We start from the raw sequence: 288,358 nt of genomic DNA, 5'->3' as shown, positions 1-288,358 counted from the left end.
GAGACGAAGTCTGACTCGTTGCTGATCTATCTTTGATATGTAGCTATAACCTGACTGACTAATGAATGCTTCTCTTTCTAGGTACCAACTGTGCTGTTTAAAACGTTTTCTCTTTTAGATAGATTATTTCCAAATTAATGATTTTTTACTAAATTGTTTTAGCATGAAGACCCGCATGCTGATGCTAACTCTGAGATAGGTAGGCTGACAAGGGTGACTTAGGGTGACTTAGACTGACTTATATTGCTGAATCATTCGATATATTATGAATTGCTATTTGCTTGCTTAACGTTGATTGTATATTAACAAGTGATGAGAATTTATGGCATATGTTGGTAATAAAGTAAATTGGTAATCATGATATTGTTGAGTAAAAGTATTATGAATAGAGTTGTAACTAATAGGGAATAAACAGAACTAACTTTTATATAAGTCATGGTGGTTTTTCTGACTAGATTAGTTCATGGATATTTGAGTTGATCACTTATTGAATTGTTGAAGTTTTCTTTTATTCGCTATAATTGACTCGGATACCCTATGCGATCCAAAAGATTCATCGACCTATACGCGTCCCCTTGTAAGCTTACTTACTAAGGACAAGGCGCGTCTTCATAGACGTGGGGATTCCTAAATAAATTGTCATAAATATGAGGGTGAGTACAGAAAGGCGCCTTCTAGAGGAGCAAAACTTACTCCAGGCAAGCGCCCATGTGAATGCAGCAGCGTGGATCAACTGAGCCCATGGGCATCGATATAAACCAAACTTAGCACGGCAATTCGTCTGGAAAAAAAACTAGATTCCAACCTGCTAGGAGCGTCTATGGAGCTGAGAAGTTTCCCGGGGGTACTCGTGATAAAAAACAAGTCGCAGTCAGTTGAGAGCATCTATGGGGCTGAGAAGTACCCCATGGGTACTCGTAAGTAACAGAAATGAGGCACGGATTAATGGGGTGTGCGAAAGGGCCAACGGTGTTAGAAAAAGGAAAACAAGGGAAGGCCAATGAATAACTGCCCCTGTGAGGAGGGCATACAATCTCCTGGCATATATTTAAAGCCTCAGAATGCAGTAGTAACAATTAAAACATTATGGTGGTCATTACAACCCTGGCGGTCGGTGTTAAAGCGGCAGTAAAACCGCCAACAGGCCGGCGGTAAATAAAATTGGAATCACGACCGTGGCGGAAAACGCAAACGTAGACAGCCACTTTAACACTCCGACCGCCACAACGGTACAAACAAACACCGCAGCGGTAACCGCCAACAGACAGGCGGAGGACAATGTACCACCCACACTATTACAACCCACCAATCCGTCACCTTTTCCGGGGCGGATTCACCGCGAACAAAAACACGGCGGAAACAGGACTTCGAAGGGAAAACGCTCACCTCTACACACCCCATGAGGAATGAGGACGCCATGGAACCTGAGCTCCAGATTCTGCCAGCCTTTATCTTCCTGCTCCTCTACCAGGAGCACGAACGTCGGCGGCAGGGACAACAGTGAATACTGCACCTACGACACAGGGGAGGGGGAGGGAAAAAACAGTGACACACACACGCAACACGCAACACCCCCACCCAAACCCTCACCCACTACAACACACACGCTAATACATATTGATACATAACAGTTACACCCCCAACCCCCCCTTGAAGAATGCAAGGACAAAAAGAAATGAGTCAAATAATTGTGATATATTCAATTACATACATCAGAAATATTTACAAATAAATACATTAATACTATATACAATTATATAGACCAAGAACACAAGTCCAAGGGATTCCACCATCATAGTCCGTGGATCAATGGGCCCAAAAGGCATGGGCGAGGCCCACACTCAATACCCGAACAAGACGGAGAGAACACTGCAGGGGCATCAGTTAGAAATAAAACAGGCACCTCAGGGGGAAGGGAAGGGGAGGGCACCTCAGCCGGTTGAGTGCACGACGCCAGATCCACGAGGGGGCTCCATGCCCACAGTTCAATCCTGGGGAGTGCAAAGCCACAGTCTCACCAGTCTCTACAGTGGGTGGTTTGCCCACTGTTCAATCCTGGGGAGTGCAAAGCCAGTCTCACAAGTCTCTACAGTGGGTGGTTTGCCCACTGCTTGGTCCTGGAGAATGCAAATCCACAGTCTCACAAGTCTCTACTGTGGGTGGTTTGCCCACTGTTCAATCCTGGGGAGTGCAAAGCCACAGTCTCACAAGTCTCTACAGTGGGTGGTTTGTCCACTGCTTGGTCCCGGGGAGTGCAAAGCCACAGTCTCACTAGTCTCTACAGTGGGTGGTTTGCCCACTTTTCAATCCTGGGGAGTGCAAAGCCACAGTCTCTCAAGTGGATAACATTCTCAATTGGTTTCTGGAGGGGGCCTTGTGCCCAGAGTGCTTCATCCTGCCAAGGACTGAGGTAGTGGATGTATTTCTCCACTGGTTCTGGAGGGGTCCTTGTGCCCAGAGTGCTTCATCCTGCCAAGGACTGAGGTAGTGGATGCTTTTCTCCACTGGTTCTGGAGGGGGCCTTGTGCCCAGAGTGCTTCATCCTGCCTGTGGCGGACTCAGTAGCGTCAGAATCATTGGCGGTCACTGGCCTGCGGGGCTGCTGGCAGCGGTTCAGCTGCTGGCAGTCTTGTCCTGGCCTGCGGGGCTGCTGGCGGCGGTGTCCTGGGCAGCGGTTCAGCTGCTGGCAGTCTTGTTCAGGCCTGCGGGGCTGCTGGCGGCGGTGTCCTGGGCAGCGGTTCAGCTGGTGGCGGTCCTGTCTGTGGCAGCAGGGCTGCTGGCGGTTGCCTCCTGGGCAGCGGGGCTGCTGCTGGCGGTCCTGTCTGTGGCAGCAGGGCTGCTGGCGGTCGCCTCCTGGGCAGCGGGGCTGCTGCTGGCGGTCTTCTCCTGGGCAGTGTGGCTGCTGGCGGTCGCCTCCTGGGCAGCGGGGCTGCTGCTGGCGGTCTTCTCCTGGGCAGTGTGGATACTGCCGGTCGCCTCCTGGGCGGCGGGGCTGCTGCTGGCGGTCTTCTCCTAGGAAGTGTGGCTGCTGGCGGTCTTGTCCGCCATGCTGATATTCCCAGACTTGCCGGTTTTACTGTGCCCCTTCCCCACCTTGGATGGTGTTGCAGCTGTCTCCACACTCCCAACTGTACCCCTGGGAGTGGCTTTGGTGGCTGGTTTCTTTCCCTTCTCCCGCCGGGCACTGGCCAACATTTTATGCTTGACAGGTGGGGGACTGTCCGTGCTGTGGCTCCTTGCCACACTGCCTGCCCTGCTGCCTGGTGCACTCCATAATCCAGTGATTACTGGCACCACTAGTCCCGCCGATGTTTTGGCTGAGGTGCTAGGTTGGGACCTGGCGAGTCGGGCCCTAGGAGACTGAAGAGGTGGGGGAGGTGAGGGAAAGAGGTCAAGGCAGGCCAGGAAACGTTTCTTAGGAACTCTGGGACAGGTAGCTGGAGGGGGTTTGGCAGTGGAGGAAGAGGTTGTGGTTGTAGGAGGTGTACCTTTGGTCACTTTGGGTGAAGGTGCATGGGCTAGAGGCTGTTGTGAGGTGGATGGCTGTTGGGTGGGTATGTGGCTGCGTTTGTGTACCTTGGGAGGCAGCCTCACAGACACACTGGGAGAGGACACAGGGGATGTGTGAATGGTAGTGGGGGTGGTGACTGCACGTGAGCGGGGTGTGGTGGTGTGTGTGGCTGAGGATGTAGTGCATGCAGGTGTGAGTGGAGACAAGACAGGGAGGGAGGAGGGAGATGAGGAGGAGGGGGCCATAGTGGAGGCAGTGGATGTTGGTGTGTCTGAATGTGTGTGATGCTTGCGTGAGTGCCTGTGGGATGTGTGGTGCTTATGTTTGCCAGAGCTTCCCTTGTGTGTTGAGGTGTGTGCATGCTGGTCTGATGGTGTGCTTGGGAGAGGCAGACCCTGTAGGGGTGTGGGTCTGGGTGGAGGAAGTTGGAGGGGGAGGCTAGAGACAGGGACAATGGCTGCCATCAGTGCTGAGGCCAGAGTCTGAAAAGCTCGCTGAAGGGCTGCCTGATCAGAGTGAATGCCCTCCAGGTATGCAATGGTTTGTTGTAACTGCCTCTCTACACCCTGGATGGCATTCAAAATGGTAGACTGCCCAACAGTGGGGGACCTGAGGAGGTCAATGGCCTCCTCACTGAGGGCAGCAGGGGGGACAGGGGCAAGGGCTGAGGTGCCTGGGGCGCAGGTGATGCCCACCCTCCTGGGTGAGCGAGCACAGGGCAAAGGCTGAGGGGCTGCTGGGAGGGCGGTGCTGGTAGGGTGGTTGGCGACTGTACCTGTAGATGCGGGGGCACAGATGGGGCTTCCACCACAAGGGAGCTCCCATCAGAGGAGGAGTCCGTCTCGCTGGTGTCAGCTCCTGTCCCCGCCGTGGAGCTCCCCTCGCCCTCCGTCCCACTAGTGAATTCGGAGTCCGTAGTGTCGCCCTCCAGGGCCATGTGGGATGCAGCTCCCTCCTGCTCCGGTGCCACTGCTCCTCCGCCTGATTATGCTAATGCACACTAGTACAGGGAGACCTCAAAAAGGGGGGGGAGACAGAAGAAAGACATGTTGAGTGCATGCAATACTGCTACCGTTGGCGGACACGACAGACACAGAAGCCCCCTGCACTACGCCGCGCACTTGGGGTCCACTATTCAATCCCTGGGACATGGCTTACAAGGCTATGGCCCATTTCTTCACACATGGATGTCACAGGAGCCTGACTAGGTGTAGTTGGCACCGTACACAGGTGGGGTGGGGTGCCACAGGGCCTGCCTGAAGAAGGGAACTTAACTAGCAAACTTGCCCTGGCCTAGGGGAACCCACAGCCCACCTAGCCCACCCAGACACCTACAATGCGCGCTGAATCAGCAGAATGAGAGTGTACTCACCCCCTTGTTGGTGCTGTGATGCGCTAAAGCGCCCATCCAACTCCGAGTATGCCGCCGCCAGGATCCTGAACATCAGGGGGGTCATGGTGCGACGGGCACCCCTCCCACGTTGGGAGGCCATCCCCAGCTGGGCCTCCGCCGTCTTCTTGCTCCAGCGGCGAATGTCTGGTGGGCACTAACCTACAGGAATTGTACAGGGCAAAAAGGAGAAGTAATTACCAACTGCACCGTCACAGTCATATGCCTGCATCCCTACCCTTGCCATGACGCACATGCACTCACCGTTGTTTCATGCACGCCTCATTCTCACCCCCCCATCTTTCATCCACCCCACTCCACACAGGCATTGCCCATACAGCATGCTCACAGTGTACTTACCTGTTTGTCTGGAGGACCGTAGAGTAGCGTGTACTAGGGGAGGACCCCTTCCACGAGTTTCTCCAACTCCTCCGTGCTGAAGGCAGGGGCCCTTTCCCCAGACACACGAGCCATTGTCTCTTCCAGACTGAGGTCACAGCAGCACTTGCAATGTAGGTCCTCTCCTGTCGAAGATCAGGTATTGAGTGATTGAACAGAGAAAAATTGGCTCCTGGGACCCATAGGGTCCAATGTTAACCAATGCAGAATTGCGCCGCGGTCTTCGACCGCCTACCGCGACGGTGTACATCACCAGCGCAGTTACCTCATATCCCCTTGTCCCACCTTACAGGTCAGGCAGACGCCATTTCACGGGCCCACATGGCTTTATTTTTGACTGCGTCACACATACCTAGGCCTTGCCTAAACACTCATATAGGCAAATTTCGATTTATGAATATTTTCAGAGTAAGCTGTGTTTACGTACACCAGAGTTGGTTGACTCTGTGCTCGCTGTTCTCCTCCAAAGGCACCGTCCGCTGGGGCATGTGAGGAGATGGCGGCATCCTCCGGTGTACAGACCGCTGGTGGACCTATCGACAATGGAGGAAAGACATGTGATCATCACCTACAGGCTTGATCGTGCCACAATCCAGGAGCTGTGTGCCCAGTTGGAGCCAGACCTGATGTCAGCTCTCCGCCATCCCACAGGAATCCCCCCTCAAGTGCAGGTGCTGTCAGTACTCCATTTCCTAGCAAGTGGGTCTTTTCAAACTACAGTGGCCATAGCATCAGGGATCAGGGATGTCCCAGCCTATGTTTTCCAGCGTGTTGTTCAGAGTGTTGTCTGCCCTGCTGAAACACATGCAGAGCTACATCGTTTCCCCTCAGGTGGAGGATTTGCCTACAGTGAAAGGTGATTTCTATGCCCTAGGACATATCCCCAACATCATAGGTGCCATTGATGGGACACATGTGGCCTTGGTCCCCCCGCAGGAGTGAACAGGTGTACAGAAACCGGAAGAGTTACCATTCCATGAATGTGCAGATGGTGTGTTTGGCAGACCAGTACATCTCCCATGTTAATGCAAAATTCCCTGTCTCAGTGCATGACGCTTACATCCTGCGGAATAGCAGCATCCCTTATGTGATGGGGCAACTACAGAGGCACCGTGTGTGTCTATTAGGTGAGCACCTGGACCCAAATCAGTGGGAATAGTTGTCTGGGTCTGTGGATGTCCCTATGAGTCAGTGTGTGTCTAACAGTTGTCCCTCGACATTTGCTGGTGACTCTGGTTACCCCAACCTGTCATGGCTACTGACCCCAGTGAGGAATCCCAGGACAAGGGCAGAGGAACGCTACAATGAGGCCCATGGGCGAACTAGGAGGATTATAGAGCGGACCTTTGGCCTACTGAAGGCCAGGTTCTGGTGCCTCCATATGACAGGTGGTTCCCTATTCTACTCACCAAAGAAGGTGTGCCAGATCATCGTGGCCTGCTGTATGCTTCACAACTTGGCTTTGCAACGACAGGTGCCTTTTCTGCAGGAGGATGGTCCAGATGGAGGTGTTGTCGCAGCTGTGGAGCCTGTGGACAGTGAAGACGAGGAAGCAGAAGAAGAGGACATTGACAACAGGAACACTGTGATCCTGCAATACTTCCAGTGAGACACAGGTAAGAAGACAAACCTGCCTACTACATGTACTTAAACACTACTACCTCTCTACTGTCTGTCATTTTCACCCAGTGTATGGTCACTGAGTTGTCACTTTCCCTTACTATTTCACAGATGTGGGTCCCACTGTGTGACATCTGCTTTGTTTCCTCATGGACTAGAGCTGTGTGACATAGGTATGTTGACATTACATTTGAAAGAGCTTTTTGGCACTGTAATTGCTAATACACTATTTCGAAATCACAGACAGACTCCAGATTGTTCTGTGCTTTAAGGGAGTTTATTTAAGTGCTCAGTATTGGAGGGGGTTGTAAAATGGTGAGGGGTGATGGTGGAGGAATGTCCATGGCAGAGTCCAGTCTATTGGTCTCACTGGTGCATTGTCCAAAGGGGCATAGGATGTGGAGCTGGGGCAGTTTAAGGATGGACAGGGTGACAAGGTGGGACAAATGGATGAAAATCAGGGTGGTCTCATTTCTTGGCGGGGGTCTTGGCATCGTTCTCTGTCTTTGTCCTGGATCTCAGGGACTGTTTGCGGGGTGGTTCTCCCTCTGCAGAGGGTGGGGTGCTGGCGTTGTGCTCCTATGGCGGTGCCTCCTGTCCACTAGCGCCGGCGGAGGTGGTGGGCAGTTCATCGTCCAGGCTAGTGTCAGGGGCCCATTGTTGTGCCACAGTGTCCCTCCTGGTGTTGACGAGTTCCTTCAGCACCCCTACAATGGTGCCCAGGGTGGAATGGATGGATTTGAGTTCCTCCCCGAAGCCCAAATACTGTTCCTCCTGCAGCCGCTGGGTCTCCTGAAACTTGCCCAGTACCGTTGCCATCATCTCCTGGGAATGGTGGTAGGCTCCCATGCTGTTGGAGAGGGCCTTGTGGAGAGTGGGTTCCCTGGGCCTGTCCTCTCTCTGTCGAACAGCAGCCCTCAGAGTTCCCGTGTGTTCCTGGGCCTCTGTCCCCTGAACTGTGTGCCCACTGCCACTGCCCCCAGGTCCCTGTTGTTGTTGGGGTGGTGGGTTAGCCTGGCATCCCTGTAGTGGTGGACACACTGCTGATTGACGTTTCCTGGGGACAGAGGTATGGGCCCTCTGGGTGGGTGCTGTGCTGGTGTTTCCAGAGGGGGGAAGCTCTGTAGTGGCCTGTGCCAGTGTGAGGGGAACCGACTGTCCCGAGGTCCCAGATGGGCCGGGCTGGTCGTCTAGATCCAGTTGGACAGAGCTGCTGTCAACACTGTGGGCCTCTTCTGTGGGTGGAGTGGACATGTCTGGACCCTCCTGTCCGGTGACGTTGGGTAGGGATCCTGCAGGGGGTAAAAGCATGATTATTGCTTCTGTGTGTGCCATGGTGTACAATGGGTGGGTGACCGTGTACCCAGTGCTTGCATTCCTATGTAGGACCTTGTGTGATGATGGGTTAGGGGGGTGTATGGGTATGTGCAGTGGCCATGCTTTGGTGATGGGTGTCCATGCGTTGGTGTTGCATGCAGGGCTTGGTGTTGGGATGGGTGGTTTGTGATATTGGGACATGTGTGAGGAGTAGGAGTCATGGGGGTGAGGGCGAGGGTGGGGGTATGTGATGGCATGCCAGTAGGGTGGGGGATATAGTAGTAAAGATTTGACTTACCAGAGTCCATTCCTCCAGCTACTCCTGCGAGGCCCTCAGGATGCAGAATAGCCAAGACCTGCTCCTCCCATGTTGTTAGTTGTGGGGGAGGAGGTGGGGGTCCGCTACCAGTCCTCTGTACCGCGATGTGATGTCTTGAGACCACGGAACGCACCTTCCCCCATAGGTCGTTCCACCTCTTCCTGATGTCATCCCTATTTCTTGGGTGCTGTCCCACTGCGTTGACCCTGTCCACTATTCTTCGCCATAGCTCCATCTTCCTAGCTATGGAGGTGTGCTGCACCTGTGATCCGAATAGCTGTGGCTCTACCCGGATGATTTCCTCCACCATGACCCTGAGCTCCTCCTCAGAGAACCTGGGGTGTCTTTGCCGTGCCATGGGGTGGTGTGGGTGATGTGTGGGGCGGTGTGTGTTGTGATGTGTGGGGTGATATTTAGTGGTGTTTTTTGTGAGGTGCGTGGATGTTATGTGGGTCATGGCGTTGAGTGCCTGTGGATGCTCGTTTGTAGATGGTGGTGTCTCTCTGTGGCCTTCAGTCGCAATTGTTGTCGTAGGGGTTTGTGGGTGATGTGGGTGTGTGTTTTATATTGTATTGGGTGTGTGGGAGTGGTATGTGTATGTGTATCAGGTGTGTGTATTTCGAATTGTCCAATGTGGATGTGTTTTGTAAAAGTGTGTGTATTTTGAGTACGGCGGTGTGTACCGCCAATGGAATACCGCGGTTGAAAGACCGCCACGTGGATTCGTGGGTCGTGATAGTGTGGGCATATTCTTGTTGGCGTGAATGTGGAGGATTTCTTATCGCCAGTTTATCACTGACCTTTGGTGTGGTGGACTTGTGTGGGTGTCTGGATTTTGGTGGATTCCGGGCTTTGGATCATAATGACCGTGGCGGAATTCCGCGGCCGCAACGGTGTGTTGGCGGTCTTCTGCACGGCGGTAAGCGTCTTTTACCACCAATGTTGTAATGACCCCCTATGTATTTCACAGCAAAATTATTGAAGTAACTGTACTGTGGCATTCATAAGCAAGAATAAGTGTGACAACATGTACCACAACAACAGATTATGGCATTGACAATCAATAAATGATACAAGCCAGTTGTATGTAGAGAATTCTGTCAGTAGAAATGGTTAGTGATGTCAAAAATGGAAGAATAAAGAAATGACCATATTATTACATTCCTTGAGGGTGTTTAACCCATTGTTGACAGAATCACAGTGTGTGATCCAACAACATTTGCAATGCTGTAATAGCTGCGAGAGGTCCCTGTCTCGTAGTGGGAGAGGTTGGTTAATCACCTGTCAAATAAAGTCATTTGCTGTGTGGTTCAAGAAAAGTGAGAGACCAATGGGGCATGTTCAACTTTACACCTTATCCAGCTCCTGTGTGGCATAATCAGTGTTTTAATCATTTGTGTCATTTGCCCGATATAGATTAGGTCACATGGGCAACGAACTGCAAAGTTAACATTGAAGGTACAGTAGTTGCTGAGTTGTTTCAATGGATAGACTTGAGTACCTACTCAAAAGTCTTTTGTGGTAAACATTAAGTGGCATACAGTACAGTTCTGACACCTAAAATATCCTATAACCAGTGGTAGATCCAATGGTGTGGTAATAGATTGGTTGGTATTGGTCTTTGGTGTCAATGTTATGTCATGTACCAAATGATCCCCTGTATTGTTGCCTTTTTTAAAGAAAACAAAGGGGTCCCTTGAAGAGAGCCTGGGTGCGGATAATTTCCCAGTTCTTCTCTATCACTTTGCTTACTTTGTTGCTTGAGAGAGAGAAATTGAACACAAATGGTATGCGTTCATTCTGTGTTCTGGTTTTAGGAGTAAGTAGGGTCTCCCAAGGGAAATAACTGGTGAGTTTTAGTGCGCATGGGAAAAATCAACATTAATAACCACTGATAACCAGTCTGTTAGAATGGCTGCCTTCTGGAAAGAATCTTTCTTCCACTTGCAATTTTCTGGCAAACCACCTTGTAAGCCTCTTGGGTGATTGCTCGCATAAAGCAAAAGTGTATTCCTCCCAGTGGGCTTTCTATACAGAGTTGTCCCTATTTTGTCATCATATACTTGAAAAGTGAGGTATAGGAAAGGTATATTACTTTTGGCATTAAAGGTAAATTTGAGGTATCCTGTGTCGTATTGAGCCAATCAACAAAGAGGTGTAAAGAGTCAGTTTTACAATGCCAAATAAGGAGAATGGGTTATCCTGTGTGAGGATCTTGGTTTTCTCTAGGATGTGAACACAGAGGATAGCAAAATTAGGGGCAAAGCAAGCTCCCATTGAGACTCCTTTCTTTTGTAGCTAGACGGTGTGTTTGTACAAGAAGTTGTTCATAAGTGTAATTTGTAAACGTTCACTTGCAAAATTAGTAGGGATCCTAGTGGGATTGGGTTGTGATTTCAACACATCTCTAAATATTTCAATACTCTCTAATTGGGGATGTTGGTATATAATGATTCTATATCCAACCCCACAATCATGTCAGTCTCAGGGTTAAAAACTTTGGGGGTCATTTTGACCTCGGCGGTCTTTTGCCAAGACCGCCGAGGGACCGCAGTGCTGAGGACCGCCAGTGGTGGCGGTTTTCCGCTTGGCGTATTATGACTGTTGGCAGCTCTCCGTCCTTTTTCGGACGGAGAGGCGCCAACAGCCATACTGGCGGGTGGCAGGGAAGTGGAGGTTGCTCCACCGCCACGCCATCAGAACACCGCCCGACCGAATCACGGCCTGTGATTCGGCGTGGCGATGTTCTGTTGATGATGTGGTGTCGGCGGAGCTGCCCCCATGGCTCCGGTCCCCTCCCGGAGGATCGACGGAACAGGTAAGGTGATCGTCCGTTAGGGGAGGAGGGTGGGGGTGTTGTGTGCGTGCATGGGGGTGTGCGTGTGTGTATGTAGAGGGGGTGTGTAAGTGCGTGTATGCTTGCGGGGATGTTGCGTGTTTGGGAATGAGTGCGTGTATGTTTGTGGGTATGTCTGTATGGATGTGTGCATGTATGTTAGAATGTGGGTGTGCGTGTCTGACTGTGTGTGTGAATGTTGGCATGTATGTTGGTGTGTGTGCGTGTATGTATTTTGGTGGTACCTGCGTGCGTGTCAGGTGTGAGTGTGCTATGTGATGTTGGGGGTCGGGGTGGGGAGGGGGCCCTGCCACCTTTGGGGGGTGGCAGGGATGGTGGAGTGTGTAGGGGAGGGAGTCGGTGGGGGTGGGCAGTGGGGGAGACCCCTACCAGTGCCAGGGAAGGCGTTCCCTGGTACTGATAGTGCTTACCGCCATGGATTTCATGGCGGTTTCAAACCGCATGAAATCCATGGCGGTTGGCCGGGTCCAAATACCGCCGGCGGTATAGTGACGGCCGCCGGGCTGGAGACCCAGGTCTCCAGCCCGGCAGAACGGAGAAGCGGCAGATGGCCATGGCGGTAACCGCCATGGTCATAATTAAAAAAAAAAAGACCGCCAGCCTGTTGGCGGTCTTACCGCCGCTTCTCCGCCTTCCGCCAGGGTCATAATGACCCCCTTTGTCTTCAATATGACAGATTAAATCCAGGCTGTCTTTAATGAATGTATAAGTAAGGGAAGAAATCCCTTTATTATTGCATCAATGTATTTTCCCAAAGGCTCAAGGACTGAGCCGCAACCGGAAACAATTGTGCATCCCAGGGGGTTGTTTATGTCTTTGTGTATGTTGGATAGCACATATAAAACTGGAGTTGAGTAAGTGATTTTTCTTGTCTGTAATGATGCCTTGTTATAAGGCTTGATCAGTTGCCTCTTGATGCGTAACTGAATCTCAGATAAGGGGTCACAGGGTAATGGGCAGTAATGATCAGTGTTGGAAAGTTGTCTAATTATTTCAGTGCTGTACTTTTCAGAGTCCATAATGACAACGTCACCCCCATGTCTGCAGGTTTAACGACCAAATCACGGTTGGTCTTCCAGGATTCTCAAACATGTCTCTTTATAATTGGTAAGTTGTACGGAACATACTTAATCGTCTGTTTGATTTCCATAACCTCTTGATGTTCCAATTTTTCATATGCCAAGCTCTCTGGTGGCATGGGCAAGAAAGGTGGAAGAAACATGGGGGAGAGTGGTGGAAGGTTGAATATTTAGTATTTTGGTCTAAGAGTCTGTTTCAATCAGTCAATCAGTCAAGGAATTATAAAGCAAGGCAAATCACCTGTAAGGGTCTCAAGGTGCTGGAGTTGCTAACTTAACTGCTTCATAGTGATCCGTTGATTCGAACAGCCAGGTACTGAGTCCTTTCCTGAATTGCTGGAGCAATGAGGCGGTCCTGAGGTGCAGGAGAAGGCCGTTCCAAGCTTTTGCTGCCGGGTGTGAGAAGGAGCATCTTCCGCTCTTGCCTCAGTAGATCCGGGGATGTCTGCCTGGAAGAGGGAGGCGGATCGTAGGTGCCTGGTTTTTGGTTGGTGGAAGGTGTCTGGTTGTCGGTTGGTGGAAGGTCATGTGTTTGGTGATGTATGCTGGTCCTTCTTTGTGCAGGGATTTGTATGCCTGGGTCAACATCTTGAAGTGGCATTTCTTCTGGATCGGGAGCTAATTTAGCTCCTTGTGGTGGGGTGTTATGTGGGTCCGTCTGGGGAGGTTGAGGATGAATATTGCAGCTGAGTTTTGAATTGTCTGCAGTCTCTTCAGGAAGCTGCAGGGATTCCTAGGTAAAGTGTGTTCCAGTAATCCAGCCTCCTGGTGACCTCGCCTGTGTGACGGTTCGTCTGGTGTTCTGAAGATCTTGCGGAGCATGCGTAGGGTATGGGGGCAGGAGGGAGAGACTATGTTTACCTGTTTCTTCATAGATAGATTTTCTGTCCAAGATGATGCTAAGCTGGTGGGTGTAGCCTGTCGGGGAGGCAAATGAGCCGAGTTCAGAAGTCCACCATGAGTCGTTCCATGGCAGTGTTGTTCCAAAGATGAGGTTTTCTGTCTTGTCTGTGTTGAGTTTAAGACAGTGTTAGACCTGACATCCTTAGGGTGATCTTTCCACAGACTGTTTGCCTTTACCTCCTGTTTTGTTGCTGTATCTTTTTGTTGGCCTTAGGACTCTGAGCAATTTACCACTGCTAATAAGTGCTGAAGGGCATCTGCTTCTCCCCTAAAACATGGTAACATTAATGCATCAACAATTGGCATGTTTAATTTACCTGTAAGTCCCATGTAGGGTGGTATACCACATACCCAGGGACTGTAAATTAAATGCTTCTAGTGGGCCTGCAGCAATGATTGTGCCACCCACGTAAGTAGCCCTGCAAACATGTCTCAGGCCTGCCAGTGCAGAGCCTGCATGTACAGTCTCACTGCCATCCCGACTTGGCATCTAAAAGCTCTTGCCAAGCCCAGAACTCAGCTTTTTCTTACATATAAAAGTCACCCCTAAGTTAGGCCCTAGGTAGCCCATAACACAGGCTGCCATGTTAGCAAAAGGTAGGGCATGTCTAAGTTTTCCATGCCCTAGTAATGAAAAACTCCTAAAGTCATTTGCCATTAATGTGAGGCCTGCCCCTCTCACAGACCAGTATTGGGAATTCCTTATAAAATCTTTAGGCTGTAATTCCTGATCTAAAAGGGATAGCCGGATCATGTTTAGTACCATTGGACTGGTACTAAACTACTACTGGTAAAGTCGGATTTATTAGTACTATTTTAGAAGGTGGACATATCTCTTCACTCTCTGCCTTGTATGCCTACACCCTATCTCCAACACACGTCTGGCTTTGGCTAGGTGACAGCTACACTTGTGCATTCCCTTCAGTCACCCACAACCCAGGATACTCAGCCACACCTGCATCCGTCTGCATACTGATGGGTCTTCCTGGGAAGGGCTCACTTACACCTCAAACGATAAGGACTAGAGTTCACATAAAGGGGATGATTACCTCCACTGGCTGTCTGGAGCTGAGACTGACCTGAAAGGGGGACCTGTGCGCTTAACAAGAACTATTTTTTTAGTCATCACCCACATCAAAGGCACTTTTCTCTATAAGTACTGAGTGTCTTGACCCACTCATCAGTACACTACTGGATCAACAAGAAACTCTGCAGGAGTAAAGGCTGCTAAGCCAGGAGGATTGCCATTCTGCTGTGAATGACTGTTCCCACTGCTGCACTGCTGTGCTACCCTGCTGCCTCCTAACCTTTGCCCTGCAACCAGAAACCTAAAGTCCCCTCCTGCGACTCCAAGGACTTGCTTGTTTGCCCTGTGCAGTAGCTACCGCCCACCCGCCCCAATCCCCCCACCCCTGTGGCATCATCAGTGGCTGGGTGGTTTATTGGACAGCATTTTAACCTTCTCAAGACACCTAACTTTGCTATTACAACGTTCTTGCCCTAGAGAAATTACCACAAAGGCTCTAGATGAGAGACAGGTGATCTAAAGCACTGATTAGGCAATTATCTATATAAAACGTACCTCTCTTGATTTACTGATTGAATTTCTGTCATTTTCGTCTTATGTAATACAGATAAATATTCCCTATTTTTTATAAAAATTGGAGTGGTGTCTTTTTCTTGTAGTGTCATCATTGGGTTCCTTTTCTGGAAGTGTTGCACAAGTACTTTATACATTGCCTCTTAAGTTAAGCCTGACTGCTCTGTGTCAAGCTACCAGAAGACGAGCACAGGTTAATTTAGGTTGTGTATCTGACTTACCCTGACTAGAGCGGTGGATTCTGCCTGGCTGAAATACATAACCTAGCCAACCAGAAACCCCATTTCTAACAGGCATTTACCCTTCACCCAGTCGGCAACATTCATCATACATTTATGGAAGTTAGCTCTGGTGGTGGAGAGGTCTTCTGTCAACTAGAAGATGAGCTGGGTGTCGTCAGTGTAGGAGATTATGTAGAGTTACCGCGATCTGATGGTGTTGGCCAGGGGGTCATGAATATGTTGAAAAGGGGAGGTCTGAGAAAAAATGCCTCAATCTAATGCGTCAAAAAAATGTCTTAATATGATGCATCTAAAGAATTTCAGTAGGTCTTCATGTAGGTTATAGAACTTACTGTGTTCTGTGGGGACAAAAGACAGACCCTTACTCAAAAGGTTGATTTCGTAAGAAGAACGTGTATGGCTAGATGCATTGAAAATCAGGATAGTTTGAGTGTGGGAGTTCAAATCCACATTATAAACGTTCATTACTGGAGTCCCCATTGGTAAAACTTCCAGCAGGGTTGCAGTGTTGGAATTCAAATCTACGTTAGAAAAATTAATTGCGGGCTCCCGACTGGTAGATGTGCACACATGGGCACAGGGTTTTTGTTGTGTGCTAAACGCAGTACTTAATATTGGTTACATTCCCAAATGTTCAAGATAAGCAATAATTATTCCCTTATGCAAAAAAGAAATTGTTTAGATCCTCCTTACTACTGTTTGATCTCTTTGTTGGACTAGGAAGGGAACATCTACAGCAAAGTTTCATTAATAATGAGGCATTAAGAGGTATTCAAGCTAGATTCGGGAAGAGACTTGGCACCATCCAACAGGTCATGAGACAGAACCTCATCTGTGTAAAATATGTCAAGATGAAGAGGCTATCATTATTGATGACCTTCAGTGACAAGGAAACAGCCTTTGCTTGTGTAAATCAAAATCTTCCAAGGCCTGCACTGCAGACACAGGGGATAGGTTGAGCGTGGCCCTCTACCGATTAACTGCATGTCCATACATCAGAGGGGTGTTCAGGTACGGAAGATCTGCAAGTGCACAAGTTAGTTTCTAATAAATAGCAGTCAGAACCTGCTGACTAGCGTTTTCATAAAGTTGCTGCCTACCTTGCAGACATTAATCGGGGCACACCTACACTGGGATGGGATAAAATTGCAATACTTCATCAGCGGAGGAGGCAGTGTTGTTATCTCTAAGCGAAATATCATTGCTTTGTTTAAATAAGGGTTTTTAGCAATATGGCCACAGTACAAAATTGCCTACTAATGTCACTAAAACAAATTTCTTGGTTATGAATCCTAGAAACCAGCTGAAATACACCTTTTCTATTAATGTTATCACACTAGAAATAGTGTTTTTGTTTGATTTAGTTAGGTTGGCAGTAGGATAGATTTCTGGCTTACATGGTCTCACCAAAGGGAGAAAGCAGTCTGCAGTTTATTCCAGAATCTGGGTGCTAACATATGTCAGAAGAACAAATTTGTCTGCAATACAAAAGCAATTACAATTCTTTATTTGCTTAAAATATAAGATGTTGCTGCGACCACTAATGGTGCAATCATCCAGAGCTTCTTGAATACGGCAGAAATACAATTAGTTGAGGACGGGAACTTTTCTTCAGAGTCCTCCTACGTATAGGCCTGAGCTCCGCACATGGGACCGTGCATGACAATGGCCACCTCTGAACTGGAACCTTGATGAATGCGGGGAGTATTGTGAGGAGGATTAATCAGAATTATATTTAGAGGAGGGGCTGGTGGAGGCTATAGACAGTTCAGTTGAGCAACCAATTATTTGGACACTGGCTGTCGCTATCAAGTCACCTACATGGCACCTCCTCCTCCTCACTATCTCAAGTCTCTTCAGAAGGTACAGCTATAAATAAGACAAGTAAGGGGCCTCCCTCATTCCATGGCAGTAAACAAACTGTCAATAATGTATTTAGTTGACCACAGATAACGTGATGCTGCAACTCCGTTATGTCACCTGTTTCAGAGTCACCTGTGAGGGTATATGATTCCAATGCCCATTCAGATCAGTCTGATTAATGGGATTCCTTACAGAATCGTCTTATGTGGGAGGAAACACAAAATCAAGGTACACATGGATCGTTCTACTTTCATCCCTAAACAACATGCAGCAATACTTTCTTTCAAACCTGTTAATTCATCGAGAGATTCGGGTTACGTTCTTGCACAAGCCATGGTGGACTACGTACAAACCTGACTCAGAAAAGGTTTTGAGAAACAGGTTTATAGGTGGTCATTACAACCCTGGCGGACGGTGTTAAAGGTGCGGCAATACCGCAAACAGGCCGGCGGACAAAAAACGGGAATTATGACCGTGGCGGAAACCGCCAACAAAGACACCAAGGCGGTACAGACAAGCAGCGCGGCGGTCACCGCCAACAGACAGGCGGAAGACAATGAACCGCCCACAGTATTACAACAGGCCAATCAGCCACCTTTTCCGGGGCGGATTCACCGTGGATAAAAACATGGCGGAAACAGTTACTGCAATGGGAAAACGCTCACCTGAACACATCCCTCGAGGAACGAGGACTCCATGGAGCCCGAATTACACATTCTACCGTCCCTTGTAGTCCTACTCATCTACGAAGACCAACAGCGGCGCGGCCGAAGACAACGGTGAGTACTGCACCTACGACATGGGGGAGGCAAAAGTTAGGGGGACACCTACGAAACACGCCCACCCCCACCCTCGCATATTACAACATACACACCAATGCATCCACAAAAATCACAGTAACAACCCACAATCCCCCCGGAAGAATGCAAAGACAAAGCGAAATCAGTTCAAACATTGTAATGTATCAATAGACATGTCTGTCAAAAATATACAGATATATAAGAAAATCAGCCAGAAATATATACATTACGAGAAGTAGTGCAGATATGCACATAGCAATGTCCGTGCACCACTAGTCCAAAAATGCATGGGCGAGGCCCACAAAAGATACCTGTCCACAATCGGAGAGAACACTGCCGGGGCATCAGATAGAAATACTACAGGCACCTCAGGGGGAAGGGAAGGGGGGGCACCTCAGCCGGATGACTGCAAAGCCAGATCCACGACGGGGCTCTATGCCCATTGATGTATCCTGGGGAGTGCAAAGCCACAGTATCTCAAGTCTCTACAGTGGGTGGCTTGCCCACTGTGCCATCCTGGGGAGTGCTAAGCCACAGTCTCTCAAGCCCACTGTGCCATCCTGGGGAGTGCAAAGCCACAATTTTGCAAGTAGATAACATCCACCAGTGGCTCTGGAGGGGGACTGGTGGCCAGACTGGATTAGTCTCCCCGTGAAAGTTCCTGTCCCGTCACTGTCCCAGCTGCACATGGGATAAGGATGCTTGATGTGGCGGTCTTTTCATTCTTACCCGGTGCATGCCCTGTTCAGCGGTGCTTTGCCATGGCGGTCTCTGGACTGATCAGCGGTGCTTTGCCATGGCGGTCTCTGGACTGTTCAGCGGTGGTTTGCCATGGCGATCTCTGGACTGTTCAGCGGTGCATGCCCTGTTCAGCGGTGCTTTGTCATGGCGGTCTCTGGACTGTTCAGCAGTGCTTTGCCATGGCGGTCTCTGGACTGTTCAGAGGTGCTTTGCCATGGCGGTCTCTGGACTGTTCAGCGGTGCATGCCCTGTTCAGCGGTGCTTTGCCATGGCGGTCTCTGGACTGTTCAGCAGTGCTTTGCCATGGCGGTCTCTGGACTGTTCAGCGGTGCATGCCCTGTTCAGCAGTGCTTTGCCATGGCGGTCTCTGGACTGTTCAGCGGTGCTTTGCCATGGCGGTTCTGGAATGGGCATTGGTGTGTGGCATGACGTTCCCTGGACTGGGCATTGGTGTGTGGCATGACGTTCTCTGGACTGGGCATTGGTGTGTGGCATGACGCTCCCTCATAGCGCACCGGGGCTGTGGCAGCCGGGGCCCTCCTGGGCACTGACTCCGGCGGTGGTCTCCTGACCAGTGACGATACTTGGGCCCTCCTGGGCACTAACTCTGGCGGTGGTCTCCTGACCAGTGACGATACTTGGGCCCTCCTGGGCACTGACTCCGGCGATGGCGGTGGTCTCCTGACCAGTGATGATACTTGGGCCCTCCTGGGCACTGACTCCGGCGGTCGCGGTGGTCTCCTGACCAGTGACGATAGTTGGGCCCTCCTGGGCACTGACTCCGGCGGTGGTCTCCTGACCAGTGACGATACTTGGGCCCTCCTGGGCTATGACTCTGGCGGTTGCGGTGGTCTCCTGACCAGTGACGATACTTGGGCCCTCCTGGGCACTGACTCCGGCAGTGGCGTTGGTCTCCTGAGAGTGACGATACTTGGGCCCTCATGGGCAATGACTCCGGCGGTGGTGGTGGTCTCCTGACCAGTGACGATACTTGGGCCCTCCTGGGCAATGACTCCGGCGGTGGTGGTGGTCTCCTGACCAGTGACAATACTTGGGCCCTCCTGGGCACTGACTCCGGTGGTGGCGGTGGTCTCCTGACCAATGACGATAGTTGGGCCCTCCTGGGCACTGACTCCGGCGGTGGTCTCCTGACCAGTGACGATACTTGGGCCCTCCTGGGCTATGACTCTGGCGGTGGTCTCCGGACCAGTGAAGACGGTGCTGGCGGTGGCGTCTCGACCGCCGGGAATGATGCCGCCCTTCTCCGCCGTGATACTCACAACAGGCTGGGCAGACTTCCTCTGGCCCTTCCCCACCTTTGGTGGAGTCACAGCTGACTCTCCAATCCCCTTGGGACCCCTGTGAGTTGTTTTCCCACCAGGAGTCTTCACCCGGTCCCGTCGCCCACTTTCCAATTTCAGAGCCTTTACAGGGGGTGGGCTGCCAGTGCCTTGGCTCCGGGTCATACTGCCTGCCCTGGTGGCCGGTGCACTCCACATACCTTGAACAGGCACCACTGGTATTGGAGGCTTTTTGGCTGAGGCGCAACGACGGGACTGATGAATTGGAGGGGGGGTGGGGGCAAAAAGGTCAACTTTACAGAGGGACAGTTTCTGACGAATACTGGGATGGGTAGTTGGAGGGGGTCTGGGAGTGGAGGAAGAGGAGGTGGTTGTAGGAGGTGTCACTTTAGGTGTTTTGGGTGCAGGTGCAGGTACTGGAGGCTGTCGTGAGGTGGATGGATGTTGGGTGTGTGGTTGCCGGCGTTTGTGTACTTTGGGAGGGGGCATCACAGACACACTGGGAGAGGACACAGGGGACGTGTAAATGGGAGTGGAGGTGGTGAGTGCAGGTGAGCAGCTTGTGGTGCTGGGTGTCCTGGTGCGATTCCTGGTGCCTGTAGATGTGGTGCATGCAGGTGTGTGTGTAGACGAGACTGGGAGGGAGGAGGGAGAAGAGGAGGAGGGGGACACAGTGGAGGCAGTGGATGTTGCTGTGTCTGTATGTGGGTGAGGCTTGCATGAGTGCCTGTGGGTTGTGTGGTGCCTATGTTTGCTTGAGCTACTTGTGTGTGTTGACTTGTGTGCATGCTGGTCTGTAGGTGTGCTTGGGATGGGCTGGGGTACAGGGGATTGGGTCTGGGTGGAGGAGGTTGGAGGGGGGAGGCTAGACACAGGGACAATGGCTGCCATCAGTGCTGAGGCCAGAGATTGCAGGGTTCGCTGAAGGACAGCCTGACCAGAATGAATGCCCTCCAGGAATGCATTACTGTGTTGCAACTCTCATTCTACACCCTGGATGGCATTCACAATGGTAGACTGCCCAACAGTGAGTGACCTGAGGAGGTCAATGGCCTCCTCACTGAGGGCAGCAAGGGTGACTGGGGCAGGGCCTGAGGTGCCTGGGGCGAAGGTGATGCCCACCCTCCTGGGTGAGCGGGCACGGGGCGAACGCTGAGGGGCTGCTGGGAGGGCGGTGCTGGTAGGGGAGGTGGTGGCTGTACCTGTAGAATTGGGGCGCACAGGTGGTGCCGCCACCACATGGGAGCCGCCATCGGCGGACGAGTCCGTGTCGCTGCTTGGTGATCCGGTGCCCGACGTGACTCTCCCCTCGCCCTCTGTCCCACTGGTGCATTCTGAGTCCGTGGTGTGGCCCTCCATGGCCATGTGGGATGCAGCTCCCTTGTGCTCCGGTGCCACTGTACCTCCGCCTGATGATGCTGATGCACAAAAGAACAGGGAGAGCACAAAAAGGGGGGGGAGACAGAAGAAGAACAGGTTGAGTGCATGGCATACCGCTACCGTTGGCTGACAAGACAGACACAGCAGCCCCCTGCATTACGCCCTGCTCCTGGCCTCTGCATATGCAATTCCTGGGATATGGTCTACATGGCTATGGTGGACATCTGCACACATGGATGCCACAGGGGCAACTATACCTGTACTTGGCACTCTACTGAGGTGGGGTAGAGTGCCACATAGCCTGCATTACAGAGGGGCCTAGTCTACTTCTAGTCTGGGGTACACCCACAGGCCTCCTCCCACACCAAGACCCCTCTACTGCGCGCAAAGTCCGCAGAATGAGGTTGTACTCACCCCCTTGTGTCTGCTGTGATGCCCTCAAGCGCCCATCCAACTCCGGGTAGGCCACCGGCAGGATCCGGAACATCAGGGGGGTCATGGTGCAATGGGCACCCCTCCCACGTTGGGAGGCCATCCCCAGCTGAGCCTCCGCCGTCTTCTTGCTGCAGCGGCGAATGTCCTCCCATCTTTTCCGGCAGTGGGTGCCCCGTCTCTGGTGGGCCCCCAGAGTCCGGACCTCCTTGGCGATGGCACGCCAAATGTCCCTCTTCTGGTGGGCGCTGACCTACATGACATGCACAAGGGAAGACGAAAAGTAATTACCAACTGCACCGTCGATGTGAGTGGCCCCCTCCCTACTCAAGCCATGTGGCCCATTCATTCACATGCATTAATGTTCCCCGAACTCTGCACCCTTCCCTCTTCCAACCAGCCCTCTCCACCCAGGCCTAGCCCATACAACGTGCTCCCTGTGTACTAACCTGTTGGTCTGGAGGACCGTAGAGTAGCGTGTACTGGGGGAGGACCCCGTCTACCAGTTTCTCCAACTCCTGAGCAGTGAAGGCAGGGGCCCTTTCCCCAGACGCAGCAGCCATCGTCACTTCCAGACCGAGGTCACAGCATCACTTGCAGTGTAGGTCCTCTCCTGTCGAAGGTCAGGTATTTAGTGATTGAACAGATAGAAAAGGGCGGTGACGTCCGCGGGGGTGACGTCCGCGGCGGTGCGCATCATCACCACCGGCGCACCTGTTCATTGGCTCCTGGGACCCATAGGGTCCTATGTTAACCAATGCAGCATAGCGCCGCGGTCTATGACCGCCTACCGCAACGGTGTGCAACGCCAGCGCAGTTACCCCACAATCCCATTGTCCCAGTTTAGAGGTCAGGCAGCCGCCATTTCAGGGGACCACATGGCTTCATTTACTTCTGAGTCACACATAGCTAGACCTACACTCAACACACATACAGGAAGGGTTTTGTGTTTGGTGTAGTCTTCTGTGTAACTGTGGGTACATACCTGGAGGAAAATTGACTTTATCGTCACTGTTGTCCTTCGTAGGCGCCGTCAGCTGGGACATGTGAGAAGATGGCGGAATCCTCCGGTGTACCGACCGCTGGTGGACCTGTTGACAATGGAAGAGCGACATGTAATCGTCACCTACAGGTTTGACCGTGCCACAATCCAGGAACTATGTACCCAGTTGGAGCCAGACCTGATGTCACCAATCCGCCATCCCACTGGAATCCCCCCTGATGTGCAGGTGCTGTCAGTGCTCCATTTTCTTGCAAGTGGGTCTTTTCAGACAACAGTGGCGATGGCATCAGGGATGTCCCAGCCCATGTTTTCCAACGTCTTGGCCAGAGTGTTGTCTGCCCTGCTGAAACACGTAAGGAGATACATCATTTTCCCTGAGGTGGAAGATTTGCCTACAGTGAAAGGTGACTTCTATGCCCTTGGACATATCCCCAACGTCATAGGTGCCATTGATGGGACCCATGTAGCTCTGGTCCCCCCCCACAGGAGTGAACAGGTGTACAGAAACAGGAAGAGTTATCATTCCATGAATGTACAGATGGTCTCTTTGGCAGACCAGTACATCTCCCAGGTTAATGCTATGTTCCCTGGCTCAGTGCATGACGCCTACATCCTGCGGAATAGCAGCATCCCTGATATGATGGGTCAACTTCAGAGGCACCGTGTATGGCTATTAGGGTACTCTGGTTACCCCAACCTTTCCTGGCTATTGACCCCAGTGAGGAATCCCAGGACCAGGGCAGAGGAATGCTACAATGAGGCCCATGGGCGGACTAGGAGGATGATCGAACGCACCTTCGACCTCCTTAAGGCCAGGTTCAGGTGCCTCCATATGACAGGTGGTTCCCTATTCTACTCACCGAAGAAGGTGTGCCAGATCATCATCGCCTGCTCAATGCTTCATAATTTGGCTTTGCGACGCCAGGTGCCTTTTCTGCAGGAGGATGATCCAGATTACGGTGTTGTGGCAGCTGTGGAGCCTGTGGACAGTGATGAGGAGGAAGCTGAGGAAGAAGACAACGACAACAGGGAGTCAGTCATACAGCAATATTTCCAGTGACACACAGGTGAGAACATTTTCAGTTTTAACATTTCATTCACTGTCACACGTCTTCCTCTATCCTGTGTGTAATTAATTGGGATTATTTGGTAATTGAGTTGTTTCTTTCCATTACGGTTTCACAGGTGTGGTTACCAACGTGTGTCATCTACTTGCATCCTTCAAGGACTTTTGATGTGTGACATTGGTATGTTGCCTTTACATCTCACAACGCATTTTGACACTGTCATTGATATTACATTTTAACAAATCATAGACTGACTCCAGATTGTTTTGTGTTTCAAGGGTGTTTATTGAAGTGCTCAGAAATGGGAGGGGGTTGTAAAATGAGGATGGGTGATGGCGGAGGGATGTACATGGCAGAGTCCAGTCTATTAGTCTCACAGGTGCACTGCCCATATGGGCATAGGAAGTGGAGCTGGGGCAGTTCAAGTATGGACAGGGTAACAAAGTGGGACAGTGGGGGGACAATCAGGGTGGTCTCATTTCCTGGCGGGGGTCTTGCCATCTTGCTCTGTCCTGTTCCTGGCTCTCAGGGACCGCTTGCGTGGTGGTTGTCCGTCTGCAGGGGGTGGGGTGCTGGTGTGGTGGTCCTGTGGCGGGGCGTCCTGTCCACTAGCCCCGGCGGAGGTGGTGGGCAGTTCATCGTCCTGGCTAGTGTTAGGGGCCCCTTGGAGTGCCACGGTGTCCCTCAGAGTCTGCTGTATGTCCTTCAGCACCCCTACGATGGTGCCCAGGGTGGAGCTGATGGTCCTAGGCTCCTCCCTAAACCCCAAATACTGGTCCTCCTGCAGGCGCTGGGTCTCCTGAAACTTTACCAGGACCGTTGCCATCGTCTCCTGGGAGTGGTGGTATGCTCCCATGATGGAGGTGAGGGCCTCGTGGAGAGTGGGTTCCCTTGGCCTGTCCGCCCCCTGTCACACAGCAGCCCTCCAAGTTCCCCTGTGTTCCTGTGCCTCCGTCCCCTGGACCGTGCCCACTACCACTGCCCCCAGGTCCCTGTTGTTGTTGGGGTGGTGGGTTACCCTGGGTTCCCTGTAGTGGTGGACACACCGCTGATTGACCTGTCCTGGGTACGGAGGTTTGGGCCCGCAGGGTGGGTGCTGTGCTGGTGTTACCAGAGGGTGGAAGGTCAGTGTTGGGCTGTGCCTGTGCAAGGGGAACCGACTGTCCTGAGGCCCACGATGGTCCGGGCTGGTCATCAGGCTCCAGTAGGGCAGAGCTGCTATCGTCACTGTGGGCCTCTTCTGGGGGTGGAGTGGTGTTGTCTGGACCCTCTGGTGTGGTGACGGTCCTTCGTGTTCCTGCAGGGGCATAAGAGCATGATTATTGCATGTGTGTGTGTGTCATGGTGTGCAATGGGTGGGTGAGCGTGTACCCCAGTGCAAGCATTCCTGTGTGGGGGCTTGTGTGATGATGGTTAGGGGGTTGTTCTGGGTATGTGCAGTGGGCATGCTTAGGTGATAGGTGTCCATGCTTAGTTGTGTCATGCAGGGCTTGGTGTTGGGATGTGTAGTTTGTGTTATGAATACATTAGTGAGGATTTGGGGTGATAGGGGAGGGTGTTAGGGTAGGGGTGTGTGATAGCATGCAGGTAGGGTGGGGGATATGTTAGTTAAGATTTGACTTACCAGTGTCCCATCCTCCACCGACTCCTCCGAGGCCCTCAGGATGCATGATGGTCAAGACTTGCTCCTCCCATGTTGTTAGTTGTGGGGGAGGAGGTGGGGGCCGCCGCCAGTCCGCTGAACCGCGATGTTGTGCCTGGAGACCGTTGAACGCACCTTCCCCCATAGGTCGTTCCACCTCTTCCTGATGTCCTCCCTATTTTTTGGGTGCTGTCCCACACCGTTGACCCTGTCCACTATTCTTCGCCATAGCTCCATCTTCCTGACTATGGATGTGTGCTGTACCTGTGAGCCAAATAGCTGTGGCTCTCCCCGGACAATTTCCTCCACTATGACCCGGAGCTCCTCCTCGGAAAAGTGGGGGTGTCTTTGGCGTGCCATGGGGTGGTGTGTGTGATGTGTGGGGCGGTGTGAGGGTTGATGTGTGTGGTGATGTGTAGTGGTGTGTGGAGTTTTGTGCGTGGATGTTGTGCTGGTGATGGTGTTGTGTGCCTCTGTGTTGTGGGATTGTCTGATCTGTGCTGTGTCTCTGGCCTTTGTGATTAATTTTTGGTCGTAGGGGTTTGTGGGTGATGTGGGTGTGTGTTTTATATAGTGTTGGGTGTGTGGGAGTGGTGTTTGTATGTGTATCAGGTGTGTGTATTTTGAATTGTCCAATGTGGCGGTGTTTTGGAGATGTGTGTGTATTTTGAGCGCGGCGGTGTGTACCGCCAATGGAATACCGCGGTTGAATGACCGCCGCGTGGATTCGTGGGTCGTAATAGCATGGGCGTGTTTCTGTTGGCGTGGAGGTGGAGGTTTTGTTATCGCCAGTTTATCACTGACCTTTGGTGTGGCGGAGTTGTGTGGGTGTCTGAATTTCGGCGGTTTCCGAGATGTGTGTCATAATAGCTGTGGCGGAATTCCGCCGCCGCGGCGGTGTATTGGCAGTCTTCTGCACGGCGGTAAGCGCCTTTTACCGCCAATGTTGTAATGACCCCCATAATCTACTTAGAGTAGAATGTTCTAGACCAGCTGTTGTATCTAGGTAACAGGAGAATGTGTTTATGGAATGTGGGGTGAAGTTGGAATGTGGGAGGCATGCTAGGATTCGGGACTCGGCTGTTGGAGACCGAAGCAAGCGGATGTTGCTGTTGTTGATCAAAATAAACTCGAGGATTTATATATAACTTTCCACTGTCATGCTTGGTATTTAACAGTGGCGACGAGGATCTGGAGACAATTTTGTTAGATACAGTGTATTTTTTAGCGGACCTATATGCGTATGGGAAGTTTTTCGATTATTTTTCTTTGGTGTTCTGGAAAGATCGCATTTTAAGAACATACAGCTGAGGAGAAATTCTACGGACTGAATTGGTAACTTTAATGTTAGTTACTGTGTGATTTATGGCATTGAACTTAGCCGTTAACAAGACTAAGTTCAAAACAAGCGGCGCACGCAATATGTTTACCGCGCGCCAGCATTCTCCTTCAGCGATGGAGTAGAGCGTTCAAATAACACGCGCTGCACTGTTCAGTAAGCGCGATCAGGTAACACGCGCTGCACTGTCTTCTTCGTGCTGCTTGTATTAATTGGGAGCAACTCGTGCTTCAGTGATATATTTTAAAAGAAGGAATTGTATCAGGACAATAAGACTTACCAGGATTGAAGATGCAATTTGAACCACCATCTAAATTTTTGCAAAACAAAGGTGATCCGCCTATGCATTGGTCCAGGTGGAAGGAAGAATTTTTAACCTATTTGAGTGCGATTGACGTTGAAAATATGTCTCAAGAAAGAAAAAAAAATATTTTGCTGCATTGTTTGGGCTCGGAGGGACAAATGGGGTTCAGAACTTTACCACCTGTGGCTATGTTGGGACAAGGTGAAGGAGATGTAGATGTGTTCAAAGAAGCTTTAAGAAGATTGGAAAACAGATTCAAGCCTACACCAAGCGTTGCGTTGAATAGATTCAAGTTTTACACAAGAATGCAGCATCCTGAAGAAACTTTTGATGACTTTTTAACGGCACTCCGGGGTTTATCGATACATTGTAATTTTGGAGAAATAACTGATGAAATGATTAGGGATCAAATTATTGTGCACGTAAAAAGTAGGAAAATTCAGGAACATTTGTGGGTTATGGGAGATCCTAAACTACAAGATGTTATTGCAACGGCTAAAGCTTTAGAACAGTCAGAAAAATGGATAAAAACGATACAAGAATCTGACAAAGCTAGTAGTATGGAATTGGATGTTGTGGGAGCGGTGAGAGGGAATTCCAATAGTAAAATGGGTGATAGCAACAATGTTGTGGAGAGAAAAGAAAGGGTTGGCAGGGTGGATAAATATGCTTGTTTTCGGTGTGGTAGTTTAAATCACTTAGCGTCATCAGCTCAGTGTCCGGCTATTGGGAAGGATTGTAAGAGATGTGGAAGAATGGGACACTTTGCTAGGGTATGCAGGGATGTTAAGAAAAACAATAACATTTTGAGAGGGAAGATGGCGTGTGTGAGTGTTGGAAAATCTAAGGTGGATGGATGGGGCAGTGATGTGAAAAGTGATGAGTATAGTGGGACGGTGTTATCACTGAAAAGTTGCAATGGCGAAAAAGAGAGTGTATCTAAACGACCTATGTGTGAGGTGATGGTGGCAGGAAGAAAGTTAGTACTCATGGCGGATTCGGGGTCGCCGTGGACAATTGTTGTGCAAGATTACTTCAAACTTATGTTTGAAGGTATTTGGGACATGACTGACTTGAGTGGACCTGACATTGTAGCTGAGAGTTTTGAAGGTACGACAATTGATGTTATGGGATTTGTGGAGACGGAAATTGTGTTCAAAGAAAGAAGAGCAAACATTAAATTGTATGTGGCATCGAAAGGCGTGAATGTCTTGGGTTGGAAGGATCAAGGTAAGTTGAATATAATTTTGAACCCCAGGAGCAGAGAACCAGTGTTGGCAGTAGGATGTGAGAAAAACAGGGAGGACATTATTTCCAAATTTCCACAAGTATTCACCAATAATCTGGGTAAATTGGTGAATTACAGCCATAAGATAAAGGTTAAGAATAATGCTATACCTGTAGTGCAGAAACTTCGAAATGTACCCATTTGTGTTAGAGAAGAACTTAAACATATATTGATGGAGATGATAAAAGACAATGTAATAGAAGAAGTAGAATCTTCTGAATGGGTTTCTCCAATTGTGTTGACCCGGAAACCAGACAAATCTTTGAGATTGTGTGTGGATTTGAGGGCGGTGAATGCAAACATTATTGTAAATTGTCATCCTCTGCCTAAGATCAATGAGGTGATCAGTCTGCTAGAAGGAGCAAACATTTTTACCACCCTGGATTTAAGGTCAGCGTATCATCAAATAGAATTGACGGAGGATTCAAGGCATCTTACGGCGTTTATCACCCCACAGGGTTTGTTCCAGTTCAAAAGGATGCCCTTTGGTTTAGCCTCTGCGGCATCCGTTTTTCAAAGGGCAATGTTTCACTTGTTCAAGGACATGGATAAATATGTAAAGTGTTTTCAAGATGACATTTTAATATTTTCCAGTGATGAAGAAGTCCACAAAGAACATGTAGCAAATGTTTGTAATGTATTAAGGGAAAAAGGATTGACTTTAAAGGAAAACAAATGTAAGTTTTTTGCCGAATCTGTGGAGTATTTGGGGCATAGCATATCTGGCAATGGGGTAGTTCCAAAACAGGCGTTGGTTGATGCTATTGTGAAGGCTCCTGCTCCTGACAATCGGGAGAAACTACTGTCATTTGCTGGATTGTGTGAGTACTATAGTAAATTTATTGACAACTTTGCCACAAAAATGGAACCTTTGAGAGAGCTCACACGGAAAGGGATCCAATATATTTGGACGGAAAGACAAAATGAAGCTTTTGAAGCGATAAAAAGGGAGATAGTGGAGGCTCCAACTTTGAAACCGTTCAGTGTGGGGGCGCAATGTGTGGTGACGGTGGATGCGAGCATGTATGGAATTGGAGGTGTACTATCTCAAAGAAGTGGTAAGGACAGGTGGAATGTTTCGTTTGCCTCACGTACACTCAACGACACAGAAAGAAAATATGCTGTGATTGAAAAGGAGCTGTTAGCATGTACTTGGGCGGTGGAACATTTCAGGGATTATATTTGGGGTACAAAGTTCATTCTTCAAACGGATCATAAACCTTTGGTTGGTATTCTTTCTCCAGGTGGGGGATGGAATGCCACAGCTCGTATTGCAAGGCTGGTGTCAAGATTGCAAGAGTATTGTTTTGATGTTGAATATGTACCGGGGAGGAATAATGCGATGGCAGATTGTCTATCAAGACTTCCACAGAATGAGACTAAGGGGGATGAGGCAGTCCGTGAGATGTTAGAGAATGATGTAATTTCTAATGTGTCAGGATACATGACTGAAGAGTTTGGGAGTATCAAAGAAGAAGATTGGATGGATGGGTTGAAAAATGATAGTGTTTTGCAGGAGGTAATAAAATATGTGAGAAATGGTTGGCCGGGTAAAGGGAGGTTTGCATCAGAACTAGAACCGTTTGCTATGGTTAGGGATGAATTGGAAGTGGTAAATGAGATGTTATTCAAGAAAGGGAAGTGCATTCCTCCCAGTGGATTGATACAGACCATTTTGAGCATAGCCCATGAGGGACATCCGGGTATGTCGTCTATGAAACGTTTGGTACGTACATGTTTCTGGTGGCCAGGATTAGATAAAATGGTAGATAGAGTGGTCAGAGAATGTGATGTTTGTGTAAATGCAGAAAAAATGTTAAGAACTGTGCCTGCCCCTTTGGCACCTGTTTCCTGGCCGACCTCTCCCTGGCAGAAGTTGGGATTTGACATTACTGGTCCATTTTATTCACTTCCAGCTGATGCACGTTATGCTCTGGTTCTTATTGATTATTTTTCCAAATGGCCTGAGGTGAAAATGGTTCCAAGCGTTTCAGCGAGTAGTATAATAGAATTTTTCAAGGAAATTTTTGCAAGAGAGGGCTATCCAGAAGTTGTAGTTACGGACAATGGGGTTCAATTGGTTGCTAGTGAAACACAGAGATTTTTTAGGTACAGCAACGTTAAACATGTTACTACTCCATTGTATGAACCACAAGGCAACGGACAGGTGGAGAGATTTAATCGGGTTCTTAAAGACAGCATAATTTGGGCACGTGGTTTTGGAGGTTTGTGGAAGGAAAAGTTAAGAGAAAGATTATGGCTTTATCGGATTACTCCACAATCCACAACAGAGGTGAGTCCTTTTAGACTGTTAAGGGGAAGACATCCTGTATCAAAATTATGTCCATGGTGGTTCAAGAGGAAGCATGGAAAGGAGGAGTGGGAAAGTGTATCTCTGGAAGAAGTCAGGGAAAGAGTCAAGGGCAAACAGATGAAGATTAAAGAAATTTATGACAGAAAGTGGAATGTGAAAGAACCTAAGTTTGTAGTGGGAGATTGGGTTAAGATACGTAAGCCTGGTTTGGTAAGAAAGACTGAAAGCAGATTTAGCAAGGCTATCAAGGTGGTCAAGGTGTTAAGAAATAGTGTGGTTACGCAGGATGGCAGGGTGTGGAATGTGAGAAGGGTGGCGAAGTGCCGTGGTGACCAAGTTGATGGTAATGAAGGTAATTGTATTGATCAGCTGGTAACAGGGTGAAGTGGTTGTTGTGAAGAAGTTGTACGACCTGTTGAGTGGGCAGGAAGCGAAAGAGAGTACAGACAGTCTGTCTCTGCTGATGCTTCCTCAGATCAAGGGAGTTTTGGGGACAAGATAGGGAATGGAGATTCTGTCGCTTCAAGAGTAAAATTTAATGCGAGGAAACGTTGTCCACCGGGCAAATTTAGAGAGTTTGTGTAATTAGAAATTAAGTGTTAATGTGTATAATAGTTTTGTTGCATTCTCCATCATTATCTATATTTTGTGTTTTTATTTTGTATTTTCTGTGTATTTTGGACTATGCAACACCATTTATTGTGTTTGGTTTCGTTTTATATATTTCTGTTTTAGGAAGGGAAATGTGTTGTATCTAGGTAACAGGAGAATGTGTTTATGGAATGTGGGGTGAAGTTGGAATGTGGGAGGCATGCTAGGATTCGGGACTCGGCTGTTGGAGACCGAAGCAAGCGGATGTTGCTGTTGTTGATCAAAATAAACTCGAGGATTTATATATAACTTTCCACTGTCATGCTTGGTATTTAACACCAGCCTTGCCAGGGAAAGTGGCTGAGACTTCGAATGTAGATCCAAATATGTTTAAGTTTATGAAGAAGTTTTCCTGTGATCTGAAAAAAGATACTGGCCAGCATGTCAAGATAAACTATTAGATTTGTCAGTCCCCTCACAAAAATTATCGAATTAGCTTGTCGAGCTAAAGAATCGTTTTCAATCATTAACATGAATATCCTGGCAAGGTGGGCCCAAAGGACCATATGGGAACTGGGTAATGGGATCTGTGCGAAGTCAGCAGAGGAGCAACAATCCATTTTAATCGGCCTTGATCCTAAACTGAAGTACATAGCCTCGGCTGAGTTGGGTCCTGTGGTAGAGAGTCTGCTTTTTGGTGATCTGTTTATGAAGAATATGGGAAGTTTTTTCACTATATAAGAGCGATAGACAAAGATTAGTTCGTCTTTAAAAAGTTTTTCAGCCTGGCCTTTTTGGCAGTACCAGATGAAGTAGGGGAAATTTGTCAGGCCATTATTTTTTCAGGGTCCCCAGCAGGGTTATCCACCACGCAGATGAGGAAGCTGACATGACAGTGCTAAAAAAAAAACTTCTTCCCTTATAGGGCCAGAGTGGGTTTCAACAGATTTAACTGAAGCGGCTAGCGAGCAGGCTTCTCAAGTAACTTGGGAACTTGATTTACGGGCAAGGATTGTTCCTGTCTCTCAAGTAATTCTGGGGGCAGAGTGAGGTTCTTTCTCTGAAATTGCCAATTGATCACACAGGCAGCTTTGGTTTGAGAGACAATTCAGGGTTTCAAACTAAAATTTGATGGCACCCCCAGACAGTTTCCATGCAAATGAGTTTTTCCCTTCATGAGCAAAGTTTTATTGATTCAGGAATTCAGGAACTTTTGGTCAAAGAGGTAATATGTTTGTATTCATAACAGGGGTAATTACAGCAACACATTCCTGGTAAAGAAGAAAGGCAGCGGTTACAGGTTAGTATTGAATCTTCAAGCATCCAAAGGTTGTTTTTTGTAGAGGCATTCCAATATGGAGGGTATCCATCTGATAGGAGATCTACTCAAGGAACAAGATTTGACGGTCAGGTTAGATTGCAGTCGCAATCACGCTTATTTAACCATTCCAACCTTCTCACCGCACAGAAGATTTCTTCAATTTCAATTGAGGAATCAGTGGTATGAATCCTCATTTCTCTCTGTGGGCCTCTCCTCGGCTCCTTGGAATTTCACCAAGGTGATGAAACCTGTGGTCAAGATGCCAGTGTCCAAACAGCTTTGCCTGATTGTGTACTAGGACAATTTGATTATCATGTCACAGGAGCCATCTCAGGAAATACTTTGCCTGTCTTGGGCAATCCATCTGCTGCAAGAACTTGGGTTTGTAATAAATGTAATAACATCAGTATTGATCCAAACCCAATGTATAGAATTTCTGGGTTCTCAAGTGGATTCAGTAATGACGTATTTTCAGATGCCAAAGCAAAAGATGAAGGACATCAAGAAAGTGTTCAGGTCATCATTAACCACGCAGACTCTGCCACTAAGACTTTTAGCTCAAATTGGAGGTCTTTTGGCATCATCCATGCAGCTGATTTTTCTGGACCCAGTACATCAAATGTCAACATCAGGGCAGTGTGCGCTCTACGGGCGACTAGAATGCAAAAACCTAACAATTTCAAGCTAACATAATTTATGTATTGTGCTGATATGACGTAGTTTAACCTTTTGCATTACAGAGTTCAATCCTGAAGACTTATGTTCAGCATGCATATAAATACTGTTCACATGCAATGTACTGCTGCAGGCTTTCAGACTGTGTCAGGGTGTGGTCCCCTTCCAGGGCCTTCTAATAGCTTTTCCTGCAGCATGCCTGGGTGTGGTTGGTGGGCTGGGCTAAGACTCTATAAAAGGGAGCCAGCCCAGCTCCACTGCTCACTATTCAGAGGCCCAGGTGCAGAGCAGCAGCAACTTCCTGAGCTCCTGTTCCGGAGGCCTACTTTGATCTTCCAGGCCTTTGCCCTTCATTTACATTGGTGATCCTTGATCAGGGCGGTAAGACGGAGATCGGGCTGGGCCCCCGATCCCGTTTTCGAAGGCATTCGAGCTCTTGGGCCTAATTTTCATGGTGAGAGATTTTATCTTGTGCGTGTGAATATGCTCTGGGTTTTTTCTGGCATTTACATGTTAATATTTGAATCGGCAAAGACGCGCGATTCGTTCCTCGTGCTTTAACACTTGATATTCATTGTGCGCTACCATTTCTTGGCAGTTACATGGTGGCATTTGAATCGGCAACACGCGCGATTCGTTCCTCGTGCTTTAACCCTTGATATTCATGGTGCGCTACCATTTCTTAGCAGTTACATGGTGGCATTCGAAACGGCAAGACGCGCGATTCGTTCCTCGTGCTTTAACCCTTGATATTCATTGTGCGCTACCATTTCTTAGCAGTTACATGGTGGCATTCGAATCGGCAAGACGCGCGATTCAATTCTTGTGTGTAATTCATGTTATTCCTTGTACGCTACCATTTCTTGTTATTCATATGGTAGTCTTCGAATCGGCAAGTCGCGCAATTCCTTTTCTTGTGTTTAATTCATGATATTCAATGTGGGCCACCATTCCTTGGCATTCACATGGTGGGCTTCGAATCGGCAAGACGTGCAATTCGTTTCCTGTGTCTAATTCATGATATTCATTGTAGGTTACCATTTCATGACATTTATTGGCTGACATTCGAATCGGCAGAACTCGTGATTCATTTCTTGTGTTGAACTCATGATATTCAGCGAGCGTTACCATTTCATGTCATTTACTTGGGGGTGCTCAAATCGGCAATACGCGCAATTCATTTCTTGTGTTTAAAATCACGGTGTTCATTATGCGCTACCACTTCATGACATTTCCTTGGTGACCTCCGAGTCGGCAAGGCACGCAATTTATTTCTCGAGTCTAACTAATGTTATTCATGGTGCACAATCATTCCATGGTATTTACAACCTTTGTGAAAATCTGCAATGTGCGCAATTCATGTTCCTGCAATTTTGAGAAAACAAAAATGCTAGAGTTCTAGATGTGATGTTGTATGTACAAAATAAATTCCTCAAGCACGATTCATATCATGGATTAGAAATCATTCAGATTATTTCCTGATCCTCACACAAAAGATAATACTTGAATTTGAAAGTTGCATTTAACCTTTCTTGATTCCCTCACAGGTATCTAGTCATCTTGAAGCCTAGTTATTTAAGTCTATGCTTAGGTTGTCCATGTTATCAGAATGACAATGCTTAGAGTCATAGCGTAGTACTAATTAATATGATATAATCTTGATATTGTGTGTTTTAACCTTTTTGCTTCCTACAGGTCTCCTTCCCAGCTGTTCCCTTCCTAAACCCCTTTTCCCCACTCGGACTCTCTTAGACTATGTGACAATTCTAATCAGAGTATTGGAGCTGTCTTGTGGTGGAAGTGTTGGGAACGTGCACAGACCCCGAGGATCTGGTGACTCTGACATCAAAGAGCCTTTCTAATGCTGATGATACAACATTTTTGAACAGGACTTTCGTATGCGGATCAAGCCAAACTATTGATGGAAGCCACAAAAAAACTGTTGAAGTGGCTAGAATGTAGGAAGCCTGGAACGGCAAGGCCATATTTGAATCCCGACCAGAAATCATTATCAAATGCCATACAAGCAAGTGGGAATATGGGGAAAGATGTGGCTCGGACTCCAGAGTTGGACACTGGTCACAGTCAGAGTTGCACTGCCATAGCAATTGCTTGGAGCATTTAGCAGACTTGTTTGCCATTAAGACGTCTTCCCCACAGAAGGCGAATTGTTGCATACTTCTGAGGCTGGAAGGAAAACATGTCTGCAGTTCACTACATCAAAAATTAAGGAGGGTGAGCTCAAAGCTGCTGGTGGACATACCAAGGACTTCTGGTATTTCTGCCTCCAACATCAGATCTTGGTAATTGTCGAGTGTATCCCGGGGCAACAGAATGTAGTAACTGACTGGAACTCTGGACATCTGATGGGTGAGATTCATTCCTTCAAAATTGGAAATGGAGCGTCAATATTCCTTTCCTTCCTTCGTGATCATCCCAAGAGTGATAGAACATGGGAGAAGGCAGAAAATAGATTTTAATTTGGTAACTTTGATTTGGAGAGCACACCCTGGTTCCTGGTTCTTCTCAAAATATCCTTGCACCTCCCAATCAAGCTTCCTGATGCTTCTGTGAGACTAAGTAGGCCAAACACACTGTTTGACACTGAAAGGGCAGCTGAGGGTAATAGCCTGGAAAGTTTTGAGGTCATTGGCAGATGCTTGGAATTTCTAAATAGCTTCATTCTACATTCAACAGGCATGGACCTTGAAAACCCATGAGCGATGTTGTTTTGCCTGGAAGAGATGGGTGTATGGGTGGAACAAGCATACTGTGGATCCCTAGGGAGCATACTTACACATCGTTATGAATGTAATGTCGAGACTGGTGTAAGCAAATTACTTTTTTTTAATATTCACTGCCAAAATTTTGGATTGACCCTGCTGGTTTTTCGACTCTGAAAGTGCCCTGAGGCCTGCTAACCAGAACCTCAGTGCAGGTGCTCTGACCCTTAAAAGTATATGTTTGATTGGCTTATACCATATTGGTTTAATTCGGCTTACTTATAAGTCCCTAGTTTATGTATTAAAAATGGGGTTTCTGGTTGGCAGAGGTATGCACTCTGTCCAAAAATCACAAACCTAGACAGAGTAAGTCAGATACACACCCTATATTAAACTGTGCTCACTCCTGGTAGTTTGGCAAGACAGCAATGTAAAAAGTATTTGTGCAACACTTCAAACAATAAAACAGGGAGAACACCACACAAAAAGATACCACAGCTAGTTAGATAAATAGGTCTTACTTTAATGAATGAAACAAGACCAAAAGGACACAATTCCAATAAGTAGAGGTCTAGATATGTTTTTTTAAAAATAATTAACTTAATTGCAGTGTTTAGAAGCATAAAGCGCCAACCGGTACAATCTGGTTGTGCTAGACCGGGTCAGATCCGAAAACTCAGACCGACCGCAATGGAGTGAGGGTCGGGTAAAGGGACCAGCCTTGGTCTGCTGAAACAGTACCTTGGTTCGGGGTTGGGTCAATGTCAAGAACAAGATGCAAGGAGCAAAGGAGGTGGTGTGTTGACGTCGATCCCGAAAATGGAGGCAAGGCGTGGACAAAGTCGGAGATGCATCAGTGTCGCACAGTCAGTAATACGATGCTCCCAATTTTTGCAGCAGTGGCAATGAGATGTCCTTGATCTCTGCAGCAGTGGTGATGCATGGGCATCGATGAGGATGTGGCAGTTCTGATCGGCGCAAGGGTGTCCATGCACAGGTTCTGGCAGTTTATACCCAATTCCAAGGAGCCAGGGCTGGATTTGGCATCACTTTCAGAGCAAGACTTGCAGCAAGCAAAGTTCAGTGCTATTGCAGGATGAAGAGGAGTCTTTGATATCCTGGAGACTTCAAAAGAACAGGTGGCAAGCCAGCAAGCCCATGGAGTCACTCCGGTTCTAGGTTGGAGAGATTCAAGTCCAGTCCTTCTCACTACCATGCAAGGAGAGCAGCACGCCAGCTCAGCAGAGCAGGTGTCCAGCAGAGTGCAACAGAGTGACATTCCTTTCAGCAGCACAGCAGCCCTTCCTCCTGGCAGGGTATCCAGAAGTCCAAAATTGTTTTGTGTTGGCAGGGTCAGAAGCCTAGTTCTTATACTCAGTGGTGCCTTTGAAGTGGGGTAGACTTTAAAGAGAGGCCTTTGAAGTACACAGAGTCTCTGTACTTCCTGCCCTTGTTTTAGACTAACTACAGGGGGTTATGCAGCTCTTTTTGTGGGATCAGGATATAGCCCATTCAGGTGTAAGTGTCAGCTCCTCCATCTCATCCTGCCTAGGATGGGACATTAGGCTGTGGATGGCCCATCAGTCACACCTAAGCTCCCTTTGTGTTTGGCTGTCTAGTGGGAATGCACAAATGCCCGGCTGTCACCCACCATGATGTGTATTCAGAAACAGCCAGAAGGGACCAGATGGTTAAAGTAAGAAATGGCAACTTTCTAAAAGTGGCATTTTAAGAATTGCAATTGAAAATCCGACTTGACCATAAGATGTGATTTGAAATTGTGATTCAAGAGGGACCAAACCTGGGGGTCCCATCTCTTTGCCAGTTGGAAATTACACTTATAAAATGCAATAAGGCAATCCCAATTTTACCCTATGGGAGATACGTCCTAGTTTTTCACTACTGGGACATGTAAAACTTAAAAGTACATTTCCTACTTTTCAAAAACACTACACCAGGGGTGTGGAATTTATTAAAATATCTACTTGTCTGTGGGACAGGTTGCTTTATAAATCTACTTGTCCTGTAACAAAATCCACTTGTCCCTTTGATGCCATGCAGCACGCAACAAATTATAGAAGCAATCTCTTTATGTAAGGGCTCAGATAATAGCCTCTCTGATTATGCCAGGGCTCATACTATAGCAGGATTTGAATACTAGCAAATCCTTTATTTTGCAACCTTTCCACAGGTGTATATACTGGTGCTGTAGGTAGCAGTATGCAATAGTTTCAGGGGTGGAATGCCATTTTGAGTTAACAATTAATTTTTTTAGAAATTTCCATTTCCTGGCCTACTTCTGTAAATCTGCACTAATGCAAGAATGTATACCACGGTGCAGTTTTGTGACTTCCTTTAAGAATTAGGCCCCTAATTAGGACTGGTATTAACCATTACCTTTTGCTTTTATAAAAATTCTGTCTCTATCGGTCTTTTGGCTGGCTTCACTATGAGTGGCAGCTTTGTGCTGCTCCATAAGGAGCATATTGGCACACAAAATAGTTTTGTTCAATGCCAGGTACTATGGTGGCAATGTGTGCTTTTTGAGACCATAAATCTTTTTGCTTTTTGCTAGTGTTTGTTATAATCGTGAGGGCACAGCATCTCTCACAACAATTTTGTTTTACAAAAACCATGTCAAAATAAAACACGCATTAACAAAACCAAAAGGCTGACTACCAAAGTTGAACCTCTTGGCTTTGCCAATGCTTGTTTATTTTCATGTTTCCCAAAATACTGTTGAAACTGGTTACACTGAGTGTTTCCATTATGGATATATTTTTCAAAACACTAGCATGCATCAACACATTTATTAAATGATACTTCAAAGAAACGGTACCTAAAATTTCGCAGTAGCTTAGCAAAACTTTTCTTTCCTAGTTGCATTTTTTTAATGAACGTTTTGATTTTGAAAGCAAAGACTCCTCAATGTTGCTTTGAAGCTTCTGCAAATGTTTGAATCTAATTAAAGAGCATTCTGTGAGCATTATATGTAGCCGCATATCGTTAAACTTTACAAATGTGTGTACACATTTTTACACTGGAACTACTATCTGTAGTGCAGCATGACCTTACAGCATTTCCTTAGTCCACTAATAACTAAAGGCTTTGCATTAATGAACCACAAATACAAGTTCGAACAGCATTAGCATACAGACACAAATGTCACCTTTACTGTAGAAAATGCCCATCCCTGATCCATAATGTGGTACTCTAAACTAGCAGCCAAAGGGTTTGTGCTTCAGAGGGTTGGGCCTAATTGACCCAAGAACAAAATAAATATGAAAACTTATTGCCCTTGACCCCAAACAATATGTTGTGGGTGTCAGGCTATCGGAATTCCACACCCCTGTGCACCCTGCCCTTGGGCTATATAGGGCCTACCTTAGGGTGAGTTAAATGTATTAAATAGGAAGGTTTGGGTCTGGCAAGAGAGTTAACTTGCCAGGTCGGCATGGCAGTTTAAAAATGAACACACAGGCTTTGCAATGACAGGCCTGATACAGGTTTGAAGGGCTAGTGAAGTGGGTGGCACAATCAGTGCTGCATGCCCACTAGTAGCATTTAATTTACAGGCCCTGGGCACATGTAGTGCACTTTACTAAGGATTGATAAGTACATGAAATATGCCAATTGTGGATAAGCAAATTTTGCTATGTTTCAAGGAGAGAGCGCAAGCACTTTAGCACTGGTTAGCAGTGGTCAAATGTCCAAAGTCCTAAAGCGAGCAAAAATTAGGTCAACAAAACAGGAGGTCAGAAGGCAAAAATGTTAGGGGAACCACCCCAAGGATGCCAGGTCTACCTATATGGAACCAGAAACCTCCAGGGCCTGTGTGTTAAAATGACCAACCAGGGCTTAAGCGCTTACATTGCCACCCTGGATGTGACAATGCGTAAACATGTCTTGCAGCCTGCCATTGCAGGCTGGCAGAGCAATATTAAACTGCTTACTCTACCATGCCATTTTAACTAATGGCAAAGCCCAAACCTAAAAAGTAGAGCATGTATTTTCATATGTCCTAACAGTACAAACCCCAAATGGTCATTCTTACTCTAAAAAGGCTTGTAGCACCATTGGCGGGTACGGGGTTACACACAGACATCTCAGTTGTGCTAACTTCTGAATGTACTAAAGCTGTTGCATCAAGCAATCAAAATTATTGTTCCACTAAACCTGACTTGATGCCCAAGTAGAATTTAATGTAACAAATAAGGTAGAGCAACTTTTAGAAAATTGCCACTCGCGTTTGCCAGTGGCTTTACACAGATGTTAGCCATAAAACAGACTTCTGACCTCCTTGAGAGAAGTGTGAACGATTCTTAGGAGAGGGATTAATAGAGGCCTTGCTGGAAGAGGTGTTACTTCTCCTTGGCAGGAAGCCAAAGAGGATGTGAGCCCAAAAGGTGAGCTTCAAAGGGGAAGCCGTCTGTTAAGGGCAAATGGCGGACACACATAAGAGGGGTTGCTCTTTTGTTCAGGTAGACAAGTTGGCGTTGAGGTCAGGAAGGGGAGACCAGTTGCCAAACCGGTTTTACGTCGATATTCAGCTCTCAGGTAGCCACACCTCTAGTTTGGGCTACCCATCTCCCCACACTGAGAATGGCTCTGCCATCTTGGGAGTGGGAAGAATAGTGCACTACAAGATGGCTAGGTGCCACACATTACAGGAGGTTGTCATCAACGGCACGGTCGTAGTAGCTCATTGGCTAATATCCGCTGCCTCTGCAAGGGCACTTTCTGAGAATAAATATGACACCCCTAGCACTCAGACCTCATATTACATCTGGACTGGAGAGAGGACCTAAGAAGGACTACCCTGCTCTTCCCTGGACCTTGAAAGAAAGGCTGCACCAACAGCTGAATTGCACCTGCTGATTGTTGGGCTAGCGAAGAGAGGACTGTCCATGTGGTGCCTGTCTCCTGGAAAAATCGCTCCTGAGCCCCAGACAGAAGAGGTGCATTCCAAGAGTCGTTTGGCTGACTTTTGGTCACAACACCAGGGCCACTAAAGCTGAAGAAGCCATTCCCAGCTAGTTAGTAGCCACAAACACCTGATCGCCACTGACCACCAACGTGCAGCCAGGGAGACAAGTTCTGATGCTCAAAAGCTGTATCTGAGCTTCCTGGACCTCATCAGAATGCAGTTAGGGTGCCCAAGACATACAATAGCCTTCACCAAAGAGAACCGCTAGGTTCACTGTGACTAGAGACTAGTAGTCCAGTGGCAACTGAACATTTGTCTGATCAAAGAGAATTTCAAAGGAGATTGACCCCTATGGCCTAAATCACCCCACCTGGTCTAGGGACCAAGAAGTAGCCCCAGGAAGCCCACCCACAGACCGCACAGCATCCTCAGCATCTTACAACATTCTGTATCCCTTGCATCAGGACTACTCCGATAAAGTCTTTGCCGGTTCGCCCATAGAGAATGGAACTGGACTGGAGACTGTTTTGGTGACACGGTAACTGCCCTACAAATCCTTATTGGCCCCCTTGACCCTTCCCCTGCAAGAGCCTGTCGCCAAAAGCTGTCCAGAATAGCCGAACAGAATTTTATAAAAGTTTTTCAAACTTTCCCTATAAAAATGCTTGTTGAAAATTTGCATATATAGCAGTGATTTACGATTTACTTAAAAATCTATGGTGGTCATTCTGACCCTGGCGGTCTTTGACCGCCAGGGCGGAGGACCGCGGGAGCACCGCCGACAGGCCGGCGGTGCTCCAATGGGGATTCCGACCCCCCCTACCGGTCGGACCGCCGGGATCCGGATGGCGGTAGGGGGGGTCGCGGGGCCCCCGTAAGAGGGCCCCTACAAGTATTTCACTGTCTGCTGCGCAGACAGTGAAATACGCGACGGGTGCAACTGCACCCGTCGCACAGCTTCCACTCCGCCGGCTCGATTCCGAGCCGGCTTCATCGTGGAAGCCTCTTTCCCGCTGGGCTGGCGGGCGGTCTGAAGGCGACCGCCCGCCAGCCCAGCGGGAAAGTCAGAATTACCGTCTTTCGACCGCGGAACGGTAATCTGACGGCGGGACTTTGCCGCCCGCCAAGGTCAGAATGAGGGCCTATATCTGTGGAACCCTCCAGTCGATTTTGTTCATTTTGGTGTCGAAAAATGTATAAAAATAAGAAATATTTGTATAAATTGGTGTTGAATTTCTTTCATGTTGTATTGCTTTATTTCGTTGTTTTGGTGCTTCTAAATGTGTTACACTGGTTCCTTTGTTTAAGTGTGAGTACTTGAAGCCACAGCTACCCAGCGTTAACCTAAGGTTTATCAAACAAGCCTGACTGGCCTCATGTTGGTAGCATGAGTGTGTTACACCGTGAGGTCACACAAACACACCAAATAACACACCACTTTCCTCACAATTGGGATCTTACGGTCTGGCTTACAGGTCTGAAAATAATTTCAAATCAGCTATTTCAGCAGGTCTCCTTCCTGTGGAAGGTAAGACAAAGATAAACATCTTTTGGTATGCCATTTTTTTTGTTAAACTTTCTTGATTAGGTTTTTGTTAGTAAACAAAGAGAAACATTGCTGGTTCAAATTCAGAAAGTGTGAAAATTGTTTACATGTAATCATCAAGTTGCCGTGAGCAAAAATCATTCCGATGCAGTACACTATCAGTTTTGATTTGGGTGTTGCATTTAGGTATGGTATATAGTATACAAATTCAGTAGAACAACTACGAAACATGTAAACCTGAGAATAACTATTTGTGTAAACATGTGAGAATGTTCCCAGTGTCATCTGTGTGGCTGTCCAGAGGCTAGAGAGATAGGCTCTCTGGAGCATGGGTCCAGGAGTGTGTTCTAGCTAATAAACTGCATCGGGGGGGGAAAGTTTGTCCCAAGACCAGGGGTCTATGTCAGAGAATGGAGAAGGACAGTCCATAGCATAGGGTATGTGGGCTGTCATGCTGAGCTAATGCTCCTTCAAGTCTGTAAAACTAGCTACCACCTCTATCCACTGCTCTGATAGGGAGCTACGTATGGAGGCCTCTATATTCTCCCAAGCACAGTTCTGTTGCTTCTGCCAGCGCCAAGCTCTCCACCTCTGCATTTCACCAACTATGTGGTAGGCCTTCCATGAATTTCCAGTGTAGTACAATGTCTATGCGGGCCACTACCAGGGCTAGGACTGAGAACTGAAGACAGACACCCTGTAGGAAGTTGGCTCTGTATACACTATTTCAAAGTAAGAAATAGCATGCACAGAGTCCAAGGGTTCCCCTTAGAGGTAAGATAGTGGCAAAAATAGATAATTCTAATGCTCTATTTTGTGGTAGTGTGGTCGAGCAGTAGGCTTATCAGAGGGTAGTGTTAAGCATTTGTTGTACACACACAGGCAATAAATGAGGAACACACACTCAAAGACAATTCCAGGCCAATAGGTTTTTATATAGAAAAATATCTTTTCTTAGTTTATTTTAAGAACCACAGGTTCAAGATTTACAAACAATACTTTAAATGAAAGGTATTTCACTCAGGTATCTTAGAAACTTTGAATCATACCAATAGCATGTACAGTTTTGGCAAAAATGGCAATAAGCTTGTAAATGGGTTCGTTATCTGACGTATGTAAGATATTGGAAGAATGCGACAGGCACTGCTATTTGAGGGAATAGTAACTGTTTTATTTATATTTTGGCCAGTCCTCTCTTGTTCCTCTTCACAAGATCAGCCCTAATTTCTATTTCCTCAAAGCCCCTTTTCTTTTCCCTTTCCAGGCTCTGGTGGTGTCTTGGCTCCGTCTTGAGGCGGTCTGGTTTCCCGTCCTCCGGTCGCCCGTATTCCCCAAAAGAAAATAAAAATAAAAATAAATCAGGTAAGTGGAAATGAAGTAGGGGTAAGGTAAGGAATCAGATAGGGGTTAGTAGGGTTTGTGAAATAGATAGTGGCGGCGGTGCTGGTTGTGGTGGGTTTCTCTATTTTGTTATTGTGCCTTCTCTCCCCCTTTTGTCCCAGACAACCCCTTTTTTCCTTTCTAGGGTTTCTCGGGAGGTGTCTCAGTCCGTGGGTTAAGTATACAGGTTTCCCCTCCCTTGGCAGGGTTATGCCCTTCTTTTTAAAAAGTCCTCCCCGTCCTCCCCTTTCTCCCCCCACCTCCCTCTTTTCCCTGTGAGCCAACCTGACAGAGTCTGCCAGGCAGGGTATAGTCGTACCTGGGAGGGCCACGTCCCTCCAGGGGCGCGGCCGGCACGTAGGTGGTCCCCCGATTTCTCTTCGGTCGGGTTGGGGGTCGCCCACTGGTTCTCCTTTTCCTCGAGGCGTCCAGACTTCCGGGTCTCTCCCTCCGTCTCGATTACTTTGCTGACGGTGTCTTCCTCTCCCTCCAGCTCCTGGTTGATGACGGGTTCTCCTTTCGTACTCTGCTCTCCTGCCACAGTGTTTTCTCGCTCTTCCTCCGGCTCCTGGGTGATGGTGGTTTCCTCTCCTCGGCTTCTCCGCGTTCTCGGCTCCTCCTTTTCCTCCGACCTCTCCCTCCGTCCGTCTTCTCTTTTCCTCTTTATGACGCCCTCAGCGTCATACGTCATTATAGGGGAATCCTCTTCCGTGCCCCGGGGGTATCGGTTTTCTTCCCCGACGGGAGCTTCGGACCCGGGATCGGCACCTCGCCCGTCACACATCCCCTCCCTTGGATGGGGCTGTTCGAGCCCCCCAGGTCCCGGAAATCGAGATAGATAGTCCGCTTGCCCCATAAGGTCCCCAGGGAGATGACAAACCTGGAAGGAGAAAGGTTGAAGCTCCATAAACCATCTTAAAATGCGAACGTTGGTATCTTTATACCTCGAGAGCCAGGTAAGAGGTGCGTGGTCGGTGTATAAAAGGAAGGACCTCCCTAGGAGGTAATATTGAAGACTTTCCACAGCCCATTTAATGGCCCGGCACTCACGCTCTATTATGGGATAGTTCTGTTCCCGTGGAAATAGCTTACGACTAATGAAGACCACTGGATGGCTTATCTCATTTTCATCTTTTTGGAAAAGTACTGCACCCAGGCCTACGTCCGATGCATCTGTTTGGAGGTGGAAGGGACGGCTGAATTCAGGACATTTTAATACCGGTTGCGTGGTTAGACATCTTTGTAAGGTACGATAGCTATGGGACTGTAGAGCAGTTAAACTTGTGATGATCTTAGGTTGACCTTTCCTCAAAAGGTCAGTGAGAGGGGCGGCCACTGTAGAGTAGTGGGGTATGAATCTACGATAATATCCCACTAGTCCGAGGAAGGAACGGATCTCTTTTTTTGTACTGGGTGCGCTTATGCGTAAAATGGCTTCAATTTTACTCATTTGTGGCCTAATATTCCCGTTTCCAATATGATACCCCAGGTAGGGAATCTCATTGAAGGCCAGCCGGCTCTTGGAAGGATTGGCGGTCAATCCGGCCGCCGCCAGTGCTTTAATGATCAGTTCTAAATGGGATAAATGGTCTTCCCAGGTTTCGCTATGAATAACGATGTCATCCAGATAGGCGGCTGCGTATCTGGTATGTGGTCGCAATATAGTATCGATGAGTCTCTGAAAAGTGGCGGGGGCCCCATGTAGTCCAAAGGGAAGTACCTTAAAGTGATATAGACCGGAAGAGGTGGAGAACGCCGTTTTTTCTTTATCTGCTTTAGCTAAAGGAATCTGCCAGTACCCCTTGGTTAGGTCCAGGGTAGACATGTATTTAGCTTTACCCAGCCGTTCTAGAAGTTCGTCTACCCTGGGAAGAGGATACGTATCAAATTGGGACACGGCATTGACTTGTCTAAAGTCGATACAGAACCGTATAGATCCGTCTGGTTTTGGCACTAATACCACCGGGGAGCACCAGGGGCTTTGGGACGGCTCTACAATACCCATGTCTAACATCTTTTTTACCTCCTCTTCAACTATGACCTTCCTTGCTTCGGGAATGCGATAGGGACGTAACCGGATTATTTTCCCCGGTTGGGTTATAATCTGGTGGCGGATTAGACCTGTTTTACCTGGAATCGGGGAAAATATGTGGGGCTGCTTATTAAGGAGTTGGTTTAGTTGTTGGTTCTGTTGCACTGTTAACTCCGTATTTCGGAGGGGTACCTCGCCCCTTGAGGGGGGGTCCGTGGGGCACCATCCTATTTCTAGCTCTTTTACTGTATTAATTAAACAGTTTATATTTTGGTCCACCTGTGATTCCTCCCATCTTTTTAGTAAATTAACATGAAAGATCTGAAATCGGTTGGGATTAGTTGCTAGTTGTAGCTTATAGGTAACTGGAGTTACTGCTGCTATTACTTTATATGGTCCTTGCCATTTTGCCAAGAGTTTATTGTCTGAACTGGGTAAAAGCACTAATACTCGGTCTCCCTCTACAAAAGATCGCACTTGAGTGTTCCTATCATAGTATTGCTTCTGTTTCTCCTGGGCTTTTTCCATATGCCCTCTCACATCTTCCCATATTGTTTGTAGTCGAGACTTTAACTCGCTAGTGTACTCTAGGAGAGGCTTTTCCCCGTTTTCGTCTTCCTCCCATAGTTCAGCGGCCATGTCCAATAGGGTTCTAGGCTGTCGCCCAAACAGCAGTTCGAATGGACTATGTCCTGTAGAGGCTTGTTCATGGGTTCTGACCGCATATAACACTAGGGGAAGTTTCTTGTCCCAATCTTTACCTGACTCGGAAATCGTCTTTCTCAGGAGGGTCTTCAGGGTGCGATTATACCTCTCTACTAATCCGTCTGTCTGGGGATGATAAACCGCTGTCCTTAGCTGTCGTATCCCTAATAATTGACAGATCTGAGCCATTAGGTTGGACATAAACTGGGTCCCTTGGTCCGTCAATATTTCTCGGGGAAACCCTATTCGTGAGAAGAAACTTATCATGGCGTTGGCGACACTTTTGGTGCTAATACTGTTTAGGGGGATAGCTTCCGGATATCTAGAGGCGTAGTCGACCAATACTAGGATATATCGGTATCCCTTGGAAGACGGTAGAAGTGGCCCGACTAGATCCATTCCTATTCTAGAGAAAGGTACGTCAATAATGGGAAGAGGATGTAGGGGGGCTTTTTTCTTGGGTCCGGGATCGATCAACTGACATCTAGGGCATTGTTGACAGAACTTTCTGATATGAGAAAAAAACCCAGGCCAGTAGAACTTCCTTAATAGGTACTCCTCGGTTTTCTCTCTCCCATAATGACCACCCCCCGGCTGATTATGGGCTAGATGCAACACCTGCTGCCTATAGGGTTCGGGAACCAATAACTGTTTCTTTTCCCCTCTCTCGTTACTGGTGATCCGATATAGCAGATTTCTATCTATTATAAAGGAGGGACCCTTATCATCTATGGTTCGAGGTTTGGTGCTTTTCCAGGCATGGATCAGACTGGGATCGTCTCTTTGACTACATCGGAAGGGCGGAAGACCAATGAGGGCGAGTACCTGTTCATTAAGACTATCGTGGTTCATATCTCCTCTTCCATAGGACTTCCTGGCTTCTCGTTTCTCTCTTTTAGTGGGTTTATAGCGGATCACCGGGGTGGGTAAGGTTAATTCAGAAAAAGGGGCACTTCCAAACCAGGCATCCAGGTCATTCTTACTCTGTGTGCTGTCTAAGAGGATCGGAAAGTCTTTAAAGTCTGTTCCTATGATGGCTTCTTCCACCAAACCTTCAACGACCCCCAGTCTCCTTCCCAAAAAAGGGTAGTCCATATTAGGGGATATTCCCTGGTTTCCCCATGAATGCAGCATATGGATACCGTGAAATCCGGGTCAAGGTTATGCTCAGTAATTAGGTCCGCTCGAATTACGGACTGGCTACATCCGGAGTCGATGAGCGTTAACGTATCCCTTCCATTAATGGACACTATCTTTTTGTATTGGGTTTCTTTTCCCCCGGTGTAGAATACCCGGCCTCTCGTACCCCCTATTTCCATGGGTTCGGGTTTTCCGGCCTTCAACGGACAGAAGCGGGCAATGTGTCCCCATTCCCCACAACTAAAACATTGGGGCTGCTGCCCATATGGCTTTTCCATCCCTCGTATTCTTCCCGGTTCCTCTATTGACCTTTTTCCCGTGGCTGCGGGTTGTCCCGGGTTTTGCCTAACGGTTTGAGGTAACAACCGCAGGAGTGGTGTTTTGAATTCGAGGGAGTGGTGGAAAGCGCAGGCCAGCTCAATAGTAGTATTCGTGTCGGGGTTTGGGTGTTGCTTGATCCAATGGCGAGTATTGGTGGGTAGGGCATCTAAATATTGTTCTAGGAGGACGGCCTCGATAACGTCTTCCCTATTCGTCCCTATGGGTCCAAGCCATTTGAGACCTAGGTCTTTGACCCGAAAATATAAGGCTCGAGGGTTCTCAGCGGGGCCCCACTTGGCCTTCCTGAAGCGAACCCGATAATGTTCTGTATCAAAGCCGACCCTTTCTAGGATACTCTTCTTGATGTCTGGATAGGGCGTTGTTCCTCCCGGGTTAACCGCTTGATATGCTGCTTGTAGTGTCCCGGTTAACAAGGGAGCGATATATTGACCCCATCTGTCCTGCGGCCAGGTGGCTGAAAGGGCAACGCGTTCAAAGTTAGTAAAGAAGGCGTCGGGGTCTTCGCCTTCCTGATATCTCTGCAAAACGGAACTCGGTACATTTGGATGTACCCTAGTTGCGGCAATGGTATCAGTCAAAGTTTTTATTGCGTTGTCATGTACCAACTGATTGTTGGCCATGATAGTGGCCTGACTTTTAAGTGCATTTTGCAGAGCCTCCCTTTCCACCTTGGCTGCCTTCTGTTGTTCCTCCCATACAATTTGCAGATGGCGTTGGCCCTCAGCCAGTTGCTGCATCATATCAGCCATTGTGGGTGCACCCTCCATTTTCTAGAATTCTCCTGTCACTTGTTCCAATATCCCACTTCTGACACCACTGTAAATGGGTTCGTTATCTGACGTATGTAAGATATTGGAAGAATGCGACAGGCACTGCTATTTGAGGGAATAGTAACTGTTTTATTTATATTTTGGCCAGTCCTCTCTTGTTCCTCTTCACAAGATCAGCCCTAATTTCTATTTCCTCAAAGCCCCTTTTCTTTTCCCTTTCCAGGCTCTGGTGGTGTCTTGGCTCCGTCTTGAGGCGGTCTGGTTTCCCGTCCTCCGGTCGCCCGTATTCCCCAAAAGAAAAGAAAAATAAAAATAATCAGGTAAGTGGAAATGAAGTAGGGGTAAGGTAAGGAATCAGTTCGGGGTTAGTAGGGTTTGTGAAATAGATAGTGGCGGCGGTGCTGGTTGTGGTGGGTTTCTCTATTTAGTTATTGTGCCTTCTCTCCCCCTTTTGTCCCAGACAACCCCTTTTTTCCTTTCTAGGGTTTCTCGGGAGGTGTCTCAGTCCGTGGGTTAAGTATACGGGTTTCCCCTCCCTTGGCAGGGTTATGCCCTTCTTTTTAAAAAGTCCTCCCCGTCCTCCCCTTTCTCCCCCCACCTCCCTCTTTTCCCTGTGAGCCAACCTGACAGTGTCTGCCAGGCAGGGTATAGTCGTACCTGGGAGGGCCACGTCCCTCCAGGGGCGCGGCCGGCACGTAGGTGGTCCCCCGATTTCTCTTCGGTCGGGTTGGGGGTCGCCCACTGGTTCTCCTTTTCCTCGAGGCGTCCAGACTTCCGGGTCTCTCCCTCCGTCTCGATTACTTTGCTGACGGTGTCTTCCTCTCCCTCCAGCTCCTGGTTGATGACGGGTTCTCCTTTCGTACTCTGCTCTCCTGCCACGGTGTTTTCTCGCTCTTCCTCCGGCTCCTGGGTGATGGTGGTTTCCTCTCCTCGGCTTCTCCGCGTTCTCGGCTCCTCCTTTTCCTCCGACCTCTCCCTCCGTCCGTCTTCTCTTTTCCTCTTTATGACGCCCTCAGCGTCATACGTCATTATAGGGGAATCCTCTTCCGTGCCCCGGGGGTATCGGTTTTCTTCCCCGACGGGAGCTTCGGACCCGGGATCGGCACCTCGCCCGTCACAAAGCTATTTTAAAATTGGACACTGCAAAATTCACCAGTTCCTGGGGGAGGTAAGTATTTGTTAGTTTTTCAGGTAAGTAAAGCACTTACAGGGTTCAAAGTTGGGTCCAAGGTAGCCCACCGTTTGGGGTTCAGGGCAACCCCAAAGTTACCACACCAGTAGCTCAGGGCCGGTCAGGTGCAGAGGTCAAAGTGGTGCGCAAAACAGATATGCTTCAATGGAGAAGGGGGTGCCCCTGTTCTAGTCTGCCAGCAGGTAAGTACCCGCGACTTCGGAGGGCAGACCAGGGGGGTTTTGTAGGGCACTGAGGGGGACACAAGTCAGCACAAAAAGTACACCCTCAGCGGCACAGGGGCGGCCGGGTGCAGAGTGCAAACAGGCGTCGGGTTTGCAATAGGTTTCAATGGGAGACCCGGGGGTCTCTTCAGCGATGCAGGCAGGCAAGGGGGGGCTCCTCTGGGTAGCCACCACCTGGGCTAGGGAGAGAGTCCACCCGGGGGTCGCTCCTGCACTGGAGGTCGGATCCTTCAGGTCCTAGGGGCTGCGGGTGCAGTGTGTTTCCCAGGTGTCGGGTTCTTTGAAGCAGGCAGTCGCGGTCAGGGGGCCCTCTGGATTCCCTCTGCAGGCGTCGCTGTGGGGGCTCAGGGGGGTCAACTCTGGCTACTCACGGGTTAGCAGTCGCCGGGGAGTCCTCCATGTAGGGTTAGTTTTCCGCAGGTCGAGCCGGGGGCGTCGGGTGCAGAGTGGAAAGTCTCACACTTCCGGCGGGAAACGTGTGGTGTTTAAAAGTTGCTTCTTTGTTGCAAAGTTGCAGTTTCTTTGGAACAGGGCCGCTGTCCTCTTGAGTTCTTGGTCCTTTTAGATGCAGGGTAGTCCTCTGAGGCTTCAGAGGTCGCTGGACCCTGGGGGACGCGTCGCTGTTGCAGTTTTTCTTGAAGTGGGGAGACAGGCCGGTAGGGCTGGGGCCAAAGCAGTTGGTGTCTCCGTCTTCTCTGCAGGGCTTCAGGTCAGCAGTCCTTCTCCGTCTTCAGGTTGCAGGAATCTATCTTCCTAGGTTCTGGGGGCCCCTAAATACTCAATTTAGGTGGGTGTTTAGGTCTGGGGGGTTAGTAGCCAATGGCTACTAGCCCTGAGGGTGGCTACACCCTCTTTGTGCCTCCTCCCTGAGGGGAGGGGGTCACATCCCTAATCCTATTAGGGGAATCCTCAATCTGCAAGATGGAGGATTTCTAAAAGTCAGAGTCACCTCAGCTCAGGACACCTTAGGGGTTGTCCTGACTGGCCAGTGACTCCTCCTTGTTTTTCTCATTATCTCCTCCGGCCTTGCCGCCAAAAGTGGGGCCGTGGCCGGAGCGGGCGGGCATCTCCACTAGCTGGGATGCCCTGTGGCGCTGTAACAAAGGGGGTGAGCCTTTGAGGCTCACCGCCAGGTGTTACAGTTCCTGCAGGGGGAGGTGAGAAGCAACTCCACCCAGTACAGGCTCTGTCACTAGCCACAGAGTGACAAAGGCACTCTCCCCATGTGGCCAGCAACATGTCTGGTGTGTGGCAGGCTGGCAAAACTAGTCAGTCCAAACTGGAAGTCGGGTATGTTTGCAGGGGGCATCTCTAAGGTGCCCTCTGGGTGTATTTCACAATAAAATGTACACTGGCATCAGTGTGCATTTATTGTGCTGAGACGTTTGATACCAAACTTCCCAGTTTTCAGTGTAGCCATTATGGTGCTGTGGAGTTCGTATATGACAGACTCCCAGACAATATACTCTTATGGCTACCCTGCACTTACAATGTCTAAGGGTTTGCTTAGACACTGTAGGGGCATAGTGCTCATGCACCTATGCCCTCACCTGTGGTATAGTGCACCCTGCCTTAGGGCTGTAAGGCCTGCTAGAGGGGTGACTTACCTATGCCATAATAAGTGTGAGGTTGGCATGGCACTCTACTCTCTATGTCTACTTAGTCATGTTCTTCCTACCAGCACACACAAGCTGGCAAGCAGTGTGCTTGTGCTGAGTGAGGGGTCCCCAGGGTGGCATAAGACATGCTGCAGCCCTTAGAGACCTACCCTGGCATCAGGGCCCTTGGTACCAGGGGTACCAGTTACAAGGGACTTACCTGGATGCCAGGGTGTGCCAATTGTGGAGACAAAGGTACAGTTTTAGGGAAAGAACACTGGTGCTGGGGCCTGGTTAGCAGGCCTCAGCACACTTTCAAATCATATTCTAAATATAATGGGGTGGAATAACAGGGGATTAATGGCGCTCCAGGATACCAATTGGCCAAGTAATTGCTTATGGGGTGCCTACACAAGGGAAAACACCCATCCCTCGAAGGTTTAAAGTAAACCCAATAATACTTCACACAATGTGAGGCCCCCTGTTGCACAAATCCAGTAAGTCAAAGCTTAGGTGAATAATGTTCACAAAAACACATTTTATAGATTGTACGCCAATTGTTATACTGTCCAGTCCAATCCAGAAATGTATTAAATCACGTCTTCAAACTTTACAGCATCGTCCATGGAAATATACTCCGAGCCTTACAGCATCGTCCATGGAAATATACTCCGAGCCAACACGTGTTTCGTCCTGGGAAAGTCCTCTATTCCCCAATGACTTCTTCAGGGCTCTTATATGCTCCAGATTCCAAATACTTATGAGTCCTCTTTGTTAGTAGACACTTTTCCTAATATATCTGTGTAGTATACATAAATCGCACATCAAGTTCCTTGTTTACTGCATGCTCGGTATTTGCAAGCCGGTTCCCATTCAAAGCAAGCAAAATATCATCCGATCTAGATACGGCGTTCAGCTAGTCAGGAACGCCATGTTGCGAGTACGCTTTCAAATCATAACTTGGCATCAGCAAAGGCAAAAAGTCAGGGGGTAACCATGCCAAGGAGGCATTTCCTTACACACCCTCTCTGTGCTCCTACTGTAGAGGCCCAACAGGCAGATCTCCCTTTATGTAGTGAATGTCTATTCAAAGTTCTCTCCAGCTCCAATGACACCTGGAGCCAAAATCAGGCAATCCTTGGGCAGCTCCACACATTATGGACAAAATCTGCATTGTCCAGAGCTCATCTGGTGCACTCAGGTTAGCCATGTTTACCATGGTGTTCAGTCTGTGGGGCATGAGGATGGTGTTGGGTAAGTAGTTAAACTGTGTGAATTTGAATCTTGTGTTTGAGAAATAGTTTACCTGTCTTCTAGGGTTTGCTCCCACTCTCTTCCATGGAATTGCCTACCTATAATAGTCTCCCATCTGGTTCATAAAGACAACAAGTCATTGTAGGTCATGGCAATCATAGCCTTGTAAAACCAAGAGATCAGATGTACACCACGTCCAAACACCAGTAGTGTCTGCAACAACTCGTTTGCGGGAGGCCCCAGTTCCAACGCCCTCATGAGTTGGCACTCCCCCTGCCCCAGTGCCATGTAGACCAGGAATTCTGTGCATGGGGAGGGAGTTGCACTATGTAATCAGGGTAGTCAGGCTCTGAAAGGCATCCTCCGAATAGCAGTTCCCTGATGCCAATATTTATGCATCTGTCCATTCCCTCAGCTGACAAGCCATGAACCCCCCCCCCCCCCCACCCTTTGGAGTTGGCAGGCCCACTATTGGTACTGCAGGGACATATACAATTGCATGCCTCATTCTCCTGACCATCTCCTCCAGCATCCTTTGGTGTGTAAGGAGATGAGAGGAATTAGATTTTCTAATCCTCCGAAACCTAGATATTCTACATTATGGGATGTTAATGTGGTTGTAGCGGTGGGCCAAGTGATAATAAGGACTCTGAGGCTCGAGTGGGGTGATATCGTGAATGTATTTATATTTCGTTATAGTCTTTTACTTTATCAATAGTGTAGGGGTGATGTCCTTCTTCCCATAAAGTGTCCTTCCTGTCTTTTCCTCCTAGGTTCCCTCTTGACCGGCGAAGATGTTCTGCCATTCTCGCCGTCGCACCGGAAAAGGAACGAAATTGAAGGTAAGTCAGGGTCATATATGTTACCAGATCCTAGCAGGGTAGATAGGAGGGAGAGAGAGAGAGAGAGAGAGAGAGAAAAAATAGCTCCCGGGTGCGTAGGTGGTATGATAAGAGCGAGAGTGTGTAAAGTCACCTCTGGGTGTTTCACCGTGACTATGAACTTGATTTAGGTGCGCTTTTTGGGTACTTTTTCTATAAATGAAGTTGTATGTTTTATAGCTCCTGTCTTTATTCCTCCTCGCCACCTCCCTGTTCCCTCCAAGCTGCTCTCCTCCCTCCTCCTGCACTGTCCCTCCCCACTCCCCTCCTGCCGTTACTCTCCCGGTTTATATTAAGGCTGTCCTTTAAAAAGGACCGTACCTTCGTCAGCCACGTCCCTCCTGGGGCGTGGCGGGCTGTAAGTGCGTCTCCGTTCTTCTCCTTTCTCCCTTGCTCGGCTGATTCTCTGGGAACCACGCTGTTCCCGTGTCTCCCGTCGTCGTCTGCTTTCTCTTCCTGGTCTTCGGTGCTTTCGGCATTCTCTGGTTCTTCCGCGTCCTCCTCCACCACCCCTCCTTGCAGTCCGTCCTCTCTTTTTGTTCCCGCGGTAACCCGGATGTCCGGGTTCTCGAGGGTGGTTCCAGCATCGTCGTCCAGGAAACGGGGCAAGCTGTCGTCCTCTCTGTGGATGCCGCGTGGGCAGCGCCAATCGGAGGCGTCCTGAGCCGGGTTTATCGACAACCGGCTACAGTGGTCTTAAAGCTCTTAAAGAAATGTCCAGACAATTTTGATATGTCTAGAAAGCAAGAATCCACTCAACTGCCATGGTTATTGTGCCTGATTGAATGCAGACGGGTGACTGAAGTGCACATTTTAGATCTAGCCGGCAGAGTATTCTCTCCAGATGGAGAGTTTTTTCAGATTTACAAACACACAAATACACATTCTAAGGGTATTTCATACTCTAATATTCCATACAATCCTAGGTTGTGTGTGGTTCAATGTTTAAAAGCGTAAAAGATTGTGCCAGGAAATTTAGGCCAGAGACTAGTGTGATAGGTCGGATTAAAGGACAACACGAGGTCTGGGAGTATAGTTCGAATGTGATTTATTGAAGAAAATCGTGAAGTAATGACTATGCTTTTGTCTGGGTTTCTTGTAGTGTTTTCCTTGGGCGACTTCAGTCTCTTTTCCCTGGATCCTTACTTCTTTGTTGTTTTTCTTCTCTTTCAGGGCTCCCAGGAAGCACATGCGGGGAGAAGAACAAGAACATTATCGGTAAGTGGTTCTATTCTTTACCTGTCTCTTATCCTTTTCTACCTCTTCTTTTCCTTACTCCTCTGTCTCACGCACGTCTTGCTCTCTTTCTTCTTCCTTTTCTCTGTATTGGGTATTACTGGCTCCTTTTCTTTCGCTCTCTCTTTTGTCTCTGTCCTATCTAGGACTCTTTGCCTCTGTTCTTCCATTCCTGTCTCTTATTTGTGTTTTTCCCTTTCTGCATGTAGCTTTTCTTCTTGTTTTCCTGCCCTTTCTGTGAGTTCCTTCTTCTTTTGCGCCTTCCCCTTCTATTACAGTGCCTTCAATGATTTCCTGGCAGACACCCTTTCTGCCAGTGATGTCACTACGTTAGCTTCTTAAGGCTTTGGTGGGTTTCATACCGCTGTGCATACATTTAGTGCAGAAGTGCTCTTGAGGTGCCCGGTTTCCCTCCCCTTTGTTTTCGTTTTCCCTCCACCCACTCCCCCTTGTTTAGTGTTCCCATTCCTCCCGTCCTCCCGTCCTCCTGTACCCCTGGTTATTCTTAGTGGGGCGGGGACACACACCTGATAGTGCCACGCTTCTCCAGAAGTGTGGCGGGATTCTTCGCTCGGCCTCCCGGAGCCGCTGCGGTGTTCAGTTCTCCAGCTGCTACCTCCTTGTCTTCTTCTTTTTTCCGGGGCAGACACGGCTCTTCGACGTCTCCGTCTTCCTCCTCCTCCTCACCGCCTCTCTCGTCTTCCTCAGACATCAGCATTTTCACCTCTCCCAATGTTCTTTTTCCGCCTCGGCCCCTCCACGTCACCGCCGGTGACGATTCCTGATTGGTTGCTGGGTCAGCACCAGTTACGATTGTGCACAGGCTGTCTCTGACCGGCCCGTCACATACACTCCCCCTAGCGAGCGGCCGATAGGGACGCTCCGACAAAGGATAGCGTGATAAAAAGTCTGCATTTGCCATGTGTGAACCCGGGGCATGTCGTATCTGAAAGGAGAAAGGTTGCAGTGAGAGGAACCATCGTAGAACGCAGGCGTTGGTATCTTTGTTGTGGGCAAGCCAGGTAAGGGGAGCATGATCAGTCACTAAGGTAAAAGCCCTGCCTGCTAAATAGTATCGTAGGGACTCCACTGCCCATTTAATAGTTAAGCATTCCTTCTCTAATGTGGGATAGTGTTGTTCCATGGGGAGGAGTTTCCGACTAATGTATACAACGGGGTGAAGGGTCCCATCATCCTGTTCTTGTGAGAAGACGGCCCCAAGGCCCACATCTGAGGCGTCGGTTTGTACGATAAAGGGTTTCTGGAAATCCGGACAACACAAAACCGGTCCGGACGTCAACGCTGTTTTGAGTGTTTCAAAGCTCTGTTGTTCTCTATTAGAAAGAGGGGGTAGGGTATTTGGACATGACTTTCGTAGAAGGTCGGTCAGTGGTCCTGCTAAGGTGGAGAATTGGGATATGAATCGCCTATAATAGCCAACGAGACCCAAGAAAACCCCTATGTCTTTCTTTGTACGGGGAGGGTGATTTTAGTGATGGCTTGTATTTTCTCAAACGGTGGTCTAACCTGTCCTTCTCCCAGAACATAGCCCAAATATTTGATCCTTGTGTGTCCCAACCTGCATTTCTCAGGGTTGGCAATCAAACTGGCCTTTCTCAAGGCCTGTAAGATGTTGTCTAAATGTTTCAGATGATCTTCCCAGGTCATGCTGTATATGACAACATCATCGAGATATGCTGCTGCATAATGCTGGCAAGGGCACAGTATCCGGTCTATAAGTCTTTGAAAGGTGGCTGGCGCCCCATGAAGACCAAATGGAAGGACCGTGAAGTGATAAAGTCCGGCAGAGATCACGAATGCTGTCTTTTCCTTGTCTTCTGGCCGCAAGGGTATCTGCCAGGAACCTTTCGTCAGATCTAATGTGGACATATCCTGAGCCTGTCCCAATCTATCGAGCAGCTCATCGATGCGTGGCATGATGTATGCGTCAAAGTGGGACAAATCATTGACACGTCTGAAATCAACACAGAAGAGAGTGCTTCCATCAGGCTTTGGCACTAGTACCGCAGGTGAACACCATGGGCTAGTAGATGGTTCAATAATGCCAGCTTCTAGCATGGTTTGCACTTCTTGTTCTATGATTTTCTGTTTTGCTTCCGGGATCCGATAGGGTCGCTGGCGGGCTATACTGTCTGATTTACTGCGAATCGCATGTTGTACTAATGACGTTCGACCAGGGGTTTTAGAGAATACATCTCGATTGTTATCTATCAGATGGTTGAGTTGCCTAAGATAGGGTTCTGTAAGTGCAGGATTTAATTGAGCGGACGGATCCTTGTAGGGGCCCTCAATGGAAAAGGAAGGGTAGGGGATCTCATCATTACTTTCCTGTGTGACATACATGACGGACTGATCGCATGAGGGTTCCTGATTTTTTTTTAGCAGATTGATATGATATATTTGCTCCCTTCCAGAGCCTTGAGGTATGGCCAGCCTATACGTGGTGGGATTGATCTGTTCTATGACCTCATAAGGCCCCTGCCACCGAGCTAATAGCTTATTTTCACAGCTGGTTAAGAGGACTAACTCCCTGTCTCCAACCTTCAGACTTCGCTATACGCTTTTTACATCATATAGTCGTTTTTGCTTATTTTGGGGCTCTCTTAAGGTGGTATGGGCCTCTTCCCATACCGTGTGAAGATTTTCCCATAGTTCTCGCGTATAGGGAAAGAGGTCTTTTACCTCTTCCTCAGTGTCCTCCCATTGCTCAGCTAACATTTCTAGAAGCGTATGGGGTTCTCTCCCGAACAACAGCTCAAAAGGACTGTATCCTGTGGAAGCCTGCACATGGGTGCGTATGGCATAAAGCATGAGAGGTAGTTTTTTCTCCCAGTCTCTTCCTACTTCGGAAATGCTTTTTCGAAGTAGGGATTTAATTCTCTTATTATATGTCTCTACTAATCCATCTGTTTGGGGGTGGTAAACAGATGTTCTGATTTGTTTAACCCCATGGGCTAATTGCAGGACCTGCTGTCTATGACTCTGGGGTACCACTAGCTGTAGTTCTCTCCCCCCGCACCAGTGGAGCTTCTATACAGTAAGTTGTTCTTGATCAAGAATTTGGGACCTACCACATGGTCATCCGGGTTCAAAGCTTGTTGCCACGCATGTTTCAGCGTGAGATCGTCGTATTGGCTTTGACGGAAGTCTCCTGTGATAGTGCAGATGATGGCGGAGGGGTTTTCGGAGTCTGTAGTACGGGATTCCCGAGTCAGCGGATATTGTAGTCGTTGCTCTCTCTTTTGTTTCCTACTCAGTTTAATCTGCGGTCTTCTATTCTCTTCCCCACCTGCCCCTATTGGTATCTCTTCCCACCAGGTCTTACAGATATGTTCATGGCCTGCTTTATTTAAGAGGGAAGAAAAATCCACATAGTCAGTCCCGAGGATTAGATCCTCTCCCAATTGTGGAATGACATCCACTTTTATTGACTCATCCTCTCCTTTCCAATTCAGCTGTACTGTAGCCACTGGATAGGATCGCTGATCTCCATGTACGCAGGATATTAATACACAGCTCTGCGGATTCAATTGTTCGGGCCGTACTAAATTTTGTCTGATCACGCTTTGACTGCATCCTGAATCTACTAGGCCGGTTCTTTCAATATCATTGAGAAAGACAGTTAGAGTATATGATGGTCTTTTCCCTCCTGACCATAACACTCGCCCTCTCATCATTCCCATTTCCATCGGTTCTTCCGGATCCTTTTTTAACGGACAGTTTCTAGCAATATGGCCCCATTCTGAACAATGGTAACATTGTGGCTGTGTCGTTGGGTAACTTGGGGTTGTCGAAGTCATGGGAAGAGAACGCTCAGGGCCATGCACGGCCATAGGTCGCCGGGTGGTACTTTTGGCTATGGCCGGGCGGACGGAAGGGGAAAGGGGATGTCTACTGGTTGTAGCACGGAAATCTGGGGCCCGGTGGTAAGCACACGCTATGTCAACTGCAGTTTGGTTCGTTAAACCCCGGATGTTGTCTAACCCAGTTCCGTGTGCTAGGTGGTAGGGCATCCAAAAATTGTTCAAGGACAATGGTCTCGAACATCTCCCTGGTAACTTCTGTAGGATGTAACCATTTTCCTGTGGTATGATACACCCTATAATATAAGGTACGTGGGTTTTCTTGTTGTTGCCATTTTGTCTGATGAAACTTGGTTCGATAGCTTTCGCTATCCAGTCCAATTCGTTCCAGGATGGTTTTCTTTATCTCCTTATACAGAAGAGTACCGTCTGGGTTAATGGCTTGGTAGACGGCTTGTAACTGTCCCGTAAGGAGCGGGGCTATACACTGACCCCACTTGTCTTCAGGCCAGTTTGCCGTACTGGCTACCCTTTCTAAATTCGTAAAGAATGAATCTGGATCCTCCTGCTCTTGGTATCTTTGCAGCACGCTACTTGGCACATTCGGATGGACCTTTGTGTGGGCAATAGTGTCCGTTAGTTTTTCCAGGGCTGTTTCGTGAACCAACTGGTTATTTGCTATTATTGTTGCCTGACTTTTTAGAGCAGTTTGCAAAGCCTCTTGTTCTTCCTTAGCCTCTTTCAGCTGTTGTTCCCAAACGATTTGCAGATGTCGTTGCCCTTCGGCCAACTGGGCAATCATGTCTGCCATGGTTGGTTTCTCTTCCATGTTGGCGATGGTCCTTTCACCTCCCACTTCTGACACCACTTGTGATAGGTCGGATTAAAGGACAACACGAGGTCTGGGAGTATAGTTCGAATGGGATTTATTGAACAAAATAGTGAAGTAACGACTATGCTTTTCTCTGGGTTTCTTGTAGTGTTTTCCTTGGGCGACTTCGGTCTCTTTTCCCTGGATCCTTACTTCTTTGTTGTTTTTCTTCTCTTTCAGGGCTCCCAGGAAGCACATGCGGGGAGAAGAACAAGAGCAGTATCGGTAAGTGATTCTATTCTTTACCTGTCTCTTATCCTTTTCTAACTCTTCTTTTCCTTACTCCTCTGTCTCATGCACGTCTTGCTCTCTTTCTTCTTCCTTTTCTCTGTATTGGGTATTACTGGCTCCTCTTCTTTCTCTCTCTCTTTTGTCTCTGTCCTATCTAGGACTCTGTGCCTCTGTTCTTCCATTCCTGTCTCTTATTTGTGGTTTTCCCTTTCTGCATGTAGCTTTTCTGCTTGTGTTCCTGCCCTTTCTGTGAGTTCCTTCTTCTTTTGCGCCTTCCCCTTCTATTACAGTGCCTTCAGTGATTTCCTGGCAAACACCCTTTCTGCCAGTGATGTGCCTACGTTAGCTTCTTAAGACTTTGGTGGGTTTCATACCGCTGTGCATTCATTTAGTGCAGAAGTGTTCTTGAGGTGCCCGGTTTCCCTCCCCTTTGTTTTCGTTTTCCCTCCACCCACTCCCCCTTGTTTAGTGTTCCCATTCCTCCCGTCATCCCGTACCCCTGGTTATTCTTAGTGGGGCCTTAGTGATAGTGCCACGCTTCTCCAGAAGCGTGACGGGATTCTTCGCTCTGCCTCCCGGAGCCGCCGTGGTTCTTCTGGGGCAGACAGGGCTCTTCGACGTTTCCGTCTTCCTCCTCCACGCCGCCTCTCTCGTCCTCCTCGGACATCAGCGTTTTCACCTCTCCCGATGTTCTGTTATCGCCTCGGCCCCTCCACGTCACCGCCGCTTACGATTCCTGATTGGTTCCTGCCCGAGGTCGTTCCGGAGTACCTGGGGCAGGGTCAGCACCAGTTACGATTGTGCACGGGCTGTCTCTGACCGGCCCGTCACAGGGTGATACCCAGAAACCAGTCCCACAATGCTTGTTTCCAGTACAGGGAGGACCTGACAGCAGTTCGGGCTAGACTTTTTCCATTGGAAGTAGGGTCAAGACTGATTTACATATGGCTAGGTGCTAACTGCGGGGTGGTGAACAAAATAATGATGGACTCAACACTCCGTCCATCATTTTAATTTGGATGTGTACATTACATATATTTGCATTTTTCAATGGAATTTCCCTGTTGCCCGACCTTATCGGATGTGGTGAAATAGATAGGGACAGAAGTCACTTTTAATGCTTCTACTTCAGGGAACAAACAGAAGCAAAACTTAATATTGAAAGGAGCTGTTCAAAAACCAGATGTTCCCAAAAGCTCAGAGGATTGAACACTGAGCCTGAAGCTGAATTTGAAGTTGTTTATCGATGAAAAGAAGGTTAATGAGGTAGAAAGCAAGAAGAGCAGGATTGACATCTGAATTAAGATATTTGCCTGGACATGGTTGATGTTTGTTTCAAGTTTACTAATGGAACACAGATTTTCACAGGTAGAGGCAGCAAAATGGTATCTGAATTGTGGTGGATTAGGTCTATGGTGATGGGTGAAATGGACTCCGACATGTTGGGGATTTTATTGTGGGAGATGTAGCTTTTATTTTAAACTGTTGTAGCTGCTGTGGGTTGCAGTAAAAGAGAGGCATAATCTTCACCTCTTAGTCCTTAACAGAAGTGAAAAATCGTGATGCAATATCTGAATAACATTTCATTCTAATACAGCTGTTCATATCTCTATTGTTTGTAGAACAGCTTCTAAGCATTGCAGAGGCTCAGGGAAGTGATTTTGCCTTTGGGATGCTCTTCCAGAGATCCCTTTATTTAATGGAAAAAGTTTGTTTGTGAACACATCAGACACTCATTGGTACTCTAATTTCACTGTCGATTATTGTGTTATGTAAAACGTAGCATGACCACATCCTGTTATGTCATATGCAAATTAGTTCTCACTACCAATTTTCAAAAATTGAGCACTCTTGGATTAAGACCACTCTCTGAGAATTGTTGGAGAAATGGCAAAGCCTCTTTTGCCAGATGGAAAATCATATTGTACATACAGTACAGAACTACTGCTTCATTATTTCCAGCAAGCACTGGCATTTAAACTGGTGTGAATTACAGACCATTACAGATATAGTTCCCTCAATGCCATCTCAAGCCAGGAAGGATACCATATCCCATAAGCATCGGGTGACCAGATGTCCCAATTTTTCCCAGGCAGCCCCGAGTTTCAGAAGATTGCCCCAGCATACCGACACTTTTCTATATTTTAAATATATGTCTCGGTTTTTGGGACAAGGTTTAAGTCCTTAATTAATGTATTGTTTTCTTTCAGGGGGCAAAGGAGGGAGGAGGTCAGCTACCTTCTCACTGTTGTGTCGGGAATTGCAAGGGGTGCTTCCACGCGTGACAGGACTTGCAGATGATGCAGGCAGTGCAGGAAAGAAAGTACTCAGCACAGTTAATGGTGTCCAACTAACTTCCTGGTAGAAAGCTTGACTTTTCTTTTATTACATAGGTCCTGATGTCACTGGTCCAGACGAACAGGTTAATATAGAATAGGGGCTTAGACTTGAAGATCCCTAGGTCACACTTATGGAATGGGACACGGCGAATGTTACGACATATCGTCCCTCCTTAACCAAAATAACAAAAGTGCTAATAAGACATACATAAAACGGGCTCCTAGTTAGTAATGAAAAACAAAACAAAACTCACAAACATACGCTGGTGTTGTAAGTGTCCTTTTAATGCTCATTCTCAAACAAAGTCTTTTAAACTTGATGCAACAGCTGGGTTGGGATGTAGGCCGTATCTCACGTCCCTGGACCATAAATTCCCTCGGTTGGCCCCTGGACTCGACTCCACGTTCAAGCGATTGGCTTCTGGGTTGTTTAGGGGTGCAAGATCTGTACTTGGGCTTCTGGGCCCCAGACAAACCTCCTTCTGGACCTGGAGAATTTTGTGTTATCAGTCCAAGGGGATCTGAATCAGCGTCCACATTGCCTGTCACATCGGGCAACTGTACACTCTTGTCCATGAGGTCACTTGAGGACTTGTAGTCCTTGAAGAAAACTACATTTTGTGTGACTGTTTCACTACCTATTTCAGCCGTGACCATCGTGCCTCTCACTTGGATCACTCTCTACAGAGAAAATTTGAAAGGGAGATGGCATTTGCTTCCAGGGTGTCTGTCTCTGATGAGGACCAGATCCCCCACTTGCAGGTGCCTTTGTGGGGCCTTCCTCTTAGAGGACATCCTGTCATTTTGTAATTTTTGCTGCTGTAGAGCACTTGACGCTTTGTTTTGGGGGAGGAGGAGGGTTCTACATGAGGAATCGTGTCATTCACTGCTTGGTTAAGGCATAGGTTGTGTGGGCTGACCCCCGTTGTGGAGTGTGGAGTATGTTGGTACTCTCCGAGGATTGCATAGAGCGCAGTCAAGATTTCGCCCTTCTGACAAAGCTATACGAAATGTTTTGTTGCGGGTTCTCATTAGACGCTCTCCTTCCCCATTTGCTTGAGGCCACCTGGATGTAATCGTTTAGTGGCGTATGTCTCTGGACCTTATGTACTCAGAAAAGTCCTGGCTGGAAAAAGGAGATTAACTGTCCGTGTGCAGCTCTCGAAAAAGCCCATGTGTGGCCATGATTTTTTCAAACCGAGGAATGGTCTGGTTCCCCATCGTCGTCTCAACAATTTCTACCTCCGGGTACGTGGAGAGCTCATCAACTACTGCCAACATGTGGCAGCCATTGGGGAGACTGCCAAAGTCTGCACTGGCCTGGTGCTAGGGAACTGATGGAATGGGTGTTGCGAGTATGGGTGCAGGTGGTTCAGCCGAGCTGGCTGATAGGCACATCAAGCATTGGCTGACTATCTGTTCCACAAGACCATCCAGCACTGGAAACCATACTTTGCTTCGCAGTCTGGATTTCGTCTTTACAACGCCTTGATATGCTGAATGAGCCAGGTCTACCACTTTTGGTTGTAAGGCTCTCGGGAACACTTTGCGGGGCCTGCGCAGTAGGCACCCTTCCGGAGATATTACCAGTTCATCAGGGACATGCCGTAGAGATGTAAGGGTCTGTTCTGCTTCACTCGTCAGGTAAGGCAAGTTGCGAGTAACCTTGTCCCAGTTGTCGGAGGACATGGCGGCCATTGCTAGCTGGAGGCAATTAATATTCTGGGTTTCTCTTACGATGTCCAGTAACGAGATCAGAAAGAGCCTGGATCTTTCTACCACCTGCCTTACATATTCTTCAACCTCTTCTGCCTCAGATTCTTCTCCAGCAGTGGCAGGTTGGGCATGTCTGGAAAGACAGTCGGCTGGATTTTGAGTTCTGAGCCAGTGAACCACCGAGAAACAGTATTCTTGGAGCTGGAGTATCCACTTCTTAGTCCTTGGTGGTGGCTTGGATGATGAGCCAGTGAATAGTGGAATTAGAGGTTTATGGTCAGTGTTAATTGTAAAAGGGTGTCCATAGCGGTATAGGTGGAAATACTGACACTCCCAGTGGATTGCAATAGCCTCCTTCTCAATGTGGGAGTACTACTGTTCGGTGTCTGTTAGTGCTCTGCTGTCATATGCTACTGAGGTCCACTCTCCATTGGTTTGCTTTTGAGACAGCATGGCTCCCAGTCCCGTAGGGCTAGTATCTACAGTACTGATAGTTCAGACTCCAATCGAGGGTCCAAGTAAACTACTGTTGTGTTTTCAGACAGAGCATCCTTCATTGCTCAGAATGCCTTTTTTTGCACTGGGCCCCATTCCCAGCTGGTGTTGGACTTTGCAGGTTCCCAGAGAGGGGCTGTAAGAGACATGAGAAAGGAGATGAAACGTCCACAGTAGGCCCCCATCCCTAGAAAACGTTGCACTCCGGTGACACTGGTGGGTGCAGGTGCAGAGCAGATGTCTTGGACCTTGGTAGGATCAGGCATGACTCCATGTTCTGGGAATTTGTAGCCAAAAAAACTGACTTCCCTTCTGAGGAATGCACATTTTTCTCAGTGTAGGGTGAGGCTGCTGTCTAGGTGTCGTTGAAAAGTGTCTCTGAGTCTCTAAGGGTGGTCCTCTGAGGTTGGAGCGTGTATCAGAATGTCATTGCAGATACTGAGAACTTAAGGGAGTCCTGCCAGATCCCCTTGGATGGTGTCCTGAAACATCTTTACAGCACTCGATACTCTGAAACTAAGACACTTGACCTTCTGAGGCCTACATGAGTGGAGAAGGTAGTGATTGTCCTCGACTCGGGGGCCAGCACCAATTGGCAGTAGCCTGCTCATCGGTCTACCTTCGAAAACCATCTAGCGCCACTTACTTCTGCCATTATGTCATCCACAGTAGGCATTAGGTGCCTCTTTGGGTGAATTGCCACGTTGGGAATCCGCATGTCCACGCACATTCTGACTTCACCCGGTTGTTTGGGCTTGCAAGCTTTGACAAATGGGGACACCCACGAAGTGGGGCTCTTTACTTTTTCGATGATGTCGGCCTCTTCTACTTTTTTTAGTTCAGCCTGTACTTTCGGGAGAAGATGAAAGGCCACCACATGGTGGGGGAGGGTGTATAGATTCGTCGACTTGGAGTAGTACCAGGTGATCCTTCAGACACCCGATCCATTCAAAAAGTTGGGACTATTCTTCCACAATTTCTGACTGATGTACAGTGAAGGCAAACGTGACCAGCTGGAGGCGCTCTGCCATTTTGCAGCTCAGGAGCATTCCTGACCCCTTTTTTGTGATGTAGATTCTGGCCTTGTAGAGCACAAAAAGAGGGTGTCAGGAGTGGTCCAACCCCACACTTGCTCCCGATTAGGCTTACAGAATCATCAATACACTGGCCTTGGTCATCATGGCTGATGGTAGTTGTGAAAATGCCCGCCAGGGGTAACGGCGTGGAGGAGCCAAAGGCATATACTTAAGAGGCAGTAGGTCATAGTGTGGGGTGGCATGTGCGGGTCCTCATGATTACTTGAGCCATTATGATGATGGAGCACTGGTATCAATTAGCGCCAAGATTGGGTGCCCTTCTATTATGTCTGTGCACTTGGGGAAGTGACGTCACCATCGATCCTCAGGTTGCATGGTGCCAATAACGTGTACTGCACCTTCAAAGTCATCATCATCCATGTCGTCCTCAGTGTCTTGCTTGTCTGGTGTGTCCATAGCATGCACGACTTTGGGTTTCAGAGTGAGTTGGCTGTTGACTTGCAAACTTTGACAGTTTATTACACACCTTGTGATGGGGAAACCCCTTGGTGTGGATAGGAGCCACCAAACCAGTGGCAGTGTTTTTGGGTGGTGGACGACTTGAGGCGAGGTTTCCGTTTCTCTGGTTGGCTGCTGGTGATTGCATTGATAGGTTCTGTTTTGATGGGTCGTTGAAGGGCTGTTTCCATGTGTGCTACTCGGGCTTTGGACAATTCCTTGGAGCAGCCTAATGTTAATATGTTGGCCAGCGACAATCCAGGTAACTGAAGAATGTTCTTGCACAGTTTGGTGAAGGAACATCCTTGTATGAATTGCGCCCTGATTTCGTCTTCCACGTCTGGCAGAATGCAGGTGCTAGCCAGTTCCTTTAGGCGAGCGTTAAACAAGTTAACTGACTCCTCAGGTTGTTATCTAGCTTGGCGCAATAGGAATTGCTCCTAGTCGGGGTTGGCAAGTGGCTCAAAATGGGTCATGAGCGCTTGCATGAGTGTGGCGTAGGCGTGTGGTGGTCCTGTCTCCACAAGAGACTTTGCAATCTTGTGTACGCAGCGCCACCTATGTGTGGGTGCATGGGGCGCGTCCTATCATTTTCAATGGCGGCAAAATATGTTTCTAGATGGTCTAACCAGTCCTTCCATTTTGCTGCGAGGGAAGACAGAGGTCCGTCGCATATGAAGGGCTGAAGGGTGGGAATTAACGCTATATTCATGTGTCGTTAGTGGTAGGTAAGTTGCGTGGTTACTGATGTCAGAGTTGCGCAGTTCCTGCTTTTGATGGCTGATGTGTGTCTGATTGCCCGAGAGAAACAACCCACCATGACCAGGGTGTATGTTTTAATTAGTCCTTTGGAGTATACTGACTGTGATTCAAGTGCCCCCACCCTCCAGTGCAGGTGCTTAGTCAGTGCAGATGATCTGAGGCAGTACTTACTGGCTGTCCCCAGTGTCCAGGACCATGTGGTGACAGGCGGATGGGGCTCTGTAAGTCTGAGGCTGCCACACTTTGTCTGTTGAATGGTCACTTGCTGTTCTGTGGAGTACAGAGGCTGGGTGAGGTGCGGGGCCAACTCGTCGATGTTCTACGCGGCTTTGGAGCGTGCTTCAGAGGTGTCCAGGAAGCTGGAGTCTCATTTATGCCTGCAGCAAGGAGGCTTGAATGGGCGGCGGATGTGTCGAGGCGGTGTCGGGGACAAAACAGTCACACACCTGGAGGCCAGAGTATGGCGGTGAGCGTGCCAATGAAAACTGCTTATCGGCATGTCAGCTGAACACACGCTCTGTTTGTAGGAGTGAGGGGCAGCTGGCAGAAGTTGCCTGGAGCGCAATTGGTGCAGGTGTATGAGTGGGTGATCGCAGGCCCTCCTCGTCACCAGTTGTTGTGTCGGGAATTGCCCAGGGTGCTTCTGCAAGTGACAGGGCGTGCAGATGATGCGAGCAGCGCAGGAAAGAAAGTACTCAACACAGGTAATGGTGTTCAACTTACTTTCTGGTGGGAACTTCACTTTTTTCAATTACATCAGTCCTGCCGTCACTGTTCCGGTCCAATAGGTTAACATAGAGTAGGGACTTAGGGGGTCATTATGACCCTGGCGGAAGGCGGAGAAGCGGAGGTAAGACCCAACAGGCTGGCGGTCTTTTTTTTGGTATTATGACCATGGCGGTTACCGCCATGGTCATCCGCCGGTTCTCAGTTCCACCCGCCAGGGCGTAGACGACCGCCGGGCTGGAGACCTGGATCTCCAGTCCAGCGGCCGTCACTATACAGCTGGCAGTATTTTGACCCGGCTGACCGCCATGGATTTCATGCGGTTTGAAACCGCCATGAAATCCATGGCGTTAAGCACTATCAGTGCCAGGGAATTCCTTCCCTGGCACTGATAGGGTTACTCCCCCACCCCCCACCACCCCGACTCCCTCACCTACCCCTCCCACCACCCCTGCCACCCCCCAAAGGTGGCAGGGCCCCCCTCCCCACCCCGACCCCCAACATCACATAACTCACACACGCACGCAGGCACCACCAACACACACACGCACACACACCGACATACATGCCAACATCCACACACACAGTCAGACACGCACACCCACATTCAAACATACACGCACACATCCATACAGACATACCCACAGACATACACGCACTCATTCCCAAACATGCAACACCCCCGCAAGCATACACGCACTCACACACCCCCTCTACATACACAGACGCACACCCCCATGCACGCACAAAACCCCCTCCCCTAACGGACGATTGACTTACCTGGTCCGTCGATCCTCCGGGAGGGGGCGGGAGCCATGGGGGCTGCTCCTCCGACACCACACCACCAACAGAACACTGCCGCGCCGAATCACAGGACGTGATTCGGTGAGTGGTGTTCTGTTGGCGTGGCGGTGGAGCAACCTCCACTTCCCCGCCGCTCGCCAGTATGGGTGTTGGCGGCTCTCTGTCTGAAAAAGGACGGAGAGCAGCCAACAGTCATAATACGCCGAGCGGCAAACCGCCACCACTGGCGGTCTTCCGCACGGCGGTCCCTCGGCGGTCTTGTAAAAAGACCGCCGAGGTTGTAATGACCACCTTAGACTTGAAGACCCCTAGGCCACACTTATGGAATGGGCAATGCCGGATGTTATGACATAACACTTCTCGCAGATCGGAACAGAGTGGAATGGTGGTGGAGGGCAAAGGGGCATCTGGTGTTAGTCCTGATGTAGCTAATGGTACATAAATGTAGCCTTGTAAATGAATAGTTTGAAGTACAAGAGTTTTAGAAAGCTACGCATCATAGTTGCCAGGTTTCCCAGATCCATGCGTGATGTGTTGTTTTAGCCCAGGTTTCTTCTTTTGAGTTTTGGACTTACAGTCCTGTTATGTATGGAATAAACAAGACTACAAGTGTCCGAAATTAAGGGGGAAAAACCTGGCTTGGAGCAGATTATCACTGCAATGGCCTGATAAACTACGCAGGGCTGACGTATTTTGTGCCTGCCCCTCTATGTATATATACTTTAAAGATTGTCAATCTTTAGTCCTACTTCTGTGTCTGGTCTGGCCAGGTTTTGCTTCTCAAAATGTGGTAATCTCACGTATGCATTAACCCCTACGGTGCCTTGGACGAGGTGGTCTCGTCCGGACAAGACCACCTCGTCCTGCACCGGTCCCACGGGGGAAGCGCTAGCACTTCCCCCATGGGCCCCCCACCCACACCCCCACATCGAGGATGCCCGATCCCCCCTCGGCAATCTGATGACGTCAGCACGCTTACAGCGCGCCGATGTCATCAGAAGCTGCTGAGGACGCGCTGGAAGCCATTTGCTTCCAGCGCGAGGGGAGAGAAGACTTAAAAAGGTAAGTCTCTCTCTTTTGGGGGTTTTGGAGGGGGGGAACAGACACGGGGGAAAGGAAAGAGTTTTTCCTTTCCCCCTGTGCCTGTTTACAGTGGATTCCTGGTCCACGATCGCGGGCGGAGCCCACTATTGTAGGGATTTATTTTCATGTTTATTTTTGGGAGCGACCCCTTGAGCAAGGGTCGCTCCCATGGGGGGCTATTGTTTATCCTATTTCGGCTCCCCCTGGGGACAGATTGGCTGTTTTTTTGGCTGATCTGCCCCCGGGGGATGTCGAAAACCACTAGACACCAGGGATTTTATTTTCCTTATGATTTTTGGGGAGCGACCCCCTTGGGCAAGGGTCGCTCCCCTTGGGGGCCATAAATAATCCTATTTCGCCCCCCCCACCCCCCCTGGGGGCAGATCGGCCGTTTTTTTGGCCTATCGGCCCCCGGGGGTGGGGCGAAAACCACTAGACCACCAATGATTATGTTTACCTTATGTATTTGGGCAGCGACCCCTTAGGCAAGGGTCGCTGCCCTGGGTGCAATAATTTTGGATATGTTTCGGCCCCCCTGGGGCTAGATAGGTCATGTTTTTGGCTGATCTCGCCCCGGGGGGCTCGAAACCCACTAGGCGCCAGGGATTGTGTGGTGTGTGTGTGTGTATGTGTTTTGTGTGTTTGGGGGCACCCCTTGGGCAAGGGTCGCCACCCCCAATGGGGGGGGAATTAGTATTGGCCATTTCTGCCCCCCTTGGGGGCAGATGGGCCTATTTTTTTAGGCCCATCTGCCCCCAAGGAGGGCAGAAACCACCAATACGCCAGGGATATATTTTTTTTGTTCCCTTTTTTTTGTTTTGTGCTGGGGGTGCCCCATTTGGCAAGGGTCGCCCCCTAAAGGGGGCACAGAGCTGTTGGCCATTTCTGCCCCCTTTGGGGGCAGATCGGACAATTTTGTTTATGCCCATCTGCCCCCAAGGGGGGCAGAATCCACTTAGGCACCAGGGATCCTGTGTGTGTGTGTGTTTTGTGTGTGGGGGGGGTGGCACCTTTGGCAAGGGTCGCCCCCCAAAGGGGACACGTTACTGATGGCCATTTCTGCCCACCTTGGAGGCAGATCGGCCTATTTGTTTTAGCCCCATAGGGCAGAAGGCACCAAGATGTCAGAGATTTTTTTGTTTTTTCGTTCCCTTTGTTTTTTTGTGTGCTGGGGGTGCCCCCTTTGACAAGCGTCACTCCCCAAAGCGGGGCACATTACTGATGACCATTTCTGCTCCCCTTGGGGGCATATCAGGCTATTTTTTTAGGCCTATCTGCCCCCAAGGGGGCAGAAGCCACCAAGACATGAGGGGATTTTTTTTTTTTTTTGTTCCCCTTATTTTCTTTTGTGCTGGGGGCACCCCCATTCGCCCCCTTTGGCAAGGGTCGCCCCCCAAACAGGGTACAGAGCTGTTGGCCATTTCTGCCCCCTTGGGGGCACATCGGCCTATTTTTCTTAGGCCTATGTGCCCCCAAGGGGGGCAGAAGCCACTTAGTCACCAGGGACAAATTCTAAGTTCTTGGTGGCGAGGTGTTTGTCAACTGGCGAAGTATTTGTATTTATGATTATAACAGTTTATTTCTTCTTTTTGTTCTAGTTCATAGCTTTTGCTTCCTTTGCTGTGGATCCTTGCGGTTTTGGCAGTAGTTGTCCTGGGGTTTGCATAGTTGCATGTTTTAGGTAAGTGAAAGCAATTTACTCCAAAGGAGTATTGTTGACATGCATGAATGACATGTTTGTAGGTGGTGTACTAAATGCAGTACTGTGTGTGAAATTGTCCTTAGATTTGAGCACAATGATATTTGTCTTGTCATATGTCTAATTTTCTTTTTTCTTTTTTCTTTTTAGTGGGATATCATTGGTGATTGCTGTGTATGTGCAGAGTAGTTACTGGTGAGTAGCTTTTTCAGGCAAGTGAGTGGTATAGTTTTTTAGTACATAACTCTTTGTGATAAAGCTACGCTTTGTTTATTACTTATTTTAGTGCTAGTTGTTGTTGGCAATCCATTTGTTGTTAGTGAGGATCATGGCTAGCTGCAGAGTGACCGCTCAGCAGTTTGTTGGCATGCTCTTTGAGTCGTCTTCAGACCATGATTACGAGACAGACTCTGCATCTGAGGCAGAGGAGGGAGTGAGAGATTCTGGCAGTGAGTTTTCTGTCCGAGAGGATTCTTCTGATGAGGAAGCCACTCTCAGTGCAGATGAAGGGCCTGTTTTAGAGGAGGACATTGATGTGCCAAGACTGCAGCAGCCTGGGGCTGAAGGGTTTCCCATTAGAAGACCTGACACCTGGATTGCCCCAAACATGGAGCAGCCACTGGTCTCCCAGTGTGTAGAGTCAATACGGAAAACTTTTTGCCTGTCAATTTCTTTCACTTGTTTATGGACGATGTATTTTTAGAAGAGATTGTGGAGCAGACTAATTTGTATGCGGAGCAATATTTGGGGGACAACGCTGCCAGACTTAGGCCTCAGTCTAGAGCTACTCAGTGGGTTCTCACCTATCTGGAAGAGATTAAAAAGTGTTTAGGTTTGACTTTTTTGATGGGGTTGATAAGTAAGCCGTCACTGGCTTATTATTGGTCTCCTAGTCCCTTGATGGCAATGGCTATATTTCCTGCAACTATGACATGTAATTGCTATTGGCTTCTTCTTCGTATGCTGCATTTTGTAGACAATGCTTTAGCCTTGCCACAAGATCACCCTGATTGTGACCGTCTTTTTAGGATTAGGCCTGTCCTTGATCATTTTGTAGATCAGTTTTCAGAGGTCTATGTTCCAGGCAAAGAGATAAGTGTGGACGAGTCTTTGGTCCTTTACAAGGGGCGTTTAGTTTTTAAGCAGTACATTCCTAGTAAGAGGGCACGGTATGGGATTAAATTGTATATGCTGTCAGAAAGCAGTACAGGATATGTGTATAATTTCCGGTTCCACACTGGTAGAGATTCCAGTATTGACCCTCCTGGTTGTCCGGCCACTTTTGGAGTTAGCGAAAAAAAATTGTGGGAACTTGGTAGACGACTGTTTAACAAAGGTCACCATTTGTATGTAGATAATTTCTACACTGGAGTGCAGTTGTTCAAGGAGTTGTTTAGAGTGGACACTGTTGCTTGTGGCACAATCTGTTCTAACCAGAAAGGCTATCCAAGGGAGCTTGTCTGTAAAAAACTTGAGAGGGGACAGTGCAGTGCCTTGTGGAATAATGAGCTGCTAGCTCTGAAATTTTCAGACAGGAGGGATGTGTACATGGTATCTACCATCCATGATGAGAGTACTTCCCCTGTGACTGTTTGGGGTCAGGTTGCTGAAGTGCGCAAGCCTGCGTGCATTTTGGACTACAATAGGCACATGGGTGGTGTTGACAGAGTAGATCAGAGGTTGGAACCTTACACTGCTCTTCATAAGTCTTACGTGTGGTATAAAAAGTTGGCCCTACATTTATTTCATTTGGCAACTTTTAATGCTTTTTTGTGTTCAAGGATTGTTCACCTGAGTCAAGGATGAAATTTGTTAAATTTCAGGAGTCGGTGATAGAGAGCCTTATTGTGGTGGAACAGGCAAGAGTTCCTAGAGTGGCAGTGGTGGAGGATGTGGCTAGACTGAAAGATCGCCACTTTCCAGATCACATTCCTCCCACTCCTAAAAAAGACTTGCCCACTAAGAAATGTAGAGTATGTGCCCGAAGAGGTATCCGGAGGAAGAGCCGGATGTACTGTCCCGATTGCCCTACAAAGCCTGGGCTGTGTGTGGCTGGCTCTTTTAGAAGTTACCACCCAAAAGTATTTTTTGGGGAAATACCGTGAGCGTAAACTGCTTATTTTATATTTTCATATGTTCAGTTTCACGGTTGGCATTACTGTCATGTATTTAGTTAGAGCTTTTGTGTTTGTAGTTTTGTACTTATTTTATAATTAGGTAGTGGTTTCTTTGTTGCTTATAAACAAAACAAAAGTGATGGCGGTGTACGTGGGGTGGCGCTTGGCTGGCGGTGTGGTTGGGGTGGCACTTGGCTGGCGGTGTGGGTGGGGTGGCACTTGACTGGCGGTGTGCTTGGGGTGGCGCTTGGCTGGCGGTGTGCTTGGTGTGCCGCTTGGCTGGTGGTGTGTAGGAAAGTACCATCTTGCCTGGCATGTTACCCCCATTTTTCACTGTATGTATGTTGTTTTAGCCCCTGTGTCACTGGGATCCTGCCAGGCAGGACCTCAGTGCTCATAGTATGTGCCCTGTATGTGTTCCCTGTGTGATGCCTAACTGTCTCAGAGGCTCTGCTAACCAGAACCTCATGGTTATGCTCTCTCTGCTTTCCAAATTTGTCACTGCAGGCTAGTGACTAAATTTACCAATTCTCATTAGCACACTGGTACACCCATATAATTCCCTTGTATATGGTACTGAGGTACCCAGGGTATTGGGGTTCCAGGAGATCCCTATGGGCTGCAGCATTTCTTTTGCCACCCATAGGGAGCTCAGACAATTCTTACACAGGCCTGCCACTGCAGCCTGAGTGAAATAACGTCCACGTTATTTCACAGCCATTTTTCACTGCACATAAGTAACTTATAAGTCACCTATATGTCTAACCTTCACTTAGTGAAGGTTGGGTGCCAAGTTACTTGGTGTGTGGGCATCCTGGCACTAGCCAAGGTGCCCCCACATCGTTCAGGGCAAATTCCCCGAACTTTGTGAGTGCGGGGACACCATTACACGTGTGCACTGTACTTAGGACACTACCTATGTACTGCGTCACAATGGTAACTCCGAACATGGCCATGTAACATGTCTAAGATCATGGAATTGTCACCCCACTGCCATTCTGGCATTGGGGGGACAATTCCATGATCCCCCGGGTCTCTAGCACAGAACCCGGTTACTGCCAAACTGCCTTTCCGGGGTCTCCACTGCAGCTGCTGCCAACCCCTCAGACAGGTTTCTGCCCTCCTGGGGTCCAGGCAGCCCTGGCCCAGGAAGGCAGAACAAAGGACTTCCTCTGAGAGAGGGTGTAACACCCTCTCCCTTTGGAAATAGGTGTGAAGGCTGGGGAGGAGTAGCCTCCCCCAGCCTCTAGAAATGCTTTGATGGGCACAGATGGTGCCCATCTCTGCATAAGCCAGTCTACACCGGTTCAGGGATCCCCCAGCCCTGCTCTGGCGCGAAACTGGACAAAGGAAAGGGGAGTGACCACTCCCCTGACCTGCACCTCCCAGGGGAGCTGCCCAGAGCACCTCCAGTGTGTCCCAGACCTCTGCCATCTTGGAAACAGAGGTGTTTGTGGCACACTGGACTGCTCTGAGTGGCCAGTGCCAGCAGGTGATGCCAGAGGCTCCTTCTGATAGGCTCTTACCTCTCTTGGTAGCCAATCCTCCTTCCTTGGTAGCCAAACCTCCTTTTCTGGCTATTTAGGGTCTCTGCTTTGGGGAATTCTTCAGATAACAAATGCAAGAGCTCATCAGAGGTCCTCTGCACTTCCCTCTTCGACTTCTGCCAAGGATCCACCGCTGACTGCTCCAGGACGCCTGCAAAACCACAACAAAGTAGCAAGACGACTACCAGCAACATTGTAGCGCCTCATCCTGCCGGCTTTCTCGACTGTTTCCTGATGGTGCATGCTCTGGGGGTCATCTGCCTTCACCCTGCACTGGAAGCCAAGAAGAAGTCTCCCGTGGGTCGACGGAATCTTCCCCCTGCTAACACAGGCACCAAAAGACTGCATCATCGGTCCTTTGGGTCCCCTCTCATCCTGACGAGCGTGGTCCCTGGAACACAGGAACTCTATCCAAGTGACTCCCACAGTCCAGTGATCCTTCAGTCCAAGTTTGGTGGAGGTAAGTCCTTGCCTCCCCACGCTAGACTGCAAACCTGTGTACTGCGTGATTTGCAGCTGCTCCGGTCCTGTGCACTCTTACAGGATTTCCTTTGTGCACAGCCTAGCCTGGGTCCCCAGCACTCCGTCCTGCAGTGCTCAACCCTCTGAGCTGGCCTCCGACATTGTGGGACCCTCCTTTGTGACTCTGAGCCAGCTCCGGTTCACAAATCTTCTAAGTGCCTGCTCCGGTACTTCTGCGGGTGCTGCCTGCTTCTGTGGGGGCTCTCTGAGCGCCCCCTCTGTCTCCTCCTCCAAGGAGCGACATCCTGGTCCTTCCTGGTCCCCAGCAGCACCCAAAAACCTCTACCGCGACCCTTGCAACTAGCAAGGCTTGTTTGCTGTATTTCTGCGTGGGAACACCTCTGCGACCTTCAGCACGACGTGAAACATCTTCCATCCAAAGGAGAAGTTCCTAGTCCTCTTCGTTGTTGCAGAATCCTAAGCTTCTTCCATCCAGAGGCAGCTTCCTTGCACCTTCATCTGGGGTTTCCTGGGCTCCTGCCCCCCCCCCGGACACTATCGAGATTCTTGGACTTGGTCCCTTTGCCTTGCAGGTCCTCAGGTCCAGTAATCCGTCTTCAGTGCTTTGCTGGTGTTTGTTGTTTTTGCAGAATCCCCCTATCACGACTATTGTGTCCTTTTGTGTTAGTAGGGGTACTTTACTCCTACTTTTCAGGGTCTTGGGGTGGGGTATCTTGGACAACCTGGCTGTTTTCTTACAGTCCCAGTGACCCTCTACAAGATCCCACAGGTCTGGGGTCCATTCGTGATTTGCATTCCACTTTTGGAGTATATGGTTTGTGTTGCCCCTAGACCTATGTTCACCTATTGCATCATATTGTAATTCTACACTGTTTGCATTACTTTTCTTACTATTACTTACCTGTTTTGGGTTTGTGTACATATAACTTGTGTATATTACTTACCTTCTAACTGAGGGTACTCACTGAGATACTTTTGGCATATTGTCATAAAACTAAAGTACCTTTATTTTTAGTAACTCTGAGTATTGTGTTTTCCTATGATATTGTGCTATATGATATAAGTGGTACAGTATGAGCTTTGCATGTCTCCTAGTTCAGCCTAAGCTGCTTTGCCATAGCTACCTTCTATCAGCCTAAGCTGCTAGAAACACCTCTATTCTACTAATAAGGGATAACTGGACCTGGCACAGGGTGTAAGTACCACAAGGTACCCACTATAAGCCAGGCCAGCCTCCTACACGGTCTGCGTGGGGTGGTGCTTGGCTGGCGGTGTGCGTGGGGTGGCGATTGGTTGGCGGTGTGCGTGGGGTGGCGCTTGGCTGGTGGTGTGGCGCTTGGCTGGCGGTGTGCTTGGGGTGGCGCTTGGCTGGCGGTGCCAGCCAAACCTCAGTCCACACACTCCCATCAGCTAGTGTGACTGCTGTATCAGGCATGTGGGCGTATGTAAGTGATGGGCCCTTGAGTGGCGCTGTCTGTCGATGTGAGTGTTGTAATGTTCTGGGCCCGTGGCTGGCTGCGTGAATGGTCTTGTGCATGTCATGTATGAAAGGTGTGTGAATGGACTGTAAAACGGTTGGTGCCTTGACGCGGCTTTACCGCTCACGAGCTGTGAGTCATTGGTTCAGTTTTTTGGCCTTTCAGTTATTAACAGTGCATTTCACTTTTGTGAAATCTCTTGTTAATAAAATTTGATCTACTGAACCATCACTCACCCTCGTGCCAAATCCAACCAGAATGTGTGGTACAAATGACAAAACCTGCTCTGCAGTAATCAGTCGTCGCAACACACTTGTGACACGCTAGGTGTCTCAGGTGGGACCCCGATGATGAAGCATGCCACCAACTTGGTTGGTGGGTGAGGGGTCTTTTTTACATAACCTGAGTGCGTTTCTTTTCACAATTTTAGTGTTTGGCACATCACTGACGTACGTGGAAACATCAAAATGATATATTGCAAAACTACCTGTGTTTGGGGGGGAGGGGGCACCTATGTTTTTGGTCCTGGGTGCAGCCTTCATCTAGGGAAACCTACCAAACCCAGACATTTTTTAAAACTAGACCCCCAAAGGAGTCCAGGGAGGTGTGGCTTGCGTAGATCCCCCAACATTTTCTAACCCAGACTCCTCTGCAAACCTCAAAATTTGCTTAAAAAAGCATATTTTCCTGACTTTTCTTAGTAGGATCACCGCTCCAGCACAAAATTCCTACTCCCCCGCATTCCCTTTCAGTCTCCCAAGTAAAATGACACCTCACTTGTGTGGGTCCCCAAAGCAGAGTCAGCTTAAAGATTTATAAAAGAAGAATGTGTGCTTATCAACTCGCTGTGCTATCCCCTCAATCTCTACAAGTTTTTGGCCTTTTCCTGTTGCGGGCACTAGACCTACCCACATAAGTGAGGTATCATTTTTATCGGGAGACTTGGGGGAACGCTGGGTGGAAGGAAATTTGTGGCTCCTCTCAGATTCCAGAACTTTCTGTCACCGAAATGTGAGGAAAAAGTGTTTTTTTTTTTAGCCAAATTCTGAGGTAACAGAACCTGTTGAGAGCCCCACAGGTCACCCCATCTCTAGTTTTCAAAAATGCACAGGTTTGGTAGGTTTCCCTAGGTGCCGGCTAAGCTAGAGGCCAAAATCCACAGGTAGGCACTTTGCAAAAAACACCTCTGTTTTCTGTGGAAAAATGTGAGGTGTCCACTTTGTGTTTTGGGGCATTTCCTGACGCGGGCACTAGGCCTACCCACACAAGTGAGGTATCATTTTTATCGGGAGACTTGGGGGAACGCTGAGTGGACGGAACTTTGTGGCTCCTCTCGGATTCCAGAACTTTCTGTCACCGAAATATGAGGAGAAAGTGTTTTATTTAGCCAAATGTTGAGGTTTGCAAAGGATTCTGGGTAACAGAACCTGGTGACAGCCCCACAAGTCACCCCATCTTGGATTCCCCTAGGTCTCTAGTTTTCAGAAATGCACAGGTTTGGTAGGTTTCCCTAGGTGCCGGCTGAGCTAGAGGCCAAAATCCACAGGTAGGCACTTTGCAAAAAACACCTCTGTTTTCTGTGGAAAAATGTGATGTGTCCACTTTGTGTGTTTGGGGCATTTCCTGTCGCGGGCACTAGGCCTACCCACACAAGTGAGGTATCATTTTTATTGGGAGACTTGGGGGAACGCTGGGTGGAAGGAAATTTGTGGCTCCTCTCAGATTCTAGAACTTTCTGTCACCGAAATTTGAGGAAAAGTGTTTTTTTTTGCCAAATTCTGAGGTTTGCAAAGGATTCTTGGTAACAGAACCTGGTGAGAGCCCCACAAGTCACCCCATCTTGGATTCCCCTAGGTCTTTATTTTTCAGAAATGCACAGGTTTGGTAGGTTTCCCTAGGTGCCGGCTGAGCTAGAGGCCAAAATCCACAGGTAGGCACTTTGCAAAAAACACCTCTGTTTTCTGTGGAAAAATGTGATGTGTCCACGTTGTGTTTTGGGGCACTTCCTGTTGCGGGCACTAGGCCTACCCACACAAGTGAGGTATACTTTTTATCGGGAGACTTGGGGGAACACTGGGTGGAAGGAAATTTGTGGCTCCTCTCAGATTCCAGAACTTTCTGTCACTGAAATGTGAGGAAAAAGTGTTTTTTTAGCCAAATTCTGAGGTTTGCAAAGGATTCTGGGTAACAGAACCTGGTGAGAGCCCCACAAGTCACCCCATCTTGGATTCCCCTAGGTCTCTAGTTTTCAAAAATGCACAGGTTTGGTAGGATTCCCTAGGTGCCAGCTGAGCTAGAGGCCAAAATCCACAGGTAGGCACTTTGGAAAAAACACCTCTGTTTTCTGTGGAAAAATGTGATGTGTACACGTTGTGTTTTGGGGCATTTACTGTCGCAGGCACTAGGCCTACCCACACAAACGAGGTATCATTTTTATCGGGAGACTTGGGGGAACGCTGGGTGAAAGGAAATTTGTGGCTCCTCTCAGTTCCAGAACTTTCTGTCACCGAAATGTGAGGAAAAGGTGTTTTTTTAGCCAAATTTTGAGGTTTGCAAAGGATTCTGGGTAACAGAACCTGGTGAGAGCCCCACAAGTCACCCCATCTTGGATTCCCCTAGGTCTCTAGTTTTCATAAATGCACAGTTTTGGTAGGTTTCCCTAGGTGCCGGCTGAGCTAGAGGCCAATATCTACAGGTAGGCACTTTGCAAAAAACACCTCTGTTTTCTGTAGAAAAATGTGATGTGTCCACATTGTGTTTTGGGGCATTTCCTGTCGCGGGCACTAGGCCTACCCACACAAATGAGGTATCGTTTTTATTGGGAGACTTGAGGGAACATAGAATAGCAAAACAAGTGTTATTGCCCCTTGTCTTTTTCTACATTTTTTCCTTCCAAATATAAGAAAGTGTGTAAAAAAGACATCTATTTGAGAAATGCCCTGTAATTCACGTTAGTATGGGCACCCCGGAATTCAGAGATGTGCAAATAACCACTGCTCCTCAACACCTTATCTTGTGCTCATTTTGGAAATAAAAAGGTTTTCTTGATACCTATTTTTCACTCTGAATATTTCAGCAAATGAATTGCTGTATACCCGGTATAGAATTAAATCCCACTGCAGGGTGCAGCTCATTTATTGGCTCTGGTTTCCTAGGGTTCTTGATGAACCTACAAGCCTTATATATCCCCGCAACCAGAAGAGTCCAGCAGACGTAACAGTATATTGCTTTCAAAAATCTGATATCGCAGGAAAAAGTTACAGAGTAAAACGTAGAGTAAAATTGCTGTTTTTTTCACCTCAATTTCAATATTTTTTTTATTTCAGTTTTATTTTCTGTAGGAAACCCTTGTAGGATCTACACAAATTACCCATTGCTGAATTCAGAATTTTGTCTACTTTTCAGAAATGTTTAGGTTTCTGGGATTGTGAGAAAGTAGCCTCTTTCTAGCCTTGTTACCCCCACTTTTGGCCTGTTTGTGAGTGTATTTCAGGGTGTTTTCACTGTCTCACTGGGATCCTGCTAGCCAGGGCCCAGTGCTCATAGTGAAAACCCTATGTTTTCAGTATGTTTGTTATATGTCACTGGGACCCTGCTAGCTAGGACCCCAGTGCTCATAAGTTTGTGACCTATAGGTATGTTTTCCCTGTGTGATGCCTAACTGTCTCACTGAGGCTCTGCTAACCAGAACCTCAGTGGTTATGCTCTCTAATTTCTTTCAAATTGTCACTAACAGGCTAGTGACCAATTTTACCAATTTATATTGGCTTACTGGAACACCCTTATAATTCCCTAGTATATGGTACTGAGGTACCCAGGGTATTGGGGTTCCAGGAGATCCCTATGGGCTGCAGCATTTCTTTTGCCACCCATAGGGAGCTCTGACAATTCTTACACAGGCCTGCCACTGCAGCCTGAGTGAAATAACGTCCACGTTATTTCACAGCCATTTTACACTGCACTTAAGTAACTTATAAGTCACCTATATGTCTAACCTTTACCTGGTAAAGGTTAGGTGAAAAGTTACTTAGTGTGAGAGCACCCTGGCACTAGCCAAGGTGCCCCCACATTGTTCAGGGCCAATTCCCCGGACTTTGTGAGTGCGGGGACACCATCACACGCGTATACTACATATAGGTCACTACCTATATGTATCTTCACAATGGTAACTCCGAATATGGCCATGTAACATGTCTATGATCATGGAATTGCCCCCTCTATGCCATCCTGGCATAGTTGGCACAATCCCATGATCCCAGTGGTCTGTAGCACAGACCCTGGTACTGCCAAACTGCCTTTCTCGGGGTTTCACTGCAGCTGCTGCTGCTGCCAACCCCTCAGACAGGCTTCTGCCCTCCTGGGGTCCAGCCAGGCCTGGCCCAGGATGGCAGAACAAAGGACTTCCTCTGAGAGAGGGTGTTACACTCTCTCCCTTTGGAAAATGGTGTGAAGGCAGAGGAGTAGCCTCCCCCAGCCTCTGAAAATGTTTTCATGGGCACACATGGTGCCCATTTCTGCATAAGCCAGTCTACACCGGTTCAGGGACCCCTTAGCCCTGCTCTGGCGCGAAACTGGACAAAGGAAAGGGGAGTGACCACTCCCCTGACCTGTACCTCCCCTGGGAGGTGCCCAGAGCCCCTCCAGTGTGCTCCAGACCTCTGCCATCTTGGAAACAGAGGTGCTGCTGGCACACTGGACTGCTCTGAGTGGCCAGTGCCAGCAGGTGACGTCAGAGACTCCTTCTTATAGGCTCCTTCAGGTCTTGCTAGCTTATCTTCTCTCCTAGGTAGCCAAACCCTCTTTTCTGGCTATTTAGGTTCTCTGCTTTGGGGATTCCCTTAGATAACGAATGCAAGAGCTCATCCGAGTTCCTCTGCATCTCTCTCTTCACCTTCTGCCAAGGAATCGACTGCTGACCGCGCTGGAAGCCTGCAAAACTGCAACAAAGTAGCGAAGACGACTACTGCAACTCTGTAACGCTGATCCTGCCGCCTTCTCGACTGTTTTCCTGGTGGTGCATGCTGTGGGGGTAGTCTGCCTCCTCTCTGCACTAGAAGCTCCGAAGAAATCTCCCGTGGGTCGACGGAATCGTCCCCCTGCAACCGCAGGCACCAAAGAACTGCATCACCGGTACCTTGGGTCTCCTCTCAGCACGACGAGCGAGGTCCCTTGAATCCAGTAACTCTGTCCAAGTGACTCCCACAGTCCAGTGACTCTTCAGTCCAAGTTTGGTGGAGGTAAGTCCTTGCCTCCCCACGCCAGACTGCATTGCTGTGAACCGCGACTTTTGTAGCTACTCCGGCCTCCGTGCACTTCCGGCGGAAATCCTTTGTGCACAGTCCAGCCTGGGTCCACGGCACTCTAACCTGCATTGCACGACCTCCTAAGTTGTCCTCCGGCGACGTGGGACTCCTTTGTGCGACTTCGGGTGAGCACTGTTTCACGCATCCTCGTAGTGCCTGTTTCTGGCACTTCTGCGGGTGCTGCCTGCTGCTGAGAGGGCTCCTTGTCTTGCTCGACGCCCCCTCTGTCCCCAGACGCAATTGGCGACATCCTGGTCCCTCCTGGGCCACAGCAGCACCCAAAAACCCTAACCGCACGATTTGCAGCTAGCAAGGCTTGTTGGCGGTCTTTCTTCAGGAAAACACTTCTGCACGACTCTCCACGGCGTGGGGGATCCGTCCTCCAAAGGGGAAGTTCCTAGCCCTTGTCGTTCCTGCAGAATCTCCAGCTTCCACTGTCCAGTAGCAGCTTCTTTGCATCCACAGCTGGCATTTCCTGGGCATCTGCCCATCTACGACTTGCTTGTGACTTTTGGACTTGGTCCCCTTGTTCCACAGGTACCCTCGACTGGAAATCCATTGTTGTTGCATTGCTGATTTGTGTCTTTCCTGCAGAATTCCCCTATCACGACTTCTATGTCCTTTGGGGAACTTTAGTGCACTTTGCACTCACTTTTCAGGGTCTTGGGGTGGGCTATTTTTCTAACCCTTACTATTTTCTAATAGTCCCAGCGACCCTCTACAAGGTCACATAGGTTTGGGGTCCATTCGTGATTCGCATTCCACTTTTGGAGTATATGGTTTGTGTTGCCCCTATCCCTATGTGTCTCCATTGCATCCTATTCTAACTATACATTGTTTGCACTGTTTTCTAATACTATTACTGCATATTTTGGTATTGTGTACATATATCTTGTGTATATTTCCTATCCTCATACTGAGGGTACTCACTGAGATACTTTTGGCATATTGTCATAAAAATAAAGTACCTTTATTTTTAGTATATCTGTGTATTGTGTTTTCCTATGATATTGTGCATATGACACTAGTGGTACTGTAGGAGCTTCACTCGTCTCCTAGTTCAGCCTAAGCTGCTCTGCTAAGCTACCATTATCTATCAGCCTATGCTGCTAGACACCCTATACACTAATAAGGGATAACTGGGCCTGGTGCAAGGTGTAAGTACCCCTAGGTACTCACTACAAGCCAGTCCAGCCTCCTACAGGGATACAGCATTGGTTATACGCCCATTTTTGTCACTGATTGGAAGGAGGCTGAAAGCACAAAAAATCGTAAAAATGGGGTATGTCCCAGTAAAATGCAAATATTGTGTTGAAAAATTGGGTTTTCTGATTCACGTCTGCCTGTTCCTGAAAGTTGGGAACCTGGTGATTTTAGCACCGCAAACTCTTTGTTGATGCCATTTTCAGCAAAAAACACACAAGCCTTCTTCTGCAGCCCTTTTTTCCCATTTTCTTGAAAAAAACGAATTTTTCACTGTATTTTGGCTAATTTCTTGTCCTCCTTCAGAGGAACCTGGGTACCTCTAGAATCCCTAGGATGTTGGAAAAAAAGGGCGCAAATTTGGCGTGGGTAGCTTATGTGGACAAAAAGTTATAAAGGCCTATGCGCGCCCTGCCCCAAATAGCCAACAAAAAGGCCAGGCACCTGAGGGGGAACAGGCCTGGCAGCGAAGGGGTTAAAATAAATGCACATTGGACCCACAGTAACTTTACTATTTTCTTCTTCCTTCGTCAAACTCTTATTTTACGGTACCCACCACAACAAAACAACTTAATAATCCACTGCAATCTTCTCTTTCTGTTCTCTCTTTCTGCTAGGGACAGAGCATAAATCGTTAAGGATATAATATATACTAGCTATATACACGCGTGCAAACGTGCGCATGCGCAGAGGAGGCGGAAGTACTATCACTGCACACCGGAATGTCAAAGTACGGTGTCCCAGCTGGTACAAACCGACCATTGTCTTTAACTTGTATTTATTTCTCTGCCGTTCTAATCTTCAAGTGCGCCAAGCAACGGCTTCAGATATAGGTGAGTGTACAGAAGGCGCAGTTAGGTAGAATGGGGGTGGCGTACGGCCGCGAAGTTCCGGCTGGGACCGGCTTGTTGCTCAAAAGCATTAACTGACCGCTATTTTACCATGACACGGGACAGATCCTTCCGCATTGCCGATAAATGCTTAAGGGAGAAGAGACCGCCTAGATCACTCTCCTTAAAAAGCAAAACTCTTTTAGCCCCCAAACAGCTAACCACACAGTGAAAAGAACTCAATTTAATCTCTAGATAGAGAGACTTCCTGGGGAGAAAATAGCCCTTTCAGTCATCACAGAGAGGCCAGCTTCCGGGTCAAGGAGAGTGAGGAGGCGCAAGAGATGGGCTGTCGGGGTCCAGAAACCTGCAAAACGGAGGCCCACCCCTTTAAACGTAGGCGACCCACTTCCCAGGGCACTCCGAGAATGTTTTAGATGATGCTTTTTATGACCTTTTCCGTTTCTAAGTGTTGTAAAATAATCGCTTTCCTGGTTGCACAGTGTAATGGCACTCAAGATTGAGGACCGCGGAAAGCCACTATAAACCAAGGGGTCTGACTTTGGGTCCCTCTGTAGCTCACGGTGGGATCCACGTCATCAGTGGTCGAAATTGAATTGTTTATTTCCGGCTTACATACATTAAAGGTTGAGATGTGGCAGCAGAAATCTAATATAGTCATGCAGAGAGCGATCTGACAGTTAACAAATACATTTATTTATTTAAAAAATCAGCCCCAAAGCATTGTCCACATTGAAAATTGTGACAATATATCTATTGTGGAATATCTAATTGGTCACCAACTGGCTTTTTTCTTTTTTAATATCTTGGTAGGATAAGGCACCTGCCGCAGAGATCTTTGTGTACCCAGCAATTTCCAGAGTATAATAATGGCAAGAATACTCTGATGATCAAGTCACTTGCTTGAAAGATTTTTGTACGATCTAGTCAAAGGTTTAACAAACCATAAAATAGTATAAGTAATTATCAAGTCTGCTTTGAAACACAATGTGTAATATGCGGACAACTAATATGTAGATAGCTCAAGCGAGTTTCTGATTTTGTTGCAGCGATCCTTGTATTATCTGTAGGCTATCATTTAAACTTGTGATATAGCACAGTGATTTGTAAAACTGTATATCAAGGAGCTTCATGCAACCAGCAAAAAATTTTTTCTCAGCCGTATGTTTAATTGTTTCTTTGGGTAGAAATTAAAGATGTATTTGTACAGACGATCTCAACCACCGCGTCCCAAACCCATACATGTTTTTAACACTGACTTTGTGTTTCTCCAGACCAAGCACTCTTGACACCTATGGTGTAAAAGTATCAATTGTTACCTCTACACCCTTTGCCCGTTACTGTCTAAAGTCACATTTCCTATGTATTGAATTACACGCTTATGAGTCGTTCCCTTTAGTTTAATACCCGCGCGATGTAACACACACTGACACCCTACATTCGATGAATAGTGCTATAAAATAATTTAAATAAAGACAAATAAATTACCAAGTACTATATAAACGGTTATTAATTTAATTGCACTGACAGTAAGACACATCTGACATTCTTACTGTGAATGCATATCTCGAACATACAGTGATTGGAGAAGTAAAAAACCTGCTTCCAAATCATTGCTTGTCTCTTAAGCACTTGTGAACAAGCTGAGTGTCTTAGTTTCTTTCCATGCTGTTGTCATCAGATTGTTTTGATGAATTTGTATGGCAGTGACACCGGGACAAAGTCAGCATAATTTACTTGGACTGGCCTGGATCCTGGACCCAAGTCAGGTAATAGCTGATCGATGCATAATCTGGCTGACCGCTGTTACAACTTTATAAACGCCCACCAGAATTAAGGAAAAAACACTTTCTTGTAACTAGTATTTCCCCCGTTGTTGGAGAGAAGCTTACTCTGGTAAGTAAAACTGGGCAACTCTCCCAATACCCATATCCCACAACAACCTGCAGCCCCTGCATATGTTTGCTTTACGAGGAAGGGGGACCTTGAGTAATTTTACCCTTTAAGAATTGGTGGTTGATCCATCGTAGTAATGAGCCATGGAAACAGGTTTTATGTTTGCAGTGGGCTTGGTCAGTACAGCAAACGTACTCCAACAGCAGAGAGGATAACTTTTGTTGGTTTTGGGAAAGTGCTTACTTTCTGCCTTACTCCTGGGAAGAGTAAGAGGTCTGTGTGGATTCAGACTTCAGAGTTAAATGAATTTGATTATAAACATGTTTATAGAGTCCACTAGCATGAATAACTCCCTCATTTTTATTTTTATTAACAGTACTAGAGCCTACCTGTTGTTGTTATTGTAGTCTCTGAATATGGTGCTCTTCCCCTCCATACTCCGCAGAAAGCAGCTGCATGAAGTAAAACCCCGTAAAGAGCTAAAAGTATAATTTCATGTTACCATAATAGCATGTATTCGTGCCAGAAATCCTCAGTCGATATTCCTGAGGTTACTGCATTAGTACTCTGATAAACATTTATTATTTACAGAGTATCATTTGCTGGGTGCTGTTTTAAAATTGTTTATCAAAAGTGATGAGTCATAATTTGAGAATAAAATGAACTGTTTAACGTGTTCCGTTATTCAGAGACGTAGAGAGCAGTGATCCTGACCCACGACAACATTCACAGTACCCCGAAACAGTGATTATTTTAGAATTGGGTTGCAGTGTTCTGGGTGTAGTAATGCATGGGCGTCCCCACATATTTTCCGGAATGTGTTGTTAGTACACTCCAGTTGTTTGTGCAGATCTGGCAGCGTGTTGAGATAGTATGAATTAATTATAAAAATAATAAAATATGTTACAAAAAACAATATATTCAATGTAAAGGAATGAACTAAAAACGTTCTTAGGATCAGTTACTTCTTTTCCTGATGTGCTGTTCTTAAGCCCATCATGTATCATATCATTCCATACAAAAATTGTTAGTGCTGCCACTTTCGTTCTACCATGAGCGGACTGTTAGGCAGACTGTAACAGGCGATATTGTATCAGTCGTTAGGCCTTCTAAAGTCAATGAGGTGGGAAGAACTGAACTTCGTTCTACTACACTTTACTGTTCGTGTGGTGGATTGCCATGCATTTACTTCAGTTTGGAATTATTCAGAGCTTTAAATCTAATCAAGGCTATTTTCATTAATTTTTAAAATTGGGCCATCTCAGATTTGTTGCCGGAGTTGAAGCAACCTGATAGTGCATCCTTACAGTTGTAAATTCTTTTGTTTAGAAACATTGGATTCAACATATTGAAATGTAGTGGCCTAAATTTTGGACAGCAGCAGAGCAGATAAGTGATGGATTCGTTTTTTTTTTTTTTAAGAACACATGTTGTTGTTTTTTTTTTCTTCTAAAAAGGTTTCATCACAGGATATGAAACAAGATAGCAGCAATATAACATTGGCGCTTCTTCCCTGTTGTCTTCCCTGGTGCAGGGCTTCCCTGATTCATGGGAACTTCTCGGTCCATCCGAGTCCAACCAGGTGCAGTCATCCTGTATGGCTACGGAATTCCATGTCTAGAGTCTTGGCTTGTGACGCCTATTATATAATAGTGATTCCCCGGTAGTCAGTTAATCTCTTTTAAATACTTTTGCGGGTAGCCCCTTCCTCCTTTACTGGTTTCTCTGTGCTCATGCACCAGTCGAGACCCCTGTGCCATTCGTCAACGGAGGGAGGTTCATTGTCTCTCCATCTGCAAGCTATGTCTCGTAGTCACTGTTAAGCCTAGCCTCAGTAATATCATCATGCACTGGTTTCCCTCGATGACTGTAGTGATATGCAGCAAAACAAGCTTTATGCCCTTAGGGACTTTACACCCTAGAACTGCCCCCGGGCACAAAGGCACCCATCTCCAGTATGGCTCTATCTAAACGCATCCTCATACAGCGTGCATTAATCCTTCCTCCTGTGTTGTACACAGAGGCAGGTGAGGGAAGCACTCACCCAATTTTTCCAAAATTTGTCTTGTGAGGTATATTCTATGAATGTATTTCAGCTGAGAAATGCAGAACTGCGTTGTGACTGCCAAGTGTCGTGGTGAGGCTCTGCCTCCGCCGACTCTTTGTCCATGAGGGATACTAGGTCCCCTTCCCAAGCAGAACAGAGCATAGCAATCATGTTGGGCATGTGGCATATGACGGAGCAGTAAACATGCGCTACCTTGTGTTTCATACAGTTCCTCCATAAGTAACTGTGCTTCCAAGGGTTTATTCTCCTGTAGCTCTTCAAGACATAATATATATGGCATTAATGCATGCAGTAATGGTAATTAACGGTAGAGATGGATTTGATTTTCTAATTGCAGAACCTGCATTTCGTAGGAGCGGTTGTGCTATTCCTCCCGTTGACTCTGTAGGCATTGATAGGCAAAGTCATAAATCTTGTGTGCAAAATGTAGCTTCCCCACACCCTTCTCAATGATTCTTTTAGGTAATATTGCAACAGTGATGTTTGACGTTTTGTAAGAGGTAAGAGGAAAGAATTGGTTTGAACAGATAATATGACTCTAAATTGTCTAGGTCCTATGTGCTTGTCAGCACCTCAACGTCTCTTTTAAAGATGGTCTTTAATACCGAATAGGATAGGTGATTGCTTAAGAGGGTGTCCAGATTCGGATCTGAATCTCAATGGCTGTGCTTAAGTAATTAGCCCCATTTTCATCCGGTGCCTTAAGGAGCTCTTGTAGCACCACCTTTAGTGGCCCATCTTTTGCATGCATCACCTGATAGTGTTTAATGATGGAGGATTCACATTCTGTCTGTCCTGTTTAGAAGACCGAATTCCAATCGTATCGGGGAGCGGCGAGTTTACTGAGGTAGCTGGAAGATGTTCCTATATGTGATGTCTTACAGCTTGTTTAGTGCGTGCCGATTTTAGCTTGAAAAGATTAATGACTGTATGAGATTGAGGGGGACTAGCTTTGCTTTTATGACCTCTATGATAACATCTGCAGAGGGGCTGTTTAGGTTTTTATTTAAGCAGCAGAGGGCGAAGGATAGGTTGCTAGCTTTTTTCTTGATAGCTGTTAAGTGAATAACCGTTTTACTCGTATCCACAACCCAGACCCCAGTGTAATTATATAATATTGTATAAGCAAATGAGCTGTGCCAACAACACCGAAGGGACTTTCCAGCATTGTTAAGGAGATTCTCCACCACTTCTTCCATGACAAGGTTGCAACCATATACTGAAACTATAAACCCCAGGCCACACTTTTTTTTTAAATATCTTTTTTTTTTTTTTTTTTTTTTAAACATGTCAATAATATGCACACAATAGATTTTCCTGAAATCACTCTAAGGATCCCACCCTCCCCCCAATCGTGCACTTAGGTCATCATATTATGTGCCTAAGCTGATAATTCTCTGAGATAACAGTTCATCACTAGCACGCATAGTTCTATGTTGGCGTAGGGGCTAACTCAGATTCGGATTCCGAGACAGTTGAAGCTTCTTCTGGTACAGGAGCATTGAGGGTCCTCAGGCTCTCCAGTATTGAGTCCCATTGTGTGGCACTATCCCTAGGTCTCCGCCCCTGTAATGCTTCTTTTAGTAGTACAGTTCCCTTAATTTCCACCCATCTTTCTAAAGCGTCTTGCCATCTATTTACTTGCAGGCTCACTGAGTCTTTCCAATGTGATATGATTTCTCTTTTGGCGAGGACAAGAACCAGGTAGATAAATTTGTTAGATGTTTTATAAGCTGAGGGGTGTGGGAAGTCCCTTAGTAGAGCCACCAGAGGAGACAGGGTCAGTGCCCTTTCGGTGCTAGTGGAGATTTTCCTAAATATTTCTAACCAGTATGGACTAATTCGTGGGCAACTCCATAGCATGTGTACAAGTCCTGCGGTTGATTCGGCGCATCGGGGACAGCCTGTATCGTTTGTACTGTATATTTTAGTTATCATTTGCAGGGTTAAATAGGCCCTATGGTAAATATATAAATGTATTAGTTTCAATCTGGCGTTTCTAGACACTGAGTAAATATGAGAGGTGATCCTTGCCCACTGTGATTAGTCAATGGTGGTTTCTAACTCTGTCTGCCACTTAGTTTTAAGTTTGTTTAGAGGAGTGCATGTGCTGTTTTGTAAGGATTTATATATTTCTGATATCACTCCTTTCTGCTCCCCTACTGAGCAGAGAAAGCTACAACCCCCGTGGGTTGGAGGCTCCAGTGTTCCCGCTCTCCATGTCTTTTGTGTGATTCTGGTGACTGCGCCTTGGGTAATGAATAATCCAGATGGGAGATCGAACTGATCTTGTAGTTCTGTGTATGTGCGCAGTTTCCCGTTGCAGTACAGATCTCCCAACTTTGTGATGTTATGTGCCACTAGTTTGTTAATACCTGTTAGCGTTTGGTCCCCTATAATGTGTTTCAAGCAGGCCAGGGGTGACTCCGGGGCGTATGGAGTCTTTGTGTGGGTGCGCTTTGGGTATTGTTCCCAGCAATATCTTGTTGATTCCCACTCCAATGGTAATTGTCGTTTTGGTTTCCTGGGGTTCAATAGTATACCCAGTATCTTTTCAGGGGGGCAATTTAAGGGGATCTGTAGTTCTTTTGCAACTGTGGGTTCGCTAATTAGTTTTGCTAGCCATTGTAGTTGCCCTGCCCAGTAATATATCTCTAGGTCTGAGGCAGCCAAACCTCCCTCTGCTGTGGGTCTTTGAAGGGAGTGTAATGCGATTCTGTGCCTACCCGTTCCCCAGATAAAGCTCGCGGTCATGGATTTTATGTCTCTGAACACTGCTTTCGGGATTATGAGTGGGATGGTGGAGAAGTAATATAGCATTCTGGGCAATACTATCATTTTAAGCAAGGCAGTTCTTCCTGATACCGCCAGGGGCAGTGTTTCCCAGAAGCGCATGCCAGCTCTAATCCCTCTGAGTGCACATGTATGTTTCCTTCCAGCAAGTCTTCAATTTTGTGGTATATATTCACTCCTAAATATTTAAACGTGTTAGGGGACCAGGGCAGACCTCTTGTGTCATTGGGCTTAGTGGTGCCCTCGATCATAGGAAAGATAGAAGATTTCCTCCAATTGATTCGGAGCCCGGGGGCTACTCCGTAGTTCTCCAACATAGCCATTGCTCCTGGCAGATCGGCCTCCAGGCTCTGAAGGAAGAGCAGCATGTCATCTGCATAGAGGGCGATATGATGAGTCCAATTGCTGATTGAGATGCCCCTGAAATGCTGCCCTGTTCTGGCCATTTGAGCTAGTGGTTCCACTGCCACCGCAAAGAGGAGGGGGGATAATGGGCAACCCTGTCTAGTGCCCCTACAGACCTGGAAAGGGCCAGATATAGTACTGCCTGTTCGCACCCTAGCGGTAGGATTAGTGTACAGCAGTTTTGTCCACCGTGCAAATCCCTCTCCCAGCCCCAACTTTAGCATGACCTGTTCCAAATAGTCCCATCTCAGGCTGTCAAAGGCCTTCTCGATATCTACTGATATTATCACCGCTTGTGTCATTGTCGGGGGTATGGCTTGGAGTGCTGAAACCATGCGCCTAATATTTTGAGCTGTACTGCGTTGCGGGATAAAGCCCGATAGGTCTTGATGGATCAATGAGGGCATATGAGGTAGGAGTCTATTAGCTAGTATCCGGTTTAAGATTTTATAATCCATGTTAAGCATGGATAATGGATGATAGAAGCGGACATCAATAGGTGGTCTATCTGGTTTCAGTAAGGGTATCATAATAGCTTTGTTAGTGGAATGAGGCAGGCTGTTGTTGTTCCATGCTTCTGCGTATACTGTGCAAAGATGTGGGGCTAGTAGATCCTGGTATAGGTCATAGAACTCCAATGGGAGTCCATCAGCTCCCGGGGCCTTGCCCTTTGCCATACTTTGGATCGCGGTTTTGATTTCTGCGATCGATATTGGTGCTGCTGGGGTCAAATTCTCCTCAAGGCCCAGTTTAGGGAGGGCAAGTTCCTCTAACTCCTGTATCTGGGAATTATTTAGTGTTTCGGAGGGAGGGGCATATAATGTTGAATAGTATTTAGCAAAGCTAGCGTTTATCTCTTTCTGGCTATATACGCCATTGCCTGGGCTTTCTTCAATTTCGACTTTGACTGTTTGTTGTTTCGGTGGATTAGCGAGCCAAGCCAGCAAGGCGCTTGCCTTATCACCCTCTGAGTGTTGTTTGATTGAGTACTGCTTGTAATCAAAGCGTATTAATCTTGTGTTTGTTTCAGTTATTTTGGCTTTGGTTTCATTCATCGGGGGGCCACGTCTGGTTGTTCAGGGCGTCTACGCTCGATATCCCTAAGGAAGTCTTCCAGTCTCCGGAGCTCCGTTTCCAGTGACTTCCGAACTCCTATATTCTCGTTAATGCACGTGCCTCTGATTACTATTTTCACTCAGTGGATCTGGAGGACGCCGTCCCTGTATTTAAAAAAAAAAAAAAAAAAAAAAAAAAAAAAATCGACAATGGTTGTAAGTAGAAGGTGTTTAAATGCTTCATCTTCAAGCATTTCTGCCCTGAGGTGCCACGTTGGAATCGTTGATCTCTCTCGAACCCAAGTCAGCGAGATCACCAGAGGTTTGTGGTCTGAGATTCTGCGGCTAAGGTATTCGGCCGCTATCACATCGCTTTGAATTACAGGGGATGCCAAAACAGTGTCAAGCCTAACGTGTAAATCGTGTACCGGTGAGTAATATGAGTAATCCCGAGTATGCGGGCTGAGTTGCCTCCAGCTGTCTCCCAGTTGCCAGTGTTGCTGCCAGTCTGTAAACGATTTGGTGGTTTTTAGGGTCTGGGATTGTGTTAAAGGAGGATGAAATCTATCCAGATTGATGTTTGCTATACAATTGAAGTCACCCCCAATTAATTTTGGACCTGCTAGAAGTGAACCTATTTCCAGCTTTTTCCGCGGTCACAGGGAAGAAAAACTAATTTCTCCCCAGCCGCTGGTCAATTCTCATTGGCATCGTCCCCACAGCGGGCAGGTGGCTTCCTGGTACCGGGACGGTGTTGTGCAGTCCGTTCAGGGCTCTTTTGTGCTATTAATTCAGCTGGGCCCGTTCTCGGCCCCGGAGCGTCGCGCCAGGCGTGCAGCTTCATCGGCTGCAGGCCACGCCCCCCCTCCCCCCAGCCCACACATACGGACTTCTTTGACAGATAAGCCCCCACCGTAATCAACACAAACCACACACTGACCACCTGGAACATCCTCTCCACCCATGACATCACCACATCTCCAACCTTGGGAACCAAAGGTTTGGCCAGGAACTCACCACCCTGCTCAACACCTCTATCGCACCCGCAACATTTCCTGATGCCTGGAAATGCACCAAAGTCAGACCACTACTCCAAAAACCGTCCGCCGATCCCAGTGAACCCAAAAACTATTGGCCAATTTCCCTGCAGAGGTACTGGACAAGATCATCAACAAGCAACTTGTGACATACCTGGAGCAGAAGCAGTTACTCAATGCGTCCCAATCTGGCTTCTGCAGCAGTCACAGCACCAAATCTGCTATGATCGCAGCCACCAACATCCAAACCCTCCTTGACCAAAGAGAAGCAGCAGCTTCAATTGTCCTCTACCTCTTTGTAGCCTTCGATACCATATTCCACCACATGCTGATCGAAAGACTCCACCACGTTGGCATCCAAGGCAATGTGCTCAGATGGATAACCGCCTTCCTCACCGAAGAACCCAGCAGATCCTCCTCCCACCTTTCACCTCTGAACCCAAGGAGATCACCTGTGGTGTCTCCCATGGCTTATCCCTCAGTCCCACGCTCTTCAACTTATATATGACTCTGCTGGCCAACATCGTCAGACCCCACAATCTCAACATAATTTACTATGCAGACGACATCCTGCTCATACTCTCACTCACCGACGACCCCTCCACCACCAGAACCAACTTCTACAGATGCATGACAAGCGTCACAGCCTGGATGAAGAACAACTGCCTGCAGCTGAACACAGACAAGGCAGTAGTACTGATCTTTGGCAATAGAAGCAACACATGGAATGACTGGTGGCCATCAGACCTAGGACTCGCAGCCATTCCCTCCGACCATGCCAGAAACCTCCGCATCATCTTTGACAACAAGCTCACCATGAAGTCACAGATCAACGCCGTCTCCTCCGCCTGTTTCCTCACTTTGTACATGCTGCATAAGATCTTCAGGTGAGTACCCCTACACATGAGATGCTTTGTAACACAGGCCGTCATCACCAGCCGACTGGACTGAGGCAAAGCCCTCTACACAGGAATCGCCACACACCTCCCACAAAGACTTTAGACCTTACAGAACGCAGCAACCAGACTCATCCTCACCCTTCCCAGATGAACCCACATCACACCCTACCTCAGGGAACTTCACTGGCACTCTGTACAGAAGAGATGCCAGTTCAGTCTGCTGAAGCACACATGCAAGGCTCTACACAACAAAGGACCAGCGTACATTAGCCACCGCTTGAACTTCCACCAACCATTGAGAAGACTACGCTCTGCCTCCCTTTCACTTACCCATACTCTGCATCTACAGAAGCAGACGTGGAGGATGCTCTTTCTCTCACATCACAGCAAAAACCTGGAACAGTCTCCTCACGCAACTCCGGACCATCACCTTATTCCAGAATTCCAAATGCCCCTCGAGACCTGGCTGTTTGAGTAAGCACCTTGGACCTGCCAGCTCTTGGATACCCTATTGGGTGATTAGCTGTGATGTGCTTTATAAATCCTGATTGATTGACTGAAACTGGACCCAATTTCCAAGGTAGCTTTGATTTATTCTTGTGTTTACCTAAGCCCATCACTTTAGTTTTGTTCCTATTTATCACCATCTTAAAGCTTACATTGTATTTCTGAAGCTCTTTCAGTGATCAGGCAGACCTATTTTTTTTTGGTTGATCTAAAATAACGAAATTGTCTCCATGTTGTTGAATTGGAATCTTTTGAGGACTTTTTCATGGTGGGAATGCCTTCATCTTTTTTTAATGCACATCCAAAGTCAGCAGTATACAGGTTGAACAGGGACAACAATCAGCCTTGTTTGATGCCTCTGTTTGTGCAAGTCTTGTCTGAAACTTTGTCCTCATGACCCAATTTGATACTCACCCATGTGGCAAAATAAAATGCTACTACCTTTTTGAGTACAGCTTGAAGAATACCCCTATGGGATAATTTTCACCATAATATTTGTAGGTCTACACCATCACAGTCTGCCAAGCAATTCACAAAACATGCAAACTGGGGCGGTTGTAGGGGCCAGGACATTTAAAAATAGAGCTATTAGCCGATAATTTGCTGTGTCCCTAGTATTCCCCTTTTTGTGGATTGGGTGTAGGATGGATCCTCACCATGATTATGGACCTTTTCATGCATGACAAAAGTTTGGTACAGCGGTGTTAAGTGTGTAGCCAAGAAGTGTGTATCTGCTTTAAAAAGTGACCCAAGCTGTCCATTTGGACCTGCAGCCCTATCTACTGTTATCAACTGTAGCACCTTTATGACAACAGTTCCATTGATCCTGTCCTCCATCTCGTTTGATGTCCTGGTGTTATTCTCTAATAAGTATATACCTTCTTGCGCTGTTTCTGCAGTTGTACATTAACCTTTTATGTATGCCATCCATTTTTAGGTTTCGCCTGCACAGCGCTTGTGCTGTGCTCAAAGTCTTATGTTACTTAAAAAAATTCTTTAAAGAGACTTAGAATCCACCCCTACTTTACCCGTTACTTATCTGAACTTCCAGTTTGTTCATTCAAGCGTCGCTCCAACTTCACTTGAATTACTTGCTTTTTATTGGCTAGAAGATACTTTCTTCCCTGCTTTTTGTTCTGCATTTGCCTTCGTGTGTAGCATGGCTGAAGTACACCTTTCAGTTTTTGGTGTTTGATTACTTGTTGGTGTGTGTACGCGAAAAGATTAACCAACTGCAAGTCAGTTCATTTTGAAATGTGTGTAAACATGTCGGCCATCTCGCAATGGAGTATTAAGTGCAGTTGTAAAGCCGACTGCGAGTTAGCTCATTATGTTGTTTTTCATTACCTAATAATGACTTTTCTGATGAGTAACAGTTGTAAATATTAAAATTATTTGTTTCTTAAATTACTACACAATCATTTATTAAAAAAAAAAAAAATCTATATTTGGGTGACTTTTTTAAAATTGTTATTCTCTCAGTGACTTACTACCAGCCAGTCACAAGTGCAGTTATCTTGCAGGCACTAGATATGATTTGAATGGTGCAGCAGGTGCAGTGGCACTAGTGCCACAAGGTGTCATAACCCCTCTAAACACAGATTATTGTAAAATTCTACTTCTATAGTGGCAGTCACAGGTGCAGTTACCTTGCAGGCATTAGGGTCGTAATTTGAATGGTGCAGCAGGTGCAGTGGCACCATTCCCAAACACCCTAGGAACCCGACTAAACACAACTTATTACTAAATTTTACTTCTAAACTGGCCGTCACAAGTGAAGTTATCTTGCAGGCATCAAAGTCATGATTGAAATGGTGCAGCAGGTGGAGTGGCATGGGGCCAAATGTTGTCATAGCTTCTCTAAGCATCAAATATTGCTATATTTTAATACTAAACAGGCAGTCACAATTGCAGTTACCTTGCAGTTAAAAGGGGAATGATTTGAATGGTACAGCAGGTGTAGTGGCACTTTACTAACTACACGTTACTATACTCTAGTACAGTGCCATATTAATTAAGATAACAATTTTGAATTTGGAACCCTGGGATATTAATTCAACATACATCACAACATAGACATCTATTAACGGTTTATCAAATTTAAAACAAACATTATATCCTTATTATAATTCAGTTAGTAGGATAAAATGCATAAGAAAAAACTAAGGCGAAAGTTATTGGCTTTTCCACTGCTTGTTCTTGTAGAATTCAATTTGTTGATATAGGAGGCTTCATTCAGATGGCTTATACAATACCAGAGTTGGGCTTGATTGTTGTGCCCCGACAGCGTATGTACTCTGAGAAACTGCTCTTCATAATTTTCAGTTTTAGCTTTCCAAAGACAGCCATTATGCTTTTCTTGATTTCTTTAAACAACAGAGATGTCTTTCTTGACCGTTTTTGTTGTATTTCTAAGGGCTATCTGAAATTTCTTAACTGGGCAATCGTACCAGGAGTTGGATCTAGGGCGTGCGGCATTCCTTGATTTCACCAGTCGTTCTCCTGTTTCCCTTTAAACAATTGTATAGAGAAGCAGTTGTGACAGGCCTACTCAGTTTTAGGTCTTTAGATTTAGTAAGATTGTCAACTAACTATGTTCAGTTAACAAAGTTTGCCAATGTTTAAACCGATCAAGGGCAGTCTTGCTCCATTTTAACCTCATGATGAGTCTGTGCACTTCAGAGCTTTCTAAGGAGTCTACTGCCGTGAACTTAAGTCCTGATGAAAATTTGATGTGGAAACCAGCGATCAAAGGTAAATGGTTACTTTCCCAACATATTGAGATCAACAGATGTTTACAGGACATGCTAAGACACATGGAGATAAAATATAGCCTTTCGATCCACCTCTGTGAGTACTATATTAGGTTACCCGTGGATTGTTGTAAGTTTGAGTGGCTTGCAGAGAGAACAGGTTGTAGGCCTGAAGAATGTCATTAAATTTTTTAACAAGCAGGTCATATCCTCTTTTAAATGGATGATCAATGTTCCCCCAGTTTTTTTCAAATTAAATTCTGTTGCCGCTACTACCTCATGGCTTATATGTCTGCAAAGTAAGTCCGCCAAGGATTCACAGAAGTTTTCTACTGTATCTTAAGAGCCATTTTGTTCAGGTTCAAATAGAACAAATAAACATTAATAACTAGTATTGATTTGCTATGATGACCTAAGTTATGTCTTTTGAGGATTATTACTTAACATGTCGATTTTTCTTTCTCAGTTGTGATCTTCATTTTCATAGAGGTGGAGACATAAATTGATAGCCCACCTTATGGCCAAAGTGGGTGTTTTTGGAGGCCGTGTGTTGAATTTTCATAATGATCTTCTATTAACAAATTCATGGTCCAGGTTTCCTGTAAACAGTTGATATTACCAGCCTCAGTTTGGTTGGTAGTCTGTTTAAGCTTGGACATATTCCAGGTTTTAAGTCTAAGCTGTCTACTGTATGTTCGTGAATGCGTCTTGCTGTGTTGATTCAAGTTAGGTGTGTGCTAGTTGTTTAGGGTTAGTGTAGAGGCCACCCATCTCCTATCTGCCTCTTCCCCTGCTTTCAGTGAGGCAACCATTACGCAGTTTCTTTCATTGTTTGCCTTGATGTGGATTCATATTTGGGTCTTCCTATTTTGTCCAACATCCACAGCACAGTTTGTCCCTTTAAGGATGATTTTCCCTGTTTGTTTTGCATTACCTATCATCATAGGTATAAGTCATACACATGGATATCTCTCCTGGTCTATCCTCTTAATGTCATTGCCTCATTGAGCAAATGCCTGTTTTTCTTGTAGTACCTGATCAACCTTATTTTTTTTATAATTTCAAGTTATAATTGTAGACTTTGTCACCGGAGCACGTTTGAGGGTGGCAAAACGTATATTGACAATGCGTGATGTCCAAGCTGAAGTAAGTGTAGTAGGTTAGACCTGATGAAGTAAGCGTAATATGTTACACCTGATTAGCATATCTTTTCTGCCTCCTGAGGTACATTTTAGAATGAAAATTAATTTGTTCGGATGACTGTGTACATCCTTGTTTATATGACAAGCACCCGGTGATGTACTCTGTTTTTATGCAAGCTTGTGATCTGTGCCTTTAATAGCCAGGTACCTGAGTTTATGGTATTGCTGCATTTATCTAAACTGTTTGCTGCACTGTTTTCTATTATGATTCAAATCACCTGTATGGGGGAAGAGTCCTGCTTCTCAGCCCGTGATCTGGCACTATAATTTACCAGAGTTTTCTGTGTTATTTTCTCCTCGCCAACTTAATTCGAGTAAGCATTGATTTTTGGTGGTTTTACTCTACCTGTAGACAGGGCTGGTTATCGATCTTGTGGTATTCTCCCACTGGCCACTTTTCTGTGTCTATTACTGTGTTGATGGTTGGCACCAAATTATCTGCAGCGTCTTGTGCTATTGTACATTTTGATATGTTGTAATTTGTTGTCTGCGTTTTTCTTTACGGTAAATGGTGCTTTATTACTTATGTTGTCATCTGGTAATTTTTAAAAATGTTTCCTGTTTTCTCCCCTCCTTAAATATTAGAAAGCAGAAATTCCTTGCAGTGTTTCCATTGCTTGCTAAATTTCCATCTTTGCATATGTTTTGAGTTCTATTAGGCCTGTTCTTATTTTTCTTTAAAACTTTTCCAGTTTTTAGGTAGGGTTTTGGAGGCTTGTATTAAGTCATCTAGTGTTGATGTTTTGCTTTGCAGAAAAGTGATTCCTTTTGTCATGGGTATGTTGACAGAGATATAGTTTGTTCTTGTGAATTGTTAGAATTTGAGGCAATATTAATTACAGAGTTATTCCTATCTGCATATTATATCAACTGGTAATAAGCTCCCCCAGTTAGTTGGATTTTTTTTCTTTACAGGTCGGTATATCTATGTTAAAATGTGGAGTTACTTAACGGGGAGGTGCGGGGGGGAAGGATGGGAGTTTGACAGTTGCATGTAGTGACCGATTTTTGTGTTTTTGTTCTGTTTTTAGTGTTGTAGTGAGATGTCGAAGGTCCAGGTGGAAGAGGGATTTGTTCTTGTAGATAAATGTAATATAAGTTGGAAACTGTAGCGTGTGTGGTATCTGCATTGGGCTGAGTTTCTCTGGAAGAATGATTGACCTTGTCGTTGAACTTTAATTGTGCAGTCAGGAAAAAGCATGACAGGAGTTGAAGCACAGTGGAGCTTTTCCCACTTTTCAGGCTTTGTATAGGATGAAATCCCTGTCCACAAAGTTCAAGAGTCTTTAGATCTTTGGCTGTGGGGACCTCCTGTGGGTGATTGCGCCACCAGGAACATATGCCCTCTCTCCACCACAAAGCAGGATGACCGCTCCACAGCAGAGAGCCATAATTGAAGCCCCCACTCCCCATCTGAGATACACACAATGCAGTTATTTTTCCTTTGAGTTCTGTCTTCTGCTTCTTCGTTCCTTGCCTTCAGCAAGTAGACCTTGCACGGGAGGATAGTCCGCGTGGATTACTTGGGGTGAGCTGAGTGTCTAACCTCTGAGAATTGAGAGGTGGTCTTCCGCCCTAGCAACTCTGTTGATTATGTTTATAGGTGCTGCCTTAGTAATGACAGGTCAAGGCTCAGTTCACCTTTCTTGCCCTCCAAAGAGTTCCTCAAGTCTTAGATGGCTTGAAGTGCAGAGGCTGTGAAGTCTGGCAGGGCGGCAAACACCAGATCCAGATGCTTCGGTTTGTTGACGCAGAAGGTGATCCTGGCAAATTTGTCGATTTTGTCCTGAACTGGGTAGGTGGTTGACTTGTCTTTGATCATGATGGATGACCCTTGTTGTGCCGGGTAACTTCTGTAGTTACTCCTCCATGGCTCTTTGGACACCACGCCAAATTGAAAGGATGAGTTGGGGCTCAGGGGGTGGCCTCCGTGTGAGCAGGTTGTAGTTTACTCTGACTGTAGCCTTTGGTAAGGTGGATGTAGTTGCAGTAGGGGAGCCCAAGGTTTCATCAAGAGGACTCTGTGATCTTTAAGCTGGCCTCCCCAAAGGCCGCCTCCTAAGGGCTGTGAGGCACTCATCGGTGTATCCACCCCAGAGATGTTGTGATGTGGCAAGGCTGTGGTGTCTGAGATGGGAGCCAATCGCCCGTGGGCCACGAGCCAGTTCTTTCCAGGGTCGGGGATGCGCTCTAGTCGATGGGGATTATGTCACCTTCACCTGTCAGCCTGGTACACCTCCCTCGTGGTACTAGTTTCTCAGAGCTGCCCCAGGGCTGAGTGAACTTGCTGTAGGCAGGTGGACCAGCCACTCACTTCAATGTTTCGGATTAGCTTAGCCGTGCAGGGCAGCAGTCCAAAGTGTGGCTCACAAATCAAGCCCCTTCCCTCCAGCACGCTTGTCAGCCTCTCTGTAATCTATTGACTGCCCTATTGACCTTGTGTATACATCAGAAGATGTACATAAAGTTAGTACACTCCAAGCAGAAATGTCAAGGGCAGTGCCCTTCCCCAGAGCAGGAGAATTTGTGGGAGATTTTGACTTTGCCTGGCCTAGGGTGATTACGAATCCTAATCTACATTACAGCAGGAGCCGCCACGCCTGCAATACCAGCGCAACTCTCAGCGTATAAATTGCTCCGGCTTCCCCTGCAGCGCAGGAGACTTTGTGGGAGATTTTTAGGTGAGTCAATATCCTCGAAGCCCATTCTCGTATTCTTCTGAACGAGTGGGACCCTGTACTTCCAAGAGAGACTTTTTGCTTGAACTTTGCGTGCTTAAGCCCACTTGATGATTGGTGCCTATATCGTAATAGGGAAAAGGTTGCTTTCTTGTTCTTTACTTGTTTATGTAGTCAAAAGAAGGATACCAGGGGAAACTCCTGTTATGAGTTCCCCTGGTAAACACACCATGATTGACCGCATGCTATAAAGAGCAATAGGGAGGGTTAATGCTGAAATTGAGCTTTCAGAGAGAAGTTTCTCTTTGGGCCTTGTTACGCCCCAGTTGTTCCCATACTAGGAGAGGGGAATTCTCAACTTAACAGCCCTTCCCCTGCAAGAGTTTTAATCAGCATGCCTGAAACGCCAGAAGACATGGGAAACCAAGTTCTAGACTCAAGCCCACCAAAGTGTTAAAAAATGTCAAAGGTACAAGGAGACCCAAAGGTTAAGATAGAGTCCTAAATCCCATAAAGTCACACAGAAGCAGCATGCTGTGGTAGACACCCAGGGGCAGGCAAGAGGGATTTTTACTGCATACCAATCCACAAGTGAATCTACATGTGAAGACATGACTTCTGTTCTTTCTAGTCAAGACCTTTTGGATCTGTTCTCAGAAAAAAAAGTAAAGAGTCCTTTAGAGATGTTATAAAGCAGGGACTTGCCCCTTTATTGTTACATCTAGATGATATGGTGTTCCAAATAACAGCCCTCAAAATAAGTTAAAGAGAGACAGGTAACAGGAAATGCGAACACCATCCATCCAATGTGATCTTTGGGGCACATGCCTAAAAGCTTGAAGGCCAGGATAAAATGAGGAACCCGAGTAGGGAGATGAAATTAGCACATACTCCCCTAGCCTCACAGACACTTTAGCAACCATTAGGCATATCAAACAAAAATACAAATAATAAACCAGGATCACAAGGAAAAGTAGATGGGAAGGACCAACGCCTGTGGGTTATCCCTAACTTCCTCTGGAGTGTACCCCTTATACTGTTATTTTAAAGGATGTGCCAGTGCTCACAAATGAAAATAATGAGGACTACACAACTCTGCTAAATTAGACTGTGCACTAGGTTAAAATAAATTCCGGATGGGTGGGGGCCTGACTCGGGAGGTGGCGCTCTCAAACGAAAATAGTGAGGACTACACAACTGTGCAAAATAAGACTGTGCACTGAATGAAAATACATTTTGGATGAGTGGGGGACCTGATTCGGGACGTGGTGGACGTAAAGACGACTCCATGGTTTGGAGTCTATCCAAATGAAACTGCAGGGGATTGTATATGAAATGGGTTGGTATAAACTAACCTTAAGTGCTTGAAACCTTTATTACGGAGCAATGAGAGCCCTGTATTACTTGCACAGAATGGGGGGTGGGGTTGTTAAATTGGTGGAGACCTTTCATAAAATAATCTCAGCAATTGCAAAATATCTATGTATCCCGGCTAAAGATATAGGAAGGATGGGACTAGACATAGGGTGGTTCAACTCCCATTGCACCAGAGCAAATCAGGTCCTAAGGAAAGGTCTGCAAGAAATCCAGAGAAAGAGGGAAAGATTCTGGGAATTAAGAATAAATTATAAAACAGTGCTAGCTAGAAAAACAAGCATTTGCAATGCAATGGGTCTTGCGTTTGCTCGAGTTAGAGCTTTTAGCGTTGTGAATTCCTAACTGGACTTTTCTTGCCACATAAATTGAAAATGAAAAGTAAAACATTTGACAGAAGCAAGCTGATTCAAAGTGCCACCGCTGCCATGAGAGTGTGTGTGTGTGTGAGAGCTATTGGGTCTTTGTGTGAGTGTCTAGAAAGGATTGCGTCTGGAATGAAAGGAAAACCGGGGGAGGGGTCATCACACGCTGTAACAGGAGGAAGCGTGACGTAGCGTGATGGTCAACAAAAATGTTCACTTAGTTAAATCGCTTGGGGAGGGCACTCGGCACACAAAGGAGGGACATTTCAAAATATGCACCAATAAAAATGAAGCAATTAAGACAAGCACAACAAAGAATGAATAACGAGTGGGCCTGGTTAAAAGCCCACAGAGAGGTTATAACAGGCTAGAGCGCTCAAACCTAAAAAAGAAACTTCAGGAGCAGGCATGGATAGACCTAGAGAACTCTTTGCCAAACATGGAGGTTTCAGTTCCATCATTTGCCTGGATTACCGACTTCGAAGGTATTTTTAACCCAAACAAGGTTGCTTTTGATGTGTCCCTGGGTCCCCTAAGTACCATCAATTTTTAGCCCTTGAAGTCAATTACCATGGAGGAAGTTAGTGTAGCCTTAAAGAGTAGTGCTGTTGGAAAAGCCCACGGCCTGATAGACTCCAATTGGATGCCTTTAAACCATATGCATCCCTATTGGTCCCGATTCCAACACACATTTTTAATGCAGCGGACAATGACTACACCCCGAAATCCTGGAGTGATATTGTGATTGTTCCTATTCTTAAAAAAGGGATAGAGGCAATGCTAGATGCTATAGCCTATATCGCTTTAGGACTCCTCTGTGAAAATCTTGGCTAGCGTGATTTTAGCTAAGTTGGGCACATGGGCCCAGGAAAAATTTATATTGACAGAGTAACAATATGGGTTCAGGAAAGAAATGGGTACCATGAAGCAGGGAATACACTTGCACCTCTTCATCAACAAATACACATTTGCATGGGAGGGACACATTCACCTGTGTTTTGCAGATTTGTGGTGCCTTAGGATTTTGTGAATCATTCAAAACGTTGACAGGTGTTAACTGAAATGGGCGCCCCAAAAGACATAATTTGACACCTTTCCCAGGTACACGCAATCTTAACATCTTGCTTATGCCATGGAAAGAACAGGGAATGTGTTGAAAAGTTCCTGGTGACTCTGGATATCAGGCACGGATGCATGTTTGAAACTCTTATTCTTACCATATATAAATGGGGTGGACAGCCTCCTGCAGAGTATAAAAGCCGAAACCCCCAGGGTGTGTACCCATGTCACCCTGCTTTTACTTTATGTAGGTGATGTAGGGCTTCTAGCCAGGACAGAAAATGGTCTCCAGAAATCGCTAAATTATTTTGTTCCTTTTATGAAGAGTAGAGACCTGAAACTTAATCTAGCTAAGACTTCTACAATATGATATTGTATGGGCATATTCTAACAGGAGATTCAAGTTTATCTGGTAAATGTGAAAAATACTTCTGACAGATTCCTGTTGAGTAGATTACGTCTAGAGCTGCTCCAGCCTTCCTTAAAATGATTCAAAACATAAGAATGAGTGTGACTGTCGGGTGTAGTTTAAGAAAGTGGAGATATTCCTAAAGGCCAAAAATGTAAACTCCCAATTAAATTAATTCTGTTTGCACCTCCTTAAAGGTATTCCTCCCTCAAATTAAATAATTTCACTTATAGGATGATACATCTAACTTACAAACCTTAACTCCCAGAATGACTAAAAGCAAAGGAAACACTCCCAAACTCTAACGTCATCAACTGCCCCACTAGCATTTACTGACTTATTGTGATATAATAGCAGTGACGATCGACAGCATTGAATTCCCTTAAACCGTACCACTGTTATTACTTACAAATGCGGTATATCTACTGTCTAATATGTAGTCCCATCTATTTTGGAAAATTACTGTTTTCAAAGTATTCGCTTTACAGTTCTATGCAGCCTGTGTACTTGATAGGCTGAATGCAGTATGTCAGCAGTGTTTTAGGTCACAGTAAGAGCTAATATGGGCAGCAGATATGAAAGTGTGGTGTGGCAAAATAATTGGAATTCTGAGGAGAGTTTCTCTTAAAAATTGAATTTGCAAATACAATGTTGCATGAGCAGTGATCTGATGCCCCTTCGGTAGTAGGAAACAAGACTATACTTACTTCTTCTCTTGTTATGAGGAAAACATGTGTTGCCCTGTTGTAGAAAACTGGACTTCTCTTTGCAGATGCCCCCCCCCCCATTTCCTGCCTCCATTTGAACCAGAGGATGCTGGTTTTCGACTCTGACAGTGCACTGAAGCCTGCTAACCAGGCTCCAATGCAAGTGTTCTTTCTCCTAAAAATGAAATATTTAATTGTTTACAGTTGGCACACACTTTACCACCCCTGTAAGTCCCCAGTAAATAGTACCCCTGATACCTAGGGAATGGGTCCTAAAGAGCGTCCCTAGGGGCTGGAGCATGTATTATGTTACCCTAAGGAACCCCCATACAAAGTAAATGCAGTCTGCCACTTCAGAATGCGTGAAATGGTGCAGACCATTGTGAAAACATGACCTTGTGTGTGCAGTGCCCAATATGCAAGTCACCCCTACAGTAGGCCTTAAGAGCTCTAAGGCAGGGTGTATTAAAATACATGTAAAGTAATGTCTGCATGAGCAAATATGCCCCTGTGATGTCTAGATCTATTGTAAGATATTGCAAGGGAAGAGGAAAGCCATCTTAAGGTTTGTCCTGTCACTGGTCATCCCAAGCTACCCAGCTACATAATGGCTTCACTGAAACCTGTGGCGTTGAGTATCAAACACCTCATCTTATTAAATCCACACTGATGCCAGTATTAGATTTATTATTACATGCACCCTGAGGGCACATTAGAGGTGCCCACTGAAACCTACTAGTCCTCTAGAGTGCTGGCTAACTGGTATCGACCAGACTGCCACCACGGACAGGTTTCTGACCCCCTGGAGGTGAGAGGCTCCAATCTCCAAGGCCAGAAACAATGCCTACTCTGGAGGAAGGTGTTGTCACCTCCTACAAGCAGGATGGATAGTAAATCAGCATACCACGGCCAGAGGCTTCAAAGCCTCTGCCATTTTTGATGTGCGACCCTGGCTTCCCCGGACCTGGGGAATGTCACCCTCTGACCTGCGGCCCATTTGGCACCATGACAGGTGGAAAATTAGCTAAGCAAGGAGGCGTGCAGCACTACCAGGCTAGTCACACCACTAAGGTGGGCAGACTGATGTGCTCCACAAAGGAAGGGTTCCACCATCTTGTTTTTGGTTGAATTAGGAATTCAAGGACCGGGTTATGCCCACTCCCCACAGGAAGTGGCCATATAGGTGGCGTAGTCTCTCCAAGGGTAAGTAGCCCATTGTCTACTACCCTACACTCCCCTATATTGAGTATTTAGGCTGCCCCCTGACACCTGGAACTTAGATTGCATGACTACAAAGAGAAGAAGGACAAAGAAGAGCCGAAGACGCTAGAACTGTGGACCAGCTGAGGAACTGACGCAAAACCCCGCTTGCCTGCTTCTGTCCCGACAATTGCAAAGAATCGACTGGTCCCCCAGCTGTGCATCCACCCAAAGCCTTGGAGGACTCCCAACATTTCACCCCCAGGCAGCATCTCCCTTGGAGTGGAGGAGCCACTTCCCTGCACCAGCAGGACCCAACCACGACTGTCCAGTTCTCCATTTTGCTGACCATCGGGTCCACTAAGGAAGCAGCTTGCCAGGAAGAGGATCCTGAGTGTCCAGGAGTGCAGTCCAGTCTACCTTATCTGTCTTTGAGACATGAACCTGCCTGGGGCCTCCCTGCACCAATACCTGGAGTACCCAAACCAGTTGGGAGCACTAAGACTTGTTTAACACCCATTCCAGCCACCACGCTGCCAAATCCGACCTACCGACAAGGGACGTCAGCATCACCAAGGCCAGAACTGAGTGGCCCTGTGGTCTTGTCCCCTCTCTCCACCCCCCCATCACCAGGTCGACCCCAAGAAGTGAGAGCCTCTAACGCCAGTGACCTGCTGGGCAAAACACCTATGCACCTGAGCCTCCACATCCTGGGGTCACTGAAACCGGTGGCGTCTCTCTGTGGAACTGAGACCCTCTAGAACCGAGCCCCCTCCTTGGGTTCAGTCTGACTGGTCCCCACTTACAGCCCTTTTTTTCTAGGTACAGCTCGCATTGCCTTCAACGCACTGCGTCCAAGGCATCCACCGCCAGGAGCACCTCTACACCTGGACACACCAGGGCAGGTAAGTCCTGTAGGTCGATTACAAGTGACCCTGTGCAGTGTATGTTTTCCCCGTAGGATAACATTACTGCATTTGAGGCTCATGCCTCAAATCTGACAGCTGTTTTTTCTGTGTTTCTGAAAATCACTAACTCTAAAAGTACTTACCTGATCATGAAGATCTTGGTGTCTAAATTAATATAAAGATTTGTTATTTTTCTAAATTGATCTTGAGTTTCTTCTTGAGTGTGTGTTCAACAAATGCTTAGCACTACCCTCTGATAAGCCTAAAGTGCTCTCCCATACTACCACAAAACAGAGCATTTACGATTATTACCTTAACCACTTGGCTGGCAGGCTTTTTCACCCCTCAGGTGCCAGGCCTTTCTTTGGCTATTTGGGGCAGTTCGCGCTTAGGCCCTCATTACTTTTTACCCACATAAGCTACCCACGCCAAATTTGCGTCCTTTTTTACCAACATCCTAGGGATTCTAGAGGTTACCAGACTCTTTGGGTTCCCCTGAAGGAGACCAAGAAATTAGCCAAAATACAGCAAACTTTTTGTTTTGAAAAAAACAAAAAAAGGTCTGCTTGTGGTTTTTTTTTCCCTGAAAATTACATCAACAAAGGGTTTGCGATGCTAAAATCACCAGCTTTCAGGAACAGCCAGACTTGAATCAGAAAACCCAATTTTTCAGCACAATTTTGGCATTTTACTGGTACATACCCCATTTTTACTATTTTTTTGCTGCTTTCAGTCTCCTTCCAGTTAGTGACAGAAAGCTAAACATTTGTGAAAAGTAGACAAAATTCTGAATTCGGCAAGGGATAATTTGTGTAGATCCTACAAGGGTTTATTACAGAAAATAACAGCTGAATAAAAAATATTGAAATTGAGGTTAAAAAAACAAACAATTTTTCTCCACGTTTTACTTTGTAACTTTTTCCTGTGATGTCAGATTTTTTAAAGCAATATACCGTTACGTCTGCTGGACTCTTCTGATTGAGGGGATATATAGGGCTTTTAGATTCATCAAGAACCCTAGGTACCCAGAGACAATAAATGAGCTGCACCTTGCAGTGGGTTTTCATTCGGTACTGGGTATACAACCATTCATTTGGTGAAATATAAAGAGTGAAAAATAGGTATCAAGAAAACCGTTGTATTTCGAAAATGTGCACAAGATAAGGTGTTGAGAAGCAGTGGTTATTTGCACATCTACGAATTCTGGGGTGCCCATGCTAGCATGTGAATTACAGGCCATTTCTCAAATAGAGGTCTTTTTTACACATTGTCTTACATTTGGAAGGAAAAAATGTAGAGAAAGATATGGGACATTATTCCCCTGCCTTTACTCCTCTTGTTTCCCTTTTTAATCTTGGCCTGATCCTTTTTTTTTTCCTGAGTTATTAAATTATGATGCCTAAGGCTCAGAGCCAATTTTAATCTATCCGTCTCTCCTTTTTTGTCTTATCGTCAGTATTTTCTGCAGACCTTATTACATCTGCTATATTACCTTCAGTTGAGTACCACCACCTTATGTGGGGTGATCTGCCAGACATTGCAGTGCCGGTCTGACGAGGAGACTGCCCAATGATGACGCTTGGCATCCTAGTGGATGCTGGAGGGCTCTCCTGAAAATACTGATTCTTCTTCTCCCTGCATGCATATGTATTGGAGCAGTGTACTAATTTTGTTTACAGATTTAGGTTTGAGAGACTGTACACTGGACCATAATTCTCCCAGTCCCTCTCGCTTTTTTTGATTTGTTATTTTTACCACACATACTAGTTGGATTTGGCACAAGGGTGAGTGATGGTTCAGTAGATCAAATTTTATTAACAAGAGATTTCACAAAAGTAAAATGCACTGTTAATAACTGACAGGCCAAAAAGCGGAACCAGTGACTCGCAGCTCGTGAGCTGTAAAGCCGCAACAAGGCACCAACAGCTTTACAGTCCATTCACACACCTTTCATACATGACATGCACAAGACCATTCATGCTGCCAGCCGCAGGCCAAGCACATTACAACACTCGCATCAACAGGTAGCGCCATTCAAGGGCCCATCGCTTTTATATGCCCACATGCCTGATACAGCAATCACACCAGCTGATTGGGAGTGTGTGGACTGGCGTTTGGCTGGCACCGCCAGCCAAGTGCCACTCCACACACACTGCCAGCCAGGCGCCACCCCACACACACTGCCACCCCACACACACTGCCAGCCAGGCACCACCCCACACACACTGCCAGCCAGGCGCCACCCCACACACACCGCCAGCCAAGCGCCAGTCCATGCACCACCGCCATCACTTTTTGTTTTTGTTTTTAAACAACAAAGAAACCACTAATTATAAATAAGTACAAAACTACAAACACAAAAGCTGTAACTGAATACATGACAGTAATGTCAACCGTGAAACTGAAAATATGAAAATATCCGTCAGCAGTTTACGCTCACGGATTTCCTAATATATATTTCTGTGTGTGGTAGCTCCTGAAACAGCCACCCACACACAGCCCAGGCTTTGAAGGACAATTAGGACAGTACATCCCGTCTCCTTCCTGATAGCTGTGCAATTTGCGACCCCCCTTGCGAGTGGCGGCATTCACAGGGATGGTGGCCTGCTGTGGACAGCAGACCACCATGTCTGTGACTGCTTTTTAATAAAGCAGGTATTTTTTTTTTTTTTTTGTATTGCAGCCCGTTTTCCTTAAAAGAAAACGAGATGCATTACAAAAACAAAAAATGAAACGTTTTCGTTTAATTTTTTCAGAGCAGGCGCAGCCACTGCCTGCTCTGAAAAAATGTTTGCAGTTTCATTACAAATGGGAAAGGGTTCCATGGGGACCCCTTCCCTTTTGCGAATGTGTTACCACCCATTTCAAGTGGGTGCAAACTGCAATTGGTTTACAACCGCATTCGCGGTCACAAAGCAGTCTGGCATTGCACTGCGACTCGTAATTAGGAAGGGGACTCCCCTTCCTAATTGCGACTTGCAAACCTGTTTTGCGAATCGGTAACCAGGTTACAGAATCGCAAAACAGGTTTTGTGCATTGCAAAGTGCAGTTTGCACGTCGCAAAGAGCAAAATTCGCTGTTTGCAACGTGCAAACTGTTTCCTTCATCTGGCCCCAAATGTCATAGTTGCCTTGGGTCAACCCTTACCATTATTAGATTTAGTACCTTTTGAAGATGGCGAGATAAATGATTTATTTTAAATTGGTTTGGACAAAGGAGTTAAAATACCAGATACATCAGTCACATGTTTTAGACCGGGACTACACAAAAAACATTATGTTTAAACTATAACATCCTGAAGTTTAATATTTCATGGACATCAATATTTCTTTCTTTTTATAATTAGTTTTTCTGTTTGTCTTTTCAGAAAGAGAAGAAAGTCTGGGACTTTACTGATTTCAATGCAGCGTTCTCTATTTTTTATTTCCAACAGTAAGTACAAGTGTGTTTCAAAGTGGAAAAATGAGAAAACTAATCTCCGTATATAATCTTTTGTATGTCTACCCTCATACTCTAGGACAATGAGTCTACTGTACCTCATTGTGTCAAGGGACTAAAAACGATAAATTCGTTTGAATTGGAGAATCAACCAAGAGATACAAGTATTACCTCAAGTGATTCACTCCCAAGCATTTCTTTGTGGTTTAATTACATTGAAATGATGTACTGAATATTTTAAGATTTAAAGCATCATCATCTTATCACTTACCCAATTGTTTTGGAGTGCTAGATTCCTCTTTAAACAAGAGACTTTAACTGTGGCATGTTTTAAATATTTGTGTTTCAGCATTATGGATCCTGTGACTAAAATCAACTTGATGTTGTAATAAATGCATGTTTTAACCTAGAGATTGTTCCTTTCATTATTCTGTGCATGGTATACTGAAACAGAAACACAGCAAACTGCAGTTGTCTCATCCAGCCCTCCGTTTCCCGTCCTCCACACCGTGCTGCAGTGTGACTGCCTCTTTAAGCCTGTCTGTCTCAGTCCATCACAGAGAAGGAGCTTACTCACATGGACTTCTGCCTTTGGAGAAGTCCCAAGCCTGGCAACCAAAGCAAAATATTTTGGAATGATATCTAATGACCTTTGTTCCCAGATAATGGCAGGAGTGAAAACACAGAAATCCAAGCATACTTGTGGAGAAAATGCTGCCTTTTTCTGTAATCTGTCTCTCATTGAATGGCAAGTGCCTTAGTTCTTTCAAGGTTGGAATACTGCAGTATCATTAGTGCTGGACTCCTGGAATCACACATCCAGGAATTACAGAGAATTCAAAATCAGGAAGCCAGAATGTGCTGATCCTCCATGAGTGCAATCCCATCTTTCCGAACTGGAGTGTCGTAAATTATATATACCACAGCAAACTATCGCGCTTTAGGTATTGTTTGTCATGCACAAGGCACTTCAAACTGGCCCACTTTGTGTAATCTGGTCACATGTTATTGCGCCAGGAGTAACTAGAGGCCCTTACATGCTTCACACCTCTACCTAGGAAAGACCAGATGTTTAAAACATAGAGTAAGATCAAGTAAAAGCCTCAGAATTTGCATTAAATGAATGAATGAAATAATTCTTGTTTGTACAAACTATACCCAGGTGGAGTATCTTGGCTTTACATGGAGTTGACATCAGACCAAGAAGAGAGAAACATTAAGTTGGAAAAAACAAATATTTGTATAGGTAAAAACTCTCAAAAGTTTGTGCTAATGAAAATGTTTTAAGGCCCTTTCTAACAGAGAGATAGTTATCTTGCATGAGGTGTGATAAAGGAAGAACATTCCACACCTTTGCTTCCAAAAACGAGAATGATCAGGAGCCAAATCTAGATTTCTTGAAAGGTAGAATTTTAAGAAATTGTATTTTCTGTGGAAAACGTTGTCATGACCTGCAAGCGCCTGGATACCTTATCTGGTGATTAGCAGCGCTTTAGAAATCCTTATTGATATATAACCAATGATGCAACAAGTGTTTTTTGGTGGTGTATTGGAATGAAAGGTAAAATCTTTTTAATGGTCCTCAGAGGGAAGAAGGCCCAGGAGGTCACTGCATTGGCATGGTCTGTATAGGTAAGTTTGTCATCCATCAATATTCCAAGGTTTCGAGTCTTCCTCGCGCAGGAGTAGGTAGGGAGCCTATTTCCCACGGCCAGCAGGTCGGGGTCCAAAAGGAGGTTTGAGCTCCAAACAGTAAGACATCAGTATTTCCTGAGTTGAGCTTTAGGCAGTTCTTGTCCATCAAGGAGTTAACAGCCTGCATGCAGTCACAGAAACTGGACCCAGTACGCTTGAACTCATAAGCTAGGTAGACCACGATCTGGTTATTGGCTGCGTACGAAGTCAGCGAAAAAAACAAAGGTTTTTATCAGGTCAGTCAGATGCGTGACATAGGGACCCTGTGGGACCCCAAATGGAAGAGAGAAGCGATGTGCGGTAAAACCGCCCAGGAGGACCGACTGCTGGTGGCTCAAGAGGAAGGATTCAGTAGCTGCTGAGAGATTGAGTAGGTTAAGGACTGCCCCTTTCCTCTGGTCGACTGCCAACCTAATCTCTTCGGTAGCCTTGATAAATACTGCCTCCTTCTTGTGCCCTCTACGGAGACAAAACTGAGTGGCGTCTAGAAGGTTGTTACAGTGAATGTACTCGACAAGCTGAGAGTTCATAATTGTTTTGCTACTTTAGCTGGCAGAGGTAGGCAAAAGATGGGGCTATAGTTGTTTGGATCTTTGGGGTCTAGAGTATCTTACTTTAGGACTGGGAATACTGAGGATTTCTTCTATAGGGATGGAAAAGTGCCATACTTGAACATAAGATGGCCGTGAGCATTAAGGCAGTGGTCTCTGCTGCTAATTTAGCTACTCTTTGAAAGGCACGGATCCTGTAGGGAACCTGAGGTGGTGGAACTGAGTATTGTGATGACATCCTCCAAAGGGGAGGGGCAAACTCGCTGTTCTTGAGGGAATGGCAAGGAGGATGAGGCAGAGAGAGAGAGAGAGGGGCTGCAGAGGAGAACCTGATATACACTGCTTCCACTTTTAGTAGAAAAAAGTTGCCCAGTGTGTTGCAGAAGGATTGACTGGTGTTGATATTTGTTTTGGTATTCATAGTCAGCTTAGCGACTGTGTTAATTCATATATTTTTTTTTTTAAAGAAAACATAATTTAATTAATTTTTGAATTAAACAATGAAACAAGTAGCATTGCATTACGTTTTGTAAATATACATTACATTTCACCAGAAGTACAACATCCTGGGGACTGAGCCCCATGCATTCCAACATAATAACACAGTGGAGTGCGAGATGTATAACACACACAAAGAATTCAATAGGAGGCATACCCCAGATGCACCTTCAGAGGAACATTCCAGAGTAGGAGTACCCAGAGGCCCCTCCAATATCCCCTAATCGATTTCATAGAAGACTTCCATTGATGACATCTATGGGTTACTCCTGCAAGTCAGTATCTGATCCCTCAGAGGTACTATCATTGTCATCAGCCATAAAGTTATTGGGAATCAAGCTCCAGGTCATGACATCATGACAAATGGTATCCCTGTTAGGGTCCATCCTTTTCAGGTGTCTAGGGGTTACATAGGTTCAGTGTAAGAAGTTAAAATGTTATAATTTAAATCTGTGGTTACAGGATACTCTCCTCACCAGATCACAGGCCCTGGCCCAGTCCGCGCCCACTAAAGATTCCCCCAAATCTCTGTCCCAGGCCCAAAAAGCTATATATGGGTGATTTTCTGTGTCATCTCGGAGTGCCTTATAGAACAGAGTAATCAGGTGTCACCCCTTGGCCCCATTGAAGCAACCCACCCAGTATTCTTGAAGGCTAAGGGCGCACTTGGAACCCAGCCCAGATCTCCTTGGCAGTATTTTCCAGCTTGCTTTATAGGAGGAAGTGCCCCACCCCCACCCCAAACATGTCCAGTGCTTCTTGAAATGTGAGGAAACCCTCTCCTGGGAATAAGTCCTCAGCTAAATTACATTTTCCATTGTTCCATGGACATTTCGCTCTATTTTGCGTGAAAGGGCACCAGATCCCAAAGTTTGAGTTCCCTGTCAAAGGGAGCTCTACGTAATACTTTTGTCATCACCATCTCCCACATTACCACTGTATATTTTACCAGGAACTGGACTGGGTGTTCAGAGCGCCCCCACTTCATCAGTAGTCAAGGGAGGGTATCTCCCTGTATCACACCATCATATAACTTCTTCTCCCAATTATTAGAGGTAGTCGGTCATTTTACCGCATGCTGTAATGTGGCTGCATAATAATTATAGCGAATGTCTGGGAGGGCAAGGCCCCCGTCCTGTAGGTCATGCTTTTGCGCCAGGAGCGCCACCCTGCTTCCCCCCTAAAACACACACCAATGACGGGAGTAAAATATCCAGTTTATGAAAAAACTTCGGTCGGAGTGGGAACAATGCGTTCTGCACACTGTAAAGGCACTGTGACAGGAAAACCATTTTCGCCATCGCCGTCTGACCCATTAACGCCAATGGGAGTTGGGACTAGAAGGCAACTGATATCTCCAATTTTGTCAGGGGTGTGTTGACATTCAGGCTCCTGATGTCATTCTCTGGGGGTTTTACTTGTATCCCTAGGTACTGGAATCTTTATGTCTCCCACCAGAGTCCCAAGGCAGGCATTTGGGCCGAGGTCCTTCCGACCAAGTTCCCAGGTGGGTAAAGGATTGATTTGCCTGCATTCACTCGCAAACCCGACATCCTTCCGAGGGTTGTTAGTAATCCCATCAGCACCGGTACCGAGCGTGTCAGTGACCTAAGGTGTATTAGAGCATCACCCACATATAATGAGACCCCACATCCACATATAATTGTCGTATGTTCACTTGTATGCCGTACTGTGCAAGATCCCTGCGCAGCCATATTGCCAGTGGCTCAATGGCAATAGCGAAAAGCAAGGGCGACTGTCAAGACCCTTCAGACCTGTCATGCCATGACTACGAAAGGTGCCAGAAAAGTAATCAGAATGCCGATGAAGGAGTCCTCAGTGGAGGCAGCGTCGTCCAGGCTGGAGTAAGATCTGCCAAGTCGTGTTGCACCTTTTACAGAAAGGAGGTTGAGAACAGGAATCCAAGATGTCCACCATTTGGCAGACAGTGAAGTTGCTGCTCTATTGTTGCATTAGTCCAGTTGCTAGGATACGCACACAAAGCCTGAGAGCTTTGCCCTTCAACTGCGCTTTGACAGAAGTCAGGTGTTTGGAGAGTGACGAAAATTTGTCATTGCAATTATCTTGATAAAGAAAGAAAACACAAGCGTCGCAGCGAACGAAAACCCAGGAAGCAGAAAGCTAATTCTGAAAACTAACTTTATTGAAGGTTTATGAAAATTCTGTGGTAAGAACATATATGACAATTTAAAGAGCATTTAGAGAATATAAATTTGTTAACAACTCAAATAATATGGCATGCTTGACATAACCAACTAAACACAAGAAAAGCTGTACAGACAATGTGTACGATTATTTACCTTACGAGGAAGCTAATAAGAGATAGTTAACTAAAAAGTAATTCCTCTTCGCCTGAATTCAAAATAATAAATAAGTGCAAATATATAGCAACATTCTTGAGCAAAGGAAAAGAAAAGTACACAGAGGCAAAAGGACTCAAACATTTCTCAGTTAAGAAGCGGACAATTCTTCTATTGAACTGAGAGAGTTTATCTTCTAAAACTTATTTCCATTTCAATAACAACAGTAAGATAACGGAGAGAGAGGCAAAATTCCCAGAGAGCTCAGGGTGAGTGATTATAGTATTGCTGGGTTGAAACGATTAGTTGTTAAGTTAATTAGTATATATTAGTGTATCCTCATTAATTGTGACAATAATCTTTCACATGCCGTTCAACAGCTAAACCAACATTGTGTTCGCAGTCCGCGCCTTGATGAAGCATCATCTCTGAGGCAGTTTCTCTAAATCACATTCCCTTTCCCCTTCCAGGGTGCTCCATACGGAGATTAGTTTCATTGCGAGTAGTCTAGGTTGGGATAGAGGACCAATCTTCCTCTCCTGAGGAAATCAACTCCAGGTATCTGACAGCGACAGAGGACACCCATGTCTAGTCCCCCTCCCCACCTCAGATAGAATACCACCGACCCGAACCATGGGCTCAGTGTAGAGCAACCTCACCCAGCTACAAAACAGAGAACCCCATGCAAGAATCCCATGCAGTGCAGCACCACCAAGTATGGCCATTCAACTGTATCGAAGGCTTTCTCTATATCTAATGACATCTGTGCTAGATCTTGAGCACTATCCCTAGTCTCATGTATTGTGTGTGTTATTCTGTATACATTAAAGGCAGTGCTGCGTGTGGGCATAGAACTGCAAACACAACCTATGACAGAACACTGATACTGGGCAGGCAGATACAAAAATAACACATTGACACAGAAAGGATATTTGCAAAGGCCCCTCAGAATCATTTACAATTTTGCCCCCAGATCTTAACGTATTCACGAGGGCACCCCCTTGCTTCATAGACCGGCTTTTCTTGTCTAGCACACCAGTCCACTCCTCTCCTCCAACTCGATAGAGTCGGTGGAACAGCAGCCTTTCAACCCACCGCAGTGTCCGTTGTGGCTACCATGAGGGCAGTGCTCAGAACAGCCAATTCACTCTGGTACCTTCCATGGCCCCCAGTATCACAGGCAACTTTCAACTATTCAGCAGCTTAGTTCAATAACGCCTAATAGGAGGACACAACCATATCATATGATAAAAGTCTGCCGGTGTTGTAGGGGTTTGCCAGAAGTCCTGCTCGATGTAGTCTTGTGGGGAGAGATAAACACCATAGAGGTAATATGTTTGTATGAGTCACAGGCGGAAGGATATGGAGATAAGACGTGGTACCATTAGTGCGTCTTGCCATTCTTCCTCCTCCAGCTGCCCCAGCCATCCTTCCCCTCTCACTCTACATGAGTTAGGCCCTTTGGGGCATTGTTGATCAGCATTATATATATCTCGGACACCCCCCTCTTCCCGTCGCTCTCATGAGTGATTTGGCCTCCAGCGGGCTATCTACTGGTAGGGGGTAGCATCTGTGAGTTGTGCCTGGAGCGTGTGGCAAAGTTGCAAGTATCTGTAGAATTGTTAATGTGCGAGCTGGTAGGCCATCTATAGCCCTCGTAAGGAGCATAGATGCTTGCCCTGCTATACATCTCCCAGGTGTGAAATTCACAGTTGATCCCATTTATTAAAACCTTGCAGCGCTGCTTTATTTCTCAGCCAGGTGCCTCTCCAGAGAGGGGTTCGCTGCGTCAGAGTGGTCACCCACCTGATGTGCCTTAGAGCTGCCCTCCGTGCAAGAAACACCATCCTGGTCCCTGGCGCTAACTCCTTGGGAATCGGTGACCCATAATGTCCAGTACCTTGGAGAAGTCCAGAGTATTAACCTCTAGTTTATATGCTAGGTCTGACCACCCCTCCCTCATGAACCAATCATGTATGACCAAGAGTTGAGTCGCCAAATAGTACAGATGGAGGTTGGTCATGCCCAACCCTCTGTCATATGGGCCTCGTTGGCAGTGTTGTAAAGCTATGCGATGTCTAGTTCCCTTCCAGAGAAAGGATGTTATAGTTGTATCAAAGGTGTTGAACCAGGAGCGCGGCAGTGGAAACTATAGATTTTGCAAGATATATAAGAATTGCAGAAGGATCATCATCTTGAAGAGTGCTATACGATTTAAAACATTTAAAGGGAGAGAGCACCATCTCATCAGGTCTGCAGTTGTACATTGCGTTATTGGCCTCAGATTTAGGGCCCAAGCTAAATCAGGGAGTTGAGCCACCAAAATACCCTGAAATTTTAACCTTAGTCGCCTGTTGGGCACTGTGTCCTGCCAGGCAAAGCAGTCTCGGGACGGCAACAGGGGCACTATTATGGATTTCAAAGAGTTCACACGGAGTCCTGAAGCTTCCTCGAAGCATTTCAAGAGATGCTGGCTGCGTGGGCCGCCGTTAACCAGGTCTGCCAGATATACAAGAACGTCATCTGCGTACAGTGCTATGCGGTCATTGTGGTCACTGCTCCACCTCCATCCGCGGAATAGGGGTTCTGTCCTAACTAAGTGTTCCAGTGACTCAGTTGCCTGGGCGAATAGGAGGGGGGAGAGCAGGCAACTCTGTCCCTTGCCGTGGCATATGGGGAAGATCTGGGACATGGCCCCATTATTCAGCACCCGGGCTTCAGGATTGATGTATAGTGCCTGTACCAGCCTGCAGAAACGCGGACCTAGCCCAACTCGCTTCAACGCCAGATGCAGGTAGCCTCAATTCACTTGAGTCAAATGCCTTCTCGAAGTCCACAAAAAAACAAGGCAAGGTCCCAAGGCAGTTGATGGCGGTGTGCCAAGGCCACCTGGAGTCGGCAGATACAATGGCGCTTGCTGCGGTTTTCTATAAATCCACACTGGTCGGGATGTACCAGCAGAAATAAAACTCTCCTGAGACAGGCAGCCAAGACGGTGTCAAAGATTCTAACATTACTATTTATAAGTGAAATGGGGCTATAATCTGCACACATACAGGATAGGGACCGGGTCCTAAGGATCACCACTGTAGTGGCCTGGGCTTCCACCTGTGGAATGTGTGACACATGTGATCTCTCCTGTAAGCGTACAGGCCCATTAGCAAAACCTCTGATCACTGCCTTGCTGGCTGACCAGCGAGTTCCGGCTGACGAGACAAAGTGATTGTTAAATTTCACAGTACACCTGCAATTCAGGTTGTAGATAGCAGATACGGGCTTTGTTTTGCAGGTGCCAGGTGTTAAGTCTCCACAGGGGACGGAACCCTGTACCCGCAGACCCTATGTGCACCAAGAGGGGGTCATGATCGGCAATGCCTCTTGGAAGAATTTGAATGTCGTCAATACCACTACATTCTCCAGTTGGAGCAAGGATAAGATCTATTGTAGACTGTATGTGATGGACCGATGAGGTGTGAGTGAATTGTTAAGTCCGTGGGTGCCACTTTCTCCATACATCACTCAGTCCCAGGGATATGGGCCAGTCTGCTAGATCAGGGCTCAAAAAAGCTACTCAACCACTCCCTATGGCGAGTTTTATTTTATGAGGTTGAGCTATTTTTAGATAACACTCGACCCTTCTGAGGACAAAGAACAGGTGTTCGGTTCAGTCAGAAACTGAATTAGCAAATAAGATGCCTTTAAATCTTATTCTTGTCACATTTGCTTGGTGTTCAGAGACAAAGATCAAAAGGCAGTTTGTCTTCTTTCAGTGCAAATACTTTTCCTTCTGACTGAAGAGTTCCAGGATTTTGTAAGGTGAACTGTCTGACCCATGTGAAATGAAAGGCTTTTGGTATCCGGTTTTTACCTAAAACACAACATTTATATAACTAAGACAACTTTACAAGCATTTCAAAATATATTTCAGTAGCTGTGAAAGACCAATTTGTGTCCTTCTGTGTGATGAAAAAATCATTTTAATAGGATGAAAAAAAAGTCAGAGCACTTTACCTGGTGATGTGCAAATGATAAATGTTTTCTGAAACCCAATTTTCATAGATTATTGTTAATACTCTATATAGTTTTATCAATAAAGCTGCAAGTTAGTGGGAAGGATTTTGGACATTTCTTGGAAATTTACTGTCTGTAAATGACAGTGCGCTACCACATCATGCTTTAGTGATATAGGGGGTTATTCTAACTTTGGAGGAGTGTTAATCCGTCCCAAAAGTGACGGTAAAGTGACGGATATACCACCAGCCGTATTACGAGTTCCATAGGATATAATGGACTCGTAATACGGCTGGTGGTAAATCCGTCACTTTTCCGTCACCTTTGGGACGGATTAACACCTCCTCCAAAGTTAGAATAACCCCCATATTTATTAAAAATGATTGTTTAAACATAAACTGAGAAACGCTCTTGCTCTTAGTAAAGCTATTAGTAAACTAAGAGGCAAGCCATGCATGGGTCATGTGTACCCTATATGTGGTCCAAAATTATTATCATTGAGCAAACGTTTAGTGTATTTAATCGAACAGAGGATTTTTTTACAGCAGAAATGCTGAACTCACATATTTGAAGGTGCACTCATATGTGCGAATGAAGAAAAAGGCATCTGTAAAATACAGTATTTGCCTAGGATAACACAATTTGAGACCCGTTTCTGAGGGCAAGTACATTACAGTTAGGTTAGGTAGATTATTCAAGCTACTCGACCTGCAGGTCTAGTAACATTTTTATGATGTATCGAGGCCTGTAGATGCTTCGCTGCAGTACGCCGGGAGGCAGATGGTGGACCCGATGTATCTTTCTCAGGATCAAGGACTGCATTGAAGTCGTCCCCTATCAGTGTCTTCCCATAAGGAAGTTCTAATAATATCTTTTCTAAATCCCTTAAACAGCTTTGCACCGTCCCTGGAGGGGCATATGCACTCACAAAATTTATTGAGAGGCCCTCTGTCGTGTACCATGCTTGGTTGTCTTAATTAGTCACTTGGATATTATAAAGCACATTTATGTCCAAGTTGAGCTTAGCCTGGGATCTGTATGATGAGGCATCAGCTGGATCCCTTCATGATTTCGGCATAAGGCACACTATGCCTTCCCTCATGGTGGGCGATAACACTCCTTTTTCCCTAGCCTTGTGGTAGGCATCCAGCAATTTCATTCTTACAGTGGCAGAATAGGTTTGATAGAATTCTATAGGGAATCCATCCCCTGTGGAGCTTTGGATCTATTGAGTGCTTTAATTGCCTCCCCCAGCTTCTCCAGTGTGATTTCCCAGTCCAATTCCTGGGCAATATCTGAATCAAGGATGGGAACTCCCATGTCCTTCATGTACGTTTCAATCTCCTCAGCAGGTCCAACGTCCCCTGCTAGATATACCATCTTTAAGTGTTGCACAAAGGCAGCCAGTGTGGCTGCCCGGGTGGTTACCAGTGCGCCCTCAGAGTTGTGAAGGTGCAGAATAGGTGTGACCTTCTGTTCTCAGTGTAATAACCAGGCCAGCAACTCAGCTGACGTATCACCTTCTCTATGTAGACATTGCAGATAAGTCTGCAGTGTGCATTTATCTAAAGTCCTAATATCTCTCTTCTGAGCTGGAGGCCTGCCACTCTAATTTCCACTCTGTAGCTCCATTAGTCGATTCTCCCGATCCCTCAGATCCTTCTCTAGCTTCTTCGCAACCCCACATACCATACCCAGGCAAACTCCACCTGTCACTGCCTTTAGTGTCTCCCAGGCCACCATTTTTGTGGTGGGATATCCCAGTTAATTTTCAAGTAGTCTGCCAGAGTGGCTGCCTGTTCTTCCCTGCACACCATATCTGTCAGGAGATCTGGGGGCATATGCCTTTGGCGCTCTCAATGTGGTTTATCTACCCATCGTATGCGCATTATCACCAGCGCATGATCTCATAAATACCTCCTGAGGTGTGTCACTGTCTTCAGTTTCCCAGGGTCTAACCCGGCAACCAAGATCCTATCCAGTCTCCTATAGTTATCATGTGGAAGCAAATGGCTTGTGTATTGCCTACCCTCTGGATGCAGGGCTCACCAACCATCAAAGATCTCCAGATTGTGCATAACTATAGCTAGTGATTTTGTCATATGAGGTTAAGTCCCGTGTTAGGTAGGGTAGTGATCCCCATCCTAGTCCAAGATACACTTTATAATCCCCTGCCAATAGTATTGGGTGTCCCACATTTTCCTCCAAAAATTTCTTCATCCGATCAAAAAATCATCTGTCATCTGTGTTGGGGCATATCTATCGTATGTATTAAGGACAGTAAGTTCCCTACCATCCAGTGTACTGTGAAGTAGAGTGTAACGACCCTCCACATCTGTGTGTGTGTGTATGTATATATATATATATATAAAAAATGTGTAGGAAAATGCCACTGTTGGCATGGTTACCCCCTACCATTTTGCCTTTTGTTGATGCCAGCTTTGATTGAAAGTGTGCTGGGACCTTGCTAACCAGGCCCCAGCACCAGTGTTCTTTGCCTAAAATTGAACCTTTGTCTCCACAATTCGCACAGCCCTGGCACACAGATAAGCCCCTTGTAAATGGTACCCCTGGTACCAAGGGCCCTGTGGCCAGGGAAGGTCTCCAAGGCAGCATGTATTATGCCACCCTGGGGACCCCTCACTCAGCACATGCACACTGCCTCACAGCTTGTGTGTGTTGGTGGGGAGAAAAAAAACTAAATCGACATGGCACTCCCCTCAGAGTGCCATGCCCACAACCCACTGCCTGTGGCTTAGGTAAGTCACCCCTCTAGCAGGCCTTATAGCCCTAAGGCAGGGTGCACTATACCACAGGTGAGGGCATAGCTGCATGAGCATTGTGCCCCTACAGTGTCTAAGCAAATTCTTAGACATTGTAAGTGCAGGATAGCCATAAAGAGCATATGGTCTGGGAGTTTTTCAAACACAAACTCCACAGTTCCATAATGGCTAAACTGAATACTGGGAAGTTTGGTATCAAACTTTTCAGCACAATAAATCCACACTGATGCCAGTGTGAGATTCATTGAGAAATGCACTCAGAGGGCATCTTAGAGATGCCCCCTGCATGCCAGCCCAACTGCTAGAGCTAGGCTGACCGGTCTCTGCCAGCCTGCCACTCCCAGACTAGTTTCTGGCCACATGGGGTGAGTGCCTTTGTGCACTCTGTGACCAGGAACAAAGCCTGACCTGGGTGGAGGTGCCTCCCACTTCCCCCTGCAGGAACTGTAACACTTGGCGGTAAGCCTCAAAGGCTCTAGCATGGTGTTAATACGCCCCAAGGCACTCCAACTATTGGAGCTGCCCGCCTCTCCGGACACAGCCCCCACTTTTGGAGGCAAGTCCGGAGGAGATAATGAGAAATACAAGGAGGAGTCACACTTCAGTCAGGACACCCCTAAGGTGTCCAGAGCTGAGGTGAACCCTTCCGTAGAAAATCCTCCATCTTGGTTTAGAGAATTTAGCCCAGTAGGATTAGGGATGTGCCCCCCTCCCCAAAGGGAGGAGGCACAAGGAGGGTGTAGCCACCCTCCGGGACAGTCGCCATTGGCTACTGCCCTCCAGCCCTAAACACCCCCCTAAACTTAGTATTTAGGGGTGACCCTGAACACAGGAAATTAGATTCCTGACGACCTAACAAGAAGAAGGACTGCTGACCTGAAAACCCCGCAGAGAAGAAGGAGACAACAACTGCTTTGCCCCAGCCATACCGGCCTGTCTCCAGAATCAAAGAACCTGCATCAGCGACACATCCAGCGGGCCCAACGACCTCTTCCGACTCGGAGGACTGCCCTGCAAACCAAAGAACCAAGAAACTCCAGTGGACAGCGGCTGTGTCCAAAACAACAAAGAAGAAAACATCTTTAAAGGGACTCCCACCTCACTCCTGAAGCATGAGTCCCCAACAGTCTGACCCGCTGCCACCAGCCCGTATCCAGAGAAACCAACACTGCAGCAAGGACCCCCAGGCGACTCTTACGGCGTGTCCACCCAGAGACGACCTCCCTGCACCCCCACGGAGACTCCTGCAGAGAGAATCCAGAGGATGCTCCTGACCGCGACTGCCTGGTAACGAAGAACCCGTGGCCTGGAAAAAGCACTGCACCCGTAGCCCTCAGAACTGAGAGGATCCAACTACTGGTGCAGGAGTGACCAGCAGGTGACCCTCCTTCTTGCCCAGTTGGTGGCTGGCCCGAGAAGCCCCCTCTGAGCCCTGCCTGCATGGCCAGAGTGACCCCTGGGGCTCTCCATTGATTTCAACACAAAACCGGACGCCTTGTTTGCACACTGCACCTGGCCACCCCTGTGCCGCTGAGGGTGTATTGTGTATGCCTGTGTGGGACCTCACCCCCCAATGCTCTACAAAAAAACCCTGGTCTGCTCCCCGAGGACGCAGGTACCTTCCTGCTAACAGACTGGAACCAGAGCACCCCTAGTCTCCATAGACGCCTATGCTATTTGGGCCCCTCTTTAACCTCTGCACCTGACCGGCCCTGTGTTGCAGGTGCTGGGTGTTTGGGGTTGACTTGAACCCCCAAAGGTGGGATGCCTATTCCCCAGAGACTGAACTTGTAAGTGCTTTACTTACCTGACAAACTAACCTTTACTTACCTCCCCCAGGAACTGTTGCATTTTGCAGTGACCACTTTTAAAATAGCTTATTGCCATTTTATGCTAAACTGTGTACATTACTGTTTTCATTCAAAGTTCTATATTTACCTATGCCAAGTACCTTACACATTATGTACTTAGTTGATATCTGAATCTTGTGGTTCTAAAACAAATTAAGAAAGGAATATTTTTCAATATTAAAATTCTATTGGCCTGGAGTTTAGTCTTTGAGTGTGTGTTCCCATTTATTGCCTGTGTGTGTACTACAAATGCTTAACAGTACCCTCTGATTAGCCTACTGCTCGACCACACTACCACAAATAGAGCATTAGTATTATCTATTATTGCCGGTATCGACCGCTAAGGGGAACTTTGAGATAGTGTATATACAGAGCCAGCTTCCTATATATGTACTTTAAACAAGTCTGTTTTAGCTTCTTTTAACTTTTTAGCACAATAGGAGGCATCTTTTTCATCAATAAGAGTTTTGTATTTAGATAAACAAAGAATGTATTTAGCTTTTCCTGCAACATTATAAACAGTTGTCCATTTCCTTGCCTGTCTCCTGCAGCTTTGTTTAAGGGCTCTCAGCTCAGCAGTGAACCATGGGGCTAAAATGTTGGAACGTTTCACTTTAATTTTCTGGTGCCTCTGCATTAGCAGCAGTGTCTAGCCACTGCGTGTATTGGAAGGCATCTGTGTCTACATTGTCTGAGAGTGCAGTTAGTGATTTGGGTAAAAATCTGGCGAGGGAATCTTGTTGAATGTAGTGCCAGACCTGAGATGAGAAACTGATTGCACGGGTTTGGGTGAGTTGGGTGGGCTGATTTATTCACATGTCAAAAAGGACGGCACTGTGGCCTGACCAGACTAAAGGGAGAGTTCCGACATAACCAAATGCGTAGTTGTTGGAGAAGATTCCTTCAAGTGTGTGTCCTGCCTGGCGTATGCTGAAAGAAACCGCTTCACAGTGGGGAGAGGGGACAGGGTTGCAACATACTACGAGGTCTGCTTTATGAACTAGAGCTATACTCCCCCCCCCCCCCCCCCCCCTCCCGCCCCCCCCCCCCCCACACACACACACACACTTTCACGGGCCTATCAGACCTGTAGATGGCAAAACCCTCAGGTAAGGAGGCCAGAATATCGGGATTGCTGGCAGTTTCAGTCCAGGTTTCTGTTTTGATAACCAGGGAAGGTTTGTGGGTTTCCATAAATAGCAGGAATTCGGCACTGTGTTTTACCAGTGATCTAGCATTGATTAGAACACAGAGCATTCTTTCTCTGGGGATTTTACCTTCGATTAGGAAACTGCCGGATTTTAGAAACAAGACAGAATCTACGCCGGACATGGAAGGATGGTGGGACACAGACTGCGATACGTAAGCTCCGCATGTCTTGCAGATGTGGGTAAAGTCAGCAGAGATAGAATAGCAGTTAATATTGTGGGCAGTCAGTACCCTTACCTGTCTAGTTGTTTTTCTGTAATCCTGTATAGATTAACAGCAAAGTTGGAGAAGCTTGATTTCAAGACGTGTTTGCGTCCAAGAAGTAAAACAGGACTGCTTTCATTCTCACTAGTTTGAGTGAAAACTGTGTTGATTTTCAAATTCACCAGTTTGGTTTTCTAGCTTCCCCCTGTGTTCATTTTCTCTGTACCACACTCTTCTTGATCGCCTCCCTTTCTTCCCATACAGAAGGACCTTAAGTATCAGAGTAGAGGTCTTTAATTCACGTTTACCATATCCGAGATGTGTACCTTATGGTAGTTGAAAGCGCAGGAGGCTATGTAGCTGATGCCATGGACTGTGGTAAAAACAATCCTGTGTTATTCATGTATTATAAGAACATATTTTGATTAAAGTGTGACCTTGATAAAGTTCTGAATGCTTGATTACCAGGGACCCTTGTGTTTCTTAGTTGTAATCATATTTGGTTTGTTCTTTTCAGAAAGAGAAGACGCTTCAATGTAGCTTTCTCATTCTTTGATTGCTGACGGTAAGCATGGTTGTGTTGCAAAGAGAAAAAATAATAATCCCAATTCTTATCAGTTGTTTCCATCGTGTGGCATGAAATCCACTGTCTAAATGCCCTATAAATAAATATGGAGGTGAACCCACATGTGTCTCACCGGATCAACCACTGTGCACTTCGAACTGCGTCCACTAAAAATTTGTGATAGAAGTGCTTTGTGTTTCAGAGTAGAGAAGGGGCGTATGGGTTCTGGCAGCAAAAAGTTCGCTATTTCTACAAAATGTTTGCTGCCGGTCTTTTTCTACAATTATTTCATCTCTGACTACGTCACTGGACTTTATGAATGTATGCCATCGCAAATCATCCAGCAATCACGACAATTGCAACACTAGATCTTTAGTAAAAAAAAGGATAAAATTGTACAGAGGACCACATGTAGTTTGTGTTCTAGCACCGTAGTGCATTTCACTTCAATTGTACTCTGGCCCCGCGTATCTGCCAGAAGGTGCTAGGATGTTCCTTCTTTCTATGTGCTTCACGATCTAGACTAAACTACTTAGGCTGTTTGGTTATCTGTTAAAAGAAATTGGCCTGTTCTTCTACAGATCCATTGCTTTGACTGAATATTGAATTTCAGCGTGCTCATGTGTTATCCTAGAATATCGTAGTTTTAAATTGTCTTCCAGCTCCTTGAATAAAGCTTGAGCTCTATACTTACATCTCTTTTGCAGTAAAGGTGCTTTCTGAGTCTTTTCCATTGGTTGATAGGGGGGAAGCTATTCAGACATGGATTGGACACAACTACGGAAAGCTAAATTTGGTAACGCTCCTCCACAAATTACTTCTGTACATCCCTAACCACTTTCTTTAAAGAAGCAGTACCCATACACCTTCATTCTTTAATTATTTATTCAGTCACTTTCTAGAGCACAGCTGTTGTTTTATGCTCATGTTAGAACTTTGATGCAGAGGCTCATTATAGGTTTTTGAAACTCAGATGACTTTCCTAATAATTAGTGTATACCCAATTAAGGCTGCATTACACAGTAAAATACACTTGCGCAAATACTTGAAGGGCAGCGCTACAGAAAACTGGTGCTGTTTACTGGACTACTAAATGAGTAGGACAATTTCCTGCAAATGTGCACTCTAGTCATGTGCACGGAAGATAACTGTGTATATGTATGATTTCACCTGGTGCTCTGTGATTTCTCAGACTACACGCACCCTTTAAAATCAGGCCTTGATCGGGTGGATGACCCAGGACTCGAATTCTGCTTTAATACATTAGGGCTGGATCATCCAGACTGCTCAATTGCCAAGAAACTCTTTGGGGGTATGGTGGCCATAAATTCACGTTAATTGGCAGCAGGCACTGCTCACAGTAAGGAATAACGTAATATTTGGGGAACTCAACCAAATTAATGTTAAATCTCTGCGACCACTTGTGCAGTTTTTTATTTCACTTCTCAACAAGGAGTTCAATTCTGGGAGAAATGAAGAATAGAAGGTTAACTTAGAATAAATTAGAAAATGTTGGGTCCAGTTTATGAAACCGTGGTAAATCTGTACCTGTAGATTTAATTTGCTTGCTGGTGCAGAAATACTACCTAGGAATTCACCAGTATTCCCACTGGTATACCTGGAAAGTTGCACTGGGTGCAGATTTCCACATTACTACTGGGAATGTCCAGTCACTATTCCGTGGGGTTCTTGTGCCTCTCTGTGGAGTTTACCATAGTCAAGAAGTCTGCAGACGGGAAGAGAGCCCTCTTGCTAGCACACATTTGTCTTTTTCTCATCTCTGTGGGGAAAACATTTTTCTCCATGGCGAAAACTCTTTTCTTCCATCCCTGTCAAATCTAGGGGTATTCTTTTTTCCACTCTTGGAAGGGGAGTTACTCCAACTGGAGTAAATCTCTGACCGTTTTTCAGACTAGGTAATGATCGGGGCAAAGTTTGGGAATGCCCTCAAACGTAGGTATTTGTGGACGTTCTCAAACGTCCAATGCAAATCATGCTTCACGCAAGTACATTTGAAGTAATTTAGATGTTATATTACAAAAATGCTGTTGAGTGTCTTATTATCAACAAATTGGGAGTAAGACAAGAAAATAATTCTAATTCATTGTTTTCGGTGGCTATAGTGAAGGCTGCATGGGTGAAATAGAGTATAGATTAATATGCCAGGTCTGGCAGACTACCAAATTCAGATTCAGTGTTTTAAAAATGTATTCACCTAACTAAAAAAATGTAAATAATGAAGCAATTTGTTTTTTCAAGAACTAAAAATATAAAAAAAGAAATTAATAAAAATGCTGGAGTAAAGCACAAATTGAACATTGTACCTTTCCCTTTCATCGCCCAAGAAAAAAAAACCCTGAAATAGGAAAGATTCAAAACAAAAACAAGTGTTCCAAGTGTTTCGTACATTTACGTTCTTGAATACAAGTGTTAAATTTATTAAATCATGTAAAATAGCCTGCTCATCAAAAGACTTGCTTCCTGGGAATGCTAATAAATCACTCCTTTAAATGTTCAGTGATCGCCGAGAGTATGCTTCATTTTATTAATACTACTCTAGCACAAGGTGTAATCCTAAATGTGCTGAAGGAAATATTGATAATGCCATTCATGAAAAGCCCTTCTCTTCTGATACACCATTTCCAGCCAAAGATCACATTGTTACCCATTGAGCACCGATGAAGTCTGAAATGAAAACATTGGTGTTAGTAGTTCAGAATTTTGGTTAGAGGATCTGTAGGTGTCTTGTGGTTAAACATTAGTCATTTTTTGCCTAAGAAGAGGATTACAATCCTTATTTTTTTCTGATGGTTTACAAGTTGCAAAGAGCAGGGTGATCACAAACTGTACAATTTCGGTGTAACTTACTAGTTTTGTGTGTTTTGTTGTGATTTATTGATAGTTGCTATAAGGTGTCTGTTTTTACTGTGATAGCTATTTTGTACTGTGCCTAGTCTCGGCCTACACACAATTACCCATGGATTAAACATTCATTGGTCAACCAATTTACCCTGTAGAGTCAAGAAACGTTTGGAAGCCCACCTTTTCATTCCATATCATGTGCCAAGCATTCTGGTAAAAAGGTAAGCATGCAGTTTCCCTTTTGATACTGCTAGGTACCTCCTACAAGTCCTAGAATCACAGAAAAAGGTTTGAAGCTAACAAACCACCTTTGCTGTCAAAAACGTTTCTCAGGGCTTTCTCTATTTGCCTGTCGTGTCTCTATTTGTTTGTTCTGTGTCTGTTGTCTCATCATCCCTCAAATTTTTAAAATCACGTGAAAACAATTGCAACTGTGCTTTTGTACTTCCTTCGCTAGGCTTCTTCTCTACAAAAATTGTCCATTGTTCTTCCGTGTCTCCTGCTTAGGACAAACTACTTAAGAAATAGTTTCAACTTGTCCGTTCTTTTCACAGAAGTGGTCTTTCTCTTCTACTTTTTTCAGTAATTCAGCTTTACTGTGTTTATTGTCACTAGCCAGTTTATAGCTTAAAAACTTTACAAGACCGGGTATTAGACAATCTTAAAATAGTTAGAACTCCTAATACAGTGTTTTAAAACTATGATAACATATATAGTGAGATCTGGTAGGTTTGCAGCAGGCTGATGCCTCCGGAAGACAGGTGGATCTTGGGAGAGTGAGGCACATAATTTGGGCCTTCTGCCAACCCTACTTACTTTAACTCCACTTTTGCAAGATCACTTTTCACATTATTGCACAGTTTATTTAGGTCTGAATGAGGGAACCACTGGCCTTTCAGTTTTTTACCACAGCTGAATGGTTGTCCATTGGTGAGCGGGTTGAGTTATTAGGTGGTCCAATAACACAGCTCAGTGCTTTTTTGTGTACGTAAGGATGTGGGTGGGCTCTCTGTGCTGTTATTATTACGAGTCCTGGATTATGGATTGTTTGTTGTGAAACATGCAGAAGCCTCATAACTGTTTCTTGCTGTTTTCTGTTCTGTATAATGGTTTCAATGGATTTTGGGCACGTTCGTCCCATTCTTTGGCTTTGGGTCTGTATTGTGCATATAAATTAACATGAAGTATTGCTTTGCATATACTTTTGTTTCTGAAAATTGTGGCGCTTTAAGAATAGGACATACTGTTATGGATGATAATTTTGGCATTGTGTGGCTTTAGAGTTGGTTGTGTGTGTTAGAATGTGGAATGTCTGTCTACATGTTCTCTTGTGGCTGCTAGTCTTTTCAAGCTTTCAGATTACTTAACAGTGGATGCATACTGTACCGATAGATACAGTGGGTTGAAACAGCTTACAATAAGGCTAAGAATCTTAAAAATCTCATCACAAAGACGTTTCTGCACAAATAGTAAATACAGATCTTCTGTAATGTTCTCAGGATCCTGCAAGATTTGGGGGCCAGAAATATCTCTCTCAACAAGATGTTTCTGTTTCACACAGTTTGTATGCACAGGGCCTTAGTTCTCCAACCTTCATTGTACCATAGAAGCAATTTCATCACTGAGAAGAACATGCACCAGGAAGACATATGGCAGAGGAAACCCTTAGTTCTACTCAAATTAACTGCCTCAGATAAGATTGGCCAACTCCTTTCTTTGTTTGGCACAGGGGGTGCATAGAGACTCGATTAGTATGGGGTGGAGGCCAGGGGTTGCCACAGCTAACTGCAGCCATGAATTATATGATGAAATTATGTCTATGAATTATATGTGGCTATTTGCTGCCTACCACATAGCAACTGGGATATTGTTTTCCAATTTATGATTTTTAGAACGTTCATTGGTACTGCCCACTCCACTTTGTCTTCTAATTGCTTGAAACTGTTGGCGCTTTGCATTTATAAATTACCATTTGGTCGATTAGAAGGATCTGTGCCATGTGTGTCACAAAGGACAGGGTCCCAAGGTAAATAAAGAATACCTACACAAGAAAACATTCAAAATCTTAATCTTGAAGGTTTATTTAAAATTAATAATATTATAGAAAGCAAAAAGCAAATTGGTTAATAAATTCAAACCTGCATCAATATCAAACACAAATTCTAAATAGAGGATCAGCAAGAGGACCAAAAGGAAGTCTGGCTCTGGAGAAAGCAAGGAAAAGTTTAGCTCACATCCCAGGAAAGGTGCTTTTCATAGGCTTTCAGCCCTTGAAAGTAGTGCTCATGATATGCAGTGAAATGAGGTAATTATGACAACACCCAAAACATTTCCATAAACACATGATAAATAAACTGCAACATTGAGAGAGACCGCTCCGGAATGCCTAACTTATTCTAACCCTTAAACTAAAAACAAGAGAACAGCATTACATCTTTACATGTATTAAGTACACTGGACCTTTCAGAGTCATCCAATGAAACAAGAAAAGTCCTTGACTTCTTGCAAGTGTGAATATAGTAAGGACACAGCTTCAGAAGAAGTTAGAAAATTGATATTTCGTCTCAGCACAGCACTACAGAACAGATCCCATTTCAAATATTTTATGAAAAGAAGGCGCTGCTGAGAGAAACATGTGCACGTAGAAAACTTTCCAGTGTTGTCTTTAGACGTCAGTGCAAAACAATACCGGCCTAGTAGATTTATTTTTGCGGCATAGTTATGCTAATTTATACACACAAAACGAATGTTAAACTTTTAATTAGTAAATCTGCTTTGACCAAATGTTTTCAAGGGGAGAACAGAGAAATTGAAGTTCTAAACTAGTAAAGTATTACTTCATAAAGAATCTTTAATAACACCACCTTTCTGAATGTCTGAAAGCAAAAAATGTTTTTCCCAGTTAGGATTTTACTGAAAGAGGAAAACCTCTTAACAGTTGGTTAGTGGGATGGCCTTCCACCGCCCATGGAAGTCATAATGTTTAGAAGTCAAGGAAACATTTTATAATTGAATTATTTGATTCTGTGCTTTATTCATAAAAAACTAAAAACCAAAATTAAGTGCTGATGCCTCCCCCCCCCCCCAATGTTTTTCTTAGGAACCCACCTCTGGCCTTGCAGAGTGCCGATTTTATGAAATACCAAGGCTGTCTAGTTTTCAGTGTACCTCATGCCACTTACATTCACCACCCTACACTTGCTGTCCCTTTTTCATCTTTTCCCTATCTTTCTCTTCTTTACTCTCTCTGTCTCTCTCTCTCTCCCTTTTCTCAATATTTCTGTCTTACTTTGAGGCAAAGACTGATGATGAAGAATTAGTCTTATTCCCCTAAAATGACTGTTTGTGACCCCCCTTCTGCAAGGCACAAATTAAGAAGTGCTTTGGTTGCACTTCTAACTTATTCTTGGAAACTGTTTGTCAGACAGAATAAAATGTGTGTATGCAAGCAAGGAAACTAATAATTGAGAGAGCACTCATCATAGGCTCCTCGATGGAAAATGACCGCAGAAAAGTGTTGTGTTTTTTTCAGGAACATTAGCTTCCAAACAGGTAGTTTGGAAGCCTGGTTATATTACTTAACTACTTATATACCATGGCTCTTATCAAGCTAGATACATTTTTCCCTATTAACTGTGTGCTAAATGGAAGGTAATTATAAAAGGTTTGGTTTCCTTGACTGTGGTTGTCTTGTTAAATAATGTTTGGAATGGAAGTAATGGTAAATGCCAAAACCCATTGCTTGAGAGACCTACAAGTACTTAGTGCATATTTATTAGAGGGTGTGTAGTCTTCAGAAAGGGCCAGCCATCGAGAAAAGTGTTTTGGGACGTAAGCAATATCTTTTTTAAAAAAAAATCTTAAATAATCTCTTAATTTTCCAGGCTTTCTTTGTGAAAAGTTTTCCTAATGGTATTTTTTGCATTGATTGAATTACCTTTCCTAACCATGCATTTTTATTCTTATTTTATCAGAATGAGCGTGGCAGCTTTCCCTTCTCCGACGGTAGAGATGGCAGAAATGAATCGCATTCAGTATGAAATAGACTACACACATGGCATAAGTCAACGAATGAGAGTCCCAGAAAAATTAAAAGTTGCACCGACAAATGCAAACCTTGACCAGAATATGCAAGGTGGTGTTTCAAATTCTGGTACTATTATGCAGGTTCCAGAGAGGATTATTGTGGCAGGTTTGTTCCATAATAACTTGTTTATTAACCTATGTTTATTTTCACCGCTGTCTCAATAAACTGCAAAGTTGTAAACAGATTTATTGGAGGTATATATATATATATATATATATGTTCGGTGGCATGTGTAGCTGCAGATACACGTGCTGTGCATTATCCTGCCATCTAGTGTTGGGCTCGGAGTGTTACAAGTTGTTTTTCTTCGAAGAAGTCTTTTCGAGTCACAAGACCGAGTGACTCCTCCCTTTCGGCTCCATTGCGCATGGGCGTCGACTCCATCTTAGATTGTTTTCTTTCCACCATCGGGTTCGGAGGTGTTCCTCTTCGCTCCGTATTTCGAATCGGGAAAGTTAGCTGATTATCGAAAATTCAACGGTATTGTTATCGTTGGGTACCGGGTTAGTGTTATTGTATCGGCACTGACATCAAGAGCGCTCCGGCGGCCCTTCGGGGCTTCCGTTCTTCACCGGGGCCTGGTCGGCCCGACCACACCCGTCGTCGAAGACTAATGGACCGGACCCCCTTCCGCTTCTGTCCGAAGTGTAATTCGAAGTATCCCTATACAGACCAGCACCTGGTCTGTAATCTGTGTTTATCACCAGAACACAGGAAGGATAATTGCGAGGCTTGTTGAGCGTTTCGATAAAAAAAGACCCTAAGAGATCGACGAGCAAGAAGACTGCAAATGGCGTCGACACCGAGAGAGCAACTCGACGTCGGAGAAGAGGAAAGCATTTCCATCCAGGGATTGGACTTGGACGAATCCGAAAGTGACCGAACCTCGACGGTGCAGCGAACAGTGAGAAAACCTGCCCCGTCCAAAACTCACACAAAGATCTTTAAGGCCAAGGGGACGCCACCGCCAACAGGCCATGGTTTAACCCATTGAAAAGAAGGTGACCAAACATCGGCACCGAAAAAGGCCAGGGATTTGCCGAAGACTTCCGACTCCGGTCGAGATTCCGGCACCAAACGCTCTCGACACCGAGAGTTCGACTCACCCAAAGTGAGAAAAATATAATCTGAACCGAAAAAGACTATATCCGAAACCTCGGTACCGAAAAAAGCAGCTTCGGAGCCGAAAAGAAGCTCTTACACAGAAGAGCAAGGACTTTCCAGCCAAATGAAGGAAAGACATAGATTTGAGCAGGAATTAAGTATGGATGAAAGGGACCATACAGAAAGGAGGTTCCATATCCAGAAAGAGGCTGGAAAAATACAAACTCTACCTCCAATCAAGTCTAAAAGGAAACTTGCATTTCAGGAGACAGAAATGCAGCTAAGGCAAAGGTGGTTAGAGACAAATCCCCACCACAAAGGTTTTCACCACAACCGTCCCCACCGCACTCACTACAACTGTCTCCAGTGGGAACAGCTCCAATGCAGTCACCCACACATACAGGGATGACACAGGATGATGCTGATGCTGATGCATGGGACTAATGATGCACCAGTATCGGATAACAGTCCGGATTGTTATCCAACAAAGCCGTCAACTCCAGAGGACAGTACTGCATATACGCAGGTACTATCCAGGGCAGCTACGTTCCACAACGTAGCAATGCTTTCAGAGCCAATAGAGGATGATTTCCTGTTTAACATCTTAGCATCCACCCACGCTTCCTATCAGTCTGCCAATGCTCCCGGGTATGCTCAAACACGCAAAACAAGTATTCCAGGAGCCAGTTAAAGGAAGGGCTATCAAGCATAGGGTTGAGAAGAAGTACAAGCCTCCCCCAACGGATCCTGTGTTAATAACACAACAACTTAAACCTGACTCAGTGGTTTTAGGAGCAGCAAGAAAGAGAGCAAACTCTCAATCGTCAGGAGACGCTCCACCGCCTGACAAAGAGAGCAGAAAGTTTGACGCAGCGGGCAAACGAGTGGCAGCAAAAGCAGCCAATCAATGGTGGATTGCTAATTTGCAAGCCCTACTTGCAAGCTACGACAGGGCACACTGGGACGAGATTCAACACATCATACAGCACTTGCCCAAAGAACACCAGAAACGTGCCCAACAGGTTGTGGAAGAAGGACAGGCCATATCCAACAACCAGATAAGGTCCGCACTAGACTCGGCAGACACGGCAGCACAAACGGTCAACACGGCGGTAACCATTCGCAGGCATGCATGGTTAAGAAGCTCTGGATTCAGGCCAGAGATCCAACAAGCGGTGTTGAACATGCCATTTAACCAAGAACAATTGTTTGGGCTGGAAGTGGACACAGCAATTGAAAAGTTAAAAAAAAGACACGGACAAATCCATGGGCGCGCTCTACTCCCCAAAAGTCAGAGGCACCTTTAGGAAACCACAATTCTGAGGAGGTTTTCGACAGCAAACATCAGAGCCTTCCACCTCTCAAACCAGACCCACCTATCAGGCACAATATCAAAGGGGAGGGTTTCGTGGTTCCTATAGAGGACAGTTCCCAAGAGGAAGGGGAAAGTTCCAGGCACCCAAACCAAGCCAGACCAAACAGTGACTTCAATGTCACAAAACCCCAACACTTATCATCAGTGGGGGGGAGGCTAACCGCATATTATCAAAACTGGACACACATTACCACAGACGCATGGGTCCTATCAATTATCCAACATGGTTATTGCATAGAATTCACAAATTTCCCGCCAATGTGCCACCAAGAACACACAATCTGTCCAAACAACACTTAGACCTATTACAAACAGAAGTCCAAGTACTATTACAAAAACAAGCAATAGAGCTAGTACCCAATCATCAGAAAGGAACAGGCGTCTACTCACTATATTTCCTAATTCCAAAAAAGGACAAAACGTTAAGACCTATCTTAGATCTCAGAACACTGAATCTCTTCATCAAATCAGACCACTTCCACTTGGTAACTCTTCAAGACGTGGTTCCGTTACTAAAAAAGGAGGACTACATGTCAACATTGGATCTCAAGGATGCGTATTTCCGTAGACCCATCCATCCTTCTCAAAGAAAATACTTAAGGTTTGTAATAAAAGGCGTACACTATCAATTCAAAGTGCTACCGTTCGGGATAACAACGGCCCCAAGAGTATTCACAAAATGCCTAGCAGTGGTAGCCGCTCACATAAGGAGACAGCACATGCAAGTATTCCCATATTTGGACGACTGGCTAATAAAAACCAACACTCATCAACAATGTCTTCTTCACACGCAATACGTCATATAAAACTCTACACAAACTAGGGTTCTCCATAAATTACCAGAAATCAAATCTGCAACCATCCCAAATACAACAATACTTGGGAGCAACACTCAACACACAAAGAGCAATTGCCACTCCAAGTCCACAAAGGGTCCAAGCGTTCCAAAATGTAACATCAAGCATACAGTCAAACCAACACTACCCAGTAAGGTTTGTAATGAAACTTCTAGGCATGATGTCTTCATGCACAGCCATTGTCCCAAATGCAATGTTACACATGAGGCCCTTGCAACAGTGCCTAGCAAAACAATGGACACAAGCACAGGGTCAACTTCAAGATCTAGTGTTGATAGACCGCCAAACACACTTCTCGCTTCAATGGTGGAACCCTATAAATTTAAACAAAGGGCTGCCATTCCAAGACCCAGTGCCTCAAGCTGTTATCACAACAGATGCTTCCATGATAGGGTGGGGAGCACATCTCAACAAGCACAGCATACAGGGCCAATGGGACAATCAGCAAAAACAACTTCACATAAATCATTTGGAACTGCTAGCGGTGTTTCTAGCATTAAAAGCATTTCAACCAATGGTAGCCCACAAACACATCCTTGTCAAAACCGACAACATAACAATGTATTATCTCAACAAACAAGGGGGGACACACTCGTCACAACTGTGTCTCTTAGCACAAAGAATTTGGCTTTGGGCAATTCACAATCACATTCGCCTGATGGCACAATACATACCAGGCATTCAGAATCAGTTAGCCGACAATCTCAGTCGAGACCACCAGCAAAATCACGAATGGGAAATTCATCCCCAGATCCTACAGGATCACTTCCACCGCTGGGGAACACCAAACATAGACCTATTCGCAACAAAAGAAAACACAAAATGCCAAAACTTCGCGTCCAGGTACCCACACTCTCATTCCAAGGGCAATGCACTAAGGATGAGTTGGTCAGGGATATTTGCTTAAGCTTTTCCCCCTCTCCCACTCATTCCTTACCTGGTCAACAAACTAAGTCAAAACAAACTCAAACTAATACTCATTGCACCAACCTGGGCTCGCCAACCGTGGTACACAACACTGTTGGACTTATCGGTAGTACCCCACATCAAACTACCAAACATACCAGATCTGTTAACACAACACAAACAACAGATCAAACACCCGAATTCAGCATCGCTCAATCTAGCGATCTGGCTCTTGAAGTCTTCGAATTATGACATTTAAATCTTACACAAGAGTGTTTCGAGGTCATTAAAGAAGCAAGAAAACCAACAACAAGGCATTGTTACGCAAACAAATGGAAAAGATTTGTTTGCTACTGCCACACTAACCAGATCCAACCACTACATAACTCCACAAAGGACATTGTAAGCTACTTATTACACTTACAAAAGTCTAATCTAGCATTCTCTTCCATTAAAATACATCTCACTGTAATATCTGCCTACCTGCAGATTACTCATACAACATCGCTTTATAGAATCCCAGTCATTAAAGCATTTATGGAGGGACTAAAAAGAATACTACCCCAAGGACACCACCAGTACCTTCGTGGAACCTTAATATTGTGTTAACACGATTCATGGGCCCACCATTCGAACCCATGCATTCTTTTGAAATGCAATATCTGACTTGGAAAGTAGCCTTTCTAATAGCTATCACATCACTTAGAAGAGTAAGTGAGATACAAGCATTTACTATTCAAGAACCCTTTATACAAATACATAAACATTAAGTGGTTCTCCATACAAATCCTAAATTCTTACCAAAAGTCATATCACCATTCCACCTAAACCAAACTGCGGAACTCCCAGTCTTCTTTCCGCAACCAGACTCAGTAGCCGAAAGAGCATTACATACATTAAACATAAAAAGAGCACTAATGTATTACATTGACAGAACAAAACAATTTCGTAACACAAAACAATTGTTTGTAGCCTTCAAAAAAACCTCATGCATGTAATCTTATATCCATACAAGGCATCGCCAGATGGATAGTTAAATGTATTCAAACTTGCTATATTAAAGCAAAAAGAGATTGGTCTCGTGACTCGAAAAGACTTCTTCGAAGAAAAACAACTTGTAACACTCTGAGCCCAACACTAGATGGCAGGATAATGCACAGCATGTGAATCTGCAGTGTCTCATGACACGAACAGATGTACACTGGGTAAGTGACAGTTTATATATATATATATATATATATATATATATATAGATAAATATATAATAAAATAAATTAAATTTCACTTTGGAGGTGTCCTGGGTCTCCTGATATCTAAAGGAGTGTTGGAAGTGTTATTGGGGCTTCTCGGAGCCCATCCGGGGCCGCTGTGCAGAGCACCTGCATTCAGAGACTTTATTGTGAGATATATATATATATATATATATATATATAATATAATATAATATGTGGGCCATCTGCCAAAAGAAGTCTGGTGTCCCTTCATTCCTACTTTGTGTGTATACCCCTTTAGGCACTCCAATTAGGGTAGTACACAGCTATCACAGTCTATATCCCTCTGACACCAAGGCTTTTGTTTTCTGATTTAGAATGAAAACTTTTTTTATTAGCTTAAACTCTTTGTTTCAAACATTTTGAACCATGTATTAGTTAACACCAAACTTTTTATATCAGGTCACAGATTTTGTAGTAAAAAAAGATGCCTTCTCTCAAGGGAGCATACGCTAAGAAGCTGAAAAGTTTAAGACGGGAAGCTCAAAACCCATACCTGAACCTTTTGTTGGATTCACCAAAGCAGACACACAATTCACGCGGCAGGGATGTCCCCTGTCAACATTACTTTTTGCCTTGTTCATTGAACCATTAGCAATAGCCATTTGCACAAATATAGACGTGGTGCCCCCCACCCTCTATAAGTGGGATGACGCCTATTAAACTCTACGTGGATGAAATTGCTTTGTTTCTAAAACCTGGCATAGAAATCCAGGAAAAGGTCTTGGGAATCTTTCAAGAATATCAAGAGATTGGGGGCTATAAAATTAATACGTCCAAAACAGAAATGTTGCTATATAGCTGTGCATCTGATACTTCACTTCCTGAATTTCACTCGCTAATTAATCCCAATCCTAAATGGTACCTTGGAGTGTTTGTTTCTGGGAACATTCATGATTTATATGCGTTAAAATATACTCCCCTCATTGTGAAAATCAAGACACTGTTCTCTAAATGGACCAATTTGCCATTGTCAATTTTGGGCCACATTGCTTTGATTCGCATGTCCATTCTTCCTCTGTAATTTCTTGTTTGCCGCTCACATCCTAGCCCTGCAGACCAAGTGTTTTTTTAAGGAGCTTGAGGGAATGTTCTCTGCTTTTTTTAGGGGCTAATAAAATTCCGCATACTGCTTCTGAACACCTTATATTGCCCCCTAGGGGAAGGGGGCCTCGGCCTCCCCGATTTAAGGGAACTCTATTTTGCTAATTTTGCACACACTACATTCAGATTTCACAACGCTTCGAATGTAAAGTTAAACTTAAGTGACAGTTTTTTTTCTTGATCTAATTTTTCAAGATTATCAGATTGTTGACTTCCTCAGGCTTACGAAAAACTCCCAAGAAAGTGTTATTATAAGACTCTGCAGTGGCTGCTAAAATGTTAGACTCAATTACTTAAGCATTATCAAATACCTGTCATCGACGGGGCAACCCGACTGGCTGATCCATTTAATGGGGATCATCCCCTTCTTGAGAAAAACATTAGTTCCAAATGCTAATGCAACAGCTTTCGCACAGTGATGGACTTTATACTAGTGACTCTTGGATGGGTTGGAGTGAAGTCGAGGTTAACATTAGGCACTTTAAAGCTGTGTTAGAATGGTCTTATATTCAAATTCTACATTATTGACCCTAGATAATTGTGAGTCTAGATTTAGCAGAAGATTTATTGGAGTCCAGAACTCGTAGGTCTATCAGCTGTTGGGTATCTCTTTTTATGCAGCAGAATGCCAATATCTTATTTTTAAAAGCTTGAGACAAATGGCGGCCAAAGAAGGCATTGTGTTTATGTAGGAAAGTACCATCGTGCCTGGCATGTTACCCCCAATTTTACTGTATATATGTTTGGTTTTTCCTGTGTCACTGGGATCCTGCTAGCCAGGACCCCAGTGCTCATAAGGTGTGCCCTCTATGTGTTCCCTGTGTGGTGCCTAACTGTATCACTGAGGCTCTGCTAACCAGAACCTCAGTGTGTATGCTCTCTCTGCTTTTAAAATTGTCACTGCAGGCTAGTGACCAATTTGACCAATTCTGAATGTCACACTGGAACACACTTATAATTCCCTAGTATATGGGATCTAGGTACCCTGGTTATTTGTGTTCTAGGAGATCCCTATGGGCTGCAGCAATTCTTTTGCCACCAATAGGGAGCTCAGACAATTCTTACACAGGACTGCCAAAGCAGCCTGAGTGAAATAACATCCACGTTATTTCACAGCCATTTGATAATGCACGTAAAGTAACTTATAAGTCACCTATATATCTAACCCTCACTTAGTGAAGGTTAGGTGCAAAGTTACTTAGTGTGAGGGCACCCTGGCACTAGCCAAGGTGCCCCCACATTATTCAGGGTAATTTCCCCGGCATTTGTGAGTGCGGTGACACCATTACACGCGTGCACTACATATAGGTCAATACCTATATACTTTGCAGAATCCCCTATTTCGACTTTACTGTCTTTCTGGGGTAGTAGGGTAGCTTTACTCCTACTTTTCAGGGTCTTGGGGTGGGGTATCTTGGACACCCTTAGTGTTTTCTTACACTCCCAGCGACCCTCTACACACTACACTAGGCCTGGGGTCCATTCGTGGTTCGCATTCCACTTTTGGAGTGTATGGTTTGTGTTGCCCCTAGTCCTATTGTCTCCTATTGCATTCTATTGTGCCCTACAGTGTTTGCACTACTTTTCTAACTGTTTACTTACCTGATTTTGGTTTGTGTGTATATTTTGTGTATATCACTTACCTCCTAAGGGAGTATATCCTCTGAGATACTTTTGGCATATTGTCACTAAAATGAAGTACCTTTATTTTTAGTTGAGTATTGTGTTTTCTTATGATATAGTGCTAAGTGATATAAGTAGTATAGTAGGAGCTTTGCATGTCTCCTAGTTCATCCTAAGCTGCTCTGCTATAGCTACCTAGAACGCTACTAATCTACTAATAAGGGATAACTGGACCTGGCACAAGGTGTAAGTACCACTAGGTACCCACTATAAGCCAGGCCAGCCTCCTACAGCCGCTCAATTGAATAAGGTTAATAAATTTAGTACCTCCTTATTGAAGGGCACGAATTTCAGGCGTATACAGTATTATACTTAATTGCTTTTATATCGAACGACTTCTTTTTTGCACAAAGTCTATCCTCAAATTTCTGATTAATGTTTTAGCTGTTCATTTAAAGAGGCGGGTGGTTGGACGCATGTCATTTGGGGCTGCTCTAAAATAAGGCCATTATGGGATGAAATTGCCAGGAGCTGCACTGGGATGTTGGGAATAGAGCAGCTGCTAGACGCTCAAATTGCAGTACTTGGATTTTTGCCCGAAATCGAAATCAGCTCCCTGCAAATGAAACGCGACTTTATAGTAGCTTTAATAGCTATATCCTTAATTTTGCAGAATTGGTGCAGGGAAATAGTTCCATCATTTCTAAAATGACGTTCTAAGTTAAGCATAAATAAGGCACATGAGAGGAAATACGCTTTAAGATCTGAATCTTATAATAAATATACAAAGCTTTGGGAGGGTTTTGGATAAGGTTATTATGGGGGTAAGGAACAGTTTAGTACAGGGAGGGGATTAAGTAGAGCCTAAAGGGATATGTGCATTATTAAATTGTGATGAATACGTAATATCTTAATTTTAATGTTAATAGACCGTGCTTTTCTTGTAGATTATTTTTTTATGTGAAACATGGAACTTTTAAGCTTTTATATGCATCGGTCATGATGTATTATGAATTGAATGTTTTCATGTGATATAAATCTGGAACTCTCTCCAAAAAAAAGAAAACAGGCACACAGTTGAATACTGTGTGTATCACCTGAGCAGCACCGGTTGGTAAATACCAATTCATTAGGGTTTAATTCATCTGGTTTTTTAATTGTGTACATTAGATGAAAGATTGAAGTTTGTTTCAGAATTGAAAAGGTTATACCAGCCAAATCATTACCATTTGTCCTCCAGGAGTTTCAGCAAGGATGACTTTAACAGTCATTAGGTGACTGTGCATAATTGCAAGCTGATCTTGATGGGCACTTTGAAAAGGGCAAATGTCCTTTCATGGCTTTTGGGTGGCTGTGTGTGAAATCAACAAGAATTGTAATTCCAACAACCTATCTTTCCTATGAAGTAGAACTGTCTGTTAGACTCTTATGGAGACTGCTAAAAGGGAGAAGTGTGATCGTTCAAAAACACTAGACTATAGAAAATAAGTCAAACAATATAATTTTAATGCTCTAAAACATTAGCCTACACTAAATGGAATGTATGAGAAGCACAACAATCAGTTCCAGTATTTTGATAACTAATAACTTTACCCTTTTTGACAAATCTACACAGAACCATTTTAAAACTAGACATTCAAGCATATTTGATGATGGAAACGTTTGTGTGGCTTGGTCAGTAGGAACTGATGTAAGTTCAAGGAGATGGTCCTAAAAGTTGTATCCCCCATTCCAAAGGAATATTGGTGGTCTGCTGCAGGAAAACCTGCTTGGTAGACCTACACCATACTGGGCTGGCTGGAGAGTAGGGCCAAATCTCTTTGAAGCAAGGTTCCAGGAGATGTAGAAGGGTTCCATGGGATGGAGGAAATTCTAGGAAATGGAGCAGGATTTCAATAGCAAGTAATCAAAAGAGAGCACCCATGGAATGGCAGATTCTGGTTCCTTAAAAAAGGAAGCACAAGAAGGTGAATAGAAGAAGAAGCAGGAAGTGCCACAGGAAATACAGCCGTTATGATGTGGGAGAAGACAGTCGACAGGGATTGCATTAATGGCCATGTTTGTTTTTTTTCTTCCCAAACTCCCTTCACTTCATGCCCCATGACTCAAAGAAGGATGGCCAGATCTATCAGAAGCATGCAGAGTGCTGCACATAACTTTATGATGGAGTGCTAGAATATTGGACTCAAACAGATGGCTGGCTTTGGTGAGGAGAGATCTTGCTGATTGAATACAAATTTGCCTTAGGTGCAAGGGCAGTGAGTATATGCAAGGGCAGTGAGTAACAAATGAATACTTAATCTGCAACTCTCCCGGGAATGCAAAAGAAAAAAACATTTTGCATTCATAAGGTGTGATCTCTTTAAGAGCAGTGTGGCAGTTTGCCTGGCCAATGGATGGAGAGGACCTGGGGACAAAGTGAGCACATCGTATCCTATCCGGAAGAGAGCACAACCTACTTGCGTTAAAATTACTATATCCTCTAAAAAACATATAAAAACCTCTTTGTGAAGGGGTTTCTTAACCCTTTCACAGTGTGGAGATTTGACCTCACACCAACGGATGTGTAAATCTTAAAAAATAGTTTTACACCTGGGATTTCAAAACTCAGTTATAGAGATATGCAAATTTCTGGAAGGCTGAATGTACGCTGAATGTGACCTATGCCCAGAAACCACTGGGCACAGCTGGTGGCCACTGTACATTACTCCTCTTGCTTTATTGAAGATTGTTTGTTTCTTTGCGATATGCTAGTTTTATATATATGTTGCACTATCGTGGTGACTTTCTGCATCTTAAGAGCTCTTTACCAACACCATTGCAAGCAAAAATCCCAGACATGTCAGTCTAGCAGTTACAAAGATTGAGCACTGTGCAGCAAAGGATAGACAGTAATATTTTCCCCTCAAGTCTTTAGAAGAACCTGAAGAGTTATGAGCAGCATGTTCGATGGACAGGTGAGAGTAGTGACATTCTCAAACGAGGAAAAGCTTCACTCTGGGCATCCTCAAAATACAGATGCTTCCATCTTGTGTGTTATTGGCCCACAATTGATGAAAGTGATCACGTCAGACTTGTCCCTCCTTCATTTCAAGTGAGCATAGAAAGAGAAGAACTGACAATCCTGTGATCCTTCACCATTTCACTACAAGGGGAAGCCCATCTTCAATTTCCACAAACCACAATAGAAATGAAAGTATGCTATTGTGCTCTGAACAAGTCAATGTGCAAGGTACTCACCCTCTAGGCGTTAGTTTAGGGGATGAGCCCTGTAGGTGGCAGTGGTGCTCCAGATAATCCCTGTCCTCCACTTTTGGAGACCAGTACTAATCCTTTTACAAATTAATCACTGGTTTTAGATGGGGCAGTTTCTGTTGCCAGATGAAATATTTGTAACCAGATTTGTGATCAGTCTCTTGAAAATTAGTTTTTCAGATTGTCTTTCGACTAGCCAACTGCTTCCACAAATGAAGCAACGAAAGAAAATCTCAGATGTAGCTGCAATCCTTGCATCTGTGTGGTTCGAAATCCCTTTAACTCCAAATACTGTGAAGTGGCCAAGGTGGCATCCGCCGCTTTATGAAACTTTTTAATGATGATTAAGCACTCCTAACAATAGCTATGCTGATCACACTCTGTATGCACAGACTCCTCTACAGGTGCAGATAACGAGTGTTAATATACAGGGAGTGCAGAATTATTAGGCAAATGAGTATTTTGACCACATCATCCTCTTCATGCATGTTGTCTTACTCCAAGCTGTATAGGCTCGAAAGCCTACTACCAATTAAGCATTTTAGGTGATGTGCATCTCTGTAATGAGAAGGGGTGTGGTCTAATGACATCAACACCCTATATCAGGTGTGCATAATTATTAGGCAACTTCCTTTCCTTTGGCAAAATGGGTCAAAAGAAGGACTTGACAGGCTCAGAAAAGTCAAAAATAGAGAGATATCTTGCAGAGGGATGCAGCACTCTTAAAATTGCAAAGCTTCTGAAGCGTGATCATCGAACAATCAAGCGTTTCATTCAAAATAGTCAACAGGGTCGCAAGAAGCGTGTGGAAAAACCAAGGCGCAAAATAACTGCCCATGAACTGAGAAAAGTCAAGCGTGCAGCTGCCACGATGCCACTTGCCACCAGTTTGGCCATATTTCAGAGCTGCAACATCACTGGAGTGCCCAAAAGCACAAGGTGTGCAATACTCAGAGACATGGCCAAGGTAAGAAAGGCTGAAAGACGACCACCACTGAACAAGACACACAAGCTGAAACGTCAAGACTGGGCCAAGAAATATCTCAAGACTGATTTTTCTAAGGTTTTATGGACTGATGAAATGAGAGTGAGTCTTGATGGGCCAGATGGATGGGCCCGTGGCTGGATTGGTAAAGGGCAGAGAGCTCCAGTCCGACTCAGACGCCAGCAAGGTGGAGGTGGAGTACTGGTTTGGGCTGGTATCATCAAAGATGAGCTTGTGGGGCCTTTTCGGGTTGAGGATGGAGTCAAGCTCAACTCCCAGTCCTACTGCCAGTTCCTGGAAGACACCTTCAAGCAGTGGTACAGGAAGAAGTCTGCATCCTTCAAGAAAAACATGATTGTCATGCAGGACAATGCTCCATCACACGCGTCCAAGTACTCCACAGCGTGGCTGGCAAGAAAGGGTATAAAAGAAGAAAATCTAATGACATGGCCTCCTTGTTCACCTGATCTGAACCCCATTGAGAACCTGTGGTCCATCATCAAATGTGAGATTTACAAGGAGGGAAAACAGTACACCTCTCTGAACAGTGTCTGGGAGGCTGTGGTTGCTGCTGCACGCAATGTTGATGGTGAACAGATCAAAACACTGACAGAATCCATGGATGGCAGGCTTTTGAGTGTCCTTGCAAAGAAAGGTGGCTATATTGGTCACTGATTTGTTTTTGTTTTGTTTTTGAATGTCAGAAATGTATATTTGTGAATGTTGAGATGTTATATTGGTTTCACTGGTAATAATAAATAATTGAAATGGGTATATATTTGTTTTTTGTTAAGTTGCCTAATAATTATGCACAGTAATAGTCACCTGCACACACAGATATCCCCCTAACATAGCTAAAACTAAAAACTACTTCCAAAAATATTCAGCTTTGATATTTATGAGTTTTATGGGTTCATTGAGAACATGGTTGTTGTTCAATAATAAAATTAATCCTCAAAAATACAACTTGCCTAATAATTCTGCACTCCCTGTATCTTAACTCTCGGATCATTTTTAGCAAATTCAGAAGGTTCAGAGGGTCATTGGAACTGCTGACATTCCAACTCATTACCATTATGTTAGAGACCAATTTCTGCAGATGCTTTACTAACTTTCCGAACGTGAGTGATCTAATTAAGATAACTAGACTCACTGGGAGGCCTTGAACCCGCTCTTCGTCCCAGCAGCAGTAGCAGCAGAGGGCACGCTGCCTCCAGCTGGAAATCACCAAGAGACGTATATAACCGACGCACTTTGACCACGGTTCGGGACGCACACTAGACTCATGGGGGAGGCCTTGAAATCCGCCTTTACTCCCAGCAGCAGTTGCGGAAGAGGGCACGCCGCCTCCCAGCTGGAAAGGACCAGGAGGCACATATAACTGGCGCACTTTGCACGCGGTGCCGGAAGCGCCAGGGCTAAGAGCAGGCACGTCCGCTGCCGTGCGAGGCTCGGCTGGGACATCCACCTTTGGCCCCTTCTTTTTATATTCTCGTTTTGATCATTGGTTTTTACTTCCTCGCAGCGTCTAAGGTATAAGAGGAGTTTCCTTCTTCCATATGACACTAGCAAAACATGGGTAGGCATAATACATCATCAGTTCCACCTACTTCCAATTCTACCTTGGATGGCTACTTGCAAGGAGATCGAATTGGCTGAGAGAACATTATCTTTGTCTTAATCTTTTTTGCATAGCCCGAATTCCTGTCAGACTCCCATTCTAGCTACTGATTCATTGCAGGAGTTGGGCAACCAGGAGGGAGACACGCAGCAACCCATGCGGGCAGCATCCCTATCTGCCTCACCCGTCCCAGATGTCAAACCCGGACTTCAACTGCAGGATTGTGACCCTCAGGCTGTAGCAGGGGGACTGATGCCCATGGCAAATTCTAAACCTGCCGTTGTGAAAAGAAAGAGTGGAGAGCACGATAAGATCTAAAAAGCAGAAAGTTGTTGCCCATAAGATCGCCCCAAGCCCTGGCAGAGAGGAGATCCTGGGGGTTTGTCATACAGCCATTGTGGCCAGTGAGGGTCTGTTATCTGCGCAGGAGGTTCTACTTTCAAATTTTAGGAAGTTGATTGATGCCTTGCATCCTATACTGGTGCACCTAGAACAGATTGAGGGCCATATGAACCTATTGACGTCTGCTATAAAGTGACTCTCGGACCAATTCGCCTGTGTTGGTGGGCCAGGCCCTCCCAAGTACCTTTGTTTGTAACCGGGGGGGGGCAGACTAGTGCAGGGCCTTCACTGTCTGTTGATTCCACCATTATTGTTGCTCCTTTTAGGGCTACATCTTCCACTAATAGTCCTGGTGAGGGGGCTGGGACCTGCCTTGTTGCGCAGCGAGAACAACCAAATCAATTATTTAAGGCAACATCTTCACAGCATGATCCACAGCTCATCCCCCAGGTCAAAGGCGCTTCTGTTTGTTTGTATTTACCCCCAGAGTGTACCCCATATACAGTGGTGTTAGCTGGGGTCCGCCTTTGTCTGCTGACCTACTACAGGATATTCAAAGCCTGATGAATGAATCAGCGGACTGGTGTAAGATAAACGCTAAATGTCCCCATACAATGAGCGACAATATTATCTTGGCCCGCAGAGTAAGTTGGGTGGGCCCCACACTAAAGAAGGGGATTGTAAGAACACCAAGTAAGTTCACTTCTTGTTATCTCAGCTCAGCTGAGCCATGTAGACAGAACACAAAGTAGAATAATGGCCAGACCATTGGGTTTCTTTTACCCACCCCCACCAGACCTATCCCGGAAGGTTGAGTATAATGGGCCATGTAAGTAGAATAGGCTACCTAGCCGGTAAGATCCTGTACATACATGTGTTCACACCAACCGTTATGAAGCCCCATCAGATCTGTTGGATATCGATTAATGCTTGATTTCGACCTCCACCCTGGGCCCTGGCAAGTCGCTTTTAGCGTTCCACCACGACCGGAACAGTTTAGGAAACATGCAGAGCTTGCAGTTTTTATCCTGGAATGTGGCTGTGGTAAGAGATAAACTTGCCAATGAGGATTGGCTGAAATATGTCGCTAACTACAATGTTATATGCTGTCAGGAAACATGGGTTCTTAACCCTATTTCATTGAATGGGCATATGTCTTATTGCGCACCCGCCACCCCCTCGTTGGCTGGAAGAGGAAAGTGGGGTTTAGCAACTTTTCTTTCTTGTGCCTTAGATAATCATAAAGTCACTATGGTGGCATACACTCGCAACTTCCAAATCACGTACTTGCAAATAGCTAAAACAGCAAATTTGATTTGAATTAATTACTATTACAACTAATTTTCATCCCAAATCACAGACATTGTTGAGGATTTGGAGAAAAAGCTTGAAGCCTTTTGTGGCACACAAAATTACGAGACCATTTTGATAATTAAGGCAGGTGCCTTTAATACTGCGAAATGACAATTCAGTGGGGAGCGTATTTGTGGGTTTCCTAACCTAGTGGTCACATTCTGCATCTGTATATGGTGAAGCTATAAATAGGTTAATTTTGTCTTATAGCTTGGTCGACACTGCAAATGTGTTGGATAAAGATGATAATAGACCCCCCACATTTACAGGGAGAGGGAGAGGCAGAGGCAGTAAGATCGACTTTGCTGTGATATTCTCTAATTAAGTGACCAGCCTGAGTTTCTTCAAAGTTCATCGGCTGCCGTTTAGTGATTGCAACCCTATCTATATTGTTTTGACTGGTAATTATTTTGTAACATCAACAAAATCTATTTATCCCCCTATCATTCACACAAAAAATAAAGGTGCTAGTTTAAAGTAGAACAACGTTAACTCGAATAATTGTTTTTTAACAATTTAATTATAAATATGGAGTCTGATTTTCTCTGTTGTTTGTCACCTGACAGACCCTCGGAAGACATCCTTAAGAGTTTTTCTAACATGAGCGATGAAGTAGCAAACCAACTAACGTCTAAAAAGAAGTTAAGTGAGTGCCCAATTAAATTTTTGTTTAATAATGAGTGCACCATGGCACTCAAAGCTCTAAAAAAGTCTACTACATATACACCACATAACCAAGAGGCAATAACCAGCACCAGAAGGGCCTATAACCAGGCCTTATTAAAAAGGAAGTGTGAGTTGAGGACTAAGGCTTTGGAGGATCTCGACAAAGCGACCAATTTAAAGGATGGTAAACTCTTTTGGGAGATTGTTAATCGCCCATTCTTCATTAATGACTTTTCCTCTGGAATTGAGTGCCACATTAGTGATCAGGACAGGACTGGACTGACCACTACTTGTAAATCTGGGGAGGTTTTTCTAATGAAAGGGTAGTCTTAGTGTCTCTGTCTACTCCATCTGGGGAGGAATGATTAGCCGACCTCATCAATCTAGCCTCGGTAACCAATGCAATCCAGAGTGCAGCCTGTGGTGAGGCCCCAGGCCCAGATGGGATTCCAATTGATTTATACAAATATAACATTGACCTCTGGGCCCTTCTATTAACTAATGTCCTAAGGGCAGCTGTTAAAGGCAATCTGAGGGACTCATGAAAAGAGGCAATTATTGTCCCAGTATTTAAAAAAGGTGATTGAAGCTCGCCTATGTGTTATCACCCGATCTCCCTGTTAGATTCCACAGTAAAGATCCTTGGTCAGATAATTCTTGGCAAACTAGAAGCCTGGGCAGAAGCTACCACTTTTTTCTCCCTGCTACAATATGGCTTAAGATCTGGTCTAGGGACTGTAGAACAGGCTTTAAATTTAAACCTCATTTGCGGCAAGTATGTCAAAGCTAGGAGAGGTGCACTTCATATTGCACTCATGGACCTCTCCTGGGCCTTTGACTTAGTGGACTGTGCAATTCTATGGGATCTAATGGATCCGACTGGTATTGAACACTCTTTGATGGATCTGGTGCAAAGACTACACACAGATACAACTACAAAGGCGCGTTACACACACTCTGGGGAATGCAGAATACCAATCAGGGTGTCCGGAGGTATAAAACAAGGATGCATCCTTGCCCCATTTTTATTTTTATTGTACATCAATTCCTTAGGTAGTCATTTAGAATCATACAGTTTGGACATCCCACACCTTGGCCCACAAGCAGTCCCGGTTCTCCTTTACACAGATGATGCCATTCTCTTGGCACTAACTGCTTATGGGCTTAAAAATGTATTGAATGGATTTTATGACTAAACTAAAGCTTAAGGCCAACTTCCAAAAATCATTTATATTGACTACTGGTCCTAAAACTACAAAAACAAAGGCTTTTCAGATAGGAGGAACCCAGTTAATGTAAGAGCCTTTCTTTAGCTATTTGGGCATTCTGTTTGACACTTGTGGGTCTTGGAAGAGGTTGATTGTCCAAAGAGCACTTAAAATGGGGGCAGCATCTGATTATTTATTTAGATTGGCTATCCAGCTTGGCCGCAAACCCATTAGGGAACTGATCCAGTTGTATAAAAGCAAATGTATTTCTCTTGGGGTGTATGGTGCAGGCGTGTGGGGCTGCTCCCTTTCAGGGCGACTCCAAGTTGTAGAGAATAAATTTGTATCCCGCCTGCTAGCGCTACCTCAAAGTACAGCTAGCAAGATTCTCCATCTTGAATCAGGAGTAGACTATATTAAGGACCTTGTGATTTTGGCCCCTCTGTTGTTATGGATCAAAATTTGGGCCACACCAAAAACTGCATTTTCCTGTTTAGTCTTAGCAGATTGCCTAATATTAGACAAATGGCAAGCCATCCCGTGGTTGGTATATGTTTAAAGTAAATTTTATGATCTTGGCCTGAATACCCTTTTTGACCTTCCTGGAGAGATTTGCCCCCAAACCAAACGGCTTCTGTCTCATAGGGAGGAAGGGCGCATTGTAAGGGCCCTCAGCATGGTTTCCGTGATTAATTATATGCAGCTTGAGAACATTACAGTAGTGAATACGTATTTGCTATGGCTAACCAACCCCCAGCACAGGTTTTATGTAACTAGGTTGAGGCTTAATATAATTCATTATTTGGTAGCCTTCCCATTGGCTGGGTCCCGAACAACCATGTGTTAGCGTTGCCCATGTGATAATAACTCAATCCAGTCTACGGTGCATTTTATGCTTTTTTGTAAATTATATTCTGTATGTCGGGCTCGTTTTCTTTGCCCCGTTTTTAAACAAAAGCATTTCTCATCGTATAAAGATGGTGTGAGACTTTTGCAATCTGCTGCTTTACCGGAAGTTTGTTATGATGTTGTGATTTTTATTAGATCGGTCATAAAACTACAGAGGGCTTATAGTAATGACATTTGAATTTTAAAATGGTTTTATTTCTATATGTATGTGCCATTGCCCAAAGAAAGGCACACTGCACTGCACCTTATGTGGACGGAATCGGAATGTATTTTACTGTGAGTTGATTTTGCCAAAATTGTGTTTTCAAAGATGTCTGATCGTGTTTGCATTGGCTTAGAGGTAACTTATTTGGAAGGCTTTTTGCTTTTTTGCACAACTATATTGAGGAAATGGCTATTATAGCTTACATTATGTGCTATTTCGCACATTTTATCTGTTTCTTAGTTTTTATAATTGACTCAAATTCTTAGAATTTATTTATGATCTATGTAATCTTTTAATGATTAATGATTGTAATGCTGTTTCTTTTTTTGTACTTTTATGGTCTAAATTTAGACCGAATAAAGCTATTTTGACCTGACCTGATAACTATTTGCTCCTTATCCAGAAGCAGACCGGGCATACAGATGCACAAAGAGGGCACATTGTCACGACGGCACTGTCCTCAAGTGTTGATAATCTATAGGTTTTTTAATACACAATATTGATGGTCTGAAGGTGGAGAAAAGAAATACCTGCCTGTAGCAATAGTTCTGCATTTAAGTATCCATGACTTATTCAAATTGATGTGTACTGGGCAGCATGCCCTACTATACACTAGCTGCATTTTTTCCTTCTTTCTTCCAAGATCATTGAAATGTCTTGGTGGTGGGTTTTGTTTTCTGGTGCTGAAAATGTGCTTGAAAATGAAGTACTACTTTTTATAACGTTTAATGAGAACAAGGAAATAAGGAGGGGAAACAACCAAGGACTATATCCTCCACATCATAATGAAACAACAATGAATACTCAGTCAACTGTCATAAATTAGAACATATGTCTGAGGAGTTTGTTCAGTTATGTTAAGGGGCAAAGGCCCTTGTCCACCCAATGGTGGCATACTGCATCACAGGGCCACTCCTCACACTGACTCCACCTTGGGTGCCAATCTGCTCTTTCACCCTCTTGAGAGGGGAACGTTTGTAGCAGGTAGAAAGACAAAGGGAGCTCCTCCTCTATGGAGGTGGTGTGATTGTGAAGGAATATATATTGCACAGTGGAAAATAACGTCTGCTAAAACTACCTCCTGGTGGACCCTACATTTTATTCCCGGTCCCAGTGGGTGAAAGATTTTTTTTGTTAAAAAGTGTGGAGTTATTTCAACCCAGTGTGTGAAATCAATATTTTGAAAACTGGGACATTGGCAAATCATAACGTCTCATATTTTTCTGCATGATAAAAAAAAAACACTTGTATATCGATTGAAAAAGAATTCATTAACATTATAATCATCCTGATGACCGGGGGCCCTTTCAACGAAGTGCAGATCATGGAAAAGTGCTCAGTGCTTGCCAGTGTACCGAATATTATGTAGAACTCAGTTGGTGTGCCGATAGTCTTATCAATATTTCTTGCGTGTGTAGGACACATTGAGCTAATGTCGGCAGTCATAAGTATGTGGCCAAAATCAGCCTGTAGAACATGAGGCAGTAGCGTGCCTTTTGTTAAAAATCACGGAATTAAGAAATGCGAACAGCGGGAGAAAGTCAGGAAACTTAACTCAATGTTTGCCACGCTAGGCCCGGAGTGACATCTGTGATAACGAGTAGGCAGTTTCCACTGCAGCATTTAAACGCACTGATGGGCGATCTAATGTCAGATGTAATGACATAGGTGGCATGTTAGTATGTTACTATCCACCTGAGATTTATGGTCCCCTTGTTATCTGATGTGTAGTAAAAGTGTGGTATCGTGGTGCAGATTTTTTTTTTTTTTTTTTAAAAGCATTGACATAGAAGGTCACAAAAGCGAGACCGATTGCCTAAGTGTTTAGCCAGAGCTATTGGCTTTGCCAATGTCTTTAAGCCATGTTGTAGAGCATCGTGAGCAGAGGGTGCACTCTAAGGCAGGAGACAGCAACTGTAAGACCCTCCAAACAATGTGTGCACAGTAACACCAGAACAAAGTTCACAGCCCAACACGGTACAAAAATGGGACACAGAGGGTGCCCTGAAAGTCCTGGAAAAGCTAAACGTGCTCCGTTCGAAATGGGGGAGTTTAAAGAGAAAGGGTTGTCTTTGTTTACTACAGGGGCTGGTGGTGGCACTCACAACAGATGCCAACCTGGACGCTTCTCAGAGAGTGAACACTGTGAGCCGTACTGTAAAAGTGCATAACCAGTGCACTATGGGCATATCGCACAGAGGCATGTTGTGGCCTGTTAACACATTGTTACTTTGCATACACTATGCCCTGCAGTACAGCTGCAGGATGCATCCACTGCAGTGCTTAATTTGATCCAGTGGTTTCCAGTGCTCGGCACCGGCAATTAATAGTCAACTCCAACACTTACGACAGTCTGCCACTTGGTGAAGTTGTTTGACTAATTTGGAGATAAGAACAACAGTTGTTAATTAATTCAATATACAATTACTAACACCTGCCCTCCAGCCATTCTTAGAGCTTTGGGGGCCTGGAATAGTTTAAATTGTCACACTTGTGGAAGTGTGATGATTAGTAGTTGTGCGGGTACTTTCATTGACAGCGCTGGCAGGGCAATGGGTGGGGAAATCTGCAGTGGCCTCCTGGCGAGGGCCTTAGCACCTATTTTTTATTTTATTTTTTTCCACAGAGTAAGCACTGGCCCACTGTGGTATTCAACAAGTAGTGCCCTACTGTAAAACTGCACATCCTAAGCCCTACTGCACAACAAGTGAGCTGCTGCCCTCTGCCCTGTTGTAAATTTGTGCCTTCCCATAGCCAGCACGAATAATGCCCAACTGCTATAACAGTGTCTGGACACCAGCTGCAAAAAAGGCATTAAAAGCAGTAAAATATGAAAAGAAAAAATAAAGAAAAGAACATGGGGAAGAGAAAGGCAGAAAGAAGGAAAGACAGAGAGAAAAAAAAGGAAAACATAAATTGTGCAGTGGGAACAAGGCGCAACAGGAAAAGTATGATAAGAAATGGGGGCCGACTGGTGGTGGTGGGAGAATAGTATACTTCAGCTGGGGTAATGTACATTGTAACATGGGACGACGTGCACTTTGCAACAGGACACTCACTACACAAGGGGCGCACGCACTATAAATCTGTTGGATTCGAGGGCTGATGTGCCGAGAGCTGCACTATCTATCAGACGTGTGGGTGGCACTCACTGCATGGCAGGGAACAGTCAAATGAGGGAGGAAGGAGGAGGGCCCATGGTGCACTTCAACAACACCATTTTATACAGTCACACAGATTTGTCCTCACAGACAGAAAATGTGACTGTCAGTAATAAAAAAAATAAAAAAAAAGCATGCTCATGCTAGCCATCACACAAGTTCAGTCAGTTACACACTGGTTCTTCACACCAACGGACAATTTCATTCTGACGAACAATCATGTACGTCTCACAGACCGGTAAGTTCACCTTTGCGAACAAGTAAATACATTCTTACTGACACAACACAGATGCTGTAGGATATTCACCACAGGCACACACATTCATCAGCAGAGGCACTGTATGCTGACATCAAAGGCCAATTAGTTCATCCTCACAGACACACAAGTGAATCCTCACAGACATGCACGTTCTTCACAGACACACAGCTGCATCCTCACAGACACATGTGCATTCTCATAGGCACAGTGTGTAATCAATACAAGTGCACAAATTCATTCCTGTCGTCACAGTACATAATCATCACATGCACATGCGTTTGCCACCACAAACATAGTTTTTCCCTCATATATTCACCCTTGTAGACACACCAGTTCATCCTCGAAGATGAACAAAGTTCGCTCCTACTCACGCGTTTTCATCCTTGCAGACGTTCCTTCTCATGGTCACAGAGGGGAATACGTTTTCACTGTAATGGGCCATCCTGCTCTGCTAGAGACAGACGCTTGTCCTCAACGCACTGTATGGTTATCCTCACAACAGGAGTTCGCTCTCAGATGCTCACGAGAACCCATTAGAAGTGGCCAAGCACAGCACCTGCCTCTCAAAGTGAAACTGCTGTACTGAAGCACTGCACAATTGTGTACTACTGTAACACAGCCTCTGTACTGCGATACCCTGCGTACTGGCATCTCTCTTCTGGGGACCCTGCCCCAGTTCTGTTTGTCCTGGCCACACCACCACAGCTGCTGAATATGTCTGGAGCCAACACAAAATAAAACAGACGATGCATCTTGCCACAAACATGACATTTCCTGACTATCTTTCACTACTCAGCAATGATGCTTGCTTACAATGTTTAGCCCTGACGTTGTATGCACGTGTGCACAGATATATACCCACATATATACAAAGTCACATTTGAACATCGCTGACTTCGTACATATGTGTTTATCTCTTTACGCAACATGCATAAAGGAATGTACAAATGGGTGTGTATGTATGTATATATATATATATATATATATATATATACATACACATATATATATATATATATATATATATATATATATATATATAATGTTCGATGCCATGTGTAGCTGCAGATACACATGCTTTGCACATCCTGCCATCTAGTGTTGGGCTCGGAGTGTTACAAGTTGTTTTTCTTCGAAGAAGTCTTTTCGAGTCACGAGATCGAGGGACTCCTCCCCTTTCGGCTCCATTGCGCATGGGCGTCGACTCCATCTTAGATTGTTTTCTTTCCACCATCGGGTTCGGACGTGTTCCTTTTCGCTCCGCGCTTCGGTTAGGAAAGTTAGTGAAAAACTCGGAAAATTCGACAGTATTGTTTGCGTTCGGTATCGGGTTAGTTATAAAAAGATCAACACTGAATTTTGAAGAGCTCCGGCGGCCCTTCGGGGTTTTCGATTCCCCGGCGGGGCCTGTTCGGCCCGACCGCGTGCGTCTTCAAGGCTAATGGAACGGACCCCATTCCGCTTCTGCCCCGAATGTCACAAGTATCCTTATACAGATCAGCATTTGGTCTGTAATTTGTGTTTGTCGCCAGAACACAAAGAGGATACCTGTGAGGCCTGTCCAGCATTTCGGTCCAGAAAGACCTTAAGGGACCGAAGAGCAAGAAGACTACAGATGGCGTCGGTGCCGACAGGACAAAAACACATGGAGGAAGAAGAGGAAGCCTTCTCCATCGAGGATTCGGACTCGGAAGAGGTCGATCCTGAACAGACGCCGAAAACCGTGAGTAAGACGTCGATACACAAGACTCACGTAAAGACCAGTAAAACCCAGGGGACGCCACCGCCAACAGGCCATGGCTTAACCCGAAAAATAGGTGACCGGGCATCGGCACTGAAAAAGGGCATGCATGTGTCGAAGTCATCCGACTCCGGTCGAGATACCGGCACAGAGCAGACTTGACCCCGAGACACCGGGTCAGAGCAGACTCGACCCCGAGACACCGGGTCAGAGCAATCTCGGCACAGAGAGAGCGGCACCGAACCAAGTCGGCACCGAGAAATCAGTACGCCGAAGAGCAAAAAAGTGTCGTCTGAACCGAAAAAGGCAGCCGAAAAGGTTTCGATACCGAAACATCCGGCCTCGGAACCGAAATCAAATTCCTACACAGAGGAACAAGGCCTGTCCCCACAAATGCAAACATATAGATTTGGACAGGAACTGGAGACAATTGAGCCAGACTACACCCATAGAAGGCTCCACATCTAAAAAGAAACAGGGAAGATCAGTACTCTCCCTCTGATTCGAATGAAACGAAAACTTGCCTTCCAAGAGAAAGACAAGCAGCCACAGGCGAAGGTGGCTAAACAAGTAACCCCGCCACCATCTCCACAACGCTCTCCACAACCATCACCGGTAGCCACTCCACCAATGATGCAATCCCCAACTCATACAGGGATGAGTCAGGATGATCCTGACACGTGGGATCTTTATGATGCGCCAGTGTCAGATAACAGTCCCGATTGTTATCCAGCTAGACCGCCACCACGCGAGGATAGTACAGCCTACGCACAGGTGGTGTCAAGGGCAGCGGCGTTTCATAATGTCAGCATGCATGCTGAGCCAATTGAAGACGACTTTCTATTTAATACACTGTCGTCCACACACGGCCAGTACCATAGCCTCCTCATGCTACCTGGAATGCTAAAACACTCCAAACAAGTATTTGAGAACCCTGTGAAAGGAAGGGCCATTACTCCAAGTGTGGAGAAAAAATATCAAACGCCACCAACAGACCCCGTGTACATCGCACAACAGTTAACACCGGACTCTGGTAGTAGGGGCAGCTCGCAAGAGAGCGAACTCACACACTTCAGGAGATGCACCACCTCCAGACAAAGAGAGTCGTAAGTTCGACGCGGCAGGGAAAAGAGTGGCGGCACAGGCAGCAAACCAGTGGCGTATTGCCAACTCACAGGCTTTGTTGGCCAGATATGATAGGGCTCATTGGGACGAAATGCAACACTTTATAGAACATTTGCCCAAGGAGTTCCAAAAGAGAGCACAGCAAGTGGTGGAGGAAGGACAAAGTATCTCGAACAATCAGATACGGTCAGCAATGGATGCGGCAGATACAGCTGCTATGGCTGTAAACACAGCAGTGACAATACGGAGACATGAATGGCTGCGTACATCAGGATTCAAGCCGGAAATACAACAAGCCGTGCTGAATATGCCATTTAACGGACAGCAGTTGTTTGGGCCGGAGGTGGACACTGCTATCGAAAAACTTAAAAAGGACACTGATACGGCCAAAGCCATGGGCGCACTCTACTCCCCACAGAGCAGAGGCACATTTCGTAAATCACAGTTTCGAGGGGGGTTTCGAGGACAAAGCACGGAACCCACAACCTCACAAACAAGGCCCACTTATCAGAGTCAATATCAGCGGGGAAGTTTTCGGGGACCATATAGAGGGGGACAATTCCCAAAAAGTAGAGGGAAGTTCCAAAGTCCCAAATCTCCACAAAACAAGCAGTGACTTAGACGTCACAAATCCCCAACACATAACACCAGTGGGGGGGGAGTCTAACCAAGTTCTACAAACAATGGGAGGAAATAACAACAGACACTTGGGTCCTAGCAATTATCCAGCATGGTTATTGCATAGAATTTCTAAAATTCCCTCCAAATGTCCCACCGAAAACAAAAAATCAAAACAACACATGGATCTTCTACAACTGGAGGTCTAAGCGTTGTTACAAAAAGATGCAATAGAACTAGTACCAATTCATCAGAGAGGAACAGGAGTTTACTCGCTGTACTTTCTCATACCCAAAAAAGACAAAACTCTAAGACCTATATTAGATCTCAGAACATTAAATATCTACATCAAATCAGATCACTTTCACATGGTGACACTGCAGGACGTAATCCCATTGCTCAAACAACAAGACTACATGACAACACTAGACTTAAAGGATGCATACTTCCATATACCGATACATCCTTCACACAGAAAGTACTTAAGGTTTGTTTTCCAAGGGGTACACTACCAATTCAAAGTGTTGCCATTCGGGATAACAACTGCGCCAAGAGTTTTTACAAAATGCCTGGCAGTAGTGGCTGCTCATATCAGAAGGCAGCAAATACATGTGTTCCCGTACCTAGACGATTGGTTAATCAAAACCAACACGCAACAACGGTGTTCACAACACACAAAGTATGTCATTGAAACCCTCCACAAACTAGGTTTCTCACTCAACTACAAAAAGTCACACCTTCGGCCGTGTCAAACACAGCAATATTTAGGGGCGACAATCAACACAACAAAAGGGATTGCCACTCCAAGTCCACAAAGGGTACAGGCATTTCACAATGTAATACAGGCCATGTACCCAAAACAAAAGATACAAGTGAAGATGGTGATGAAACTACTAGGCATGATGTCCTCATGCATAGCCATTGTCCCAAACGCAAGATTGCACATGCGGCCCTTACAACAGTGCCTAGCATCACAGTGGTCACAGGCACAGGGTCAACTTCAAGATCTAGTGTTGATAGACCGCCAAACATACACCTCGCTTCAATGGTGGAACAATATAAATTTAAACCAAGGGCGGCCTTTCCAAGACCCAGTGCCTCAATACGTAATAACGACAGATGCCTCCATGATAGGGTGTGGAGCACACCTCAACCAACACAGCATCCAAGGACAATGGGACACTCAGCAGAGACAGTTTCATATAAATCACTTAGAACTACTGGCAGTATTTCTAGTGTTGAAAGCATTTCAACCTATAATAAGCCACAAACACATTCTTGTCAAAACAGACAAAATGACAACGATGTATTATCTGAACAAACAGGGAGGAACACACTCGACACAGTTGTGTCTCCTGGCACAGAGAATATGGCATTGGGCGATTCACAGCCACATTCGCTTAATAGCGCAGTTTATTCCAGGGATTCAGAATCAGTTAGCAGGCAATCTCTCGCGGGATCACCAACAGATCCACGAATGGGAGATTCACTCCCAAATACTAAACACTTACTTCCAAAGATGGGGAACACCACAAATAGACCTATTTGCAACAAAAGAAAACGCAAAATGCCAAAACTTCGCATCCAGATACCCACAGGATCAGTCTCAAGGCAATACGTTATGGATGAGCTGGTCAGGGATATTTGCATACGCTTTTCCCCCTCTCCCACTCCTTCCATATCTGGTAAACAAATTGAGTCAAAACAAACACAAACTCTTACTAATAGCACCAACTTGGGCAAGGCAACCTTGGTACACAACACTACTAGACCTGTCAGTAGTACCTCATGTCAAACTACCAAACAGGCCAGATCTGTTAACTCAACACAAACAACAGATCAGACACCCAAATCCAGCATTGCTGAATCTAGCAATCTGGCTCCTGAAGTCTTAGAATTCGGACATCTAGACCTCACACAGGAACGTATGGAAGTCATAAAACAAGCTAGGAAACCAACCACAAGACATTGCTATGCAAATAAGTGGAAAAGATGTGTTTATTACTGCCATAATAAACAGATACAACCCTTACACGCATCTGCTAAAGACATCGTCAGCTACCTACTGCACTTACAAAAGTCAAAGATAGCTTTTTCATCCATTAAAATACATCTCACCGCAATTTCAGCTTATCTGCAAATTACGCACTCAACATCACTTTTTAGGATCCCAGTCATAAAGGCTTTTATGGAGGGTCTAAAAAGAATTATCCCACCAGTTCCTTTGTGGAACCTTAACATTGTCTTAACACGGCTCATGGGTCCACCGTTTGAACCCATGCACTCATGTGAGATACAATACTTAACATGGAAAGTAGCATTTCTAATTGCCATCACATCTCCAAGAAGAGTAAGTGAGATACAAGCATTTACCATACAAGAACCCTTTATTCAGATACACAAGCATAAAGTAGTTTTACGAACAAATCCTAAGTTCTTACCAAAAGTCATATCACCGTTCCACTTGAATCAAACAGTAGAACTACCAGTGTTCTTTCCAGAACCGGATTCTGTAGCTGAAAGAGCACTACATACATTAGACATCAAAAGAGCTTTAATGTACTACATTGACAGAACAAAACAAATTCGAAAAACAAAACAATTGTTCTTTGCTTTCCAAAAACCTCATACAGGGAATCCAATATCCAAACAAGGCATTGCCAGATGGATAGTTAAATGCATTCAAACCTGTTATCTCAAAGCAAAAAGAGAACTGCCTATAACACCAAAGGCACACTCAATTAGAAAGAAAGGTGCTACCATGGCCTTTCTAGGAAACATTCCAATGACTGAAATATGTAAGGCAGCCACATGGTCTACGCCTCATACGTTTACCAAGCACTACTGCGTGGATGTGTTAACAGCACAACAAGCCACAGTAGGACGATCAGTACTAAGAACTTTGTTTCAAACAACTTCAACTCCTACAGGCTGAACCACCGCTTTTGGGGAAATAACTGCTTACTAGTCTATGCAAAGCATGTGTATCTGCAGCTACACATGCCATCGAACGGAAAATGTCACTTACCCAGTGTACATCTGTTCGTGGCATGAGACGCTGCAGATTCACATGCGCCCACCCGCCTCCCCGGGAGCCTGTAGCCGTTTGAAGTTGATCTTGAACATTTGTAAATTTGTAAATATATCGCTTTAAACCACATTAAGGACATACATATTTACTCCATTGCATGGGCACTATTATTATAATACACAACTCCTACCTCACCCTCTGCGGGTAAAACAATCTAAGATAGAGTCGACGCCCATGTGCAATGGAGCCTAAAGGGGAGGAGTCCCTCGATCTCGAGACTCGAAAAGACTTCTTCGAAGAAAAACAACTTGTAACACTCTGAGCCCAACACTAGATGGCGGGATGTGCAAAGCATGTGAATCTGCAGCGTCTCATTCCAAGAACAGATGTCCACTGGGTAAGTGGCATTTTCCATATATATATATATATATATATATATATATATATATATATATATATAAGCGTCACTCTGTTCGATGGCATGTGTAGCTGCAGATACACATGTTATGCATACGTCTGCCATCTTCTGTTGGGCTCGGAGTGTTACAAGTTGTTTTTCTTCAAAGAAGTGAATTTGAGTCACGGGATCGAGTGACTCCTCCTCGGCACCATTGCGCATGGGCATCGACTCCATGTTGGATTGTTTTCTTTCTGCCATCGGGTTCGGACGTTTTTCCTTTCGCTCCGATAGTTCGATGCAGAAAATCTTAAAAACTCTTCATTTCTCATCGGTATTGTTTCGATCGCGTTACACCTTCAATGGACACTTCCGTACCGGCGAAACAAACATCTTTACTCGCCATTCGGGGCGCGCACCCAACTCTGGCCTGGTCCGGCCGACCGCGTGGAAGCCTCATGGACCGTCTCCATTCCGATTATGTCCTCGGTGCCACACTAAATTACCTTATATGGACCAACACCTCGTCTGTAATCTCTGCCTTTCCACTGACCATCGGGAAGAAAATTGCGATGCCTTCAGATCCTTCTGGTAGAAAGACACTACAGGACAGAAGAGCACGGAGACTTGAGATGGCATCAAAAAGCACCGAAAATCTCGACATCGAAGAGGAAGAAATCATGCAGACCGCAGTCTCCGTTCGAGGATCCGACTCCGACCAGGATTCTGAGGAGGACAGACTGGTGTCGGCAGGACATCACGTCGGTACCCCTGCCCCTTTGTCATTTAAGCCCAAACATAAGGCCTTGGGAACGCCACTGCCGGAAGGCCATGGCTCGACCCGAAAAAATACGCTCTGTGACGAACCCACCGGCTCAGCACCGTAGAAGGCCACCCCTCTGAAGCCATCGGACTTGAGCCGAAGCTCCGTCTCCGATCCCAGCAAACACAGCTCTTCCGTGTCGAAATCTCGAAAATCATTTTTGGAGCCGGGACCATCTTCAACCCCATCTTTTTCGATACCGAAAAAGCCAGCTTCGGAGCCGAAAAAACCTTGTTATACTGAGGAGCATGGACTTTCAAAAGCACTTGGAGAAACCCAAAAAACTACTGAAGAGGAATCACAAATGCAACCAATCATGGAAGCAATGGATGAAAGGCAAGCCAGGATTCATATCCATAAAGAAACTGGCAGGATTTTAACTGCACCTCCTCCAAAACCAAAGAGGAAATTAGCCTTTCAGTAGGAATTGGACACTACACAGCCTCCAACTAAAGTGCCAAAAACAAAGGAGAGACCTCCACCTCATCAATTTTCTCCTCCTCACTCTCCACATCTACATATATCTCCTCCTACCAGTCCTACACCTATGCAGTCACCATCACACTCATTTGATTCACAGCAGGACAATGTGGATCCATGGGATCTTTATGATCCAGACCCCATTCCAGACAGTAACCCAGATTGCTATCCCTCTAAGCCTTCACCACCAGAGGATAGTACAGGCTGCACTCAAGTGATAGCTAGGGCGGCAACATATCATAATGTCACCATGCATACTGAGCCATTAGAGGATGATTTCTTATTTAATACACTCCTCCACACATGCAACATATCAGTCGGTTCCTATGCTCCCCTGCATGCTAAACCATGCTGACCAGATATTTAGAGAGCCGGTAAAGGCAAGAATAATTACTCCTAGAGTGGAGAAAAAATATAAGCCACCTCCTTCCGATCCTGTCTATATTACCCAACAACTACCTCCAGACTCAGTAGTGGTAAGCGCTGCTAGGTAGAGAGCAAACACACAGTCGTCAGGTGATGCACCCCTAACAGACAAAGAGAGTAGAAAGTTTGACTCTGCAGGGAAAAGGGTGGCATCTCAGGCAGCCAACCAATGGAGAATAGCTAACTCACAGGCATTGTTGCCTAGATATCACAGGGCCCACTGGGACTAGATGAAAGATATAATCCAGCATCTCCCCAAAGAACAGCAAAAAAGGGCACAACAGATAGTGGAGGAAAGGCAAGCCACCACTAACAATCAAATTAGGTCATCCCTAGACTCTTCAGATACAGCAGCCAGAACCATCAACACTGCTGTAACCATAAGGAGACATGCATGGCGTAGGTCTTCAGGATCCAAACCTGAAATCCAACAGGCAGTGTTGAATATGCCATTCAACCAAAAACAGCTTTTCGGCCCAGAGGTCGACACTGCTTTAGAAAAAATGCAGAATGATTCAGACACCGCAAAAGCCATGGGTGCACTGTACACCACACAATACAGGGGATCCTTTTGTAAACCCAGTTTAGAGGTGGATATAGAGCCCAAACTGCGGAGGCATCCACATCACAGGCAAAGCCGGCCTACCAACCTCAATACCAACGCGGTGGTTTCAAAAGCCCTTATAGAGGCCAGTACCCTAGAGGCAGGGGAAAATATCAAATACCAAAACAAGGCTCACAACAAAGTAAACAGTGACTTGTGCCATTCCTTTCCAATCCACACCTCCCCTGTGGGGGGGAAGACTGCAATAGTTCCACAACAATTGGCTAAACATTACCACAGACAACTGGGTATTATCAATTATCCGCAATGGCTATTGCCTAGAATTGATACAAACTCTACCAGACAGTCCACCAAAACCACACAGGCTATCCACAGACCATGTAATCAACAACAAAAGGTACACTGTTCCTGGCTGTAGGGTGAACAATTAAAGTTTAGGAGCTAGAACCCTCACACACCCAAGAGGGTGTCATGCTTCATCATCGGGAAGCTCCTCGTCAGACCGGCCGGTGCAATGTCTGACGGGCTCCCCTTTCGGGGGCTCTTTGCCGGAGATCTTTTTTGGTATGTGGTGGCTGCCGTTGAAGTTGTGGAGGTCAGACACTATAACTGGCAGGAGAGTGAACGGAATTTAAGATTGATTAGAAACCCCTAAACTTATTCTGTTTAATATCTATCCAGAGGGGTTACGATCAAGATTAAAAAACACTATTAAGTGGAATCAGAGAATAATGCTCGACCACTTAAGAAAAGCCTAGAGTATTGGGAAATTGTCACCTTCCCCTAGGATCTGGTCAACATGTTTCGCGTAATATGAAGCATGACACCCTCTTGGGTGTGTGAGGGTTCTAGCTCCTAAACTTTAATTGTTCACCCTACAGCCAGGAACAGTGTACCTTTTGTTGTTGATTACATGTATAGGGAGCATGTACACTGGACCTTTAATTCTCCCGATCCCTCTCTTTGTTGATACTTATCCACAGACCATATCACTCGGTTACAGGAAGAAGTAGGGATGGGAGTTTACTCACTGTATTTCCTCATCCCCAAAAAGGATGGAACCTTAAGGCCAATATTAGATCTCAGAACCCTCAAGCTTTACATCCTGTCAGAATACTTTCATTTGGTAACACTACAGGATGTTATCCCACTACTTCAGCAACACGATTTCATGGCAACATTAGACCTCAAAGATGCGTATTTTCACATACCCATCCATCCTGCGCACAGAAAGTATCTCAGGTTTGTCACTCAAGGAAAGCATTATCAGTTTAAAGTGTTACCCTTTGGAATAACAACAGCTCCAAGGATATTCACAAAGTGCCTGGCGGTAGTCGCTGCCTACCTAAGAAGACAACACATTCATGTCTTTCCATATCTAGATGATTGGCTAATAAAATCAAACAGTCATACACAGTGTCAAAACCATGCGCATTATGTAATACAAACCCTGCACATGCTAGGGTTCTCAATAAACTATCAAAAGTCACAACTACAATCTGCGCAAATACAACAGTATTTAGGGGCAATACTAAATACTCAAAGCGCTTGTAAGTCCAAATACGCAAAGAATACAAACATTTCACAATATATTGGCACAAATACAGACAGGTCAACAGTACACTGTCAAATTAGTCATGAAAGTATTAGGCATGATGGCATCATGTGTTGCAATTGTTCCACATGTAAGACTAAACATGCGGCCCTTACAACAGTGCCTTGCACAACAATGGCCACAAGCACAGGGTCAACTTCAAGATCTAATGTTGATAGACCAACAAATATACATGACCCTTCAGCGGTGGAATTCCACAAATCTAAACAAAGGGCGGCCATTTCAAGACCCTGTGCCTCAGACCATACTTACAACAGATGCATCAATGATTGGCTGGGGAGCTCACCTCAACAATCACAACATTCAAGGACAATGGGATGCTCAACACAAACAGCTACACCTAAATCACTTAGAGCTGTTAGCTGTCTTCCTACCACTCAAAGCTTTTCAGCCTCTCCTTATTCACAAGAATGTCCTGATCAAAACAGACATTGCCTTCCATGTATTACCAAAACAAACAAAGAGGGACACATTTGTCCCAACTCTCCCTCCTAACTAAAAAAAAATCGGAAATGGGCACTACACAACCAAATCCACCTAGTAGCACAATACATTCCAGGGATACAAAACCAATTAGCAGATGTTCTCAGCAGAAATCATCACCTGACACACAAGTGGGGGATTCACTTCAAAAATACTTTCAACAATGGGTAACATCAGAAATATATCTGTTTGCCACCAGCGAAAACGCAAAATGACAAAACTTTGCATGCAGATACCCACATCCCCTATCCAAGGGCAATTCTCTATGGATCAATTGGTCAGGGATATTTGCTTACGCTTTTCCTCCTCTCCCACTCATTTCATTTCTAGTCAACAAATTGCGTCAAAACACGCTCAATCTGATACTCATAGCGCCAGCGTGGGCACGTCAGCTGTGGTACACAACACTACTAGACCGGTCAGTAGTACCACACTCCAAACTCCCAAACAGACCAGATCTGTTGACACAAAACAAAGGGCAGATCAGGCACCCAAATCCCAACACACTCAATCTAGCGATTTGGCTCCTGAGGTCATAGAATTTGGGTATTTACAACTACCAACTGAACATATGGAAGTAATTAAGCAAGCAAGAAAACCCACTACCAGACAGTGCTGTGTCAACAAATTGAAAAGATTTGTATCTTACTGTCAATGTAAACAAATTGCCCCTCTTTCAGCATCAATACAAGATATTGTATGCTATTTACTTCATTTACAAAAATCAAATTTAGCATTCTCTTCCATAAAAATACATATCACTGCAATTTCCGCATACTTGCAAAATATACAGCACAGCTCTTTATTTAGAGTTCCTGTTATCAAAGCCTTCATGGAAGGTTTAAAATGCATCATCCCACCCAGAACACTTCCAGTTCCTTCGTGGAATTTAAACATAGTGCTTACGCGACTTATGGGCCCACCATTTGAATCTATGCACTCATGTCAAATGCAGTTCTTAACATGGAAGGTTGCCTTCCTAGAAGCAATTACATCATTGCGAAGAGTTAGTGAAATTCAAGCTTTCACTATTGAAGAACCGTTCATACAAGTACACAAGCATTAAGTCTTACTAAAAACTACCCAAAATTTCTTCCTAAAGTAGTATGACCTTTTCATATCAATCAAACAGTGGAACTACCAGTCTTCTTCCCACAGCCAGATTCTGTGGCAGAAAGAGCTCTACATACATTAGACATTAAAAGAGCTCTAATGTGCTACATAGATAGAACAAAACCATTCAGGAAAACTGAACAGCTATTTGTAGCTTTTCAAAAACCTCATACTGATACCCCCATTTCAAAACAAGATTTAGCAAGATGGATAGTAAAATGTATCCAAACATGTTACCTTAAATCTAAAAGACTTAGTTGGTCCTAAAGCACATTCCACAAGGAAGAAAGGTGCTACGATGGCCTTCTTTGGAAATATACCAATGGCTGAAATATATAAAGCAGCTACTTGGTCAACACCACATACATTTACTAAACATTACTGTATAGATGTTTTAGCAGCACAGCAAGCCACAGTAGGTCAAGCTGTACTAAGAACATTATTCAACTCCTACATGGTAACCACCACTTTTATGGGAGGAATAACTGCTTTCTAGTCTATGCATAGCATGTGTCTCTGCAGCTACACATGCCATTGAACGGAAAATGTCACTTACCCAGTGTACATCTGTTCGTGGCATGTTCCGCTGCAGATTCACATGCACCCTCCCACCTCCCTGGAAGCCTGGAGCTGTTTAAGTTAAACAAACATTTGTACATATGTATGTATATATATGTATATATATCTATATATATATATATATATATATATATATATATATATATATATATATATATATATATTCCATTTTCATGGACATCTCTTTTCTTTATACTCTATCACTCCTACCTTACCCTCTGCGGGAAAAGAATCTAACATGGAGTCGATGCCCTTGCGCAATGGAGCCAATGAGGAGTCGTCATTCGATCCCGTGACTCGAATACACTTCTTCGAAGAAAAACAACTTGTAACACCCTGAGCCCAACACTAAATGGTAGACGTAAGCATAGCATGTGAATCTGCAGCGGAAGATGCCACGAACAGATGTACACTGGGTAAGTGACATTTTCCATTTATATCTCTACTCTATTCTGGGGCTCAGTATGTCTCGGTAACATTAGCTTTTAGAGACGCTGCTGCGCAGGCAATGCCATGCTTGATTGCCTCCGCACAACTTGGACACTACTGTGAGAATTAGCACCATGCTGTAAAACAGCATAACCAGTGCAACGCGGGCAGATCGCACACGCATGTTTTGGCCTTGTCTGCTAACACCTTGCCATACTGTGCATACACCGTGCCCTGCAGTACAACTACAGGATGCGCCCAGGGTGTGCCTTTCTGTAAAAACTGCAAGTTCTCAGCTCTACTGCACAACACGCGAGCTGCCGCCCTTAGCTCTGCATTAATCTTGAAAACCTGTGCTCTTCTCATAGCCATTACAAATAATGTCCAGCTGCCATAACAGTATCTGGACATCCTCTGCAACAAAGGTATAACAAGACGTGTGACAATAATGATGTCATTGTGCATGACGTGCTGCTAACATCTTAAATTGAGGCAATAACTGAAAATCAATGTAATTAATTGTAGTCTTTTCACATGGTGGCAGGGGGTGGAAACAGGGTGCCCTCAGAAAACAGCTTCTAACTTTTGACTTCAGTCTTTGCACCTCGAATGTAACAAGAGAAAAACATGATCTACAACCCTGCTTACAGAAACGGACCAGGAGCGACCGAAAACATCTAGCCCTCTGGTCAAATGCTCTTAGAGAAAGGAAAAGTAATCCCTAAATAGATGCTACAATGAGACAAGTGGCAGGGTACAAATAATGGGGTGCTGCTCAATGGATTGATAAGGAGGGACAAATAGGAAAGATTGACCTTTAGCAAGCAAGGATTTTTAAAAGACACTGAAACAAACCAATGAAAAACAGTAAGCCCACAAAGAATTATATACTAAAGACTAAAAGACTACAAGACCAAAAAAACAAGAGGTCTCCAATGCTCGACCCAAAAAAGGAGGGGAGCAAAGTATTGCTTCTATCGGTATGGTTATTCAGTTCAAAGCCTAAATCATATAGTGATTTAATATCAAACGGGACAAAGGATGTGCAGGTTTTTAGGAAGGGTGCTTAATTGTCTGGCATGTATGATGTGTTAGTGAAACTATTGTGTTAAAACCTGCTCATACAGTGGATATGAATAGGAGGCGAACACAGGGGATTTTCCATAAGAGAGGTTTAAGTGATAACTTGGTCCTGGTTTAAAAGCCAGTGGCAGCTGGTGACTTTTAAAAGTGGTGGGGCGTATAATAGTTGATTCCGAGTTTCAAAAAGCTAAAGAATTCACATAAAAATCTAAAGCTTGAGAAGGCAATTCGGATTACAGAAAATCAAGGCCGGTGGCACTGAAAAAGTCAGTAGGCGAAGTAAATAAAAGCCAATGGCTCAAAGCTATAAAGGGGCAAAGGAGTGAGCAATGAATTTTAGCCAGGTCCCAATATATGTTTTTTATTATAGCATTCCATTGATTGTGATGATACATAATCAGGACAAATAGAGTATTGCCGAAGAACATGGTTTTCATTTCACCAGGCAAGCCAATGTAGATAGAGTAGCTTTATGAGTGACTACATGAGTGTAAATGTTAGCGAATAGTTTGCCATGCGGAAAGGCAAATTATCAGCACTGTATTAAACACAATAAAATAAGTGATTGAACTACTTTATAGGTATTACCAAATGGATCCACGTGTACATTACAAAAGTGTGTCGGTGAGTAATAGGGCTTTGTGGAAAAAGGCATTTTATTATCAAAAGAGAATTCTAGCTTACACCCTCTACACAGGGTAATGCAAATGCTTCAGTTAGTGGTAAAAAAACAACAAAGGGTATTGTCTCTTCACTCACTAGGCAACGAAGTGTAAAGATAGGTCTTCTCCATACCGTTTGCAGTGATGCGTGATTTACATTTCATTTTACACTTTACTTGCCTGTATTATTTGAAATTCTTTGGATTACCTTCTGCTTGTTCATGATTATGAAACGGTACATTTTATTCCACATGTTGCTGAAAGCCTTTGTTTTATATCCAAGTGGTAGCACCTAGTGCTACCCACTGTGGAATTAAAAGTACCCTGCTATGAAGAAATCGGGCAAAGGCCTCCTATTAGCAGTTTTTTCCATTCTCGGTGCACTTTAAACCCACTCATGCTAACCTTAACCAAAAAAAATTCCTCGTGTGTTTTTCTTGTCCTGCTGGCCTCTAGTTGATTTGATGTCACTTATGTTTTGGTGGTTTGGGTATTCACTGGTAGGAATAAAACAAGTGTCTCTTGTGCCTTTGGTGTTCATGACTTAGAGTTAATACTGGCTGGTTCTGGCATGCTGTACTGATCTGGAGCATGAGACAGCTGTCTGACGCAGTCTAGACATGCCAGTCTTTTTGAATGCAAGCTCTGGGGAGGTCCCATATGGTGCTTGGTGGTTTTACACTTGATTTACCAGCAATAAAGATATATAAGGTTGTCTTTAACTTATTGCCCCTACTTGACAGCACGTCATTGATTAACTCTTGCTGTGTAATTTATTTACAAAAGCTAAGATAAACTACTCCTTGTTTTTTTTTTGGGGGAGTTTTATATAGTGCAAACTCAACCCGAAGTTATAGGAGCACTTTACATGAGTAGTGCACCAGTTACATGACCTACTATGAAGTAGAAGGAATGTACTTTCTCACTTGTAATATTCAAATGTATGGAATGACACACACACACACACACACACACACACACACACACACACACACACACACACACACACACACACACACACACACACACACACACACACACACCACCCCCCCCACCCCCCCCCCCCCCCCCCCCCCCCACTCATTTAGTCTACTGTATGGCAGGCTCACTTCTCTCTGAAACGACTGCAACACAGAGCACGAAACCAGACATGGCAATTAACTTTTAATTAGGGGTGGGCGGAGCTTGTGGAATTTTACTTCAGCGAATTCCATGGAGTTACATAAAAAGATTCAGCAGAGTTCCACCTACCCATAATGCTCCCCAAGTAGGGTTGCGCACATGGATTCATGTCCACTACGTTTCAGTGGGATCTTACAATACCATAAAAGGGTAACACTTGAGCACCCAGGTTGACACTGTGCAGACTATAATTTCCAAACAGTTAAATCTATCCCTGAGGTGGGTGGTCCCTGTGGGGCCAGATACAACACTCACCACATTCGTAGAGGCACCAGAGAGACAGGGAATAAAGAGCGAAGTCAGATAGTCAATGCGCAACTGTGCAACACAGAGGAGCACACATCGGAGACAGGTGGGAAAGGGTGTGGAAAAGAAAGATCTATGGATCAGGAGGTTTGTTGAGGTTTGTGGGAGGGAGTTAGCTGAAGACACATACTTGATGCAAGTACAGGCCGCATGGCTCTCATGCCATTTGTTGCATCAAGTTAGAAGTTCTAGATTACATACTTGTAGAAAGTAACTCGTGTCACCAATGGAAGGCTTGCCCTATAGTTCGCTCAGCCGGGCACGAAGGTCAGGTCGCAACATCTCAGGATTTCTTGGAGAAAAACATTTACTCATTAACGAGTCGAGATCTCTGGGTGGCTATTTAGTGGCTATGTTCATGCATGTAAAGATTGCACCTTTGAGATCGGTACTATTACTGTGCTCGTGCACAAAGGAGCACGAGACAATAATTACCCCTCGCTGAGATCTACTTGATGTCTCCCACATACGGACAATATTGCATTTTCCAGACAAAAGATGGTTCTCATGAACTGTCCTGGCATGCTGTCAAGCTCACGCTGCTGTATTCTGCTGCGGGCTGTGCAGAGAGGAGCTCTCCTCATCCTGTGTCAGCTCTTCACAGCCAGACCCCTTTCTCGGCGCTAGATGTTAGGTCATAGCGGAAAGAAGGCATGGTCGCTCTTCCTCGTGCATGTTTGCTGAAGCTGATGACTCTTTTGTTTTTTTGGGTGGGAATAATGAAGTACAGAACTTCAAGCCAGACAAGAAACTTTTGACTCGTTAAATCCACACATTTGCGGGCTTACTTTTGGGACATACTGATCTGTCCTGTACGTGAGTAGAGGAGCATCCAGATATGTCTTATTTTCAAAGTGGATACTTCAAAATGTGACAGGGACAATAAGGTTGGAAAATGCAGACATGCATTTGTTTAGCAGCCTAAACAGAACCCGCTGCTTGAAAATTAAATTAACTAGGGGTGAGCACCGCCGCAGAGTTTTTATTGAACTACATGCTCCAAGCCGAGCATGGAGAGGCAAAACTCCGTGAACTCTGCCGGCGGAGCAGAGGTTACCTCCTACCCCTACTTTCAACCACTGCAAATCACAAAGCAGTCTGACCCCTGGTGTCGTGCTCCATGTTGTAGTCCGTTAAGGAACCTGCGATGTGGCAGCGTAAAGGAAGGCTGAATGGCTGTGATTATGTTCATACACAGCACAGTTATGATGCACCTGCTGTAAACATTCTGTGAGAACTCCATGCCATGGATAAAAAAGCCGGCCTATCAACAGTACTCAAACATTCATGCACAGCGAATTTCTACTAGCCACTGAAAGAATCACAAGGCGCCACACGTGCACCACGGAATTCCCAAGACTCCATATGCACAGAGACTCCGCTCAAGGCCCTTGCAAATCCAACCAGTAATAACATCATAACAATGGGAGGATTCCAGCGCCCGTGCCCAGCCCACAGAGGCCACCCACTCCAACCATGACTCCACCTCATACCTTCCCCAGCCCACAGTCCTCGCAAAGCAAATTGCACTTAATATTGTTTTGTGAATGTTATGTGGTGTCTAAAAAGGGACATCCTGCCAGAGACCAAACGGTAACCAATCCGCGCTTGATTTAGACATTTATGGCTATATTATTTGATATTCACTAATTCACATACCTCCATTAGGTGATTTAGTCAAATTAGTCAATCCATCAAACGTTCGAAGCACTGTTTTTCTCGTCAAAAATTTATGTGAGTCTTCCCGCCTGCCACACCCTTTCCCAGCTCGTCACAGGGTGAGAGGTCCCACCCACCCTCTGGCAAGTTGGGAAAGGGTGGGGTGACAATGCTCTCCACTCCCTGATTGACGTGGAGGTTAAGCGCTTCAGGGCTTGAATATAAAAAAGCCCGGGGCTAACTTGGCCTCTCCGTCATCAGGGGGTGGAGACTAGGCCTTGATGCTGGGTCTTTGCTGAGCTGATGACCTCACAGGTCTCAGGGCTGTGAGATTATCAGCCCAGCAAATAGACTCACTTGTCACGTCACTTCACTTATCGAGCACAATAATGCTGGACTGGTGTTGGTGAGTGGGGGAGATAGTGCCCCCTGTTTTATAAAGTTTATAAAGTTACAAGAGGATATTCTTTTTTAATTTAAAAAAAAATGTACGCTGTGTTTTTAAAGGGGGCGGAGCCCCGACGCCCATATACAGAAACCGCCACTGTTAAAAGCCCAACGCTTTCCCTTAAAAATAGGAAATGAAACAAATCATCTGAAGGACAGGAGAACCTACGTTTTTCAATATCAAATGCTTTCACACCTCTCTTTTGACGGTACCATTTAGGCAGAAGTGGGACAGCCCATATTTGGTTGAATTACCCCAGCAGTTTTTAATCTTCTTCCCATTGGGGCCAAAAATACAATTCAGGGATCACAAAGATGTTCTTTTAGCAGCACCGATTTCTTTTTTTTTTTTTTTCCCCTCTGTATTTTTCATTCCTCCTCATGCTCGCACCCTCCCCTTACCCAGTGGAGGATCTCCACTTGCTTTTCCACCTACTCCAAGATCTCCCCTTTCAGGAGGGTCATAGCCCACACAAGCACCATAGGTAGTCATTGTGAGGAGGGGCCCTATCTTGATGCATGCCAATGCTGGGTGCATGGGGGCTTTTGTCCTTTAATGTAATTAGAGCAATACACTTCAAATATATGTTCTAATTGATGACAAATTAATAAAAATCTTAATTGTTGTTGTATTAGTTTTGATTATGAATTATTTGTTATTTATAGCCATGACTCTTCTATCTGGTGAATGCTTAGATCTGAATCCAAAAGAAGGAACTCCTTGGGACATGTGTTATGCATTTAGTGAATATGCTCTACCAACAACAATAAAAATAAATGCTTCGAAAAATGTTAAATGTAGGATTTCTTATAAGAAACTCTCCCTGCTCCTGTAGGTGATAATGAAGATATTCCATTTGCAAGGCCGCCAGATCTTGACCTCATCCAGGCAACTCCCTTTGAACCTCTAGCTCTAAAAACTCCTCCACGTGTTCTCACTCTAAGTGAAAGACCTCTCGACTTTCTGGACTTGGAACGACCCATTCCTGTGACCCCTCAAAATGAAGAGGCAAGTACATTTTCACAGTCATGTGTGTTCCTTCTCTTTAATTTAGTGGTGTGTTGTTATGTGGGTTCATTGCATATTTTGCTGCGTATAATTGAGCAAACTGCCTTGAAGTGTATTTTCCACATTAACAGACTTTGGTTACAGATATAATTTCCAAGCCTTGGAAAATTCGACAAGTATCGTGCTATTCGTCCCTTTCTGGTTTAATTGTCGATTTTGCTGTTCTGTGGCTGTTCTCCTCTAATTGAAGAACAAACCTTACTAAAAGCTGTTGATCTTGCTGTGCATTTGAATATGCATCTGGTCATTTGGGAGATCATGGACATTTCCCTCTTAAAGTTGGAGTCTTTTCCCAAAAATAATCTTGCTTATGCTTATTTATTAATTTTGAAAAAAAAAATTATATAGTGCTACACACCTCATTGTATGATGTAACCAGCAGCATCAATTTAGAACAGCAATTTTACTGAACAATAAAAGGCAACAATGTAAAGCCTAGATGTAATTCAAGGCAAAATAAAAGGCTATGCTCATCTTACATGCCGGTTTCACTTTTTAATAGAGATAGTAAAACTTTAGAAAAGATTCTAGCTAATTGCCTGAATCCTTTACTAACTGACATAGTCTCTGCAGAACAACAACACTTTATCCCTAGCAGTGATACTATTGAACAAAACAACTTGGCATGCACTCCTTTAACATAGCCCGAAATTCGAATTGACCACCGCATATTGAAGAAAGGTTTTTTTATAAAGTCTGTTATTCGTTTCTCTGTCAGTTTAAAAATAAACCAGTTTCCATCATCTTTTAGTGATGCTTTAAGGATGTGTCAATCAGACATTGTTGCATGCATTACGCTGCAAAAAATTCATGCCCTTTCTTCCCAGAATTGTTTAGAAAGATTAATTCCCTTTGTTCCCAGAATTGTTTTCTTTCCCCACTATTAATGTCATATACTCACTTGCTTGAATCATTCCACATCATCCGGCTGGAAATGCCTAGTAAATTTAAATATCAGTAAACCGAGTTACAATGGCCATAGGCTCGAACAGCAGTGTTTGTTTTGTAGCACATTCACCTAGTTGAAGCAACCTGAACTTCTGTCGATGAGGTGGAAGTGCCAGCTTTCCTATTCCCCCTAGAGTCCACAATAGCTAAGAGTTCTGTTGCACAACCTGTGTGATGGAGTCCCCAGGCAGGACTCTGCTTTTACTGTTGAGTGATCTTAAAACTGTTAAACTTTCCTGGTCTACGTTGGGACTGAGCATGCCTTATCTTTAAGTACCAGAGCAAGTCAGTTGTTTTCTGCTTTCACCAACTGTCACCATGGCTGACAAACAGGAAACATTCTCTCTTCAAATCGTATTCCTCTAGAGGGCGGAAGAAAAGTTACACTGATGATCCTCATTCTGAGTGTATATATTGCCTTGTCCTATTCACAAAGTTTCAGGTTGTAACATATGTAAAACCTTTACTTTAAAGACCTTAAAGGACAGGGAGAAGAGGTTTTCACTATATCTGATGGATAAGGAGAATATCCCTTCTTCTAAGAGGGATACTCCCTCTTCAATAGAAGATTACTTGAAAAGTGCCTCAACCAATGATTCCATGAATGTAGCGCAAAATAATGAGACGTCCAATTTCCTGAATTGACTTATTCGGTACACTGCTTGCAGTCAACCACTCACAAAGTAAAAGTGGGTCTGGAAAGCACTAAAAAAAAAAAAAAAAAATCTCCTTCTGCCTAGAAAACTGTTAGAAATGGTATTCACAAGATGGCCAACCTTACACTAAGAGGAACAGTTCATCAGAAAACACGTCAATGGCGTACTGCTGATGACAGTGCTATGTACATCTCCTACCTGCGTTGTCAGTGCTGCCGGCCACAACTTAATTGTCATGAGTGAGATCTATTACTGCGAACCTGCCAGCAACAACCTTGTGAACGTCGACAACATCATCATCTACTTAGACCTTGGCGACATCCTCTACGTCAACAAAGATGACAGTTTTTACTGCATCTGTCTTTTCACCATCCGGGTTGTCACCTTCCCAAATTCTGGAATCAGAAAAGGAGCAGGATGCCAGTGACCTAGCTTCAGACACTGTGTACCGTCCAGCATAATTGGATTTACGCTGCGTTCTAGACTTTCAGGATGGAATGGAGGAAAACTAACTTCAACATGAATATGGTTACCAGCAAAAGTATGTTCCTTTGTACCTCCCTGATACAGTAGAGAGACAGCAGTGGTCCAAGTACCATTGGTTTTTATGTCTACATTGCAGCAAATGATGGAAACTTTCCAAATATTGCTACTACAGCATCCTGCGGGTCAGTCCCCTCATTCTGCAATACATAATTTACCTGCCCCAGCAATATCTCCCCCTTCCCATCTACGCCTCCTTTGATTATCTTTATCTCTACCACCTCCTCCACCTCTAGGGGAGACATCACACAGACCAAACAGACTGCTTGAACCTCCAACTCCTGAGGACACAGAGGTTGACGAAGATACAGATACATTTATATATTCAGATGAGTAGGAAGGGGAACTTTCAGAAGGAGAGTACGGAGGTTCAAATGAATTACTTCGTCACTCCAAAGAAAGGAAGTAATGAGTCCAGTCCACTGGATTCATTGGAGGATATACCCTGCTTTCACTCCTTAGTAGAAGGGGCTGCTAATAAGTTCAACTTGCCAATTACATCAGTAAAAGACCACTGTTAACTTAAGGACTTTAGGGAAAAAATCTGAAAATCGATAATATCAGTAACTTTTCTGGATTTCTTCGGGCCCAAAGGGCTAAAACTAATGAAGACACCTGCTGCCATTCCAATGGTGATACTGTGCCTTAAGAAAAAGTACAGGACTCCAGAATCGGCACCAGCTTGTCTTACTGGTCATCTGAAGCCAGATTCATTAATAACTTTGGTTGCTCAAAGGAGGTCTTAGAACCCCAAGGACCCATTACTACATTCTCTGGTCCTCCATAAAGCAGCAGCAGTAAAACCCGGAAAACCTCAGAAGACTGGTAGAGGACCCCCGAGGGTGCATGGTCTCATGCAGACAATACTGGGAACAGTATTGGGGTATGAGTCGGACATGTTTGATACCAAACATGCTGAGGTTCGGAGTTACCATTGTGTAGCTGGATATAGGTACTGACCTGTGTCCAGTACACGGGTAAAATGGCTTTCCTGCACTTACGAAGTCCAGTGTAATGGAGCTGGAGTTCGTAGAGGCACCTTTGCTCATGCAGGGGTGCCCTCACACACACGAGTACCTACACCCTGCCCTCTGGGCTAGGAGGGCCACCCTAGAGGTGACTTACAGTGGCCTGGTGCAGTGACCTGTAGTGAAAGTGTGCATGCATCTTTTCACATGTGCTGCAATGGCAGGCCTTCAGACACATATTGCATGGACTCCCATGGGTGGCATAATACATGCTGCAGCCCATAGGGAACCCTGGTGCCCCAAGGCCATGGGTACCTAAGTACCAGATAGTAGAGACTTATATGGGGGTATCAGTATGCCAATGGTGGGGTGAGTAAAGCCCCAAGCAACAAATTTAGAGGGAGAGAGCACAGTCACAGGGTACTTACTGGTTAGTAGGATTCCAGTGAACACGGTCAAAACACACTGATAGGCAAAAGGTGGGGGTAACCATGCCAAAAGGAGGGTACTTTCCAACAAAAAGCACTAGGTCTTTTACAGTACCAGGGATCCGATTCTTCCACTTTTCATGGCTCTACAGGGTAAAGGATGCCCATACTATTCCCTAGCTGGATTTGACCAGAGATACACCTCCAAACGAAATAAAAAAACAAGGCTATGGGAGGTAATCAAGAACCATCAGATACTTCTCTCAATCACAGTCCAATGTGAACCAAAACGAGCATAACTTAATCCCTTTATCCCTCATTCCTTCTCAATACAGAAAGTGGGTGTAGAATTTTTCTTTTTGCCTCAGCTTGGAATTCCATAAATCAGACTAATGGGTGAGACAAATTGTTTGCAAATCTCTCTCTTTAAATTTTTCAAAGACCACCTGTCTACCCATCAAGAAACAACATAATTTCCATCCGAAGGAGCTGCAGCAGGAAATTCTTCTTCTCTTCAAGGGAGCGATAGAAAAAGTCCCCAAGTCCTAAAGAAACCAGGTGTTTTATGCCTTGTTCTTTTTTATAATAAACAAGGCCGGGCAATGAAGACCAATTCTGAACCTCATACAGCTGACCAGGTATCTGGAAGAACAATCCTTTCAGATGATTACACTTAAGGAAGTCCTCCTAATAATGCAAGAGGGAGACTACATGGTATCCTTGGATCTTCAGAATGCACACTGTCATTTACCCATCCACCAAAAGCATAGACAATACCTTTGTTTTTGATGGCAGGTCAACATTACCAGTTCAACGCACTTTTGTTAAGTTTCTAATTTCATCTCATTTTAATCAAGTGCCTTTCTTCAGTACCTGCCTTTCTCTGGTGACAGGATCACCAAAGGTAACTGCTCTTGAATGACTTGCTCGTCAAAAGTTCATCATAGAAACAGGCAAGGACTTCTACAACAACCTGCATCGTTTCTTTCAGAAATTGGGTCTCAGACTGAGGAAGAAGAAGTCATTTTTGGAGCCCCACATGAAAATCCAGGTCTTGGGTGCAATAGTAGACATGCTTTTGGGAAAGGCATTTCCGTTTGCGGAAAGAGCAACAAAGCTCCAAGCCATGGCAAACAGGGAGTTTGCTAAAGAGTTAGTCCTGGTAAAGCAGCACATTAGGCCTAATGTCATCTTGTATAAGTTTCATCCATTTTTGCAGGCTTAGAGTCGTCCAACAAGAACAAAACATTTAAAGGAAAGAAATCGGCGGCTCATGGGACGAAAGAGTCCCAGATGACTGAGACAAGCATTGTTGTGGTGCAGAATCCCAGCAAATCTAAAATCAGGTTTCTCTTTCCAAACTGTATCCAAAAGACCTATACGGTCAACGAATGGGTCAATTGATGGTGGGAAGTTGGCCTACAGGAATTATCAACCAGATGCCTCTGGTGAGTTGTAAAAAAGATGTTTCAGATCAATGTATTAGTGCTTCGGACCCTAAGATTAAACCTATATATTTTCCTCATAAGGCTAGCAGGTCAAGCAGTTTTTATCAGAATGGACAACACAACATGTGTGTTCTGCATAGCCAATCAAGAGGGAACCCAGTCCTGACCATTTCAGAAGAGGCGCAATTCCTATAGGACTGTGCCATTGCCTGCAAAATTGACATTGACATAGAACACCTGCTAGGTTGCCGCCAAAACAATCCGACGGATGCACTTTCTCAACAACCATCAGACTGCCACAAGTGAGAACTACATATGGAACAAATAGATTACATATTCCGACAATTGGGGTCGACCTATGATCAATCTCTTTGGCACCCATATCAACACAAAATGCAAATATGTAAGAAGCAGATTTTGCGTTCCGGGACCGTGGGCAATTCCCTTCCGATCAGTTGACCCAAAATCTTTGTTTGTCCTTTTCTTGCGTTTCCTCTGATCCTCACGGTGTTGAAGCGGGCAAAGATGCATCATTGCACCCATGCTCTAGCCTGTCCAGCTATTTCTCTGAAATTGTGTTCCAGACTACTCTCCAGAAACTACAGAGACAAACTATACCATGACTCCATTTGCTGAATCTGACAGCATACTACATGACTACTTAAAGTTTGGTCATTGAGATCTACAGCAAGACTGCAGAAACATCCTAACATAGGCATGTGATCCAGAAACTACAACAACTTACAACTGCAAGTGGAAGCATTTTCATTTTTGGTGCAAGGTTTTCATCCACTTCAGGTACAACCTCGTCATCTACCACACATGTTGGGTCTGGCCAAGAGTGGATTTCTTCTGTTAGAGTCCATCTGGCTGCAATATGAAGATTTCAAAGAAAAGATCTGTCATCTACTTTGTTCTCCCAGTTGCTCATAAAGCAATTCATGAGGGGGCTTTTCAGGGCATTTCCACCTATATGACGGTTTCTGTTTCATTTGGAGCTCAATACTGTTTTTAGCCAGTTGATGCTACCTTCGTTTAAATCATTGCACAAGCCACATTTAAAATTCATCTCATGGAAGACCGAACTTCTAAAAGCGTTAACATCAGTAAGGAGAGTAGGGGAATGCAAGCATTCAGAATCAAGGAACCTTGTGTACGATTTACAAAATACAAAGTTATCCTGAGAACAAATCCTAGGTTCATTCCCGGGGTTCCTACTGACTTTCACTTGAATGAAAACGTCATTCTATGATTTTTCTTCCCAAAGTCATCTACATCCGCTGAATGATCATTACATTCATTAGACTTGCATAGATGACTCGGGTCTTACATTGAGAGAACAAAATACATATTCTTATAAGAACAGCTGTTCGTCTCTTGGACAGCCAAGGAGATATTCCCCCATGTCCAAGCAGGGACTAGCACAGGAATCACAGCCTGCCTTGCTTTTTGTCACACCAAGGCTAAGCATCTACTCTAGGGAAGATTGGCCCATTCCTCCAGAAGCATGCATTAACTGTGGTACTATGTGCTGGTATGCCATGCTTGATATCTGCCTGACCTCCTAGAAGAGCAAGCACATGTTCACAAAGCACTACTACAGTGGTTCCCAACCTGTGGACTGGGGACCCCTGGGAGTCCACGACTGCTTAGAAAATTAAATAATTAACACATTAGGTCCCCAGCTTTCAGTAATGACTCAGTGGGTGGGTCTCCGGATTACATTAATTATAAAGTGGGGGTCCACAGAGGTCAAAAGGTTAGGAACCACTGCACTACTACTTTGATGTGGACGCAGAAGCTTATGTAGCAGTGGGGCAGGCAGTCACCAGAAGCCTGCTTCCCACGCTTTTTAATTTTTTTCTGTGTATTCTGTTTACTAGTCTAAAATCAGACGTGAATACATGACAGATCCAATGTTATAAAAAAATAGTTATTTGCCTGTAACTCCAGATCTCCAACACTGTGATCTTTCACATATTTCTGTGCAACTCTTCCTCCTCCCCAGTCAGAGGCTCACTTATTTTATACTATACTCACGTTTTGTGCCATGAAATCTGGGTTATGGTGGCCTATTGCCACCTCCTTGGCTGAAGTTCTGGTTTCTTCAAATTAGGTGGATGTACTTTGAAAATCACTATGGTACAGGACTAATGCTATGGAGAACTAAGTAATGCATGACTGCAGATGATCTTTTCTAGTAGTTAGAGGATATTATCAGCAATGTCTAAGCTATCTTTCCACAAAGCCAAATCTATAGATATTTTGATTGTTTAACCATTGCCTTGGTGTTTTTTAAAGTTATAATCAGAAAGTTAATAGATTGTTAGGTAAGTATCAAGGTTCCTCCCTCACAGCCTTCTAATTGTCAGCATGTTTCGGTTCTATAGCTGTACTGAACTCATTGTGGGTCTTTTTTCAAGAGCATTGTCTACTCTCCTTAAATTACCTAAATGCTCCCTACTTAAAGTAAACCTAAAGAGATGAATGAACCTATCTGTAACAAGTTTATCTTTCTAAGGAGGCCTAATCCAATATTTTCAATTCGCAATTCTTATGGTATTTCTATTGATGATAGTAGAACGGAACACCTGGGCCTTTCCAGTGTCATAATGTACAGGCACATTAAATGTCTCCTAAAATAGCATATGCTTTCTCTATCACTTTTGAGGTGAGTAAATATGAAAAAAATGAAATTCTGTCAGCTTATTTATCTATTTTGTACCACCCACTTATCTGCTCTTCTCTTTTTAAGAAACTTCAATCTTAGATTTATTTTGGCAAGGAAAAGACCCTGGCAAAGATCGGTATGGTTAAGACTAAAGCCTACATAGGGAGGAATGGGACCTTCTAATCTCTTTTGGTGTTTTGTGTCAACATGACAAAGTTTGGCATGGATAACATACTCCGCCATTACCATAATTTATGACTAAAATGTTTGCCAAACCAGAAACGTGAAGTAATTAAAACTTTTCCAGACTTCTATAAGAATTTAGCAAGTTTTCTTTGGGGAGTTTCAGATGCTGATGTATTGTGCTGAAATATCTTTGTGCAATAATATAAGCATTTCTAAAACATTGACAGGTGCATTTCATAGACTTTTGGATCTACGGCATATTAGGTAATTTATCACTGCTTTATACCTCTCAGCGCCGAAGTTTAATTTTCAATTCTATTATTACAACAATGTTTTTCAAATATTTACAATTCACTCAAGTGCTAACGCTCTAAAACCCAGTTTGCAGCATTGTACAATATCTTTATTTCATCAAAATCAGTTTAGGATTATTATTCATTTTTTGATGACCGTGAAAATAACTATCTGGAGGCTTTTGCAGGTCAGTGCACTGTAGACATGAGACAAGCAGAAAAAAACTGGACAATTATTGTAATGTCAGACTGATGGTGGCTAAAATATACTAGTCTGTACCTCCCAGTACCTTCCATTCATCTGTATGTTGCATTGTACACCTGTAGAACTTCAGCAGATGGGAATTCGGAATAATATGCATTGTAACTGGTCTTCATCTGAAGGGGCAGTCTTGGTACATATGTTTGCTACCTATTCATTCCAGAGAGGCCCTGTGATTTCTTTCTCACCAAATTGAGTGGCATAGTGATTCTTAATATGGGGACACCTACTTGGAGGATAATATTTGCCATGCTTATAATTGCTAAATTAATTACTGCACTAGCTTGGAAAGCCATTAGCTTTGTTTTAGGTTAAAAGTGGTCCAAGCAATTATTGTTTTTTTACTGTAGAAAAATCAAGGGAAATGCATTTCATGATTCAATGAAAATGGCAACAACTTTTTCAATGTGGCAATATATCTAGAACTTAGAGCAAGATGGATCAAGGTGCTAGTCTCAAAATGTCTCAATTTGCGACCAGTCTTTTTGCCACCAGTGTCTAATTTTCCAAAACAACCTAAGTATTAATAGGTTTGTTTGTGAAATTCTGATTCGGAGTAGTTTGTGGTCTATCATACCTAATGAATATTCATTAGGTAGGTCAAAAATGTAAACACTGTCCGATTGGCCGTTAATACAGGGATGGTGGCCTGCAGGTCACCATCCCTTTGACTGTTATTGAAAAATGAAAACTTAAGGTCTTAGTTTTTCTAAAAGTTCGTTGAGCGTTGGCAGACGTCCGACGAAAACTACAAGCCAATTCACAGCATGGAAGAGGGCCAAAATAGACTCCTCCCCATTTTGTGAATAAAAAAGCATCCCTTCTTGGGAGTTGGTAACTTTTCGAAGGCTTACGACCGGATTTTTAAGGGATGCCTACAACACGCCCTTTTCCAAACTGTGATTCCATATTCTGTTGCAGTCCCATTTTTGGAATCTGTAAAACTTTAAATGACTCCTAAAATGGTTTTGTACATGAGAAATAACTTTTTGCAGTGGCAAACTACGAATCCGAGTGTCTACGAGGTCAAAAACATATAGTACTTTACAGTTTTATGTGCATCCCTGGAGATAAAGTCGGACATGCTTAGCAATAAATATAGTTCAAAGGAACTATAAAGTTGACTAGTTTTTAACATTTTTCTATTTATGTATGTCTCATTCCCATACTTCCTTATTTTATTTATTCAACAGTATTTTACCTATTGATATGTTTTCATCTTTTCTCTGTATTTACCACATTGTATATTTGATCACTAATAGAATTTAGAGGTTAAAAAAAAAAAAACAGTTAAAAAGTGTGTATTTGGCTGCTCCAGGAAATGTGTGTTTTAAAGGCCGCCTTCATTTGGGGAAATTCAGAACCTCTAAACTGTATGCAATAGAAGGGGGCATTGCTTATTTATTATGTTAATGGGATAAATATTATCTCGTACACAAGTCCCTTAATCACCATGGCATTGGTTCTCATCTCTTCTTTGTGTCACATGTATTACAAAGCAGGTAATAGGAACAGGCCTAACGAGCAGTACCTGTGTAATTTAATTTTTTCCCTTGCAGGGTCGGTCACTGGGGCGATCGAAACGAGAGCGTTCCATGAGTGAAAACACAGCACGTCAAAATGGCCAACTAGTCAGGCATGATTCCATGTGAGTTCAAAGCTAAGATCATTTGAGATCTAAATAGTTTACTGAGTCGCTTATGTACAAATGTGAAAATGTTTTTTTTTTCCTGTTTCCTTTGTTGAATTGATTTCTGTAAGTTAGAACCAAATGCAGCATTTAGTATTTTTATCTACCTATTTTTGTTGTTGATAACTGATTTACATGAAGGTAAAACATTCTGTGTTCAGGTTTTTTTCCAGTTGTTTTTGTCGGTCAGTTTGATGATGGCTAGAGATTCATGGTGGGAAGACCAATTCTGCGTATTTACAGTGCATGTAGCCAGAACAGCCACCCAGTTATTGCACAGTATATTTTGGCCCAAGATAAATTTCATACAATTAACGTGCAGGCATATTACATACTTTCTTCAAACTCCAGAAAACATGGTTCTTATGTAAACCACTTATAGTTTTTCAGATCACAATCTTTTATTGGAGTGAATTTATCATATTTTTGGAAGCACTTTCCCTTTCAGACCTGTGAAACTTATTGAAGTGCATCTTCCTAATTGTTTAAAATCCTTCCTTCATAGTTTGGTGTTGGGTCTAATTGACCTTGGGTCATGTAACCCAAATACATTAGTAGTTGTGACCTTACATTTTCCTCCTTAGCCTGAAGTTGATTAGAAATTATTTTGTGCTGGATTTTTGTAATCTAGTACAACATTATCTTCTGGGAATGTGCGTTAGTTTCATCCTAATTAGTATTTTGATCACATACATCCATTTGATTTTTAGACTCTTCATTACCTTATTTGAATTTTGAACAAATATTTATTGTTGTAAATGTGTGTTTGGAAGGCAGAACAAAAACCTTCAGTCAATTCACTTGATCCTTGAAAAATAAAAGGAAAATAATTTGCTGTACAGATCCTCAGTGAAGTTTGGTGGGAAACCCTCTAAAATATTACTTCTGCCCAACTGACAAAAAGCTGGTGTAACATTTGAAAGTGTCTCTTATAGGTGAGCTTAGTCTGTCATACCCTGTACTTTAAGTACCTCTATTTAGCAACTTTAATATATGCTAAATAAGAGGTAAAATAAAGAAACAAAGATTTTTGATTCAGAAAAATGCTGTTAAGGGTTTTGGACTGAATCATTTTTGTTCTAACCCACCAAATAATATGTGGGACAAACGGAGGGTAAACATTTTTGTTTTTTTGCGGGCACAAATTGCATATTGACTTGGATAAAAACCGTGCTCAATATTCTATTGTGCTAATATTAGAAAACATAAATTTGTCTATAGTGTTTTTACACTTTTTCCTTTTGAATTCCATCTAAAGTAAAGAAATTCAGCCTGTCTGCTGACTGACAACTTTCTAAAAATCCTAAAAAATGGCTGCATGTTTGAAAGATTTTTTATTTTGTTAAATGCTTATAAAGTTTTGTTGCTCTAAATCCCAGTTGTATAGCAAGTTCTCACCTTTTTTGGGGTTACGATTTCCTGCAGCCATCATTTCTGTTCAGCTTTTAAAGATTGCTTATAGTGCCTGAAATCTTAGAGTCGTTTTTCCATCCCCAGCTTTTCCTGCATGCAGTTATACAGGTTTTATTTTTTTTACTTTAAAACTTTCTCACATGAATTCACTTGTGATTAGTACATTTACCATAATTGAAAGAACAATGATTTACATTGATTACCACGTCTTTTAGATTGAAGAAACAGATTTAAACTTTAAATCAACATAACAAATGACTTCCAAGCTTTTTACAATACAATATTTCTTCCAGTGGGTACCACATCTTTGCTTTGGTTTACATCTAAGCCAAGGGTCGTCCAGCTATTTGCTTTGATATTGTTCATTGCTCACACAATTCTTTTTTTTTAGTAATGCATACTACAACACGCCTCCCAAAGTCGGTTTAGGTAAAGTTTAAGGATCTTTGTTGATTAATTCTCAAATTAGCTGTTTCGGGAAACCATCACTGGAAATTAGATTGTATAAATAGAACAAAAATGCAAAAAAAATTCTCTGTAACGTCACAATGTATTTGCATCCCTCTTTTAAAACATTGCCCATGAAATATGTTTTGAATCATTGTTGTGCTTTAATTGTTTGGAAGTGCTTTCATTTTACATTTATAGAACACAAATTTTAAATTAGTTGGTGGTTATTACAGTTATGATCCATAGATGGCTCACTAACTTTCCAAGAGGTAGTGCATAAATTACCATTCTGAATTGCATAAGCTTGGCCTTTTCCAGTGCCGTTCAGAGGGGGATTGTACACTGTGAACGTTTGGAAAAAAGTGGTCAGAAGATTTACTTTTACAGCTCAGTCTTCTAATACGTTGGTTAAAAGCTATGGGTATTTCAAGTTACTTCTGAGTCGGCCTGCATTAAATATTCCAACACTTCAGTGCTGGGCTGTGCATTACTAATCTTTTCTAAATGGTTTGAAACCAAGGGAAAATAATCGGTACACCATCTCATTCCTCAGAAAACGTGCATAATGGAGAACATGTGGTGCATTTTCACCAGAGTGACCATAAAAGCTATAGGTTTACAAGCAAGCTCAAAAGGCTGCTATTTCACATAACTTCTTAAGATTTTCACAGAGTATTTAGAGTCCTCTTTCACTTTTCTTTTTGTGTGTCCATCCCGCCTGCTCCCAGTAGTTTCCCAGTTCTGAAAATGACTGACTTCTGGTAGTAGATAGCAGAGCTACCTCTAGGATTAGATATATTTTAGAAGCACAGACAGCAAAGCTGCTCTAGTTAGAGAGACTGTACAGGTTAAGACAGCAGACCTATACCTTAAGTCACACCAGTTATACAGACTTGTACTCCAGACAACAGTAGTAATAATAATCAAATGTGAAATGTCAATAGAAATGATGAAATACCTTAACATAAGTTGTTAAATAACAGTTATTTTACCAAATGCCATTTGGCATCAACAAAATAGCACCAGCAATTCACGTCCCTAATTATCACTCAAATATCAGTTTTCAGTATAATTTGAAAATATAGTAATCTTATGTGGTCCCTATATATGATCTTGTAAGCTACCTACAAAATACACCATTTGTCCCCAAAATAGGGCCACCGATCTATGCTAGGCATGCTCACTATATGTCCAGGATACGCACACATTGCCAAAGGAGCATTATTAAGGTGTTCTGGGTTATCACTAGATGCCATTGAGCCCTCCAAATCATCATGCCACACTTCATGCGTATTCAACCACAGACATGAACAGATACGTAAGGCCACTATTTCTTTCTTCCTCATGTTCTCAGTGCTGTTCTGTCACTCTTTATCATTCTTTCACATCCACCCCAGTCCACAACCTGACATGCGATAGTGAGTAGGTAAAGCTGCAAAATGTGCTTTATTTAACATAATTATGCTCCACGCAACCCAAGATCTTTGCCTCTTTTCTATTCAAGGGCCAAACGTCTGCTTGTCTCTGCCAAGCAAAGGAATGAGCAGGGATCTGGTTGCTTTTGGGGCCTTTGCATTTCCTCATTGGCTAAGCCTCTGCTAGATTAGACCAAAGTGACAGACACCTGTGGATTGTCTGTGTTAGGTAGTGCAATAGGTAAGGTCATTTCTCATTGACTTTGGGTAAATTTGCCTGCTTTTTCCTTAGGTTTTGGTTCAATCACACACTGCACATGCATGTTTGGGGCTAAAGCTGTGCATGATGGGGGTTAGAGTTCTAGTTGGTTCACTAAGCCATAACCGATGAATTACAATGATTGTTTTTTTTTTGTTTTTGTTTTACCATTAGCTCATATCTCATTCCAACACCTAGCTATAGCTCACTTTAACTGTTGTTTCTTCAGTGAATTTTTCATTTTTTGATGATTTTGTTAGCATAATTTGAGATCTTGGCACCTAACGTAACAATAACATTACTTTAACCAGCCTCAAAAAAATGATAAAAATGTTGCCAGGTTTACAGGTCTAGTGATTTGAATAATCTACTCAAACTAACTGTAAGTTAAGTCACTTGACACTTGTCCTATAAACTGGTCTCAACTTGTGTGATCCTAAGCAAGTATTTTATTTCATAGAGCCATGTTTTTATTTATTTTCAAATATGAGAACGCCTTAAAATAAGTGAGTTTGGCATGTCTCTGTACAAAAAGCACTGCTGAATCAACAGACAGGCAACTGCTGCTATTGGAAGTACATGTTTTACTCAGAATATCAGTCTGTACTCTCACATGGCTGAGGAAGATAGTGTGAACTTATAGAAAATGTGCTCTCATTTTCACTTCTGGAGTGCCTTCAGTAATCTTTATGAGAAAATCATGAGAGGAAGGTTTTCTCTCAAATATAGCTCATCATATCACAGCAGAGGGTAGGGATTTATTATGTGGTAAAACAATGGCGATGTCACTTGAATTCCTAAAAGTAGTATAATACCAACAGAAAATGAGTTATGTTGTGACTAAATTTCATTATGGTCCTTTTTGTGACCCTCAAAACCTGCCATTCACTAAATTGCATTTCAACGAGGACCATGCACCAGATGCCTTTAATAGATGCCACAACGTATTGTTCATGTTATGTCCAGTTGATATTGATTGTCTAGCCCCTTTTATATTGGCAAATAAGAATATATCTGGACACCAAAGTTTTTTGCAGATATGACAAATGGCACCAAAGTTATTAGCAAAACAAAAAACACCACTGTGTAATATATGTAGTGTGAAAGCAAGTAGTTCTACTGGGCAATATAATATGTTTTGAAGGGGTCGGCGAACTTCCACTCTACAGCAAATATATAGTGTTGTTGGCTGTCCCCTTTTGCTCATATCATGCTGGGCCCTTGTATAATTTTAATGGATTTGTCAGTATTTTGTGCGATTATTTTCAGCCTACTTTTACCAAAAATGAATGTTAACTGTGCGTCACAAAATTATTGGAGTGTATAACTTTGTTATCATTTATATATCTTTCCTTTAACCAAAAATCCATTGGTTAGTTAACGTCAAACTCACAGGCCCATAACATTTAAAAGTCTGTAAGCATTAAATGTTAAGTTTTTTTTTTTTTCGTTTTTTTGGTACTCATACCTTACTCTATTAGTTTCTGGTTTGTTAAGAAGTCAAAGAGATGAAGAAGGTTCTCTGCTTAAATCTGACTGCCCTGTTTCTTTCTATGTGCTATGCTTACATAAACAGTGTGACACCATCACTACAGCAGGCGCGTGTCTGTCCTCCCCCTATTCAACCCGAAGAAGGAGCTAACCTTCACTCTGCCCGTGGCATTTTGTCTCTTCTTCAGTCTTCCACTCGTAGGGCATATCAACAGGTCTTGGATGTGCTCAATGAAAATCACAGGTGACTGGCCATCCGTGGTTCTGCTAGCCTTGCTCATTTTAATTTGCAGATATTTTTCCATTTATTTTGCTTGTGCAATATGCTTGTTTTTTGTGTGTAATGTTCAAAATTCACATTCTTCAACATATATTTAGCTGTAAACTGGGGTCTCAGTCAAAACTTTTGAATCTGCAAAACTGTATTTTCAGTAAATATGAACCCACCAAACATGATTGTCTTTATTTCTGTTGCAGTAAAAATATTTTTAAATGTGTGTGTTCGTGCACAGCCACAAAGATATTTAAAGGAAAATTTTGTTTATCATCAGTCTTGTTTAGTCAGATGTAGGGCACGTTTTCATCTGGTGATGTTTACCAGCTGGCTTAAGCTTTATTCACTCTTTTTATTGCCAGGAGCGTTGGTGTTCTTACACTGTAAGCTCTTTAAAAATCTTCTCAATGTCTTTGACAAATCTCAATGGATCAGCCTTATGGTAGTGATAGACAAAGCAAAGAAATCCAGTGTTTTTCAAATTCAGAAATATAAATGGTGCACCACATTTCATTTGTTATAATGGTTTTTACCATTTTAAAGTTCGTTCCAATCTGTATTGTTCTATTAGACACTAGTTAGATACTAGAGGTTAATGCTTAGAGCTGAGGAAATGGAAGATTGTCACCATTGTAATGGTTGACACTCCACAGTGTTTCCATCTACTCCCTTGAAGTAACTATACCAATTGTGTATAATAGTTTATTTATCAAAAAAGTATTATTGAAACATTCTTGTTAATCCTTTTCCAACTAATCTATAGTGAATTTTGAATTTATCAGTTACTGTTAAAAATGGAAATACACACTTATACACCCAGTAGTAATGCCTCAAAACATGATTTTACGTAGGAATTTTTATTTATTGATGCATATATCATAAGAGGAAGTTCTCAGATATTAGCACGCACAAAATATAAAATGTAAAAAGACACAAATCAAAGAGGGCGTTTGAGTTTAGTTTAAATGGTCACAAACGTGCTGGATATCCATCTGCCATATTATACGTGTATCACATACTTGGCACTTATAAGAAGGGTGAGGGATATCTGTCTTGTTTTTACGGAGTACCCTGTCTGCCAAACTCTAGTTTAGGCTGATATTGTTTTAAATAGGTTTTAATTTTTGATTTTTGTTGGCACCATATCTGTGCAATTAGTTTTGTTTTTTAATTTCGGAATACAGTTCAGTAAACAATCATTTTCTTTCCATGTCTGAGTTCTCTTGTATTAGGTTATTAAAATATTTGTTTATGATCCATAGTTCTAGAATATTACACACAGTACTTGTCCAAAATATATCTATGTAGACATTTGGAAGATAATGTTTGTTTATTTATTTATATAATCATTGTGATTTTCCCAATAACGCGTATAGTGTCACAGCTAGATCTTGTAGGAGAGTGGTAGGAAACTGTATAGGCAAATAACTTTGAAAAGCATATGTCAAATAGTAGCTTTAGATGTACATTTATGTAACTGATTATATTGTGATTTCATATCCCATACAAACTTATTTTCATCTATATCTATTTTCTGATGTATTCATTTTGATTACAATTATATTCATAGCTTTCAAGTACGTTACCTAAAATTGTCATGCAATTCCAATCACCAGTATTTTAAGAACAATTAAAATATACTTTTTACAACAGACACATACAAGGCATAAAGTGTATAGTTATACTTCCATACCTTAAACACCTCTTTTTTTGGAAAGCGGAAAATAGTTAGTGTATAAATTAAACACGTACACTGTTAAGAGAAAGTGAATTTTGGATGAGGCTTAATTTGCATGTTCTTAAAAGACTTTTTTTAACATTGTTAATCCAATTGCATTCTTTATTTCTGCCTTCATTCATTGTAGCTTTGTTAATAATTAAAAATGTTTAATAGCATGTCCTTGCATTTCTTTTAATACTTCCTGAGAATATGATAAGAATTGCACATTAATCTAATGTTTGCTTCCCAGTAATGCATGTATCTCATATTACTGCTTTGCATCCTTGTATTACTGACTGTAGTGGATTTTTGTGCTGGTAAGAACCAAAATTATGTATGAAGCCTTAAAATGTTGCTTGCCTGCTCTTTATGTATTTTGTACTAATATTGAGTTCGTTTTAAATAAAAGGGCCTTTCAAATTTAAAGTACAAATTACTAAATGATGGTCAGGTTTATCCCCTGATCATGCCTACCACGCAGTTATTTTATTTGGATTATTTTCCTTTATCACTTGGGAACATTTATTCAACTCTATGAACTTGTTCCTGCCAACTTTTACATTGGGTCCTCTGTATTTGCTGTGAGGGCTCTGAAGAGGACGCTGTGTTAGAGCACCTTCTTGAAATTAAATTACAGAACTGGAGATTAGTCTGTAATATAAACTGAAAAACGTGTTTGTTCTAAAATGCTGCCTCCCGGTTGGGTGTCTGAAGTTAAGGCCTTTTTTTAAATTATTTTATGGTGATTTTTGTTTTGACCTTTTGCTGTGGAAAGAATGTTTCAATTTTTTTTATTGTTTCTAAAGCGAATATAATACATAAAAACATAATTCCCTACATTTTATTTAATTACTTTGGATATACTTATTTACATAGTGGGGAACCCTTTCTATATAGGTTCTTCTGTTGCACCCTAAAGAATTACAAGTTAAGTTTTTTGGAATGTGATATTTTTCCCTTGTGTTGGTGAGTAACCACAGCCTTTTTCTCTATAGAAGAAGTTCATAATCTGTTCAAACTAAAGTTATTACCTTTGCTGGCAGCCTGTAAAAGCATTTGAAAGATAGGAGTTCCATGAGAATAGAGCTTCAGGAAGAAATAGAAACTGCTGCTCGTTTACTTGAAACAAACTAATTCCCAACAATACACGCCTGTCAGATTGAGAGCATTGCAGTTATTTGATTATTAAGTCAGGCGTAATGGCGAAATTACATAAACTTGTCTAGTTGTGGTTCGGTCTAGTCAGAAGAGTTGCTAAATGGTTACATGATTTTGAAGCTCCTTGCCTTGTGAGGTTGACATAAGAACTCTAGAGGTTGCAGTAATGTGGAGGTGCGATACATCAAAAAAATAAACAGTTAAATTTACTTATTAAGTATATGATACATTGCCATTCATTAAAGTCCCAATAAAAAGATACAGGGTAATAAAAAAAATCCTCATTCTGACAGCTTATTATATTGTAGAAAATAAGATTGAGATACTGTACGTGACCCCATTTTTGGTTTTCGGGATGTAGCTACTTGGACTCCAACGTCGAAGGCAAAATGCCTTCTCCTCTAGCATTTGGTATAGCAAAGTTGCTACAACATGGGTCTGTATCCTCGTGGACCGATCAAGCTAACGGCGTTGTCTGCAGCCACAGCCCCATTGACTCTACCTGCACATTTTGTATTTGGCCAGTTGTCTGTACTTACTCTTCATCCAAACACTGTAGAAGGAGCATTGTAATCAGGGGAATCCCAAGCAGATGGCTTTTCTAGTCTACCTTCAAGCAAGAGGCCATACTTTGGTGGATGTGGGCACTGATCATGCTGTCTGTACTGGTGAGAGTTGGATCTAGACAAGCAATGCTTCTTTCTGCTATCAGCAGTGATTGAGATATTGGAATCCATTCCAGAAAAGGGAGTTTACGTGAGTCTTGGCGTCAGCCTCTACCTCATTCTCCCTCTGAAATCAGTGCTCGTTCTCAATCTCCAATTCTCAACAGTGGTAGAAGGTCCAAAAAAAAGCCATGTTCAGAGATGTCAGTCTCACACTTTGCAATAAAATAGGTATCTAGCATGAGGGACGCTGCCATGCTCCCCCACCTGTCTAGCTAATTCTTTCTCAATCAAGTATGAAAGCATACATGAATCAGCCCGGTCACCCCTTTTTATTTAACATCTGCTCGGGCATCTAACAAACATCAACTCATTTAGCCTGGACCTTGTCTTAAGCCAACAACACTCTGCTCATCTTCAGACTTGATTGCCCTCAGGATGTGATCCAGCATTTACTTCAGTTTTGTTTCCTGGCCATTGAATCCCAGATCAGTGCTAACATGTTAAAACTGTATGGAGATATCCCAGGGTGCCAATAAGTGGCCTGATGGTGTATGACGTAACGGTTTTGACAGTTCAGTTTTCCCTGAGTTTATCTCTAGCTAAGACTTCTGAAAAAGGCCCTTCTCCTGATTCCCATAAAATGATAGCCATATTGGTAGGTGCCGCAGTGTTGCGCAGACTGGATTATCCTAATGTCTTTTACCATTGGCTTGCTGTGAAGACCATTATCAAAACTGCAACTAATGCAGAATGTAGCCACGAGATTTTGGTCTTATTTGGGAGGGCTCAGTAATGCATTGGTTGCCATTCGAACAAATAATTGAATCTAAATCCCTGTGCTTGCTTCACCAGCATTATATGATGCTGACCCTCCTGACATTCATGCTTGCATTTAATTGCATCTGGCTGTATGTCCACTTTATTTGACTTGGCACATTAAAATAGCATATTTTTCAAAAAGCACATCTTGCAGGCAGATCCTTTCCAGCGTTTGCCGGCTTAACTAACCCCATTTCCTGTTGTAAAGCTCAGCATACTCACCTGTTTTAGTAGTAATTCCATATTTTCTATTCTCAGATTCACTTATTTCAGTTGTAGCTCCAAGATGATAATATAATGACTTTATTATGACCATGTTTCCATACAAAAAGCGTTTTATAAGTTGCTTATATCTTTGGCACCGTTTGACGAATCGTCACGGAATTTTCCAAAAAAAAGTGCACCGGTGATTCTTGTTGCGCACTGAAAGTTTCTGGGTTATTCGTCAAGCGGGGCCAAGAAAAGAGGGGTAGTCAAAAAAGTTGTGTTTCCCATGTTAATTCCCATAGGACCTTTAGACATGACTACAGCCCTAACCACTGGACATAAATGACATCAAATTTGTCAGAAACCTAGTTTTCGGTACGCCAATTGTGCTTTCGCTTATTTTGTGTAAATCTTTTCAGTAGTTTTTGAGACATTAAAGGGAAGGCCAATTTGGTTGCGACAACCTCGTGACTATTAAGAGCTCTTGCACAGCAAATACAGAGCTCTGATTGGCTGCCAGCACTCCAACTTCACAACAAAATGGGAATGAGAGCTGTTAAAGGTCCAGCATGCATGCCCTCACCTAGCTACAAGTAATGGTAAGTATGCAGTTCCTACAAAAACCAAAAGCCCTGCATGCAGGTCAGAATTCCACACAGGGGTAGCACCTTTCAGGAGCAAGAGCCCTCACACACTTTTATTGGCCATCTCCATGTTGGACTGGTGCTGCAGTGCCCAACGGGCCCCACTGGGGGTGGGGGGCTCTTTGCTGAATATCTTTTCTGGCTGCCGATGTGAATGGGTAGGTGCAGTAGAGGTGTGGTGTTATGAGAGTCAGTAGATTGGTGCAGGAGAGGTAAATTAAAAATGACTAGTGGAGATCCAAAATCAACTTATTGTGTAGGAGCCTCTGTCATGATTAAAAGCAACAGAGCAAGTCAGTAATAGGCGTAATGATCCTTCTGACTCCGGTGTATGATTCAAATATGATCAACATGTTTCTTGCCTATTTTAATGACCCACATAGATCATGGCAACTCTTCAGGACCAGAAACCTAACCTACTCTCAGGGGGGTTGTGCTTGATGGATATCCCTATGTAATCCATCCCTTGCAAAATTAGTGTGTAGTGTCTATCTGATTTGTAAATAGCTGACCTGCAAAGAAGCACAGAAACAATCACGTGAGGAAATTCTCTCATAGAAAGCACAAAACACAGTAGTGACATACAGCAAAGAAATCTTCATGCAGTGCAGTCATGAAAACAACAGCAGGTAGTATATTAACAAGGCTAAATATGGCTTACCAACTTGATCGCTTAAAAAGTTCAGTTGAGTGGCAGAGGGTACTCCCCTTGTGCGTCTCACCTAAAACGTTTGAAAGGGAAGGTAAGGAAAGTGAAACAAAGTAAACTATGTCCCAAGGCTTAAAGAATCTAAAGGCAGTCATTCTCACCGCCTGTTCCACAAGGGGAGATACTCACTTGAGTCCGGTAGAGCGTCTTGCCAGAGACCTACCCCATCTTCTGCCCTTGTCCGAGTGAAGGCAGGAACCGTTGGTAGGCTTTTGAAGCTTGTTACCTTTGCCTAAACGGGAACAGCTGAGACTTGTTAACACTCGGGCTCCTAAAAAGACTAGACTGGAGCTAGTGTTCAAAATATGGCCGCCATCTTGAAACTGTCGGCAGCATTGCGCCTTTCTTTGTTTCTAAAAGGCACTTCTAAACATTATCAAGCCAACGGGGCAGCCCGGTGGCCATCATGGAAAGGGAGTTTATTATACATCGTTGGTACACATGTGATGTCCCAATGCAAACCTGGTAATCAGACACGGAAACAGTACGATTATGGAGAAGATCGACTGACATCATTATGTTCCTGAAATAACTCATAAATATTATAGAGCATAGATTATGTATGGGTTATAATCGGATGGTTAACCTATCAGCACAGTTGGGCAGTCAACATTCACCAGATGTAGCTAATTCAAATAGTACCACATACAACCCTGTGTGTGTGACAGCCTTAGGGTGTTAAAATGAAATCCCAAAGAGACACAACATTTTTTTTCTTTTTTTTTAAATCTTGCGGTGATCGTCCATGCAACCCTACCATCCTGCACTAGTGGTGCCTACAGTCTTATTTACTGTTCAGATGTGTGTACATCAAGGAAAGGGGCCCGCTTTGGGGATCATGATGAGACTTCTGACAGGGGGAAGTTATCGTTCAGCACCTTCCTGGGTGTGTAAAAATGGAAAATCCACCTTTATTCTTTCTGGAATAGAGATTCCTTGGATAGCTGGGGGTTGCTTTCTATAACTGTCAGTTTTTGTCATTTGGTGTATGGTTATTGTCAAGAAAGTGTGTGCTCATTCTCGTTCTCTTAGCACAACAGATTCTACTGCAATGATAAGTATCTTAAGGCATACTGGTGCCCCCTTATACGTCTCTAGTATATGGTACCTAGGTACCCAGGGCATTGGGGTTCCAGGGGATCCCTATGGACTGCAGCATATATTTTGCCACCCATAGGGAGTCCATGCAAAGGCTTCTGCAGGACTGCAAATGCAGCCTGCGTGAAAGGGTGCAAGCACCCTTTTACTGCCATTTACACTGCACCAGGTCACTTATAAGTCAGCCCTATGGCAGACCCTCCAGCCCTGAGGGCAGGGTGCAAAGTACCTGTGTATGAGGGCAGCCCTGCACTAGCAGAAGTGCCCCCACGACCTCCAGGACCATATTACCGGATTGAGTACGGGGACGCCATTTTACGTGTGTACTGGACTTTGGTTACTACCTATGTCAAGTTACATAATAGTAACTCTGAACATAGGCATGTTTGGTATCAAACATGGATGACTCCTACCCCCTCCATGCTTTTGCAAGCATGGATTGTATAATTGCATGCACTCTGGGGGCTCCTTAGAGGACCCTAGTACTGTCCTTACAGCCTTCTGAGGTTTTCCAGGCAGCCCCAGCTGCTGCCACCTCACAGACAGGTTTCTGCCCTCCTGTTGCTTGAAAAGCTCAAGCCCAGGAAGGCAGAACAAAGGAGTTCCTTTGGGAGAGGGATTTTACACCCTCTCCCTTTGGAAATAGGTGTTACCGGCTTGGGAGGGGTAGCCTCCCCAAGCTACTGGAAATGCTTTGAAGGACACATTTGGTGCCCTGCTTGCATAATCCATTCTACACCGGTTCAGTGACCCCCAGTCCCTGCTCTGGCACGAAACTGGACAAAGGAAAGGGGAGTGCCCACTCCCCTGTCCATCAACACCCCAGGGGTGGTGCTCAGAGCTCCTCCAGAGGGTCCCTGGATTCTGCCATCTTGGATTCCAAATTGGCAGGGAAATCTGGGAGCATCTGAGTGGCCAGTGCTATCAGGTGACATCAGCTCCATCTCCTGATAGGTGCTTACCTGGTTATTTGATCAATCCCCCTTTCAGGGCTATTTCGGGTCTCTCCTTTGGGTGGTGCTCCAGATTCGGATTTCAAGACTCCAGCAGGAATCCTATGCATCCTCCACTTCAACGTCTCACCGAAGAAACTGCAGGAACCCGACTCCATCTTCTTGGGCGCTATACTGACTGTTCTTCTTCACCAGTGGTTCTCTTTTTTCACCTTCATCCGGGTTAGCAGGGGCTCCTGTTCTTCCTGGACTCTTCTGTGCTTCTTGGATTTGGGCACTTCTTCCACAGGTCCTAAGGTCCAGGAATCCACTGTTGGTGTCTTGCAGTCTCTTCTGGTTCTTGCATAATCCTTTTTGTTTCTGTGTGTGTTCTAGGAAAGTTACTGTGTTTTACTCCTCCTTTCCTGGGCACTGGGGTGGGTTCCAGTACTTACTGTTTAGGTTTTCTAGTACTCCCAGCTCCCCTTTACTCACTACACTTGCTTAGGTGGGAAACAGACATTCGCATTCCACTTTTTTAGTATATGGTTTGTGTTCCCTTAGATCCATTTCTAAATATTGTGATTTTCATTAATTGCACTGTTTTCTAACTGGTTTACACCGGTTTCTGCATATTAGTGTATATAATTTGTGTTATTAGTTACCTCCTAAGAGAGTATAGTCTCTCTGGTATTTTTGGAATTTGTGTCACCAAAATAAAGTACCTTTATTTTCGTAACACTGAGTATTTTCTTTCAGGCATGTGAGTACTGTGTGACTACAGTGGTATTGCATGAGCTTTGCATGTCTACTAGATAAGCCTTGGTTGCTCATCCACAGCTACCTCTAGAGAGCCTGGCTTCTAGACGCTGCCTACAGTTCACTAATAAGGGATAACTTGACCTGGTATAAGGGGTAAGTACCATGGGTACCCACCACAAACCAGGCCAGCCTCCTACATTTCCCTTGGTTCTAATAAAGCAGCCCTGTTGTTGTGCCTAGACCTTTTGTGGACTTACTTAACACAGTGAAATGTGTATCTCCGAGTCGTCAGATCACTTGTCAGTTGTTCAGCCCGTTTCTCAAACTCACTCACAGAGCTGCAGTTAAGACTTAGTTGTAGAAACTGGCCAAAAGGGCTTGTTGTCCTTAAGGTGTTTAGGGTGGTGGCTATCATATCGGAGTAAGCTGTTATAATCCGTAGGTTTTTTGTAGGTGTGGGTTGTGAGGAGCTCCCACTAAGGGTGTTCGGGAGGTCTAAAAAAGGGAAGCCTTTCTGGAGGGATGCTTCTTGTAAATCTCAAAAAAGCAATTCTGGTCAATGATCCAATCACAGAACTGGGGTGTTGGAGGGCTCTTGCTCCTGAAAGGGGCTACCCCGTGTGGGAATCTGACCTCCACACAGTGCTTTTTGTAGAAACTGCATACTTGCCAACACTTCAAACTTGGAAGTGTTGGGAGCCATCTTGGGACTGGGCTGACAAATTTTTTTTTAAAAGGAAAAGGGGCTAGGGTAGGAACACCATGACACGAGACAGCAGTCAGGGAATGTGGCCAGAATCAGGTTCCAACTGTGGGAGAGTGTACGGTATGACGGAGTAGCACGGCAGGGTAGGTGTGTTGGTGGAAGCTGGCCAGCAGCAAATGCTTGTTGCTGTACCTCTTGCGCCACTCGTAGGCTGTCTGCTGTTTCAGGTCGGCACACGGATTGTGTACAATTGTAAGCGGTGTAGCTGGAAGGAGACGTTCCTGCCCCTCAAGACTTCATTATAGCTTAACCTGTTCTGGAGAGTGTGCAACTGCTGGTCGGAAAACAATTGCTTCTTGTTCTCTGAATTATGGATATTGTAAAACTAATTTTTCTCAAAAGAATACCAATCCATAAGCCTTACAAAATTTTACTGAGTAAATAAAAGCATCTCTTTCATGAGGGCACTGGGAGTTTTGCAGTGACTTGCGCCTTCCGCCATTCTGTTGTGGTGGTATGTCTTGAGTAGAGATGTGTTGTTGCATTTCAGAACTGTACCCATCTTGGGTGAAATGAACTCCCTCTCAGACAGTGCTGTTACGACACAGTGGAGAGTTTAAACTGACCTCTTAGCTGCTTCATAATGATTTAACATGTAAGTTGTATTCAGAGAGGGTGAAAAAAAAAACAGGACTACAGGAGTGCAATACATGGATTTGGTGGAAGCTCACAGCTTCTGCGTGAATCAGAAGTTGTTGATTGCATAAGGTCTGGTGAGGCAACAAGTACAACTGTAGAGCTAGGTCTAAAAAAGCTACACTCTTAATCATGTAAAATACACATAGTCATGTAAGCATGAGGCAGACGTATCAAAAAGAGGCCTTTTAATAAGTGCAGTCTATTTTTGTCAGTGGTGAACACATAAATGCTGATAACACAGTGCAGGGCAAATATGATACAGGGTGAAAACCACAGCTTAATCGCTTCCTCAGAAATCAAATGTCACTAAAATATTGCCAAATCTATGGATTCAGTGTGGCTGAATGACAGTCGACGTCACAACTTTAGTGGTTTGCATCTGCACATCTCATCAGAAGAGGAAAGCATCAGTCTGAACTCACTTTTTCATAGCTGGCCATATGATAATTGCTACAGAGAGTGCGCTATTGGCACTTCCCCTCAAAGCAATGCATACTTTGGACTTTGCGACAAGAGTAGTCTTTTTGCCTAGGCCTAGTGACTAAAGCTGCGTGCTCTCTTTCTTGTCTCACTGTTGTTTATCCCCACGTGTGAAAAATTGGATAAAGACAGGGAAAAGAGTAGTCTGTTGAAGGAGGATGAAGGGACCCCTTTGGCGACTGTTGATCCTTGTCTGCTTGCCCTTCACTAGATGCCAAGCAAGATGTGCTCTGCATAGGTTGTCAGGAAAATATATTTTGAAGGGGTGACTTCTGCCTTTGCTTTTACCCAGTGTTCCCACCTTTAAACAAATGCAAGCCTTTTAAAGCCACTAATTTGTATTCTTTTGGGCTCTGTGAACATTTTGCTGCACTAGCTGGGAGAGAGACATCAGATCATGTTATTTTTCTCCTGCCCCGAAGCCATGATGACCTTCAACTTAGCTGGCTATGTAATAATGAATATACCTTTGTTACCATAGGTTCAAGGGCATTCTAGTTCTCTTAAAGGACTGCTTGTATGTGCTATGCCTGACTTTGAGTGCTGGTTGGACTCAAAATGTGGTTAAGAAAAACGTTGTGAATCTGACGAGTGACTGAATAATGATAAAAAATCATGAATCGAATTGCCTAATTGTAGTTATGCTGAAACATGAACACTTTTAAATCATGCCTACTGACAAAGATCCAGCAGACTCCAGTGCAGTATAGCGGTTTCTGATACAGACCTCTAACCGCAGATTCCTCACCTTTTGATTATTTACCCAGGCATGAGACTTTGTCCAGAACCTTTCTAGCACTACCTCTGTTCTCAGGTAGGTGAAGCTGTTCAGCATTCTAGACTACTCCTCTGGATAGGGAACCTAAGGGTTAGAGACCTTTGGGGAAAAGAGGTAGTTTTATGGCATTTGTGGCTGTAGATACATGTGCTTTGCATATTCCTGCCACCTAGTGTTGGGTCAGGAAGTGTTCAAGTTGTTTTTTTCCGAAAAAGTCTTTCGAGTGTCCTCCTCGGCGACCTCAACTACCACATTGACAGCAGTAAGACACCAACACCACTTCCTTGCTTGACAACCTCGCCACGATAGGACTAAAGCAACTGGTCACCTCACCAACACACATTGCAGGACACATGCTCGATAGCCCTTTTTTCCACCACCAACATCATCTCCATCGACACACTCCGAGCCCCAAGCAGGAAATGAAACTGGATCACTGAGGAACAGCTCTCCAACACCCTCAGCAAGTCTCCCCCACCCTTCACTACAGATGCTAACATCTCGGCATGGAACTGGATCTCAGAATGTGCCAACACCCTAGCACCTCTTCTTAGATACCAGACCTCAGCCAAACACCACTGCAAGAAGGCCAGCTGGTTCTCCCCCATCGTCCAGGACTCTAGGCACACCTGCAGATGGCTAGAGAAAAGATGGAGGAACAGCAAGCCCCCAGAAGACTTTGAGGCTTTCAAAGCAGCCACCAAATCTCACCACCACCTCATCGGAGTCATCAGGAAAGCCGCTGTGCAGGACTGCATTGGCGCCACTGCTCACAACACCAAAGAGCTTTTTGCCAACCCCCAGTCAGAAACAGCAAGCATCCCTCCATCTCAAGACCTCTGCGACAGGCTAGCCAACTTCTTCCACTGTAAAATCAAAGACATATTCAACAGCTTTGGTTCCCAAAACCTTCTGAGCCCTCCAACAACCCTCCAGATCCGTCCCATCCAACCACCACAGACCCCACACTTGTGGAACGCCCTCACCACAGATGAGACCCGCACCATCATGGGCAGCATCCACTCCGGAGCCCCTATGGATCCCTGTCCTCGCTACATTTTCAACAAGGCCAACACATCCATCGCCCCGAGCTCCGACACACCCTCAACTGTTCCATGGAGACAGCCACCTTCCCAGAGGACTGGAAACATGCCGATATCCTCCCGCTCTTGATAGGATTTAGGCTTGGGATGAGTAAAGGGGGATGGAGGAGGGAAGAGTCTGTGGAAGGGTTAGGGAGGTCATAGTAACAGTGTGAGATAAATGAGGGCGAATTTAGTAGGGTTGTTTGGGAGGTAATGGTAGTAGAGTGAGGTTTGGTGAGTTAGATGTGGAAGCGGAGGGAAGAGCTTAGGCAGAGGTATTTAGGAGATGAAAGTAGTAGAATGGATTTGGGATGAGTCAGAATGGGAAAGGAGGATAGATTGATAGAGACATGACATGATGATGGGTAGATAAGTGTGATAAGATGAGAGCAGGGATTCATAGATATCTAGTATAACAACCCACCCAGGAATCATGCAATGACCCATGAACATGCCAAGCAAGAACAACATACACGCATAAATATATATATATATATATATATGTTCAATGGCATGTGTAGCTGCAGATACACATGCTGTGCATTATCTTGCCATCTAGTGTTGGGCTCGGAGTGTTACAAGTTGTTTTTCTTCGAAGAAGTCTTTTCGAGTCACGAGATCAAGGGACTCCTCCCTTTCAGCTCCATTGCGCATGGGCGTCGACTCCATCTTAGATTGTTTTCTTTCCTCCATCTGGTTCGGACGTGATCCTCTTTGCTCCGTATTTCGGTTCGGAAAAGTTAGTTAACTATCGGAAAATTCGACTGTATTGTTTGCGCTCGGTACCGAGTTAGTGCTAGCACATAGACACCGAAGAAAGAAGCGCTCCGGCTGCCCTTTGGGGCTTCCACTCCTCGGCGGTGCCTGGTCGGCCCGACCACGTCCATCTTCAAACCTCATGGACTGGACCCCCTTCCGCTTCTGCCCCAACTGCCACGCAAAGTATCCTTATACAGACCAACACTTGGTCTGTAATCTGTGTTTGTCTCCCGAACACAAAGGATACTTGCGAGGCTTGCCGGGCATTTCAATCCAAGAAAACACTGCGGGATCGAAGAGCTAGAAGGCTCCAGATGGCGTCGACTCGACCGGGCACATCGACGTCGAAGAAGAGGAGAGGTTCTCCATTCGACATTCGGACTCGGACGAGTCTGAGAGTGAGCAGGTGAAGACACAACAAACCGTGAGTAAACCAGCCCCGGAGAAAACTCACGCCAAAATAATGAAGGCCAAGGGTACGCCACCACCAACAGGCCATGGCTTAACCCGAAAACTCGGTGACCAAACATCGGCACCAAAAAAAGGCCTTGCAGCAGCCGAAAACATCCGACTCCGGTCGAGATACCGGCTCTGACCAGACTCTGCACCGAGAGCTCGGCACCCCGAAAGCCAAAAAGGTTTCCTCGGAGCCGAAAAAGACTGCCGAAAAGATTTTGGTGCCGAAACATGAAGCCTCGGAGCCGAAACACAGCTCCTATACAGAGGAACAAGGCCTTTCCACACAATTACAAGGCCACAGATTTGAACAAGAACTGGGCATGGGAGAGCCAGACCATACCCAGAGGAGGCTCCATATACAAAAAGACATGGGGGAAAAATCAGAACTCTTCCTCCAATAAAGATGAAGCGGAAGCTCGCATTCCAAGAGGCGGAAATGCAGCCAAAGGCAAAAGTGTCTAAAGAAGAAACACCACCACAGTTTTCGCCACAGCAATCGCTAGCGCACTCGCCACATCTGTCCCCAGTAGCAACACCCCCAATGATGCAGTCACCAACGCACACACGGATGAGCCAAGATGACCCGGATGCATGGGATTTGTAAGATGCACTGGTCTCTGACAATAGTCCTGATTGCTACCCAGCAAGGCCATCACCACCTGAGGACAGTACTGCTTACATGCAGGTGGTTTCCAGGGCAGCTACATTTCATAATGTAGCATTGCATGCAGAGCCCATAGAAGGTGACTTCTTGTTCAACACCCTGTCATCTACGCACAGCCAATACCAAAGCTTGCCAATGCTGCCAGGCATGTTAAAACACGCCAAACAGGTGTTTCTGGACCCAGCCAAAGGCAGAGCAATCACGCCTAGGCTGGAGAAGAAATATAAACCTCCCCCTACTGACCCTGTGTACATCATACAACAGTTTACTCCTGATTCGGTTGTAGTACGATTAGCCCGGAAGAGGGCAAACGCACAAACTTCTGGAGACGCACCACCACCCGACAAAGAAAGTCGGAAATCTCATTCAACACCTTCCTAAAGAGTTCCAGAAATGTGCCCAACAGGTTGTTGAGAAGGGCCAAACTATCTCCAACAACCAAATAAGGTCGGCTATGGACTCAGAAGACACGGTGGCCAGGACATTAAACACGGCGGTAACCATTCGGAGACGCGCATGGCTGCGGACCTCCAGATTTAAGCCCGAAATTCAGCAGGCTGTACTAAATATGCCTTTCAATGAACAACAATTATTTGGGCCGGAGGTGGATACGGCGATAGAAAAACTGAAAAAAGACACTGACACGGCCAAAGCCATGGGCGCGCTCTACTCCCCACATAGCAGAGGCACTTTTAGGAAGCCGCACTTTAGAGGGGGGTTTCGGGCCCAAACCACAGAGCCTTCCACCTCACAAGTCAGAACCACATATCAGGGCCAGTATCGGAGAGGAGGTTTTCGAGGACAATATAGGGGTGGACAGTTCCCTAAAACAAGAGTGAAATTCCAGAGCCCAAAAACCCCACAAACTAAACAGTGACTTCAATGTCACAAACCCCCACCACACAACACCAGTGGGGGGTAGACTTACAGATTATTACCACAACTGGGAACACATAACTACGGACGCGTGGCTCATAGCCATCATCCAACATGGTTATTGCATAGAATGCCTACATTTACCTCCAGATGTGCCTCCAAGAGCACACAATATGTCCAAACAACACTTTGACCTGTTACAACTAGAAGTCCAAGCATTATTACAAAAAGAAGCAATAGAACGAGTACCCAACCATCAAAAAGGAACAGGTGTTTACTCTCTGTATTTCCTAATTCCAAAAAAGGACAAAACACTGAGACCCATATTAGACCTCAGAACACTGAATATTTACATCAAATCAGATCACTTTCACATGGTGACACTTCAAGACGTGATTCCGTTGCTCAAACAACAAGACTACATGTCAACATTAGATCTCAAGGATGCTTATTTTCACATACCCATACATCCTTCCCACAGGAAATACTTGAGGTTTGTAATCCAAGGCGTGCATTACCAATTCAAAGTGTTACCATTCGGCATAACAACATCCCCAATAGTATTCACAAAATGCCTGGCAGTAGTAGCCGCTCACATCAGGAGACAGCACATGCACGTATTCCCTTACTTAGACGATTGGTTAATAAAAACCAGCACTCAGCAACAGTGTCTTCTACACACAAAATACCTCATAGAAACACTTCACAAACTAGGGTTCTCTATAAACTACCAAAAATCACATCTACAACCGTGTCATATACAACAATACTCAGGAGCAACAATCAACACACAAAAGGGGATTGCCACTCCAAGTCCACAAAGAGTACAAGCCTTCCAAAATGTGATATTAAACATGTACCCAAACCAACACTGTCAAGTGAGGTTTCTAATAAAACTCCTAGGCATGATGTCTTCATGCATAGCCATTATCCCAAAAGCAAGACTACACATGCGACCCTTACAACAGTGCCTAGCAACACAATGGACACAAGCACAGGGTCAACTTCAGGATGTAGTGTTGATAGATCGCCAAAAACACCTCTCGCTTCAATGGTGGAATCCTATAAATTTAAACCAAAGGCGGCCATTTCAAGACCCAGTGCCTCAATACGTGATCACAACAGATGCTTCCATGATAGGGTGGAGAGCACACCTCAACCAGCACAGTATACAGGGACAATGCATATCAATCATTTAGAACTGTTAGCAGTGTTTCTAGCATTGAAAGCATTTCAACGGCTAATAGCCCACAAACACATTCTTGTCAAAACAGACAACATGACAACAATGTACTACCTAAACAAACAGGGGGAACACACTCATCACAACTATGCCTCCTAGCACAAAAGATTTGGCATTGGGCAATTCACAACAACATTCACCTAATAGCGCAATATATTCCAGGCATTCACAATCAACCAGTTTGGCAGCCCTCCACCTTCCTGCCTCCCCATTGATTGATCTCAGAACTTCTGGACCCTTGGGGTGAGCTGTGGACCTCAAAAGAACATCTGGGAGAAGCCCCAGAAGTTTGGAGACGTTTTGTAAAAAAAATAAAACTCCATAGAGGGACCGACCCGCCGCAGCAACTCTACCCGGCTTGCCTCAACCGCGACCCGGCCTGATTTGCTGGTTCGTCCCGGTAAAGAAAATCTCCGAAAAAGAGACTAAGTTTGAAGGTAAAAAGTTGACTGGGACCTCCCAGCCAGCATATCCGAGGAGGGCTCCAGAGACGTCGGATCAAGATCCAGATTTACCCCGGTCGAAGGATTTTCACCTCGAAAAAACGACTAAGTCCGAAGGTAAAAATCTCCACAGAGGATTCCCGCATCGCGTATCCGGAGAAGGGCTCCAGTAGGTCGGATTGGACTGGCAGGTTCGTCCCGCTGAAGAAAATCTTTGAAAAAGAGACTAAGTGTGAAGGCAAACTTTTTACAGAGGCCTCCCGCGGCCTGTAGCCGAGCAGGGCTCCATCGCGGTTGGCCTTAAACTTTGACTTTGCCCCGGTCGAGGTGCAACCAGATGACCCGATTGGCGATTTTTGTTTCTAGGCGCTAAAAAACAATAATTCTTTAAAAATTCATATCTCCGGTTCTCCTTATCCTATTTTATTAGTTTTTGTGTCATTTTAAAGATAAAAATATAATCTACTTTTATAAATTGGTTTTGGATTTTTAAACTGTTTCCTGTGTTTTATTTAATTACTGTTTTGTGATATTTGAATGCTTTACACTCTGTCTCCTAAGTTAAGCCTTGACGCTCGTTGCCAAGCTACCAATGGTTGAGCTGGGTTTAATTTACTGAGATCTAACTGGACCTTAGTGGAGGTTAGTGGCCTATTGCCAAGTGTAGGTACCTACCTGCCCTTACCAATAACCCATTTTCCAACAGGGTGACACAGTATGAAAAATATCTTAGAGGCAATACTTCTTCTGGAGGTGAGTATTATACACAATATATACACTAGACACCAAAATTAGACAAGTAAATAGTCATAGAACAATGCAAACAGTAGGAAAGCCTATAGAATGCAATGGGAGAAAATAGGTCTAGGGGCAACACAAACTATATACTAAGAAAGTGGAATGCGAATCACAAATCCCCCCCCCCTAGACAAGTGTAGTGTGTGCTGAATCGCAGGGAGAGTAAGAATACAGTAAAGGTAAGCAAATTACCCCACAGCCCAGAAAAGCAGGAGTAAAGTACTGAAAGTTTTCTTAGGACACACTACACCTCGTTTTGGGGATTTTGCAGCTGTCAACCAAGTCTCCAAAGAACACCTGCTGGATTTGGGGACCTGAAGACCTGCAAAGGAAGGGGACCAAGTCCAGAAGTCGAAAGAAGTTCCAGGAGGGACAGGAGCCCCTGCAGACCCAGAATAGGGTGCAAAAGAAGAGTCCCCGGTTAGTCGAAGACTGCAGAAATGTACCCTAGGAAGATGCCAGCAGGTTCCTGCGTGATGCAAAAGATGTTCCACGGTGTGAAGATTGTTGCAGACGAGATTTTGTGTTGGAAGGTGCTAACAAGCCTTGCCTACGACAACAGTGTGTTTTTGTCACAATGGCGCTGGATGGACCCAGGAGGGACCTGGGGGGGCCTCAACTGTGCGTGAGGAGGAAGAGGGGGCTCTCAGCACTTTAGAGAGCCCTCAGGATGCCAGCCGGCACCGTCAGAAGCCGAAGGATCCTGGTTCAAACGAGGTGCAAAACACGGTTAATGCAGCACAAGAAAAGAAGGTCCCAAGCCGCCGGAGAACAACTCAGCAAGTTGAGCATTGCAGGATGGAGTGCTGGGGACCTGGGCCAGGCTGTGCATGAAGGAATTTTGCAAAGAGTGCACAGAGGCCTCAGAAGGCGAAGAATACGCAGTACACAGGGGTACCGTCGCCCTCAGGGAAGGCAAGGCCTTGCCTCCTCCAAATTGCGTAAGCAGGACAGTCTATGTCGATGATGTCCACCCTCTGTGTCCTTAGGAGCACGCTCGTTGCTGTGAGAGGAGTCCCAGGGTACCGGTTGTCATCTTGGAAGGTGCCTGCTTGGAGTAGGGAAGTGACTTCGTCACTCCACGGGAGATTTCTTTGGTCCTTCTGGTGCAGGATGAAAACAGGGAGTCCCCAGAGCATGCACCCCGTGGCAATGTGCAGTTGCTGACTTGGGGCTGAGGTTGCTGAAGAAAAGTGTCTCTTGTAAACACTTTGTTGCAGTTACAGCGTTTCTTGGAGCAGGCTGCGGTTGATCCGAGGTCAGAAGAGTCTGAAATTGTTGCAGTGGATTCCTGAAGGAAACCGCAAGCAGAATCTGAAGAAAACCTATAGGAAAGACCCTAAATAGTCCTGAGAGGGGGATTGGCTAACTTATCAGCTATGGACCTATCAGCAGGGGTCTCTGACGTCACCTGCTGGCAATGGCCACTGAGAGCCCTCCAGAGTACCCCAACGCCTTGCAAAGCAAGATGGCTGAAGTCTGGGACACACTGGAAGAGCTCTGGGCACCACCCCTGGGGTGGTGATGGACAGGGGAGTGGTCATCTCCTTTCCTTTGTCCAGTTTTGCGCCAGAGCAGGGGAGAAGGGGTCCCTGAATCGGTGTAGACTGGTTTATTCAAGGAGGGCACCATCTGTGCTCTTCAAAGCATTTCCAGAGGCTGGGGAAGGCTACCCCTCCCCAGCCTGTAACACCTATTCCCAAAGGGAGAGGGTGTAACACCCTGCTCTCAGAGGAAATGCTTTGTTCTGCCTTCCTGGGACTGGACTGCCCAGACCCCAGTAGGGTAGAACCCTGTCTGTGAGGTGGCAGCAGCTGTAGCTGCAGTGCAAGCCTCAGAGAGCTGGTTTGGCAGTAATGGGGGTCCATGGTGAAGCCCCCAGGATGCATGGAATTAGCTCCCCAATACCAGATTTGGAATGGGAGGACAATTCCATGATCTTAGACATGTTACATGGCCATATTCGGAGTTACCATTGTGAAGCTACATATAGGTGTTGACCTGTATGTATTGCACACGTGTAATGGCTTCTCTGCACTCACAAAGTCTGGGGAAATGGCCCTGAACTATGTGGGGGCACCTTTGCTAGTGCAAGGGTGCACTCACACTTAGTAACTTTGCACCTAACCTTCAGCAAGTGAAGGTTATACATATAGGTGACCTATACGTTACTTAAGTGCAATGAAAATGGCTGTGAAATAGTGTGTGCACTATGTCACGCAGGCTGCAATGGCAGTGCTGTGTAAGGGTTTGTCTGAGCTCCCTATAGTTGGAAAAAGAAATGCTGCAGCCCATATGGATCTCCTGAAACCCCAATGCCCTGGGTACCTAGATACCATATACTAGGGACTTATAAGGGGGGTTCCAGAATGACGGTTGAAATTGGTAAATGAAGTCACTGGCCTACAATGACAAATTTAAAAGCAGAGAGAGAGGATATACACTGAGGTTCTGGTTAGCAGAGCCTCAGTGACACAGTTAGGCACTACACAGGCATATACATTAGGCCATAAATTATGAGCACTGGGATCCTGACCAGCAGGATCCCAGTGAGACAAGCACAAACATGTGAAAAATGGGGGTAACATGCCAATGAAGATGGTACTTTCCTACAGCTTGGTTCACTCAAACACACCATGCATGTACCACACATACTGCACACTTAAACATCAACAACATACACTTAAGACGTTATTGTTTGGACTCTGGTAAGCGGATAGAAGCTGAAATTTAGACTAATATGCCTTAATTCCAACAAGGCAGGTAAAAAAGGTTTAGCCACAACTATGGATTCACTAAACAGTGTATGGCCACCACCATTCTGTGTGCTAAATCTATGACAGGGAAATTAGTCCACTGCCTGTCAATGAGGGCACAGTTGGTGGGTCCCTGCACTTCACATGACAGATCCATGACCCCACTCATATCAAGATACAGGCCTTAGTCCTCTGCATTAAGGTAGAGCCAGAATCAAAAATCAGTACAACAGAAACATGCATTTGGGGCTCAAGGCATGGGAACACGACCATGCACCATAAAGAGAATATTCCCTTTCCGGTATTTCAACAACTCCGAAAGCACCAAACTGGGATACATGTAAGATTTCGAATGATTACGTATGATTATATTTTTAGAATTCTGAATTTAAGTAATCCTAGACTGTAAGGCTCTGCTCAAATGTCTGAATGTCTTAAGTGCCCACTTTTCAGTTGAGTGATGCTTAGCTAAACAATTTTTTTTTTTATTTTTTTTAATGTAATTACAGATTTGTTTTCCTGTTGTAACTGTTCACTGCCTTAGGGTGTGCTGTTTTGGCTGCTTCACCTTCTTTTTCAGAATTGTGTTGCTAAATGATCGATGACTCACCATTCTAATAGCTATTGCTTGTTGCCCCCAAATCGGCAGAGGTATAAGCTATGTTCAAATGATCCTTATTAAGAAGCATGATGTGAGCACATATGTTTTATGCTCTTTCATGCACTTCCAGGCTACTAGAGAGAGTAAGGTAAGTACTTTAATTGTATCGGACAAGGACACTGGCTTGAAGTCCGGAAGCCACTCTTCTGAAACAAAAGTTTGAGCATAAAAAACATTCCTGGCTATCTTTCCTTGAACCTTGAGGAAATGAATTCCAGAAGGTCCAAGACATCACTCTCCTCAGAACCAGTGCTCTTCGAAGACAGTGCAACCACCAAGAGAGCCCTCCTTCTTGAAGACAATTTCAAACTTTTCAGGAGGCCATCAAAATGTTTTCTCTATCTTGCCTTGAGCCTGGAGGAAATGAATTCCAGAAGGTCCAAGACGTCACTCTCCTCCGCACCAGTGCTCTTTCGAAGCACCTTCAAGTTTTTTCAGCAGGCCATAGAGACTTTTGGGACCTTCTAGTGTACCCACTTGAGACTCTACAATTCCCTCTGTTACGGCTGACCTTTGTATCGTGTTGTGAGCTCCTTTCTCCACCCCTTTGTTCCTCTTTCATCCTCCACAGCAGTGCATGGGTAACCGATGTCAGTAAGAGCCCATCATTTTAGGGTGGAGGCCTTTGGCTTTAGACTCTGCTCTATCAGTGAATATACTCATTGGTACTCGGGCCTCCAGTTTCCTTTAGAACCTACGGCTGCAGACTACCGTCTGTGGTGCCTTGTTTTTGTGGGAGAGGATTATACCAAAAAAGACCAAACCCCTACCAACGTCACCTGGTCTTCATCCTAGAGTTTGTCTCATTGTTTTTCTCATGGTTTGAGGGGAATTTGATGGAAGAGAGATGGGAGGTCTTTTACCTTTCTGGCAGCTACAATCTGGAACTCCCTTTTCGCACATCTTCGAGGTATAGCTTCTGAAATTGCTTTAAAGCACATTTAAATCACTGCTTATTAAGAGAAGTGTAGCGTCTGTTTTCGCGAGAGTCAAACTGTGATCGTTTTATTTCATCTTCTCGCCTTAGCACCAGGAATGGTTCTCTGGAAGCAGCTGTCTGCGCTATACAAATTTATTTTTTATTCCTTTATTCAAGAGTAGCTATTCTTTCATGTGTTGATATCCTGTCATGGGCATTACATTATTCCATGTAGTAGGTTTGTTAGTAGTGCACACTGCTTATGTCGCTGCCTACTACTTAAACTGCCTTACATTTGTTTGAGGATAGGCTAATAATAGGTTTCTTGGCTCTCTCTGTCACCCGCCCCCCCCCCCCCCCACCACCAAATCTAAAAGCACAAGGCTGTAATTTGTCCTTTTCAGTCAATAAGGCACATGGTATTCGCACCATCAATTGCCCCCATGTGGTCATGCACATACATCAGGACAATAGTTATGGTGAGCAGACTTAAAAACTATACCATTGCTGTACAAATGTACTATTGGACCTATGTGACCGGTAGTTTATAGAACCTGACTTCCTAGAGAGATGCCTTTAGATTTTAGGGAAGTGCAAACATTAGTCAGTCAGTACACAGCAAGATGATGGTGAGAGATAGGAGTAAACGAGGCATAACTCAGACACCATCTGCTTACTAAAGTTGTCTTTGCTGGCAAGGCACAGCGACCCTTGAACAAAAAAAACAAACAAAGATACAATGACAAATTGTTTTTCTTTTATCATAACAGTCAAACGGTATTTTCAAATACTTTACTCACCATTATCAGTCGTGCATTTGAGTGATCCGTGGATTGCCTCTCTCTTCACGCAAGGATATTAGCTCATAAGTGAATTGTCCAAACGACTGAATGCTTCAGTCGTTACGACTACTGGTAGAGTTTTCATTATATCCAAGCGCTGTGAATAACCTCTCTGATTATGTCAGGGCTCATTATATTAGGATATTCTAGCAACGCTCCGATTTTGTCACCTTTCTGCAAATTTGCATACAGAAGCAGGAACTAGATGGGAAGTATGTAATGCCCTATAAACAAATTAGCATGTCTAAGGTAATTCATCAACTACTCTCACAGCTCTTCCCACACTTACAAAGGTTGGGCAGGTACTTCTAACAAGGGAAGAAGTAAAACGTTTTCAAAGGTGTGAGAAAAGGGGTTTAAGGAATGTGAGTTTTCAGTGGTCAGCAGATTTTCACTTGTATATTTGCTCATTTGAGAATAGAAGTTTGCTAGGATTTAGTCTGTTCCAGACCTACTGCTGTAAACTCTTGTGAATTCCAAATGGAGGTGGACTTTTGTGACTTTTTCTTTTAAAGAATCAGGCTCCTAACTTATTTTTATGTTGCCTATAATATTTGTTTACTGATTCACTACTATTAATCATTATTTTATTTTTTGCTTGCATCAAACATGTTTTACTAAATGATGCCTCAGACAAACACTATTTTAAGTTGCATATCAGTTTAGCAAAAAAAGTTTTCAAGTTGCTGTTTTTTCTGTACATTTAATTTTGTAAGCAAACAATTGACAATCTTGTTTTCATCTTTATACATGTAATTGCATATAATCACGGATCTTTATAAATAGCCTCAAATTATTTCATTGTGTAAAAACGAATACGTTTTTATGCCAGAAGCTCAGTTCGAAATGCAAACTGAGCTCATAACATTATCTTGGAGCTCTTGTCCTAGTACTAAAGGCTTTGCATTAATGAACCATTTATACACAAATGTTTGAACAGCTTGCAAATATGGATACAACCCTTGCCTTGATGTCAAACCATCCTTTTTCACAGATCAATACTGTGGTACTCTAAACCAAGAGTTAAGGGGTGTGTGCTGCAGAAGGGTTTCACATAACTGTTCAGTGGAATACTTAAACATGAACACTTGACCACAAACAATATGTCCTAGGTTTTGGGCATTAGGAGTTTTGCACCTCTGTTTCCTAAATGCAGGTTCTTGCTGTGGATGTGTTCAAACCCTTTTAGTATACTTGTTGGGGAGGCTGCATAGATGTAAGCATACTACATGAACGTCATCCTGATTAGAACCCCTTTTAAGTCTTGCCCACCAGACAGTGCAAGCCGTCTGGTTGCAAAACACCTATTGTGAGCTTACATTGGTCTTACAGCCCACTCATTGCTTACCAGTGGTTGCCTTTATTGTCACTGATATTTGCTTTAATTCTTACTTGATGGCTCACCTTTAACTTCTTCTGTTTGTCCCTCCCCTGGAGCATAGCCTCATTACCATCCTTTTGATTGGCTGACTTGCAGTTTCCACTACTCTTTTTTAAGTATCTGCTTTTTTTCTTCTTTTTGGTTAAGCACTCCATGAAAGTGGCCATTTTCCAGCTCTTTCCTTCATGTGCTTCTCTCCCAGGAAATATCTGCCCGGGCTCTGTGTTGCTCTTTCCCTCCGGTGCTGCATGTTCAATCTGTCATGTGCTTCTACACTGAAGCTGCCACACCATAGTGCTATGTTTTGCTCTCTCCATCGTGTCCTTCTCCCCCAACCCCTATATCACATTCTTCTTTGTGCTGCTCACTTTCTCTTGTGTACTTCTCCCCCTCAAACTACCCTGCTCCCTCAGTCAGCTCTGTGTTGCTGTTTCCAACATGTGCTTCTCCCTTGTCCCTTGTTGCTCACTCCCTTGTGTGCTGCTTTCTCCTCCGCCATGCTCGCTCCTCTGTTGCAACACCCTCTGCCGTACCTTATTATTTTTTATTTTGTACTAAAAAAAAAAATCTAATTTTTGGTTTATTGATCTAAGTGGCTTCCAAAATCTTGGCTTGGCAAATAAAAAAAAGGAAATGGAGCCCAACTAATTCTGTAGGAGCACACATGCATAGTGACGCTTGCATGCGCCTACAGAATGACATGACTGGCAGCAACTGTCACGTCATCACACCTTGTTTATTCTTCTCTTTTTTTGTTGCCAGTGGTATACAGAATGACAGAAAGAAATGCTAATGCTCCACAGCATCAGCAAGCTGCATTGGCAAAGCGAATAGGTTCAAAAAGCAGACCTATTGGCCTTGCTAATGCTTGAAGTTTACATGCTGTTATTACCTAAAAAGTGGTGATCTAATGTTACTCACAAAGTTTGTTGCCAATATTGCACCTGAAACCATTATGCTGTTAAATCCCAGGTCAGTGTCTGAAACTCTAATCATGTTCTATTTTATTAACTATAAAAGTAGCGGACAGTTAATCCCTGCTTCATTTAATCTTCTAGACATATGTCCATTAATTCATACACTTGGTGGCCCAATTCTGGTTGATCGATCCCTAGTTATGGTGGTGAGTCTTAAGCAGTGTTTTAACCATGCTCGTGGAGATGTCCATGTACTATAATCTGAACCATAAACACCATTGGCTCAGGTATCGGAGGCCAAAGTTTTGGCCACTCGGCTCACACCTCCCTCACCAAGGACGTGATATTATAAAGGCCTGGGAAGAGTTCAAAATTATTTTGAGAAGTAGGTCCTAGAAATGAAAAGTATTACATACCTGGGGGCTTTTTTTGTTTTAGATTCCATTATCTTTTTGCTTGAGATTCAGAAGTCTTTCGCTTTGGCGAGCTGTTATTCATGAATGAAGAGAATGAAGATAAGACTTAAGTGAAAACTTCCTCCATTTAAAATATGTTAATGCCGGTCCTTTCCAGGACCTTCAGAATGCTCGTGGCTTTCACACTTCTCCAGATGGAAGCTTTCCTCTTTTATATGTACCCCTCATTGCATCAGATTTGCTTCAGAAATCAGTAAGACAGCAGAAACCTTAATGTTGACCTTGCATAGAAAATAGTTGGAAATTATATTTAATTGATGTTGAGAGCTGGGAACTTTAGACCTCGAGTGAAGTCTAATGAAGACAATACACACAACTTGGAAGAGACTGTACTCCCTTCTTTATAGTTTGCAGACAAGCAGCTAGGAAACGGGCCTACCTTATCAGACCTACCATTTTTAATTTATGCCGAAAAGCCTGGTGGGACAGGCATAATCAACTAATTTTAAACCTAATACCTTTGTCTCCAAACATCCCAATTAAATATATTAAAAAATAAATAAAACTCTGTACACTAAGGATTGAGTGCATTTGTCTCGAGCAGCTTGGCCCTTGTGGTTCCCAAGGCAAGAGCTCTTGGTCAGAGGCTCCAGCACTTAGTGGAAAATGACTGTACTTGCAGTGATCTTGTACAGTGCTGAGCAATTATCAACAACGCATTTAGCACTGCTCGGAGATTGAAAGGATCAGTCCAAGCAAGTCATGAAATGTAAACAGTTGATATGGTATCAAGATGGATGGGCTCTGATGTTATGGTTCCCAGTATGTGGAAATCCTGAGTTTCTGGTGACAACCTGGCCCAGCTAACTGACATGTAAATTTCATTCTTGAGCTAGCAACGCTTTTGATATTGTAGACAATACACTGGAGAAGTTAAAACAGACTTGGGCTGTGGCCAAGGCTCTCTGTTTGACCTCACCGGTCAGATGGTCACACTAACAGTACAGAAATCTTCATGGCTAGTTCAGTCCATGTAACAGACTGAACAGTATTTTGCCTATACAGAAGCTGGAGAGAGAGCAGAGGCTAACGATAGATGCAGTCTACCTTCTCCTCAGCCCATTTTCCAAAATATTACAATTCCTTGATAAGTAAGTGCCACAACACTCCTGTGTTGGGGATATGTTCTGTATTTTATCTTGATAAAAGAATTTACCTCCGACCCCTGGGACTGCTAAATTGGAAAAAAGAGAATATTCCTTTAAGTTCCACAGGGGAGCTCTACGCATAAACTAGCTGCACACAAACATTTTGACAAAGTAGATAGAATTCTCCCCACAAAATGGCATGATAGAGCAAGTGTTAATGAAAGTGAAAGGATTAATACTGCAGATTATTTCTGAGCTCCAGAATAAAAGTGGGAGGTCCAATTTTAGATCCGAGATCTGTCAACACATTTATAAAGAAACAAACTTCAAAATGATAACTTCGCAGCAAATCCTTTAAGCATGTCAGAAGGTTTACCTGAAACCTATCATCAGACGTTTCTGAGATTTACTGTGGGTGCAAGCATAATTAATTTGTGCTTCTTGTGTAATACTTTTAAATGCTGCTTCCTATCAAATGCCTCCTTCAGGTTTTGAGTCTTTGGTGTTCTTTGTATTTGTTAAGCTATAGGTTTGGTGAATGGCATCTCTCTAGTGTGCTGCAAAACAACAAGCAAGTAAAGGGCAAATGTGTTTGGCTAATAGGGCAGATGCTACTACTCTCCTAAAGAGGTGTACTGCTTTCTTGTATTTCTTGAAAAAGTAAATTCCAAGACATATTGTGTAAAGCTGTGGAAAGCTGAGCTGAATTTAAATTAAGTGTTAAACATTGTTAAAGGAGTAGTGGAACACACTTTAACTGGGTAACTGAGATAGAAAAATACAGATTTGATGTACATGCAGGTCGCTAAAAGAGATTATAGAACGAGAATAAAATGCATGCGAGATATAGTGGTGAGAAGGATGTGAAGAGAGGGCCAAACAAACACCTTTTGATGTAGTGTGAAAAGTATTTAATATATTAAAGAAACTATCCATGTTACAATGATGAATTAACTTTATACGAGGTTTGACGAGGCATATGTCAAGGTTAACAAAGGAAGGGAGAGCATTGTGGTGTGCTAGAGGAAGATGGAGCGAAAAGCAAGGAATTGCGCAACACTGTTGATGATGCAAGATTAAAAGTGTGACAAAGCATTACATGGCATGGTTTCTGTGACTGTGATGCTAGGGAAATGGAGAATCTTTGAAATCTGTGTTTCGCAGAAAAATGCAGTGCAGATAGAAAACATTCACAAGCTTGGGTGGTACAGAGAGAACAAGCTAAATCTGATAGAATTGAGTATGGCTAATTTTGGATTTAATGAAAGTAAATGGGAGCTAGGACTTTGTAGATAAAGAATATCTCTATCTGGGTGCATAAAATGAGCCTATTTAAGTATTCGTTTTGATCGTTACCAAGATGAGCCATGTTTGCAAGTGAACAGGGGATTCCCGATTCAAGATGTCGAAATGTTTTCAAAGATTTTCCTCAAGGAACTTTGCTGTCTTTAGGAGCTGTTCCATTGGAAATAGCTATAAAGAATGCCACTCGGGTACTGTGTAAATTATTCAATTTAGTAGCTGTAAGAGCTGCTTTGACAAATCAATTTTCAGTAGTAAGGGTGACTGTAAGGCAATGAAAGCTACAGAGAAGCTTACGTCCCTGGTCATTGCCTATAAGGCATCTGTCTAGATGCCCCTTACAGTGACTTACATGTTCCTCAGAAATGCCACAATGGATAGTCGTTCTGTGTTTAGGTAGATTACAAACCTTGGTGACCTGCTCAGCCCATCAGTGGTCCCATTATCTCACCAGTTTATCAAACTCCCATTTGCCCTCAAGATTGGAAAGGCTTCATTACACTGTTTGTTTTGTTTTGCTTAAGTATGTTGGCAAAGGGCCTCATGAGTAGTTCATCATCGGTAAGGAGCAGTTTGTTGAAAAGGATCTGGAGTGATGTAATGTTTCAATATCATACCGCAGCAGATAGTTCACTTTATCCAGGGCTTCTGATAAACTTACCTGCAATGTGGGAGGTAGTAGGTATAGCTTCCAAATCAGGACTTAGATTCATGAAGTCAGCGTTTCTCTTAAACCTATTCATCAACTGGGTGATGTTGTTGTGTAGCCATTTTAGCTTTAGCTCCATGTATGTTATTTTAGCACACTAGGCCTGTCGCTGTGCACTTTAACCTAGATATCTTTTATTTAGCTTTGTTTATTATTTTAGCAATAGCCACATTTGCATTCTTGTTTTATTTCTCTCTATCTAGCTGTTCTTTACCTAGGCCAGCACTGTGTTCTTAAACAAGAAATTTCTTTCACCTCGTGCTTCTCTCAAGGCTGCAGTAAGATAGGTTGCCGGATAACGTGGTAACATTTTGTCTCTGGTATTCATAGAAATGTGCCCATACTTACGTAGGGACATTTTCTCAGAACACCAGCTGTTTTATTATAAAAAAAAAATAACTTCCCTGTCCAATACACAAAGGAGATTCCAGCCAGATGGCCATGACTGTATGCTGATTGCTGAACGCTTTGCTACAGCAGGCTCCAGGCCTTTGCTCAGGGAAGGGGGATGATACCTGCCCAGGGGAACCTGAAGGGCAGAACTAGAGCTTAACATGCTGTGCTCTAATATAGCCTAGGTAGAAATTAGTCTATTGACTCTAGTGACAATGTGGTAGCATTATTTCTATGCTTCACTCTCCTTGTCACAATTTTAATCCTGTCCTGCTTTATCGTCCAGGTTTTTGCAGTACATGCTTTATTGTCTAAGATGCAGTTGCTTCAGTAAAACCTTATTGAAACATATACTGCCTCTGCTCGTCCTTGTATATGTGAGACTAATGTATTTGAGAGAAACGGAGGAGATCCGAGTGACCACGATTTCCCTGAGGAGTCAATTATCATGCGCTCGGCTGCCCTATGCTCTTGGGTAGAGATGAGGCACTGCTAGTAAGCCGGAGCAAAACCTGGATTGGGGTGACGGGTGCCTCCTGTAGTGGGTTAAGACGCAGTCTCCCACACCGCAGGCGATTCTGCAGCTCAAATCCAGTAGTTTCATTTGAATAATGAGAGCCTACGTGACATGGCGCCGCCAACGTTTGGTCAGGCTCTAATTTTCGGGTCCTCCTGAGTATCTCTGTCTCACTACATACAAAGACACCTCAGTACTATATACGCAGACGTCCGTGGTATTGAGGATTTTCCTCCTCAGCTAAGTAGGGAGTACCTAACTAATGCTGTAGGTTGTTCAAGCTTGGACCATTAAAAGGATAATCCCCATTTGGTGTGCTTATCTCTGAATAAATTTACCATTCATTATGGCAAATCCACAACAGGTAGCCATTGCAGTAAATATGCGACCACCCCTTACTGCACATTTACTAGCACATGGCTTCGTTAGGGGTCCAACTCCATTAATCGTCTCCATTTCATTCCGAGGTAAAATAGTGCTGTGGAGCGATAAAACGTGATTTAAAGCAGTCCCCAACAGCCATAGAGTCTTAGGTAAGGGTCGTAGTTGACTTAATCACCTGAATGGAGTCCAGAGAGCCCTTAACAATCTGCCTAGACGGTCCCTGGTGGGGGGGGGGTCATACTTCATATGAGTGCCTGTTTGGAACTTGAATGTATGTTCCAGATCTTGATGGCCCTGGCGTGGAGGTGGCAGAAAAACCCTTTGACATAAATGAACGTGTCAGTGTCTTGCAGGAATTACAACAGTTCCGCGACGACAACGCCTCTGCCAGTGCTGCCTCCACAGGAATTAAGGATGTACCAATAACACCCACCGACTGGATTCCAAAAGTTGGGGATCTAGTACGTGAAGAGGTTGCTCTGAAAAAGGAGTTTGGTCCTTCTTATCGTGCACCGGTCCCAGCCTTGGGACTACACTAGATGGTGCTAAAGAAAACCACATTGTATCTATCGACAATATCAGTTATGCCATGTGGCCGATCCTGCACAGCAGACCAAGAGAAACAGTCAGTAGTTCCCGAATCCCTCTCACTACTGGTCAAGAAGTCCCTCTGCAAGTTGTGAGCAGCAACATTGACACCTCTCCGAGCTTGGGGAGGGTGGAAAATGATCTAGCATTAGTTCCACTAACATCTGTTTCAACAGACGATACAGAAATAACTGACCGATTTGACACGACCTCAACACAGACGGATGGCGTCATTTATTCTGAACCACCGCGGGAGACCCCCACCGGTTCTCCACCTTCAAATACGGATCCAGCTTTTTTACAAACTGCATCTGGATACTTCACCGACGTCAACGACATCTTCTCGGACTCCTTCACCTCTTTTACATCTGAACTGTCAAAAACATGTAAGCTGATAAACTGGCTGAAAACAAATTACCATATTTTCCCATGGAACTATCTATGGCTTTCTTTGACTGTACTAGCTTTCCTCCTTTTGGATAGGTTTTGTCATAACATTCTTTTTATTAATACATGGTAATTTTCTTCCTGAAAGATCAGCCGTTGAACTGGTGGAAGAGGTCCTAAAACACCATTTTTCTTCTCACAAGGTCCACAGAGACTTGTCTTTTGTGAACATTTCCGCTATACCAATTCTGGACAGGATTGTTTAGGATAAAGTAACATTTGATATATTTGGCCCGACAGAGGTCAATCAAATACCATATGTGTTTAAACTTTCAATGAACAATGTAATAATACCCGGTGTTTTTTCTGATGACTGGGATGTTAAAACAGTTGATTCTATGATGACTGAATTGCAGTATTATACTGTATTTGAAAGTGTAGATGTTTATCAATCTAAAGTAAATTATGGTAATATGTTTTGCTATAATTATTATAGGCACCATTTCATTCATAGAGCAAGCACCCCAAAGACTATTTTTAATTACACTCACTGGAAACATTGTACAACTCCACCACAGGGGTAGTTCTAAAACATTCTGAAAAGTTTGCTTATTTCTTTGGGCACAAGGTTAGAAATGCTAAGTCATATTATTTTAATTTGCCATCATTGGAAAATGTACACATTATTGAAAGATACAAAATTCATATATTCAGATTCCTTTGTTTCCCGGTTGGCTATAGAAGGCTATGAATATTGGTTAAAGTCGATTGACTTAAAAAGTGTGTGGGGAACACGCAATTGGCAAATAAGGGGGAAGGAAGCTTTGTTTAGAGCGTGCCTGATACCTGTTCAAATTATATTTTTGAATGAAATTGTACAACAAAAAAGTTGTTTAGGCTTAGCAAAGATTATGGCATTTAATGCACCCAGTATTCCTGCCCCGGCAAAATTTCACAAATGGCAAAAATATGTAAATATAACAGAAGATCTGCTTGATGAATGGGTCCAGAATGGCACGTTTAATGCTTCACTGTCACATCCTGGCAGGTGGTTATTGTGGCCAATAAATACCAATGGGTGTCATAAACGTTTTATAAACTCCACGGGGGTTTAGAACAAGTAGGCCGGACCCTCACTATGTATCATCCAAACATGCGGGTAAAGTAACAACATACAGTGTAGGGAATCTATGCCAGCAATGGTTGACGAGTTCCTCTTTGGATGCTGTTAGAGAACACCTCAGTCTCCTGTCTAATAACACTGACTTGCAGGACCTCCTGTTAGGCCAAAAGAAAACAATGCAAAAAGGGCTTCTTCCATGCAGTATATAATAAAATCTGAAAGCTTTCCCAACAAGAAGCTGCTGCCCGGTTAAGGTGAATAGACCAGGAAAACTTACAGAAGGCATTAGCTGTTGTATATATTGGGATTAATACCCTGTCTGACCAGATATATACCTTTAATAACATTGTCTCTTCTGCAATAGACATAATACAAAGTGATATGTCTTCCTTACACCATGGCCAGTTAACTAAACTCCATTATGCAGTTGGGTTGGACGCTTCAAACAATGAAGGCAGGTCGCGTTCCCTGGCAACCGGTTAGCGCAAGGGGCTTATTTTCCACATTTAATTTAACGCGACAACAACTAATGGCTAAGAAAGAAGCGGCTTATGTCACGTTAAACATTAAAAATTTAGAAAAATTGCCTTTTACTGTGGCTGAAATTCCATCTACTGAGTGGTTAATACATGAGGTTATTAATCTGAATATTTCAACACTTCAATTCACATCCTGTTTAAAACACATTCCAGTAGGTAGATATGAAAGACTCTGAGATAGCTGCATCCATGAGGTGTGGGAGCTGCCCTTCTTGTACAAATGTCTCAGTGGCATGAAAGAAGTCTTTCTTAGCGGTAGTGAATGTGAGACGTCTGTCAGCCATTCAATGGTTTGTAGACAGCTGTCCTTGCACGGGGCGTGTAGCGCTTCAGCAGTGAACTTGGCAGGCGCTTTGAAATGGCAGCTATGTACTCCTCAATAGTGAAAACTGTTGTGGGATGCAAGCCGGAATATTTTATGTTGTTTCGGTCTCTAAGATTGTTACATGCTGCGGGAAATTACCTTTTCCCCCCCCACACGACAAAGAGAAGTAGCTGACATTTGGCCCCATATTGCTACTTCAAATGTGAATTTTGACAAGTTGAGCAGACTAAAGGCTTTATTGTTCCAAAAACATGTGGCGCTCACATCTGGACGCCAGACCTACGCTCTTCAGATGGCAAGATCATCAGCAGAGATACAGTCCCTTTTAAGTACCAACTTCCAAGACATTTTGGTGAGCTCGTGGGGCGAATATGTATTGCGTCCAGTACTATTGGAATTGCAAATTTCTTTATGGTTGTTGGTTCTTGTTTCGTTCACACCATCTCCTTTATAGTCTGTTTAATACCATCAGCCATCCACTTAATATTCTCCAGTATTTTCAGGGGATTTCCAATAATTTTGGCAAAAAAAGGTGGCATTTTGCTGTTGCTACTTTTTCTGCGCAATGGCTGTCCCGCCGCAACAAGGAGGAATGAAAGCGCTCCTATCAGCGCAGCTGTGTTGTGATTGCATGATGCAGTACTTCAGAGCAACACTTCTGGAGCAATTGGAGTGTGACTGGTCTCTGTCATTCAGACCGGTTTTGCATTGTGTGCAGCCCGTGTTTCAATGCCTTTGATGGTCGTTCGGACATGCACTGAAAGTGTGTCTTTCTACGTAGTATTTCCTTTCATTGGACGCTGATCTGTTGATGTTCTCGCTGACGGCTCATTACCAGACATTCGCGTTGAGGGTGCGTTTGCTACAGGAAGCTGCTTATGAGTTGCCCTTCATGGAGGATGCGGCTCTGAACTCATTATTGGGCACATCACGGAATGCTGCTGCCTTGGCTGAACCTCAGGCTATGGAGCACGAATGCTCCTTGGCGATCAGTTTTCTACTTTACCACCTGCTGAAGTGGAAGATTTCCTGTACTCAATTATCCCGGATTCGATTGGCAACTTCCAAAATGACTGACTCGTGCAATTCGGCCTTTTTTATGCCAAAAGTTAACATTTGAAATTGTCCTTTTATATATGCTCAAGTGTATTTTAACTTGTCATTATTGATTTTTTTTATATATATGTCTTAGGTTGAATTTTAGAAGCTTTTATATATAATTAGGCTTTTGAACCACCTTTAAACCGTCAAGGGGGAGGGTGTTGTGTAGCCATTTTAGCTATAGCTCCATGCACATTATTTTAGCACACTAGGCCTTCCGCTGTGCATTTTAACCTGGATATATTTTATTCAGCTTCATTTATTATTTTAACAATAGCCAAATTTGGGGTCTTCCGTTATTTCTATCTTGCTGTTCTTGGTCTAGGCCGGCACTGTGTTCTTAAACAAGACATTTCTTTCACTCCGTGCTTCTCTCAAGGCTGCAGTAAGATAGGTTGCTGGAAAACATGGTAACATTTTGTCTCTGTTATTCATAGAAACGTACACATGCTTACGTACGGACAGTTTCTCAGAATATCAGCTGTTTTATTATAAAAACACTTCCCTCTCCCATACACGTTAGAGGGAGATTCCAGCCAGAGGACGACAACTGAATGCTGAACGCTTCGCTACAGCTGCTTCTGCGGGCTTCAGGCCTTTGCTCAGGTATGGGGGATGATGTCTTCCCAGGGGAACCTGAAGGGCAGAACTAGAGCTTCACATGCTGTGCTCTAATATAGCGTAGGTAGGAATTAGTTTATTGACCTTAGTGACAATATGATAGCGTTATTTCTATGCTTCACTCTCCTGGTCACAATTTTAATCCTGTCCTGCTTTAGCGTCCTGGTTATTGCAGTTCATGCTTTATTGTGTAAGATGCAGTTGCTTCATTAAAACCTTATTGAAACATATACTGCCTCTACTCGTCCTTGTATATGTGAGACTAATGTAATTGAGGGAAATGGATGAGATTTGAGTGACCACGATTTCCTTGAGGAATCAGTTGTGTCATGCGCTCGGCTGCCTAATCATCCCTACTCTTGGGTAGAGATGAGGCACTGCCAGTAAACCGGAGCAAAACCAAGATTGGGGCGACAGCTGTCTCCTGTAGTGGGTTAAGACTCTGCCTCCCACACCGCAGGCGACTCTGCCGCTCAAATCCAGTAGTCTCATTAGAAAAATTAGAGCCTAGGCGGCAATGGGATGTACAACTGAAGACCAAGCCAGAGGCATCAGATGGGCCTTATTCTTCACACTGGAGGACCTTGAATGTGGGTGACCTAGCCTTGCTTTCTTACACACAGCAGCATATGCAGAATAATCCTTGTCTTAACGTCTGTGCACAGAAAGGTGGCCTGAAGATCAATGTGAAGTAATCACAAGTCATGCTACTCAATATCCCAAACCCTTTGTCAGTCAAGGTAGGTGAATGATGAGGACCTAGTCATGACTGAAGAGTTCACATACCCAAGCAGTACTATCACACATGATGCAGAGGCAGGCAGTAACATCAAAAGCAGCCTAAACAAAGCCAGTAACGCTGTCAGGATGCTGAACAATGTGTGGAGGATCTCTGTATGCCACTTCATGCTAAGGCTTTGTTAGAGCTGCATTCAGCCCACACACTTCTATGAATGAGAACACTGGTGAATGATTAAAAGTGACATCACCAAACTGTCAGCATTCCACACCTGTGACCTAAGAAGAATCTTGCGTATTTTCTGACCGCAAACCATCTCCTACTAGGTACTTCTCACCAGCTGCAAGCAAGAGAACATGAACACCATAATTATGAGAAAAATATGGAAATGGATAGGACACACCAGCAGAAGAAAACAAGACTCCATCACAAAAACAGTTACCCCCTGGACCCCATAAGGGAAACAGAAAAGAGGCATGACAAAGAACACCTGGAGGTGAACTGTGGAAACAGAAATGTAGACCCTCAACTGCAAATGGTGCAGAAACTATATTGAAACTTGCCCAAAACAAACCGAAACGGAGGTCCTTCGTTGCTGCCCCTACATGCCTGTTGGCATAACGGGTAGTGAGTAAGTATTTAGTAGATGGAAATTTTCTGGAGGTCCATAATGCCTGATAAGGTTCTTGAAAGTCAGTGGAGTATGTAGAAAGGGTTTGCAAAAAAGGTGTATGGTACCCAAAAATATTTTTGGACTTTTAAGAAAGTGTTACATCTGCAGGATGGTAAGTTGCCTAGAAGTCACAGATTTGTATCTCCAGACTGGATCTATAGATGTTTAGTAAAAGAGGCTCATGTGGGACTACCTGAAGTAATGTACCATATTATTTGCAAGGAGTATTGGCAGCTAGGTAGTGATACGACTATGAAGAAGTTGGTGAGGGAATGTGTAGATTGTATTAGTAATGAGCAATGCGTGTGTGGCAGCTAATCCCTATTTCTATGTATTCTACCCAATGGGACTTGTGAGTAGTTTTGTTTTAACATCCTTGACTAGATTAGTGTAGTGTAGTGTAGTGTAGTGTGTGTGTGTGTGTGTGTGTGTGTGTGTGTGTGTGTGTGTGTGTGTGTGTAGGGTAATGAAGCAATTGTTTTCCTCAATAGAGTTTTTTTTAAATAATGGAAGTACATTCTAGTCATTTACGAACTGACAATGTAGTAGAGCTGATCTCCTGGGAAATATAGTATGGCTGATTAGCAGTACTGAAAATACTACTGACGTGTTTGTACTTGATTAAAACGGCAAGGATGTGAGTTATGGGAAACTTCATATAAGGATGAGAGATGCAAGTTTGTGATACCACAGCAGAATAACTGTCCCTCAGTTCTGAGTGAGGGTTGTTTACAAACCAGAAAGTAATTAAACCACGGAGTTAGAAGCACACACCTACATATAACTATATACGATTTTCTTTCTTTCTCTTTACCTTCTTTTCAGAGGAATAAATATGTTTGTATGTAAGTGCTTTATGTGCACACAAGTTGGGTCTATAAAATTTAATTTTAATCATAAGCAGCTGCAGCTGGAACAAATCGATAGGTTACTTGTTCCGATAGGCCGTTCGGTGCACTTTTTTCCCTACATAAAGGCCATAGTTTCAATGCACTCTTGTGCTGGAGCATTAATTCGCTCGTCCTTTTTTATAAACGAGCATTCTTCACTCAACCATTCTTAAAAATTAGTACTCTTGATATTTAAGCAATTAACTGCCCAATATTATTCAACGATGATGTATTACTGAAATAGGGTAGAAATTGGATCTCCTTTACTTTGTCAAAGATTTAGCACCATAGTTTCAGTGTACCTGTACTTTCTTCCATAATCAAAATAGGTTTTATTATTGGTTCATTGTTACTTTATCATGTCTAATACATGAATCTCCACTGTCCCTGTTTGGTGTCAAATATTAGCCTTTTTTCACTTTTGGGTGCCCAATGGTGGTTTTTAAATGTAAAAGGAAACAAAATACTGTTTTTAATCATAATTTCCTACAACTACAGGGTAAATGAAGATGACACTTGCCTGCATCCCTTGCTTTTCACCCAACCTGAGGCACACCCATAGCTCTTTGCCAGTGTGAAAGCTACCAGTGGCAGCATGACCCTTATTCCATACCCATTTTATCCCAACAGACATGATTTCTTACTCCACGACCCCAACCTTCTGGTTCAAGGTCTTTGGACTCTGCTTATTGCACTTTACTTACAAAGCATTCATAGACTTTTCGCCCAAAAAAAACAACCGAGTTATTTTCTTTAGTACAATTACACTCTCTCTTCAGATCATGGTTGCTGTGTAAAGCCAGCTTCACTCGCTATCATTTGTAAACTGTATATGTCGACAAGGACTAAGTGACACTTTCAAATTAGTTCCAACCTAGGTTATCGAAGTAGTTTATGCCATCCTTGTATGCTACATAAAATATTTGCAGAAGATTCAAATTTGTTAACCACTTGACTAAGAAATGTGACTACCAGCTTTGTGTCAAATAATTAAATGTTTTTTTAATATTGGATGTTGTTCACCAACGTATTCTTTCTGGAGCCCTATATTATTATGTTTCTGTGGAAGAAGTCTTTACAATGAGTGTAGCCTTTGAGAAGTACGTATTTACCTGGCCACTATTTTCCTCACTCCCAAAGTGTACAGTGCCAAGAGACAATTGGGTGTTTGCTTGTTTATATGTTTTCTTTTTCAGTTCATTAGGTTTGTTAAATCAAAGCAGCACACTAGGATCACAGACAGTAATTGTTGTAAATATAGAAACTATATATTGTGCCTGTCACCCCAGTGATTTCAAACGATTTACTTTTGAGTTTCCCTGATTAAGCATCCTGCTTAGTGTAACTTTCTAAAGTTTCTTTCGGATTTTGAGAGGAAGGGAAGTGTATATTTTAAGAGCCAAGCATTGTCAAACCTCCAGATATACCCTGTACGAAGATCACCGTTCAGTAATGCTTCATAGAATCATTGTATCCTCTCCCATAATGTATGGTATTTTTCCCCTCTGATTAAGAGCAAACCATGCAGAACTTAATATGAACATATAAGCCTAGACGGCTTCCCCTTTTTACCTTTTTCGAACCCTGAGTCACTGCACTTCTCTGTTATCATTTCTCACATACACATAATTAAGAGACATTTGGCAGCTATGGAGGCAGACCAGGGGAATTATTTATTGTCCTGTTCCACACTCTCCCCATTCATGCCTTTCTTCTCAGAAGTTTATCATCTGGAATGAACATTCTGACTTTCCAGACTAACAGTACGCACCTTTTTAGTTAGGTATGTGTTCATAATTTCCCTCCTGAGACCTACCACTGTTTGTGGACTGTTTTGAGCTATAAACTGTTTTTTTGTTGTTTTTGGCTTTGGATGAAACTGCCTTACACGACCTCCTGTATTGTTCCTGTCAAAGCCAGTCTTAATCCATTAAAGTAGTGTTACTAAGTTGTCGTATGGACTCTCGTATCTCAGAGACTGCTGGATTTGGGGTGGCAGCACCTCTGCTCGTAGGCGAGTGAGTCACTCCCACACCAGTCCGCAGCTTTCGACCCAACCTTCAAGGCTCTCTAGCATTACCTCACCCAAACCTCAAACAGTAAAGGTGATTTGTGGCAGCTTAGTGCATGGAACTGTGAAGACCCCTTAGGGCAGTGGCCTTCAAACTTTTTAATGCCGGCACCCCCCCCCACCCCCCACCCCCCCACCTCCACCCCCAGTTGAAAAATAAAAATCATTGGGCCCCCCTCAGAATTTTTCAGAATTATATTAGAAAGATGGCAATGCTTAAATATGTCTAAACCTATTTAAACATTGCAGTTAAGTACTGTTACCTTTTTAAAACTGCAATAATATGCATCTGCTTAAAACAAAGGCATGTTATCTGTATAATATTTCTTTTGGCCAGAGTTTGGCACCTCCCCTTGGAGCACTTGAGGGGCCTCCCCCCCAGTTTGAAGACCTCTGCCTTAGGGTAATAGTGGTGAACAAGCATTACCCTTTTCTCTCTAAAAACAAGTCTCTTACACACACACACACACACATGCACACACGCACACGCAAGAAAGGAGATACAGGATAGTTTTCAGTACATTTATTGAAAGGACTGCAATCTATGATAAAATGTATGAGCTGCAATGATTAGGACAATGAGGAATAATAAAATCAGGATTGTAAATATCACAAAGATGAACAATCCAACATACTGTAATAAACATGAATATATATAATTCCTACTTAAAACCTATTCTCTAGCTTCTAGCGAGAACATGGCAGTGTAAGCCAAATCTGTCCCTGCAGTATCCATGAGTGTCCATGAGAAGTACACCCCAATCCTGTTACCTTAGTGCAAGGTTGGACCTCTAGTCTCCAGATCAAGTTCTGCAGAGACACTAAGGCTGAGGTAGGCTGCAAACTGTCATGTAGTGTAAATGGAAAATTCTGTCTAGAACCCCCTCTAACGCCCTATGTCCTACAAGGTGAATATGTAAGGTACATATTTTGTTCTTACAAAATAAGCCTGACAAGGATATGTACCTAAGTGTTGGACTGTTTGCACAGTCTTGTGGCGGCAATACCAAAATATTATTCTTCGCATTCTGTTCTTGTCAACACGGAGCAGAAGAACACGATGATAATATATCATTCGTAACACTGATAGTGACCCTCTCAGAATTGAAGCTGATTATGGAAATAAAAAAATCACCACTAAAATAAGCTGTGCTAAAATGAATAAAATTGAATAAATGAAAACAGAGCATATTATCTGAATGAAAGGGCACAGGCCGCAAGCCTAAGCTAAGCCAAATGCTGTGCCCAGGAAAGGAGCTAAAATGGACACACAACAATGTGATCTATCTTTGGGGCACTGTGAACAAAGAATTCAGCCTAGTATACCAACTATTGCCAGGCACCTCTTTATTCAGTGCTATGGAGGAGTTTTTACTCTTCCTTCTGCAAGCCACTGCCTGCTCTTACCTCCGCCGAAGAAAAAACTGGGGTAAAAAATCTCCTTTTAAAAATGGCTGCCACAATTAGCAATGGCCTCTCTGACTCGTGGGAAGACAACAGACTTGACTGTTCACAACTAGATCTCAGCCACTCATCTTGTGGCACTAGGGTACCAGGCCTCTAAGTCACCTAGGTATTGTGTCCCACTTGAAGTGTCTGTGTGCAGTCTTGACTTCTCTCCTCTACATGCTGCAATATCAGACTACTGCCAGGCGAATCACCTACATTACTTGCATACATTTCCTCTTTTAGAAGTGATATCCCATTCTTGTTGCACTGTTTCCTTGCCTGCTTGAATAAAGGCTTAACTGCTCAATGTCGGCAGTTGGGCCTTTTTTAGGTGACTGCATCTAATCTGTTCCTCTGGCATGGTGGGGGAGCAGGCCTACAAATATTCCTCGCCCATGAGCATTCCAAATGTCACACTGGGAGGGTTTTTTTGCGCATCATTATTTCTCTTCTTTTGTTTGTGGCGAAGGAATCTGAAACGCCATGTGCAGAGCAGGGTTGCAGCTCCTGAGCATCAGGCATATGAGTCAATGCAGTATCTCTGCTAGCTCTGACTACCCTGACGTTCTTTTAATCGAAAATACCAGACAATGCATGAGAATTTGGGTCAGGTCAGGGGCAGTTCCTTTAAGTACAATAGCTGCAGTTTAGGTCTATATCAGGTGAAAGGCTCTTCTATTGGGGTTACCAACACCTCTATAATGATTAGCATGAAAGCACCCTGAAGCAAATACCACTTTGTTGTCCTCCATTAAAGAGTATAATTTTCAGTAACAGCTCAGTAGTTGGGATAAAGCCACCATGACAGTCGAGTCGGCCAGCTTAGAGAGGTAATTAAGTAGAGTTTGCTTTGTAATTCACCACAACCATCTAATTTATTGGAAATGTAAATATTGGTCTCCACACAAGTAATGTATGAGGACAAGGTAAACAAACGCTCATTAGAATTGATCAGCAAATGTTTAATATGTTTGTTTAATAATGTTTGATTTCACCAAAACCAGATCTAAAACTAGACGAAGCTGGGGTAATTGTTTAGAGGACCTTTTTGGCTAGTCATCTGCTGCCAGGCAATAATGATTGCTAACATAGTCAAGGATGGAGTGGCTGAATTATCTGCAGTTTGAAAACCTTGAGCTTTGTCCTGCAGATACTGACTAGTCACTGAAAATTAAATAAGTGCCGCGTTCTTCGCTCTTGAGCGGTTGTAAAGTGCTTGAAATGAATACAGTGCCTGCAGCATTGCATGATATGCATCTGACTACAGTTTAAGAACAGCAACTTGGCCAACTGCTCCAAGATGAATTGTTAGTCGATCCCTGGGACTTAGTGATATTTTCCTCACCATTTGTAGGATGAAGAAGGTTGGGTAGCTTCGGAAGTGGCAGAATTCTTGACGTTTTCTTTTCAGTACACATTTTCAGCTTTGCTCATCGTTTATCAATTTTTTAGAGCCCTGATAGTTACCCCTAAAGGACATCTGTTTGCGGGGTCAAAGTAATTATGCTCTTTGGAAGTGTTGTTTTGTATTGAAGCTGTTTAAAAACGGATATCTGTCACAGATTGGGGGAGGGAACGTTTGTGCAAATTACCTGAATTAGATGAATTTATATTGTATATAAGCACTATACAATATAATGCAATTGTTTCACTTTGTTCCTGTGTTCTGTTTAGTATTTCTTATTTCCCTTTTCCCTATTCTGTCTTTGTGTCTCATTTCTACAAATTCCAACCTTAGGCCAGTGTTACGTGGTGGTTCGGGTGCTGCCACTTCCTCCAACCCTCATCACGACTACACCAGGTAAACCAATTTATTTGCGGGTTGCAGTGCAAGCATGCAAGCTTTACAAAGGACCAGATACTTATAGCTTACACGCTGCAGTGCGCTCTTTACCATGCTGGCTTCACAAAATTGTACTTGCTGAATTCATTTTTCAGATTTAAAAAACAAAAACTTATATGAATAATAATGTGTGTATACTGCTATACAATGAATGCAATGATAAAGTGAATATGAGTAATACCACTGTTTGTATTAAGTAATAAGTAACTGTTCACCAAAACGCTGTGGCTGTTTTTGTAAAAGAAAAGACTAAAGTTTGTACACCAATTTTAAGGCTAATGAAGAAAAGACTATTACCTTTCTAACAAAGTCTTCAAACGTTGCGGGCTATTAAAGTTAGCTTTACACTAGTTCTGAAAACTCATGTGTTGTTACATTGTCTTAAATTTGCTTTGTTGCTTCTCCATTTTTGTTGGAAATGAGATTCAGTCTCTGTCAGCCCCACCCTTATTGATGTCATAGAAGCCAGCTGGTTAGGTCATACATTGCCCAGGTCTACATAGCAATAAGTATAATGCCTGCCTTGTAGCTGCTCTTATTCACCAACCCTCATGCCACTCCTCATTCTTCTCAGCTCTAATCCTCAAGAGAACCTATGCTAGGAGGGACAGCAGAGCCGGGTCACCAGCACAGACAATCAATATATGGGTAAACAGAAAAAGGATGGCAGAATTTGTGATGGACAAGGAACAGGGGATTGCAAAATTGGTATTGTGGAAAATGCAGGGAGGGTCCTTAGGGTTGGACGGCAAATTAGGGGATGGCCAAGAGAAGATGACTAGAGAAATGGTTGTAAAACATGCTCTGGCTACAAAAGTGACATTTGTGAGATGGCTGGCAGTGGCAATGGCAACCAGCTTTGTTACAGTCCACAAACAAAAGGGTGCTAAGAGATTGAGCAATATGACTGACTTTAAACAGGAGTTGGATAAGTGAAGAAATTAAGTGGTTTGACCGCTGATTTGAGGATGTAGAAGCGCAACTGAGATCTTGGAGGGTTTAAAATTTAAAGAACAAAAGAGGTCTAAAATGAGACAGAGGAGGACCAAAGGGGCTGAGATGAAGAGCAACAGTGTGGAAAGCATTTCATCAGGAACTATGGGTAGAAGAGCAGTAACTGGTGTTAACAGATGGTTACAAGAAATGAGACTTGCTTCTAATCCAGAAAAGAGAATAACATTTAGAGAATTATACTGCAAAGAGACACAAATTTTGCCTCCAAGTAAAGGGGTCATGGAAGACCAAAAAGGCAAAACACAGAATGCATGTGAGAAGTGTAATCTGACATGGTTTAAAAGGAAGCTCTAGAATGGGAGCATCAGAAAGGTGCTTGCAGTTTATTATGCAGTAGAGTGAGTGTAACGCTAGTTATCCGTCTGAATGACAAAGGAAAGCTCATAGAAGTTTGGCAAAGAAACCATGCAGAACAGTCGATAATTTACACTGGCTGTGTGGACGGAGATAAGTAGCCACAGTTTGCCTGATTTATTAATATTCTTGTATGCAGTATTTGGTTTTTCTTCATTCCATCTTAATTACCTGACTTGGTCAGTTCATTGTATGATAATGTGTGACTGATCTGTTATTGCAAATATACATTTAGTAGTCTGCATCCCTTTTTGACTTATCTATCTCAAATGTTTTAGTGCTTTTTTAGTTGCTTATCAATTTGTTTTATTTAACTAGATCCTGGAGACCCCTTTTTTTAGTACTCTAGACAGTTAATGCCTGTTGCCAGTGATCTGAGACAAGAGTTTATGAACATCATGCATTGGATTGTGCTTCTTTTATCGCCAATCATAATTTAATTGTTTTAGTGGTTGATCTCAGTATATCTTTGTGATTTTAGGACTTTTTTGATCTTAGACCTATGAATTTAAGTTGATCTGTGATTTCTTATATCAGTGTCTTCAAGAATATACATTTCAATTCAAATATTTGTTGTTGCGAAGACTAGCATCCCTGCCGCCAATTAAATGAAGGATTATTTTCGCTTGTGCAATTTTAGAATGCAGCATTTAATTCAATACTGGGGTCCTAAACGGATGTGATTTGTTGTATACCTTTGACAACTTTAAATTTCAATTGGTTTAGCATTCCTTTGTATTGCACTTTAACCACTTATCTCTTAACATTTACGTGCACATGGTTATATACAGTTTTGAATTAGTTATCGTTCTGTTTTCTATCCATTAAAAGTAGAATCATCCAGAAGCCCTACAGTCAATACACAATAACTGACCCTTATTTTAAATTTCTGAACATCTGTCCAAAACTTTGACATGCATTTATTGGGTTGTGTATTCTTCTCATGCACCTATTTGAACAAATGTGGTATTGCATTTTTAAAAGGGTGGAAAATGCATGCATGCTACGAGCATTCGTCTGAACTTATTCTTTTTTGTGCCTTATGCAGTCCCTTATCCCTCATCCAACAGTGTACAGTCTCTAAATTACATTAATCCTTAGTCTGAAAAACACTTCATCCTTGCATTTTTTAAACACTGTTGAGTACTAGTTAACCATGATTTCATGAGTAATGTGGCGGTCATTCGCCAGGGTGTTTTTATATCTAGTTAACGTATTTATGTATGTAATAAAGTCGACTTGTAAATGTCAACTACATTAGAGTTGAAATTGTCGGGCTAGTAATACGTTCCTCATTACATATGACAATTCCAAAAATGTTTAATTTTAAAAGTAGTTTTTAAACATACATTCTTTAATTTATCCAACTGCACCCTACTGACCTCTTAGTACCACTTAAGGCTACCCTTCCCTGTACCCTTAAAACCCCTTACTATCCTTTTAATGCTACCCTTCCCTGAACCCTAAAATCTCTTATTACATATTAACATTACCCTTCCCTGAACCCTTAAAACCCCTTACTATTAATTAATGCTTTAATTCTTACCAACTTTTTCACTTCACTTACTTGAACCAGATAACCCACACATGCCCCTTAATGCTACCCTTCCCTGTTTCCTCAAAACCCCTCTACTGTACCTTAACGCTGCCTTTCCCTGAACCTTAAAAACCCTTTACTTCCTCTTATTGCTCCTCTACCCTGGACCCTGAAAAACCCTTGCCACCTGTGAATCCTGCCCATCTCCAGATCCTAAAACCCTTACTGCCTTTTAAAGCTACCCTTTGCTGAACCGTTACTACCACAAACTACGCCTTAATTCTTCCTGTCCCTGAATCCTAATAATTTACCCTTACCAACCCTTAACGCTACTCCTCCCCGAATCTTAACCTCACCCTACTGCCCCTTTAAGTTACCCTTCGCTGAACCCTAAAAAAAAACGTATTACCGCTAACACTACCCTTCCCTCAACCTTACAAGCCCCTTACTACCACTTAATGCTGTCCTCCTCTGAATCCTATAACTCCTTACTACTGCTTAACGCTACCCTTCCCTGAACCCCACAAACCCTTTGCTGTCCCTAAACACTTCCCTGAACCTAAAAAACCCTTACCACCCCTTATTGCTATATTTCCCCTAACCCTAAAAATCTCTTACTGTTCCTTTACACTACCTTTGCCTGAACCCGAAATAACTTGCTTCACTTCTACTCTAACCCTCCCCAAAACCTGGAGCCCTAAACTACCTCTTAATGCTGCCCTTCGTTGAACTTAAAAATCTTTTACCACCCTTTCACACTACCCAACTCTAGACTCTAAAACCCCCTTCTACCCGTTAATATTACCTTTCCTTGAACCCTAAAAGCCCCCTGAATACTGCTTAACACTGCATATTCTGGAACCATTCCAATACTTCAGTAGTCCCTAACACTACTTTTCCCTGCATCCTAAAATCCCAATACAAATCCTCCGCCCCTTCATCACTGCACTGTAAATGCTTCTCAGCACTTCATCAAAAGGGTGCCCTGTTGTCACTTCACCCAATACACTTACTGTTGCCCTCAAAGGAATGACATTGTCTATTTTGTTTTCCTTTTCAGTTACATTTGCTTTTCTTTCTATTTTTTCGTTATGTGTCATTTTTATACGACCTCCTTCACCCCTCCACCACACAGTATTTTTAGGGAGATAAATCAAACCTCTGCTTATTATCTCTAGTGCCTTTTAGTTAGTTTCCCCCACCAGAGACTTAATTGCGTTACTTTTGATACTAAAATACTATCATAATGATATTAGCATTTAGAGCACAGGTTCTGTTTCACCTTTGGAGAGTTTTGCTGTTGGGGGTATTTACATTTACTTAGTGATGCACCTTTATTATGCTACTTTGTGGAATGCCAAATAGATTCCAAACCCCGGACATAGTTCTCATCCACTTCCTGCACTTCTCTTATGAAGTTTAAAGTTCTGGTGACCAGTTCCTGCTACACTTATTCAAGTACATCTGACTTTGTGAATTACTATTACCTTGCACCAAAGTGAGAAAATAAAACAGAGCAGCTCCTTCATTTTCACACCTGCTCACTTTTGAGGTTTCACTGAAATGCAGGCTAACATTTGCAACAGAAAGGGATTGTGAAAGAAGGCATATTTTTTATATTTTTACTATAATTGCATTATAACAAATACTTTGGTAAAAGTCAATGGGTTAAAAACAGATGTTGATCATAACCTCCTTTGTGTGTTGTTTTACCTACTTTAGGTATGGGCTTGCTACCTTAGACTCTACACTTGAAGGAACACCAGATGACATGACACTTGTGGATGCTGCTTCCCTAAGACGACAGGTATTACTTTAATTGCCAAAACAAAAAAGATATCTTATTTTTACCTACTTTACTCAATTCTGTAAATGTTTCCATTTTAAATAATTTATAATGCAAGGTCTTTTTATTCTCCTCTTCTGAAACGTACTCAAGTGCCAACAATTTCTGCTGTAGTTTTCAATTGGTTTTTCACTTGTTGGCTTGTGAAAGCTTACGTTTGCCTTCCAACCACTGTCCGATCCAGTCTATGGCTGACCCATACCCTAGGTGCATGTGTTTTTTTTTGGGCACAGCCATGTTACAAAGACGTGTTATGTATGCCGTTAAATACACTCACAATCCCTGAATGAAATGAAGATCAAATTCTTGACTACAGATTGCAAGTGCCATGGATCTCTGTTACACTCAAAGTTGTACAGGGTTGATTAGAGGGGCACAGCTCTCTTGCCTCTTTCTCTCATCCTTTATGCTTAAGAAGAAGGAGAGCTAAAAGAAGGATTTCCCAGCGTCTGAGTGTTTGTTTTCTTCAGACAGATTATTGGTTAAAATTCTTGTTTGCATTATCAGTAGTCATAAAGATACAAGAAATGTTCACCCTGCTCCTATAGAACTGCAGCTTTTGAGGTGTACCCTACTTCATAGAGTCTGTCTCCAGGCTAAAAGTCAAGTCAAACATGTTTCACTTGAGAAATATATGTGCCTGGTGCTGGGTTGTATTTTCCGTTAAACATCTGCTCCTCGTGTTCTCTGTACCTGTCTTCTCAGCAGATTTATCCACAGTCATTGTATTTCTTGACTTTCTGTTCTTTGGGTGCACCGGCCCAAGGTGTGCCTGCGAATGTGTATGTGAGATGGCTTGGGTATGACAGTCTTCCTTAACAAGTTCTCCCACGTCCTTTTCCCATTTGCCCTGCAAGGTCAGCAGGGAGGTCTGTGTGTTCCTTATGATTGTACCTTATGCCAGGACGCTGAGTTTCTTGTCCACCTGCCCATCCAGAGGTCTAACTTCTAGCAAGTTTTCTAAAGACACACACACCCTGAGTGCATGATGTAGCCTGGCATATCGTAGCCACTGTGTTTTGGCACTGGTATTCTTGCCTTAGGTAGGAGAAACGGACCACCCCATTTCCATCCCATACATCTGCCAGCGCGGACATGCCTGTGGCATTCCTTCCCGAGAACCCCTACAGAGCTGTTACTGGCCTTAGTCTGGAACCCTCCGATAGTGGTGTTTTCTGGAGTCAGTCTGTGTTTCCAGCCTGTGACGTTAGTTAATCTCCTCCACGTCTATACTACTGTTCTTATCGCCAGGCAAGTTTCGTGGTAATCTGTCCCCATACAACACGTTCAGCTCTGCCCTATTTTCTTTGAACGCCGGATCATCCCGTTCTACATAAACGCAATCATTCACCACACTGACTTGTGCAGCATTGTAGTATTTCCTTACATTTGGCAGGGCTATACCACCCTCCTATTTTGACCGTTGTAGTACTTTTAAGGTTATTCTGGGCTTTCCCCCCACCCATAGCAGAGTTCGCTTCAGTGAGTATATTCTTGTAAAAAAAAAAGCTTCTGGGATTTTATAGGGGCTATTTTTAAGTAAATACAGAAATCTCAAAAGTGCTGCTATCTTAAACATGGCCGCTCTGTCTAACAGAGAAAGCGGGAATGCTTGCCAGTGTTTCACATCCTGTTCTAATCTTTTGAGTTGGTAATCAAGGTTGGCCTTATAAAATGCGTATGAGTCCCAAGTTATCCAGAGCCCTAGGTATTTAAACTGCAATGGCTCCACCCTCAGTAGCAAAGTGAGCGTGCCTGACCATTAGTGTCCCGCTACCGGGAAAAGCATCAATTTGTCCCAATTTATGGTAAAACCAGAATGTTCCTCAAATATCCAAACAATCTCTCCCAGTCTGTCTAGAGATTGGGTTGCATTGGTCAGATATAGTAAAATATTGTCTGGGTACATTGAGATATATTCATCTTCACTCCCACCTCCAGGCTATCCCCACACCTGTGCATCCATGCGCACGCACGCCGCCAACACTTTTATGGCCAATGCAAACAGCATCGGCGAGAGCGGGAAACCCTGCCGTTTGCCCCTATGTATGTTAAATACCTTTGAGATGTGCCCATTAACCTTCATTCATTACCTTGGGACGGTTGTATAACAGTCTGACCCATCTGATTTATTTAGGACCATATCCCAGCTTGGTCATAACCCTGAAGAGGTAGGCCCATTCGACCGAATTGAAAGCTTTATTTGCGCCTAAGGAAGAATTCACTTTCCCCACTGGTGAATCCTGGGCAGCTACCAGGTTATTATACAGCCTCCTTAAGTTCAGCTTGGTGGAGCAGCCAGGTAAAAAACCTGTTTTGATCCCGGTGTATTAGCTCCTGCATCACCACCTTCGATTTATTCGCTAGAAGTTAGCCAGTTTCTTAACATATACGTTTAGTGGTGATATAGGTCTGTAGGAGTCCCTCCTGTCCAGGGGTTTACCTGCCTTTGGGATCAGTATTACTGTAGCAACATGCATATCCTCTGATAACAACCCTTCATGGATGCCTGTCTTCCGCCTCAGTTTCTTGAACAGCTCAATCAGGAGCCTTCCCTGATTGCATTTGACTCATTGCAGAGTACTACTTCCTCCACTTTAGTATCCAGCTCAGGATCTGCCGCTCGGTCACACCCCCTCCATTACTTCCCTTCCCCCCCCCCCCCCCCCACCACCACCCAAGCCCCCCGAATCTTCTCATGGAGCAATCTTTTCCATCTTTTATGAAATGTAGCACATCTTGTTCGGGAACTCGTAATTGGGATCTGTAGAAGGATTCCAAGTACCTGGCACACTCTTCTTCTATTCTCTCACTATCTCTCTCTCTTATCATGTCCCCAGTGTCTGTCTTCACTTCCCAGACAGTCACATTCTCTCTTTCCCTACTCCTGAGCCATGCTAGTAGTTTGTTTTATTCTTCCCTTCAAAAAGACGTTTCGTTTTTGCCAGATAGGATGTTCTCACCTCATGTTTGGCTACCATCTGGTACTCTGCCTCCTTTAAATTCATGGCCATTTTCCCTGTAGGGATTGGGCCGAATGCATATTCCTTCTCTAGCTGAACCAATTCTCCCTCAAGTTTAGCATGCCATTCTCGTTTGTCTCCTAGCTCACCAGTGATGGTAACCCCTCTAATCGTGGCCCTTTATCCTTTCCTTAGCCCCATTGAACTCTTCACTGAGTACTTATTTTCCTCAAAATAATATTTGGTTGCTTTATCTAAGCGCTAGCTTCATGCTTGCTGGCAAGGCACCATGTTTCCATTTTCCCTTGAGTTTTTGTGCCTTAATAATTAACATAGCTATCAAGGGGGCATGGTCACTGAGACCCCTAGCCAAGTAGTCTACTTCACTAAATCCGGAGTGCAAGTCACCGCTAGTGAAAAGGTAGTCTATCTTTTTGTGCATTTTGTGGGCCCCAGAGTGGAAGAATATTCTTTCCTCCGGATGGTAAGTCCTCCATGCATCACAGAGGCCCCGTGCATGTATGAATCCTGCCAGTTTCCCTCTAGTGGCCTCTTCCTCCACCTTAACGCTCATCCTGTCCAGTGTAGTAACCATTACCAAGTTCAAATCTCCCCTCATCAGTGTGCTGCCCAGTTTCTGCAGTGTTTCTATCTGCAGGCCTGGGGTGGGGGGGATACACTTTAGCTAATGGGGTTTCTTCTCCGTTGTGTTTATCCAGAATTGCAGTGTAACAACCATTTGTGTAAGTCCACCTGCGTTTTGCATGGAATGGGAGTGTTTTTCTAAACAATATTAGGACCCCACCAAGCCCTAACTATATTGCGCATAGCCAGCCAGTCTATATATACCTCACCCCATGCTGTTGTGTTGTATATCTCCTAAGTGTGTCTCTTGCAGGTACACAATGTCAGGTTTATTTGTATTAAGGGGCTTTTGCACTAGACTCCTCTTTACTTATTTCCCAGGCTGTTAACACTATGATATTAATGTCAAAGAGTGTGTGTGTGTCATGGTGGATATAATGGACTCTCCAATAGTATCTGGCTTCCCGTATGGAACATGGCAAAGGGTCTTTCCAGTGTCAGGTGTAGTGTGCCATCGTAAAATTCCGTCCAAACTAAGCCCCCACCCTACCTCACCTTGCAGTGATTCTAGAACTAACCACCCCCCTCAATTCATGGCATTTATACATCCCAAACCAAAATGTTAACAAACACATTAATGCAGTTGTTGCTGGGGTGCAGCTGTCTACCTCGTGCCAGGCAGTCAACTCAACCGTGACATACCCAAGTAATCTCTGGTGTATGAAGTATTGTAGGAGCATGGCCCCAACACCTGCGTCCCAAGGCCCTATCTTGTCTTACCAGACCCTGTCTTAGGTGTTCTGCCGTCAGCACCGGCATCTTGTCCTCCTCCTGCTCCATTTCGGTTTGTTCCGAACTGCTGCCTTCTCCCACTGGGGCAAGGGATCTCCACTTGTTAATGCTAAGAGCAACTGTGTAGTGTCACAGCTCCTGGACAGTTAGTTTCTTCGCAGCTTTCATCTGTGCCTTTGTGGGGGAGGAAACAGAATTCCTCAGCCCCCCATCCCCCTCTCCCTCCACCCCCCCCCACAAAAACACCTCCCCCATCTCTTCCATATAATTTTCCATCTTTCTTTTCTCACTGTGCCTGACCAAAGGCTACTATTTACAAGCCAGGACCAAGTATCCTGTGCATTTGTGAAAAAGCGGACTTTCCCCTCATGCTCCACAGTCGCCAGGAACAACAGAGAGTACTTTAGACCATTTTGTCTTAATATTTTATTGACCTGTACATAGGATCCTTCTTGACTCTGCACTAAATCTGTATAGTCCGGTACAGATGCACTTTGTGCCCTTCCATGGGCCGTGTTTTCTTGTTGTTTGGAGGATAACATCTCTATCCCTGGAGTTCATGAGGCTCACTATGATCACGTGCGGTTTCACCCCGGGCCGCAGGGGATATGACGGAACACTATGCGCACGTTTCACAGAAAATAATCGGGGGGAGGGTGTTACCTTGTGGGACTGTCTTGTCCTGCCATTCCTCCAAAAAGAGTTCAATGTTGGGACCCTCCGATTCTCTCTTTGGTTGCAGGGCTGTACCATGGTCCAGCTAGACTGCCCACCCATTCTTATTATTTGCACCAGACTAGGTGGTAACCAAGATGTACCACAGGTCTCCCAGCCACAACAGTTTGTCCTAAGCCGGGAACCAATAGCCTCCTTACAGTCAGGCAATGGGGGAGGTGGGGGTTTAGGGCACATCTGTGTATTCCCTCCCTCTCAACCACTGGGGGAAGGCTATGTGGTAATGAGGGCCTCTTACAGCAGGTTTGGCCCAAAGTGTAGCAGGTATGGCCCCTGTGCAGCCGCTGTCCCATACACACTGAGCGGGCCTTCCTGTCCCAGATTACTATGCAGTTCTCCAGGTGTCTCACTCTGTATTAGGCCATGTTACTTGTGAAATGCAATGAATGTGAAAAGGTGGGCTGATGAAGCTTTTACCCCTCCAAGGCCAATACTGGGTACCGGCTACAGTCTCACTGTGCGAGGGGTCTTCCTCGTTCTGTTCCCAACTTCTCCACTGCCGTGCTCATTTACGGGGCTGCACTGTTCCTTGGAAACTTTTCCCCCCAGTGTCTTACGACTGCATGGTGTCATACAGGCCCTTTGGCCATCCTCGCTCTCTCCGCCACTTGTAAGGCCCTGCCGGAGGTGCCGGGCCCCATCTCTGCCTCTCGGCTGCTTTGCTTCACTCTCTTTAAGTCACTCTCTTACAGAATGTTGGCTGTGTATTTGCACCGCCACCTAGACCTGTTGTCCAATGCACCCTTGCTGCCTTTTCTGGATTTCTCAGAGTTTCTCTTGGCAGCTGCCTAAAAGTCCAGGGGACCACCAGCAGCTATGCGACTCAGGGCGTGTCTGTGCAAAGGTCCCGCACCTTCCGTACTATCATACCGGAGGAGGCAACAGCTGGATCCAGAACGCCAGGTCCCGGGTTTGCCAGCGCATTGCCACCTTTTTTTGGGCATCCCAGCATTTTGTGAGCGTCCAGTGTGCTCCTGGCGGGCCCCGTTTTGTACCCAGAAGTGTTAGTTCTGAACTGTTTTTCGTCCTCCGTGACTAAATAGTACCGTCTTTACCTCCACTGGGTGCAGGGTATGCAGCCTCTCTTCGGCAGAATCTGGTATGCAGCCTCTCCCTGACAGGGTCCACGCCACTCTCCAGCAAATTATTCAGGATCAGCAAGATGTGATGACAGATGGGTGCTAAAAATCGTCTGATTTGGTTATCCCCAAGCCCCTCCTTTACACCTCCCAGAAATGCCACGTACACCACATCGGCTACTGAAGAACCACATGTCCCTTCTCTGGTAAGAAGTTCAGGTTCTCTTGGAGAAGTGAGCTGTAGAGAGGGTACCAGCATCTGAGATTGGGGCTGACTGCTCCTCATGTTACTTTCTAGTGCCAATGAGGACTTTGTCATATTTTAGAACTCTGCCTCCTGAATTTTTCCTCAAGCAGAACAAGTTCAAGATGCTCATCTTGGCCCAGCTTCTTCCGTCCCAAGATGCAGGCGACTGAATTGTAGCATTGGATTTGCAGGATGCTTATTTCCATGTCCCTGTCCTGCAATTCCACAGACATTACCGGAGGTTTCAGGTAGGCCATGGCACTTTCAGTTCTCCATGCTCCTCTTTGGCCTCACCAGTGATCCTCCAGGTTTCACGAAAGTGATGGTGGTGACAGCTGCCCACCTGTGGAGGTGAGGAATACCAGTGACAAGTGGTTGTTAAAGATGGGCTCACTTCAAACTTTCGTAAACCACCCCCAAAAGTCTGCCGTCCAGGAGACATCCCTGAGATCTACTATAAACATGCCAAAGTCACATCTGCCTCCTCCTTCACCAAGACCTTTTAAGTAGAGACATGCTGGATGTGGTGCTGTTTCAATCCATCCCTCCACCTCAATGAGTCCAGCATATTCAGGCTTTGATCCCAGTGTTTCAACCCTTGACGTAGGTCTCAGTAAGAGTAGCTCTGAGGCTTCTTATCCTCATCACCTCCTGCATCACGTCAGGTGGCACATGAAGGCTCTGCAGTCAGATCTGAAGTCTTCTTGGGCTCAGCACCATGGGAACCCATCTGATTCCATCCAAGTGCAACAAAACTGTGAAAAACCTTCAGTGGTGATTACTGGACTGCAGTTGGACCAGCAGCAGATTCTTCTCTCTACCGCACCCTAAAAATAACATTTGTGACAGATTCATCATTGCTTGGTTGGGGAGACTATCTGGAATAGATTGTAATCAAAGAACTCTGGTTTCTGGACAAAACCTGCATTCCCGTTGAACTACTGGAGGTGCTGGTGATCCGCTCCGCATTAAAGGTTTTTCTCCTATCCATCAAGGGGGAACGACTGCAGGTTGTTACAGACAAAAACCACTGCCATGTGGTATTGCAACAAGCAAGATGGCGTCGGGTCATGGACCCTATGACAAGAGGCTTTGCGCCTGTATCTGGCCAAGTAGTCTGGGCATCTCTGGTCGTACAGCACATAGAAGAATCTTTTGAAACGCCGGGATAGGTGACATCAGCTGGCATTGCCATCAGATCACAAATGTTATGTTATGTTATTTTTATTTGTACCGCGCACAGCTGCCCCAGCAAAGGGGCGTCCCGGCGCTTTGAGAAGGTAAACACAACACAGCACTAAAAGCGGGCAAAAGAAGATAAAACACAACAGATAAGCTTAAACAAATAAAAAGGTCTTAATAGCCCGCCTAAACTGAAGGAGCTCATCAATGGCCCGGATTTGTGGAGGAAGAGAATTCCACCAACTCGCTGCCAGGACTCGAAAGGAGCGGCCCCCAATTCTGCTCAGCTTAAAGCGCGGAACCACTATGACAAATGACAGCTACATTCCGAGCTGGCACAGGGGTTCCAACAGTGCGGGGATCCCAACCTCGATATTTTAGCCACCGTCATGAACGTGCAATGTCCATGCTTTTGTGCGTTGGGTTTCCAATACAATTCTCCCTCACATATGCCTTTTAGGTGGACTGGAGCTTGGGACTCCTGTACACCTTCCTGTCTTCACCTCTCCTATCCAGTTTTCTGAAGAAGATCAGGTACGACCAGGCTCAAGTCATCTTAATGGCTCCATATTGAGCCAAGGATGTGTGTGGGATACAGTACCTGTGACTGGTGGCATCGTCTCCCTGTCCAGTTGCTGAGATTAAGTGGCGACATTTCACTGATTTTGACCTTCATCTTGACGTAGTAAGTGTTAATCTGCTACCTAAGTGTCCTTCTGTCTATTCTGGGTGATGGGAGAAGTTTGTTGCCAGGTGTTCTTCTGGGCATATCCAAGTCTTACAAGCCCAGTAGTCTAATGTTCTTGTGTTTTTATCTTGTTTTTAGCCTAACAAGCTCTTGCTGTGGTAATTGTTAAAAGCTGTTACCTTTACCAGCCTTTCTACAGTTGCCTGATCTGCCATCTTTGGTCACCGGTTATGATAGAGGTGGTCAATATGTTTCCACCATAACCCTTTGTGATAACCCAATGGGAGCTCAACCTGGTTCTTACATTTCTAATGTATACTCCATTCGAGCTGGTGCACAGCTGCTCCCTGAGATTGTTAACATTGAAGACAGTGTTCCTCATTGCATTCATATCAACTCTTCAAGTGGGTGAATGGCAAGCGCTTTCTGACCACCAGCTATATACTACTTTAGTCCCGAATAATTTGGTGCATAGGATCAAGTCAATGTTCCTCCCAAATGTTTTAACACCTTTCCATATTGGGCAGTGCATTACTGTACCAATGTTCTTTGCTTCTTTTTATCCATCCAAGGAGAAAGAAGTTTGTTCGCCTAGACCCTAACAGAGCTCTACGTTTCTACATTGATCTCACCAAGGATCACCGGGTGTGCATTCAGCTCTTTGAGGGTTTCTCAAGCAAAGAAAGGAAGAGCAGTGCAGTAACAGATCAACTCCAGGGGGGATTGTTCTTTGTATGAAGGTCTGCTACAGCCTGGCCAAGAAACAGCATCCAGAAGGCCTGCAGGCTTGTTCCACAAGGGCCAAAGCTGCTACCATCGCACAGGCGCATGGAGTGCCCATTTTGGACACCTGCCAAGTTTGACATGGCCCTCACTCCACACGTTCATGAAACCCTACTGTCTTGATCAGCAGGTGCAGCGGGAGGGTTATTTTGCCCATTTGGTCTTGAGGACTTTCTTGTTTGAGGCATTCCACAGACCCAGTACCTGCCTTGGTATGTGTTCACCACATGAGGAATCTGCAGTTAGAAGTGTTGATTAGAAGAGCAAGTTACTTACCTTCGATAAAGCTCTTTTTGGTGGGTACACTGTCTAACCACCAATTCCTCACATGCTCACCCTTCTCCCCTTCTGTGTAATGGCTTCTCTAGTCCATGCTAAAAAGATCCCAACTAGAGATCTGCACACTAGTATAACCTCATTTCTAAAAGATATAAGTCCAATGGTGTGGAAAGATATCAGAAAGAAACTAACATTGACGTGTGATGTGACAGGATGGAGCCCCATAACAGCACCTACCAACATGCAAGAGAACTGCTCAGAAAAAAATCCCAGAATCAGTCATTCGTCTGGGGGTGTTCACAAGGTGAGGAATCTGTGGTGAGCTTAGAATCCACCAGATAGAACGCTACTGAAGGTAAGGAACTAGTTCTTCTAGAACAAAAAGTACCCCCGCGTTTTGTTCGTTTCAAATGCTTTACGTGTTACTATTAATCTATTATGATGTTTTCAGGTGCGCCTCACATTTGTCATCCATACAGAATCATAGAGCTTCTAGCAGTTCATTAGAACACTCAGGAAAATTGCAGTTGATCACTGGGAAGTTACCTGATAGACTGCTGCTGGTGTTGAAAGCGCATGTTTTGGTGTGCATGTCAGAATGTTTTACTGACCTGGATGAGAACAATATTTAAGAACTTACAGGAAATGTGTCCCCATTTTAGCTTTCTAGAGCACCAGTGATAATTTCTATGACAAAATTAAACGTTTCATTTTGTTCATTTCGACAGGGAATGCTTTACGTTTTATCATGTTGATTCCATAAAGATGGTTTTAGGTGTGCCACAGTTTTGTCATGAATACAGATTGTTAGCACTCCATCCCTGGCTGCTAACACAGATATGGCTTGGTGGGGTAGCGAGGTGAACCTGCTTCATGGGATTGCTTTCATTCCCTCTCTTTTAATGGTCACTGAAGCAAAAGATGCCTTCGCTCTTAGGTGGGAGGCCCATTTGGAGGATCTGGAGATCAGGGGCTTTTGGTCTGCAGAGGAGCAGGGGCTTGACATTAACCTGCTGGAACTGTGGATGATTTATCTGGCGTTCCTCCCCTCCATCCAAGGTTGTTCCATCCAGATCTTGACAGACAATGTGGCAGCGAAGTGGTATGTCAGCAAGCAAGCAGGAGTAGGTTCTCAAATTCTTAGCTTCAAGGGTTTGAGGCTGCGGTGTTGGGCACCCCTCCAGGTCATATGGTTAACAGCATCACCTAGCAGGTCTCTAAATGTCACAGCCAACAGTCTGTTTCGCTGTTATCTTGCCGATCACTAGAGATGTTATCTACTAAAGGTAGTTCAGGACATCTTTGCCATTGGGGCACTTCTCAGGAGGACTTGTTCGCTTCCTCTAAAAATTCTCAATGACAGCAGTTCTGCTCCCTCAGTATCTGTTGAAGGGAGCTTTGGGGGACACATTTAGGTTGAGCTTGAGCTTTCAACTGTACTGCATGGTTCCCCACATAGCCTTGATTCCTTGGGTTCTGAGAAATCCAAGCAAGACTATATGCCCAAGTGCTTGTGATAACCCCAGTTTGGTTTAAGAAAGGTGTGGTATGGGGACCTCCAGTACTTCTCCCTATGTTCCCTGCTTAATCTGCAGTTCAGATCAAATCTTCTCTCCCATTTTAAAGTATGGTGTGGCATCCCAGTCTCCACCTCCATGCCACGAGATTGAGCCAGGAGAGCTTAGCTACTTCCAGCTGCCTCTGGAGGGATGGACATTATTCTGTTGCTTTCTGCCCCTCCACCTGTTCTGTTTACTCTGGGAGTTGTAAAGGTGTTGTTTGTGGCATGCAGACAACAGTGGAGTTCCTTTATAGGCTTGTTTGTCCCAGATTCTGCAATTCACACTCTCCCTAGCCCAGTGGGGTTGTGCACTAGGTTCTGTTAAAAAGTACCTTGCTTTGTGGTTGAACTTCCTCTTTCCCCTTTCCTCTGTGTCCCTGATGATCCTCCTCTATTTAAATCTCCTATCGTTATTCACGAGGCTGACAAATCTGTATCCGTCAACTCACTTTGTTATGCTCTATGGACCTTAGCCTTGTTTTGCCTTTTTTGACGCTGTCTCTATTTGAGCCCCTCCACAGTTGACAGCTCCACTTGTTAACAATGAAAACATTTTTTTGTGGCAATCCCCTTAGTTGGATGCATGGGTGACTTGCAGGCCCAGAGTTCCCATCCACCGTTCACATGCTTGTGAACCAGGTATGCCTTCCTTCCTAAAGTGGTCACTCCCTTTCACTTAGGCCAGTCCAGTCCACCCCCCTGCCAGCCTTCTTTCTTCCACCCCATACCAAAAAGGAGCCAAGTGGCTCCATAAATTGGATCCTATGGGGGGGCTGTCGTCTTCTACCTGACCCACACTATATAATGTACTATTGTTTGACCAGCACTTCATCTGGTACTGCGGTTCCAAGAAAGGCAAAGCGGTCTATAATTGAATGCTGTCTGTTCCGTCTGCATTAACATCTGTTATGCTCTGGCTAAGAAAGAACCTCTGGAAGGAATCTGGTCTCATTCCACTAGAACCAAATCCTCATCCTCTGCCCTTGCCAGAGAGATTCTCATCACAGAGATTTGCAAAGCCAGCTATGCTGGCATTCCTATGCAGTCTTGATAAGCATTACTGCCTTGATTCTGAAGTGTAGGATGGACACTTAGACAGATCTGTTCTGCAAGACTTCCTCATTTAACCATCCATTAACTGTACTCCAACGAAGGGTACTTGTTGGGAATCACTTCTACAGTTCAGGAATGTGCAGGTAGAGTTATCCATCAGAAGATACAGTTATTTGCGGTTATGATCTTTCTGGTGGGTGTGTTATCTACCATGAGAGTTCTCATCGACCCCACCAGCCTCCCCGTTTGATGGATGCATTGTAGGAAAAGATTATTCAGGTCCCAATTGAAGTTTAGTATTGTAGCACTCGTTGATGCTAGTTCATTTATGTGCCTTAAATGCTTGGAAATAATGGATGGAAAATGACATTGTTGCTCCGTGGCGGGCACTATATGGCTTCAGCTCGGTCATTTGATGTCAGTTCAGGCATCAGTACGAAGCCAGAGTGTAAGTCTAAAGAGCGTTGAAGTTTCTGCTTCAGTCTGGAATTATTATGCAGGTTAATTATTTCCAGATAGATAGCTCATCCACCAGATAGATTGTTACCAGAGATAAGTAACTTTTTCTACATGATGTGCCCAGCCAAATAGGATTGACGAGTCCCCTTTAAAGAGGCCAGAACATATCTGGACTCCAACTGTCTAGATATACCTAACTTTATAACCTCTTAATTGTTAAGTTGAGTATCTCTTAAATGTGAATTTCTTAAATGGCTCAACAGAATTACACCAAATAGCAAAAATATTTTTTTCTGAGTAAAGTTATAACTTTCTTCCAAACTTAGTGTAATTCCATTCAGCCTTTTTTTTTTATTGATTCCCAAACTTTCCAATTGAATTTAATATGAGAAACCACTGATTTGGAAACACCTTCTTCTTTGTGCTTGATCAAATGGCACAAAACTTCACAGGAAAGAAGCTGAGGTGGCGTAACTTTTTTTTTTTGGAATGTTTCATGAAAGTACATGCACCACAGGGATTACCTCTTTAGGTTGAGCCTAGGCAGCGCGCAAGCACGCTCTCGACATGTAATCTATATCTGTGGGCTTTAACCAAACCCATCTCACACCCATCACTTTCATTCGTTCCTTGGCCTGCCCTTCAAAGTTCCCTTGATTTCGTAGGTAAATGCTTCACGTTTGTCCCACCTTGAGGCTGCTTTGTTACCGTCTTGCAGACTGACTTTGCTACGTGGATTGTTGCACGGTCAGCCATATTGCTTAGTGTGGTGTGTTCTTTTTTCTTTTACCTCAGCACTTCGTGCCGTATGTTGTTTCTTCCACTTCCTTGTTTTCGGCATACTGTTGTTTCTTTATGGTGTTGAGCGCTTTATATGAGGATGTGAAGTTTCATATAACACAAACTCGACCGGAAGAGTGCTTTACATGACTATGTGAAATATAATATAGCGCGACCTTGTACTTATTTTTTTTCTTCTTCAAACAGCCATATTACTCTTGTGTCCCCTCCCTTATAACCTGAATGCACAGCGTATAACGTTTCTGAAAACGCGCCTCACGCTTAATTTTTCAACCTGTGGCCTGATCTTTAAGTAAAGCAATGTTCCCCTCGCCAGGTGCATACACTAGTCAACATGATCCTTGAACAGGTTGAGGGTTTTCAAGTGGCAAGACAAAAAGCCCCTCCACGAAGTAGGAACAGGTTAATTCTGAGAGTTTTTTAGCCAGGGTTGTTAGGGATAATTTTGCAGAGATAAAAACATGGCTAGATGAATATGCAAGTGAAAGGTGAATATAGAAGGCGTTTTGAAGAATTACCAGTTATGTAAAGAAGGACATTACCTTGCGCCCGCTTCCTCCTCCAATGGTGAAAACAGATCCATACGACCTTCCTGATGTTCAGGAAGACCTCGTTTGAAAGGGGAGACTCTCAGCTTTCAAACAGGGTTTCCTGGCCCTTGATTGCAGCTGTGATCAACTCCCCCCCCGGGCTAAATTTAAAGAAAGAGAAAAAAAAGAAATTGACAGGGGTCACCCATGAGCATGGTGACCCCCTGTGGGGGCAATACTTTTTTTTGTAGTTCTCTGGTTTCCCTGGGGGCCACTATATAGATAGATATATCTATCTATGTAGATACATATATATATCTATGTGGATACATATATATACATATATGCGCACATATTGTGTGTTCGATGGCATGTGTAGCAGCAGATACACATGCTATGCATACGTCTGCCATCTAGTGTTGGGCTCAGAGTGTTACGAGTTGTTTTTCTTTGCAGAAGTGTTTTTGAGACACGGGATTGAGTAACTCATCCTCCGCGGCTCCATTGCGCATGGGCAGCAACTCCACGTTCTTTCTTTCCGCCATCGGGATTGGACGTGTTTACTTTCGCTCCGATAGATCGATTAGGAAAATCTTGAAAACTCTTAATTTCTCGTTGGTATTGTTTCAATCACATTACACCTTCAATCGACACTTCCGTACCGTTGAAACAAACATCTTTACTCGCCCTTCGGGGTGTTCGCGTGCCCAACTCTGGCCTGGTCGAGCTGACCGCGTGGAAGCCTCATGGATCAGACTCCATTGCGATTCAGTCCTCAGTGCCATTCTAAAATCCCTTATACGGACCAACACCTCGTCTGTAATCTCTGCCTTTCCCCCGATCATCAGGAAGAAAATTGAGAGGCCTGCAGATCCTTCTGGTCAAAAAACACACTCCCGGACAGAAGAGCACGGAGACTCGAGATGGCATCAAAAAGCATCTCGACATCGAAGAGGAAGAAATCATGCAGACCGCAGTCTCCGTTCGAGGATCCGACTAGGATTCTGAGGAGGATAGACCGGTCACTGCAGGACAGCATGTGAGTACGCCTGCCCCTGTGTCATCTAAGCCCAAACATAAGGCCTTGCGAACACCACTGCTGGAAGGCCATGGCTCGACCTGAAAGAAAACGCTCGGTGACCAACTCACCAGCTCAGCACCGAAGAAGGCCACCCCTCCGAAGCCATCGGACTCGAGTCGAAGCTCCGTTTCAGAACCGAGCAAACACCGCTCTTCCAAGTCGAAATCTCGAAAATCCTTTTCGGAGCCGAGACCATCTTCAACCCCATCTTTTTCGATAACGAAAAAGCCAGCTTTGGAGCCAAAAAAACCTAGTTATACTGAGGAGCATGGACTTTCAGAAGCACTTAGAGAAAGCCAAAAAACTACTGAGGAGGAATCATAAATGCAACCAATCATGGAAGCAATGGATGAAAGGCAAGCCAGGATTCATATCTATAAAGAAACTGGCAGGATTTTAACCGCACCTCCTCCAAAACCAAAGAGGAAATTAGGCTTTCAGGAGAATTGGACACTACACAGCCTCCAGCTAAAGTGTCAAAAACAAAGGAGAGACCTCCACCTCCTCAATTTTCTCCTCCTCAGTCTCCACATCTACATATCTCTCGTCCTACCAGTCCTACACCTATGCAGCCACCATCGCACTCATTTGATTAGCAGCAAAACAATGTGGATCCATGGAAGCTTTATGATCTAGACCCCATTCCAGACAATAACCCAGATTGCTATCCCTCTAAGCCTTTACCACCAGAGGATAGTACAGGCTACACTCAAGTGATAGCTAGGGCGGCAACATATCATAATGTCACCATGCATACTGAGCCATTAGAGAATGATTTCTTATTTAATACACTCCTCCACACATGCAACATATCAGTTGCTTCCTATGCTCCCCGGCAAGCTAAACCATGATGACCAGATATTTAGAGAGCCAGTAAAGGCAAGAATAATTATTCATAGAGTGGAGAAAAAATATAAGCCACCTCCTACTGATCCTGCCTATATTAGGAGAGAGCAAACTCACAGTCAGGTGATGCACCCCTAACAGACAAAGAGAGTAGAAAGTTTGACACTGCAGGGAAAAGGGTGGCATCTCAGGCAGCCAACCAATGGAGAATAGCCAACTCATAGATGTTGTGGGCTAGATGTGACAGGACCCACTGGGACGAGATGAAAGATATAATCCAGCATCTTCCCGAAAAACAGCAAAAAAAGGCACAACAGATAGTGGAGGAAGGGCAAGCCATCACTAACAATCTAATTAGGTCAGCCCTAGACTCTGCAGATACAGCAGCCAGAACCATCAACACTGCTGTAACCATAAGGAGACATGCATGGTGTAGGTCTTCAGGATTCAAACCTGAAATCCAACAAGCAGTGTTGAATATGCCATTCAATCAAAAACAGCTTTTGGCCCCAGAGGTCGACACTGCTGTAGAAAAAATGCGGAAGGATTCAGACACTGCAAAAGCCATGGGCGCACTGTACACTACACAATACAGGGGATCCTTTCATGAACCCCAGTTTAGAGGTGGCTTTAGAGCCCAAACTGCGGAGGCATCCACATCGCAGCCAAAGCCGGCTTACCAACCTCAATACCAACGAGGTGGTTTCAAAAGCACTTAGAGGCCAGTACCCCAGAGGCAGGGGAAAATATCAAATACCAAAACAGTCCTCACAACAAAGTAAACAGTGACTTGTGCCATTCCTTTCCAATCCACACCTCCCTTGTGGGGGGAAGACTGTAAATGTTCCACAACAATTGGCTAAACATTACCACAGACAACTGGGTATTATCGATTATCCGCAATGGCTATTGCCTAGGATTGATACAAACTCCACCAAACATTCCACCAAAACCACACAGGCTATCCACAGACCGTATCACTCTGTTACAGGAAGAAGTCAAATCTCTATTACTCAAACAAGCAATAGAAGCTGTGCCACAAAATCAAGTAGGGATGGGAGTTTACTCACTGTATTTCCTCATTCCCAAAAAGAATGGAACCTTCATGCCAATATTAGATCTCAGAACCCTCACTCTTTACATCCTGTCAGAACACTTTCATATGGTAACACTAGAGAATGTTATCCCACTACTTCAGCAACACAATTTCATGGCAACATTAGACCTCAAAGATGCGTATTTTCACATACCCATCCATCCTGCGCACAGAAAATATCTCAGGTTTGTCATTCAAGGAAAGCATTATCAGTTCAAAGTGTTACCCTTTGGAATAACAACAGCTCCAAAGGTATTCAACAAAGTGCCTGGCGGTAGTCGCAGCCTACCTAAGAAGTCAACACATTCATGTCTTCCCATATCTAGACGATTGGCTAATAAAATCAAACAGTCATACACAGTGTCAAAACCATGAACATTATGTAATACAAACCTTGCACACGCTAGGGTTCTCATTAAACTACCAAAAGTCACAACTACAACCTGCGCAAATACAAATGTATTTAGGGGCAGTACTAAATACTCAAAGAGCGCTTGCAAATCCAAATACGCAAAGAATACAAGCATTTCACAATATATTGGCACAAATACAGACAGGTCAACAGGACACTGTCAAATTGGTCATGAAAGTATTAGGCATGATGGCATCATGTATTGCAATTGTTCCACATGCAAGACTAAACACGCAGCCCTTACAACAGTGCCTTGCACAACAATGGTCACAAGCACAGGGTCAACTTCAAGATCTAGTGTTGATAGACCGCCAAACGTACATGTCCCTTCAGTGGTGGAATTCCACAAATCCAAACATAGGGCGGCCATTTCAAGACCCTGTGCTTCAGACCATACTTACAACAGATACATCAATGATTGGCTGGGGAGCTCACCTCAACAATCACAACATTCGAGGACAATGGGATGCCCAACACAAACAGCTACACATAAGTCACTTAGAGCTGTTAGCTGTCTTCCTAGTACTCAAAGCTTTTCAGCCTCTCCTTAGTCACAAGAATGTCCTGATCAAAACGGACAACATTACCACCATGTATTACCTAAACAAACAAGGAGGGACACATTTGTCCCAACTCTCCCTCCTAAATTTGGGAATGGGCAATACACAACCAAATTCACCTGGTAGCACAATACATTCCAGGGATACACAACCAATAAGCAGATGTTCTCAGCAGACACATGAGTGGGAGATTCACCCTGAAGTACTTAAAAAATACTTTCAAAAACGGGGAACACCAGACATAGATCTGTTCGCCACCAGCGAAAGGTCCGGGATATTTGCTTATGCTTTTCTCCCTCTCCCACTCATTCCATTTCTAGTCAACAAATTGCGTCACAACACGCTCAATCTGATACTCATAGCTCCAACATGGCCATGTCAGCCGTGGGACACAACACTACTAGACCTATCAGTAGTACCACACTCCAAACTCCCAAACAGGCCAGATCTGTTGACACAAAACAAAGGGCAGATCAGGCACGCAAATCCCAACACACTCAAGCTATTTGGCGGAGTGTTACAAGTTGTTTTTTCTTTGAGGAAGTCTTTTCATGTCATGGGACCGAGTGACTCCTCCCTTTCGGCTCCATTGTGCATGGGCATCGACTCCATCTTAGATTGTTTTCTTTCCGCCATCAGCTCCGGACGTGTTCCTCTTCGTTCCGTTATTCGAATCAGCAAAAGACAAATAATCCTCGAAAAGCGTTGGTATTGTTTGCGATTGGGAAACATCTTGCATCTACACCGACGAAACACAGCTTCGGTGGCCCTTCGGGGCTTCTGCGCCCAGCTGAGGCCTGGTCGGCCCGACCATAGACGTCGTCGAAGCCTAATGGACCGGACCCCTTTCATATATTCCATTTTCATGGACATCTCTTTTCTTTATACTCTATCACACCTACCTTACCCTCTGCGGTAAAACAATCTAACATGGAGTCGATGCCTATGCGCAGTGGAGCCGAGGAGGAGGATTCACTCGATCCCATAACTCGAAAACACTTCTTCGAAGAAAAACAACTTGTAACATTCCAAGCCCAACACTAGATGGCAGACGTATGCATAGCATGTGAATCTGAAGTGGAACATGCCACGAACAGATGTACACTGGGCAAGTGACATTTTTATATATATATATATATATATATATATATATATAGATCACTTTTGTCAATGCATGTGTTGTTTCCCTGGGGGCTGCGATCGGCCCCCTGGAAAACCGGGCCCTCATATAAAAGTGATATATATTGCCACCAGTCTTGCAGTTGCAGCTTGCGTCTCCAAAGCAATGCAACTACTTCAGCAGAAGCGTTTCAACTGTAGCTTTTAGGCAGTAATAAAAAAAAGTCAAGTACGTTTTGTGATTATGTTTCTGCTACAAAAGGATCAGACTTTTATCTAGTGGCAGTTTTGATGCCAAAAAGTGGCGCAGAAGGTTTATATGCCTACTGTGAAGAGCAAATCTGTATTTTATGTAGATAGGTGAGTACATTAGTAAAGTCAGCCATTAACTACACTATAATATAAATGAAATGTATGTGCTTGGGGGGGAGGGCTATGGAGAGATGAAGGGCACTTTTGCTGGATGGTAGTGAGGGAATCCGAGGAGGAGGTCACGGGAGTGCGAGCACCAATAATGATTGTTGGACTGGGCACTAGAGGTACTGCTCAAGCCCTCACTCGGGTTATAGAGGACAGCTCTGAAGTAGGATCAGAGACTGAGACAACATCTGAGAGATCTGAGAATGGCGCAGACTCTGGGAGTGATTTTTCAGTCAGAGGAGTCCCATTCGATAACTCCTCTTCCAGTAATTATGAGCGAGGTGATGAGGACAGTCCTGCTGTCCCTTCGCAAGCACAGTCTGTGCAACGGGACAATAGCGGATTAGCCCAATCCAGAGAGCAGGTGCATGCGGCGGCAAGCACACAGAGAGAGAGTGCTCTCTTGGGAGAACCCCAATTTTAATTCAGCCCTAAATTCCACCGCTCAAATCAAATTGTGGAGACATCAAAATTATCTATCACAAAACAAACTGGTTTAGTAAGGCAGGCACCTGTGTTTTTGGTCCTGGGCTCGGCGGCCATATAGGGAAACATACTAAACCCAGAAATCCAGGGTAGTCCACAGAGGGATGACTTGTGTGGATTCCCCAAAGTTTTCTTACCCGGCACATCCTGCAAAGCTGAAATGTTGATAAAAGCTCTATTTTCTCTTGCATTTCTGTCGCACAAACTACAGGAATTTGCTGGGATCCACAAAAGTCCTACCACCGAGTGTTTTCCCACCTGTCCTGATGAAAACACTACCCCACTTGAGTGTCTGTACCTCTTCCCAGCTTTCAGAAACAGGCAGACTTGAATCAGAAAACCCAAGTTCGATGGCATCTGTCGCTGTAGATACGCATGTTCTGCAATAGCTCGCCATCTGGTGTTGGGCCGGAGTGTTACAAGTTGTTTTTGTTCGAAGAAGTCTTTCGAGTCACGGGACCGAGTGACTCCTCCTTTTGTCTCCATTGCGCATGGGCGTCGACTCCATCTTCGATTGTTTTTTTTCCGCCATCGGGTTCGGACGTGTTCCTGTCGCTCCGAGTTTCGGAACGGAAAATTAGCTAATTTCGGAAGATTTTCGTCGGTATTGTTGCGTTCGGGATCGGCGTACTTAGATTTCACACCGCATCGAAGAGCTCCGGTGCCCTTCGGGGTAGTTTTTCGATCCTCCGTCGGGGCCTGGTCGGCCCGACCGCGTGCTGAAGAACGCCGATGGAACGGACCCCGTTTCGTTTCTGCCCCAAATGCCACAATAAATACCCCTACACAGACCAACACTTGGTCTGCAACCTGTGCCTGTCACCTGAGCACAGCGAAGACACCTGCGAGGCCTGTCGTGCGTTCCGGTCCCGAAAAACACTCCGAGACCGTCGAGCCAGAAGACTTCAAATGGCGTCCGCACCGACAGCCCAACGGGAGTTCGAGGAACAGGAAGAAGAAGGTACCTTCTCGTTCCAAGACTCAGACTCCGAAGGATTCGACGACACACAAACCGTGAGTAAGACGTCGAAAACCACACAAAGAAACATTTACAAGGCCCAGGGGACGCCACTGCCACCAGGCCATGGCTCCACCCATAAATTCGGTGACCGACCGTCGGCACCGAAAAAGGCCAAAACAGTGCCGAGATCGTCCGACTCCGGTCGAGACACCGGCACGCAGCCTTCTCGGGACCGAGAAAGTGCTGGAGACAAGCCTCGACACCGAGATGCCGGTGTGGACACGGCTCGACGCCGAGACAGCGGCACCGAAACAGATCGACGCCGAGAGGTTTCGGCCCCGAAAAGGAAAAAAGTCACCTCGGAGCCGAAAAAACACGCAGACAAAGTTTCGACGCCGAAACAAACTGCAAGCGACCCAGCTTCAGGCTCTTATACAGAAGAGCACTCGCTAACCTCCCAAATGCAAAAGCATAGGTTTGAGGAAGAGCTACAAGCAACTGATGTGGACCATACGCAAAAGCGTATCTTCATTCAGCAGGGGACAGGAAAAATAAGCACCCTTCCCCCCATTAGGAGAAAGAGAAGGTTGGAGTTCCAGACGGAGCAAGCACCACAACCAAAAGTGGTTAAAAGAATTACACCACCACCCTCTCCTCCGCCCGTGATTAACGTTTCACCAGCACAAACTCCATCTCACTCCCCAGCTCACACCACCATGAGCCAGGGTGACCAAGATCAGGACGCATGGGACCTATACGACGCCCCAGTGTCAGATAACAGCCCGGAGGCCTACCCTACAAAGCCATCTCCACCAGAAGACAGCACCGCGTACTCTCAGGTGGTGGCTAGAGCAGCACAATTTCATAACGTAAGCCTCCACTCAGAACAGGTCGAGGATGATTTCTTGTTCAACACACTCTCCTCCACCCACAGCTCCTACCAAAGCCTGCCTATGCTCCCTGGTATGCTCCGGCACGCAAAAGACATATTTAAGGAGCCGGTCAAAAGTAGGGCAATCACACCAAGGGTGGAAAAGAAGTATAAGCCGCCTCCTACGGACCCGGTTTTCATCACTACACAGCTGCCACCAGACTCTGTTGTTGTAGGAGCAGCTAGGAAAAGGGCCAACTCTCACACATCTGGAGATGCACCACCCCCAGATAAAGAAAGCCGCAAGTTTGATGCAGCTGGTAAAAGAGTCGCAGCACAAGCTGCAAACCAGTGGCGCATCGCGAACTCCCAGGCACTACTTGCGCGCTATGACAGAGCCCACTGGGACGAGATGCAACATCTCATTCAACATCTGCCCAAGGACTTCCAAAATAGGGCGAAACAAGTGGTTGAGGAGGGACAGACCATCTCCAACAACCAGATACGTTCCTCCATGGACGCTGCAGATACAGCTGCACGGACAATTAATACATCTGTAACTATCAGACGGCATGCATGGCTCCGAACGTCTGGATTTAAACCAGAGATTCAACAAGCAGTTCTCAATATGCCTTTTAATGAAAAAGAACTGTTCGGTCCAGAAGTGGACACAGCGATTGAGAAACTCAAAAAAGATACGGACACTGCCAAAGCCATGGGCGCACTCTACTCCCCGCAGAGCAGAGGGAATTACAGCACATTCCGTAAAACGCCCTTTCGAGGGGGGTTTCGGGGTCAAAGCACACAAGCCAGCACCTCACAAGCAACACCGTCCACTTACCAGGGACAGTATAGAGGAGGTTTTCGGGGACAATATAGAGGAGGGCAATTCCCTAGAAATAGAGGAAGATTTCAAAGCACCAAAACCCCTACTACTAAACAATGACTCACATGTCACTCACCCCCTCCACACAACACCAGTGGGGGGAAGAATAGGTCATTATTACAAAGCATGGGAGGAAATCACTACAGACACTTGGGTTCTAGCAATTATCCAACATGGTTATTGCATAGAATTTCTACAATTCCCTCCAAACATACCACCAAAAGCACAAAATTTAACAACACACCATTCCAATCTCCTGGAGATAGAAGTGCAGGCACTATTGCAAAAGAATGCAATCGAATTAGTGCCAGACACACAAATAAACACAGGAGTTTACTCACTGTACTTTCTGATACCAAAGAAGGACGAAACGCTCAGACCAATCCTAGACCTCAGAGTAGTGAACACTTTCATCAAATCAGACCACTTCCACATGGTCACACTACAAGAAGTATTGCCATTGCTAAAACTACACGACTACATGGCAACTTTAGACCTCAAGGATGCTTATTTCCATATACCAATACACCCATCGCACAGGAAATACCTAAGGTTTGTATTCAAAGGAATACATTACCAATTCAAGGTACTGCCTTTCGGATTAACAACCGCACCAAGAGTCTTTACCAAATGTCTAGCGGTAGTCGCTGCACACATAAGAAGGCAGCAAATACATGTGTTCCCATATTTGGACGACTGGCTAATCAAGGCCCATTCGTTCATACAGTGCTCAAATCACACAAATCAGATCATACAAACCCTCTTCAAACTCGGGTTCACCGTCAATTTCACAAAATCCAAAATTCTGCCACGCAAGGTACAACAATACCTGGGAGCCATAATAGACACATCAAAGGGAGTAGCCACTCCAAGTCCACAAAGAATTCAAAATTTCAACACCATCATACAACGCATGTATCCAACACAAAAGATACAGGCAAAGATGGGATTACAACTCCTAGGCATGATGTCATCATGCATAGCCATTGTCCCAAACGCAAGACTGCACATGAGGCCCTTACAACAATGCCTAGCATCACAGTGGTCTCAAGCACAGGGTCACCTTCTAGATCTGGTGTTAATAGACCGCCAAACTTACCTCTCGCTTCTGTGGTGGAACAACATAAATTTAAACAAAGGGCGGCCTTTCCAAGACCCAGTGCCACAATACGTAATAACAACAGATGCTTCCATGACAGGGTGGGGAGCACACCTCGGTCAACACAGCATACAAGGACAATGGAACGTACATCAAACAAAACTGCATATCAATCACCTAGAACTTCTAGCAGTTTTTCAAGCACTAAAAGCTTTCCAACCAATAATAGTTCACAAATACATTCTCGTCAAAACAGACAACATGACAACAATGTATTATCTAAACAAGCAGGGAGGGACGCACTCCACGCAGTTAAGCCTGCTAGCACAAAAAATTTGGCATTGGGCAATTCACAACCAAATTCGCCTAATTGCACAGTTTATACCAGGGATACAAAATCAACTCGCAGACAATCTCTCTCGAGATCACCAACAGGTCCACGAATGGGAAATTCACCCCCAAATTCTGAACACTTATTTCAAACTCTGGGGAACACCTCAGATAGACTTGTTTGCAACAAGGGAGAACGCAAAATGCCAAAACTTCGCATCCAGGTACCCACACAAACAATCCCAAGGCAATGCCCTATGGATGAACTGGTCAGGGATATTTGCTTACGCTTTTCCTCCTCTCCCTCTCCTTCCTTACCTGGTAAACAAACTCAGTCAAAGCAAACTCAAACTCATATTGATAGCACCAACTTGGGCAAGGCAACCCTGGTACACAACGCTGCTAGACCTATCAGTGGTACCCTGCATCAAATTGCCCAACAGGCCAGATCTGTTGACACAGCACAACCAAAAGATCAGACACCCAGATCCAGCATCGCTGAATCTAGCAATCTGGCTCCTGAAATCCTAGAATTCGGGCACTTACAACTTACCCAAGAATGTATGGAAGTCATAAAACAAGCAAGAAGGCCATCCACCAGGCACTGCTATGCAAGTAAATGGAAGAGGTTTGTTTGCTACTGCCATATTAATCAAATACAACCATTACACACAACTCCAGAACATGTAGTGGGTTACTTGCTTCACCTACAAAAATCTAACCTAGCTTTCTCTTCCATTAAGATTCACCTTGCAGCAATATCTGCATACCTGCAGACTACCTATTCAACTTCCCTATATAAAATACCAGTCATTAAAGCATTCATGGAGGGCCTTAGAAGAATTATACCACCAAGAACACCACCTGTTCCTTCATGGAACCTAAATGTTGTCCTAACTAGACTTATGGGTCCACCTTTTGAACCCATGCACTCCTGCGACATACAGTTCCTAACCTGGAAGGTGGCATTTCTCATCGCCATTACTTCCCTGAGAAGAGTACGCGAGATTCAGGCGTTTACTATACAAGAACCTTTTATACAACTACACAAAAATAAAGTCGTCCTAAGGACCAATCCTAAATTTTTGCCAAAGGTTATTTCACCGTTCCATCTAAATCAAACAGTGGAACTTCCAGTGTTCTTTCCACAGCCAGATACCGTAGCTGAAAGGGCACTACATACATTAGATGTCAAAAGAGCATTGATGTATTACATTGACAGAACAAAAAACATCAGAAAGACTAAACAACTCTTTATTGCATTTCAAAAACCTCACGCAGGAAACCCAATTTCAAAACAAGGTATAGCCAGATGGATAGTTAAATGCATCCAAATCTGCTACCTTAAAGCTAAACGACAGCTGCCCATTACACCAAGGGCACACTCAACCAGAAAGAAAGGTGCTACCATGGCCTTTCTAGGAAACATCCCAATGCAAGAAATATGTAAGGCAGCCACATGGTCTACGCCTCACACATTCACCAAGCACTACTGTGTAGACGTGTTATCCGCACAACAAGCCACAGTAGGTCAAGCCGTATTAAGGACATTATTTCAAACTACTTCCACTCCTACAGGCTGATCCACCGCTTTTGGGGAAATAACTGCTTACTAGTCTATGCAGAACATGCGTATCTACAGCGACAGATGCCATCGAACTGAAAATGTCACTTACCCAGTGTACATCTGTTCGTGGCATCAGTCGCAGTAGATTCGCATGTGCCCACCCGCCTCCCCGGGAGCCTGTAGCAGTTTGGAAGTTACCTTCAATTATTTATATATGTATCATCTCAACCTTAAATAGGTGCATACTTAGTCACTCCATTGCATGGGCACTATTACTACAAGTCAACTCCTACCTCACCCTCTGCGGGGAAAAACAATCGAAGATGGAGTCGACGCCCATGCGCAATGGAGACAAAAGGAGGAGTCACTCGGTCCCGTGACTCGAAAGACTTCTTCGAACAAAAACAACTTGTAACACTCCGGCCCAACACCAGATGGCGAGCTATTGCAGAACATGCGAATCTACTGCGACTGATGCCACGAACAGATGTACACTGGGTAAGTGACATTTTCATTTTTCAACAAAATTTTGGCATTTTACTGGGACATACCCCATTTTTATGATTTTTTTGTGCTTTCATGCTCCTTCCAGCCAGTGACAGAAATGGGCGTGAAACCATTGCTGGATCCCAGAAACCTAAACATTTCTGAAAAGTAGACAAAATTCTGAATTCAGCAAGGGGTAATTTGTGTAGATCCTACAAGGGTTTCCTACAGAAAATAACAACTGAAAAAAAAAAAATATTGAAATTGAGGTGAAAAAAACTGCAATTTTTCTCTACGTTTTACTCTAACTTTTTCCTGCAATGTCAGATTTTTTAAAGCAATATACCGTTACATCTGATGGACTCTTCTGGTTGCGGGGATATATAGGGCTTGTAGGTTCATCAAGAACTCTAGGTACCCAGATCCAATAAATGAGCTGCACCCTGCAGTGGGTTTTCATTCTATACCGGGTATACAGCAATTCATTTGCTGAAATATAAAGAGTCAAAAATAGGTATCAAGAAAACCTTTGTATTTCCAAAATGGGCACAAGACAAGGTGTTGAGAAGCAGTGGTTATTTGCACATCTCTGAATTCAGGGGTGCCCATACTAGCATGTGAATTACAGGGCATTTCACAAATAGACACCCTTTTTATACACTCTCTTATATTTGGAAGGAAAAAATGTAAAGAAAGACAAGGGGCAATAACACTTGTTTTGCTATTCTGTGTTCCCCCAAGTCTCCCGATACAAATGGTTCCACACTTGTGTGGGTAGGCCTAGCACCCGCGACAGGAAATGCCCCAAAACACAACTTGGACGCATCCCATTTTTTTACAGAAAACAGAGGTGTTTTTTGCAAAGTGCCTACCTGTAGATTTTGGCCTCTAGCTCAGCCGACACCTAGGGAAACCTGCCAAACCTGTGCATTTTTGAAAACTAGAGACCTAGGGGAATCCAAGATGGGGTGACTTGTGGGGCTCTGACCAGGTTCTGTTACCCAGAATCCTTTCAAACCTCAAAATTGGGCTAAAAAAACACATTTTCCTCACATTTCGGTGACAGAAAGTCTGAGAGGAGCCACAAAATTCCTTCCACCCAGCGTTCCCCCAAGTCTCCCGATAAAAATGATACCTCACTTGTGTGGGTGGGCCAGGTGCCTGCAACAGAATAAAGGCCAAAAACTTGTAGAGATAGAGGGGATAGCACAGCGACTTGATAAGGACATATTCTTCTTTTATACATCTTTAGACTGACCCACACAAGTGAGGTGTCATTTTACTTGGGAGACTGAGGGGAACGCTGGGGAGTAGGAATTTTGTGCTGTAACGGTGATCGTACAAACGAAAGTCAGGAAAATATGCTTTTCTAAGCAAATGTTGAGGTTTGCAGAGGAGTCTGGGTAAGAAAATTTGGGGAGATCCACGCAAGCCACACCTCCCTGGACTCCTTGGGGTGTCTTGTTTTAAAAAATGTCTGGGTTTGGTAGGTTTTCCTAGATGAAGGCCGCACCCAGGACCAAAAACATAGGTGCCCCCTCCCCCTCAAACACAGGTAGTTTTGTAATATATCATTTTGATGTGTCCTCATACGTCTGTGATGTGCCAAACACTAAAACTGTGAAAAGAAACGTACTTAGGTTAAGTGAAAAAGACCCCTCATCCACCAACCAAGTTGGTGGCATGCTTCATCATCGGGGTCCCTCCCGAGGCACCTAGCGTGTCACAGGTGTGTTGCGACGCCTGATTACAGCGGAGCAGGTTTCGTCATTTTTACCACACATACTGGTTGGATTTGGCACAAGGGTGAGTGATGGTTCAGTGGATCAAATTTTATTAACAAGAGATTTCACAAAAATGAAATGCACTGTTAATAACTGAAAGGCCAAAAAACTGAACCAATGACTCACAGCTCGTGAGCTGTAAAGCCACGGCAAGGCACCAACCGCTTTACAGTTCATTCACACACCTTTCATACATGACATGCACAAGACCATTCATGCCGCCAGCCACGGGCCCAGCACATTACAAGACTCGCATCGACAGACAGCGCCACTCAAGAGCCCATCACTTACATACGCCCACATGCCTAATACAACAATCACACCAGCTGATGGGAGTGTGTGGACTGGTGTTTGGCTGGCAGTGTGTTGCAGTAGCCAACAAGAAGTCAATATGTACACCCTCAGCCAAGCCCCACTCCACACACAATGGCATCACTTTTTTTTTCTTCTTTTTATTTAAACAAAGAAACCCCTAACTAATTTAGAAATAATTACAAAACTACAAACACAAAAGCTCTAAGTACATGACAGAAATGCTAACCATGAAACTGAACACATGAAAATACAAAACAGACATGAGTTTACACTCATGGTTGTTCCCAGTAATTCTTCTGGGTGTGGTAATTCTTAAAACAACCACCCACTCACAGCCCAGGCTTTGAAGGACAATCTGGGCAGTACATTTGAGTCTCCCTCCGGATACCTCTTCTAAAACACACTCTACAATTCTTAGCTGGAAAGTCTTTTTTGGGTGTGGGAGGAATGTGCTCAGCAAAGTGGCGATCTTTCAATCTAGCCACATCCTCCACCACTGCTTCTCTAGGAACTTTGGCCTGTTCCACCACAATGAGGCTCTCTATCACTGACTCCTGAAATTTCACAAATGTCATCTTTGACTCTGGAGACCTATGCGTAAACACAATAAAAGCATTAAAAGTTGCTAAGTGGAAGAGGTGAATTGCTAACGTATTATACCAAGCGTAAGACTTATGAATAGCAGTATAAGGTTCCAACCTCTGATCAACTCTATCTACACCTCCCATGTGCTTATTATAATCTAAAATGCACACAGGTTTGCGCACTTCAGCAACCTGGCCCCAAACAGTCAGGGGGGAAGTACTCTCATCATGGATGGTACTTAGCATGTAGACATCCCAGCTGTCTGAAAACTTCAAAGCTAGAAGCTCATCATTCTGCAAGGTACTGCACTGTCCCCTCTGAAGTTTTTTCCAGACAAGCTCCCTTGGATAGCATTTCCGGTTACAACGAATTGTGCCACTAGCAACAGTGTCCACTCTAAACAATTCCTTGAACAACTGCACTCCACTGTAAAAGTTATCTACATACAAATGGTGACCTTTGTTGAACAGTCGTCTACCAAGTTCCCACACAATTTTCTCAGTAACTCCAAAAGTGGGAGGACAGCCAGGGGGGTCAATACTGGAATCCCTACCAGTGTAGACACGGAAATTACACACATATCCTGTACTACTTTCAGACAGCATATACAATTTAATTCCACATCGTGCCCTCGTGCTAGGAATGTACTGCCTAAAAACCAAACGACCCTTGAAGAGGACCAAAGACTCGTCCACAGCTATTTCTTTGCCTGGAACATAGACCTCTGAAAAACGATCTACAAAATGGTCAAGGACAGGCCTAATCTTAAAAAGACGGTCAGAATCAGGGTGATCTCGTGGCAATGCTAATGCATTGTCAGTAAAATGCTGCATCCTAAGAAGAAGCAAATACCGATTACGACTCATTGTTGCAGGAAATGTAGCTGTTGACCTCAAGGGACTAGTAGACCAATAAGAAGCCAGTGACGGCTTCCTTATCAACCCCATCAAAAGAGTCAAACCTAAAAACCTTTTCATCTCCTCCAAATTTGTAGGAATCCACTGGGCAGCACTAACGTGCAGCCTAACTCTAGCAGCGTTGTCCCTCAAATACTGCTCCACGTACAAATTAGTCTGCTCCACAATCTCTTCCAAAAACACATCATCCACAAATAACTCAAAGAAATTGACAGGCAAAAAGTTCTCAGTATTGACTCTACACCCCGGGAGACCAGTAAAGGCAGGCAACTCTGGCTGCTCCGTGTTTGTGGCAACCCAGAGTTCAGGTCTTCTAACCGGAAACCTTTCAGCCCCAGGTTTCTGCACTAATGGCACATCAGTGTCCTCCTCTGAAACAGGCCCTTCATCTGCACTGAGTGTGGCTTCCTCATCAGAAGATTCCTCTCCGACAGAAACTTCACTGCCAGAATCCCTCACTTCCTCCTCTGCCTCAGATGCAGAGCCCGTCTCATAATCATGACCAGACAGTGACTCAAAAAGCATACCAACCACCTGCTGAGCGGTCATCCTGCGGCTCGCCATGATCTTTCCTACGAAAATTACCTAGACAAATGCACCACCAACAACCAGCACTTTGTAAGATAAGTAATAAAGGGGGTTATTCCAACTTTGGAGGAGTGTTAATCCGTCCCAAAAGTGACGGTAAAGTGACGGATATACCACCAGTCGTATTACGAGTTCCATAGGATATAATGGACTCGTAATACGGCTGGTGGTAAATCCGTCACTTTTCCGTCACTTTTGGGACGGATTAACACCTCCTCCAAAGTTGGAATAACCCCCAAAGTGTAGCTTTATTAGTAAGAGTTATAAACTCAAAAACTATACCGCTCACTTGCCTGAAAAAGCTTGAATCGCCAGCAACTACTATGCACAGACACAGCAATCACCAGTGATATCCCACTAAAAAGAAAGAAAGGAAAGCAAATTAGAAATAAGACAACACAAATATCATTGTGCACAAATCTAAGGACAATTTCACACAAACCTGCATTTAGTACACCACCTACAAACATGTCATTCATGCATGGCAACAATACTCCTTTGGAGAGTAAATTGTTTTTACTTACCTAAAACATGCAACTATGCAAACCGCAGGTCAAACACCGCCAAAACCGCAAGGAGCCACAGCAAAGAAAGCAAAAGCTTTGAACTAGAACAAAAAAGAGGAAATCAATTATCACAAATGCAAATACTTTGTCAGTTGACAAACATCCCACCATCAAGCATTTAGAAATTGGTGCCTAAGTGGATTCTGCCATAGGGGCAGCTGGGCCTACTAAAAAATAGGCCTATCTGCCCCAAGGAGGGCAGAAAATACCTTTAGTAGTGTGTCCCCAGGGGGAGCGACCCTTGCTCAAGGGCCCACCCCCAAACAAAAAACAAACCACACACACACACTATCCCTGGTGCCTACGTGGCTTCTGCCCCCCTTGGGGGCAGATGGGCCTAAAAAAAAAATAGGCCTATCTGCCCCCAAGGGGGGCAGAAATGGCCAACAGTTCAATGCCCCCCTTGCCCAAGGGGACACCCCCCACATAAATAAACGTATTTAAAAAAATCCCTGGCGTTCTAGTGGTTTCTGCCCTCCTTGGCAGATCAGCCTAAAAATAATAGGCTGATCTGTCCCCAAGGGGGGCAGAAATGGCCTTGGTACACGTGCCCCCAAAGGAGGGGGGCGACCCTTGCCCAAGGGGCCGCCCCCCCTCCACTAACACACACACTATCCCTGGTGTCTAAGTGGCTTCTGCCCCCAAGGGGGGCACAAATGGCCACAAGAAACATGCCCCCAAATGAGAGCAACCCTTGCCCAAGGGGCCGCTCCCAAACACGTAAACATTTTAAAAAGCTAAAAAACAAAAACAAAAGCCCTGACGTCTAGTGGATTCTGCCCCCCCTTAGGGGCAGATCGGCCTAAAAATAACATGCCCCCACATGGGAGCGACCCTTGCCCAAGGGGCCGCTCCCAAACACATAAAATAAATTTTCAAAATAAAAAAAATATATCCCTGGAGTCTAGTGGGCATTGCAATGCGATCAGGCAGCAGGAATGCTCAAAGAGACATCGGGGGAAAGGAAAAGCCTTTCCTTTCCCCCGGTGCCTCTTTGTCCCAAACCCCCCCACCTGCCGGAGGAGAAACTCACCTGTTTCTCCTGTGATCGCACTGGAAGCAAATGGCTGCCAGTGCGACCGGCAGTGGGTAATGATGTCAGCGCGCAATTGCGCGCTGACGTCATTAAGGGGGTGGGGGAGGAGGGGAAGGTCTTCCCCTTCCATCCCCGCCTTGGGAGGGTGGGGAGGAACCTAGCGCTCCCTCCGGGCTCCGTGCCAAGGACGTAATGGTTACGTCCTCGGCACAGGAGCACTGTGCCGTGGGACGTAACCACTACGTCCGCGGCACAGAAGGGGATAAGGGAAATTTGCTTTGGCTCAAATGCAAAAGTAAGACTTTGCAGTGGAAGGGAATGCTCAGAAGAATTACTGATTCATATAGGGGTAAGACAGGAATGTGTTATTGCTCCCCTCCGCTTCACCCTCTACGTCATCAGTCTTGAGAGGGTGTTGGTAGAGAGGTACAAGGACATACTCCCCTATTTGTAATCAACCGATCCCCCACATCGCGTAACGCAGATGTTGCAGTTTTATGGGCAAAAAACTGGTAGCTCTGCAAATGTTACGAGTCAATTTTGCTTTATTCATTGAAGAGCTGGGACTTAAAGGTAATTTGGGTACAACCTTTATTATCACTTATGGTTCTAGTATGAGTACTCCCCAAAGATTTTATTTGAACAATTTGTCACTCAAGCATACCGTTAATTTTTCTTATAGAGGTTAACTTGATGGTAAAGGCATGTGACGACAACATTTTAACAGCAGGAGTGACAAGTTTGTGAGAGCAATTACGTCTCTCTTCGTATTTGCCTCTATATTAGGCCTCAAACTCTTAAAACAAATGATTGCTATATATTGGGGCAAAGTATATCTCGCTGGCTACATATGGGGTAGGCATTTGTGGGCATGTAAAGGCCCCTATGTTACATATTGCTGAAAATGCTTGCCTCAGAGAATGTTGTCACTGCCTAAGAGTACAGTGTCATTCTTGTGCCATAAAGAATTAGGTTTGCAGCACATTGACCTTTTAAAACTTCGCCCTCTTATTTTTGCACAATGTCTTGACCATTAAGGAGGCTAAATTAAATAGGTCCATCTTAAAGGTCCGTTCAGCCCTTGAACTGTACTACCGCTCAGAATGCTCTGTAATGTGTTGACACCCATGTTTGACCTGTAAACGTTAAATAATAAATGTTGGAGAAACTTAACCATTGTGTTGGGGAGACCTGATTTGTTCGATGACACATTAACTTAAGTTGGGACGGGTAAATCAGAGCTTAAGGACATTTGTTTGCTGCTGGTTGAGGACGGGATGGACCACTAAGCCGCATTTAAAAGCACTGTGAACTCGTTTCATAAACTATCTTACTCACTGTTCTTACAAACCTGTTTTGTGATTCAGGACTCCCAACAGGGATTCTTGTTAACTAGATTTTGATTCAACATGGTATATCGTTTGGTGATATTTCATTGTTGTAACAACTTGGTCACAAATTCTAGGCAGGTCAAGTGATAATTCTCATTTCAAGGTACACTGCATTTATGTTTCTCTGTTGTTTATATGATGACCAGACTATAACTAGTTTGAGGAAACACTTGTTTAGAAATGGTTTTCCTGCATCATCTATTCTTCAGCAATTTCATTCAGCTGAAGTATTCTGCTGTTTACACTACGTCGTACACATTAGGAAACACTCTTGATTATATGGCTAGCCCGCTACTGAGTGTATGTTGAAATAATGTCTTTTACATTTCTAAGATTTTTTTTATTATGCTGACCTTTTTTTAGTGAGCATTTTGTGTAGATTTTATGCGTATTTGTATATGATGTACTTTTATGTCTTTTCTGATAAATAAAAAAACAATAAAGGTTTGATTATGAATCACTTAAGGACACTGGCAAAGTCTTACTACCTCCTTTACCCTCACTTCTCACCAATAAAACGATGTTTGCATGTGTGGGCCTAGTGCACATCGTAGGCATGGACCAAAACTGTAACCTTAAAGTGACCTAACATAGTCCAAGTTTTGATTGATTACTCTTGTAGGCATTGAATATTTTTTATTTCATTTTTGAGAAGTTTTAGAAGTTTGAATGTTAAGAGGTTCGATATTTTGTTGAGCACTGCAATACATAAGGGTGTGGATAAGAACAAGTAGTGGGATCCACATAAGCAACACCACTCTGGACTTCCCAAGTACCTAGTTTTCAGCAATGTCTGTGATTGGTAGATTACTCTGGTTGCCAGCTGACCCAGGGGATAATTACCTCCTCTCTGTCTACTAGTCCAGTAGTACTGAAACAGTCAGGGCCTTATTCACAAAGGCAAACGCGTGCTTTTGTGTAAGTTTAAGATGTTTTTCAACTCAAAAAGGAATTTGATGAGTCTTTACTGGTGGAGACTCAGCACATAAAAAGATAGGCACTCGTAAAGATAATACTCGTAAAATTGCTTTGTGTAATTCAAAAATCGTAAACTTAGACAAAAGTGTAAGTTTACCTTTGCAAACCAGGCTTTCAGAGTCTCAATTACAGGGACAGTCGAAGGATCTAGTGGCTGTAAAAAGCAAAGTCTGCATTGAATTAAAATGGTGAGACAGTTACAATATGGCAGTATTTAGATTTTTCAAAACCCCTGCCTGCGAACCATTGTCTATTTGTGTTTTTTTTTTTTTTGTATAGCACAAACTTGACCCAACTTTATTTAAGTGGTTTACATTATCGGCAGTTATATTACACAAGACCACATTCTTTATTTAGGCACAAAGTGATTGTGATCTGCCCAGAATCATAGGATGTTGAGCCAAAGATACAACTCTAACCTAGTTCCTCAGTACCTTCGTTGGCAGCTCTGACTTGAGGCCACATCTACACACATTGGGTGGGTTAACACATGGGAGAAATTAATAATACAGGGTAAGCGAACCTCAGAAGTAGCAATGAAGCACATAAACTACGTTGAGCTTAATACTATTTCCCTGCACAAAAAGCCTTCCAGGGTCGAATTCACAACAAAAAATACACGTTGTAGAAAACAACACCACTTCAACTATTATCTAAATAAGCAGGTTGGGGCAAGATCCTACTCCTTTCAAAGTTGACACACGGAATTAGGGGTGGGAAATTGAAAGAAACGTCACAATTATGTTAAATCGTGTACCAAGAGTAGACAACGTCAGTCAGACCCCCTAAGCGTGCAAAGAGGCACCTCTCCACTGGAGATTAAGGAAATCAACACATTCTCAAACTGTGGAGAACACTACACATAGATCTATTTGACACAGAAAAACACAAAAAATGCTGAAGCTTTGCGTTTAGGCACTGCCAGCACCTGCCAGAAGGGAGAAGCACTGTTGATAAGGTTGTGCTAAATATTTGCTCACTCTTTTCTACAGATACCACTGATTCTTTGCTGCAATACTAAGAAAATCAATAAACAGCACATTTTCTCCCTTCCAGTGATAAAATGCATTCTAGAAGCCACATAACGCTGTAACATCCACATGCTGTTCTGCCCTGGAAATTAAATTTAATATTTGCAGAACTAATTAAATCACGATTTGAACCAATGCACAAGGCTTCATTAAAACATATAAAACTGATAACAGCTTTCCTCATTGCTGTTACTTAATTAATTAACCGTAGTTTGGTATTTAAAAAGCGGGTCATTATGAAAGCACACGAAAGTTCACCTTTTTGCGTTAACAGTACAATTGCCATCCTCTTTTCAAAAGCCACCAAAATACTATCATTACAAGACAGATGCAGGACTGCAACATGGTATTGAAATCACATGGTCTGTAAACACCACTTTGTAGAGAAGCACTGATAGGCAGTGCTTAATTGTAGTCATTGGTTAGCAGAGAGGGCCACCGGCAATCATTTTTGGGGACTGGCACTATTTTGTTTCTTTTACTGCACCAAACATTTACAACAGCAAAAGAGGGAAAAACACATAAAATGGAAAGGCGGATGAAGAGAAAGACAGAAAACTGTCACTAAGGGAGAAAGCAGAAACCTGCAAGACTGAGAAAAATGGGCAGGGATTGGTGGTGCATTGAAGAGGCATGAGGTGATTCTAAGACCATGAGGTCTTGCTATTCTGTGCAACGACCTTCAGTTGCACCTGCTGCGGGCTTTTGAACTGAGCTCTACGCACGGGCCCTCATTCTTTTACAAGTTGGTCCCTGATGACAGCCAAGACTTCACACTACTTCCTCTTCAGACCCTCCACGAGGAGGGTACTATATTAATCCGTATTGAGCAAATGACTCTAAAAGAGACTGAAATGCAAAAAACAAACAAACAAAACAGTTACTTCCCTGTAACATGGTTTTGTTTACAGCTCTAGGTCCTTCTAGTTCCACATGCGACACTTCTGCCTCCCCAGTTTGTGCAAAAAGTGAAGTTTAAGAAAAAAGTAAAATAGAAGTCACATTAGGGTTATTATGGTTTTATGTTTGACGTCTTAGTAAGTCATACTGATTCTGCCTAGGTCGAAAACTAGCAGGAGAAAGTTTTTTTTTTTTTTTTTTTTTTTAATAAATATTTCCGGACTCAAACACTAGACGGCAGAATAACGCACAAGTGAACAGAGAAGAGCTTTCTATCTCAAAACCATATTATAGGTAAGCAAATGGTTTCTTTTCTCTCTCTTCAATGTAAAAGTCAGGGTAGGGAAGGATTATCAGTCCTGACTGGGCAACTCCTTGTATCTGAAGCTGTACTGGCATGAGAATCACATTGGCCTTCGATTTTGAAAGTTGGAGAAACCGATGAGTGGGCGTTTGTTCTAACTGTGTCTCTAATCCTGTTGCATATAATTCATGGACCTAGTGAATATTATTCACTATTTGAGTAAAAAAATAAAATAAGTATAATTCGCTGGAATATGACCCTATCTGGCAGCTAGCGTAAGTAAAAAATGCTTTCAAATGTATGTGGTATTCTTGCTTACGGGTAAGAATGTGTGTGTATGTGTAAGCATATATGAATGAGTCACAGTACAGATCAAATGGCATGTGATGTCACTTCCGCTCCCCCTGGCATTTTGGTGAACTGACGCTCATGATATTATTGTGCAAAATTGTAGTCTTCAACAACCAAAGGCAGTACATAACCATATACATAAAACTTTGTGACTATCCTCTGGTCCTCTTTCTTCCTGCAAACAGAACTTCCACTTTCCTCTCAATTTCATTTCTGGTTTTGAACTACACTTAGAAAGAACACTGTTGCATGTTACTTATCTGTTAAACCATATGTCCTAGTCAAATTTTACATCACCCTGCAGCAGCAGTTTTTGGCACCTATATTTCATTCTGGAAAAAAGTTCATACAGAGACAAAACATTCTCTTTTGATATTAGAGAGGACCATCTTACTTACTCTCCAATATTCTTAAGATTCGATTATCAAGCAGGTATGCCTTCTACATGTTTTCTGGGTGGGATTATCCTTGCCTCTGTGTCCTTAATTGAATTGAAAACTTTCCATCATGTTCACTAGGAAATTCCATATTCTACGTTGGGACCAGAAACACGGAATATGCTAGTTTAAAGCCACCCTCAAAGTAGAATTGCTAAAAATAGAATCAGGTGACTGGTCTGCCATCTTTATAATATCCTCCAGTTGAGCTCCCAGGGAGAATGCCGTAGAGGTCTATGTCTTTTTATGTGTGCCTACACCTGTTTTTTGCATCACTCATTTGACCCACATTGCTATAGTTGGAGAAGATACAGATTTTAAAGGCTTTTATGGTTAAAATCTTTTTATTTGCTATAAACAGGTAAAACATACACTCATATACGATTGTGAGCCGGTGAGGTGCATAATAGGGTAGGGGTGGTTAGGCGGGACGAGGAATTGGGGTTAGACTTTACAACTAGGGTGGGGGTTGGTAGGAGGCTGGAATGGGACAAGAACCGGGAAATAGGTAGTTTATCCTCTGAACAGACAGTGCATCTGCAAGCATCGGGGGCAGTTGAGTGGCAATATAGTTTCAGATTCAGGCTGGTCCTTCTCCATCTCTTTAGACAGCCTAAGCCTGAGGATTCTCAGGTAGTTGAGGCAGGGTAGTTCTCAGACGTCTTTTGAGAGAAAGCTGAGGCATGGGCCTCACATTTTATCAAACTGCAGCAGTTTGTTCTTGATTGATGCAGAAAGATTTTCCATGCCTATAATGTACCAAAGGCTATGCAGCCAATCCGTGTGTGTAGGTGGGGCGACAGTGCCCCACTTAGAAGTGATGGCTTGATTGCCTGCACACACTTTGCCTTTGGGAGATTAGAGCGGGTAATTTAGAATAGTGGGAAACTCTGTAGGATGTAGCTGGGACAGTCAGGGACATCACTGCCAAAAATCTCGCTGACATCTCTCAGAACCTCATCCCAGTATTGCTTAAATTAGTCACAGTGCCAGAAGAGGTTCACTAGGGTGTGTTTGTGTGCACAGTCCTGCCTGCATGTGCCTCTGGTATCTGGCCTCCATTTTGCCTCCCTCAATGGGTGTAGTACCAGTAATGCGTTATTGTGATTACTTTGAGCAGTGCCTCAGTGTGAATGGGACTGAAATGGTTACAAGTAATTGATTCAATTCTGTCGGTCTGAATACCTCCATCATAGCTTTGTAAGCCCTAATGATTCTAACTGCACCCTATTTTGGAAATTCAGTTATTTCTGGATCAGAAATCACTCTGATATTTAATTTGATTCTTCTGGAGGTAGAGAACGTGACTCCATGCCGAGTAAATATCATGCCTGAAACCTGATATTATTTTGTATGTTATTAAATAAGGAACAATAGCCATCATACCTGACAGCTCCTTCCTGGACAGATGTAACCGTAATTGGCTACAGGTGGGTATCGACAATCTCACCAGCCTCAATTGTTTGCAGACCAAGGAGTGTTCGCTAACAGCCACTTCAACGATGCACACATGGCCTGCTGACAGGTTTGATCTAAAAGTATTTACTGATCTGTAAGATTGTCAATCTGTGACTATCTGGGATAGGAAGTTCATGATACAGACAAAGTTGTCCGGTTGGGATCCAAACATGCTTATAGTCTCTAAGCCAATTTATATTGCTTGACCGTGTGTAACCAAGCCCCCTAGATGGGATTTTTAGCATGTTCAGAAACCCCTGTGTGTTTCCAACCTCACTATAATCCTCCATGCCATAAATCTGAGCAAGTTTTACATAACCAGTCAATGTTGTTTCCCTTCTGGACTTAGAATGTTCTGAAGGCTGGGTAGAAGGATTGGTGAATCCCAGGAAAGTTCCATCAGAACTGGGAACCATATTTGCGACTTACCAGTCAGGGTAATCGGTATCATTTCTGCATTTTGTGTTGTGCTACCAAATCACATTCATTGCAGAGGGAGGTGGGGGGGGGGTCAGAGATAACTTCCAGAGACCATACCTGAAGAAAGGTACTGTTACTGCTACTTTCAAATCTGGCCTCCAACTGTAATATCTTGCAAGCTGGTTGTCTAATATGGCTGCAAAAAGGTCAACGTGAGAAAGACTCCAGATGTCGGTTAGTGCCCAAAATGCTCCAGTGTAGAAGCGACAAGTGAAAGTGACAAGATTGAAAATTCGCTCTTGTGTTCTGGTGTCCCGGCAGGTGTTTTGTTGTCACCACCACTTGGCTGGATAAGCAGAAATGTCAAAAGGTCTTGGCTGTCTTCACGAGTAGTCATGACCAGGTTCCTCCTAGGGATTTATGTACCTTACTGCTGAAATATTGTCCTTCTTGAGGCAGACACACACAACATTTTACTCTGCCCTTTGTCCAATGTTTGACAGCAAAGCATCCCACCAGAAGTTGCCGGCGGTTGGTAGGTAAACCTAGTTAGTCTACTGACCATTCTCCTTCTGTAGACCAATCTCCACATCTGATTTCTCAGCAAGACCTGGTAGCATCTGACTCTCTAATCAGGCCTGGCGTAGATCTGAAGATTGCTCTGCCATTACATGCTTGCATGTGTTGGAGCCACCAGTGAATATTTCTTCCATAGTGTCTACTATGAAGTTGTTGCATTGTCCGGTAGCGCAGTGGTCCTAAATATATTGCCTGGATGAACGAGGCCAGGAGCCTCACAAACCTGGCCTGCCTGTTGTCACAGATATTTTGCATCTTATGAGGGCTTGTCAAAATTATTTTTTGAAGTTTCTCATTTTGATGCTAGTAATTTGTTTATTGCTCTGATTGAGTCTACTACAAACCCCAGGCCATTAATCAGTTGTGTCTGGGTGAACTCAGACTTTCCCAGGTGATCATGAAACCTAGGTCCTGCAGCAAGGTGACTGTTGTGTTAGTTTGTGACAGTTTTTGTGGACACTGATCCTGGAACAAAATGTTTGAGGTATGTTATCATTCTTACAACTTACAAGTGGAGGAATTCCATTGCCCAACTCGGGGCCTTTGTGAAGCACTCCTTTATTTGTCTTTTATCCATCTCTGGGGATGGAAAGAAGCCTCTAAAGCTGGAGTGATCTTGCTATTTTATATGGCGGTGCGCTTGGCCTCTTTGAGGACCTTGCAGTGGATACTGGAGAGCGAAGTAGCCTCCTTTCTTTTCCAGCCTCTCCAAAAACCTTTTGGTAGAAAATGTTCTTTCTTTGTAGCAAACTGGTCCTTGTCTTAGTAACTGAAGGTAAACATGTACTGCCTCAGTTTCTTCAGAAATGGATCACCTTCGACTTCCAGGTTCGCTTTAACATTGTACACTTGCCCACCTTCGGATCAACTCTGATTAGAAGTGACTTGTGTCTTTCACTGAAAAGGGGGCAGTTTGTGTTCCCAAGAATTATCACTGCTCATTATGCCCATCCAAACTGGATTTATGGTGAGAAGAGGTAACCTAGTTCTCTCGCCTCTTCTACCTTGTCAAAAAATATTGTCACTGGACCTGTTAGATCCAGTAAATTAGCCCAAATAGGCAGCCAGGATCTCTCAGTGCCCTTTTTTGCATTCCTAACAAATTCCGTCAGGAATGTGGCAATTTATCTATCATTTTCAAGTGTTGCAGCCACTTTCCTTGCTAACTCTGGACGGGGGGCATTCTTCTGTAAATCTGTCCCTGGGCTCCTGATCCAGAGGTATAATGAGGCTGCTGTCCAAGTACTGTGTGACTATGTTCGCCTGGCTTCAAGCTGGGGATCTCAGGTGATAGAATCTTCCGGGTCCAACATAACACCTGGTGTTTTCGGTTTCTGCTCTTCACACTTTTGCCTTTTTTGGTCAAAAGATGTATTCCATGGTCTGCCTACTTCAAAGACACGGTCTGAATCCCAAGAGGAACTGGATCATCTTTCATGTGGTCTGGGTAATGGAAAAGTGTCAGGGCAAGCCTGGAATCATTGGTGACATAGCTAGAGGCTCCAGGAGGTAGAATCATCTGAAAGCATTTTACCTTTGTGCGTGCTCTTGGACCTTACAGGGGTGTGGAATTGCATAAAATATCTAGTTGTCCATGGGACAGGTTGCTCCTTAAATCTACTTGTCCTGTAAAAAAATCTGCTTGTCCCATTGGTCCAATGTAGTGCGCGTGACAAATGATGGCAGCAAGCTCAATATGTAAGAGCTCTGATAATAGCCTCTCTGATTATGCCACAACAACTACTATAGTAGGGCTTGAATACTTACAATTTCAATCCCTACTATAGCAATTTCCTTATTTTGCCACCTTTCCGCAGATCTACGTGCTGGGGCTGGAGGAGGCAGAAATCAGTGGTTCCAGGGCTGGAATGCCTTTGGTCTGCAAACCTACTAACTTGCATGTTTTAAAGATTTTCACCAGCTCTTCCCTTATCTTATGCCATAATGAGAAAGGTTGGAAACTTATTCCTGACAATGGGGGAAGTAGTTCTTCCAGGGTTGTGAAAAAGGTGGTTGGAGGGAAAGTGAACTTGTAAACAAACACTCAGTAGATTTTCACATGAGCAAATCTACACATGCAAATTTGCTAATGCCAAAATACAGTTCACAAATATTTTTTAGGAGTACGATTTCCTGGTCTAATTCAGTAAGTTTTTCTGAATCCATGAAAGCCACTATTCCAAAGACCTATACCGTTTGTGCACTTTTATGACTTTCTTAAAGAATTGGGCCCCTAATTTGGTTTGGCATTAACAAAAACATTTTGTTTTTATTAAACTTCTATTTCTCTATCTATCGGCTGGCTTTACCATGAGTTATTGCATTCTTCTCTTCCACAAGGAGCATAATCGAACACAAAGTAATTTTGTTCATTGACAGGTACTATTGTGGCAATCAGTGGAATAACAAAACTGGAAGGGGCTCCCCTGCAAAGAACATGGAGGGCCCCCCACTTCCAGACTCACTCTGGACAGGTTCTGTGATGAGGAGCACCCTGGATGGGGCAGCGGGGCTTTTGTTACGCCACTGGTGGCAATGTGTGCTTTTGAGACAAAAATTGTTTTTTCTTTTTTCCTGTGTTTGTTAAAATGGTGAGGGCCTGGCAGCTCTCACAACAATGTGTTACAAAAGCAATGTCAAAACAATACATGCATCAAAATCAATAGACTCACAACAAAATGTTGGATCGGTTGGCTTTGCCAGTGCTTGTTTATTACTATACTTCCCATAATCTTGTTGAATATGGTTACTCCGATTTTCCATTACCAATATTTTTTGGAAATACTAGCATACATCAACACACTTTACTAAAAGATGCTTCAAAGAAATAGCACCTAAAATTTCATAGTAGCGAAACGTGTTTTTCCTGCTTGCATTTTTTCTGAACATTTTATTTTGAAAGCAAAGAATCATCACTTTTTCTTAAAAGTTTCTGCAAACATTTGCATATAAACAGAGAGCATTCTGGGAGCATTATACTTAGCCACAGCTTGTGTACACTTTTTTTTTTGGTAAGGGGACCACTTTCAGTAGTGCAGTGTGACCTTAAAACGTGTATTTACAGTGCTCACCCTAATAATAAAGTCTTTCCATTAATGAACCATAAATACAAGTTCGAACAGTATTAACATATGTACACACATATTACCTCAACTGCAGCCAGTTCCCTTCTATGTAAACTGGCAGCCAAAGGGTTTGTGCACAGGGAGTTGGGCCTATTTGTCCTAAGGACAAAATAAACATGAAACCTTGCTGCCCTTGACTCCAAACAATGTGTCCCGGGCGTCAGGCGATAGTAATTACACATCCCGGCCATACGAGGAAGCCATTTGTTTTAACCTATCAAAGCATAACCTCCCATGGGTCCTTCACCCTTTGTTTGAGAATTGCATTGGTGGAAGTCTGGCCTTCTTGGCATCAGGGATCAACAATGGCCTGGATCATGTCCTTCCTGCCTGGATGGACCACTACGCAAAACATGAATGCCTTCCAAAAGGGTCCAGGGCACAGTTCAATGGTCTTTGTATTGAGGAGGTCCTAAACCTCAATGATAGTATCATCCCCTAGGATGATCCCTTACAGCACCTCCTTAAAACAGCAATGCGTTCCCTGCTGCTACTTAAAAACGACTGAGTATACCAGACAGTAGACTGAGATCACTCTTGGGGACAATGGAGAATCAGATAGGTAAGTTGCACCAGGGACACCTGTCACCCTGCAGTCTCCCGGTATGTTGTGCTGGAGAGGTAACCCTTAATGAAATAACACGTGGCGTCCAGTTCAAACACTCAGCATTCCCCTTTGCCATGAAACGCCTATTGGAGTACTACAGGCCCCTTTCCATGCTAGGAAATATAAAGAAACAAAAGACCCATTAAATGATCATTTAAAACCCTACTCCCATTAAAATGTAAAGGAATGAACCTGAGAGCCACCTCTAGGAGAGAGCAAGGAAGTTGGAGTTCCAGATGATACTCTGGAAGCGTTAATATATATGATTATTGACTGCCATTGTTGTGTTTTCCTAAAATTGAGGCCTGCCACTAAAGTAAAGAAAGAGTCTGCATTATCCTCGCCCCAGGTTCTGACGAAAAATCAATAGCGTCCTTCATACTACACCTGATTGATCAACAGTTGTGGTCTGCATTTTGAAATGAACAATTATATCTCAAATACTATATATCCCTCAAGATTCTGTTCATAACATTTACAAAAATATTTATCTCTCCAGATAATCAAACTTAATCGACGCTTACTGCTCCTAGAGGAAGAAAATAAAGAGCGTGCCAAGAGAGAAATGATCATGTACTCCATCACAGTAGCGTTCTGGCTCCTCAATGGCTGGCTGTGGCTACGACGCTAAAGTTTTGCAGTGTTTACCGTTAAAATCGCTGGAAGTGTAAAGAACCAGCAAGACCCTGTTTCTTCTGTACATTGTCTGCTGTCTTAAATTATATGCACTGAAACCCTCCTCCATTCGGAAAGGGCATAGAATTCTAACATAAAGAGAGGACATGCAAAATCTCTGTTGTATTCATTTATATTTGAGGTGACATATCCTTTAATACCGTGTTTGCAGGCCTCCGGGTACATAAGCAGGGAACAGTTTTGCAGGAAAATGCCGAGCTGGCAAACATGGTTGACCGTATCATGCAGAAATTATGAATGGAAAAAGTATAAGCTGTGTGTAGCTGAAAAGAGTGTGTACCAGTTATTTTGTCATTATATTACTTTCTGTATTTTCTAGTAAGGACCACCGTTTTCTTTTCTACCACCATTTTGCTGTTGCGGCATTGCCAGGTGAATCAAATTAATGTAACCCGGTTTTTTAACCAGCATTCAGTTTGTGAAGCACATAATTCATGTTCATGTCACTGATTAGACTGTAATTAATTTTTCATTTGATAGATCACCCTACTTTGTGTACACTTTTTTAGTTTCATTATTGCAGTTGTTTTTCTATGAGAAGCGTTTTAACCGATTGTATGATTACAGAGATTACAACTATGGAACCGATGTGGTGTATTTAATAAACTATAAAATATGGTGTTTTACTGGTCTTTCTGTAAGCCGTTGCAGGATGTACGTTTTATTTTTAACTCTGATAAAATACAAAATTAAAATATGCCATTTGCATATGGCTTGGGCTGGAATATGTTTTTCTTAACCGAGTGCTGTCATATGGTTTACTACAGACACACCAATATGGGTGCTTGCATGTCTAATGTCTAACGGTGATAAGCAGTGACTCCTCAGATTGTCCTGAATTATGAGCTGGGGTTTAGGATTGCACTCCCACACTGTGATTGTAGATACTACTTTATCTAGGTGTGTATTAGGTGCTAATCTGTAGACGTTTGTATGTATCCTGCTTCCTAAGCCATCACTTAAACATTGCAAAGGGACAGTTAATGAACCAGTATTGGGTTAATATCCTACATGTGTTCAAACCGCAATTTTAAAAGTGATTTTCTGAGCTTTAAATATTTGTATTTATTTTGTTAATGTAGCCAGTAGATTTGAAAAGTGACAAGTGCATTAATATAGGAGTGGGCCCTTACGTCTGTAAGATAGCTCTTTAGCATGTACAGAAAAAAGCTCTTTTGCATTTTTTTTCTGTGAAAGTATTTAAATGTATTTGCCTCGTTTGCCGAATTCTTTCCAACCTAAATTTGCGGTTGAACATGCAGTTTAAATTTAGGTGCACAGAGTGCTAATGAACTTCTGGTGGAACTAATTATTCACATGCAAACCTGATTCTCGGTGAATCTGAAAAAAATATCTGGCAAGTATGGACTAGAATGTTTACAGTTTCATTGACAACGTGATTGAAAAATGCAAAGATTCAAAACGTATAGTCTGTAGTTCTCATTACACGCTATAAATAGTTTTGATGTATCTAAGATTGAAATGGTTTGTGTACAAGTGTAATTTTGCTTGCATTTTGATTTTTACTATCCCTAATACATATCGAGCCCACCTTGACCACTAGTTATTATGCCTAGTAAACATATCGTGACAAGGTACATTATACCCAGTTAGCACACTGTGGTAGTTTCAGTTAAGCACAATTTTATTGGCAGTTTCCCGTGTGCTCACTTAGGATATTTAACACAACATGGCAGTTTGCATATTGCCCAATTGGTACATCTTGTTACTTTACATAGAAAGGTTCAGTTTACTTTATGCTCACTTAGGTTGTTGAAGCCAATTTCTAGTATGCCCATCTAGCCCGTGACCAGCTTCTATTATGGCCTGTAAAAACAGCCTGACCTATGCTCAGTTATTGCCTTACGGCCAGGTACCATTCAGCACATCTTCATTAATTTTCATAATGTAACATTTTTGTTAGGTTCCATGAGTACCTAGTTCACACATAATGGTAACACTTCAGGGTCAGTTACCATCATGCCCACCTATTACATTATGCCTACTTTCAGATTTTCCTCACCAACACCTTATAAGCCGTATCCATTATGATGCCCAATAAGCTTGACTAGTGTCCATGCACAAATAAAACACATCATTGGCAACGTTCATCATGTTATGATAATTTGTGTAGTGCTTGTCTGCAGTTACTATGTGCTTGTAGCGCTGTGTGCTTCCCTGTATTGTGTGCTCATATGTTTTCAAGGTTTGCTCAAATATGTGAACTTGAGTCATCTTTAAACGTTTTTTTAGTACTATTTTCTCGTCCTATCTCTAAGACTGTATTTTGTTTAAAGAGGTTGTGTCAGATTATGATCTGAAGTGTCGTCATTTTGGTAGGAGTGTATGATTTTAGTATAGGGGAGATGTGATCAGAAAGCTACACATTTGTCACTGTTAATCTGTTAGGTCGGTGCAATGTCTGTAGTCTTGTTATTAGTGTAAGTCGTTGTGTTTGTGGCCATTGGTCCTTCTTGAACTATATGGATTATGTCTGAAAGTCTGTCATAAGTGTTCTGTTGTGGATATCTCCATGGTGGTCCGGATTATTGGGAGTGATTTGATAGCTTTCTGGTTGTCATCAATGCTATGTTGAGTGTGTATCATTTGTGCAGTTTAAAGTAATCATAAGTAATTATTCTGTTGAATGAGTATAGAATAATTTTCTCTTGTATTTCTGTGTAACATATGGTAGTGGCTAATGTTGGGTTTGGAGCAGTTTGATTATCTGCACTTTGTTGGATGTTCATCAGATATTCTGTGTTTATGTTCTCCTGTGTGTATCATATCTTGACAGCTAGTGCTGTGATTCGTTTTCGACTTTGTGTCTTATCTATATGGAAGAAGTAAGCCAAGTGTTCTGTCTAATGTGCTCTGTTGCATTTGTATGTAGAGGCCTCCAAAGGATTTAGCTCTTAGTAGCGCCATGGGTGATGATTAAGGCACATGGGTTGTAGTGTATTCTGTTTGATGTTAGTCTGACAACATCTGGGAACAATGTGTACATCACATTAATGACAAGGATGGTTGCAGCTATGATACTGGTTCATAATTGCTGCTGTGTGATAGATACTAGATAATTACTCCCTTTTGTTGGTGGACAGATTGACAGGATATGATTACAGAGCTTGTATCTCGAAAATCATGATCAACGTTACAAAGCAATGACTGGATTGTTTGGCTAACCAAGAGCACAGGATGGCGAAATCTTGCATATCTACGCGGAGCGGGGGTCTGAAATTATAGTCCCAATCTCAGATGCATGCAGCTTTTAAGTCTTATTATGACAGTCTCTATTCAGCTAGAGGAACCATATGTACTCAAGCAATAACTGATTATGTGGAGTGAGCCTCTCATCCCAAGATTAAAAACACAAAGAAGTGCTGGCTTTGGAAGCTGAGATAACAGAGCAGACATAGGTGTAGCTGTATAATAACTGGCTACATACAAAGTCCCTGGATCTAACTGGCTACTGACTGAATTTTATGCGGCATATCTGGGTGTGTTGACCCCCAAACTAGCAGTGCCCCTCAACGTGGCATGGAGTGTTGGTGTCTTAGCACACACAATAGGGGACACAGTTATTGTTTCCCTTCTCAAATAGGACAAAGTAACCATTCTATTGACCATTGTCAATATTCAGCGTTGACTACAAAATCCTAAGCAAAATCTTAATGACAAAAATTGCTCCCTAATATAATTGACAATGTACATCCCGATCAAAATTGGTCTATCCTTAAAGGCAGCATCATGCCCAATACTAGGTGATTGATATAGGTCCTGCTCATATGACTGACTGTCCATCAGCTTTAGTATTGTCTTTTGACTTTAAGAAAGTTTTTAATTCACTGCTGTAGGACTTTGTATACACAGGAATTGGTTTGGTACAGGGCTTTTTAAGAGGGACCAAAGTACTATACACTAGCCCACTGGCCAGGGTCAAAACCGGTGCCTTAATGTAAAAGCCCTGCATCCGTGGGCACAGGCACAAGGCTGGGTTGTGCTCAGTCTCCTGTTCTATTGGCTTAGCTGTGGAACCATTAGCTCTAAAGGTTCTGAAGGTCTAGTACTCCCAGGGGTTTCAGCTAGACTGGCGTTCTTTATCTCATTATTTACAGATGACATGCTTGCATGGAGGAGAAGCAGATGTGAAGATCGCATTCAGGGCATTGAAGTAGTTTAGGAACCTCTCTGGACAAAACACATGTATACTCAGTTAAGGAGATAGAAGAAATGAGTAGACTTCATGTTCTTGGTACAGTTAGAAAGTAGAAATCCACTGTGTTGAATTACTTAGGTCTCCGGGTGTACCGTTCTGGAAGTAGGCTGCTGTAGGGTATCATCATGACAACACTTGCCTCGTCGCTTTTTGGAATACACTTTCAATTTCAGTCTTGGTTTTTCTAAAATGATCATGCTGCTGAGAGTATTATACTTCTTCGCCTCCCTCCCAAGATAGATCAGCAGAGTAATATGATAAATGGATTGTATGTTAATGACCTTATTTTGAGCCGCAAAATGGAGCATAGTGGCTTTGTCAAAGTTAAGAGTTGTGATGATGCAGGAGTTTTTGCCATTCCTGACTTTGAGCTAAATTATTTAGCTGCTCATTTGTTGTAGTCGATATAGGTAGGTAGGAAAGAACAGTGATGGGTGATCCTGGCACCCCTTCGAGGGCCGTCAACAGGATTGTTGCTTGATTTTTTTTTTTTTTTTTTAAAGAAATTGCTTGCTTGCGGTTACAGCATATTGGGTATCACATTCCATTCTGTCTTGGCAGAGAACACATACACACCTGCTGTGTACTAAAACATACCTATATTTTCTCCAGTATTAAATCATTCATAGATTCACATGCTTGAATCTTCCCTGTCATTGAGGTGGGAGCCCCACTGTAATTATAACGAGCAGTACCTAGAAAAGCATTGCACAGCATTGCTTAAATAAGTGACATTGTGAAACCAATTCACATCATTTTAATAGAACAACATTTCAGCCAATCAGGCAGCAGCTTTTAAGGCACTCTTCTCCTCAATACCTTTTATTTCTAACTGCATGTCCTGTGTGAAGGATGTCTTCCAAAGCTCTGCTCAATTTGTCTGCTTTTAAGCTGATCGTGATCATCTACTGACCTTACCTTAGCCTTAATTGAATACATGTTGAGAATTCCCTCTACTGGGAAATAATTTTGACAGAAAAATAATGTCAGCCTCTGGTTAAAAAAAAGGTATTTTCAGACCCTGTGGATCTTGCACTAAACTTGGATTATATTCTGAAGACCTCCATCAGAAATGCCTGTATTGCTTCATCTACATCATGTACCTAAGGATTGTAGAATCTGCAGAATTTTTCCAGCAAAGAATTTTAAGGACAGACGGCCAGTTCCTGCTTTGGCTACATAAGAAAGTGTCAAAGGGGGTTTCATCATCGGGAGATGAAGGTCAGGGAACATCTTCACCTCACAGCAAACCTCATAAAAGAGAACATCCGAGAGAAAGTTATTCCTTTCTGGAACTCACAAAAAAATCCAAAAGGATCATGAAAATAGGTCTGCAGATAAAGTCCTGCTTCAAAGGGGGAGGAATTAGAAGGTAAGAAACCTTCAGCAAGGGCAGAAGGATCCAGGTTGGAGCATTCCACACCTTTGTTAAAAATATCTTTCTAAGGTAAAAAAGACATCGAGGAACACCTCCACAATGAAGATTACATCGACAAAATAACCATAGATAAGACCACTGACAACTGCGTCAACATCATTAATGGTTACAAAGCTAACAACATTATCTGCATCAGAGACATCTGCAATAAAGAAGTCTGTGCCAATTGCTCAAGCAGCAGGACCTTGCGAAGGAGCCAACAACACTGTTCATCAACGCCACCACAGGCGGACCCATAAACAGCAGAGTTGTTAAAGCACAAATAAATCATACTGATTACTGAGAAAAACATTCCAATTAATATTATTCCCAAGCACACCTTCCCCAGTAAGGGCTCTCCTTTGCTGCCCCTCAGTGACTGGATGTGGAGGAATTAAAGGATGAGGG

General features: G+C 44.4%; 1 protein-coding gene across 7 annotated transcripts; it reads left to right on the top strand.

Moving 5' to 3' along the window:
* The first annotated feature begins 84,158 nt into the window (after nt 1-84,158).
* On the top strand, nt 84,159-282,935 carry MFF (mitochondrial fission factor). Of its 7 annotated transcripts, none has more exons than XM_069213500.1 (10): nt 84,159-84,297; nt 110,999-111,063; nt 126,709-126,756; nt 133,593-133,810; nt 175,510-175,682; nt 185,705-185,793; nt 190,949-191,107; nt 233,434-233,496; nt 238,166-238,250; nt 282,118-282,935. In XM_069213500.1, exons 4-10 carry the CDS (start codon nt 133,594-133,596, stop codon nt 282,247-282,249), a joined length of 918 nt encoding a protein of 305 aa, XP_069069601.1. In that variant the 5' UTR covers nt 84,159-84,297; nt 110,999-111,063; nt 126,709-126,756; nt 133,593; the 3' UTR covers nt 282,250-282,935. The 7 variants fall into 7 exon arrangements, with proteins under 7 accessions (XP_069069601.1, XP_069069603.1, XP_069069604.1 ...); XM_069213501.1 differs by lacking the exon at nt 84,159-84,297 and adding an exon at nt 84,568-84,690; XM_069213502.1 differs by lacking the exon at nt 126,709-126,756.
* Nucleotides 282,936-288,358: the final 5,423 nt, after the last annotated feature.

This window comes from Pleurodeles waltl, chromosome 11 (genome assembly GCF_031143425.1).
Source record: "Pleurodeles waltl isolate 20211129_DDA chromosome 11, aPleWal1.hap1.20221129, whole genome shotgun sequence".
NCBI classification, from domain to species: Eukaryota; Metazoa; Chordata; class Amphibia; order Caudata; family Salamandridae; genus Pleurodeles; species Pleurodeles waltl.
Note: the sequence above shows the minus strand (reverse complement) of the source record. Positions and strands in the feature narration are given on the sequence as shown.

Bases quoted from the DNA above. Each gene is read 5' to 3' on its own strand.
- MFF (XM_069213502.1), top strand. From the start codon at position 133,594: ATGAGCGTGGCAGCTTTCCCTTCTCCGACGGTAGAGATGGCAGAAATG. The intron at 175,683-185,704 runs GCAAGTACATTT...TTTCCCTTGCAG, and splicing joins TGACCCCTCAAAATGAAGAG to GGTCGGTCACTGGGGCGATC. The intron at 233,497-238,165 runs GTAAACCAATTT...TACCTACTTTAG, and splicing joins CCTCATCACGACTACACCAG to GTATGGGCTTGCTACCTTAG.